A 242,516-nucleotide genomic window follows, 5' to 3' on the forward strand; every position below is an offset into this window, starting at 1 on the left:
AGTCAGAACTTCCCTGCACCATCTTACCCCTGAAGCTGACTTTAGTGCTCAATGAGGAAAAACAACTGCTTTTTATTCGCCTCTGGACTTTAAAATATTGTGTCTCACGACTATTGAGTTAGGAGCGACAGCACTATTAGCAAGATACAAGGACCTGCTCCGGACACTATCAGAAGCAGACCACATCACTCAGCATCTCCATGCTTTGCTAGCAGGGCACCCAGAGGATAGACAGGGCCCTGCCAATAATCTTTCACAATGTGCTCCCAGAAGAGAGAGTGCCTGGGGAAAAAAAACAAACAAACAAGTGCTTAAAGGATTTATTTTGGCATTATTGTAGACTTATGTTAAAGGTGCAACAGTCTTTCAGCAAATGGAATGAACAGAGGAAAAAGATAAAAACACAGTGGTGTTTCCACCTGTAAAGGCAAAATTGCTCTCTGATTTACATTTCGCCACCCCCACTGAAGTCAACTGTGGCGCAGATGAGGGGAGAATTTAGTCCTAGGGTCTTGGAAGAAACTCTATAAATTAAGAAGGTGATGACTAAGTTTAGTACAAATAATAAAAGTCTGGGCAAGATGGTCTAGAAATTTACAGAGCAGCAGGGCCTTTAATTATGGGATTGATGTCACTGGAACTATGCTGATTTACATCTGCTAAATATCTGGTCCCTACATTCCCACCATAGCAGCTTCCTTCTGCACTGCCTGTGGAGGGAGTCTTGAGCTGGGGGCGGGGATGTAAGTGGGTTGGAGCCAATGATGTAAGTATACAGATTCACTGGCCACTTCCCATCCACATGCCGGGTGTCAGGAAGAGGGGAAAACATGTGTGGACCTTACTGTAACCCACAGGCTACCACTACATAGCCTGGGAAGAGCGTTCTTTCTCCCATGGCAACCTCAGGAAACTCCTCAGTGCCATATGCACTTGCTGAGGTTCAGATTAAAGGGAAGGATTGGGCCTAATGTGTCTCACACATTTTAGGACTTTCCATAAGCTCTGGAAAGGTATGTAGAAAAGAGGAAGAGGACCAGTTTGCTTGAAGAACAATGAAGCAGATTCTGAGACTGAAGGGAATGGGAGAATATTCCCCTTTCCAAGGATTGAGGTTGCCAACCCAGCAAAGAAGCATCTGGTAGAAAATACATTTGTAGTGTCCTCCATTTGAGGGTTGCAAAGCACTTTACAGAATTTAGCCTGTATGGACGGGCAAACTGAGGCAGGGAGAGGTATAAAGCAATCATCTCTAGCCCAGGACACCTAGAAAGTCTGGGAGAGAGTGAAGATTTCCTGTGCTTTTAACCAGTCACCAGTACACCTCCGTTAAGCCTACACGTGAAATGGAAACTCACCACTAAATGAGAATCAAGGATCATAATACAAGAAAGAGGATGTAGGAAAGGCAAGACAGATTCATCCAGCAACTCACGTAAGCCACAACTTAGAACAGGAAATTTCATCGTCAAACTTTCTATTCCCACATCAGGTTAAACCAATCTAAATCAAATACATTTAAAGGAAAGAGCCTTAAATGGAAAAAAAACCAGTCTCTGTGCCACCCACTACCATAGAGATTATTGTTTGTTCTTGAAGACTATTTCCCTTTGAAATGTTACTTGTATTTACTGTCCTAGGCACTAGCTGATGCAAATCCCAGCATACCCCACAAACCTATCAGCTTGTATGGCAAGCAGAGGCCAAAGGATGGGGAGTCAAACATTCTTTGTTCTAAATAAATGTATGGTGGCATCTCAAGATTGCTGTTGGCCGCAGGGGATTAGGTAGGGTTCTAAGTCATTCCCAGAACGAATCATATACTCCAAACTTTTTACAACTTCTTAGAAACTCACTTCTCCAGTCTCTAATAAGGAACAACATTGGGACCACAAATATTGCCATTGAGATTCTGGCTGCATCTTTAAAGGGACACTGTCAACACCAGAATTACCAGACTGAATCAGGGGTCCATCTAGTCCAGTATCTTATTTCTGACAGTGGCCTGTGTCCGCTGCTTCAGAGGAAGGTGTAAGAAATACGGTAGGAGGCAGTTATGTGCTTCAATCCACAATGATTTAGGATATGTCTGCACAGGGATAAAAGACCCACAGCATAGCTGTGGCTGGCCTGGATAAACTGACTCAGGTGCACAGGACTCGGGCTATGGGGCTACCAATCACTGTGTAGATTTTTGGGCTCAGGATGGGACCCTCAAGGGTCCCAGAGCTTGGGCAGCAGCCCAAGCATCTACACAGCAATTTTTCAGCCCCACAATCCTCAGTCAGCTGATCTGGACCAGCTACAGTTTTTATAATCCCTTTGCAGACATATGCATAGAGAGCTCTAGAGGCAAAAGTATCATTGCCTCCAAGACCATACAATCCACAGCCCTGTGCTCAGACAGCTATCAAAGCTGCCAATTAGGGGCCAATTGCGTTTGTAGTTTCATTGAGGTGGATGCTTGAGAACTGAACTGAGACCATCAAATTCATTTCACATGGATCACTAAGGAGCTATCAGAGTGTAGCACCTTTTGATTGCTACTAACACAGACTGGATTTGAAACTGCAACCTACCAATTAAAGTGTCTCATTCAATTATCAATGCACTGAACAGTTTTATAAAAACCCTGTAAGAACAAATGCTTACATACCTTTTTAAAATGTCAGTGAAAACACATTTTAAACCCTGTTCCCCTGTGATTTTTGCATTATTCCCCTGTACCTCTGCATACCCCAGCAGCAACATTCTGAAAGTGCATGGGAACCAGTAAAAAAAAAAGAGAATAGAAGAAAGAAGAAGAAATAAATTGTCAATTTTACATCAACCACATAGAGCAAAATGCTAAAAAGGAATAAGCAATATGCATTGGGAAAACTATATATTTTTTTAATATACAAGTTTTATGAAGCCACTGTCCCTTTAAAGCTGGAATGACCCTTCCTTTCTTGCCACAAGGAAAAGTGCAGTTTCCTAGGTTCTTACAGAAAAGTTTTCTTGGGAAAATCATAATTTCCAAAGTGTTGTTTTTATGCTTTTGGTTCACTGGTCATGTGACTCTGCTAATGTTTTTAATAATCCAGCCATCCTATTTCCTACAGTATCTTCTTCTAAGGATAATTATATCAATATGCTTGTGACATTTTATAATCTGAGTGGTTCCTTTTTTCTAGGCTTTGTTCTCACTTGGGAGATCCAATACAAGATTTAATTGTACATTCATGGCCCTCGCAATTTTGTGCAAAGGCTGCTACATAATACAATAAATAATCTAATAAACGTTGGTACTAGCATGGGATTATTTTGCAGAGAACTATTTTTAAAGCTTCCAGCTTTTGTTTTTAAAAAGATAGAATAAAAGATCAGTAGACATCTGTCACATTTTGCAAGGGAAAAAAAGATCATGTATGTATTTTGTCTAGTGTCACTTTCACATCAAGGAAGCTGTAATTGGATGTTGTATGAAGAGCTGCTGATACATACCCAGGAATATTTCATATATGGCATTTAATAAAGACCCTGACAAGTGCCTGAAATATTTAGGTGCAGAGGGAAATTGCCCAAACCAGGCTTATTAAATTTTATTTATTGACACTACTGACATCTTATTATCTTGGTAAGACTGACCAGGCAAATTACAGGGTCTTGCTATTACAGCCAAGAATAATTATATAAAACCAGACCTCTTTCTCCCCCTTAGCTGATGTTCTATTTATAATATAATCTACCTACCTACCTGGTTCACTATTTCTAATGTGCCTGTCACCACTTAGTCCACATTTAGCTCATTCAGACTGTAAATTCTATCCTTTCTGTTCATTTTCTATTATTGCAATAGCACCTATAGGTCCCTGATAAGATCAGGGCCTCATTGTGCTAGGCATGATACTTAGTAATGGATAATTCCTGCCCTGATGATTTACAAACGAACAGTTGGAGGGGAAACTAAGGCACAGAGTTGCACCGTGACTTGCCCAAGGTCACCCAGAAGCTCTCTAGCAGAGCCTGGAACAGAACCTAGGTCTTCTGACTTTCAGTCTAGTGTCTTAACCATTAGACTGTCCTGCATCTCTCACTCTCTTTTCATCCTAAAAATGATGTGGTGACTCAGAATGAACAGAGCACCTTGCATTTAATGCAGTGTTAATTTTTGCTGATGTTTAAGGAATCTGCATATCCGTGCCTGTCTGTCCCCCACATAGAGACTAGCAGTAGGAGCATTGGCTAGTCTCTTCAGAGAGGTTCCTTGCTTAAAAATCAAGTTAGGGGAAGTGTAGAGTTGTTTATAAAGGAAACCAGAAGAGTCTTTGATGAGATGCAATCTCCCTCCCTTCCTTTCTCATAGTGCTCACTCAAACGTAACCTACAGCAAAGTTCCTATTCCCCTGTGCTATATGGTGATCAAAGGCTTTCCAAGGGGCTCTACCCAGAGCAAAAACATGCAACTAGCAAACTCCCTTGCCCCTCCATCATAGATACATTTACAAGACATACAAAGTACACACAGTTTGAGTGGTTACAAGAGTGCTCTAGTTCCTCTGTATATAATAGACAACATGCCAGTAGGTGGGGCTCAAGAATATGTAGGATAGTGCCTGAGTTCTGCAGGGCCAATAAAGCTGCTTCTTCTTGTGCCTGGTAAATGGCTGTTCTCGTGCGGCTCATCACAAGGAACTCTTCTTTGAGGGACAAGCCCGTTCTACAATGACCCCTCGAGACAGCGCATGGGCTAATGATAATCAGAGGGGACTCTGAGTTACCAACCATCCAGCACAGCTCATTCGTAAAATTGAAAGGTGCTGGCTTCCCTATCCACTTCAATCAACTGCAGAGGTTAATAATCCTCAGACAGGCCGGATTCCACTAACCAGTTCTCCCCTAAGCGCAAGGGTGAAAACAACTCAGTGATCAATTGCAGGAGTCCTGTGGAACTGTAGTTTCCCTAGGCGCCTGCTGTATTCAAGAAGGAAACAGGAAGCATAATGGTGTGTCTCTTCAAGACGACCCTACTGTTGAATCCTCAGACACCTAGTGCCATTGGCCAGTCTGGTGCAATACAAAAGAGGCAGCCGGAGCTTTGCTAGTATTAAACCTATAGCTTTGTGTAAGACTGCGTTTACCTCCCACCAGACAACAGAAGGATCTGTTAAGAGGCTGGTAACAATTTAGAAGAAGTCTGATGCCAGATCTGCATGGCCCACAATCAAATACCTACCTGCCCTTTCATTCTATTATGACACCAGGAGAAAGAGACTATCTGAGGTGTGAGTGTGCTGCTGCGATGCCTACTGCTGTCTCATCCTTGTACCAAATGGGTGTATTGATTCTGTGGGGATAGCTGGTAGGCTGACGCCAGAAGTTCTGATAACCTATTAATAGACAATCTAACCACACTTCGATACTATATTCTGCAGAAATCAATATACTGAGTTGAATAATAATACACACCCACATTGTCTAAAAATAAGCACCAAAGTTTCCCCTCCTAGTTTCCTTTCTTAGTCTCATTTCCTCTGAGCTGATGGCACGATTCTTCTTTTTCCTCTGGCTTCTTTTGTCTTAAGCGTCTCTCCTGTGAGTCTTTATCTGCTCTGGGTCACTGACTGTACTGAGGAGCCTTGCATAAGCATGGTTCTAGCTTTGGGAAGTGATGATGCTTTCTACTAGACAGCCTGAACACTGAGAAGATATTGGCTGAAGTAAGGAACTGACTCTTGTGGGCCAACAAGATATATAGAACATAGTTACAATGGATGTAGAATTCACAGTTGTGTTACACCAGACAGAAATGAGTGAATCCTGGAGGTATATTCTGTACTATACATGCTGTGTTTAGCTTAGATAATTTTAACTCCCATCAATCCAGTCCATTTTAAATTCCTTTTTTTAAAAAAAAGCCCAATTTAAATACTAGAAGTTTATTGACTATGGATTGCTTTGGACACTCAGGTTTCAGGTAGTCTGGTTTTCTGCGAACACGGGAATGTTAAGAGCACATAGTGCTTAGAAACTATAGAGATGGGGCCATAATTTAGTAGGAATGCTGCAGAAACTATTTGCAGCCTTTGCCAAGCAAACAAGCCTTTCAAAAAGAGGATGTATGGGGAGGAATCCAGATGGAGCAGTCTGGCGCAGCAAGGTAGCAACCCCACAAGACTTCGGGGCGAGTTCTGAACATTCCTCTGTTGTACTGAAATAGGGTAAGTGAGGCAGGCTGGTAAGCAACTTGATTGCAGTCACAGAGGAAGTCAGTTCTAGAGCCTGGATTAGAACTCTGGAGTTCCAGGTTCCTATGCTCCAGTGGCACCAATTCAGATATTTCTTTGGGGAGAGTGGGGGGGAGCGCAAATTCTGGTTTCTCCCCTCCTCCCAGCAGGGACCGCATTCCCCTGTGTGGGGAGTTTCCCTTCTCTCTTCCACACAGTGCCCAAGCCAGTACTGCCAGGAGTCGAGTTCTTAACAGACTTCCCTAAACCCCCCCACATACAGGAGCTGACTACCCGTGCACCAGGTCGCAATACAAATTTGATCTGGCCACCTTCAGATGGAGAGTCAGCTGGGCCAAATCTGAATGGCATTGTGATCCCGTACCCAGTTCCCAGTGCCATTCACTGACATTTCAGTGGTGTTGTGACCACGCAGCTGGAGCAATGATCTGGACCACTGAAGCAGCATCCATACTAATTTGGTACAGCACCACTGCTTAAAAATGGTCAGGCCATGGCCCTGCTGGTTCCATGGTCTATGGAACTTTGAACAAGTGCAAAACCCTGGGGCAGGTGGGGGGAAAGATCGTGCCTCCATTGTTATGCTCACACTGCTATGTGCCTCACTGGGTTTTGTGATATGTAATATAGAGATGGTCTTTGGGGCAGGAACCATTTTTTCATTATATGTGTTACTAGCATCTAGCACAATGGGGCCCTAACACTGATATAGGCGCTGCCACAAAACAAGAAAGAAAACTCCTCACGTTAGAAGATCTTAAGCAGGACTTCCCTAGTTCATGGGCCTCGTGCTAATCCTTGGCACAAGGGGCAAATTTCCTCCTCAGGGAGGAATGTCATGCTGCCCAGATGTGCCCCCTCGCTCCCAAAAGAAAAAACAAATAGTAGAGAAATGCACTTTAAATATAGTATATATCGTATTCCTGTTAAGTGGGACGGGAGACTGGAAATACACCAGCTGCTAGCATAGCCAAGAAAGGGAAAAAACAGAGGAGGAGAAATATGAAACAAGGTGGTCATGATTGTGAAGCAGACAAGTCTATGGTAAGCTGTCCCCATGCAGGGTGTAGGACAGTCCAGGGTGATTTCTGAACACAGTATTTATCACGATCACACATGAAATACATTTCAGTCAGAAATAAAATCTCCCAACGTACACAAGCACAGTTAAGATAAAAGGATATATGGTAAGTTGGGTGGATGTTTGCAGTTAGAAGCACTGTACCAAAATCAGAACATGCATTTTGGACTACAGAGACTGTTTATTCACACAACTATCCAACATCCAGCAACACTCTAGAAGCCATGAGAGCCAGGATAACATGTTCCAGAAGGATGTTCTTCCCATTCCTTTTAAGTGAATTTAGTGCTGCTGAAAGGTTCTGGATTGAGAGCCCTTGGGAGTAAGACACTAACTACGAGGAAGGCAGCCATTGTTGTTAAATCAACACTCCAGAGACCTGGGTTCAGTTCATGGTCCTGCCACAGGCTACCTGAATGATCTTTGATGATTTACTTAATTTCTCTGTGTTCCAGTTTCGTACCTGTTAAATAGGACTAATAGTCCTTCCTCTCTAGTTCATAGATTATAAAGCCAGAAATGACCACTTTGATCCACTAGTCTGACCTCCTGTATAATACAGGTTATAGAACTTCCCTGAATCAATTCCTAAATGTAAACACTATTTAGAATATAAACTCTTCAGAGCATGTTCTGTCCCTTCACAGTCTCTGTGCGATGACTAGCACAATGTGGCATTGATTTTGGATGAAGACTAGTTATTACTGTAGTACAAATGAATAACAATCATCCATTTATCTTGTACACCATGAGCAAGCTTCTCCAACTGCCTCATCAATACCTTCTCAAGCCAGCTGAGGCTTAAAGGGTACCTCAGCTTTCACTGCTGATTCCATCCTGAGCTCAAAAGTGCCAATTTTTATAACTCTTAATGATGTAGACTCATGCCCACTAGGATCCAGACTGTGACTCATTAGCGTATAAAGGGCATAAGTGAGCCATCAGGTGGTAGAGTAGCAACCTTTGTTCACTACCAACATGCAATGGATATGAGGTGATATTCTAGTGATGAGTGTTTCTGCATCCCATCTCTAGTGCTCTAATCCATCCAGTCCTACAGGGCATGTTACTAAATAGGCAAATGCATCAATGATCGGTTATGAACACTGGAAAGTTACTTTCCATCTAACTAAATTTTCCATTTCAGTTGGACAGTCTTCTTTACTTCCTGTCCTAAACTGCTGTATAATGACATCATGTTACACTGTTCCTGTGGCTACATTCCACCTCACAGGTGGCCATGACTCAGTGATTCAGGGATTACTGTTCCACTGACTGCAATGGAACTATAGCACTTTCCACCAGCTGAGGGTTTGATCCAAAGCCCATTGAAGTACATGGGAGTCTTTTCATTGAATTCAGTGGGCTTTGAGTGGGCCCTAATATTGTTATGTTTATATTGCACTAATGCAAATCTCACAAAGATGTATGCAGAACACATTCCTTCCTTTCTAAATACGCTTCCTTTAGTGTTCAACCTCCTCATCTCCCATTATTGGTTTTGCCCTTAGGAAAAGAAATCCAAAACTGTGACTGACTCAGGAGAACTGATTTACATCTGATTGATTAACCAAATGTGATCTGGAAAAAATAGACACTCCCTGTATCAGACACATATTGCCCTGAGTCTGCCTTATTTACATTGGCTTAAGTCCACTGAACTGAGATCAAGCAGCTCCGACACTTAGGACGCAGCTCACTACCGCAGTAGTGGCACCTGACTGGAGGTTTTACAGAACATGTCGCCTTCATCTTCTCCCACCTTGCAGCTACAATCTTTGGTATTTTCCTGAATCTAAATGTTTTATATTCCAGCTTCCATGCCACCTTGTCACATATGAAACAGTGCAACCACTGAAAAGCCTTCTCTGGCTCCCTAGCCATTCCATAATCTAAAAAACTGTCCTTCTTTCTAAGCTTTTCATAGATTTGCTCCAGCTGGCCTCTGAGATTTGCTCCTTCTCCCTACACTCACTCCCTGCTCCTTCAACTTGCCTAGTTAGATGGCTGATAATGGAGCTTGCTGTAATTTAACACTCCAGCAAGTACTCCATCCAAAGCACAAAACCCTAACTGAGGAGGCTCTTGCCCATGCTCCACAATGCACTAAATACACATTCTTCCTGTGAACAATATTCTACTTTAAGCTAATTTTATTATATACTGCCCCAGATAACTAATTATTTGTGTTATGGATGTGCTAATAGCCCATGAATAGGGCAGTGGGAGTTTGTCTGTTGGCATTTCTGTCCATCTGTTCAGAGTTTTCATGCCTGTGGAACAAAGTCAAGTGGCCTTTTGCAATGACTGAACTACCTTTGTACAAAGTTTTAATCTGAAGAACAGCACAAAGCAAAGGAGAAAGAGCCCAAGCTGCTCTGGCTCCTGCTACTCCACAACACATGAATTAACAAAAACAAACAAAACACAAAAAGCCCACATACACACAACATTGCAACAAACAAAACCTCACAGACAAGCTCAGTAAGCCTGGGAGATTAATAAAAGCATATTAGGAGAATCAGGGGCCGGTTCACAGAACCCAGGGTTTCATGGCCTGGCAGCCCCTGAACCTAATCTTGTTTAGGATCCACCTTGATTTCTCTAAAAGAGTTTGGATCCAAGTCCTTAGTCCAAGTCCTTAGCAGCATCCCAAGATTACAGTGGAAGTTGAAAGTCCAGTTCTCCCTGCTCCCTCCTCGCACTCACTTGTCACATCAGGACTTGACATAAGTAAACATGAACTGGGCCTTGTGATGAAGGTACTAGACTGGGAGTCAGGAGATCTGTGTTCAATTCATAGTTCTGGGGGTCCTTGGGCAGCTGATGCCCAAAATAAGTAGTCAGCCAAAATGTCTCTTCCCCTCCAGACTCCTCACCTTTCACTGGCCAGTCTCCCAACCCCCAAAAGAAGCAGTCACTCAGATCCTCTCCCCAGCCAAAATGTCCCTTCTGGGGGCAACAGAGCCCACAAGGCCAGCCTTCTCCCCCAAGGCAACTCCACCAGGTAGCAAGACCCCCACCAAGGAAAGACACATCCGCTGGGCAGCACAGCCCTCTAGGACCCCTCCCCGCAGAGCCCCCACAGACCATCAGACTCCCCACCAGGTTGAACAGGCCCACAGCTTCCCCCTGCCCTGAGCTCCAACCCCCCTTTCTACCAAGCCAACTTACTGCCGCCGCTCTTCATAGTCAAAGGATGGAACTGGGTAGTTTGGCTCTCCAAAGCAGTGTCTTGGTGCAGTGCCAGAGCCAGGGGTGGGTATCTGCAATGAGGATGCCTAGATTTTTTTTTTTTTTTTAAAAGACTACAACCAGGACTGAGAAAGTAGCTTGTGAACATACCCACTCTCAGCCCTGCCCCATTGTTCCACTGGAGGGTCTCTGGAAATCACTAGCTGATGAGCTTTGCTTGCTCCTCCCTCCCCGACCTGCACTGGGAGAGAAAGGGTTTTTTGCTGTTGTTTGTTTATAGAAAAACAGAGAAGGGGATTTGGGGATTTAATTGGTGTGGTTTAGCCCCAATTAGCTTCTAGTTACCAGCTGCCACTACTTGGGGCAGATTTTCACAAGAGCTCAGCACGGTTCTGAACTCTTTTGAAAGTATGGCCCTGGATCTCTCTGTGTTTTGGTTGCTCATTTGTAAAGTGAGGTCAGTAATACTCCCTTTCTCTCATCCTTTGTTTGTCTTGTCTACTTTGATTGAAAACTCTTTGTGGCAGGGTCTGTCGCTTACTTGGTGTATATATAGTCTCTGTCATACATAATAGGGCCACCATTTCAGTCAAGGCATCTAGGGACTAAAATACTAAATTAAATTAAATATTAATGTACTGAGAGAACCAATATAGCCAGATATGAAGGTGAATAATAACTCCACTGTAGATATTATCTCTAAGGGGAAACACTTAGGTTTGTTGTCAATTTATATTGGACCTGTCTATGTAAACTGTGAAGCCAGGGTACTCTTAATAGCCATCTCCAGCTATGGGATGGTGAGGATGATGACTGAATGCACCATGCTCTCTCCTATGCAGTGGCCAAGGGCAAAGTGATCTCTTCTGTGCATGTCCAACCATGGACCTAGGCAGAGGTACTCATAAACTACCAACACGTGCAGAATCTTTTCACGTAATAGTAACAGTCCCCTGGTGCCATCATCTGCCATGGCATTTCATTCACACAGAACACTTGTGGGCACATCACATATGCTTTGTCACTTGATGTATTTTTAAATGTTTCCCAGGCAACAGTTTCAATACAATATGTCTACTTGGCAACCTTGGGTGTCCGCAAATGCCATGCCAGTCTCCCTGATCCTCTTATTAGGTTTTTCCATCTTGGCATATAAATGTCAGCAGGTGTGATTGTGTGTAAAGAGCCACATGGCACTGAACTTGCATTATGCTCCAAAAGGGTGGACTTCCTGCACAGGACATGGCACATGTAACACAGACTAATCATCTACGCCCAGCTACTCTGAAACTGGCACCACATCTTCAAAGTAGATGGAATACCACAAAAATACATGGTCATGGGTGCAAGCAGGCAAGCATCCATGCCTGAGTAACAGCTGCAGGTTTTGTATTGGGTTTATAAGGCTTTCTCTAATTCAGATTTTGGCCTCCCATCTCTCAGCATTGGACAGCAGCCTCTACCTACCATCCTGGTACGGTGAAATTCCCTCAAGATGCTCACTGGACACCACAGCATCCCTGGCACCATTACTGGTGAATGGATGTGGCATATGGAGAGAGCAGAACAAGCATAGAAAGGAAGTGAGGAGCGGAATAGCCAAATATGGCATCACTGGCCGGCGGGAGGCATCTGGGTACCTCATACACAATCACTCAGAAGAGCATTGAAGAAAGGGAATAGGCAGTATTTAGCATCAACAAACTGCTGGCTGCTCAGTGCTGGAGTTCACCTACCAGTAGTGTGTCAGGTGTGCTCCGATTCGGAGGCAAGCACTGTTGAGTGCTTCAGCAGCCAGGCCTTGTAGGTACTCCCCCTGGTTAGGCCCACTAACCACTCAGAGACATGGCTAAGGGAAAGGGTATTTTACTAGGGCTCGCAGGAAAGGGGAAAACAGCAGATTCTCTAGGTACAGAGGCTTAAACAGTTGTAGTTCAAAGTGAGCCATAGTGGTTGTGGGGCAGTCCACTTAAGAGATAGGGCTCTTGAGGCCTAGTGCCTGGGATGTCTTTTCAAGTCCAGTTTGTATTCAAGGAAACAAGAGCTTGCAGGTTTCCAGGCCAGGATCACTTGGTGGTGGGTCTCTCACGGGGGCCCTGCTGCTGCTCCCCCACAGCTCCCTCACCCCCCCCCGACACCTGCACTCAGCTGTAACATCCAACATTCATAGCATGTCCCACACATGGCTCTGTCTGCAGTTTGTAGGGGTTCTCCTCTGCAGCTCCTGGTGCACCATGGGGCTGCTGCTGCTTCCCACCGAGCCTAGTCATTTCTTCTTCAGGCCCCAGCCCACTGCCAGAGTAAAGGGAAGTGCAGTCGGGAGGGCACTGATGGGAGTTGTAGTCTCCTGCTTAGCAGAGCCATCACAAAAGAAAAGACTAGGCTGAAAAAATGAGCCTCACACTGAGCTCTGAAGATCAACTTTGGTTCTGGTCAGTCACCAGAGCAAGTAGTGTCCAAAATCACTGCTGCTACACTGAAGACATATGACCATACCCCTAACACTAAGTCCAGTCAGCAAAAATGCCTCATTGATCTTATAACAATTCTTAAATCAGGCAACAGCAATGGGCTTGTGTTTCTCAAACTGAGATTCCACATCAACTTCCTTCACCTGACTTTGCTAGAGGAAGATTTGTTCAGTTTTGATAATTTAGTGGCTCTGAATTGTGCTGCACCCTGACTGAAGCAAAATGACATTTTCTCCCATTCCACTGGAGCTAGGAAACCAGCCCCATGGACAACTGACACTCTAGTACTAGATGTGGTCACTCCTCCAGATCCTGCTTCAGGCATACTGGCAGGGCTGTGTGTTGGGGAAGCTTGCCCTGACGCTGCCTGTTCTAGAAATAAAGACAGAACTTCAGTCTCCAGGGGTGTTTTTGTGCCACTTGTCAGTACAGCACCTGGCACACTGGGACCTGATCCTTGATTAGAATTGAATAACTTTTCATACACACTAAAAGTCACCAATATATATTTTCTAAATAAACTACAGACCAGATCAGACCAAAGGAACTGTAATAAAATCAGTTGTTGATAAATCATAGCTCACTCTTGAAGACTTTATTTCTCTACCTTATATGGCAACCATCACTATAGATTACAGTATTTAAGCTACTAGAGTCAACTATTAGCATATGTCCTCACCTAAAAAAGTTTCTCAATAAACCTACATTTCCAATCAACCTCACAGAAACAACAATGGGCTATGCAAAAGCATACTGTGTACATGTGATTATATCAGAATCAGTGGGAATACTAGCACAAATGACAGTGTCTTTTCTTCATCGATAATTCTAGAACAGCTGAAACATGACAATTTTTCCAGGCTGTAAAATGCCTAATACTCCAGGTTCTCCATTGGAAGCACAACCCCACCTCCCTGTCTGAGAGTCGTTCTGTCTCAAATAGAGACCCCTCCGTTACTTCAAGCTTTCTAATTCTTCCCAAATGCAGGAGCTGTCATTTAATGCCGCAGCTGTTGGGGAGGAAATCAGAAATAGCAGAAGGCGGATTAGTTGATAATATACCAGTTCTTCCCCAGCAAATGCTGGCACCTGCGTTTCACACCCTCCTCTCTCCCCCATCCCATGAAAAGATCACTTGGTTTGTTTGGCTGGCGATTTATAGGCTTTAATGTTTGTGGAAATTTGTTAGAACATTAGAATTCATTATAGTAGTCCCTTCCTCTGCCCCCACCCCCACTTCATGGGAGCAAAAGTTAAAACTGAGGCCTAATTTATGTCAGGAATCAGGAACCATGGAAATCAAGATTAAGCATTTGTAGCCTGATGAGTATCTTTAAGGAGCAGATAAATGGCAGTCCATTGACAAGTATTCCCCTCAGCTATATGGAATGATCCTCTAGCTTCCAAACTCTCAAAACTCTTGGCCACTGGCTCAAATCCAGTTGAGGATGGTGACAATGATAATTCTTTGCATTTCTGGAGCAACTTTCATGTGAGGATCTCCAAGCATCACAATTATCACAATGAAGTAAGCATCATCACCCATGCAAGTTCCGATCCCTGTTGTTCAGCTGGAAGAATTAAGACACAGAAGTAACCTTCTCCAAAGCAGCAGAACCAAGACTAGAACCTGTCCTGTTGGTGAGTTTTTTGCTCTAACCAATTGACCACACTTCTTCACAGAACAAAAAACATGATGAATGTTTATCTAGGGCCTGTGTGAAATAACGTGAGATTTCTGTGTGCAGGTCCTAGTGGATAGATGCTTGTATCACAAAAATAATTTGGAGTAGAGCACTTGTATCTATACAAGTGGGAGAAGTTAAGTTTAGATTCAACTAATTCCAGAGAAAGACAGATTCAAACATGTTGAATGTATGTAGGAGACAAATGGGAATGAAGCTCTCAAAAGAGTAGTGTCAAATATGTGAGAACTCATGGAAACAGACAGGCAGAGAGTGTAAAGCTTCACTACAGGTGTAAGGGGAGGTGGAAGTGTTACCCTAGGTACAGTACATCTGATACACATTAAATGCAAGAAAATTGCAACACCAAGTTTATAGTTTAATTCCCAAAAAAGTCAGAAAATGCTAGGGTTAGGATTGCAACAGCAATTAATGCTTTTTAGTTTGATTTTACAGTTAGCACTGAAACTATTTATCTTGATTCTTTGGGTTTCCTTTAATGAGTGCTTCATTTTTTGAGCCCTCACCATGCTGTAAGTTTGATTTTTTCCCTTCACTTATTCTTAGCAACATTACGCCTCTTGCAAATGTTATGGTATACAATTTATGACAAAAATAGTTCCATAATTAGATACACATTTAACATGAAAATTAAGAATAGCTGCTGATTTCTTGTTTCTGCTAATTCACATCTAGCAATGGGGAAGTTTTACAATATTACAAAAATATCAACTTTTTGAGATGAGGGTTGTCCTGCAGAATCCAGGGCAATACAAAGAGAAAAACAGAGACATTCACACAAGCAGACGGGATCATACGAAAGAGACACTACCATACAAGCACAGACATTAACACAAATATACCCATGCATGCATACACATGCACAGACATTAGCACAGTTACACATAAAGCTATCAGGGCTGGCGCTGCCACTTACTCATACAGTATTGAAAAGGAGAGATTTTGGTGTTTTAAAGCATGAGATGTTTAATTGTTTGCTGCCGCCACATGGGTAATACTGGTAGTACTCATTTGAATGGTCTCTGCACAGTTGCCAAGGCTAAAAAATAAATGGATAAAAGAAACACTTTTTACTTTGATTTTACAGTTGGCATGTGTAGCAGTAAAACAGTTTCCCTCATTCTTTTTATGCGCTCTTCTATTTTGAGCCTTTGCAGTGCAGTAAGTTTGATTTTTCCCTTCCTCCCTCTTCACTTATCCTCTTGCTCCACTTCTCCTTTCCCTTGCTGTCCTAGATTTATTTCACCTCATCCTCCTGTTCTGCCCCCAGCACTATCTTCCTTCCCACTTGAATTTTACAATTATTCATTTCAAATCCTCCTGTCTCTGTCATCAGCCCACCTGGTTCTGGCTCTGCTGAGTCAGAATGGACCTTCTGAGGAAGGCCTTTCCCACCAGCCATTAATAGATTCTAAGGCCAGAAGGGACCACTGTGATCATCTGGCCTGACCTACTGTATAACAAGTCATAGAATCCCCCCCCAAACAATTACTTGAACAAATCTTTTACAAAAATATCCAATCTTGATTTCAAAATTGTCAGTGATGGAAAGTCTGCCACAAACCTTAGTAAACTGTTTCAATGATTACTCTCACTTTTAAAAATGTACACCTATTTCCAATCTGAATCTGCCTAGCTGAATCTGCCAGCCATTGGATTGTGTTATACCTTTCTGCGCTAGACTGAAGTGCTCATTATTAAATATTTTGTTCCCTATGTAAGTACTTATACACAGTAATTGAGCCAACCCTTAACTTTCTCTTTGTTAAGTTAAATTAAGCTCCTTGACTCTATCACTATAAGGCTATGTCTACACCACAGCCTATGTTGGCAAAACTTGTCACTCAGGGGTGTGAATATTCCACTCCCCGAGTGACATAAGTTACACATACATGCTCGTGTGCTCAGTGCTATTTTGGCACCCAGGAGAGCTTCTCCTGCTTGCAGAAGTGGTTTTTTAATGATGAAAAGAGAGTTCTCTCTCGCTGACATAGAGCATCTTCACCAGACATACTGCAGTAGCACAGCTGTATCAGTATAGCAGCACTCCTGCAGTGCTGCATGTGCAGACATACCCTAAGGCATGTTTTCTAATCCTTTATCATTGACAGGATGGGCAGCTTCCAGAAATGCCTTTTCAGCTGACTGGGGAGCAGCTTTCAAATGCCAGCAGCATCGATGACCACAGGTGAATTCTAAGACACCAGGCTTTTTACAACTATGTTACTATTTCATAAGTGCTTTGGTGCCAGGAACCAAACACAAGGGAAATTGTCAGTCTACTTGGCACCCATTAGTATTTCTAGAGCATACAGCTGTTTCTTTCTAGAGGCAAGGTGAATTTTCATTTAGCCTGACCATGAAGCACAAGAAATGCCAGGATTCAGGCATAGTGAGTCCTAGTATTTTTCCAGGTATGGTCTATCTAAGGTATTTATATGGCCCTGTTGCTGTAATATCTGAGCACCTCATAATCTTGAATGTATTTAGCCTCACACCACCACTATGGAGTAGGGAATCACTTATCCCCATTTTACAGAGGGGGGATTGAAATGCAGAGACACTAAGTGAAATGATCTTCCCAAGATCACACAATGAAACTGTGGAATCAAACCCTGGTCTTCTAAGTCTCAGGCTAGTGCTCTAACCACTGGACCAATTCTTCCTCCTCGCTTAATTGTAGCTCAGTAGGAGAACTGGGTGAGTGGCAATATGTTATGGTGTCTATTAACTGTAGATTATACTTATCTAGGAGTTTCTAACGTGCACCAATCACTGTGGGGTCTGAACACCATTTTGTGGGTTCAAATCTGGCCCAGGGATGCAGTGACTGAAGGTGGCTGTTCTGTAATCGGAGTTTGATGGCCTATGTGAAAAGGATGGGGGGGAGCCAACACTGCAGTTAGTACTAATTGACATCTGGTTGGCAGCCTCAGCACAGAGACCTAGGACTAAATAGGTCACAGAAACAAATACCCCCTCAGCCCTAGAGGTCAGTGTGGAAGTGAAGTGTGGAGATGAAGTGAGAGAGCTGGCATCAGTGCTATTCATAGTGCAGGAAGAAACAGGTTTTCGGTCCCCAGGACAGTCAGGCACCTTTAATTAATAATAAATTAACTCTATAAAGATACCCGCTTCCCTTCTGCAATTCGTGGGCACCCGAGCTGTCAGATGGGTATAAGAAGGCATTGGGTGTGGTGGACAATTTTTATTTTCTAGTACAATTCTTCTTGTCGTGACTGGGAGGGATTTAGTTCCTCATCAGCCTTTCTGCATGATCCTCCTCTGTCATGGCATTTCTAATAGCATACACATTTTTGAAAGGGCTGCAGTCTAGCCAGTGTATCTGTACATGTCAAACTGCCAGCTATGCCCCTTTCCTAGGAACCACTTAATTTTGTCATAGAGAGGTTCTTCCCAGAAAAGACCAACAACCTTGCTTCACTGCTATTCTTTCTTGAAAGAGGAACTAGGCCAGAGATGCACTCCAGATTACCTTTGTTATTTGAATTAGAAACTAGCTTGCTGGCTTCATCTGTATGCCAAGGTAAACAGATCACTGGCATGGGCACAAAATCAATAAGCTAATGATGAATGCAGCTGAGGCTCTAGTCCTCTTATCCACTCGCACCAAACTCTGGTTACATGTTCCAGCCTCCTGTAGTCTGGATGCCCCAAAGTTACGAAGCAGTGTGAAGCAGGGTGTTAGCTAACTCAGTGTGTGAGTCTAACCAAATAGAGTCCAACAAAATCCCAGAGGGGCCACCTAACTGGCAAATAATGCATTTCCACAATTCAATTGCACTGCATGAGTCTAACCAAATAGAGTCCAACAAAATCCCAGAGGGGCCACCTAACTGGCAAATAATGCATTTCCACAATTCAGTTGCACTGCACCCAGGCTTACATTCAGGCACGTTAAAAAGTATCGGACATATTCTGTTTAAGCAACTAAATTAACATATGAAGCTTCTGTAGTCTATTGCAGAGGAGCCAATTCTCAGACACCATATTACTAAAACTGCTGCTCTGATCCCTGTAGAAAACCCTTCAGAGCAGAGATTTTTTAAAAAAGTGACGTTTTGTTTTTAAATTGTAGTTGGTAGCTTTCTGCCCTCCTGATGTTTGTCAAATCAGGGCCCGACTGTGAGGTGCTGAGTGTCGTCTGGAAGCTCTAGGCACCTTCAGCTCCCTTAACACTACCAGGCCCTCAAAGAGCATTGAGATGACTCAGTGCAGGGGTGGCCAACCATTCAGAGACAAAGAGCCAAAAAATAGCTGTTGATAATGCTAAGAGCCACATTTCACTTCAATTCAGAGAAGCAAAGAGCCACATGCGGCTCGTGAGCCGCGAGTTGGCCACCCCTGACTCAGTGCCTCCCAGGTTCAGAGCCTGTCCTTCCATTTTGTGATTTCCTTGGAACTACCCCGACCCTACGCCAACGAGATTAGCTACTGGGGCAGCCACTGGCCCTCAGAAGCAGAACAGGCGGCCTTGGCCTGGCTAGGCCTGAGGAGAGAGCCAACAAACTGCACCTCACTCTATAGTCAGGTAAAAGGTCCAAGAGGCCTGTTCCCTATGCCCCTTACCAGAAGGGTTGGGGGAAACAAACTGTAAGATAGCGGGATGGGTAACAAATAACCAGGCGTACTGCTGGGCTCAGAGCAGCCACGTTACCTACAACTGGGCGCTTGGTCCAAACTCCGCATCCCAACCTCACTTGGGTCTCTGTACTGAGCGTCCCAGAGCTCCACCACCGGCCTCCCCTCCTGTCCACACGGAGTTTGGGCTCCTGCCAACACACCCCGCAGAACGAAGCTCGCTCGCGCTCGCTCTCTCCCCTCCAAGGGAGCAGACCCGAGTTACCCGAGCCTCTCCTCGCGCCAAGACCGAGGCCGGCCCGCGTCCTGCGCGGCAGCCGCTCGCACCCTCAGACTGCCCCGCCCCCGAGCTGGCGGATGAGGGCGGGGCGGGAGGAGGCAGAGCCGCGCCGCGCCCCAGAGAGCTGGAGGTCGGAGCTGCGCGGCGCGGATAATAGCAGGCCCCCTTCAGCCCGGCCATGTCTGACAAGGGAGGCGGCAAACTGCGCCTCAAGCAGCCCAGGAAGGCGCCGCCGAGGCTGAGCCGCAGCCGGGAGCCAAGCCCGGGTCGGGAGCCCCCCGCGCGGCGCCAGTGAGTCCCGGCCGAGCAGGGGCTGAGCCCAGGCTCTCCCAGCCCCCCAGGAGGGAATAGGGCCGGGCTCTGGTACTGTTCCCTTGCCGCCCCAGTGGGGAGGGAGGACGGGCTCTACCGCTAACGGGCCGCGGCTGACCCACACCGGGACCGTCGGGATGGCCCCAGGCTTCCCCCTGGCGGTGGGCTGGCAATGGGCCCTGCCCCTGTCCAGTTGGGTGGGCAGCAGGGGCCTGAGGCGGCAGCCCGGCCAGGGACAGGTAACTCCCTCGCTGGTGGCAGGGCAGGGCAGCGCACGGAGAAGGGACACCGTCCTCCCCCTCGGTACTCCAGGGAACGGTTAACGGGGAGCTGCAAAGCAGGAACATCCCTGTACTGCTCCTCTGGGCAGTAAAAGAGCAGCGACCCTAGAAGGGGCTGGTGGATTTTTAACTTTCCTTGTTTGTTCCATCCCTGTTTGTGCTGGAGATAGTGTGAGACCAGTCCACAATCGGTGAAAACAGAGGTGCAACCTTTCTAGCCCTCCCATCACGGAGGTGGGAGAGAGGGGTTGTCAGATCCTGTTCCCTTTTCTTGTCTTTCATTGCTGGTTAGAGAGAGTGGATTAACCATACCTCCCAAAAGCAAGGCTTTTTTTCCCAGTTGAGAGCTTGTGAAAGCGGCATCTCAGCCACCTTGTTGCCATCGCTGTGGCCCACTGGTTCCCCCCCAAAGATGCTTCAGAAAGGATGAAGTAGTCAGGGCCAGATATTTTTAAAAGCAGAGTTCTTGGAGGTTAGCTTTACATACACCATAAAGGTTTTTGTTTATGTTGCTTTTTTATTTGCTTTGTGGTCAACATTTTGAGCAGCTTTCTAACAAAAATATTTGAATACCATTCTTAAAGGAGACCAATAGTTTCAAATACCCTTTCTAAATGGATACCAGTGGTTTCACTAGGTAATATTTTATTGGACCAACTTCTGTGAGTGAAAGAGACAAGCTTGTGAGCTACAGAGCTGTTCTTCAGTTTCAAATGTCAATATGGAGAGGGCCTACCACAGGATTATGGAAACTGATGCAATTGTTGGTATTTTCCATGCAAATACAGCTTTTGCACACATCACTTCCCCAACTCACTTTTTACCAGTTGTTTTGTTTGTGGTGAAATCCCATATTGATGGGTGATCTATTATTCACAGTAGCATTTCTTCTGCCCATAGGACATTTAAGTCATACCCTAGAGAACTTGTATGAATTTGCAGTTTATAAGTCTATCAACTGTAGAGGTCTTGCTAGATACTGAAATGATTTAAGTCCAGTTCCTGAGAAGTGGTTCAGTTAAATAGTTTTTTCTAGCTGGTAATGTGGGCTGGGCCAGCAACTATAGAGCAGGGATAGCCAAACTGTGGCTCAGGAGCTACAGGTGGCTCTTTTACAGTTAAAGTGGGGCTCCCAAAGCCCTCTCCACACCCCCATCCTCCACCTACTAGACTAGGGTGGGGAGTTCAGTGCTTCAGCCCTGGGGTGGTGGTGGGGGGCTAGGGGCTTCTGCCCTGCGGGAAGCACCTGCCAGGGCCCAGGCCTTCTGCCCCATGGGGCATGCCTGCAGGGGCTTCAGCACTTCAGGCGGGGGGGTTGCGGAGCTTCTGCGCCGTGGTAGGCGCCTGCCGGGGCTTGGGGCTTCAGCAGATGCACCCGACAGGGCAGTAGCACTGAGCCCAGGCTCACCCTGCACGGCAGAAGCCCTAAGGCGTGGGTAGCCTGCCCAGCCTGTCTCACTTCTGAAGATTGCTGTATGCGGCTCAGAGAGTAAGTTTGGCTACCTCTGATACATATTGACCGTGAGATTCCTACCTCTAGTTGTTAATAGTAAGAAGGGCAGACCTCTGAGCACAGAAAACAAAATATTTTTCTATATACAGCAGAAATTGTCACCTACTGAGCGTTACATTTACAGTAAATGCTGAAGTATTAAGGGTATTCTCATCATATTGCATGGACATTTTTTGGTATGTGGCTTTTATTAGACTGTCATGAGGAGAACCTGTTTGCAGTATTATTGTAGCTGTGTTAGTTCCAGCATGTTAGAGAGACAAGGTGGGGGAGGGAGTATCTTTTATTGCGGTGGCTCTCAACCTTTCCACACTACTGTGCCCCCCTTTCAGGAGTCTGATTTGCCTTACATACCAAGATTCACCTTATTTAAACTACTTGCTTACAAAATCAGACAAAAAATACAAAAGTGCTCCAGGACATTATTACTAAAAAATTGCTTATATTCCAGTTTTTATAATTATATGGTAAAAATGAGAGTAAATATTGTACTTACATTTTAGTGTATAGAGCTATATAAACAAGTCATTGTCTGTATGAAATTTTAGTTTGTACTGACTTCGCTTTTTATGTAGCTTGTTGTAAAAGTAGGCAAATATCTAGATGAGTTGATGTATCTCCTGGAAGACTTTTGCATACCCCCAGGGATACAGATACCCCTGGTTGAGAATCACTTTTATCAGACCAACTTCTGTTGGTGAGAGGGACAAAGCTTTACACAGTTGAGTTTACACAGAGATCTTCTTCAGGTCTGGGAAAGGAACTCAGTGTTTCTTATTTAGCATAAGACGTTAACACACATTTCAAGGGACCATTCAAACCCTGCAGGCATAGGGAGGAAAGGAAGCAGGGGAGGATGTTAGTGGGTTAAAGATTGTTATAATAAATCATAAATCCCGTGTCTTCAGTTTCTGTAAAACAAACATGTCAAATGCACAAGTTTAGAATGACTGATGTTAATGCTTCATTGGTGGGGGGTTTGAGTGCTTGTTAAATAGATGAGGTTGCAGTGGTAACTGAGTACCATGATACACCATTCAGTGAAATCTGTTTTTTCTCCATCCCAATACAGTTAGCACTCTCCCATTTATAGGAGGCAAAATCTGCAGTTGCAGATTTGCCTCCTTTGACAAGACATGCCTCATATGTAGCATGCAGCAGAGAGGTATGGTAGCTGAGTGGCAGTTGACTTCAGTCTTGAAGATAGTGGATTTGAGGCTTCTGTATACTCACAGTGCAAGGCCACCTCCAGTTCACCCAACTGCAAAATGGGTACCTGATCCATTGGGTTAGGGCAGCCAAAGATGGTAGGAGATGATGCTGACCACATCGTTCCCTCATGCACGGTGGGCTATGAAACAGACCTGCCTTAACTTGCAAAGGCTGATGATTGGGGGAATTTTGATTACAGTGAGAGGAGAACAATGCCATATTTGTTGAAATGTCGCTTCTTGGTTTCAATGGGTTCTAAAATGATTTGCCACATGCTTTATGGGTGACATTTGTAAATTAGGAGAAGTTGAAAAAGTGGTATCGTAAAAGATGGAGTGGAGCAGTTTTTTGTTTTCTTTACAAACCAAACATTTGTCCTTTTGGTTTCCCACAAGTTTGCTATCTCCCTGAAACATAAAAAATAAGAGATTTAGTAAAATAATTTGAGACAGAACAGTGTGTAATCTTGAACACCTCTCCTGGGAGTCTATTAAAAAAATCCAACTTGTGTGTAGGGAAGGGGGATTCAGTACAGTATGTTTGGTTTAATTTTGGGGTTCTCATCCTCAGGATCATAATCGTTATCCCTTTCATTAGTGAGAAAGCAGAGGTAGTCTCAAAACTATTGTACCATAGGATTACAATGGAAAAGATTAAGAACCCCTGCTCCAAGGCTAGGGTTACCACCTGTACCCAGACAGTCTGATTTTTGGCTTCTATGTCTGGGTGCCATTTAGAGTTGCCAGATGCCCGGTTTTCAACTGGAAAGTCCAGTTGAAAAGGGGACCTGGCAGTGTCCACTCAGATGTACTGATCAGACACCAAAAGTATAGTTACCATGGGGTGGGGGGAGGTGCCGGATCATTAATTCATGCCAACCTCTGCTCAACCAGGGCTGCCTCCTATCTACACACAGGTTTCTTATCAGGCTGCAGCAGCTCCTGCCCCAGAGTAGAGGGAACCTAGCTGGAGGGAAGTGGGCATGATTCAGCGAGTGACAGGAGTGGGGCTTTTGGGAGGGAAGAGGTTGGAGGAGGAGAGGCAGGACAACGAGCACAGCCTCAAGGGTCTAGTTACCAGCAATTAGAAAGGTGGCTGAGGCACTGGCCCATACTTTAATGTTACAACTAATATTTAATTTATACACCAGAGGTTGGAGGCCTAAACCTGTTAGGAAGCATCTTTGTTATAAGAGATAATTTGCTTAAGTGATTTTTAATAACACTGAGTACGTTTTTTCCTTTTTTTAAAAAAAAACAGGACACTGGCCAGTAGATATTCCTGGTTTGAACAACAAGGATTAACTGAATCTGAAAATATGTGGCTGCTGATACTGAAAGCTGTTATTCCAGCTCTAACACACACAAGCTGGGAAACAGTGCCCAGTTTACCAGAATTTTCTGGACAGGTAAGTGTATGTTTGAAAATGTTCCTACATTGTCTGTTAAGTTCTCTGAGGAAAAATAAGCTTTGTTCTCCACATAAACTTTGATGATCTTAATTAAGATGTAAGCTCTTACCACAGACAATCTAAAGTTAAGGCATGATAGATGGTGTGTTTTAAAGTGCAATTTATCTATAGCTTTTACGTGGTTAGACCCTCTACAGAAAGCCATTTATTTAAAATTCTCGATTACTACACCCCCTTCCACAGAAAAACTTACTGATGTGAGCTAAAAAACAAAAAAAGGCCAAGGTTTTAGCTTATTTTCCTAGAGTTTTGTTTCTGGTAGCACCTTCTAGAATATAATTGGGACAACACGATAGGATAGCAGAAGAAAACTATTTCTTGCACTGTTGCTTCCTGTGCTATACCAACCAGTTCTGCAGAAAATGGAAGTTAAGGTTGCCAACTCCAGTACCTGTTATGAGCACTAGGTTCAGACAAAGGGAGGATTTACAGGGAAAGGCAAACTAAATATGCAGCAACGAGAGAGTGTTCTTACAGTGCCTAGCACCATAGGGCTCTGCTGTCAAACTGGGGGCCCTAGGCACAACCACAATACAAAATAATAATGTGCAGCAAACTTCCAGAAGTGTGAATTTCCTCTGAATGAACATACACAGAAAGAGCAGACAAACAAGGCACCCTGCAGTATTTAAATACTTTCTTTATCCTCTTTTTGACTACTCTGAAGTTCTCTGCAACATACTAAAGGAAGACTACCTTCATTGTGTTCAGTCATCAAAGTTTACATAGCAAGTAGTGCTTCCCTTCCCATTTATAAATGGAATTGGACAAGAAAGTTCTTAATTAACATTCATTTATCACAGAGATTAGAGATGGAAGAGGCCTATTAATTCAAATTTAGACAATTCCCCTAGTGCTGTAGTAGCCTCTGCAATATACTTGTGCTATGTCCAGTCTTGTTTTTAACATGTGGAAGAAATAGCAATTGTTTTGAAGGAGATAATTTTTGCTGTTTTATAGAATTCTGAAAATAAGACGAACCCACCACAACCAGAAGTCTTTAAGGTTGGAATGAAAGATTTTCAATGGATACCTTTTCCATCTTTCTGCAAAGAAATAGCTCTTACTAGGAAGGATCCAAGCTTCTGTCACCTACCAGAAAGTCAAACTGAGCATCTAATGGAAAGAGAGGACCAGGTGGACAAAAAACAGCTAAGTATTGCTCCTGTAATTGACAAAATATCCCTTGCAGTTAATGAAGATCCAGCTGAGAACCTAAGAATTAAAAACAGCAGAAAAAGTTCAAAACTGAAAGAAAAAGAAAGAACTGAAAGGTGCAAATGCACTCAGTGTACAGATTCAGCACAGCATTCTGTACCAGCCTCTACCCAAAGATGTACAAAAGATTTTTGCCTTCATCAACTCTGTAAAGGGACTGTACTGAGTGAAGAGAAAACCAGAAAAGAAAATGAAAGCAAAGGACAACAGTCACCTCTACAAATGCACCCACACAATGTTTTATTAGGTAAGACCACATCTTCAGGTGCAGAAATTCAATCTCTTCCTGTTGACATCCCCAGAATGGAAGGCCTTGAGGAAAAGGCTGAAGATCGGGGAGCAGGAACTTTAACCCTTGACAGTTGTCCAATGTGTCTAATTAAGTTTACTGAAATGTAAGTCTTTCATTTTATTATTCTGGAATATAATTATTTTTTACAATATACAAACAAACAGGGCACTTTGGTTGGGTCCTCCCTATAAACAGAGCTGTGCAAATTGGTACAAAGGTTCTACCGTAAAAGTATCACTTTTTAAAATGTTATTCAGTGCTTGGACAACCTATTTTAAATCCAAAACAAAAGTGGAATAAGGTCCACATGCTTACTATATTATACTGCTCTACAAAGAAAGCTAAATTTGAGCCCTAATTTGCCTGTAAGTTGTATCTTTATATTTTAAATTGGCACATTGTTTTTGATGAATCAGATGTAGAGTATTTTCAGATCAGGATTTCAATCATCCCAAATTGGTGCCCTTTGCTAGCTAAAGCCTAGTCTCCATTCAGATTCCTCTGATACCTATCAGTGTTTTCTCTGAGGTAGGTACTTACTTGTGGCAGTGTGAAGAAACCTGCACCAGTACTTTCCAGCATGAACCTGTTCTGCTGATTGACTTAGGAGTTGAGTGCCCAGCACCTCTGAGGCCTGGTCTATATAGGCACAGTGCTCTGGTGTGTGCCAACCTATGCCAACCTAGCCCCCACTGTAGATGTAGTTAAGCTGATGGAAGAATGTTTCCATTTACTTATCTACTGTCGCTCAGGGAGGGGTGTTCCTACAGTGACGGGAAAACCCTTTCCAGTGCTGCAGGCTGCATCTACACAAGGGGTTATGGCAGCCTAGCCACACCATTATACCAGTATTGCTATAGCCTCCATAGCATAGACATGGCCTAAGATAATTAGACTCCAAGAAAAGACGTCAGTCTTTAAGGTTTTTAATCCAGCACTTCACAAATAAAGATAATTGAAAAAACTCCACAGAACTCTATAAAGAATCTTTAATCTATTTCTCAAGTATTGCCTGACTTTGTTTGAAATACAAACTTATAGTGCAGAACAGCTCCAAATGGCAACCTGGTTTTAACAGATCTTTCACAGCTAATACACACATTCAGTTTGAGTAAAGGATCATGCATTAATGGAGTTTGTCTATCCCGGGAAATTTTCCAGTATAATTATACCATTAACTCCCCATGTGGACACATTTGGAATAAGAGTGGCCTTTTTTTCAATTTCCACAGTTGTGTATAAGGTCATTCACATGGGGGAAAGGGGTTATATTGGTGTAACTATATCGCTATAGTAACGCTGGTAAATATCCCTGTGTGGACAAACCATATGAGAATCATTACACTTTTAGAGTGAGAAACCTGCTAGTTAGCTCCATGCTGGCTGTTTGTAGAAATGGAAGAGATGTTTTTTTTCATCTCAGTTCAATTGAAGCTGCATTTTTGGTGAGTGGGTTGGGGCTTAAATTTGTTGGAAAATCCTCTCTTTGGAATATCCTTTTATAAAAATTGCAAAATGTCAAAGTTAGTGGTATGTTTAAAAATAATTGTACTCGTCTCGGTTAAAGAGGTATAATTATACAACTACTGCACATTCACATTTTGCCTTTCGTTCTTAAGGGTCAGCATGCTTGCAGCTATTTAAGCAGTGTAGAGTAATGCTAACACATGGAGCTGAGATAGGGAATTACAGTAATCTCATTCTGATGCCTTCTGAGTTCCACGCAGCTCTCAATGGTGGTTAAATGGATGTTTGAGTATAGAATCTCTGTATATCAAAGATAAGAAAAATCTCACTTAAAATTTGATCCTGCACTTTTATTGCGGCCAGTGGGGAGGTTTTACCCTGAATAAAAACTTCCAGGAGTAACCTTTGTGACCAAGACAAAAATAGGACATATCAGTAATCAGTTTAGCCTGAGTACCAAGCTACAGCCTAGCATATACTATGTACTTTGAGACTGTACCTCTGTTACATATTATATGCCTCATACTTTAATTTTATTTTTCTTGTAGGCTGGCTAGCTTTTAATCTGTAAAAGATACGAGAGCTTGCACTTCTGAGGTCACGGATTTAAATTTTGAGTGGGTCATTAATGGCAATAGAATTGTCAGCTGTGGTATTTAAAATCACAAAAAACAACAGGCCCAAAGACTGAATATGCATGGGGGACAAACTACTCACATTTAGAGGTGGCCTTTGCGGGTCAGGGCCATGAGGGGAGTAGGGAGTGGGAAGCTATCACTGCCTTTGCTATCTCCATGTTTGGTGGCTAAGCAGGACTTCAATCTTCCTTATGTTGAGCTGATTGAGCTGAGGAACTAAATTAAAAAATATTTTCCTAAACCAGTCAAACACCTGCTGTAAAAAATGAACTAAATGGTCTATTCATACTGTACCACTTACAAGTGTCCATGCGGTCCCCTCACCAGTTGCAGAAAGATAACATTTGTTAGTAACATTATTGTACGTGTTCTGAACAGGTTCCTCTTATGGCCCCAGGCCATTAAGCATAACATTCCTGCAGTTGTGTTCTCCCTCCTGTGCAAGGAGACAAACAAAAGGATTACTTTAATGCAACAAGTAAAAATATCTTTCAGTTTTGCCTAGTGACCTGAGAGAAAGGACTCGTCTGTAGCCTCACACCTACCTCTCCACTAGAGGTTTGGGTTGTATTGCTTTGGAGTAGGTTTTTTTTTTTTTTTAAACCAAGTGCTATAAAACATGAAAATGATTATACCCACAAGCCTCTCTTAAAGGCTTCCAAATATTCCCCTCCACTACTTATTTTGTTATTGATTCAGGTAAGGAAATTCTGTAGGTCTCTGTGCAGTTCCCATATTAAATAGACTTTTAAATGTAAGTTACTATTTTGGAAACAGAGTGAAATTTGTTTATTCAAAATGAAATTAAAACATGGTTGCAATATTGTATCTCCAACAGTTTTCCATTTTGTTGAACATAAGAATGACCTGACTCTTGCAAATTAAATATAGCATTTTTCCAGATATCTAGAGAACAAAGACAAGTTTGGGGGACAGAGAGTAAATGAAGGGAGCTGATTTGATCAGTAATTGACAAAAGGAATTAATTCTCTATTAATTTGCAGATTGTCACAGTTGGATATTGATAGCCATCTTGCTAAATGCTTGTCTGAAAGTGCAGATGATGTGATTTGGTAAATGAACAAGAATGAAGAGCCAAGAAGTCAGCTGCTAAAATATGAATCCCTCTACAAGAAAAAAGGAAAGTATATCAATAGTGTGTCCTAGCATAATGTGTATTAAAATAAACAAAGGAAGGTCAGAAATACCATCAGCCTACTCATTTCCTCTGAACCTCTCTCATCAGTGTAGATGCTGTAGCCCCGATCCTTCAAAGAGAAAGGTGTGGACAGACTTCTTGGCACCATGGAGCCCCACAGAATGCATGTCAAGAAAGTTCTATTGTGGCTCCTGGAAGTAAAATATTTGTTCTTTCACCCATGTATTTAAATTATGCTTTTGAAAGGTATAGCAGGAAAAGGTTGATGCAAGAAGTTTTCTTATAGACTATTAATTTGCCTAATCCAAAGGTCACTGAAGCCAGTCGCTTCATTGGGCTTTTGTATCGGGTTCTAAATGGTTAACTCTTTGGAAAGTAAATTGCCTGCTCTTTTTAAAAAGTGCTATACAGTACCCTAATGTCTATTTAATGCTTTTAAATTTCAGTTCATGCTTTATTTGAAAAAAGTTTAAATAGAAATCTAGTTGGAATTTTGCACTGTTCTGTATTGTCTTGTATGAATGTATGACAGTATATCAAACTGTATCCTTCATACAGATGACATTCCTAGATTTGTATCACTGCTCCCTGATTCTCTCCCCCATAAGTCAAGGTCTACTTCATTAAAACGTCTCACTTAAAATAACTAAGGTACACATAAAAATTATTCCTGATAAATTCATAGCTAGATGTTCTCATAGAAACTAAATGCAAAACTGTTTAATGTAATTACGCTAATAGAACAAAGCTCAAATATACTTGTTGATAAGTAGAATATTGCTTACTTACGTGAAAATGTAAAGAAGCACTGCTTCTTTGTTCAGTAAATCTGAAGATGATCAGATTTTGTGCTTTAAAATTATACCCGATTTATCAATTTCCAACTGGTTACCAAGACAGTAAGCAGTTAAATATGTTGTAAATATTTAAATCTCATTCATTGCAGATCATTAAATTCAGTAATAGCTTATTAACAATTTGTGGGGGAGGGAGGGAAGACATTGATATACAGTAAATGCTTCATTTCCTCAGGGAACCCTGTTTGCACCAAACAGGATAATTCATTCATGCATGACAGTATCAAGATTTACCACCTCTGAGTTTGAACTAATTTCTTCTCACAAGAAGGTTATGAATAAAAACAAAAATGACTAGTCTATGCATTTTCTTTGTTATTTTGACCTTGTCTACACATATTGTACTGTGAAAGAATGCACCTCAAATTAACACTGAATTAAAAGTTCAATATGTGAACAAATTTTTTGCCACTGGAAAACCATTGGACCATACTCAGTGACTCAGGCATTCATTATAGTCCAAAAATACAGAATAAAAATACAACAGTATTAAAATATAAATCTTAGTGAATATTTTAATTTACAGTACAGCGTGAGGCTCTCTTTTTAAAAAAAATCTAACTATATTGGTCATTTCTCAATGTAGTGATAAACAACAACAGTCTATTGGTTTTTTCATTAAAGTCTTTAATAGATGTGCAAGAATATAAATGATCTTAGCTGTTATGGATTAGTATACCATCTTCTGCACATTTAAAACTGGCCAGCAAAGATCTCAACTAATTAATTATACAAAACTACAAGAACATATTTACTGTTTACAATCATTAAATTAGCTAATTTTCATTTACTATGTCAAATAAGACAACTATATATCATAACCAGATCCATTTGTAATATATTAGGACCTTTTTTTCAAACCACACATTTAATTACATCCTTCATTTTCTTTAATTTATAAAACAAGTACTTTATATAAAAAATTTCCCCCTTCGTCATGAACAGAACATTATTCATACACTTGCACGTGAGCAACCAAACTTGTAACCAGCAAACTATTTGGCAACACAGAAACATTGTAAGTGTCTTGAATTGTAAATAAATCAAGGATTTTTTAAAATGTTGGTTGAACAAATGTGTCTGTTTTCCCCCTCCCTCCCAACAAAGTGTTCCAATGTCTCAGAAATTTGAGGTGAAAAACCTCCATGTTTCCACTAAGCCCCTTGCCCAGCTCTGTCTAAGGGCAGCTTTGTCATACCTCCATGCAAGAGCTGCCTATAGTCACTGATTTCAGTAATGATCAGTTGTAAAACCAAGGGCATTGATTAACTACTGAAACACAGAAAATGTTCAGGGCACACTAAATTGCCAAGGAGGGAAAAAAAGCGGGAATTAAAACAAAAAACGTTCATATTACATTTAAAAAGTAACTCTTTTACTAGATGCCATCTTATCTAAAGTCCAAGCATTTGAGGCAAGTACTTTCTTCTGATTAAATAATTTAGTGCTGGTTAGAAGACATCATACTTAATATAAAAAGCTACAATCCAACAAAAAGAAACCCAAAACTCAAATCTGGATGGCATTAATAAAACTGAATTACCACAGGTTTGCATAATTGTGGCTAATGAGAGGATACAAAAACGTAGGTAACCAATGGTTAATTGAAAAATTTAAACACAATGTTTTGGCAGTCTCATCCTAGCACCTCATGACTTGGATGTGAATCCGAAAGATGTCATGTTCAGCACCTAATGCAATGCTGTACCCTGAGAAACCTATATGTTAATGTAAAGAAAGTGAAAAAATCTTGCAATTTATCCTGCATTTTACACCAAATTAGGTGAGATGTCATGGCACAGGGTTTCTTGGTTTTTTTTTTTAATTCCCACATCAATTTTTCCCCAGAACTACAAGCCACACAATGTAGTTAAACAAAAACCTAGCACAAAGAAATACTGCCTCTATTGTTGTCATCTGCAATGAGACAGGTAAATCCTTACAAGCATCTGAAAGATTTTAGATTGCGGTGCACACTTAGTCATCAAATACAGTGACATGAGTTTTTCCACAGTTAACAACAAATTCTTAACTTTTGTGATGTAACATCCTGTTTTTTCCAGTTTTCAAGAGAAGGGACGGGACACCTATCACCTTACCCAATTTATCACGTATCCATTTTTCTCTCCATTGAAAAAGTTACTGCTTTGAAGCAAGCCATTTTTATCAAAGTATCCCGTTCTCCTATGTAGAACAATGAATTAATAATATACACTGAGTATTTCTAAGTAGACAGTTTATTATTAGGAGGTGTGCTTTATCAGGAAAATGCAGTATGTTTATGGATATTCTAGATTTATTATTTAAACTTTAAGGCTACGATCCATTAGTTTTGTTGTTCTATTTCTGAATATTGTATTATTGATAAAAATACTTTCCAAAAATCTAATACATAGCACAAGACATCATTGTAGGCACTGCTTACGTATTTTCAGAAATCCACTGTGTGCAAATTTAGGTTTTATTTTTTAAAATAAAAATTTGGTAAATTTGAGGTTTAAGTAATCCAGATTTTTTATTTGATAAAGGGAGTTCTTATTTGGAATTGGTATTGCTGAGTCATTCTGCACCTCTATAAAAATGTACAGCAGTAATAGGTTGCAGCTTTTATTTATATGTTCCTTATTTAATGTTAACAAGCATAACTTACCAGCATTAAGAATGCTGAAAATATGTAATAAGTTTTCAATGCAGTTTATTCATTTAGGCACTTAAAACATGTACCCAAATTTATGTTTTGATAGCTAATAAAACACAACTCCTTTTACACATCATATCTGAGACGTTTAGACAGGTACCACTTGTGAAAAAGGCATAAAAAATAAGCTTCAACACCACTAACATTTTATTCTTCAGGATATTACACTCTAATAATCTTCAATTAGCAGCTCATTGCATCAAGTGTTTGTGGAAAATATGCAGCTTTCAGAGTTGATCAGAATCTCTCTTTTCCCAAGGATGCAATGAACACTTTGATCCTTCATGTGGCAGGCATAAAATGCAAATTCCTTCATTAACGAAGCCAGTTGTGTGTCAGTGCCCAAAATTTTTTAAAACCAATATTGAGAGGAAGACACCCACCAAAATCATATTTTCATCTTTGATTTTCAGCAGCAATATTTTTTTTTATCATTGGTCTCCATCCAAAACCTTACAGTTCCCCAGCCTTGCATGCATATACTGTAGTTAAGGATAAATTTAAAGTTCATTCACATTATTTGTCCACAATGGAGATGTCATTCCTTCATACTGTTTCCTCTGTTGACAGCAACAATGGATTAATGTATTCAAATCCTTCAAATTCCGACTGATCTATTCTTTTTATTACATCTCTGAAAAATGAGAAATATTTCTTTAGGTTACCATGTGGAACTCAGTTGTGCTGCTGAACATTTTGTTCAAGAGATTCCTCTTTATACATTACTGTAACGTGCAATTCCTATAAAAATGCTAAATATCAGTCATACAGAGCCAATAAGAAGAATTAGAATAAATAAAGAACAAGTTTTGAATACACAAATACTTGGCACAAAACTTTCATCCCAAAATCTCAAGCAACATCGCTGGAGATCATAATATGAGTATAACAGAAGATTGGTTTCTGCCCTTCTACATAGTAATATACTCACTTATGGGCATCAAAGAGGAGTATTAATGAGATGCTTGTAGTTTGGAGAACTGATATTGAACAACAATTCACAGAGAAAAATGCATATAGCAGCAGTTCCCAAACTGTGGGCCGTGATCCCAAGTGGGATCGCTTCATCAGCAAATGGGGTAACGGCAACCCCACGTGTACAGAGGAAGCCATTTTACAAAATGGACTCCTCTGCACAGCATGACCTCACATGCATTGTATGCATAAGGTCACATCACATGAAGGATGCTATTTACTCTACAAAATGGCACCCTCCATGCAGCATTATGTCACATGCACCGTGTGTGTGAAGTCATGCAATCCAGAGGACGCCATTTTGTAAAGCAAAATGGCAGTCTCCTTGCAGCGTGACCTTGCATGTACAGTGCATGTGAGGTCACACTGCGTGGAGGACACCATTTTTAAACGGCAACTTCCATGCTGTCTGGGGAGTGAGAAACAACACATCTGAAAATGGGGTCATGCAGGGAAAATGTTTGTGAACCGCTGGAATAAAGGATGGTATCACTAGCAAGGTGATGGCTTGGGGTAAGTAACAGGATTCAATTTTCAATGGCACAGCAGCTTTATTGCCATATGGTTGATGGGTATCAGGGTACATGCAGAGTCAAACTGTGGTTTTATCAGTGTATTCTGAGAAAATCTTAGCAACTGTCCCATACTGTTTCAGTAAGAGCATAATGTGACTGAAGAAAAGACCAGCAAAGGCAAAGCACTGAGATATGCTACTGCACTGATAGCTGGAAGGAAGGAGAACTGATCAGGGGTACTTTCTTCACCAACAAATCCCAGTGCACTTTACCTATTACAAGAGAAGACAGCCAGGTGCCAGCCTAGTTTGCTGTTAACTGCCACAGCTACATCCATGTTCTGCACAGCCACAAACCATCATCTACAGTCATCCCCACCACTGCTACACACACACACACACACACACACACACACACACACACACACACACACACACAAAGGTTGTTGTGTGGACAGGGCTTCAGTACTAGAGTCAGGAATAGAAACCAGCAGTCCTGATTTTATTTAACACACAGACCATTACTGCCTTTCTCACAACCTTTAATCCGCTAAAACCAGTTTTATTTTTTTTAAAAAGGTCTGGTTCCTGTAATGCTGCACAAATTTACACATGAGCATCATCATCTTTATTGGGAATTTCCTGTGTAAATCCTCACAAACTGATAGAAGGATGGACTGTGTCCTACAGCCTGACAAATTATTTGTCAACTTGAATTATATTTCTCCAGAGCCTAATAGAAAGTGCCACTTTAATTCTGACCATTTAAAAAATGATTAGGATGCACTCTCAATTCATTTTAGCATGTTTATTTCCTCCTTTCTCATCCTCCCTCCCCCAATAAAAAAGCCTTTTTGCAAGCTAATTTGAAATCCTCTAATGCAGAGACTATATTTCCCATAAAAGTGCCCTAATAAACTATTGTCATTCCTTATGCATCTGGAATGAAAGAATTAGTATAGGAGTTAGACAGGCAGGGAAGAAAAACAGATAGGAAAGGAAAAAGAGCTGAACTGTTGTTTGGGAGTAGTTTGAAAATTTCAGCATAAAGATGCCTAGCTGACAGTTTAGAGTTTAAATTTAAAGAAATACAAACTGTAAAAATGTTTAACACACGTATTTTTCAGGTTCATGAAACAGAGCAGAATCCTCAGTCCATTATTATGGCATTGTTTGAAATGAACAGATGGATAAAACAGAGAAAAATGCAAATATTTCAATCCAGCATCCATTTTTAATACGCTGTACTGTTTGTGATCAAGCTTGTATCCAAACACAGTCTACACACTCCTCCTCTGAATGTAGTTATAGTACAGTCTTTACCCCTTGGGAAACTAGCTGATCTCCCTATGGACATCACTTGGGACTGAATAATATCCAGGTTGCTCCGTAGGTCACTGGTGATCACTCTGCTATGGAAGAAGGGCCTGCAATGAGTCCTGATTGGCCTCTGCTTTCCATGCCAGGAACTCAATTTAGGCTAGGAAGCAGCAAGACAGTGGGACAGCCCACTTAAGAGGTTACAAATGAGTCCAGCATGGTTCTAGAGTGAGAGGTCATTTGATAATGAGTAGGGAGTGTGATAATCTTTGCTTTCTTGGGGTGAAGACATCTTGCCTTGCTGTATGTTTGGAACGAGAGTAATGAGTACTGCAGTACTGAATAATAGGGAGGGTCAGAATTTATTCACTGGCCCTAACTCAGGAAGATACTTAATCACAGGCTTAACTTTATGCACGAGTAATCCCAGTGACTTCAGTAGCTTAATCTTAAGTACTTTCCTGAATTAGAACCTATAAAGGTTCAGATGAAATTGTAAAATAAGACTTCAATACTGTGCACTTTTATCTAAACTAGACTTCCTCAAATGAACAGGCCCAATTAGGAAGATCAAAGAAAGGAACCATTCAGAAGAAATCACTTCACAGCATAATACATCCACTTTCATAAGGGAAAACAAAAGAAAAGAAAACCCAGCTACCAAAAAGGTGCATGTGTAAGCAAGTTCATCTGAAAGCAAACTTTAGGATGGAAAGAGAGTTTACTTGCCACTTTCTCCCTCAGACCAGAGCTTGCCTAGAAATTCCTAGTCTGAGCCTAATTTCAAACATCAAGGTAACTGAACCTTTGAAATAAACCCAAAAGTCTCCTTTGACATGAAGACTTGTTTAATTTCCCTTTTAAAATTCTGGATTTGAATAATGATAGTCTTGCTTCTTTTGTATTCCTGAATAGACTCTCTCTCACACCAATGGCACGAGAATGCTAAAGCAATACTTTAAAAATGTCAGTGTATAAAATAGTCCTGCTGAGCATGTAACAGGCTCTGTTGTACCATTTCATCAAGCAGCGGAGCCAATAAATTGAGTCCTTAAAAGGTAAAATTCTAACAAACATCTAACAGTGATGCCATATGTAATAGCCTTGAAAGAGAAACTGCACCTGGAAAAAATGATGTCCCCTCCCTCATTATTCATTCAGTGCGAGGCATGTTACGTACTTTTATGGACAAGATTCATGTGTCTCACTGAAGTTTTCCTCACATTGCATATATAGCTTCCCCTTGTTTTCCTCCAATGAACTCAAGACTCTGATCCTAACTTTCAAGGCCCACCATACCCTGAACCTGGTCATATGATCTCTGCTCTCATCCTGTCACTACTTCCAAGTCTTCTTCCTAAGCACCACATTTGTATCTTGCCTTCATCTATGATTTATACTCGGAACAGTTTCCTCTTCCTCTTACACCAAGCACCAGTTTCTTAACCTTCAAATCTCTTCTCATTCCATTCTTTCTTTTCCAGCAAAGCCTTTCAATAATGCCCTGTGCAAGATTCCTCTATCATGTCAAACACAAACTGGCACCTGATGCATTGTCTCTCCAAATTGTTTTGTCTCCATATAAAACAATAAGCCTCGAGGCAAACGTCCTATGTTCTTTGCTCTTTGTGCAGCACCAAACATGCTATTGACAGTCAATAGCTGCAATACATATACTTTTGATTATTCATTAGGCTGTTAAAATGTATTCTGAAATATACAGTATGTATAATGTGGATGTCTAAATGTCACTATGAGAACTTTCACTTATTCATTTCTTGAGTTTACATTAATATCTTTAACTTCACCATTTTTTGTTCCATTTCTAGATATCAACTCTTCCTCAGTAACATTACAACAACTTCATATTCATATATATTACTTGATGCATATTTGTTTAATTGTATTAAAAAAATCATACTCATCATCTGGGGTTAGCTGCACAGGTTCGCTGGTGAACTGCGTATCAAAGTTATCCAAACCATAATCATCTGTGATCTGAGGCTGAAATGGAGGGGTCGCCTGCTTCTTTTCCAGCTGAGAATAATAATGTAGGGAAGGGGGGGAACAAATATTAAATATTTACCAGATTTTCTCAGAAAACTTGCATCTGCTCTATGTACATACAACATGAAACACTACAGCCATACTTTACATGTCCAGTATTGATGAAAGAGGCAAACACTATTACACATTTAAAGGATTTTCACATGAAGCATGTTCATTCCATTTTTTCCTCTTTTGTAGTTTTAAATACAAACGTTTGAGAAAAGTCACAACATAATAAACTGTAAATTCAAAAGGACAGAGAAAGCAATATCCACAAATATTTCTCAACATGCCTGATCTAAGAACAAATGTTGCCTCTAAATAAAGAGAGTGCAACACAAACTAGTGTAACATTTAATTATGTATCCTTGGTATCAAAACTATTTTTGAATTGGGCATGCGTCTCAGAGACCTTCAGTCTTTATTAAATTCAAGCCAAGATGCTGCCCCAAACACTCATTTTTCCTCTTAAATGCTCTTGTGAAGTGCCTTTGTCATGTTTCGAAGATGATCCTTTAGAAGATGTGAGCTGCATCTAGACTATACACACACACAATCAAGTCAATTTAACCAGACCTGTTTGTCTACCAATCTAATTCCAGAACAGAGCAAAACCGTAAGTTCTCTCTGCTAATGCCTGCATCAATGGCCAGCTGTGATGGAGGAGAAGTTGCTATTGTAATAGTATTCATTAAAAGCAATTGTATCTGAGCATTAAAATGGCAAAAACAGCCCACATCTGTATTATGTAAAGAACATACCACTCCAAGTTATTTAAGCAAACCACATGCATCTTCTGCACCAGTGTTCACTAAAGCATGGATAAACTGGCAGTTTTACTTCACAAGGGTGGTTCATGCTAACATTTTATTCAGTTTTGGTCATTGTGGGGTCAAGCTCCCATCACGCAACTTTCATTTTGGATTTCGACAACTATAAACCCAAAAGTTCAAAATGAAATTCTTCTGAAACTGCCAAGGTTCACCTATGTTTCAAGCTGATAACATTTGAAGCTGGGCCCAGGCTTATGACTTGTAGTAACCTTTTGAGTGCCAGGGTTTTGAGTCTTATGAAACCTAGTGCCAAGCAACCTTTTGAATGGTTTTGGGTAGCATTCTCCATAACAAGTGCTCATCTTGTCTACACACAGGTGCTCAAGAGTAGGAGCAGAATTTTTTTTTCCCCAGGACACATTAAAAACCATTAAAATCTTCCTTTAAAAAATATCTCCTCTAATATTTCCAAGCTTATGAGGTTTTTTTTTTTTTTTTTTAAATTATTTAAGGGTGAAAAACAACAAGGTTACTTACCAGTAACTGTTGTTCTTCGAGATGTGTTGCTCATATCCATTCCAATATATGTGTGCGCACATCCTGTGCACAGATTCCCAGAAATTTTTTCCCTTAGCAAGCCCCATAGGGTCGGTTCAGGACCCCGTGGGCCCTCAGTCCCTTCTTTCTGCCGACTCCGACAGTGGGGACGGAGGATGGGTGTGGAATGGATATGAGCAACACATCTCGAAGAACAACAGTTACTGGTAAGTAACCTTGTTTTCTCTCTTCGAGTGATTGCTCATATCCATTCCAATATAGGTATTTAAATAGCCATACCTTGGAGGTGGGTAGGAGTCAACGGTGAGCTGCTCTCATCAGCACGGCCCTGCCGAAGCCTACATCCTCTCTCGCCTGCTGCACGATGGCGTAGCAGGACGTGAAGGTGTGGACCGACGACCAGGTCGCTGCTCTGCAGATGTCCTGCAGGGGTACTTGCTCCAGGAAGGCCACGGATGAGGCCTGGGCTCTGGTTTAGTGTGCTGTCATAGCTCCTGGAAGCGGCACCTTCGTCCACTCGTAGCAGGTTTTAATACAGGCGGTGATCCAGGTGGAGATGCGCTGGGTGGAGACAGGTAAGCCCTTCATCCGGTCCACCACTGCCACGAACAGCTGCGTTGATTTCCAGAACGGCCTGGTCCGCTTGATGTAGAAAGCCAAGGCTCATCTGACGTCCAGTGAATGCCATCTCCGCTCCTCCTCCGAACCATGTGGTTTAGGAAAGAACACGGGGAGGAAGATATCCTGGTTATAATGGAACTGAGACACCACCTTAGGCAGGAATGCCTGGTGGGGTCTCAGTCGGACCTTATCTGTATAGAAGACCATGTAGGGGGGCTCCGAGGTCAATGCTCTTATCTCGGAGACCCTCCTAGCTGATGTAATGGCCACCAGGAAGGCTATCTTCCAAGAGAGAACGAGCAACGGGCATGTAGCCATGGGCTCGAAGGGGGGTCCTGTCAATGTGGCGAGGATCAGGTTCAAATCCCAGAGAGGCTCCGGTTCACGGACCTGCGGATACAGCCTCTCCACCCTTTGAGGAATCTGACTGACATGGGGTGGGAGAACAGGGATCGCCCTTCTATTGGCTGGTGGAAGGCCGAGATAACCGCCAGGTGCACCTTCAGGGAGGCCAGTGCTAGACCCTGGAGCTTGAGGTGGAGCAGATACTCCAAAATCGCCTGTATGGGCGAACCGCTCGGTGGGATACCCCGGGACTCCGCCCAACAGGTAAAACACTTCCACTTGGCCCGGTACACCACCTGAGTGGAAGGTTTTCTGCTGTCCAGCAGAACCTGCTGGACCTGTAAGGAGCAGGCTCTCTCTCCCTCCATCAGCCACGGAATCTCCATGCCGTCAGGTGGAGGGAGGCCAGGTTCGGGTGCAGCAGGCAACCCTGGTCCTGGGAAAGCAGGTTGTAGCGCCTCGGGAGCGGGATCAGCGTGTTGATGGACAGGTCGAGCAGCATGCTGTACCAGTGCTGCCTCGGCCAAGCTGGCGCAATCAGCATTATGTCCACTCTGTCCCTCTTGATCTTCAAGAGGGCCTTGGGCAGGAGCAGGATGGGGGGAAACGCGTACGTGAGGGTCCCCGTCCAGTCTAGTAGGAATGCGTTGGACAGGGAGCCCGGCTCGCGACCTCGGAGCGAGCAGAACCTCGGGCACTTCCTGTTCCAGGACAACATGAACAGGTCCAGTTGGTGAACCTCCCACTTCCGGAAAATTGAAGTCACCACCTCTGGGTGTAGTGACCAGTCATGGTGGGGTAAGAACGACCTGCTGAGGCGGTCCAATTCATTGTTCCTGACCCCGGGGAGGTGAGAGGCAGAGATGTGGAAGTCGTGCCTCACAGCAAAGTCCCAAAGTCGAGTAGCCTCCTGGCAAAGAGCCGAGGAGCGCGCTCCCCTGCCTGTTCATATAGAACATGGCTGCCGTATTGTCCGTGAGGACCTGAACCATCCTGCCCTTCAGGAACCTTTTGTCTGGTGACCAGAGCCCCTAGGTGCTGAGGTTGCTACTGATGTGGGCCCCCCATCCCACATCTGAGGCGTCTGTAATGAGGGTTACTGGAGGAGCCAAGTCTCTGAAGGGGATGCCCCTCAGAACCTCCCCCGGTTCCCTCCACCAATCCAAGGAGGACAATACCTGGGTGGGGACAGTGACTACCCTGGTCAGCGAATGTCTGGCTGGCATGTATACTGAGGCCAACCATGCATGTAGAGGCCTGAGCTTGAGGCGAGCCAGCCTCACCACATACATGCATGCTGCCATATGTCCCAACAGCTGAGGGCAGTGCCTGGCTGTTGTCGTGGGGGACCTGTGTAAATCGGTGATTATGGCAGCCATGGTCTCGAATCAAGGCCTTGGGAGGAAGGCTCTAGCCTGGGTGGCATCCAGAGTGGCCCCTATGAACTCTATGTGCTGCACCGGGGTGAGCGTGGACTTCTGCTCGTTGATGAGCAGCCCCAATCTGGTGCATGTCGCGCAGGTGAGTGCTAGGCTGTTCCTCACGTGGGCCCTGGACTTGCCCCGGATCAGCCAGTCATCCAGGTATGGGAAGATCTGGACCCCCTTGCAGCAGAGATGGGCCGCCACCACCGCCATACACTTTGTAAAGACCCTGGGGGCTGACGAGAGGCCAAAGGGCAGGGCCAAGAACTGGTAGTGGCAGCCAGCTACCATGAACCTGAGGAACCTTCTGTAACCAGGGAGGATAGTAACATGGAAATACGCATCTTTGAGGTCGAGGGCAGCATACCAGTCCCCTGGATCTAGAGTGGGAATGATGGAGGCTAGAGAAACCATGTGAAACCTGATGCGTCTGATAAACCTGTTCAGACGGCAGAGGTCTAATATGGGCCTCAGGCCCCCTTTGGCCTTGGGGATGAGGAAGTATTGTGAGTAAAATCCCCTTCCCCTTTCCTGTGGAGGAACCTCTTCCACAGCTCCGAGCAGAAGGAGGAAGTTGACCTCCTGTATGAGGAGTTGCTCGTGAGAGGGGTCCCTGAAGAGGGACAGGATAGGAGTGGAATCCGGGGGGGGAAGGCTGTGAACTGGAGGGCATAGCCCCTGAGAACTACGCCGAGAACCCAGCGGTCCGTGGTAATGGTTTCCCACTCAGCATAGTATGGCCGGAGCCTGTGGGCAAAGGGCCGGGAGAGATCCAAGGGGAAGGAAGAAGTGCCACCCTCATGCGCACCATCAAAACCTTTTATTTCCGTTGTTGCCCTTGCTTGGGCCTTGTTAGGGCCCCGCCGAAGACCCCGGATGGTCACGGCGATTGGGCGCCCGGTAGCGATCCCGACCCCTCCTGGGTTGAGCAGGTCTGGGGGCTGGCATGGGTGGAGGGTGAGACTGCCTCTGGGCCTGAGGCCGAGATTGGCGTCTCGCGGCCTGCGGGGTGTAGAGCCCTAAGGACCTTAGGGTGGCCCGCGAGTCTTTTAGGGCATGGAGCTTCTCATCTGTTTTGTCTGAGAAGAGTCCAGCCCCATCGAACAAAAGATCCTGTATTGCTTGCTGGACCTCCTGAGATAGGCCTGAGGACTGCAGCCTGGAGCAGCGGCACATGACGGTGGCTGAAGCCATCACCCTGCTGGTGGCATCTGCTGCATCACTGGCTGACTGTAATGCTGCGTTTGCCACTGCCGCTCCAGCCTGGGTCACAGTGGCAAAGTCCGCGGCCTGGTCTGGTGGCAACACCGACTGGAACCTCTGCAGCGAGGACCACAGGTTGAGGTTATAGCTCCCCAGGAGAGCCTGGTGGTTAGCGACGCGTAGCTGCAGTGCCGCGGTGGAGTACACCTTACAGCCAAAGAGGTCCAGCGTTTTACTGTCCTTATCTTTAGGGGTGTTGCCCTGGCCGCCCTGCTGGTCGCGCTGGTTGACAGCACCTACAACTAGTGTCCCTGGGGCAGGGTGAGTGTATAGGATGTCAAATCCTTCTTTGGGGACATAGTACTTCCTTTCCGCAGCCTTGGAGGTCAGGGCCACAGAAGAGAGGGTCTGCCAGAGGGCCTTTGCAAGCTTCATGACCCTCTCGTGCACCGGCAGGGTGACGCGTGATGGCCCTGCCAACCCACATGACCCAAAGAGGGGGTCCTCCTCCTCTGACATCTCTTTAAGGTCTATGTTCAGATTGCCCGCCACCCGCTTTTGCAGGTCCTGGTGGGCCCAGAAGTCAAAGAGGGGGGCCTTACGCTCTCTGGCCGCTGCCTCATCTGGGGAGAAGGAGGAGGAGAACGACGACTGTGGGAGGGACCCCCTGAAGGGACCCTCCTCGGGGTCTGAACTCTCATCAGAGGGGTGGCCCTGGTCCGGTTGACCCGGAGGCGGGGGTGCTGGTTGGGCCATCGGAGAGTGAATAGACGTGGTGCCCTGGCCCATCTGGGTACCCCACAGTCCCCAGTACGGCCACTGCCAGGGGCCTTGGGGCCACGCTGTTGCCTGCATCAGTGCCTGCAGTGTGTCTGGCTGGCGCACCTGGGATCCGGAGCTGCTAGACCGACGTTTGCGGCCCCGGAGTGGTGAGCGGCCCCGAGACAACGATGTGGATCTCCTCTTGCGCCTCGACTTCTTCCGGCGACGCTTCCCACCTCGGGATTGGGAGCGATGACGCCTATATGTCTCTGTGAAGCCGAGAGAGATAGACTCAGCGGTGCCAAGGCAGGCGGTGCCGGGGCCCTTGATGCAGTGATGGGCACCGTTATCCGCGTTGGAGGTGGGGACCGCTCCAGGCTGTGCACCGGGGTTAGGAATCGATGCCAAGCGAGGCTCTGTACTGAGGTGCTGGAGCTACGACCCCATCGTGAGGCAGAACTGGAACGGCGTCGCCTCACGCATTTGCCTCTTGACTGCCCTTGGTGCTGCAGTGTCAGGAGCTTGACAACTCAGAGTCGGAGCTAGGAGGGGAGCCCGCACTCTCGACCCTCCTCAGCTGTCGGGGGGAGACCTCGACTCCTGTCTCCTCCACCCACTGAGGCAACCCAGCGCGGGTTTGCCCCAAGACGCTGGTCCCGGAACCCTCGGCCGAGGGGGGGGACGGAGGCGTGGGCAGGCCCATGAGGGCGCGTGCTGTTGCGAAAGCCTCCAGCATCAATGGCCCTTGCAGGGGCGCTTCCCCACCCTCAGGAATCGGGGGAGGCTCCCTGCGAGGAGATGCCGGTGCCGAAATAACCTCCATGGTACATGACTGGGGCATCTCCTGTGTCGGGCCCTGCTGTACCGGGCGCAGGGAGGAGTCCATGCGTGTGGCCTCAGGCCGCTTCTTTTTCTTCGGCACCGCAGACTTTGGTGCCAGTGTCGGTGTCATCGGAGCACTCCACACTGAGGAGACGCTCGGTGCCGCCAGCGATCGCGATGGCTCGGAGTCCGGGCGGAGCTCGGACTCCATCAGAATAGCCTTCAGCTGGGCATCCTGCTCCTTTTGGGTGCGCGGCTTGAAGGCCTTGCAGATTTTACATTTTCTCCTCTGTGCTGCTCTCCGAGGCATTGGAGGCAGCGATCGGGAGGATCACTCACAGGGAAGACTTTTGCACACACAGTGCAGGCTTTGAAACCCGTGGAGCCAGGCATGGCTCTAACGTCGCCCCTAAGGGCACTATCTACTCTCCAACTTATCTACTATTCACTTGTAAACTACCACAATCAACAAACAAAGAAACGCACTAGAATGCTAAGGGAGGCTACTTGCAATATGTTCCAGCAACCGTCACAGACAGAAAGAAGGAACTGAGGGCCCGCGGGATTGGCAGTGCCCTACGTACCACGGCATGAGCGCGGCACTCCAGGGGTCGCCTGAACCGACCCTATGGGGCTTGCTAAGGAAAAAAGTTCCGGGAATCTGTGCACGGGGCGTGCACACACCTATATTGGAATGGATATGAGCAATCACTCGAAGAGAGAACTGATTATTGTGTAAGAAAAAAACATTTACATTGACAGTCAGAAGCTGTGTGAGCTGAGAAGGCTCAGTTCTGTCATGCTTGTCTCTCCTCACCAACAGAAGTTGGTTCAATCAAAGATCCTTGATCTTGTCCCTCCAATTCTGCCAAGGCATTCCAATCCTTACTTATAAACAATGCCTTTCAAAGTGATTAGGAGCCTTTTCTAACTTGGAACCACTAGTTGTGCAAATACCAGAAAATTATGACAAAGTTTAAGACAAATCTCTGCTAGGAGTTACCAGACTCTCTAGTTTATCACATACTTGGGTGAGAAAAGTGCTGCCAACAGGTATAATGAGGCAATCCATTTAAATTCCTACCTGTGGTAGTCTGAAAGGATTTGTAACAGGGCCATGTTTTCAGCTTTGGAGCAACCGATAGGAAATCACAGGCATGAGTTCAAAGCACTGGAAGCTAATGAAAGAATTCAACTGATCCAAGCACCCATTGGTTGAGGAAGTAATGTATTAGACCAAGCTGCCAACCAATGCCCGCTTATTTTGGACTGTTTGTTCTTGTCAGATAAGGATACAAGTATTATTATTATTGCCTTTATCCCTCCACCTGTGCTACAGAACTCCATGTTAACAAGATTATAAAGTATTATTATGCAACAGTAAACGGACAGAACTTTTGTAGGGCTGATAAGAATACACTGTCATTTGATTAGTTAGTATTATACTGGACTTGTACTTTCATGGTTTTTCAAGATAATTATACACTGCTTACATTTTTTTATCTGAACTCTCCTGATCATGATTTGGAATTTCACATTGCATCCTAATGGAGAAAGTGTCCAGACAGTACCAGGAAATCTTTCCTCTGCTTCATGAGAGAAAAGAAACAAAGAAGCCCACGTGCAATGTGTTATTTTGGTGAATATTTAAATGCACTAGAGGCAAAGCAGCATTAGCTGCCTCTTTCCAACCTTTGTTTATATTACTGTGGATATTTAATCTAGATCTTATACCAATCAATCATTGTGCAACAACCAAGTCACAATCTCTCTCCCTCTACACCTTGTTCCCTCCCACGAATACTATAAATTGCCAGAAAACTATTCTGAAAAAACAAGCAGGAGAAAACAACATTGCTTATCAACCTCAAACGCAGGAATTTGAATACAGAAAAACTTGGTGTGCCGCTAAATTGTACCGAACACAAGTAAGTGGAACAGCTAACGTATAAAACATTTTCAGTAAAGTACAAAAATTCAGAATACTTTCTTCCAACAGGGTTAGAACACTCAAATACTCAGCATGCTGCTTGTTAAGTCTATTCTTCGCGTTTGTTCATGCTCTATAGAAAGATGTCTGACCTCATACTATTGAGCATAGTTCTCAACATGCTATGGGCCTGTGTGTAATAAGAACCCACAAACAAGGCACAACGTGAAATAGCAAAGGAAGAAGCTTGAAATTATGTTAGACTCCCTTCTTGAATGTGGATAACATTTTCTATAGAGTCATTTTATAATTCTGTATTTTTGATGTTAGAAGTCTGGTGCTACAATAAGTATCAGAGGGAAAGAGAAGGATAACTAACAGGTTTGTGTGTGATAGGAAGTAAACTGGGGGCCTACGATAAGTGGAGTAGCTAACAATAAGGCACATTTTTCTAGTGTCTCACTCATGACCATGATATCTGCATGTAAATGAAAAGTATACTCATGACCACAATAAAAGGAAAATTATAAAATCAACAGTATTTACAGACAGGCTGGGAGACAATGTAGGGAACAAAATGCATTTTAAACATATTTAAAGGCAAGAAATCTTATTGGTTCACTAAATAAGGAGTATATGACAATATCTATACTCAGTAAGACATAACAAGAAAGTGCTATAAATTCAAATATAAAAAGGAATTAGCTTGAGAACGTGACTGGTAAAAAGTTGTAAGCCATTGAGAATTAGATTTTTGCAATCAGATTTAGATTTAAAAGGGACAGCACAGATGTGCCAGACACTACCGTCTCAATGCAGAAACTATAATTTAATATTTTCTTGATAAGATTTTTTTAAGTATCTATAGAAAATGAATAATGTGAGATTCCCAAAAGGAAAAAATTGGACTTCGCTGTAACTGCTTTTTCTGCAGTGGTTTATTTATTAATGGTTACTCCTAGTACTCATTAGATAGCAAGTAGGATTGAGCAGAAAAAGATCTAATTTAAACCAAAATATCATACTGGTAAATAAAACAGCTGAGAAACATGATTGATGAACAACATTGATGAACTCCACTGGAAATACAATCTTTTTCCCTGATGATGGATGCAACATGAAAATGGTAATTTTATTTATAGTGTTAATGGAAAGTGTCAGATTGGCAGCACTGGTAACTCAAGTCCTCTCTCCACTTAATTACAGCATTGGAAGTGTTAGCACAATCTTCCTCCCACACCACTCTCTCTATGTATGCCCCAACCCTGACCTGGATGAACAATTCTCAGGGCAAAGGAAGAGTTGCCAGGTGTCAAAGAGGATGTGGACTCCTATCTGTTAGGGACTACCCTTTCTTTTACAGACCACCGAATGTGGTAATGATTTTTTATACAGACCTGCGCTGGATTCAAAGAAGAAGTGAGCAACTCTGAATTCCAACAACAATGCCCAGCATTACTGACTTCACTTCTAGAAGAATTATTTTAATAAATTTGTATGCTGCTGCTGGTAGAGGATTCAAAATAAAAGCCCTCTTTCAAATGCAGCCTTCACTGAGATTCAACAGAATCAAAACTAGCTTCAGTCAATACAAAGGAATTTATCTGGCTGCCTTTCCAACTTCAAAATAAGTCTCTGTTTTATACCCCAATAGACAAAACTCAAAAGATAACACAGCAAAACTTAATTCAAGTACAACAACTTGGCAGGCACAGTCCCAAAATCAATACCCACAAACCAAACACTAGATATATTTATTATAAAGGTGCTGTATTCCCTTAAGTAATTCCAACATACATAATCATCTGTTTCAGAAAAATAAGCCTAATACAACCTGGGGGTGGGGTGGGGGGTGGAACGCTGATTCAATATTCAGTTTAGTAATGAATAGCTCTGGATGTCACCTCTTTAAATTAGTAAGGCCTCAACTATATGGGAGTTTCCATTAAATTAATTTTAAGTCACATTTTCCCCAAGAAAAAGACATTTCTATTTACTAGAAACAAAGAACATATTCATACTTGCAAACTCAATTATACACATCACACACATATACACAGGATAAAAATACCGGCTTGTTACATTCCTTCATATACCCTGGAAAAAATTTTCTGAAGCATAGTTTTAGAGTTCAGGAGAACTATCAGTACAAGTGAGGGTCACTAAGAAGCTAAATATAAACTGCTTTGCAAGAAAAATACAAATCAATCTAGTAATAGACATGAAGGAGATTTGGCCCAGTTTAAATAGCAAGTCTTTTCTAACCAGGAATAAAAGTAAGTCAAACATTTTCCACTGGCCATGGTTCACTAAAAAATTATAAAAGGTCCAATCCTACAAATTAACTACTGGGAATAGTCCCATTTGCGCTGTGGGAATAATTTCCAATTGTGAGTACTATGCCCAATGGGGTCTGAAGGACTGGGTCCAAATGCTGCAGTGATGGACATTACAGCCACTGAGGAGAGCGTGGGGGAATTCATGTAGAAAATTTTAACTTTTTGGTGGAAAATTGAAAACCATTTGACCAAACTGTCAACATTTTCTATTCAGAAATACTGCTATGGGGCTTTATGAGAGTTGTAACTCAGGTCCTTCAACCCCCTCATCTACTCTATGGTAGGTAGGGCTTCCTGGAAACACTAACTCCCATGATGCACCACAGTCTCCCCCCTCTTGCCGAGCCGCCATGGTGCATCTTAGGAGTCTAGCTGCAGTGCATTATGGAGATGTAGTTTTCTAGAAGAAACCCAATCCAGAGACGGAATGGCAGTGAGAGACACTAACTTCAGATCCAAGGAGGCACTGCAACAAAACTCCAAAATTAAAACTTTTCAAATGTTAATTAAAAAATTTCTGGTTTTGCACAGTTGTGTTTTTGACAGAAAGTTAAAATTTTCTGTGGAATGTGGATACTGTTTGCAAAAGTCTTGTCAAAAATCCCATTTTCATCAAAAAACAATTTTGACAGTAAAGCAGCCTTAATGGACATCTTAGAAACGTATATTACAAATATGTTTTTGCTACTGGGGCCCTCGTGCACATATGACATGATAAATAAAACCTACAACTCTAGAGGTCTTGCAAAGGTTGGTATTGTATACAGAAAGATCTTGCCAATTTACACTAGGAACAGAGATGTAAATGACTGAATTAGCAGGGACAGTATGACAGGGGATGGATCACTTAACAGCTTGGTTCTATTCATTCCCTCTGAAGCATCTGGCACCAGCCACAGTCAGAAGCTAGAATACTGCTAGATGGATCATTGGTCTGATCCAGTATGGCCATTCTTATGTTCTTAACTGAGGAATACAGCTGCTGTCTGTTTTCCAAGTACCCCATTGCAAATTTCAGGATAGGAGACATACCAGGGGCAGGGCTGAGGTTGGAAGGGTGGGTCAGTCAGAGGGAGCCTAGCTGCATGTTCTGGGCAGTGCTGCTGCCCGTTAGCAGCAGAGGAAAAGTTGCCTTATGCCAGGGACTGCTCCAGCCCTGGAGGAGCCCAGAATTGAGAAGGGGCAAAGGTGGCTTTAACCTTTAGGCCAAGGCTTAAGCCACCTTTGCCCCTCCACTTGTTCCTGGGTTAAAGTTCTGTGTTGTGTCTCAAAGGACCCAGAGTTCTTGCCTGGAAGATCTTGCAACCTTAATATTGCTGATGTTCAGAACTTGTGAAAGCCATTTACCGTTTCACAAAAAAGTATTCCTTCTGCATGTCAGAAGTCCCATTTCACTGGATAGTTCATGAGAAATTAGGATTACTAAAATGATAAATTTAATAAATCTAACAATTGCCTCTAAGAAATGTTGCCAATTCTATCTAATAGTGACATTTCTTTTAATGTAAAATCAAATCTTTGTTAGTGAATCAGAAAGCCTAGCTGCAAAACATTTTGGGGAACAGGAGTTCCTTTATTTAAAATGCTTGAGAAGCCACTTGATAATAACTTACAATAGATTTCTGATATTATTCAACAATACATTTCTCCCACTGCCAATGAGTCTAACAAGGCATGCAGTTGATGAATGAACTGCTTAACAAATTATTTCTGAATGAGTTTTTGTTAAACATATTCTGGTTAAAATTAATTATTGCCTTCTTTGAATAGTAGAGGTACATTTCTGATACATATCCCCATAAGATATGACCCTGATAAAGATGTCAGAGAAATAACTGTTGGGGCTGGATTATGATAGGGTCTGGATAACTTTAGGACTATAATGTTTTAGCTACGTGTGTTAAGATCAACGTGATCAAACTTCATACTTCAGGGCATGAAGCTGATCATCACAGGGATCAGGAAGGAATTCCTCTATCCCTACAAGCAATGTTGCATAGCATTTGGAATGTATTTTACCTTCTCCTCAAGCTTCTGATAGTGGCTTTGCCAGAAACAGACTACCAGGTATGATCATTGTTCTGATCTGTTATTGCCTATGTAGGATATACTTTGGAGTAGCCTAGCTGGCCACTGGAGGTCACCGTTTCTCTAGAGAAATATCAGATAGAAAATCAACACTCAAAACTCCCTTTGAAAGAGACCAGATAACACTATCTGGAAAACTGTGAAAAATCACATTATTTTGTTTTCATGAAAAACATCCACAGAGATAACAATAAATAATATTAATTTAAATGACAGATTGGCAAAATTGTTTCTAAACTTGTAGTTTCCCCACAAAGATTCAGAGCAACTCTAAAAAGGTTGCATTTTTATACTGATAACATTTCACATGATATAAATCTATAAGTTACAGAGAAGCCCATGATTCAGATGACTAGCCAACAAGCAACTGCCTGTGCTTACGAAGACACAAGCAGGCTCTCTCATATTGTCCATTTCACCCTCCTATAAACTAGACACTATTGAATATAGGCTACTAGACTGGATGGACCCCTGGTCAGATACAGCACAACAATTCCTGTGTTTCTAAATGGGCCTTCAGATCGGAAATGGTAGTTACAATGCTTTGCTTAAACAAAGGCAAAATCTGTCTCTTCCTTTGCGTCACTTACCTGACATACGGAAAATCCAGTAACCTCTATAAAGTTGCCACAGCTCAGTTCTAAAAGAGTTGCAGTTCTATGAGGAGTGCATCTTTCTGTTTGCCTACTTCCTTTTCTTTTGTTTCTTTTGTCCTGCATGGTTTTTTTTGCCTGTCCTTCATGAACTTCTCATTTCTATGCAGTTAGTTCATTTACCATATGATAGCCTGTAGTATATTAATGGGTTGGTTCTGAGATCTGTAGAGGCAGGTACACATAGGTCTACTTCCAGCTCTGACTTTTGCACTGTCATGATTACTATCCATTATATTATTATGGTCTGTAGCACATGTACATAATACTGCTCAAAAGAAAAAAAACATGTACAGTGATCAATCTGTCTTGGCCCCTTTTACATGTTTGGAATGTATTTCATTATTCAATATCCTTAAGAAAACCATCTCATTTTGAACAGATACAACTAGTTTTTTAGCATGCAAAGAGAGAAGGTAGAGAGTTTGCAAGATAAACTTCAGAAAAAGGCTAAATTACTTCCTTGTAATTGGTCATTGAAAGTTGTATTTAGAATTGGCAGAATTCAATTTTTATTTTTCCAATTCATTTTTATCCATTTATATTTTTAACTATTTGTATTTTTACAGCTGTTGGGAGTAGCATTGGGATTAGGGCAATGCTGACAGCAGGGGGCTCCCTATGTGGCTGAGGGGCCAAGGGAGGCTGCGACCATCACAGCCCTGCACAGCAAAGACCCCTGGCCAGGACTAAGGAGAAGGATGAGCTGCTGTGGAACAGTTCCTGTCTGGGTACTGCTCCCACACTCCTGGCACATCAGTGAGTGAGTGGATCTGTGACATCAGAGCTGCAGAGGGCTCCCTGCACAGCTAAGGGGCCGGTGACACCTGACCCCTGAAGGCACAAAGAAGGCTGGGGTGCAGGTGGGGCACAGCAGAAATCCCCGGGCAGAGCTGCAATGATGACAATGAGTCCCTGATGTGGGGGTGGCCATCCTGCTACTAAATGGCTCCTGCTCGGGGACAGAACTATTCAGCAGCAGGATGGCCAACTCAATGGCTGGGGATGATGCCTCCTCCTCACAGTCCTGACCAAGAGTCTCTGCTTTGCAGGGGAAGGACTCCAGTTTTCCCACCCCTTGTGCCTGCAGGGATTTGTACATCATCAGCCCCACTTACTCCTCTGCCTGCACAAGGGGTGGGGAAGGCTGTTGTTCTGGTGCAGCAGAGCAAAGACCCCTGGCACTTCCAGGTGGGGGGAGACAGAGAGGAGGGGATCTGTCACAGTGGGGCTGCAGACTGCTCCCTGCACTGCTGCAGCAGTATTAAGTAGTGGGTTGGCCTCCCACACAGCCGGGGCCTTGTCCTTTTCCTCCTTGCAGTCCTGGCCAAGGGTCTCTGCTCTGCCCCACCGGAACCTTAGCCTTCCCTCACAACTTGTGCCTGAAGGGATCAGCTGTCACCACTGTCATGGAGCTGCTCCCTCACTCCTATAACAGGGCTGCCAAGGGCTCCCTGCATGGCTGCAGAGCCAGTGACACCTAATCCCTGCAGGCATGCTCACTATTAGTGATGGGGAAAAAAAATACTGATCCATTTCAGTCATCAGCTGAAATCGATGTTCATTGACGGTTATCGATTGAAATTGTAACTAGGCTTGTCAGGATTCACTTCCAACAGATCCAAGCCCACAAAAACATGCCTGCCTCCTCCCAGTGGTGTCAGTCTTCACTGTGGCTAAAGGCATTTTGGGCCTTGGGTCAAAAAGTAACTTAAGACTGAGGATAGCCACAGAATGAGCTAGGGCAGAGATATAAGAGAGCTGGGGAGAAAATGATGGAGTGTGTCCATATGCCTCTAGAAATCATGTTTTCCAAATACTCTAGGGATCTATGTACAAGCCTATTAACTCAACTTTACTGTAGGTGTCTAATTTACTTAACTCCCATGTTCTACAAGTCACCAGAAAATAAATTCAGTACAAATAGCTAGTACAAATAAAGAAAATGAATTGCATACCCTTTTAACAATAATTAAATGAAAAATAGCTCCACTACCTTTTGACAAGCCACCTCAATTAGGGACATAGATTTATTATATTTCAAACCCTAGTGTAAAATTCCTTCTTTGCGGTGTTCACATCTGGATCCAATTCATCATACACTACTTTCAATTACAAAATCTTTTATAATTTTTTTTTTTTTACAAGGATTGATGTTAGTTAAAATTTAGCCATCTGCTTACTGCAATTTAATATTTTATTGTTTATTAAACCAAGGACGTATGAGGATTAAGATGACGGATGTTACTTAATGTCAGTAAGACGACGAGCTGGCGTGATGATTCAATTCACTAATATAGTATTATATGGCAACAATTCTAGTGCTCGAAGCCCTCAAAATGACATCTAAATCTGAAGATTCTGAATCTTGTTTAATGATGTGACACAATGTTATATGTGTCGTTAAGACTCCTTCCAGAAAGTAAGGAGGACAGATTTCCCTTCCTGGTGCCATGAGAGAATCCATCACTCATGGCAACTATATTACAGCAAATAGCCAACTTCAGAAGTTCTGTGTTTTCCTGATAATGGTTCTCCAACAGTGAATATTGTTTTCTGTAGGTCCCTGAATTAATAGGGACAGAGACAGAAGGTAAATCCAAGGGAAAACAGAAACAACAAATAATCTGCTCAAAAAGGGGGATGTAGGATTTGACTATGGGAAGTCTGGCTGAGACATGCAAAGGATCTTCCTGAACTTTTACCCAATTTTAGAAGCTGATCTGAACCTACATTTTTTGTGGTTCTGAAATGCTCAGATGAGGATTTTCCCCCACTTCAGGTTTCTGACACTAGACATAGAAGTTTTAAACTAAAAGGCCCTAGTCAAATCATTCCCCATCAATGTTCCAACCCCAAGACACCTGTTATATATGCACAAAATTTAAAATATTGGTTTAAGTTTATTCAAACTAAAAGGCTTAATTCAAGACTTCATTTTAAAATTCTTTTAAAATCAGTTTTCGGACAAAATTTGTGGGGATTCTGGGGTGTTTATTTTCTGATGAAAATACAGCAACTGAATTTTCTGACCTTTCAGAGCTAAATTTATTTATGTTATAAAACAGAAGTCACTTTTAATGGAGAGCGTAAAATAACTATAAATTTAAGTTGAAAACATATTCTTGGAGATGAATGTCAAAATACCCAAATAAAACATCTTGTTTAGACAGGCAGTAGAAATTATTATAATGAATATACAGCATTTAACAACAGAGATCAACAAGGAACACACATTTTAGGTTTTATTTTTCCTAACTTAAGTTCAGGGTTCTTTAAAGGTTGACACAGGTTCTCTCTACTACTTGAATGCTTCAATTAAAAAGAAGGTTAAGGGGGCACCCTTTCTTCTCTTCCTGAATTTAATAGCACTTATAGTCTTCTCTGAAAGAGCATAGATTCTACCATACCAATGTACTTAATTGTATGATACCCCATAAACTCTGTTGCAGTAATAACTATGATTTTCATACCCAATTTACATTTTTCAGAATTTTGCCTATATATTGGTTTTGCTTTGAAAGACCTGCCAATGTCTCAATGCAATTATTACAGTAAGGACTAAACCTGCAATAAAAAGACATGATTCTGAAATCAATACACAAACTAAGAGACTGCTCAAACTATAATACTTGGGAATTGTGTTACATGAAAAATCTATAATTATGCCAACTGGAATGCAACAACATTTGTACAATACTTGAGATTTAGGGTGCACTCGTCTGTATCTTAAAGAATCACTGTAACATAGTTAGGGCCAAAATCTGACCTATTTAAAACTGTTATAATGCAGTTCCTGACCTTTAGATTCTAAACACCTTTTAATTTCTTTTAAGTCTACCAAAGACAGACCCATACTGTGTGTTTGTGCATGCATGTGTTCATCCGTGCATCGCTGGTTTGACAGTAACAACTGAATAGACTGCTAGAGCTAAGCAGATTATAACTAAGCGTGTTTATTTATATCACCATAGCCCAAGAGCCCCAGGCTTGCACCAGCACCCCATTGTGCTAAACACGAACAAAAAGATCGGTTGTAAGCTCTTTGAAGCAGGGACTAAGTATAAAACAAGAGACAACAGACGGATACAGACAAACAGTGAGATAGTATTGGTTAGCATGATATAGGCAGTGGTCTCAGCACACCAGCAGCCTAGCTGATGTCAAGTTTTCTGTAGACATCACAGAAAAGCAAAGTTTTGAGGAGGGTTTGGAAGAATGATAATTTGTTAGTTTTGTGGATGTTTATGGGGCGCTCCACCCAGGAGTGAGGATGACAACACAAAAGTGCTCGTTTGAAAATTTAACATATAGAGAGATGACAGAGATGGGAGTCAATAGACCACAAAGAGCCTTGAAAGTGAGGACGAGTCATTTACGCTTATAGCAATGGAGGGATGCAAAGAGAGGGGAGACATGGTCAAAGCGATGGGCTAGGAAAATAATTTTTGCCGCAGCATTCTGAATGGATATAATATGATGTTCAAGGAGTAGAAAGAATAAAATTGAACTCTTCTGTAGGATATTATGCCCATTGGAGTGCGAAAGTAAAAGTCTACTTTGAAAAGTAGGTGGCAGTGTGGCAGCCTTTAATTTGAGGAACTAAGGAATCTGTTGCCACAAAATGCATTTGAATCAGTTCTGTCAGCTCTCTTAGGAATCTCAGGGAGGTGTATATCTAATTTCCTGAGCTAACTCAAGGCTGAAATCAGCTTGCTTTCTGAAAGTTCCCATCTTTTCTGACATTGTCCCCCATGTGTGTCTTTCCTGGACCCAGTCTACACTTACCTCCAGGATTCGGCGGCAGTCGATGGGAGTTACGCAAGCTATGCAAAAAATTTGCATAACTCCCGTCGACTTCTGGGCTCCTTCTGCACTGAGCACTCAGTCGATCCAGAGAAATCGATCTGACGGCAGCGACTTTGCCGCCATCAGTGTAGCCGTAGCCCTGACCTGCCTCTATGTGTCTCAAGTTTTTGCCTCTGACAGCAAATACAAATGTATTAAAAGACAACATTTCTGTAGGTTTGCTGCCTAACAACTCCACGAAAGCCCTCTAGGTGTTTCCTGACTGCATCCTTAACAAGCTTTGTTGCACTACCTCCTTTCACATACGTATTTTCCTGACTGCTGAGGTAATTTTTCTCTTTCATTTTGTTTCTCTGTAACTTCTAGGAAACAAGCTCCTCACACACGGCAAGAGAAGCCTTGAATTACAACTTCACAGCAATGACTTTTATAGATAGTTATGCTCTGTGCTAAGCAGATCACAGCTCTCTCTCCCGTCAGTCTTTTTTCCCCAAGATACAAACACAATCATTGTTTTGTCAACCTCTTCCAAAAAGGCTTCCCTTATTCTTTTAAGGTGACAAGTTAGTTAATTCTTCATCCACTCAACACTCTTCATACTACTCTATTTTAAAAAAAAGTGTTTAACCAGAGCACCAAATACATATCATGTTCCTTCTCATTGGATGTCAGTGTCATTTGTACCTTGTTATGAAAGATCTTGCTGTAACTTTTCCCCTTCTTATCCAATTGCATTGTTTACTTTGGGCCAGATTTTCAAAAGGTATTTTGTCTCAGACAGATGCATTTGAGAATCCCACAATGCATCTAAGCAGGCTAGGTGACGAACTCCTATTGAAATCAATGGCCTTTTGTTCAAAATTCATGTGCTGTTTTCCTTTGAAGTGGACATTCTTAAGAATTCTTTACATGTCAGAAAGCAATCTTTCAAGGTTACCTGGAACTGTTCTTGATGTACTCTGATTTTCCAAGACTAAACTTTTCACTTGCTTCCAGTTTCATTCCCAAAATAATTTTGCTTCTCACTGCATCACCGATCATTGCTTAGGTTCAACTTATTGACAGTCTCCACATCTTCGATTATGTAGGTTTAGTATGTTTACTTCTCAAACCACACACCAAAATATCGGCCCATTTATGTTTGTGATGACTTCTGTTGGCTAAGTTCAGACCTACCTGTGTGAGTGGACAAAACTCCAAAGTGTGTTAATAAAATACTCCTATACTGGTCTCCACTATATCCTAACCCTCCCCCCCACCACCCCAAGAATACATTTTGTATGCAATTAATTGTCAAACATATTGCTCTTTATATGGATCTTCATTCTAGGTCCATCTCCATTTGTATCTCTGCACAGCTAAGCAGTGACATCAAGCATAATTTTTTAGTATTGCTTTTATTATGTAATATGTACTGCATTACAGTGTAATACGACGATTAGGAATATAAATGGATTTTCCCTTATATAGCAGGAAATATTTGGTAAATGAATTAAAAGAATTAGGAAATCTGTCTTACTAGGTTCCAGACTGTTACTGCCTCATGCCATGCAAAGCAACATCCCACTGCTGAAATTATCCATACGGTAGACTTGTATTGTACAATGTATCCCTCGTCCAAAAATTAATCAAAATAAAGAGCACCCCTGCTTCCAATTAAGTCATTTGGGGAGGTTTAATGCCTTTCAAAAATCAGGCCACATAAGTTTAATAGTCACTGAAAAACGTCCTTCCATTTACTACTTACATCCTACAGCATGTCTACACTGCCAGCTCCATGGGGATTGATGCCGCAGGATCAATTGAGTGGGATGTGAAGACCCACTCAATCCATCCCAGAAGTGCTCTTCTTTCAACACACTTAATCCATCTCCCTGAAAGCAGTAAGACTGCACTGACTGGAGGGCATCTCCCATTGACACAATGCAGTGAAGATGCAGTGGTATGACAACATAAATAAGTTGATGGGAGATATGGAACTACAGTACGTAGCTTGCATATCTCACGTTGACTGCCAGCTGTAGTGTAGACCAGGCCTCAGATTGCTAACACTGGAAAGATATTCAGAATGTCTCCTTTCACTATTTCTGCATTATGTTTATTTTTTGCACTTCACTCAGACTGGACCCTGGCATTAGTTTCTAGTAAATTTTACCCTCTGGTTTTATTGAGTAAGGCTGTTGTGTTTCAGGGGTAAATGATAAAGAGAATTGTTTAATGAAAATCTCTTACTCCCTCACTACTTGCAATCCAGAAGAACATTCACTAAGTTAAAAAATAATAGTTATATTAGGCTTTTATTTACTTTGCAAAATAAATATTTTGGCCTACAACAAAATGCCAGTGACACCTAAAACTACGAGCATCAGCATCTTCTAACTACAACCCAGAACACAATAGGGGTCCAAAGTAAACATGATTTTCCTGTAATCTTTTTATCAAGTGTTAAATTATGCATTATTTACATTTGAAGATCATAATTTACATAACAGTTTGTTGAAAAGATGGGCAGGATTACATAATCACCCTATTTCAGTTCGGGGTGGTCTTCCCAAGTGATCAATCACCACGAAATATAAAGTAAGTGAAGTAGTAAAAAGTCTCTTTTATAAATATAAAATTAATCCAACAAAAATCTTCCCTCAAAGCTACAATATGTGAAGTTTGATGTTGATATTCTATTAAGAAACATCCTAATAATTAGCATTATAGTGCTTGAAGGTACAACATGCTGTAAAATAACATCACAGGCTAGATTAAGGGAGCTATTTAGAACAACCTATATCTTCACAAATTATAAATAGCCTAATCAGATCCTGTGTTATATGAGCAGCTATATTAATGCCAGATATTCTGCCTCTGTAGAAAGCTGCTTCTCTGAAAAACTTTGATGAGGATGGTCTGAACAATGAGCCTCAAAGAATGATTAAATTCTTTCTGTTTTCTCCCTTTCTCTGAAAATTTCTCTCATGCTGGTACAGTCCTTACCTCCTGTTTCTACAATATTTCCTGTGGAGTTCACAGTACTGCAAAAAAAAAAAAAAAAAAAAAAAAAAAAAAAAAACCAAAAACCCACATACTTACATCTCCATCATTAAACTAGCTATTCAAAATTTACATAGCTAACTAAAGTAATGTTCCTGACACAGCTGGTACCTTAGCCATAAAGTAGTTAGTGTGGTAGATAGTAGTTTTTAATGATGATTTCATGATGAGAGTGATGGACATAATCAAGAAGTGATTGGTGTTCTTCTACATCAACTGACACAACTAATCAACTTTTAAACACTGCATGCACCTTCTTGCAATTCCACTGAAAGGAAAGTACATCTTATCACACTATAGACAAAAAAACCCTCCCTAACAGCAAAGAGTAAGAAAACAAAATGTAAAGCTTGAAAACAACAAGCAAACAAGCAAAACATAACTTCTCTATCATATTGCTTTCAAGCCACATTTAAGGGCCTGATCCTACAAACATTAACTACTGTATTAAAATCAATGGGCCTATTCAGGTAAGTAAGGATTACTCACATAGTTGAGGTTTTTTATGATTGGGTCCTTATATTATAAACTGTGAGGAAACTGCCTTGTTATGTGTCTGTCAGATGCCATGTATATGAATGATGCTATACAGAGCATATATTAGTAACAGCTTCACTCTAGTATTGTTTTTCATAGAAAACTTTTCTTCCAAAGTCCCCATTACATTTAGCACTATTCAAGACCTGCTTAAGGTATTTTGCCTCTCAGGAATCAGACCTGGCTAATATATAATTAAATAGGATTTAGACAAAAGTTAGAAAGGGATTGATTCAGACCATCAAGAACAATGGTGTGCAATCTGTACATGTTGGGGGTAGTTACAACCTCCTCTATAGGAAACCACCAGGTAGCAGCAGCTTTAAATTAAAAGCAGGGCTCCACAAGACCTCTACCAGCAGAAGATCTCTGCTGAATCAGCATGTGTTCTGGCCCCACCCCATCTTGATAGACCCTACCCATTTTGTGGGCTGTCCAAGTCACAGATTTTAACCCCTCCACTCCTGGGAATGAGAGGGTTGGTTTGGTCCTTGTATTGCACCAGATTGACTTGTTGGTAATAGGGGCAGCAGCACAAGTTCTGCAGCATCTACCAACAGAACTCAGGGAATTCACTGACCCCCAAGTCTTTATTATGGCTTAAAACATTTTGTTATTTTCTAGCGAATATCACGATGGTCTTTTTACTAAAAATGTAACCTCACATTTTTAAAGTAAAGTCATGAGTGCAACTACACTGTGGCTATGTCTACTCAACGCCATCAGATCCATTTATCCAGTTCGACTGAGTGGCAATGAAGACACGTTCAATCAATCTGGAAATCAATCTACTAAAACCACCTCCAGAAGAAGCGTAGTGCTGCGTCGACAGGTACGCATTTCCAGTCGGCACAGAGTAGTAGAGACAGCATGTAGAACAGAAGTTAGGAAGTTGACGTAAGTTATGCAAGCTGCTCTACGTAGCTTGTGTAACTCCTTTTGACTGCCGCTGAATTTGCAGGTCAGTGTAGACTAGGCCTTAAAAATTCAGTAACAAGTCAGATTTTTGACCATGAAATTAATCTAGTTTCCAACATTTTTAAATGAATGACAAACCTAAACTGATGACACCAAAGATAATTTTACATTAATACTTTTAGAGGCTTGAAGTATTCTTTCAGTTATGAGCAACTGTATTTTTGAAGAGAGTGTTTACATTATCAGAGTGTTTACTATAAAAGGTTTGTGCACACAGTAATTGAAAAGTTGAAGGAACACGCTTCTATTTATCATACTTAAGTAGAATAAATTATTTTTTACCAGATCCCAGTCTATGCTGCGGAAAAACGTGTGAGACTTGATATCAGAAAATCCTGTCTGTGGCTGGCAGCCAAGCCTTTCTTTGGGATCCTGTGGAAGACAAGAGAAAACACAATCAAGATTGTGTTTCTTTACACTTTTTTTTTTTTTTTTTTTTTTAAATTGTTCTGTCACAACTCCCCAGTTTTTCACTGACTCATGCAGATTATATGAGGTTAGGTAGCAGTATATAAACTATTGGTAAAGTAAGTTAAGGCAATCTAGTTTTCTAAACTTCATGAGTTTCAAAATTCATTTAAGACTGGTTTTTATTTTACAGCATTTCTCCTGATACCAAAATTCTGAATTTACTTAGTAAATGTGCTATTTTCCCTCACTGAACCAGATAATAATTTCATTGACTTCACTTAGCGTACCTGTATTAGTAAGGACTACTCATTTAATAACTGTTTGCAAGCACAGACCAATAGTTAATTATCTTTGATTTTGTACTCAGTTTCATTATAAAAGACCATTTCACTAAGTAACCAACCTGCTCGTAGGTTTTCAAATTAAGTTCCATGCTATGAAATTTTCACATTAAAAACCCAGCAATTTAAAAGATGGTTTTTGGTAGCTATATGTCCTGATTTTGTGTTTTCTTTACAGTAAGTAGATACACCTCTAAGTTATTAATTAATTTATGTTTTATAACATGAAGCTCTGAGCTATTGAACTTAAGAGAAATAAGTGTGGTAAAACTTACCTTGTTTAAAAATCCTTTTAAGACATGAGAGGCCTTGACAGACAGAAATCTTGGAATCCGGATTGGCTTTTCAAGGATAACTATAAAAAAAGAGCAATCTGTTTTGTGCCTCATAATAGAGCATCAACTACAATTTTAATAAATTTTTATTTCTGTTATTTCCTGGGCAATGTGCTAATATGGCAACTATTTAAATGATTTCTGCTAAATTCGCCAAGCTTTAAAACTTTTTTTTTTTTTTAAATGAAGTCACAGACTCAGACTCTAGGGTCAGAAGGGACCAATATGATCATCTAGTCTGACCTCCTGCACAGTGCAGGCCGCAGAACCTCACCCACCCACTCCTGTAATAAACCTCTACTCTATGACTGAGTTATTAAAGTCTTCAAATCATGGTTTAAAGACTTCAAGGTACAGAGAATCCACCAGCAAATGAGCCGTGCCCAGGCTACAGAAAAAGGCAAAAAAAAAAAAAAAAACCCAGAGCCTTTGCCCATCTGCCCTGGGGGAAAATTTCTTCCTGACCCCAAATATGACAATCAGTTAAACCCTGAGCATGGGGGCAAGACTCACCAGTCAGACAACTAGAAAGAATTCTCTGTAATAATTCAGAACCCACCCCATCTAACATCCCTTCACAGGCCATTGGCATATCTACCACCAGTAGTCAAAGATGAGTCACAATTGCTATTCTAGGCTGTCCCATCATACCATCCTCTCCATAAATTTATCAAGCTCATTTTTAAGCCAGCTAAGGCTTTTTGCCCCCACTGTTTCCCTTGGAAGGTTATTCCAGAACTTCACTCCTCTGATGGTTAGAAACCTGCGTCTAATTTCAAGTCTGAACTTCTTGATGGCCAGTTTATATCCATTAGTTCTTGTGTCCACATTGGCACTGAACTTAAATAATTCCTCTCCCTCCCTGGTATTTATCCCTCTGATGTATTTAGAGAGAGCAATCTTATCTCCCCTCAACCTTCTTTTGGTTAGGCTAAATAAGCCAAGCTCTTTGAGTCTCCTCTCATAAGGCAGGTCTTCCATTCCTCAGATCATCCCAGTAACCCTCCTCTGCACCTGTTCCAGTTTGAATTAATCTTTCTTAAACATGGGGGACCAGAACAGCACACAGTATTCTAGATGAGATCTTACCAGCGCCATGTATAACGGTGTTAATACCTCCCTATCTTTACTGGAAATACCTCATCTAATGCATCCAAGGACCACATTAGCTTTTTTCACAACCACATCACATTGGCAGCTCATAGTCATCCTGTGATCAACCAATACGCCCAGGTACTTCTCTTCCTCTGTCACTTCCAACTCATGGTCCCCAGCTTATAGCAGAAATTCTTGTTATTAGTCCCTAAATTCATGACCTTGCACTTTCATCCTATTTCCATTTCTATTTCTATTACTCCAGTTTACAAAGTCATCCAGATATTCCTGTATAATATCCCAATCCTTCTCTGTATTGGCAATACCTCCCAACTTTGTCATCTGCAAACTTCATTAGCACATTCCCACTTTTTGTGCCAAGGTCAGTAATAAAAAGGTTAAATAAGATTGGTCCCAAGACCGATCCCTGAGGAACTCCACTAGCAACCTCCTTCCAGCCTGACAGTTCACCATTCAGTACGACACATTGTAGTCTCTCCTTTAATCAGTTCTTTATCCACCTTTCAATTTTCATATTAATCCCCATCTTTTCCAATTTAACTAAATTCCCCATGTGGAACAGTTATCAAATGCCTTATTGAAATCTACGTAAATTAGATCCACTGCATACCCTTTGTCTAAAAAGTCTGTTATCTTCTCAAAAAAATGAGATCAGGTTGGTCTGGCACGATCTACCTTTTGTAAAGCCATGTTGTATTTTATGCCAACTACCATTAACCTCAATGTCCTTAACTACTTCCTCTTTCAACTTTTTTCCAAGACCTTGCATACTACTGAGGTCAAACTAACAGGCTTGTTACCTGAATCACTTTTTTCCCCCTTTCTTAAAAATAGGAACTATGTTAGCAATTCTCCAGTCATACAGTACAGGTCCTGAGTTTACAGATTCATTAAAAATCTTTGCTAATGGGCTTGCAATTTCATGTGCTAGTTCCTTTAATATTCTTCGATGGAGATTATCTGGCACCCTCAATTTAGTCCCAGTAATCTGTTTCAGTTTGGCTTCTACCTCAGATGTGGTCATTTCTATCTCCATATCCTCATTCCCATTAGCTACCCTACCACTATCCCCAAGCTCATCATTAGCCTCGTTAAAAACAGAGGCATTACTTTCTCTGGTTAATATCTTTTCTAAAAGTAATGTAAAAAGGACATTTAAACGACATAACTCAGAAGAGAAAACCAGAGTATTCATTTTTATGTTTTCAAAAACCTGGAGGCAGTGTATCCAGTGGTTAGAGCAGGAGATTAGAAGTCAAGACTCGAGTGCTATTGCTGGTTTGTCATTTGACACATTAGTGATCATGGAGGCAACTCACTTCAACATTTAATTCCTGCTTCCACAAATGTCAAAGGAGCATAACAGTACTTTTCTCAAACTTTGCAAGGCTTAACCAATTAATGTCTGTAACTTGGATCCTCACATGAAAGATGCTGTGGTAGCATGACATTTAAAGACTTTTGGAAAATTCTAAATCTCATGTATAATTTTCTTCATCCCATTGTCATCGTGATAAACACATTGAATAAAGGCTTTTCATCTCCTCAAAGTCCTGATCAAGTATTGCATTTTTAAACAATTGAGGAAATATTACACTGGACCAGAGGTTGTGGTGATTCCCCATTGTCTCATTACAAGCCACCTTCTTTCATTATACGAAGAAAGAGGGTGATTGGAATGAGACAATATATATATTATTCCCCTCAAGGCATAGTTTGGAGACTAGTTATGCACTTTAATCAGTACACAATGATCATTGAGGCTGCTCACATTGGCACTCAGATTGGTTGCTAAGAGGTATTTCAGAATGAGTCAGAGTTTAAGGCCAGAATTAAATATCACATGCCACAAGCACCATCTAGCATTTACACACTAACTCCAACACCCAAAGTATTACAGCCCACAAAAGACTAAACTCTTACATATCTCAGACATAGAATGGGAGGGACTTAAGTGCACCAATGCCTGAGGTCCCTGCAATAGCAAGCAATTTTACTAAGTGAGATATACCCAGAGAATCCTGGTGAGTGACTCACTCCCCAAGCTGTAGAGGAAGGCAAAACCCTAAGGTCACTGCCAGTCTGACATGGAGGAAAATTCATTCCAACCCTCTCTTCTTTCTCTCTGAAACTATGTGCATGCACCTTTGTAATTCACTCTTTACCAACAAGGCATTTTCAGCATCGCTCCTGTACTTGAAAATGGTTGTATACATTGCTACATCTGATTAGAATAATGGGTACATTGCTATCCATGCAAACCAGTTACTATTGAAGTAACGTATGACATTAAAGTCACTCTAAGGAAACAGAAAATTTATTAGCAGCAAAACTACAGGTAGATATGATTGCTGCTCAGAAAGTTCCCCCAATGCCTTCATATAATAGTTTTCAAAAACCTTTCCTTATTCTGGACACAACCTAGCAGAGATACTGTCTTATGCACTGACTCCCCTTCCTTTAATGACCCGCCTTTTCTCCCTACTGATAACAGCTTAACATCCTTGTGGCAACTACAGCAATTGGTTGAGTGGAAAAGTAAGGTGTTGTTAGCAGCCTTTGATACAATGAGTGTTTTGCCCTTTCTGAAGAAAGTCAGTCAGGCTGTCTGCTGGGTCTTCATTTCATCTCTCCCTCCCACCTGTTTTGTTTCTCTTGACTGGCACCCAAGGCGAGCCAGCTGCATGTGACCAGTCAGCTCTCTAGGAGACCACCACCAAGTCTAATACTATTAATAAATTTTACATTGTCTGTATAGGATTAATTGTACATTTGGAATAAATGTATAGATCAGTACTCTTGGGGATGTAACACTGTAGGAAGCAACTAGCAAGTGTAAGGTCTGAGGCCTTGTTTTTGGATAAATAGTAGCAGCTATACTAGAGAGACAGCAGCCATAAGCTAAGTAGCATGTAGTCCCATGTTCACATTCCTGAAATTACATCAAGACAATGAATTATCGTGCTATTAAGAAAGTGCTACTGTCCTAATGGTACTTACCATCAACAGATAAAGAAACATATCTTAAAAGGTGTAAAGAAAACTTTGTTTAATAGCATTCTGTCTGGCAAGGAATCACTTTAACAGTTGTGGCTGTAAAAGCTACACTTTTTATTGTTTTGTCTTTATGGTATCCACTTCCCTATTCTTTATTTGAATGATTTCTGTCCGGTTCTTCGATTGTTTGTCTGTTTCATAACTAAGCATGCACTATTTAAATCAATTAAGGTGGTAGGATGTGATTGGTTAAAGAACTGTTTCGTAATGGGCTAGGATTGGTGCTTTGTAACACTTTAGTTCAAAATGACTGGTTATGGTACAGCTAACTAAGCAGGACCCAAGTTTTAACTATATAAACTGAGGTCCAAAAGGAAGTTATTTGGAACCTAACTCCAGGACACAACCCAAGATCAAAACTGCCAAAAATCAACACCCCGCCAACTGTATTTACAGAAGCTCAAGTCCCAAAATGATCTAATCCTGAATGGGCACCAGAAGTTTGTCTGCCTTATTGGAAGTGGTGAGCATTGTATGCTTAGCGTGTGTATTCTGTTTTGGTAATTGTTAATAAACAGAGAAAAAGGATATCACTGTGTAAGTCTCCTTCACTGGTCCTGCAAACCAGCAGAGAATTACACCTGAAGTCCTACAAACTGGGAAAGGGTGGGTACTTCAACTAACCAGGTTATGCCAGCAACCCTACGGCCTGGGAATGGGTGACCCTGAGCCCTAGAGTGTGAATTGGGTACGGGTAAATGCCTTTTCCCTCAAGCCCTACGGATTGGGAAAGTGGGATAACCTTAACCTGATGATACCTGATGATACTCCGGTTTGGCCAATGTACATATCATCAGGGAAAATGTTCCTGATGGCTTGTAGTCCATCTTTATGTGGAATATTGGTGTACAGAGCTTCTGCATTCATAGTGACTAGGATAGTGTTTTCTGGGAGATCACCAATGGATTGTAGTTTTCTCAGGAAGTCAGTGGTATCACGAAGATAGCTAGGAGTACTGGTGGCATAGGGCCTGAGGAGAGAGTCCACATAGCCTGACAGTCCTGCTGTGAGAGTGCCAATGCCTGAGATGATCAGGGATCCAGGATTCCCAGGTTTGTGGATCTTGGGTAGCAGACAGAATAATCCGGGTCGGGGCTCAGTGGGTTTGCCCCTTTGCCATGTACATTGGACAAACCAGACTGTCACTATGCAAAAGAATAAATGGACACAAATCAGACATAAAAAATAGTAACATCCATAAACCAGTAGGCGAGCACTTCAATCTCCCAGGACACTTTGTAGCTGACTTGAAAGTTGCCATACTTCTACAAAAAAAAACTTCAAAAAACAGACGTCAGTGAGAAATTGCAGAGCTGGAACTCATATGCAAACTTCACACAATCAGACTCGGTCTGAATGGGGACTTGGAATGGTTCTCTCATTACAAGAAGTAATGGTCACTGTTCACATTCTCACCTTCTAATCAATGGTTGTGAATAGGCCTCATCTACTCTAACTGAACTGACTTTGTTAGCACTTGCCCTCCCCATTGTTGTTTCTTACCTTTGGATGTATATATATACCTCCTATCTGTGATTTCCATTTCATGCATCTGACGAAGTGGGTTGCAGCCCACGAAAGCTTATGCCCGCAGAAATTTGTTAGTCTTTAAGGTGCTACAGAACTCTCATTGTTTTTGCTGTATACAGACTAACACGGCTACCCGTCTGGAAATTTAGTGTTTTGTTCTTCCTTCCTTCAAAGGGATTCAAGAAAAAAATTGAAACTCCAAACAACAAATCTTAAATATACCTTGGAAGAGGTAATCTTCAGTGTTCATGTCTGGATTGTCAGTTATTATATCAAATGGAGATCTTCCTGCCATCATTTCAAACATCAGGACACCAAGAGCCCACCAGTCCACACTGAACCCTATAATCATTTAAAGAGCACATTTTTATAAATCCTGGGTTCTTAGGATACTGCTACAATTACATTTATTGTATCATCTATGGCAATTAAGGCCTGATTCTGCCAAGTGCTGAGAATCCTAAGCTCCCACTGAAACCACTAGTAGTAGGACTCAGTGCCTCACAGAAATATGCACTAATAGAGCATTTTTGAAAAAAATTAGTAAAGGTAATTTGTTCAGGAACTTGTAGATGGGCCATAACTGTCCATAAGATAGTGGAGCTTCAATTAACAGTGCCAAGATAAAGGTCAGTACACTTCTTAAAGGTGGAAGGTATTTTAGGATTTTTGAAAGTTGTGAATGTTACATTACCATATAGGTAAATGACGGCACTCAGGTATTTTCCATCTAGATAGGCCACTTCTCAATTCACAATAGTAGTTAAGAGTGCTCCCATTAACTACTGCTGTTTTGAATTCTATGTTCTCTGCTGCCAGACACCCTGATCCAAACAGCTACTATATCTGAAAGCTCAAACCAACATAAAAGGGTTAGGTTGTGTTATTTGCTCTATAGCACCATGCAGGAGCTCTATTTCAGGAGAAAGGTTACCCCTTCTGAAAATGTATTTTAATAGAAGCTGCACACCCATGACCATGAGGGTCAAAAAAACACAAACTGAAGTACATCTGAGAAAATTAAAATAAAACATCAGAAAACACATCTTGCTTGCACATAGAGTAAAAACATGTAAGCCTTATTAAAAACGTACTCAGTGCAGTGAAATTGGAATTTAAATTAAATTAATGATTCACTGTAATTGAACTGTTACAAGTTTATGGACCAACTCACCATATTCTTCCCCTCTTAGGATCTCAGGTGCAATGTAATTTGGCGTTCCACAGAAAGTGCTTGTAGTGTCACCAGGGCCCAATCCTTCCTATAGGAATAAACAAATTCAGCTTTTGAAAGTTAAATTCTACTTGCAGGAATTTCTCTTCAACCAAGCTTTTGAAAGCATTTTAACCAGGAGTCTAAGATTCCGCCCTACACCCATGGGATTTGAGGGGTCAAGGTAGTGATAAGACTCCTCCCAAAAGCTCCAACCATTCAAGGTTGGCTTTTTTTTTTTTTTTTTTTTTTAAACAGCCCTTCATCAGTGGTAACTGTGTGTGATGCTTCTAATCCTGACAGTGTTTAAATTTTTTTTTTTTTTAAACCAAGAAAAAAGTGTGTCTCATTTCTGGGGGATTAGGGAGGTGGTTTGTTATATTTTAAAGACAATTTTTTTTTTTTAAATAAACAATTGCTGCCTTTTAACTCCAGATTGTGAATTTTAGTTTCAGCACAATCACCTGATAAAAGTCCTTGAAAACTGGAGTCCTATTTATCCTTTCAAGAGGTATATCACAAGCAGTGACCATGTAAGCTCCCGCACGCTGCCCCACTGCCAATGTGCATCACAAACTGAAAGAACCCCTCATAAGACTGAGAAGGTAGCTCAGTTAACTTGGTCCATTCAATCCTGGGACCCTCTGAAATCGACAAAAAGGGTGCTAGTTGTGTGCTGGTTTTGGGGATTTGGTAGTCCACCAGAAACTAGACAGACCTTCTTCTCATTTCACATAGACCAACAAATAACTTGGAAGCAACAACTGTCAGCAAGTATTCTATCATCAATGATTTAGATAATGGCAAAGAGAGTACACTTATTAAGTTTGTGGACAATATCAAGCTGGGGTTGCAAGTGCCTTGGAGGATAGGACAAATTGGAGAACTGGTCTGAGGTAAATAGCATGAAATTCAATACAGACAAATGCAAAGTACTCCTCTTAGGAAGGAACAATCAATGGCACACAGACAAAATGGGAAATAGCTGCCTAGGAAGGAGTACTGCGGAAAGGAATCTGGGGGTCATAGTGGACCACAAGCTAAATATGAGTCAACATTACAATGTAATGCTGTTGCAAAAAAAGCAAACATGATTCTGGAATGTATTAGCAGGAGTGTTGTAAGTAAGACAAGTAGTAATTCTTCCGCTCTACTCCGCATTGATTAGGCCTCAACTGGAGTATTGTGTCCAGTTCTGGGCACCACATTTCAGGACAGATGTGGACAAATTAGAGAAAGTCCAGAGAAGAGCAACAAAAATGATTAAAGGTCTAGAAAACATGACCTATGAGGCAAGACTAAAAGAATTGGGTTTGTTTAGCCTGGAGAAGAGACGCGTCAGAGGGGACATGACAGCTTTCAAGTACAGAAAAGGTTATTACAAGGAGAGGGGAGAAAAATTGTTGTTCTTAACCTCTGAGGACAGGACAAGAAGCAATGGGGATTTAGGTTGGACATTAGGAAAAACTTCCTAACTGTCTGGGTGATTAATCACTGGAATAAATTGCCTAAGGAGGTTGTGGAATCTCCATCATTGGAGATTTTTTAAGAGCAGGTTAGACAAACACCTGTCAGGGATGGTCTAGATATTACTTAGTCCTACCATGAGTGCAGGGGACTGGATTAGATGACCTCTTGAGGTCCATTCCAGCCCTATGATTAGCGTGTGTCAAACCAGCAACCCAAAGGGAAAAGGGTAATATCTCATTACAAGCCCCTTGAGCACTCTGACCTCCATAGTTAATTAATTTAATTGAGCTTCTTAATCTCTGCTTTAACTTCTTTTTTTATACCAATTCATTTTAAAATCAGGCTACTAATACCTTCTGTAGGGCTGTATCTGCCTGCCTCAGTCTCCAGATACAGGTCACATTTGATCAAAATTTTTGAAGTAATACTTTTAAAAATGCTATTCAGTGCCAAAAAGTTCCAGGGCCAATACTGATATATTAGAGATTTTCAATCCTCCAAGAGTCACAGTAATTGAAAAGGACTAATAGAATTCAAATATACAGGACCATAAAAATTAGAGCTGGAAAAGACCTATTGTATTAATTCATCAAGGCCAACCCCTTAGAAGTGCAGGGTTAGTTTCCTAATAGAGGTCATATCAGATATGGAACAGATTAAACTTTTATTAGAGAATATTTAAAATTATAGAACACAAATTGTTGAATACACATTATAAATACCCCAGCCATACCAGTTCATGTTTGTCAAAAACAAGGTTATAACCATGAATTGCAAATGGAGGAAAAAGTGATATGATCCGACAATTGTACACAGCAGAAAATACAGATGAGGGTTAGTAGGTAAGCATATAATACAGAAAGAAAGTACACTAGTTAGTTCATCAGTTCAAAGAACCCTTCAGTCTGGTCACTTCTCAGTTAGTGGTCTGGATCATATTATTCTCATATTGGTGGTGGTCTAGTAAGGTGTTCAATATAGTGGTATTGGAAACCATCAACTGCTGCATCAGCCTGGAGTAGTGTCTGGGCACCTTACAGTCCTGGCACACAGTCTCATTCTTGGGGTCCCAGGCACCCAGTGATCCAAAGATCAGCATGTGAATGGCAGTGGAGTATCCCTTTTCTCTCAAGGTATCAGCGTATTTCTCCAGTTTCCATTCCTGTGCCTCAACGAAGGCAGCAATCCAATTCTCGAAGGTGATCATCACGGGAACTATGATAATCCACTTCTGATCCTCATCAGTGATCACAACATTCAGTCTTAGCTGGCAATTGGAGTCCGGAATAGAAGAGTTAACGAAAACTGTTCCACAGATGCCAGAATTGCCTTCACGAATCTACTGTGCACAGCGTTGTGGCGAAGTTCTCATGCTCTGGAATAGGGCTTACAGCTGCACGGGACATGAGGCAAAGTGTCTCATTCTCAGTCATATCTCTGGCATCACCTTTCTCTACATTTCATCTTAGTCAAAAGGTCAAGAATCAACTGCTATCTAACCATGGGATGGACCCCCTCATGGCTTTGGCTCCCAAAGTATTGCAATAGAATGTGATTATTCTAAAATAAAGGCTAGTTACAATTGATTTTCTTCAGTGGAATTATATGGGTGTAAAAGCAGCCTGGCATTACCTGATCCTGGGATTGGAAATTAGTTAACAGTTCTTTTGTTAATACATATGAAGGAACAAAATTCAGCACTCATAGCTGTATTGAATCTGTAGGTCTAACAGAAGCAAACAACAACTATTTTTGTCCTCAAATTCAGCAGTATGACCTGGAATACACACAGGCAGTAGATTTGTTGAGTAAGGTGGTACTGTTTTTCAGAAGTCATTTTTCAGCACAGAACTGAAGAGTGAAAGTCTAGGCTCAATTAACACCAACGTTAATCTAGGTAAATTCCATGTCTCAGATTTACCCTGGTGTTGCTGGCTGCAGAATTTGGTTCAACAAGATTATTTAACAGAACCAGGTTAAAATATAGAGATTCACAGGAGAATTACAAGGAAAGACAGAAAATCAGAGATGAATCTTACCTTGCACATGCCATAATCTGTTAATTTGATATGACCTTCTGCATCTAGCAGAACATTGTCTAGTTTTAAATCTCTGTAGATAATTCCTCTCTCGTGTAGGAAGTTCAGAGCAATACAAATTTCAGCAGCATAAAATCTTAAAGAGGGGGGGAAAAAAAGAGCCCCACCCATTACTAGAAGAATTACACAAAAATTGGCAAAACTTTAAAAATTCAATGGAAGTTTTTTAAACCAAAGGAACAAAGAAAGAAGGAAAAGCTAACAGAGTATGGCTTCTCACCATGGAGAAGATAAAAACAACAAAACCCCTAAATTCATTCAAAAGCAGCTGTTATAATCAAAATGTGAACACAAAAAAAAAATACAGCCATTGTCTACAAAGCTAGAGCTCCCCCCCCCCCACCCCCGTTTGATAGTGAAAAAGTATTTGTTTTTCATCCTTCCATCCAATGTTTCTCTAAAGCTAAAAAACTCAAATATGGGGTATCAGAACCGGAATTCTGAGCTGGTAAAATCTACATCAATTACTCTAATGCAGTGACAAGACATTTGTCTGTAACGCCAAGACTTGCAAGATAGGGGTTTACTTCCCCATTAGTACCATTTTTTTCTTTGGTTGTGTATAAAACACCCTTATTAGGGTTCACTAAAATACTCACATCAGCAATGCATTTCAGAGAACTGTTAATCAAATATAAAAGCAGTGATAGTTAGTAGTTCCTATTATCAAATGCTTTTTTTTTTTTTTAAACTCATGTCCTTGTAGAACACAAAAGGTTATTTATCTTTCAAATGAATTGCTTTCCAAATTGAAAGTTGAGCTTTTAATTTTTTTAAAAACTTTCCAAACCACCTACTGTAATTTCCCTTGAAGTTTTTATATTCTCTTATTAGCATTTAAGATAAACTTTTTTTTATGTTGTGCTAAGTAATGATACTATCAGAGAATTATTAGATTTATCAATGCATTAATAAGATACCTTGCATGTTCTTCAGGAAGTTTTCTTTGCCGTTGCATATGAAACATGAGATCGCCCCCATTTACATACTCTATGACAAGAAACAATCTGAAAATGTACAATACAATACAGTTAATGGATTCCAACTATTTTTTAGTTCTGTAAAACTGACATTTTTACCAAGGTCACAGTTAATATTCACTCTAACAACAAAGTCTAAAGTTAAAAATGTTCCTCTCAGTTGCCCTCTGATGTTATATAAACTTATAATTACAACAATGTTAGTTAAACTTGTAATTACAATAAACATTAATAACCATTTAGAAACAAAACAAGAGCATCTATTTAATTTATAATACACCCATGTCTGTGGTACGTAGATTATATATCCATAATTTAAAAGCTTGAATAAGAATACTTCAATAGAAAAACACAAATGAAGAAACTGATTTGAACTTAATGGAGGTGCACCTGCTCACACTAGGTCTGAGTTTGGCATGAAGCCGTCATAACGACCCATACATATGAAAAGGATAACAGGGGTTGCTGAAAGTAACCAAATACCATTGTGGCCTGTCAGAGTAAAAATAATTTCTTAAATACAGTATCAGATATATATTTTATAAGTTTAACTTAGAGATCCTGTCAAAGGAATACGATATAGTCACAGAAGTAGGTCAAGTAGATGATAAATTGCAAAGCCAAAGGCTTTATCAAAAATAAATGCAGGGGCAAAATAGACATTAATTTTCAAATAAGGAGACGTTTATACTACGAAAACATCTTATTTTAATGGCTATGTCTATCATATCAAATGACTGATGCAGACTGCAATGGATGTCTCATGAAATAGGGTATAGTAGTTTGCTCAGTGTACTGCTATTGAATAGCTATATTCTGAATGACTTAGAAAACAGACTGTGGCATAAAACTTAGTAGTTTATAAGTACATTTTAACATTACAGTGTACTTTAAAAAGACAGTTCCCCATTAGATGAAATTTTATTATAAGTCACTAAATAAGGATCAGTCACCCAGCAGTTTGGCACAGATTTACTTTGATATACAAGTATTAGACAAAGTACTGAATACTGTTTTAGCTTGCAGGTGGTTATTTTTAATCAGGCAAAGACATGAAATCTGAATTGTTTCATATTTAAAAAACAATTTACACACAGACTTGTTAGTCACAAAATCTTAAAATTATTGACCCTTTTCATAGATACACTAATGAAATCAACCAAAACAAGTCAAAGTAACCATCTTTTAAAACGACTAAAATGACTAGTTTAATTATTAATTTACCAATGTTAAAGAGGTCAGTAAGCTCTGTTGGGTTTTTAGCATTAATGAGTATCCATCCAACTTATTATGCTATGATTTGCACTAGTTCATGAAAAGCCAAAACTGACACACTGAAGAAAGATGTCTGGAGAGAGACTTCAGAGAAATGTAGAAAACAAATGTATGTTTGAGCAAAGTAATAGGGTGCTGATGATCTGAATCACATATGATTCACAACAATCCTTTTTCCAAATAAAGTTCTAAATTGTATTAGGATCCTTATACGCAACCATAAAAGTAATTGTCTATATGCTGAATACAACAATCTGTGAGAAACATTCTAAATTTGAAGGATACAGAGATGTCTGGCTCTGTATGGCCACTTGTAATAAAAACTAGGAGTCTAATGCAGTGGTTCTTAACCTTTCCAAACTACTGTACCCCTGAAGCCTGAGTCCCACCCCCACGGGGCTGAGGCATGTAACTTAGTTTCATGGCGCCCCTGTGGCTCCCATTTTTCTTGCCACCCCCAATACCAGCTCTGCACTTGCGACCCCTCTAAAACCCCAGGTTAAGAAACACTGGTCTAATGAATTCAGGATGGCCATTTTTCACTAAAAATGGAAATTAAATTGAGTGCAGCAAACAGGACCATCTAGGATAATTATAGCCCTGTTCTTTGACTAGGACCTTTGTCACTAGAAGAATCTGAATGTGAATGAAACTGAATAATTTTCCTCCACTGTTGCAGAAGCTAACCCAATACAATTATTTTTTTCACATCCATGTCTAGTATAGAATACTGGTCACCTTAACTCAAAAAGAATATGATTTCTCAATCCGTGGAAAATCCAATTCACCACATCAGAATTCAACAACTCAGAGGTCTCATCCATTGGCATCTTAACCTACAGGCAATGATTCTCTACTCCCTAGCAAAACACAGTGTAATCAGAAATTACATTGACTAATTCCATATGCAAATTTATCTCCAAAGCAAGACAACTGACCTCAGTCTTCTTTGCTTTTTGTTGATAAATCAACATTGCTTGATTATTATTTTGTATTACAGAAAGGCTGTAACTACTCGTTTGAGATACTAAGATTTTGCAGAAAGCTCCAGAAATTAATGGACATTTTGGAGATAGATGAATAAGCAAGCTTGTGGTTCAGATACAAGCCTCTGAAGATATTGCAATAACCGTTATAGGTCTGATTTTGTAATATTCTATACAGTATGCCCATTGAAGACAATGGGAGAACCAGACACAGAAGGGCTGCAGTATCAGAACCTATTAGTAGCTTTTCAAAACTCTAGTTTTGCAATATTCTCCTCAAAACACACAAGAAAAAATGCAATAGGGGTAGGGAAAATACGGGTGTAGTGATCAGCCATAGGAAAACACTTATTACACTCTGGAGAGAAGATTTCATATGTGGGAAAATATGATCCATGCAATGCTGCCAAGGTCAAAGAATGCTACAGAATAGAAAGAAATATGCTGAGTGAGTGCTTCTTATGAAAGTTGAAGCTGCCTCTGAGGCAGCTTTTCTTATGCACCAAATTATCCCAGGAAATAAAAATTCTTCTCTCTACATCTTCCTTTCCCCACAGATATTTGGCAAACTCTCCACACTGCTCATCTAATTCTAAAATACATACTTTGTAAAGATTAACACATATAGAAGAACCCATGAATTCCATCCAAAGAAAGCCCCCTGAAAACACAACTCCAAATTAAGTCAAATTCCAAGCTAAATTTAAATCCAAAGCACAGGACTGACCCCTTCTCCTGTTTAGAGACAAGTAAATTAACTGAGGATATTTTTTAAGTAAGAGGCAAACCAGCTTGTCATGAACCAGGTTGAGGGTTCTTTTTCTTGAAACAGTTACTGGTTTTTGTACAAAAAACTAAACAAACCAAGACCAAATGCCACTAACAAAGAATTTGAATGCATATTAATGAGCAGAGCTTGTGATCTTTCATTGTTATAACTGTTGACCTCTTATATCCCCTCTCCCAAGATCTTGGTTATTATTATCTAACGTAGACCAGGATTGTGCAAAGATTCTGCATATGTTTAACTATATGAAGGTGAGTAGTCCCTACTGTCTTCAATGGGACTATCCTTTGCAGGCTCAAGGCCTTAGATTGTAACCATCTTAATTACTGGTTAAGCACCGTATGCACCTCTCTTACTGTAATAATAAAATAAATGCCACTAATATCTAAAAATGTACTGTAAGGGTTAGTGACATTAAGGTAAGTAAAAAATGTGAAGTGAGAAATTTTCTTTTAAACTATTTCTCTTTTTAAGTATATACATTTATCATTACTTTGTTATTCTTAACAATTGAGAGCTAAAAAATATATTTAAGATTAAAAGTAAAAATGGCACACAAAGCACTGATCAAATATTTAAAGGAGTTGCTTAGGGAAGGAAAATTTCTAATATATCAGACTTAAACATAGAGCTTACAGATGTGATTGATTGTTTCCTGTGTGCCGATTACCAACACTACTTGCACTTGAATAAGTTTGCTTCCTCACAGTCAGTTTCCTGCTTCCATTTGATCCTGCAGTGAAGTCATAATGCTGAATTTGTGACATTATAACAATACCCAGGGCAACGGACTTAGTCATAAACACAAGATATTGGTTTCACTGCAGGATTAAAAAGGAGAAGCCAGGCTGGGATAAAGGACTAAAAATACAACTCCAACATCAAAGGCAACACAGAAAAACATTGGCCAAGTACAGTAGAACTTCAGAGTTATGAACGCCTCAGGAACAGAGGTTATTTGTAACTCTGAAATATTCATAACTCTGAACATAATGTTATGATTGTTCTTTCATAAGTTTACAACTGAACATTAAACTTAATACAGCTTTGAAACATTACTATGCAGAAGAAAAATACTGCTTTCCCTTTTTTTTTTTTAGTAGTTTACATTTAACACAGTACTGTACTGTATTTGCTTATATTTCTCCCCAGCTACCTAATTGCGTTCTTCTGGTTCCAAATGAGGTGTATGGTTGACTGGTCAGTTTATAACTCTGGTGTTCTTAACTCTGAGGTTCTACTGTACTATATATGTTTCTTTCCAAATACTCTTTTTTCAAACCTGTTCCAGTATGAAAATCTCCTACAGAAGTGACATGCAAAGGACTTTTCTAAACTCTAATTTTGCTTCTTATGATACTTATAAGGAAGTCTAATTTTTTTTAAAAGTATTTTTCTCTATTTCTCTATTATTAATGAAGGTCTCATCTGGCCTGGAAGTCACCATGACGAGAATGAAGTATTAGTGAAATGACAACATCACAAGAGCCAAGAGAGTGAAAACTTAGCAGCAGCAAGAGGAAGGGATTTTAAAATGTAATATTTTAAAAAAACTATTTTGTGTTTGTTTTTATGAACATCTATTACACTTCAGTGACCTTCTCCTTCAGCTACTCTGTGACTGGTAATGTATATCCTCAGACATCCCATGGGCTCAAACAAAATCAAGAAATCAGAGCTGACATTGCAGATATTTCTATGCTAAAAAACAAGCAGCAATTAAAGAAAAAAATAAAAACCTTCCGGCCCTTTTTAAATCATCATAAAAAGAGCAAAGAAAAAAGGTGCACACCCCCTTTTTAGTAATATCCTTCACAGGTCACCTTTGGAACTCATTCTCTCCCCCTGGTCCACAACAGCTCTAGCTTATTGCCCTTCAGGGCATGCTGAACAGTCCATTTATTTCCACTAGCTGTGAGAAAATGAGAATGTGCTGATCGGAAGCAAATATTTTAGATATGATTTTTGCTGCTAGGTCATTATGGGTTACTGTGAATGATGATGATTAAAGTTTGAAGGAAGAGTTACAGAGGTAGTCTATTTCATAGTTTCTCAACCTGTGGTACGCGTACCCTTGGAGGTACGCGAGACACAGGCAGGGGGTACCCAGGGAAAAACAGAGTGAAGAGGAGGCAGGTGGCAGCAGCCCACTTCCCACCCAGCCCCAGCTCCCACATGGGAGATGTGTGGCAGCACCCAGCTTCTGGGGAAGGCGGGCGGGAGCCCTTCCACTTCCTGCCCAGTTGCAGCTCCCAGCTGGGAAGCGAGCGGCAGCCCCCAGCTTCTGGGGAAGGCAGCTGGCAGCCCCCTGCTTTCCGCCAGGTCCCAGCTCCCGGGGGGAGCCCAGTGGCAGCCTCCTGTGTCTCGCGAGCTGGCTCCACCTGCGCCCCAGCTCCAACCTGAGGGACATCCTCAAGCGCCCCGGCTTGAAGACAGGCAGCAGCTGCCTGCCCATATCCATGGGTCCCACCCGGCGCAGAAGACTCCTCTGCACCATCTTGGATTGGGTGGCAGCCCCCTTCCCTGGCTCAAAGCCCAGTGCCCAGAAAACTTGTCAATTTCACTGCTGTAGCTGAGCAGTGAAACTGACATCTATGACAGCCCCAGATTTCACCAGTTACCCCTTCTCCCCTGTCTCTCTCTTACCCCTTCCTCCTCTCAAATTTATGGCATAAAATTTTGCCTGGCACTTTATATGCCCCAGCATTGGCCAACATTACCTCTAGCCCAGGTACATCCTTGAGTTGCGCACCGCTAGTGTAAAGGTGGTAACCCTATCCACACTAGATCTGACATCTGTCATATCATGGCTTTATATACTCAGCCCTTCTTCCAACATATGGCTCACATTAGTCTGTAAATATAAAATCCCGTGGAAAATTGAGTGTTGGGGTACTTCTTAAAATTTTCAGAAGTTAGGGGGTACTTGCTACTTAAAAGATTGAGAAACACTGGTCTATTTCATGGCTGCGTTTAAGAATTGTCAGGGTGCATGAGGATGCTCCTTTTTAATGGGTATGTGCATGAGTCTAAAATAAATCCACTGAATGCTGCACAAAAATCTGCCCACTTAGGTTATGCATGAGTCTACTATAGTCCACTCAAATGAATAAAATCCAAGAAAATAAATCTTCCAAATATCACATGTAACGTTTTGTATGACTTGTATGGATGTCAGTGTAGCATTGATGGGGCTATGGTACCTAAATGATCAGCCATGAATAAGAATACTCTTATACAAGAAAAAGATAGGAACTGGAAACATCCATTATTCCAGCCATGCATATGCACTGTGGCATAAAAAGGTTTCATTTGATTTTTTTCACATTAAATACTTGCATGCAGTAAAATTGTGAAAAAATATGAACAATTTCAGTTTATGCAGGTGAGAAAAAACAATTCACTGATACCTGAAAATAGCTAAGAATTTAGTTTCTCAAACCAAAATGCTTCCTCAATCTGTACTATGTATTCAAATGCCACACTGATGAAAGAATAAAAAATAATAATGAATAGCTAGCTATATACAAAAACAATTACTTCTAGATATATATGTAGGGAAAAGTCTTTAAATTGTCAAAATTATGTAGAAAAGCTGTCTTAATTGCCCCAATTCATATTCTGTTAGAAGACATCATCTAGAGTGTGTTTTTTAAGAAGATTTGACTTTGTGTGTCCAGAAATGTATAATCAAGTTACAGCTAACTTTTACCACCCTAAAAGTTTGACCATTTACATCTCTATATCCGAATGTTACTATACTATTAAATAGGCCACACTGTCATCTTGTGTTACTTCCCCAAAGGAGCGTCATACTAATACTTCCATCCAAAGCTCTCAAAGCACTAGGACAACGTCTAACTGCCATGTTGGCAGATTTTCAAAACAAAGTAACTTCAAAACTTTCTTACCGACTTGTTGTTTGAAAGCACGAATGTAAACCAACTAGGAATGGATTACTGGATGCCTGTTCAAACACATGTTTCTCTGTCTGTACCCAATCAATATCCTGAAATAGAGTATTTGGAGAATCAGAACTACTGTTGGATACCCTGCTGTGCGTAAGCCAGAAAAGAAACTGTCAACATTTATATTCTCATATATATTTATATATATAGTGTGTCACTGTTACAAACATTCTTTAAAAAAAAGATGGGGGGAAAAAAACTAGGCCCAGAGAAAGTCAAAATATTGTTTTGCTTCAACAGCTTTTCAGAGGTTTTCTGACTATCCAGAAGAATCTGTAAAATATTTACTAATCACAAAGCTTAAAAAATAAAAAAACGTATCTGGTGTATTAATGATACATCAGTTCAAAGGGTCCTGAAGTAAGTGGATATTGTAAGTGGATATTGGGGTCTGCTGGAGCTGCTATGATTTGCTTTGTTTTGGGTATAAGTCATTAAGTTTCACATGGTTTCTATCAAGACCATAGAATGGTTCTTAAATAACCCAACTGAGAGATAAGCTAACTATAAAAGGTGAAATACTGAGAAAGGAGACCACAAGCCTCTGATATTTCCAAAATTTAGTAGCTGCTATAATAGCATTGCAAAACCAAGACCAAGGGCAACAAAACATCCCAAACCTGTTAATAAATGCAAAACCTAAGATCTGCATACTACAATGGTTCTCAGCATACGCAAGCATTCCCCATGCCTTTTACAGCATATATTCAAGACTCTCCCAACCCTCCCATGCATAGATATCAAGGAGTGACTGGCAAGAAACCCTGGGCATTGGTGGACTTGAATTCCCCAGTTTCTAGCTGACCAACACCATGTCAGCTCTCCAGTTGATCTGAAAACACCTAGGATAGATATCCTGTTGCCCGTATGTGAGGTTCAGAAGGTAAAAGCTAGATTGCAACCTGTCAGGTCCATTCACTGAGATCTCAATGAGAGTTGGGAATCCCCAAGTGTTAACATATATTTGGTTCTGTGCCTAAAAAACCTTTTAAGATGTAACCTTTCAAGAGGCATAGAGAGGTCAATTACAGGCAAAAAATTTAAGTTTTGTATTAACAAGTAATAGAAGTGTTTCCATGTCTCTCTCTCTCTCCTTTAAAAAACAAACAAAGAAACAAAAAAAACAAGTAAACTTTTCTTACAATGACTATAAAGCAAACTTTGTAGCACTGTGTTGTTCCAATGGAAAGAGAGGGACACTGGCTAGTAAGTACAGAAAAGGGAAGAAATGTAATTAGGAGGACATTATTTTCACTTCCCGGGAAGAAAAAAAAAATCAAAAGAAACAGCATGAATAGCATAAAGCAAATTAGATTTTAAAAATTCTTTCAGCTTTAATAACAGGTGTATTTCTGATAGGTATTTCTAATATGTCTTTCACATTGGTATAAGAAGATAACTTGATAAAAAGAGAGTTAATAAATTTTGTTTTTTGAAAATATATTACTTTTAGCCTGACAACATAACCCTTAATAAGCATTCAACATAATACTTCTCTTCAGTTCATTCAAATTCTGTTCTAATTAAATGAAAGGGATTTCGGAATCTGTTTCAACTCCACTTGGGTAAAGCTGCCTTTGAATATACTCCTGCTGCTACCACACAAATAATTGGTGGCAAAGCACTTGCAGGTTCAATGCATTCTAAATTCACTGATATCTGAAAGAGGACAATATTGCTAAATAATGCATTTTCTTTACCATTGAAACAATCACTTTGGATTATGTGTATTCACAGAATTCCATTTCTTATGGACTCTAGCTTGTGGCAAACAGCAGCAATTGTATCAAGTTTCTACATTATAATGTGCCAGGGACACAATTCAAAGTAACTGACAGAATTTTCTCAACTGTTTCTAGTTCTCAAAGGCAACAACAAATTTGACTAGATATTTCTCCTCTCCTTTCACTATCACTGAAAGAAACATTTGAAGAAATACAACCATGGAACAACTTTTTCTTATCCCTTTTTCTTAGTCATGAAAGAGAGAGATTGAAACACTTAGCGAACCAAGTCTAAAGAAAGAATCTAAGTAGCCTTACTCTTCTAATATCAGTCTCTGGAATAGTGAAAAGTACAGCAACTAGAGAAACTGGTGTTGTCCCCCCCGCCATCGATACTACTTAAATTCTTTGCAACAAAATTTTGCCTTTTGGAAATTAGTCTACGGAATTAAGGGAGACTGCCAACTTGAAAATCACATTCCTGTCTGAAAATTGTGTACCTATTATAGCCAGAAGTATGGAAAGAAGCTGCAGTACCGAAAAAATATTTTCTTTATTTTTCCAGTTTGTTTATTTGATGCATTTGGTATCAGTCAATGTCATTGCTTCCTCTAAATCTAATCACTCCCTCCCTTATTGAAGAAACTATTACAGCACTTTTTTAAAGCAATTAAAAAAAACAGGATATAAATCCAGTCTTTGGTGGACAAGGGTTTTTCAATGAGTCGATTAAAGAAAATCATGTTGATATAGCCCCTTTAAAGCCAGTGATTTACTAAATGTGAAAAATGATCTGTAGTTATATTACTTGTACTTCTCTTCTACATGTGTGTGTGTACACACCCAAAATGCACCCACATATTATCTATAAAACAAACATTATAAAAATGGTAAGTTCAGCTCACGTTATGAAGTGCAGCATTTATTGATTAGTTTCTTCTGACACACTACAAGCTGAAATTGGGAGGGAGGCAACATCTTGCTATCCTTTCAGTCGCAGGTGAACCGACTATTTAATACCCAGTGCTCTATTTAACCAGTAACTGAAAGGCTAGACTGTTGAATAATATCCAGGTTTATTAGAAAAAATTCATTTGTGTTTTTCTAATACTGTGCTAGCAGTCTGTATTAGTTACTTAGGAGGTAGCGGCCATTTCTCCCAGAACCAGTCTGTGCCACATTTCAAGTAGGGAATTGATGACACCACCTTACTAGTCAGTCAAGCTTCCATTGAGACACATTATTTGTTCAAAATTGAAGTCACATTCTTAATATAACATTTTCCTTCATTAACCATTTAGAACCAATGACATTAAATACCTAATTATGATTCAATTCAATTTTTTAAATTTTACCTCATCATCATGAACCAATTCTTTTTTCACTACTTTCATGGCATAAATTTGATCATTCTTTTTTAACCGTACTAAAAGAACTTTGGCATAACTTCCACGTCCAATAACTCTGATTAAATCAAAGTCCTGTAGTCCAAGCCCCTGAGAGATCTTAATTCCATCTATTCCATCAATAACCGGCTTGATATCCTATATAAAGACAAACAAATACATATTCAAAAACTGCTGAAATCTCCTTAACAAAGAACTGTTAGAGCAAACAAGTTTAACCTAGGAACACAGTCAGGATTTGCTGCGTGTGCATGCAAGTCAAACACATCAGTTTGTCAAACAGAACATGAATGACATCCCTAAAACAAGTCTTTTTTTTTTTTTTTTTTTAAACATCCTTGGTATAATTTTTTCCACTTATTATTGGCGTTATTTATTAAGAATTATCTTTTTTCAAGGGAACAGCTTGTTGAACATGTCATCTTAAGTAACATGCTTTTAATCATAATAAATTCTAAATGTTCCCATATTCTGCAGGTGAAATGCTGTAAGACCATACATATCTAAGCAATTATCCTCAGCAGCCCATCACACCATGTAAAGTGTCATTAATACTGAAGTGTTATTCTGGCCAAAGTGGCTGGTTTCAAAGGGCCTGACATGCTGGTTGTTCAATACAACCAGCCAGGAAGTCTAGCAAGCAACAGAGTCAACAGTTCATGGCAGACCTATCGTCTGTGAACTAAAATTACTACATGCTCTGCTTTTTACTGGGGTACTTTGTTTTATAACATGCAAACCAGTTTCTAATTTTGTACCATGTGCCTGTAGAACCAATTGCCTTGGAATCAGCTTTTAATTTTATACAGATCAGAGCAGAAACTTACATTAATGGCCTAGAGGCGAAGGGATCTGTATTACATTACCAAATATTGGTCAGTCAGGTTCCCCACATGGAGTTTTTGTCTTGAATAGGAAAAAAGTGGTCAAATTTAGGTCAGGGTTACCTTACAAGTTATAGCTAAACACAACCACTTTTCCTAGTCGAGACAGATCCTCAGAGACTTAAATCCCATAAGTGATGCGTCAAAGTCAGATAGAGACGTATTTAAAATAAAAGTCCTACAACTAGGTTCCTTTTCTGATGATATATCAGAAATAGTATGCAATTTCAAGGGAAATGGCATGCAATTCTCTTCTATTATTCACACAGTGGGGGAAAAGGTGTGTGTCACTGACTACTCATTTCAAAGCATCAAGCATTTCAACTTCAGGTTTTCTGTCTAACTGTAGGCCTTGGAAATTCCAATTGATGTAGAAAATTGATTTTGGGGGTTTTTTTTGTTTGTTTGTTTTGTTTTGTTTTTTTACTACCCACTCTCAGGATTTTGGTTACTGCTACGTAATATCTATATTGAAAATTCTTGTATTTCCTACTCTGGAAAATGAAAGACTGTGACCAAGCAAAGAGGGGTTGAATTCAATTTTTGGATTGTTAGCCCTTCCTAGCTAAGGCTCTGTGTGAGTGAACAGTGCATTGCACATTCTGAAAGACACCAGAATACAAATTATTAAAGAAGATCTAAGCAGAACCAAAGATACAGAAATGATACTCTGCTAATTGAGTGCCATCTGCCTTGGCATGAGGTTAAACAGTTTCAGTATATGTCAAACACACTACAGCTGTAGTGAAATTCAAGTTGCTGGCCAGGACCATGCTGATTTCCCAAGAGTGAGCATTTGTAGAAAAGATTTCAAAATGGAGACTATGTTATTTTGATTGAAGCTTTATTAAAGAAGATAGTTATTTCTATTTTGTCCCTTAGGGTGTTTTCTTGGCATTAAATAAAAACCACTCCATTTTGCTGACTTGGAATTACAGATTTAGAGACATTCAAAATCAAGTAGTCGGAAAGAATTAAGCAAAGTACAATATGTGTCCCCGTTACACCCAGTTACCAATATGTACAATGCTTTGTCACATTTTTACGGTCTAATTTTATCTGATATCATACTACTGTATTTGTAGCCAGATAAAGTTCTGCCGAACTATGGGAAGTGTTGATATAAGGAATCTTGATATAGGAGTGACTGTTATTAAGAGATTGCATTGAGCTTAAAGATTCCAGTCGGCAAGTTTCCAGCATGCCACATCTTCTCTATGCACGATGTACTATTTAAATTTGGTAGTATTCATCTACAAGGTAGAAAAAAAAATGGGAACAGCATAATTGGGGACAGCTCATTAGGTCAGTGGCCAGGTGCTTCCTATGTAATTTGTACAGCACCTTGCACAATGGGACCTCAATTTTGATTGGGCCTTTAGGTACTACTGCAATACAAATAAATAACCATTTCAGATAATGTAACAAACATTTTCTATAGTTGTTCCATTGTACACATTTTACTCTGTGTTTACTTGAGAGGATTCTTAAAATCACGTATGACTGAAAAAACAGGGTTACTTACCAGTAACTATTGTTCTTTGAGATGTGTTACTCTTATCCATTCCAATATAGGTGAGGGCATGCCACCGTGCACTGGTTCCCGGAACTTTTTTCCCCTTAGCAGACCCCCTAAGGTCAGCTTAGGCGCCCCTGGAGTACCGCGCTCATGCCGCAGTACACAAGGCACTGCTGACCCTACGGGCCCTCAGTCCCTTCTTTCTGCCGACTCCGACAGTGGGGACGGAGGGTGGGTGTGGAATGGATATGAGCAATACATCTCGAGGAACAGTAGTTACTGGTAAGTAACCCTGTTTTCTACTTCGAGTGATTGCTCATATCTATTCCAATATAGGTGATTAAAAAACCATACCTTGGAGGTGGGTAAGAGTCACCGGTGAGCTGCTCTCATCAGCACGGCTCTGCCAAACCCCGCGTCCTCTCTTGCCTGTTGCAAGATGGCGTAGTGGGACGTAAAGGTTTGCACCGCCGACCAGATAGCGGCTTTGCAGATGTCCTGCAGAGGCACTCTCTCCAGAAGGCCGCAGACAAGGCCTGGGCTCTGGTTGAGTGTGCTGAAACAGCCCCTGGAAGCAGTACACGCGCCTGCTCATAGCAGCACTTGATGCAGGTGGTGATCCACGCGGAGATGCGCTGGGTGGAGACAGGTAAGCCTTTCATCTGGTCCGCCACTGCCACGAACAGCTGCATCGACTTCCGGAACGGCCGTCTCCTCTTGATGTAGTAGGCCAGGGCTCATCTCACGTCCAGCGAGTGCCATCTCCGCTCCTCCTCCTCCAACCCGTGCGGTTTTGGAAAAAACACGGGGAGGAAGATATCTTGATTACAGTGGAACTGGGAGACCACCTTAGGCAGGAAGACTGGATGGGGTCTCAACCGCACCTTGTCCTTATAAAATTCAGTGTAGGGGGGCTCAGAGGTTAAAGCTCTTATATCGGAAACTCTCCTAGCTGAAGTAATGGCCACCAGGAAGGCTACCTTCCAAGAATGGACGAGCAGCGGGCATGTAGCCATGGGATCAAAGGGGGGTCCTGTCAACATGGCGAGGACCAGGTTTAGATCTCATGGAGGCACCGGGTCACGGACCTGGGGATACAGCCTCTCCACCCCCTTGATGAACCTAACTGACATGGAGTGGGAGAACAGGGAACGCCCTTCCATCGGCTGGTGAAAAACCGAGATAGCTGCCAGGTGCACTTTCAGGGAGGCCAGCGCCAGACCCTGGAGTTTCAGGTAGAGCAGATACTCCAGGATCACCTGTATAGGCGAGCAGCTCGTCGGGATGCCCCGGGACTCCGCCCAACAGGTAAACAGTCTCCACTTGGCCCGGTACATGACCTGAGTGGAAGGTTTTCTGCTGCCCAGCAGAATTTGTTGGACCTGTGCCAAGCAGGCTCTCTTCCCCTCTGTCAGCCACAGAGCCTGCAGGCCGTCAGGTGGAAGGAGTCCAGGTCCAGGTGCAGCAGGCAACCCTGGTCCTGGGAGAGCAGGTCGTAACGCCTCGGGAGCTCCACGGGCAGGGCGATCGACAGATCCAGCAGCATACTGAACCAATGCTGTCTCGGCCAGGCTGGGGCAATGAGTATTGTCCGCTCTGTCCCTCTTGATTTTCAAGAGGACCTTGGGCAGGAGCAGACTGGGAGGAAACGCGTACATGAGGGTCCCCGTCCAGTCTACGAGGAACGCATCGGAAATGGAGCCCAGCTCGTGACCCTGAAGCGAGCAGAACCTCGGGCACTTCCTGTTCCAGGACGACGCAAACCGGTCCAGTTGCGGAAGATGAAACTCACCACCTCCGGGTGCAATGACCAGTCGTGGCGGGGTAGGAATGACCTGCTGAGGCGGTCCGCCTCGTTGTTCCTGACCCCCGGAAGGTGAAAGGGAGATAAGTGAAAGTCGTGCCTCACCACGAAGTCCCACAGTCAAATGGCCTCCTTAGCAAAGGGTCAAGGAGCGCGCTCCCCCCTGCCTGTTCATGTAAAACATGGCTGCTGTATTGTCCGTCAGGACCTGAACCATCCTGCCCCTCAGGAATCTGAGGAACACCTTGCAGGCCAAGCAGAATGCCCTAAGCTCTCGTACACTGATGTGGAGGCTCTTTTCCTCCGCCGACCACAGCCCCTGGGTGCTCAGGTCAGTAACGATGGGGGCCCCCCACCCCACATCCAAAGTGCCTGTAATCAGGGTGACTGATGGGGCCAGATCCCGGAAAGGAACCCCTCTCAACATCTCCTCGGGCGTCCTCCACTAGCTCAGGGAGCCCAGGACCCTTGGGGGACTCGTGACCACCCTGTTCAAGGGGTGTCTGATAGGTGCATACACTGAGGCTAACCACACCTGGAGATGCCTGAGCTTGAGGGGAGCCAGCCTCACCACATACGTGCAGGCCGCCATGTGCCCTAACAGCTGCAGGCAGTGCCTGGCTGTCATCGTGGGGCACCTGTGTAGCTGGGCGATTATCGTGGCCATGGCCTTGAACCGAGGCTGCGGGAGGAAGGCTCTGGCTTGGGTAGCGTCCAGGGTGGCTCCAGTGAACTCTATGCATTGCACAGGGGTAAGAGTGGTTTATGAGGATGGTGCATGTCGCACAGGTGAGGAACAGGCTGTTCTGAACGTGGGTCCTGGACTTGCCCCTGATCAGCCAGTCGTCCAGGTACGGGAAGATCTGCACCCCTCTGCGGCGCAAGTGGGCCATCACTACCACCATGCACTTGGTAAATATCCTGGGGGTGGACGAGAGGCCAAACGACAGGGCTGAGAATTGGTAATGCCAGTCAGCTACCATAAACCTGAGGAAGCGCCTGTGACTGGGAAGGATGGAAATGTGAAAGTACGCATCCTTCAAATTGAGGACGGCATACCAATCTCCTGGATCCAGAGCAGGGATAAAGGAGGCTAGGGAGACCATGCGAAACCTGAGACGCCTATTAAATTTGTTCAATCGGCGTAGATTAATATGCGCCTCAGGCCCCCTTTTGCTTTGGGGATGAGAAAGTACCTGGAGTAAAATCCCCTCCCTATTTCTTGTGGAGGAACCGCTTCCACCACCCCCAGGAGGAGGAGGGAATTCACCTTCTGCAAAAGGAGTTGCTCGTGAGAGGGGTCCCTGAAGAGGGACAGGGTGGGGGAAGAAGCTGGGGGGAAGGCTGTGAACTGAAGGGCATATCCCCTGAGAACTACGTCGAGGACCCAACGGTCTGAGGTGATATTTTGCCACTCGGCGTGGAAAGGTTTTAGCCTGCCTGCAAACGGGAAGAGTGGATCTGGGAGAGAGGTATTGGTGCCACCCTAGGGCGAACCATCAAAATTGTTTTTTATTGTTAGCCCCCTTAGAGGGCCTTTGCTGGAAGGCTGCGGACGAGCTGGAGCGGTCGCGTTGTCCGAACCCCCTGCTCCTGTCTCGGCCCGTACTGGGCTAAGAGGGTCTAGGCGATAGCCTAGGTGGTGACTGTGCCTGGCGTTGGAGCGGCAGCCGAGACTGACGTCTCAAGGCCTGGGGTGTGTAGAGCCCTAAGGAACGGAGCATAGGTCGCGAATCCTTCAGAGGGTGCAGTTTCTCATCCATTTTCTCTGAGAACAGGCCTGCCCCGTCAAAGGGCAGGTCCTGTATAGCTTGCTGCACCTCTTGGGACAGCCCCGATGACTGCAGCCACGAACACTGCCTCATGGCTATTGCAGAAACCATGGCTCTGCTAGCAGTGTCCACAGCATCACTGGTGGTTTGCAACACCGCCCCTGCCACCATGAGACCTTCTTCCAGGACTGTGGCAAAGTCCGCCGCCTGGTCCTGGGACAACCCCTCTGCAAACCGCCTCATGGAGTCCCAGAGGTTAAGATTGTACCTCCCTAGGAGGGCCTGGTGGTTCACTATCCGGAGCTGCAAAGCCCCGGTGGAATAAACTCTACAGCCAAACAAGTTAAACTTCTTGTTGTCCTTGTTCTTTGGCATGGTGCCCGGGCCACCTTGCCTGTCTCTCTGGTTGGCCGCAACAATCACCAGAGTCCCCGGGGCTGGGTGGGTATACAAAAACTCAAACCCCTCTGCCGGGACATAGTATTTTTTCTCGGTGCCTTTAGAAGTAGGGGCCACCGAAGCAGGGGTTTGCCATAGGGCCTTGGCCAGTTTAAGGACCCTATCGTGCACGGGTAGGGCCATCCTTGATGGTCCCGCTGACCTGACAACCCTGAAGAGAGGGTCCTCCTCCTCCGAGAGCTCCTTGAGTTCAATGTTCACGTTATTGGTCACCCTTTTAAGGAGCTCCTGGTGGGCCCTGAAGTCTGGGACAGGCGCCCTGTGGTCTCTTGCAGCCGCCTCATCAAGCAAAGAAGAGGATTGTGGAGGGGGCCCCACGGAGAGTCCCTCCCCAGGGTCTGATTCCTCCTCCAAGGAATGACCCTTATCCTGTTGGCTTGGTGGGGGAGAGGGGCACCGGCTGTGCCACTGAAGATGGAACTGACACAGTTCCCTGTCCCATCTGTGCCCCCCATGGGTCTCAATAAGGCCATTGCCAGGGCCCTTGCGGCCACCTCCCTGCTGACATTGGTACTGGCTACGAGCATCATGGCGGGTCTTGTCCTTGCATGACCCGGAGCTGCTGGACCTATGCTGGTGATGCCACTGGTTTTTGCTCCTCTTCGTCGGGGACCGGCCTCTCGACGACCCCGACAAGCATTGGAGCCGCCATGAGCAGTGCTGACGGGAGGACGCGTGTCCCGATGAGCTGGAAGACAAGGACCTCCGTCTCGGCGCCGGCAACTTCCAGTGCCGGGGACAGGGAACAGTGTTGTCCATGTTGCCTCAGTGCCAAGCCCGACTCTGAGGACCGCGATCGATGATGCGTCAAGGTGGCTGGGTCTTTCGGTGTCGGGCTCTGCGCCAGAGATCGGGATCGGTGCCGTAGTGGTGAAGGGCTCGGTGCTGGGGAGCGGGAGCTGCACGCACTGTGCAAGGTGAACTTGGAGCGGTGCCGCCTTGAGTGCGATGCCTCCGGTGCTGGGGACCATCCTCGGTGCCACCGAGAGGAGGAGCTCGACGACTCAGACTTGGAGCTGTGAGGGAAGCCGCCACGCTCTACCCTCGCTGGCTGTCTGGTGGAAGACTTTGCCCCTGACGGGGGTCTCGACCATCCACCTGAGGTACCCATCGCGGGTTTACCCCGGGACACCGGTCCCTGCACCCTCGGCTGAGGGGGGAGACGGAGGCATGGGCATAGTCAGTAAGGCCCCGTGCCACGTGGAACTCCGGTGTCAACGGTCCTTGCAGGGGCGTTCCCCCACCCCCAGGAGTTGGGGGAGGCTCCCTGCCTGGAGATGCAGGCGCCAGAGCAGGCTTAATGGGCTGTAGCTGGTGCATCTCCTGGCTTAACCCTGGCCGCGCGGGTGGTGCAGGGGAGGCCTGGCACCGTTTGCTCTTGGGCACCGGAGATGGGTGGCATCGGGTTGACTCTGGTGCCGGTGGAGCGTTATGCACCGAGGAGACGCTCGGTGCCAAGGCAGAACGTGGCAGTTTGGAGGCCGGTCGGAGCGCCGCCTCCAACAAAATAGCCTTCAGACGGATATCACGCTCCTTTTGGGTCCACGGCTTGAAGGCTTTGCAAATCTTACACTTATCCCTCAGATGCTGCTCCCCCAGGCATTTGAGGCAACGATCGTGAGGATCACTCACGGGAAGAGGCTTGCCGCAACAGCGCAAGATTTGAAGCCAGGAGAGCCGGGCACGGCCCGGCCCTAAGCCCCTAAGGGCGTCTATTCTAATTTTAACTAACTAAACTACTTAACTAAACTATTCAAACTATTCAAACAACGATTAACAGTCAGTAAGGGGAATGCTACTTGCTAAAAGGCAAGAGAGCAAGACATTCCAGCAACCATCACAGGCGGAAAGGAGGAACTGAGGGCCGATAGGGTTGGCGGTGTCTCATATACCACGGCATGAGTGTGGTACTCCAGGGGGCACCTAAGCCGACCCTACGGGGTCTGCTAAGGGGGAAAAGGTTCCGGGAACCAATGCACGGTGGCGTGCACTCACCTATATTGGAATGGATATGAGCAATCACTCAAAGTAGAACAAGACAAATTTATGCAATAACCAGAGCCACTCATGTGTGAATTATGGGCAGTGGCAGTGATTGTGGTAGAGAATGGACGATGCAATTTTGTTCCAAGTGGGAAATCATGCTGGTAGTGCTTTGCAAAGTGGTTCTTATTCATTTTAAATATGCCAGAAGCATTTTTAAAGCAACTGTTTTGAAGCCCTTTAGGCTTATTGAAAGCGCACTGGGATTTGTCAAAGTGCTCCAAGGGAATAACATTCTTAGAATGCAGAGATGCCGCTAGACCCTCTACAAAAGAGCTAAAAATACAATGTAAGGGAATATTATTCTACTTGCAGTTCTTCTGGGCCCTTTATAATTGAGTGTGTATTATTTAGCTGCAAGATTGCAGCGCAAACTGGATAATTCATGATTTACATTGTCAGTGAGACTGGACCAAGATTCATTATTTTAATCTATGGAGGGGTGGCCTGAGGATAAGCAGTGTACATGTATTAAAGAGGAGAACAGCAAAGAACTGAAAGAATGTTAAACCACTGTAATTTGGTAATTCAGAGGCAAGGACCAATAAATTGCAACCCTCAGTTAAATCATAGTTGTTCCAACATGAATGGGTAAAGAAAGTCGTTCACACTTTGTGATTGAAACAACAGAAGCAGAAAACAAAAGAAAGTGAGAAATCCATTAAAATAGCTAAATACATTATTTTGGGGTGGGAAACCCAGATTTCCTTTACTGGAAAAGAAAGGAGATATACAGTAAGAAAATATAGGGCAAATATAATTTTCATCTATAAACTAGAACTATCATGGGCAGAAAATGTAAATATTAATTTTTAAAAAATTTAAAAATACCTCAGAGTCATCTTTAATGTTGTCATGTTTCCGGGTTGAAGGAATGTAAGGTACTGCAAGACAAAGTGGATAAACAGGACAAGTAAATTTTTAGATTATCCGGCACATAGTAGAAAAATCATAAAAGAAAAACATAGTAGCTATGGGGTAGCAGTTTGCTTTGCCCTATGGGAAATTAGGTAGTATTCTTTCACTTAGTTGTTATAATCTTGACAGCATACACTAAGGGTGCTGAAGAGGGTGTCAGTGTTGGAATGGGGGAAGAGGAGGCTTACTATTCAAAGATCTGTTGGGAAAACCACAAATGACAAAAAACTTGCAAATATTGTTGCAGCTTACAGAACAGTTTGGTTACAGACATCTTATTGCACGAAGAAAACAGTCAAACACCCTAACCTGGAGGCTAAAGATTTCACTTTCTGTAACATTCTCAGCTACCCCTGTATTCCTTGCATATGTTACCAAGTTGACCAGCAATTTATATTCATAACAAAATAAATTTACGAATTGTAGGCTCTAAAATTGGGAAAAAGCCATCCCATCCCAAAACCCCACAACTTTAAACACTTCTACAGCACCTTACCATTGGGCTACCTTCAACTGCTTTACAAGCAGTAATCGAGTCAGTCTTACAACCCCCATTTTACAAAGAGGACAACTGAGGCAGAGTACATGGCAGGAACGTAGGATTTTTGGGACAAGAACTCTTTATTATGTGTGTATATAGTGCCTAGCACAATGGAGTCATGATTCCTGAGGCACTACTGTAATACCAATAATTAGGGACAGACAGACAGATGAGGTTATATCTTTGACTGGACCAACTTACGCTCCGTTAGAGAAGTAGACTGCCTTATGGAAAGGGCCACCCACATACCGGAGCAGAACCTACTTCAGTACAGAAAAAAATCTAGACTACACACACCTATTTGTCCCCTGTCACATCGCACTGAAAGCCATGCAGGGTATCATCAAATAATTACAACCCATATTTGATGGGGATCACTTCCTGAAAGAAATCTTTCCTGAACCTTCTTTTTTGGCCTTCAAACAACTCCCCAGTCTCACCATCAGAAGCGAACTCCCCACAAACCAGGACACACCAACTCAAAGCAGCACCAGACCCTGCCATAAAAATAGATGCAAATCCTGCAGACATACCTCTACTGCTACAATGATCAGTGCCCCTCCCACACAAACTTTGCAAGAATCGTATGTCCTACACATGTCCATCACAACATGGTGTATGTCATCCAGTGCATCAAATGCTGCAACAACAACTCAGTTTTGAAACCAAACAATCACAATACTCTCAAATGAACTCACACAGAAAGATGATAAAAGACAGAAACACTATCACCTGTTGGCAAACACTTTTCACAAAGCTATCATTCCCTAACTGATCTTCCAGTACATATCCTCAAAGGAAACCTGCATAACACCTTCAAAAGATGAGCCTGGGAATTTAAATTCATAACACTGTTAGATACTAAACATCATAGACTCATCAGGGACACTGGTTTCATGGCTCATTACAACAATTTGTAACACACCTGCCTGTTAACCATTTATGAGACACTTCAAATCCCTAACAATCTAACTTTTGTTGCCCACTCCATTTGGCCTCTTACACCATGCATTTTAACAATCTGTCCCAACTTGTATTTAGCTCAGACATACTGATTTCCTTCCCCAGTCCTGAAGAAGAGCTTTGTGTAACTCAAAAGCTTGTACCTTTCACCAACAGAATTTGATCCAATAAAAGATATTACCTCACATACTTTTCTCTCTTATATCCTGGAACCTATACAGTTACAACATGGCAAACATACTAATAATTACTAATAATAATAATAATGGTAGCACTGAGAGCTAGCATCATGGCTCCCATTATGACTTTAGTTACATCCAAAAAAGCAAGTAAATAAATGCCAAACGAGGGAGGAAAATACCTACTTCCATCAGTTTCTTCTGAGGGGAGGTCAACTTCATCATTTTTATCATCTAATTGAGGTTCTTGCGAAGGCATGACCGAATCCTGGCAAAATACATAATTTACAGAAAATATATCCATCAATTAATGTAATCTGTATATTCCATTTGAATACGGCTTCCTAAAGGTTTTTAACAAGTTTGTCTTGTCATATAAATATATAGCTAGAAACTTACACTTGAAGCTTCCAGGACAGGTACTGGGGTATTACAGATACTTATAACAAGAATGGTTTGTAATGTATTAAAAAGAGCCTCTACAAAAAGGTCACCTGCTGTGTGCAAACTGCAGTGTAAACAAATCTTATGTTTATTAATGCTCTTTTAAAACTAAATTCAGTACATTTTACTGTAAAGTGCATGCAAATAAAATTAAAGATTTCTGATGTTGTATCATGTGAAACTGCAGCCATTCCTTATAAAAAGTATCCATGTTTAGTATGAATTTATATAGATGGTCTAAAGCATCAGCATATTCCCTGCCCCAGTTAAAAATCAGAAATACTGTCACTGTTCCAAAAGGTCTTGCATTAATTAATAAAGGACATGCAAGTTTTACTGTTGTTTTTGTAATGAGTTCTTAAGTAGGTGTCATAAGACATGTAGAGCTGTTACAGGAGATATAGCAACAAGTATGTTTGACTCAAATACAATCTCCATACAAGCAGGAATGAAGAGGATGGCAAAGAATCAAGTAAGCAAGGCAAGGTATATAAAAAGTGTTTCAGTAGTCAGAATGTTGAGGAAAAGATGGATTTGCTTAATATTAAAGAGGAAGAAACCAAAGTAACTAGCAACCAGTTGGATTTAGAACAGGTTTGAAGGAGAGGACACCAAAGTTTTGAGCCTAAGATTGGAAGGATACTGGAGTTGTCAATGAAGATAGAAAAGGGAGGTGGTAGACAGATCAGGAAAAGGAGAGTATTTAATAGATTGAGATTAAGATAGCAGCAGGACCAAGGGGAGATGCCTGAGTGATAAACAGATGTAAAAACAAAAAAAGAGCTTCTTAATTCTGCAGAACTTCCCAAGAGAAAGAGGCTGCAAATGAAAAGGTTTTTCACAGTGTTTTTCATATATCTGCAAAATAAGTACTTCTTGTGAAATAATACGAACTTCACATCCAAGTCTGCTTGTATTTATTCACCACACAAAGGTCCCCTTTCCTCACTCTGTTTTCATTGATCACAACACACACTTCTCCCCCCTTCTCAGGATAGCTATGTCCATGATGCCAGTATGTGTTACAAACATACATACATGAAAAATATTTTGCCAGTTAGAAAATACTCTTTGGAAATAATTAACTTGGAGATGGTAAAACACGTTAACTTACCATATGCCTTTTGCAGGTCAGTGGAACAAGTATGTGACAGCGTTTATGGACCAGCAATTTGCAGTTGATACACTTGTAGCCTTGCCTTCCGAGACCCCATATCCTTTCACTGCACTGGCCACAGTATGCTCTCTAAAAAGCAGAAAGTATAATTATCTTCAAGTTTTTGCCCTCTAACAATTCTTCTCTATAGATTCATAACTACCAGCCAAAAGAAACTATTTCACAATCCTTCAAGCATTTATATTTGTCAGAAATATGACATTTATTGACATGACTCACCTGAGGGTGCATCTTCAAAACTTTATTCAAACACTGCCTCTGATTTTAGGTACTCAATACTTTGAAAACACAGTTGACTGTGCCAATAAAAGCAGAGGTACCTCTATTTTGCATTGCTCTACCACCAATTTGTATGCAAAAGTTAGGCTGTTAGTATTATTCTTCTATTGGCATTAGTGTGGTGACATTTTAATAGCATGCATGAAGACAAGGTCTTTGGGAAGAAGAGCTTACAACCTAAATTAGAAAACTTAAAAATGCATTTTCTCTTTGTCAATTACATTGGGAAATAAAATATGAGCTAAATTAAGTGATTATGAGGTGAGGCATAAGAGCAAAGGCAGGTGGTATTTGATGGAAGATAATGAAAGAAAGAAATTTCTAAGAGATTTTGAAGTTGGACGGTAAGATTGATAGTCTCTTCGTGCAGTGTGACAATATTAAGTGTATGGAGCAGCATAACAGAAGGCACAATAGTCAGTTTTAGTTTGAGGGGAGAATACTGCAGGTCAGAAGAACAAAGTGAGTAAGGTTTAATTGACATTGACTAAGTCTCTTGCGGCATGGACTGTGTTTCTTATTTGTCCATAGAACACTATGCTCAACTATGGCCCTGTATGAATAAAACTGTTTACGGACAACAGGTGCACAAAGCTGAGATAGCATTAACTTTCCCAACACCCCAATTAATTTTCACTTCACAAAAAATGGTTAAAAATTCACTCCTTGGGCTGATGTGTGAAAAATTTCAAGCTCATGGACAATTTTATGGCTAAGAAATAAATATGTGAAAACAGAAGCTTGCATAATACCATGGATAAAGCATCTCTTGGATACCATTGTATTAATATTCTACCATATTTAATTTGGGGGTTTTGAGGGGTTGTTTTTTTTTTTTTTTTTTTTTTGCGCATTAGCCAGATGCTGGAGTTTAATTGTTCAACAGCAAGCACTGAGGCTCAATCTACAGCTAGCATTTTGATCCTTATTGCACTTCAGATATAAAAGAATTCCCAGAGCTGCTTCATCAAGAATGATCAACTTGTTAGGCAAAAATAGTTTCTTAGGGACCTCAAAGTAGTTTCTTAGGACCAGAGAAGAAGGAATCCTAGCTTTTTTGCACTCCTGAGCCAACATTATTTGATAAATCTCTACAGCATGTCTATAGAGAATTATAAAGAAATGAACAAGATTCTAACTGGAGTACTGAACACAGGCTGTTCCCTTTATAAGGTTAATATGTCTCCCCCTTCCACATAAACCATGACTAGACACTTCTCAGTATTTTTCCTAATGCCTGGAATGGAACACAGTCATTTAGCTGATGCTGGAACACATCAGCATGGTTAAATTTTGCCATTTTACCAGTAGAAAAGGCATATTTGGAACCAATACATTTTCTTTAAATAGCATTCAATTACAAAATAAGCTGTTTTGTCTTTCCCCAAAGGAGTAGAGTGCCTAATGAAGGCAGCCTTTAAAACATATGCTTTACAAGCTCTGGGATTATACTTTTTCAGATTTATGATACTCCAAGCCAGGCCACTCAGTAGAAATGATTCCAATACAAGACTGGGGAGAGTATATGGACTATGACCATATGCATAGATGGAAGTCAAGACTCCTGGAGTCTGATTACAGCTTTTGCCACTGCATGACCTTAGAGTCTCTGTGCCAGTGGAACAATGGTAAGAGAGATTCTTGTGGTGTCCAAGTTGCATAACTAACATCAAAAAGTCCCTCAAAATTAAAAATTCCCTTTTCAGGAATTTACATCCATGCCCGTTTCATTTAGGTTTGTCTGTCATTGCAAAACAGACCTTTCAGTTTCCTTGACAAGTTCTGTAACTGGCAGACAACAGACCTAGATCAAAAAAAGTGACTAGAACAAGTATTTTTTCTATGTTATACTTGCAAATTACTTTTGAAAGAAACAAAATGAGTGGGAAGGCATATACAGCTCACCTTAGTACAGCCCTTAATAACACTTCTAGTCACACACAAGTGAACTAATTTAATACTTAAAAACCCTTAAACTGGAAACAGCAAGTGGTACACATCCCATAACGATGTACCTCCACAAGTTATTGCTCCAGCACTCACTCTTTATTATCCAATCCCCTCTACTGTTTACTAGTCACTCATGTCACATCTGAATGAGATCATAAGCAACAACAACTTTGTCTTTTCATTTATTAAATGCCTAGTACACTTTTAGATGTTGAATGAATAATTCCTCTTCGTCCCTGGAACATCCTAGCAGCAAATAACCATCATGTTAGGTACATGATGTAACACTGAACAACTGTGGGCAGTGAAAGGAAGAGGGAAAAAAATCCCAAGCTGTTGCCTTCTTAGACACCAAAATATTTCCGACTTTGAAATCCAGTTTGAGCTGTTACCACTTTTTTTTTTTTTTCAAAATTTTATTTAATTTTTAGTGTCTTCTTCCAAAAGCTCTGGTGGAAAGTTTTTCCCCTCAGGATGAGCTCTTTTTCATGACTTTTGATGATGAGGTTCATCAGCTCTGCATCCTGCAATTTATGATGTAGGTGTCACACTGGCTGGATTGGGGGGGGGGGGGCATTTATTATATTTTTAACATCAATACATCAGAATCATAATTCATGTGAGATATGCCGTATCAGGTACCGTTAGAAAGGCTATAATGTGCTAAGATAGATAATGTTTATATTCATATGTTATGTGTGTAATGGAAGTTATGGATATGTTTTTATCTGTATTTCATATTGTTCTGTGTTTCTGGGCGACACCCTAGACAGGATGGCTGCAGCACTAGCCTGCTTAATGGCCCATTAAGGAAATTCACAGGTACAATGGGCCAGGGGGAGAAGCCAGGGATATACCTGATGAGTCACCAGGACTTACTCATGTGACCCTGGACTCCATCTTATTCCTGTAAATTTCCACAAGCAGCATGGCAAAGGCCAAAGGACATAAAAGGCAGCTGCCCCACATCCATTTTGTCTTCAGCTACCTCTGGATCAACTCATCTACAACTGAACTGAACTTAAGCTGTAAAACAAAGGACTGAGACCCATCCAAGTGCTGGATGTACACTAGAGGTACTATACAAGCCTGCAAACTCCATAATTCTATTAGAAATCTGATATATATGGACTTTCAAATCAACTGTATATATGTGACTGCTTTAATTATTTAACACTTCTCTTATAGTTTATTTGTTTCTTTTTATAATAAACCTTTAGTTTTAGTTACTAAAGGATTGGCTGGCAGCATGGTATTTTGGGTAAGATCCAAACTTATATTGTTCTGGTACTGTGGCTGACCCTTTGGGGTCAGAAGAAACCTTTTTGGTAAAGAGCATGGAGTTTTAAATAACTGGTCTCTTTACTGGACCTAGCGGCTGATTGGGAGCCGGAGACTGAAATGCAGTAAAGGGGGCTGTGTATATTTTTATTTTGGCTTCTTGATAACCAGTGTGGGGAATCAGAAGCATTGTTTGTGTCTGGTTGGGAAGTCTGACTTCAATGTCACCCACCAGTGTTGGGCGAATCTGCTCTCCTTTTGCAGCCTGCCCTGACCTTGGCATTTTCAGATGGCTACCCTAGGCACAGACAGGTCACACTAGGCTGTGCTAATCCCTTATGAACCTTCAATTTCCTTTTCTTTGCCATTTATTTTTTGTTAATCTGTTTCAACAGTGTAGGTGATGGCTTCAATACTTACAGTAAAATCAGATGCAATATTTGTCCTTTGCACTGTACTCCATCCAATTGTTAAAAAAAAAAATTGTTTCCTTCTCCAGACACCCCCATTTTTAATGTTAACTTTCTGGCTTCTAGGATTCCTCCCCTCTACTTTTAATCATTCTTTAGTTAGTAATTTATTTCTATTTTCAAAAATTACTCTGGATCCTTTAATCTTCAAGATTCCCCCAGACCCAACTTCCTTGCTCTCACTTGTTTGTGAATTATTTGAGCATGTGCCTCTTGGCTTAGTTTTGAATTTCTCCCTTACTGTGACATAGCTGACCCCATCAACCGGATTTTACATCAGTCATTCGATGGAGACGGCTTTAGTAAAGTCTTTAATGATTTAACTATCACTAAATCCTAGGGCTTGTTGCTATTTTAAATCCTTCTTCAATTATCAGCTACTTTTGAAATTATTCATTAGTGTTGCTGTTCATAGACCCTCCTTGATTTTTGGCTTTTGGGAGATGTGCACTAAGAACTTATTTAACCAAGTACATGTCCCTCAGAGTTCTCAATAATGACAATAATCAGCCTTTCAACAGATATGACTAGGATCCTTATTTTTATGCCATTGGTGAATGAGTTAAGAACATAAAAGATTTTAATATCAGCTCCATGCTGAAAACATCCAGATTAATTTTCAAAATGTATTGCCAATATATGTCTTCAGATTAAACATATAGATGGTTTGGATGCAACTGAATTTAGTGCTACAAGTGAGATTTTTTTATTGATTTCTGCTATGTTTATATAGAATTCCTAGTTCACTCAACCAGTATACTTCCATCAGTGACATCACACTCCTCATCAGTATCTGGCCCAACCCGGGGAAGCTAATGATCCAACCAGCAGACCAAATTCAGTGATGAATCATGGTCATGTGCCACCTGAGGCACACTGCACATATGCTAAGAAGAGAAAGAATCTGCAAGTCCTTTTTCACTTATTTTGCCTTTGTTTTTCATTAATTCAGTTGTCCATATTTAGCATAACTTCTTTAATATTAAAAATCAGTTCCTTTGTTCTGCTACTGAAATCCTGTATCATGTTAATTATTTATTTTTGACTATAATGTTCTTTTTTAATTAATTCCATGCTTCATGAAAAATTTCTGTTGCTAATTCTCCCTGTCTTCCTTTACTGTGTAGAAGTACACAATGCAAATATAATGGATACAAAGGCTTGTCATTAGATTCATGAGAGGTGAGTATTTACTAAATTGTGAAACATCACCCTTAGGATATAGTGTCTTTGTTGTCCATCCCACCAAGTTCAGTAGTACTAAGCAGAGATACTTCCAAGTGGAAAATCCATCTTTAAAAACCTGTCCTTTCAACAACAACAAAAATTGGTATTTTTGGCTAAACCAGTTCCTAGAAGGAAACCAAGAAGTTTTGCCACGGCTGATGCATATATTTTGCTGTGTGCACATGTGCACATTCATGTGCTTTAAGAACTTCAAGTGAATGCCTGTCTTCAATATTTTTTTTCTTCAAGCTACTGAGAAGGAACCTAGACCATAGTTCTGATTATATGCAAAACAAAAACAAACCCAAATTCCCTCTCAAAATCATTGAATGTTGAGCATTACCAATTTGCAGCAATGCACCATAACTCTGACATAATATATGAACTTTTAATATGAAAGAGCTCGTTAATGGTAATGTAGGTTTTATTTGGAGATCTTCCTAATCTGGTTTCAAGCCTACAGATTTTACATCAAGGGGACTACTTGCACCAAGTAAGGGTTAGCAGGATTGGGTCACTAACCTGAAAGAGAAACATCTCCCTATTCTTTGTCAATAAAGCAGACAATTCAGAGTTTATGCCTGTTTTCCTGCAACAATTATAACTCCTGTCAGAAAAGGATACCAAAAATACACACCCCATATATTCATAGATAGAAGCTAAACCAAGATGGTTTCAATTTTCATTTTGTTCTGTTGCTTTTTATTTTGCCTCTTGGCCCAATATCAATTACCATTTGCTTCTGCAGTTTTTAGCAAGAGTCGCTATTCTCTGTCACAACCTGATGCATGTGTCACATCAGCTTATTTTATATTCTTATTGTTCCACTACTTAACATGATTCATTCCAATAAGATACCTGTACTGCATTCCAATACCTGGCTCTCCAGATACTTAGAAACAATCTCTATAAATACAACGAGAGTTCTGTAGTACTTTAAAGACTAACACATTTAATTTCAGCAGGCATAAGCTTTCGTGGGCTTCAGCTCACTTCCTCAGATGCAGTTGGTAGAAATAATACAGCAAATATTGGCAACATATATAGGAGGCAACATATACATATCCAAAGGCATAGACAACAATGGGGTAGGTGGATGAAAGCCAGGTACTTGAGGCCTAATGACAACCATTAATTGACAGAGCCAGACGGGTACCCAGAAGTCACCTACTACAGGACAGACCCAACAAGGAAAACAGAACACCACTGGTCATCACCTACAGTCCCCAGTTAAAATCTCTCCAACACGTCATTAAAGATCTACAACCTATCCTAGCAGATGATCCGTCTCTCGCTCAGGCAGTGGGTGACAGACCCATCCTGGCTTACAGACAGCCCCCCAACCTGAAGCAAATACTCACCAGCAACCATACACCCTACAAGAAGTCCAATCCAGGAACCTATCCCTGCAACAAACCCCATTGCCAGCTCTGCCCACACATCGACTCTAGTGACAGCATCACTGGTCCTAACCACATCAATCACACCATAAGGGGCTCATTCACCTGCACATCCACTAATGTTATATACACCTTCATGTGCCAGCAATGCCCCTCTGCCATGTACCGTGGCCAAACTGGACTATCACTTCGCAAAAGGATAAATGGACACAAATCAGACATAAAAAATAATAACATCCATAAACCAGTCGGAAAACACTTCAATCTCCCAGGACACACTGTCTCTGACCTGAAAGTTGCTATACTTCTCCAAAAAAATTTCAAAAACAGACTTCAGAGAGAAACTGCTGAGTTAGAAATTAGCTGCAAATTTGACACATTCAAACTGGGTTTAAACAAGGATTTGGAATGGCTCTCTCATTACAAGAAGTAATTTGCTCTGATCACCCATTCTCACCTCCTACTCAATGGTGTTGTCATTAGGCCTCAAGTACCCCGCTTTCATCCACCTACCCCATTGTTGTCTATGCCTTTGGATATGTATATGGTGCCAATATTTGCTGTATTATTTCTACCAATTGCATCTGAGGAAGTGAGCTGAAGCCCACGAAAACTTATGCCTGCTGAAATTAAATTGGTTAGTCTTTAAAGTGCTACAGAACTCTTGTCGTTTTTGCTGTATACAGACTAACATGGCTACCCCTTTGGAAGTCTCTGTAAATGATAGCCTATATCCAATTTATTACAAGGTAAGATATATATTCGTCAGAATTACTACTTTGATCTCTGTACAAATTAACTCAGGTACAAATTATTCTTTCCAATTCTGATCTCACCACCTTTAGCTTCCTCTTAACATTTATTTTTCTTAAAATTTTTCATGTGTTAAGAGAGTCTCACACCACAGAAGGTTTTCTTGAAATGTTTCAGATTTATAAGCCAAGGTGTTTGAGAGGTGTGAAAAAGTAGTAGAGTTTCACTTCTGAAAAAGGTTCTCTAATTTTTTTCAGATGTCCTAAAAACTGCCCACAGCCACAATAAATGTACAGTAGCTTGAAATAGCCATTCCATTAAAAAACCCAGTTCTCACAATCGTGCATGTCTCACATTTCCTTTTGGCCTAAAATTTCTCAGGGTTAGTCTCACTCCAAAGTATTTTGAATAAAATCATTTAAATTGTCTGAGCTATGCAAGCATGTCAAATAATGAAACTATATTTAAAAAGCCCTAAGATGTTTTTAACCCCCACACAACCTTGCAATTTCCAGGAACTTAGCTCTGTTTGAGGCCAGATACCTTTGTCATATTTGAAGTTACCTGATTAAGAAGTTGTAACTGATGTACGCAGAAATTATGAAAATGAAATGCTAAGTGATCATCATTTTAATTATAAAATCAAATTAAGTTGTGTACTAAATATGCTATTACAAAATTGGAGGTGTACATTTAATTTGTGTATACACCAGGAGATAGAGGGTTTTTTTAGCCAAAATTTTGTCCCATTGTTCACCTCTGTGATAGCATCTGTGGGAGTGCTAGTGCACACAGGTCTCCAGGTAGCCACTGGGTATGTTTTGAGTCCTGTCTCATATATGGCCCAGATCCTATAAATGCCAGTAACAGCTGGTATCCTGACTACAGTGGTAGCCATGATAAGAATTTTTAGGAAAATAAAGGCCTAATACACTTTCACACTGAAGACACATTCATTCCGTATGTAATAATTCATTTCTAGCTTGTGTTTTCCTTTCTTATATTTCCTTGCCAATTTTGCTTATTATATATACACGTGTGTTTAAACAAACACCTTCATAGCTCAGTCTCTCAATAATCTAAACTTACAATATTGAGTTTGTGACAACTAAATTATTCCTCTTAAAAAAGTGATACTACAAATATAAGACCATGACAACTTCACATTCAAGCAGAAGAAAAAGCTGGTTTGTGAGAGAAAGCTTTTATTCCAAGACAGAGACAATAATAAAGAATAGAATTCAAGAGATACTGCTTTTTGCAATTTCTTTTCTCAGGTTTGAGTGTGCTAAGATCTTGATTCAAATCCAGATAAAGTTTACTCCCTATATTAACCAAGCCATGCAAGGGCAAAGGATTATAGGCATCTAGATTGCAATACAGCTTCACTGTACCGTTTACACATTTCTCCTACTTGCTATATTTATTTTGAACTTCCAGTGCTGCTAGGTGGCACACAGACAAAAAACAACTAACAGGAATTTGAATCACACAGTTATTTGAAAAATAAATAACTCTGAAACGATTGCTTAACCCTGAGATCACCGCAGTAACTAATTACAAGAGTCTGTATTAAAGGGAATTTATAAGACCCTTACAGGACACCATACCATAACTACACACTAACATTGGTAGTGCATATCAGCAGGATTGTCTGGGTAAGCAAAAATACATAATAAAATTGCTCGTATTAAAAATGTCATCCACTAGTTGCAGGGAACCCATTAAATTATAACATAAATGTAAAACAACGAGAGTCCTGTAGCACTTTAAAGACTAACAAATTTCTGCAGGCATAAGCTTTCGTGGGCTGCAACCCACTTCGTCAGATGCAACATAAACGTAAGGTGTCATTTAACACATGTACCAAAATATGACAAAATTACACTTGATATCCCCAAGTGGACATCCATTACCACTTTAGTTGGGTTCCTTCTTATTTCTTATCCAAAGGCCACAGTCACACTGAAAAGCTGAATACTTTCCACTTGTGATTAACAGTTCGTTTTCTTTAATCAGCATAGCAATGAATGCGAACAATCTGCATTTTAGCCATTTTGACCAACAAGCTGCCAGATGGCAATCTAACTTGTATTCTCAAATGCCAAATCATTTCATCATTCCAGTCCCAATTCTCTCAGTTATCCACAGCTCCTTTTGACAGCTAAAGAATGCTCTCCTCTTCCAACATACAGGTTGGCTCCAGCAGCCACTGAGACTATCCTGGACCCCACCCATACTCCTGGTCTTCCCAGGATTCACTGTATTCTTGAAAGCTACAAATGCAGTCTTGCACTCCTCCCCCACTTCAGGCTTATGCCAAATTGTGATGTAACTGTTCCAAGTTACGGGACAGTGAAAGTCTGTCCTACCTACAAACCTGTAAACTACAGCATGGCTTTCAGATGCTCTTCTGTGGAATTAATCATTTACAAACAGAGTGTCCTTCACAAAATGGTTAAGTCACTTTGAATCCATACTGACAGTCTCCGAGTGAATTATTTTTTTAAGCTCTTGTCCGCATTATATAATAATTCTGCACAGGAGGAACCCTGCACAAGTATAGAACCCCACTAGATTTAATGGGGCTCTGCATGGATACAGACATACGGTATTCCTGTATGGAGTTAGTTGTGGAATGGGGCCTAACATCACAAGCAACAAATAAAGAGTGTGGGAAAAGAACAGTCAACCTTTTTCCTTTTTTAAAAAATATTGACTATATCCACTGCATCTTTCTATCTTTAACTGACTAATTTCTTGTAGGCATAATGGAGAAAAGATCCAAGGTCCCACCCATAAATCCAGGAAGGAAAGCCTCACAGTTTTCTCATCCAAAGTCTGTATTTCAGAAGGGGCCATAAGAGTCCACATGCTTACACTCCAAGTACCCATAGCAAAAAGAGAGCAGGTCCATTTAGTATTATATGTAAATGTTGAGGAACAATTTTAACTCAGACTTTCAGGGCAGTTCTCATACATTCATGTCAAATTTTTTTTTTTTTTTTTTTTTTTTGTCAAACTAAAAAATAAATACTCGGGTCCAGCTAATTCGCTTACAAAATGACTAATTACAAAAGGCCTCCAATAATAAGATATTTAAAGAAAATGTCAGACTAAAAATGACAACTGAGTGACTGACCTCCTTGAGTCAGGCACTGCTGACCAAGAAACAGAAACTGAGGATTAGCGGTAAATTACATATACTTATAACCTTGGGGTAGTCACCAGTGTGTGTGGGCACAAAGACTTGTGATCAACTAAATTTATCTACTGATTCTTTTACTGGGTTCTTATTCAAATACACTTGAGGTTCACAGTAAAAGGGAAGAGGTTATGTAACTGAGGACACTAAGAGTGCAACTGAGCCATTTGCAGTGTCATAAGCCCACTTAAAAATATATCTGGTACAGAAGAAAATAATGTAATGTGGAAAAAAAACAGGTTTTTTTACACTGACAACCAAGGAAGTTAAAGTTCAGGATCTTACAGGTGTCCATTTTAAATTGCTATTTTTGAGAACTATTTGTCAGAGTTATGTGTGCGCATAAGTAAATCAACAGGTGCAATCTAAATTGCTGTAAAATGTAAACTAAAAAAATAAATAAAATGTAAAATAATAGTAACAGTTGTACACTTAAGCCTTTACACCCCCTGATGTACCCTTCATTCATGCAGTATTTTTAAAAATAAGAAATAAAGGGAAAGAACAAAAACAGGAATAAGACAAGACGCTAGGTGAACAAATCCTACAGTGTTCATCAGTGTTCACCTTGCTATAGGTATGATTAAGAAGCGACTTCTATTGTATAATTCATCTGATATTTTGAGTGAATTCAGAAATTTATAGAATTGGCTCTAAAAACTCATTCAGACTGAAATAGGAAATCTAATCATATGCACACAATTTTTTTGTTGTCCACGTTACACTGTATGCTACCCTTATTACTAACTTCAGTTGTATTCCCACAGTGCTGTAGCTCTGAAAAGCATTTATTCTCTATACTGAAGTTTAATATAAGCTAGGCCCATTAGGGATTGTCAGTAAAATGAAAACAACCATGTTAGTGAAGTTTCAAAAACAGATACACTATAGGCCTAACTTTCATAAATATTTTATTAACTACTAATACAATACTACAGATTTCTAATTAAAGTGTATGTGTTTAAAGGCATATGTTTTGACCATGTATTAAGTGTAATACACAAAGAAAGGCCCATTCCATAATGTGCATCAAAAACAGTATATTAGTCACTAAACTTGTATGTGATGCAAAGGTGCATTATATGCATATACATCTCATTTAAATTTTAACAGGTCCACTGACGAAATACTTAACCTCAATGAGCCTTAGATCTCTGTAATACAACATGTCAAATGGCATTTTTTCCCTAGAGCATTAGGAACAAACAACTCTGTCCAAACAATAGCAAAGGTTTGATTACTTTTATTGTCATATGAAGTCATTGTTGGATCTAAAAATTAACTCACCTCATTGCATTTAGAATATTATGGAATTCCAAGATGTGTATTTTACATACACTATGTGCTGCAAAATTCTGCCACAATGGGTTGGATTAAAGGAGAAGGAGTCTCAGCCTTAAAGCTATGTTCTCTTGCTTTTATGGATTAAGTCAAATTCTTAATGTTGTGTATCTTGGCATGTATACTGATTTGCAGCTCAATAAATACACCAGAATTCCCCCTCTCTCCCCCAATTAATTATATACTAGTTCAGGTTCCAAGCATGTTAAGTCAGGATATTAAAAGATTTAACAAAAAACATTTATACAGACAATGAATGGGCAAAGAATATTGAGGACAATAACTGTTTCTAGAAAATCAGAACCATGCAAGGGAAGGGGGAAGGGAGGGAGAGAATCTGATCTTAAAATATATCCCCCGCTCCCCCCCTTTTTTTTTTAAAGAAAGCTTGTAAGAGCATTTAAAAGAAAATATTTTCATTAATTATGTACTACTGATCTCATCCCAGACTCTAAATAATTCAAAAACTTCTGACTTTTTCTGCATTATGCAGTGAATAATACTGCATACTGAATACACAAACAGGCATCTCACTTTTCTTTTTCTTTCCGCCTGTTCCAAATACAGGAAAAGTACACATTGAAAAAAACAATTACCACAGAGCATTACAAAAAAAAAAAAAAAAAAAAAAAAAAAAGCCTTTTTAGCAACAGTACTCACTCTGTTAAAGCGTTTGGCTTGAAACAGATGCCCATTCACTCGGTAGAGCTTCCTCCATCTTCTGGCTCCACGTCGGTAGATTGATTCTAAGAAGGAAATCAAAAAGGTGTAAAGCAGCAGCATAGTAGCATAGCAATACCACATACACCATGTCAAGCAAGCTGTGACTTAAAACATTCTTGCTTTTCTAAACGTTAATGCACAGCTAAAATTCCTGCGGACAGGATCAGGATTTTTTTAAAAAAAAGAATCCTTAAATGACAGCTTCTGGAGGATGTGCTTTTGCCACTGCCTCTCCCTTTTCTCTATCCCCCTCTCTTTTTCCTCACATGATTATAATCTTGTTAGTGCCTTGGTGGCTTGCTGTTTCAAGCTCAGGTGAGATGGATAGATACAGTTAAAGAAACAGTGTTCCTCTATATACCTCAGGATACTTATCTCACTATGTCACCTTAATGTGTAAATATGTAAAGGACATGTTAGCTGATAGTAATGGATTATACAGTATTAAACATTACAAAATCTTGTGTGTCCTGTTTTTCAATCTGATTTCCCCTCTCACAGAAAACATCACCCAAGATCTTTCTTCCATACAATAAACAGTCCGTGTGCTTCTGTGATTAATTCCAATATATCCTTTTCAGAAGGATAACTTTTAATCATTTTAACACTATCCAAGAATTTATATAGAACTAGATTTAGGCAAACTGTAGGAAATACAGTACCTAGAATTGACTGCAAATTACTTTTGGTCACGCTGTGTCTCTCATCTGTGCTGTTTATCCCATGGATTAAATAGGATAATTAATGAAATAATTTAAATTTATATCAGTTTTCACAGGAAATAATGAACAGAACACCACAGAAAGTATATAAGCAATGGACTCCAAGCAGATAACAGTTGTGAAATTCAAAGTTTTATAAGATTTATTCTTTAATAATTTTAATGTATTTAGAAGTGAGAGATGAATAATGCTATAGCTATAAAACAGACAACATTATAACACCACAAAACTGAAGGTTTTTTTTAAAATCGATTTGGTTTTGGGCAATACCTACATATAAGTTGTCTTTCACCCATCAAGCGGGTTTCAGTTTCCTCAATAAGTGATTCCAGATATCAGATTAGTCCAAAAGGGTCTTAATTTCTCCTCAGTCATACTGCTATAGGCTGTCAAGTCCCCTTATTTTTCTTTCTAAGAGTCAAAAGCTGCTTCATAGAATCCTCATACAAAAGGGATAAACATTTTCCTCTAGGAATTTAATATGCTGGTTGTTAGGGCAGTCTCCTAACCAAACCAGCCTGACAATTGGTAGAGAATAGAGTTCATTAAATAATTTTTTCGATTCAGTGACCAAACCAAAAAAAAAAAAAAAAAATCCAAAAATAGTTTAGGTTCATTTCAAACAAACAAAAACTAATGGTTTTTGTCCCCTCCCACACAAACAGATTTGAAATGAAAAATAAGTTTTGCTGAAATGGTTTGTTTAGAAAAAACTGAAACAAACAGTTTTGACTTTTTGAAAAAAATTAAATTTTTTATTTGCCTGAAACGACTTGTTGAATTCCCCCTGAATTAAAGAAGAAATTTTGCAAACTCCCAAACTGCATTTTATTAGCTGGAACAGTTTTGCTTAGCTCTAGCAGTCAACAGCACCAGATTCTGATGCTCTAATCAGCTATCTAGTTATCCTATCTGCATGGCTAGATCCCTAACCCAAATCTCTCAAAAACCTGGGAACTTGAGTTACTTACAACTGACCTACTAAGATGTTCTTTGGCACATTATCTAGAGACATTACTTTAAAAAAAAGTAAAGATAATTTAACAGATTTTTAAAAATAAAAATTATAAGAATGAAACAAGCAAATTAATTTACAAAGGGAAAAGATATTTTAGTGCTTGTAAAAAATGAGGTCAGAACAAAAATTCAGATTACATTTAAAGAAGTGTATTTATAAAAATTTGCTTTGTTATGATACAGTGTTGAAGTTTGAAGTGCAAAGACAGTCAGCGTTTAATCCTTGGTAAATTAATTCAAAATCATCCTCAGTTCATCCTCTCAACTTTTTGGCTCAAGATGTCAGAAATAAATGTTAAATTTAAATACATATTTCTGAAGCTCATCTTCTCATAGCTCAACATAGTTTGACTCATTTGTAACAATGGCAAATGCACAACTGAGTAGTTAGACTACAACTAGATAATGAAGTAAAAATCTTCCAACAATGGAAAAATTAATTTAATTTTGAGCTAGCTAAAACCACTTCTGACTGTGTGCGTGCGTGCGCACATTGGTTTGGTGTCCAGTTTTTAAATTTCTCACTGTTTGTTCTACAAAACTAAGGCAAGTCATTTCTAGAAAGGGGACAAACCTGAAAACATTTGCACGCATGTGTAAATTTACTGATGACAGTGGTCCCATTGTAAGCACTTGCAGGATCAGGACCTTAAAAGAACGCCACAGTACCTTTACTTTTTTAAAATAAAGGGTTAATTGTTAGAAAAATGTCTGAGAAAAACTAAGTCTCTGTATACCATAGAGCAGTATTACCAAACTTTTCTCTGTTGTAGCACACCTTGATACCTTTAATTATTTTGAGGCATACCACCATATAGTCGCCAAATTAACTCATGAATATTCATGATCCAATTCAGAACTCAAGTAGTTTTTCAAAAAAACACCTGCTCAGGCCTGACAGCACACCAGTGTGACACTGCATGGCGGTTGGGAAACACTGCCACAGAGACATCAAATACAGTTGCCAGAGATGTAGCCTGCATGATGGGTTTGTGTGCCCACATGGATATTCATGATCTACAAAAATCTAAACTTTCATTAAAAAATAGGTTCTATTTTCATTGTTGCAAAGGAAATATTCCATATACAAATTTAGTGTAAGCAGTGCAGGGTAGTCTGCCTGAAACTATGGCTTTGAGAGATATGAACTTCACTGCCTACACTATTAATCCCAATGTTAACTCTAACGGAGTAATTGCACTTTAAAATATAATTAACTATTTCACTGCTTATTTAGCACTCAAATAGGGGAAAGGACTGGATATGAAGTTTACTACTTGAAACTGTAGAGCAGGAGAAGAAAACAGACATCATACAAGAGGTAAAGAAAGAGAAGGAAATGGGAAAGGAAATAAAAACACAAAAGACAGAAATAGCACAGGTCATCGAGAGGAGCATGTTTTCCTGTCATGTGATACTGAATGCAACAAATATATGATCTTATTTGTTCAGTAACTGGAAGTTTGGGCAAATTTCCCTGTGACAACAGTGGGAGATCAATTGTGGATTGCTCGCAGGGATGGTCTGCATTCCTAAAGAGTTTCAAACCTTTTAGCTAACAACAAAATGCTCTTGGAAATTGCCACTATCCCGGACATCCAGAAGCAATTATGGATTAACAGGCTGTGAATTTGGGTAATAATTGGCAGTCTTCACTTTCACCAGTTCCTCAGCTTGGTTCCCCTAGCCCACCATCATAACCATAGTCTTATCTGGGTTAAGTCTGAGTCAGCTCATTCTAATTGAAGTCTTAGTCCCAACAAGACCCTGGACAAGACTGTCTAAGTGTGACAAAGATGAAAAACTAAGCACCACCTGAATATAGAAGGCTCCACAACCCATGCAACCTCATGATCTCCCACAACGGCCACACATACATATTCATCACCACAAAATATTGAAGTAACCCCACATAAACCTGTCCTCACTACACTATCCCTCAGACCTCTCAGCAAGAGAAGAGCAGTAACTCCAAAAACGATTCCATCCCTACCATAGACTGCAGCCATGTCAACAATACTATGTGGTCAGTGGTATCAAAGGCAGCTGGCAGAGCTAATAAAAATGAGTATAGATATAGGATTCTTGGTCACTATTAGCAGCTGGAGAGAGTTAAGCAAAGAAAACAGTGCAGTCTCCATACCATATGCAGGACAAAAACTGGATTGACCAGGACAACAATATCTGAAGAATTTAGCATTGTCAAAGTGGCTTCACCAACCTCTTTCCAATTTTTCCCAAAAGAGGGAGATTAGACTAAAAATAATTAGCTAGACTATCAATTTCAAAAGGTTTTTTTTTTGATCAAATGCCTAAGCAATTGCTTCCTTATCCATGCATAGCACCTTGGGATGCATTGGCATCAGCTATGACATTTCTTCAAAATCAATCACTGAAAATGTGGTCTGTATGGAGTCAGAATATGATGATGAATAGTATAAATGCAGAACTCAGACAAAACCTGCAGTGTCAATCAAAAACAAGGGCTGTAACATGTTAGAGAATACTTAGGGCTTGTGCCGGTAAAACTTTTGTCACTCATGGGTGTAAAAAAATCAAAATCTCACTGAGCAATGTAAATTTTACCACCCCTCATTTAGGTGGTTTTATTATGTTGGTGAGAGAGAGATCTTCCGGCCAACAGAACGCTGTCTACACTGGTGCTTATGCCAGCAAAATTTATGTCACTCAGTGGGATGTTTTTTCACATCCGTGAGTGACAGAAGTTTTGCCAGCATAAGCACCGGTGTAGACAAGCCCTTAGTAAATATTAATTCAATGAAAATGGCTGACATTTTTTGTATTGTTTTATCCATATTTGGTCACATTTCAGAACTACCAGTCACAGATTTTAAGAACTGCAAAGCGGGGAAAAATGATAAGGATTAGAATGGGTGCTCTTGCCTCATTTCCTTGCAAGAAGGGACAGCTTGTCCTCCTGACACCATGTAGTTGAAGACAGAGATGGGAAGTCAAAGCCATCTGATAACATTATGGGGTGGCAAAAATTTGTACAATAGCAGCACTCCCAGACTACCTTGCAAATAGGTTGCAATGAAAATTTTGCAATTTTCACCTCTAGAGAAACATCTGTAATGCAAAGATTCAATAATCTAAATCCTCATTTCGGTTTACGATTTAAAAAAATGGGGAGACAGTGTAGCATTCTAGCACAATCACATTACACTTTCTTTATTGTTTGGCTACTGCTCCAAATATATCAAAAACTTTAGCACAAAACTATGGAATGAAGATATATGAGTGAGGTAAGTAGTATGAACAGTAGGGAGAAAATTACTGACTTTGCAAACAAATCTTGTAATTAGCCCTCAGCTACACTAGCCCTAACCATCTTTTCTTAGTCCACAAATTAGTTCAATGTTTGGCAAATCCTTTAATACACTTTTTCCAATCATATTTCAGCAACAAATTTTATGTTTAAAAAAATCAGTACCTATTTTGTTAATTAAAGCAATATGAAGTTCACCTGACGAAATATACTCTCTACTTCCTATTCCCTTCCCAATATAAACTAATTTTCACTTGAAAAAGAAAATTACTGTTGGTATTTCTGGTCCCTTTTTGTATATGCCTCAGTACCAACTGGATAGAGACACTTGTGCTTGGGACTCAAGAGGATAGAATTACCACTTAGTCCTGGCACATAAAGCTGCCAAAAAGCGGCCACAATATCTTAAGGCCTCCATCAAAGGGGAATCAGGAAATCTATTTTCTACATTCTGTCATAAAGATGCAAGAATAAGGAATGCCAGTAAGTGACTAGTCTTTATTTTCTGGCCCCATTCAAATAGCATGGTTCAGGGTCACAAAAGCTTATATTCCCATCAGCAACTACTGACTCTGATGGCTGTTCTTAAAAAAAAAAAAAAAAATGAACCAAAAATAACCTCAACAAAACTAACACAGTTAATCGCTCTCTCTCTGTGTCTAGCATGGAAGTCAGTGTAGACCTGAATCCCCTAGCGGGACCAGACAATTATTCTGCCTCTTAAAGGCTGTTGATAATGACTATCCTTGAAATCCAAAGGCCTCTCCTCAAAATAATTTCTTCTCTGGTTCCACCCCTATTCAGTTGCTGATATAGACCATTTGCCCTTCCTCCCTCAAAGACCTCATTAACAAAAGACTGAAATGTGAGGCAATCTCCAAATGTCATTTAGCCCTATCTGGCACTTGTTACAGTTCATTTTCAGGCTCTTTAGCACACTATAGTACAGTATACACTCATTTGGCTGTTGACCATTTTTGCCCCAAATCAACAATTACTTTCCCCACATTCAGATCCTCAAAGATATAGGACATGATGTTGGATGCTTGACTCTTGCATGGAATCCTGAATGAAATTTAAACACGTATCTACCTGGTGTAGATTTTTGAACTTTCTGTCCCATGTAAGACTTGCCAAAATAATTGGTTGTGTTCTTCTTATAGAACAGCACTTAATTGCCTTAGACAAATCTTTTGGATATACACAAATCCTTTGTTTTTATTATAATGGTCATCCAGTAAAACCAGTTAGCTGGTGTCTGAATTTCTTCTCTAACATCTAAATATATCATCTCTCCTTGATAATGGGACTTTACTTGGTGCATGTATTTTGGCAACACACTGGAATTTATCAATGTGATGTATTACATCCTAATGAACCCGAGTCCACAAAACCCTGATCACGTTCTTTAAGGTGGGCTTTTGTATTCTGTTTATCAGGTAATTTGATCTGTGTTTGCAAATTGTTCGACAACCGGAGTCTACATGGGACTTTCTGTTGTACTATTTCAAACTGTGTGATCTCTCTTTACACAAACACACTAGTGTGGCTTTTCTACATGGTCTCATCTTGTGCCTGCTACATGAAACAAAAGCTTTTTTTAAACATTGGACAGTTCATGCTTTGTTTATGCTTCCTGTGATTACATTGCATTCAGCTCCATTATCAATTTTGAAATTTGCTTTTTGTTCCTTTATTTCCAATACCACAAACCAATCTGTTTGTTAAACATTGCTAGATCTCCTTAATACATTTGCGAAGCTAAGAACTGTGTTTCTGCAACATAAGAGCTTTGCAATACACATTTGCAAAATGATTGCTTTTATTGAATGCATGATACCAGAGCCCTTTTATTGGGTACCTTTCGGTCATGTTGTAATTAACTCCACATTTATTAAAACAAATCATATATGGTCTCTGCTATTTGTTTATCCTTGCATTCTGTCTTTATACTCCGGTATCATTTTTAATTAGATGCACTTTAAGTCTTTAACTGCTTCCTCACACTTATGTTTTGGAAATAATTTTGCACTAGTTCTGCAAATATCCACTGTTCTTTGCAAAACTGAGAACATGGTTGTTTTAACCTGAAGATCAGTTAAACCACAAATAATTACGTCAGTCTATAGGTTAACTTTTCAAATACACATGTATGTAATAAAGCTAAGTCCATCCATAATCTAACAGTCCGAAGTTCTTCATGGCAGCTTATCTCTTGTATATATAGAGACATCGTTAATGGGATGAAAAAAATCTTTGAAGTTTTAATTTCTTCATCCAGCAGTTCTTGTTGCTCTCTATGCTCCACCTGGAACATATTACAGATCTCTAATGAAGTTGGGCCTTCCACATGTACGAACAAGGAGGATTTTACCCTCTCCAATTTCTCTTTAATATCATTTTCTGGAAAAAATATGGATGCAATACAATGCCTTCCTCCAGTTTTCTAACAAGTTTACTTCCAAATTCAGAAATTCACCAGTCTTCATTGGCTCTATTTTTGCCACAGATTTAGTTTATTTCTGACACCAAATAAAAGAGGCATGAAACATGAGAATGCCAGTAAGCAACTGGTCTTTATTTCTTGACCCCTATCATGACAGGAGTCAAAGCCACTAACTCCAGTAGTAAAATTATTTTCTTGAATCTGGTCTGATTAAATAGGAGAAACACAAGCAGTTCAGCAATTGTTCAAAGAACATGCCTAGTTCGAGGTCGTTGCCAGAGGCAGGATATTGGACTCAATGGACCACTGTGTTCAATCCGGTATGGTAAATTCTACATCCCAACTCTCTAAAATTAGGCATTTGGAAGAAATCCTGTCTGAGCAATGTACAGACAGAGCAGTCACTATATATGTGCTCAGTTACAGACTCTTGCAACAGTAAACCAGACTTATTTATATAGTAGCCAAAAGTGCTTTACAAGTACGTAAGACAGGTCCCTGCCAGAAAGAATTTACAATCTCAGACAAAACTTTGATCAATGTGAAATTCTGGGAATCTTGCAGTAGCCATTTCTGGCAGTCATTTGGAATCACACTGATCTAATTCCCTAAAAGAAAAAGTTATTAAATAAATTACATTAAACAAATCAAGTCATTCTTAATGTTGAAAAATGTGTGAAGTATGTTCTCAAAACATGGAAAGCAAGGAAAATAACTTAGGCATGTGAATTTACTAGCTATTAAAACAGTCGAAAATTTAAGTGTAATGTGACTAATGACAGGTTCTGAAAAAGCTGAACTGTATATAACCACCCTACTGATTATCCAGCTAATCTTTGGTGGAGAACTTGCATCCTTGTTGTCCCAATAGAATAGAAACCAACCCCTAAAGCCATTAATGTGATTACAGAGTCTGCAAATACAATAGTTTAATCTGTAGTTCTTAAAAAGACTGCACATCCTTCAGCATTTGAAATTTTTTTGGGAGGGTGGGAGATGTATCTGATGATGCTTTTGTTTTTGAAAGATGTACCGTTTGATTGCAGGCAATTAAATGTTTTAGACAACTATTCTCATTCGCAGTTTCAGGTGGGAAACTACATTTGTGAATGTATTAATTCTGTTAGCATTCAGCTTTATTTTCAAGACAAAAAAATCCACTGAACAAACAAAAGCTACACATTTAAACACACAATTCCCATTCAGTTCAGAACTTGGTATCAGCTCCATGATTCATAACCTCAACAAAAATGATTAATAGAAACTACTGGGCAAGTTGAATTTTAAACATTGCTATATATCCCAACCAGCTGACCATAGTGTTCATCTGTGTTTTTGAGCCCTGCCTTAGCATCATTACAGTATTGCTGTACCTATCTTGAACAGCTGATATTAATGAATGAAAAGAACATGTAATAAAATGTAACTGACAGATAGGACAAGTAATACTTTTCATTATAAATGTTTACACTTCTATACAATTTTTCAGTCTAGAAAAGAATCACTTGCAGCAATACTAGTAAATAAATATCAAATAGAAAACCACAGAAGAGGTTAGCAGCAACTGCAAACATATTTAGGATCGACTTAGGCTCAGTAGTGGAGATAACAGATGTCTTTGAACTTGATAGGGCCCATTAAGTATTTGAGACCTGGGGCCAGATATTCAGCTGGAGTAACTTCTTATAGTTCTATTGATTTTTATTAATTTAGACAAGTTGTCTAGTCTTTAAAAGAACGGGTTGACGACAGAAAAATTCAGGTAGGTTTCCTTTCTTAATAACCAAGTCCATATGATGGTAATGATTCTGAATGAGAACCCAGGTATGCAGCCTTAACAAGAAATTTAGTATATTTGGGTGTGGGATACAGACAGAAACTAAACCAGAATCTTGAAGAAGCAGTAGCAAGTGAAACAGCTGTTTTCTGGGTTTCTGAAAGTGATGCTACCTCTGAATTATACTAATAAATTCAGATAAGCTGCACATTGTTTTTGTCATACCATTAAGACTCCCCCTATCCATCAATAAATTAGACTAATACAGTAACCAATGTCTATGCCAATTTCTCTCTCTTTAAACAAAGAAATATGAAATATGACAGTCTATTAGGATACTCATAAGGAATTTTAACTAACAGTTTCTATGGTAACCTAGCATCCTAAAAGCACATAGTTAATACTCCAGTTTTTCACCCTGGTGCAGCATGACAGGTGACATGATCCAAAACCACTTGTGTCATTATTTCTTCTATTCCATCACACATGAGAATTAGCAAATGCTACAACTGTGCTAACCTGGAAAAAAAAAAAACGTGACAAAAAAGATCAGAATACCAAAAATAGATTTCAACAGGGAGTAGAGAGGATGTACTTTACCTATAACCTATGCTTCTACATAATATAGACAATATTGTGTAAAATATCAGAACAAAATGGTTTACCCATCAAACGGGACAAAAATGGTAAAGGAAATTAGCTTCTAATTTCTAGGATGGTTCGGGTTAGAGTAAACTGTCTGTATGTTGCACAAGGATAAGCGTAAGGAACACTCCTCCAGGTTTGTAGAATGCCAGGGGAGCAGCTTCTCTACTACTACTGCAGCCCAAGGGCCGCAGCAGCCTCATCTGCAGATGTGCTGCCTTATATAGTAAGGGAGTTAAGAGTGTTAAGGGTGCAAGGGTGTTAAGCCTTCAGATCCTCATATTTTAACTCATGCCCTGCAAGCAAAGATGAATTGAGCCCCCACCGAGAGCACAGCTCTATAGATCAGCATTTCTCAACCTTTTTGATACCAGGGACCAGCTTCCTATACTGTGTGAGAGAGATCTCAGGGACTGGTCATTGAGAAACACTGCTATAGATCACAAGAATGTAGAAACCTTTGTTTGCAATCTCCTGCTCCTTACAGCAAGGCTGCACTGTTTCCAAAATCTAAATAGTTTTACATGCCAGCAGAGAGTTGGTTTAGCCAGGATTTATCACCCAAGTAATTAAAAATAATTGTTCTGCAAGAACAAATCCAAAAAGAGCACTGCTTCTGAGAGCCTGAGCCAATAATAGAAGTGAAACACTAACCTAACCATCTGTAACTTTAAAGCTTCTGATAGCCAGTTCAAAAGCTCTATGAGAAGTCACATCATTCTGTATTGTTAGCTGTAAGAAAATGTACACATTACAGTGAAGAAACTATTAGCTGGTCCTGTGGAAAGCCTTAGTAGTGAACTATGCAATGAGTGAGTTAATCGTCTCTTGCAATAACAAAGGTTTAGGTAGTTTGCCAATCTCTTACACTTTAAAAATGTTGATGAAAAACTGTTTCCACACGTCACATTCAACAATGATGTAAAATATCTAAAGTTATTAGACAAGAGGAGCACATTCTATTATTCTGACCTCTTTCAGAAACTGCTGATGCTCACTATTCTCTAGGGATCCTGTGCTTACAATACATATGTATTTACTCAGAAGGATGTATATCCTTTTCTTTTATAAATATGCTTCCCATAGCATTAATCCCTTTTCCATTTACCTTAGATTTCATAATACAATGGTAATAGTGTTTTTCTTGACCTAGCCTTTGCATTTTAATACACTTTTTGGTATTTATAGATTTTTCTGGTCACAAAAACAATTAAATATTTTAAATAGTCTTAAGGGTCTTAAGACTGTTTACAAAAATGGCAAAAAAATATTGTACAATACAAATGAAGGAAGCATTAAAAAAAACTACTGATTTTAACAAGGAAAAACACACACTGAAAATGCATCATTTTTCCTGTAATGCATCATACCATCAGTTGAATACAGAGCCTCAGAGAGAGGAAGTAGCAATCATATATTGTCCTGATAGCATAATCTCTGTTAGAAATTCATTGATCAATGTGTGATCAGAGTTTTTAAAGGGAAACAGTAGGACTTAGCTCTTTCAAAGTAATATTGGCAGAGATGAGTATGGTACAATATCTGATTCCTCAGAACTAGGAAAATAAGTTAGTTCTTTGGATGAAGAGCACTGTATTGCAAGTACTTGGAAGTTAGTGTCAAATGACGCAATAGTGCAAGCTACTAGATCAGTGAAGAGAATGTATCAATACATGAAGAAGTTTAGCAGGTTCTAAAGAGAGATACACTGTGTCCTAACCCATCACTTTTCATTCAGTTCCTTGATGAGAAAGTTTGACTCAGCAGCAAAAAATAAAAACTAAAGAACATGTGGCTGTGGTCAGAATTAATAAGACCAAAAAAATGTTTACTGAATTTATGCAAGCCTATTATGTAAAAAGTGAATGTAGCTATATTTACACTAATTATGAAACACTTTCACAATACATTTATCCTTAAATACTGCTTTTCTGATCTAAACAGAATATATATCGTAATCAAGTATCAGTGAAAGACTGCTCCACCACTTGTAGGATGGCTCACCACCAAGAGAGAAAATTAACCACAAGGATTTTTCCCAAGTCAGCTAATTGACTCATTAGACAGTACCAGATGGAGACAACTTACTATATCTCTGTGTTCTGAGCACGAGCTTATCACTGACAGGAGGAATATTAAATGATTGATAAATTAATAAACAGTTTGTGCTGCTATGCCTCCTACATTGAAGAAATTCATAAACAGAGGAGCAAGCACTTGCCTGATTAAAAATATTAAGCCAAGTCAGTTTCATATATTATACTGCAGTAGTGTGGTCTAATGAACAGAGAACAGGACTGGAAAGCCTGGACTTTCAAGTATGGCTTTGCCACTGATTCATTGGGTAGCCTTAGGAAAATGGAATCAGAGGTTTACTTGCCTATCTGTAAAATGGGAATACTACTAATGCTCCTCACAGAGGTGTTGTGAGGATGTGCGCAAAACACTCTGAAGATGCCAGAAGCTGGGTCTGAACTACAGGGGATGGATCACTCAATAATTGCCCTGCTCTGTTCATTCCTGCTGAAGCATTTAACACAGGTCACCATCATAAGATTGGATACTGGACTGATCCAGCATGGCCATTCTTATATTATGTTTTTATGCAAAACCCTGTTCTGTATGTGCCAAGTACTATTATTTGTTTCTAATGACACCTTTAAAATATAGCTCTTATTACAAAGAAGCGTCAAACTATTCACCTAGAGCCACCCCATCTGGATGCCACTAAATTTTTGCAATCTACATTAAGAAAGGCATGGATCAAATTGCACTCTCACAATCGGTTGGACTTTTATGCTTCCAAAACAGGATGGTCATTCCTTAGCATTTATGCACATTATTAAATACAGAAAGTCAGCTCCAAGTGAGAAAAATACAGAACTCTCAAACACGTTAACAGATATTATTAGTTAACATGTAGAATGTGTTCTCTCACTGTGTATCTGCAGGCTGATTTTTTAACTTTGTGGAAAAGAAGTCTGACCCGACTTCTCCATGATTTTCAAAGAGCCTCTTTCATGATTTCTTAGTCAGAACAGGCAGTATTGAAAATATCCCAAGTAGAGGCAAAGTTACAAGAAGGGAAGAAATAGATTCAAGACAGCTGAACTTCAACTGCCAAAAAAACAACTTTCGTGTAAAGTTAAAATAAGGATGGAAAATCACTTTTGTCTTACTAGAAAGGGAAAAAATTAATTAACAGAGGTTACCGTTCACTGATCTTCATAGTGGAGGTTAATCACTATTAGAGACCATTCCTGAAGCTAGCTAGTTTTAAAAAGCCATAGCAGACAGCAAGTTTTCTGGAATAGGAAACAAGCAGTCTAGTCTCTCTCAGCAGCCTCTTAGATTTCATAGAAGGAATAGTCTAGTCACGTATTTTTCCACAAAGGCATGAATTAGGTTGCACTGCAACTCTAGTAGTCAACTTAGAGTAACCGATTATGAGCTAATGGAAAACCTTCACAAGTAAAGACCACCTGGCTAGGCTGCTACCTGAAGTGAAGTGGGATCTAGCTGAAGGATTCTTACTTCCATTTGGGGAAAATGGATTTGACTGTGCAAAGGAATATTCTGGGGTCTGCTCTTTCTGATGGGTAGTGAGAGTTACTAGATGAAGATACCACATAGATGAAAGAATGCCTATTTATTGAACATCCTGATTGCTGTCCCTCTTGCTGCACGCTCAGCTTCACTGACTAATTTTTGGATATAATTTTCATTGCTATCTTCCAGTCCTCCTGCATGACAGTTATTTGAATTAAAGTAGCTTCCAGAAGCCCCAAACAGAATCAGGGGCACACTATGCACACTGCTACATAGACACAAAAGAATCCTTACTCTAAACAGTCCTAGGGTATACACCCAAGAAAAACTTAACGAGGGAGAACAAATCTTCAGTCTAATATGACCATGGAGCCCATCACATCTCTTGTAATCCTTACACTATCTCTGGAGTCCAGGTTTTGAGTATCAGAATAGTTATACATTAACTGTGCTGCCCACTCTATGAGCAGTTTTTCCAAGCAAGTCTGAGATAACATTAAATGCTTCAGAAAAATCAGTGGACCTTTGTGTATCAAAATGTAATGATGCATCAATATAGATAGCCAGACAGCCTATAATGCACTAAAGCTAGAAGTCATGCGCTAACAGCGAGATGCAAATAAACATGTATTGCTGGCAGAAATGGCCTCCTCAGTGATTATAAGTGAGTAAAATCACCAGGATTTCACATCCTTATCCATTTCACAGTCCACTTGTCCTAGAGGAAAAACATTGAGAATTATACTTTAAACATTTGTGCCTGTGTTCATGCACAGATATGCCTGACAGGGGTGCCAGAAGCAGTACAAAATAGTATAGTGTCAAGTGAGGAAGAGATTTTCCAGTATTTCTCCAACATTTTTCCCTCAGATCTGTTTGCTTAACATCTGCAATATTCATGTAATCATTGAAACATGATTTTTTTCACCCCCAAACCAAGTACTTTAATGCTCTTATTAGAGCAGCAAACACACTATGTCAGCAACCTAATACTTACACTTTAAACAGCCCTGGAACAAGTTAGTTTGAATGCACAAGAGAAGGAAAATGCTCCTAATTGAACAGATTTTAGTTACCTTTCAAAAAGCCTATACATATCAACCATTTATCAACACTATTTCATCAGTGTCGTATTTATTGTGGGGATGTTAAAAGTCCAAAATGAAAACTCTCCAAACAATTAGACCTCCACCTTGCCGTCATTGTAAGGCAAGGGAGTAGAGTCAGCAAGTGAAAGAGGATCATTGCCACAAAATGATGACATTAAAGCCTTGACATCCATGACTTCAGATGAATGTATCCATTCTGAAGGGACCTGAGTAGCAGTCCGAAATCACACACTGGACAAATTAGTTAGTTTTGAGGCAACTACTACAAATGCCTTTATTAGTGAACTACCAGATGGACTGTAGAAACTATGATGTGTGGCTTGTGGAAATCAAACAAAGCTTTATAGTTGTTAAAATAAAGGAATTAACCTATATCCACTAACACAAACATTCATAAAATTAAAAGGCTTATTAAAATTGTATGTAATAGCGCAAGTTATTTTTCTCAAGAACACCACTGAACCACAAACTACCCTATTCAGATCTAGGCATGAAATAGCATAAAAAAATCAAGGACTAAATTAAACTGTGGCATAAGCAAGTGCAATATCATGTATGTCACAAGCAAGACTAAAGCTAGTCCTCACGTAAGGAGGTAACACTTTATAAGAAAAGTAGCAATTATCAGTGCATGATGTTAGTATTTGCCACCTTTTGTTCAATATTGTCAATTTGCCAGTCCTTAAGTTTTAGTGAACAAACTTCTGTTTCTATAACTCCAAATCAATTATTTATTTGACCAAATATAAAAACATCCTGAAGAGCTGAATTACTAGGTAATTTGTTAAAATGTTAAAAATATTTCCTTGCTGCTACAGCTTGAATACCAATATTTTTGATTGCTATACACAAATCATTATCCAGAGAAGAATTACAAAGAGTTCAATGTGATATAATTCAGATGACAATGATTAGACTCAGACTTTAAGGTCAGAAGGGATCATCATGATCATCTAGCCTTACAACATGCACATTACAGGCCACAGAACCTCACCCACCCTCTACTATAATAGACCTCTAACCTCTGTCTGAGTTACTAAAATCCTCAGACTTCAAGTTACAGAGAATCCACCATTTATACTAGTTTAAACCTTCAAGTGACCCAGACCCCATGCTGCAGAGGAAGTCGAAACCCCTCCAGATCTCTGCCAATCTGATCCAGGGGGAAATTCCTTCCCCAAATATGATCAGTTAGACCCTGAGTATGTGAGCAAAACCCACCAGCCAAACACCTGGGAAAGAATTTTCTGTAGTAACTCAGAACCCTCCCCATCCTAATGTCTCATCACCAGACACTGGATATATATATATATATAGGGTCACAGATCAGCTACATGTTATTGTAAACAGTCTTATCATACCATCCCCTTCCATAAACTTAAGCTCAGTCTTGAAGCCAGTTAGATCTCTTGCCCTCACTGCTCCTCTTGGAAGGCTGTTCAAGAACTTAATTCCTTTGATGATTAGAAACTTTCTTCTAATTTCAAGCGTAAATTTGTTGATGGCCAGTTTATATCCATTTGTTCGTGTGTCCACACTGGTGCTTAATTTAAAAAACTCCTCTACCTCCCTCCCTATTTATCCCTCTGAATTCTTTTGGAATAGTTACCATGAAGAGTTATTTCTCAGTACACTGAGGGTTCTCACATTTTACCTTCTACTGTATCTTTAAGACCATCCAAACAGGTCATTCATTCAATAACCAAGGTGATTAGAAATGCTTCAGAAAGCAATCACCACTACTCTCTGATTAGGTTGCAGTTTTCAAGTGTGTTACCACAGAATGTGAAAACAGAACTGTTTTCCCAACATTAATTTTTTTCTTCAAATTAGTAGCACCGAGGATAAAGTTTTCCAATATGGTGCCTAAATCTGACACTTTAAATAAGTAGGTTGATTCAAAGGTCCTGAACGCATGTAGCTTCCAATTACAGTTCCAGCTTCTAACCAATATTGTCTTCAATAGATATGTGCCTTTTTGTTTTGTTTAACCTCAAATTGTTTCACACACATTTTGGCCTTCATCTTCACTGTAAAAAAAAAAAAAAAAGTGTGTTTTTATAGTACAATAACTAATGTATTAGCTATCTTGATGTAAAACCCTTGTGGAGATAAGACTGTAGTTTTTATTACTATAGGAGTTGGTGAGGTCAGCTGCAGGTGGGGTGGGAGGAGGCATAACATTCACCTGACCTGGGTATATCACTCACCATAGCAAAAGTTTTTATAGTGTAATTCCAAGACCTTGCCAATAAAAATGGAAATCCATTTAACCTATTTTTTATACATATAGCCTGACTCTTTCTTTTCTTTTATATTTATACCAGAATTTGTCTCATTTTTTCCTAACACTACTGCAACAAGACTGAAATAATAAAATCTTTTATTTACATAAAGTGTACTTCAGAAATTCTAAAGAGGACTGTCAAGTTATCAATCATGCAGAGAACACATCTTTAGTATAATTTTCAACATCATCATCCAGCCACTTTAAATCTTACATCAAAAACCACTAACAAACTTGACACGTGCTCAGCTTGGGAAGCAAGATACAACCATTTCAAAATCTGGCAAGCAAAACAAAAAAGTGACACAAATACTTATTTCTCCCCTCACTTCCAAGGTTACATACACCTTGTACATGGTAGGTTGCAGGCCTACTAGCTGGCCAGGCTCTTGTACCAGATATGGACAGGCTTCAAAGCTCCCTTCCAAGAGATGTGTTCATGTTAAGATTCTATAACGCACTGCCAGAAATGACTGTTGTAAGCTTAAACTAAGGTTTTAGAGAGACAAGGCGCGTGAGGTAATATCTTTTATTGGACCAACTTCTGTTGAGTGAGACACGTTTTCAAGTCACACAGAGCTTTTCAGGCGTGGGAAAGGTACTTTGAGCATCACAGCTAAATGCAAATAGAACCGATTGTTCAGCAAAAATAGCACATATTCTAAGGGCCCATTCAAGGTGAACTGACCTATTAGACACAGTGCCACCTACTGTCAGAACAGTAGAATACAGTTTAGCATTCCAGTATTTTGAAAGGGACCGTTAAAAGAACAAGTAATGACAAAACGGGGATTTTTTTTTTTTTTGATTTTTTTTTTAAGTAAACTTTAAAAAGCTCTATTTATCCACAAAACAGAAAAACAATCTGTATGAGCAGCAGTAGTGCACTGCAGCCACAGGCCTCTACTCTAGCATACACTCATCTCAACATCTCAGTGGCGAAGAGGTAGGTTCAAATTCTATGCCTGTTTAATTTTTTCAATACAAATCCATTTGGTTCAGCATTTTTCATTCAAAGAGTGTTCCCAAAATGCTTTACAAAGTTAAAAATAATGACAACAATCCTCCTCTTCTGAGACAGACAATTAAAACAAGCTATAATGAAATCTTTATGACAGGGACACCAACCCACTAGGAACTGAACTGTTGCAATGGTATCTAAGTTCCATTACTGCATTAGTCGAAATCATTAGTTGCATGAACAGGACTAATAATTCCTTCCTTTATCTGTGCCACAGCACAGGTATAACTTAATTATTTGAGGAATTCTGTATTCTGTTGTTTCTTGGCTGAGGGCAAAAAAATTCCAGGGCAAAATCCTACTTTGCGTAATTAGGGGGATAGTAGAGTTGAGTTTTCATTCCAGGCTCTTCTACAGCAGAAATGTAAGAGAACTTCACAACATTCCCATTCAGAGGTGTCTGCAGGTTTGGAGTAGAGGTGAAAAGCAAGTAACAGAGATAATGGAGTTCAACCACCTAGAAAATTCCGCAGAGATTGAAAAAACAGGGTTACTTACCAGTAACTGTTGTTCTTCGAGATGTGTTGCTCTACCTTCCCTGGACATCTGGTGGGAGACTTCACCCCTGATGGGGGATCTCGACCACCCACCGGAAGCACCCAGCGCGGGTTTACCCCGGGACACCGGTCCTTGCACCCTCAGCCGAGGGGGGGATGGAGGAATGGGCATGGCCAGTAAGGCCTGTGCTACGTGGAAAGCCTCCAGTGTCGACAGTCCTTGCAGGGGCGCTCCCCCACCCCCAGAAGTCAGGGGAGGCTCCCTGCGTGGAGATGCAGGCGCAGGAGCAGGCTTAACAGGCTGTGGCTGGTGCATCTCTTTGCTCGACCCTGGCCGCGCAGGCGGTGCGGGGGAACATGGGCGCTCTGTGCCCTGGTGCCATTTCTTTTTAGGCACCGGGGATGGGCGGCGTCAGGTCGACTCCGGTGCCGGTGCGGAGCGCGAGGAGATGCTCGATGCCAAGGTGGATTGTGGCAGTTCAGAGGCCAGGCGGAGTGCCGCCTCCATCAAAATAGCCTGCAGCCGAATATCAAGCTCTTTCTGAGTCCTCGGCTTGAAGGTTTTACAAATCTTGCACTTATCCCTCCAATGCAGCTCTCCCAGGCACTTGAGGCAGCGATCGTGAGTGTCACTCACGGGAAGAGACTTGCCACAAGCGGTGCAAGACTTGAAGCCAGGTGAACTGGGCATGACCTGGTCCTAAGGGCATCTATTCTAATTCTAACTACTTAACACTATACTTAACACTAAACTATTCAACAACAACAACAACAACAAACAGAGTCAGTAAGGGGAATGCTACTTGCGAAAGACAAGAGGCAAGACATTCCAGCAACCGTCTCAGGTGGAAAGAAGCAACTAAGGGCCCGTACGGTCTGCAGTGCCTCTCACACCATGATATAATCGCGGTACTCCAGGGGGCGCCTAAGCCGACTAAGGGTCGGCTAAGGGGAAAAAAGTTCCGGGAACCAGTGCACGGAGGCGTGCACTCACCTATAGTGGAATGGATATGAGTAATCACTCGAAGTAGAACATGGCATGACATTCTTCAGACTCAATAGATTATACTCCTACTTTTTTGGCCAGTAGTTTCCTTGAGCCTCCTATATTTCATGCCAAACACTGGTATCCCTGGAAAGAGGGCAACAAAACAGCATCACTGATCGTACAATGGCACTTGTGAGCTCTGTAAAGCTAAGCGAAAGGAAGCTCACTGTGTATTTGACCATCTAATTTCACTCCATAAGAGACAGGTAAACAGAGCTAAATGTAGTAAAGGTACAAAATAAGGGAACAATGAATAATTTTCAAGTAGTATAACTAATGACACTACCACCTGAAATACTACCCAATATGATATTAGGATGACAGACTATGGGAAATATAGCTTTCCCACCCACCAAATGTAAAGTTTATGCATAACTCATAATCACCCCTTTCAGGCAGAACCTGAGAGAAAACAGATGGGCTTTACATCATAGCCTGAAGATTAGAGAGGTAGGTTCTGCTGGACCAGTAAAAGAAGGCAATTCCAAAACCAGAGATCCTCTAACTTAAAAGATTTTCTTACTTTTCTAAACAGTAAAATGGGTGTTTAAAGATACTTCATGTCATACCTTATTATATTTACTGTGGTATTTAACTATACTATCACAAGACATTCTGGTATGACACAAAATAATCAGATGGCCACAGCTCCCAGTCTATAACATGTTAAAAACAAACATCCAACACCACCACTTCCAGTTAAATTACTCCATTATATATCTTTTATTTCAGAGTGCTTGAAATTCCTTTTGGTTGCTGCCAAGGTATGGGAGGAAAGAAGTTATCTGCTATTTTAACATCCTTTTTTTAAATGGGTCACCCTCTATGAATGCACCTGCTATTTGATGCTATTTACAGCTTTCTTAAGCAGCAACAGCAGCATGAAATGGAAAGTATTTCTAACAGTTAATCACTGCTGCCAACAAGATTTGACACTCATTTCACCATTCTATTTCTTAATAAAGCTATGAGAAGCAGGAAAGTGACTGAAGCGGTCTGTAGAATCAGTAAGGCAACACTGCATTAGCTTACATTCAGGTCACTTTTGGAAGGTTTATCTTTGCAATTATACCAGAAGGATTATTATTATATTTTAATAAGTCAAAACTTAAATTCTGCAGAAATTGATGTCTTAGGTCCTTACACTTGCCAGAGAAAGCTTCCCATTAACTCATGATTACATATCCAGTGAATTTTTCCAACTTTGCTCTAAAAGTTCAATTTGCTTTTTGAGAATACAGAAAAAACCTCTACTTAATCCATGTACCTTAATAAACTACTTCCATTATTTTCCAAAGAGGTTATGTCCTTCCAGTTTTATTACCATAGAAATAAAAAATACTGACACTGCATGGCAAAAGCAAAGATGCTAAATCCAAAGCAGTCAGCTGCCTCTACACAAACCAGAGTGTGGAACAGCTCTCCGACTATCTCTGTTGTACAATTCTCCCCTCTGTTGCCAAGTTCTGCAACTACATCATTAATGGGCAACTTACAAAGAACCTTGTAAGTTTAACTAATAATTATTTTTCAAAGGCATTGTAATTTATTCATATTTTATTTTCACCTTTTATAATTACTTAGAGAAAAAAACAAGTTGTAAGGGGGAAAAACACATGTAAAACAAAAAGCGTGACAAAGATATACATTATCTTCAGAGTGTTTTGAGAAACGGATGGCTCATTGTTTTCCCCAAACTATCACATCTACAGAAGACATTTTGAGGGATCATGTGTTCTACAATATTATACCTTACTTCTCTATTAAAATGGCAGTAAAGCATACAAAGGACATTAGACAAATAACTCCAATTGAAGTTGAGTGTCCAAGTAATCTAGGGTTTTCGCTTTTGTCCGAGAGATACAGGAAATCTCTCCCATATACTCTTTCAAATGGTGAGGGAACAGGAAAATTTCATTATATTTCTGGAGCCCCTATAGCAGCACAGGAATGGAGGGAATCCAAAAGTTTGTTGGAGAGATTCCCCTTTCCAGCTAGTAGTCCTCAGGACTTTATTGATACAGAATTGACTCTTGCCTTTGCAAATAAGATTTAAGTAAACAGGGAGACTAGAAACCCAGAAGAAAACATACTTGCTATTTAAATAAATGCCAACGAAACTGGCTGGCAATCTAAGTATAAGTAATATGAAGAAACAGATGAAGTTTACTTTTAACAAAGTTTAGCAAAGCAAAACTTTGCAGAAGAAAGAATTCAACAGCTATCTGAAAAATGTGGTTTATACAAAGTAGCACGAGTTGCAACAGTATATCTAAAAAAATATTTTTTCCTCTGTTTTAATACTATAAATGCTTTTAGCAATCCAAAGGTCTCTCTTTAAATAAAAAAATGATTATACAAACTCATAATACTGAGCAGAGAAAATCTGTATAGATCACTTCTCAGAGATTAATGCAATGATGTAAAGGCAAATTACACTGCCTGCCAGCTGCACACGTAGAGTGCCCAGTTGTTTGTTTTTTTGTTTGTTTGTTTTGTTTTGGGTTTTTTTTTTTGTTTTTTTTTTGGTTTTGGTTTTTTTAAAGTGTTTTGCTGAAGAATAAACAAGCAAGCATTATTTAAAAACCAGTCTTATATGTACATGTAAAGAAATGAGTATTTACATTTCTAGTGGATTCTAATATTACAATTCCAAATATGCTGAACAGCCCTGCAAAAGGACTACAGAAAAACTGGGGAATTGTATCTCTAGCATCTCACAAACTTCAGAACGGACCACCTCAAGTAAGAAATCACAACATCCTCCCATACAAGGAGAGGAGGGAATAACTTTTGGAAAAATTCAAGAAATATATCTGGATATCATGTAAAACTCAAAATCAATTATAAAAAGAGGACCAAATGACAACCATCCAACACACAAAAAAAGGAGAACCAACTACAACTCCACCACAATGTTCAGACAGACAATCTTTAAGTCACCAGGGCCTGATGAAACATATCTTAGAATACTCAAGGAGCTGACTGAGGAGATATCTGAGCCATTAGCAATTACCTATAGTGCCAATCTATAAAAAGGGAAATAAGGACAACCCGGGAAATTACAGACCAGTCAGTTTAACTTCAGTAGCCAAATAACGGAGCAAATAATCAATCAATCTGAAAACACCTAGAAGATAATAAGGTGATAAGTAACAGTCAACATGGATTTGTCAAGAACATATGTCAAACCAACCCGACAGTTTTCTTTGACAGGGTAATAAGCCTTGAGGATGGGGGAAAAGTGGTAGATGTGGTATACCTTGACTTTAGTAAGACTTTGAATACTGTCTCGCATGACCTTCTCATAAGAAAACTAGGGAAATACAACCTACATGGAGCCACTATAAGATGGGTGCATAACTGGTTACAAAATTGTTCCCAGAGAGTAGTTATCAGTGGTTCACAATCAACCTGAAAGGTATATTGAGTCGGGTCCCACAGGGATCAGTTCTGGGGCCAGTTTTGTTCATTATCTTCATCAATGATTTAGATAATGGCAGAGAAAGTACATTTATAAAGTTTGCAGATGATACCGAACTGAGAGGGGCTTCAAGAGGCTTTGGAGGATAGGATTAAAATTCAAAATTATCTAGACAAACTGAATAAGTGTCTGAAGTAAATAGATAAAATTCAAATGCAAAAAAGTACTCCACTTAGGAAGGAACAATCAGTTGCATAAAAAATGGGAAATGACTCCCTAGGAAAGAATATTGCAGAAAGGGATCTGGCGATCATAGTGGATCACTAACTGAGTCAACAGTGCAATACTATTGCAAAAAAAGCAAAGATTCAGGGATGTATTAGCAGGAGTGTTGTAAACAAGACATGAGAAGTAATTCTTCCGCTTGACTCTCTGCTGATTAGGCCCCAACTGGAGTATTGTGTCCAGTTCTAGCATGCCACATTTCAGGAAAGATGTGGACAAACTGGATAAAGTCCAGAGAAGAGCAACACAAATGATTAAAGGTCTAGAAAATACGACCTATGAGGGAAGACTAAAAAAATGGGTTTGTTTAGTCTGGAGAAGAGAAGATTGGGAGTTGGGGGGACATATCAGTTTTCAAGTATATTAAAGGTTGTTACAAGGAGAAGGGAGAAAAATTGTTCTCATTAACCTCTGAGGATAGGACAAGCAGCAAGGGGCTTAAATTGCAGCAAGGCTGATTTAGGTTGGACATTAGGAGAAACTTCCTAACTGTCAGGATAGTTAAGCACTGGAATAAATTGCCTAGGGAGGTTGTGGAATTAGCAACATTAATAACCTCCCTCATTCTTTGCCACCATGGATGTCACCCCTCTATGCACCAACACACCTCACGACGGCATTGCTGCCTGCCTCAAATATCTATAAGACAACAGATAACACTCAGATATCCACCCCAAACATCGCCAAACTCATCCATTTCATCCTCACCCGTACATTCAATGAACCCTTTGTCTAAACCATGGGAATAGCCATGGATACTAGGATGGCTCCTCAATATGCTGGCCACCTTGCGGAAGAATTCCAGACAAATGGGCCACAAAACCGATGATATATCTGAGACACATGGATGATATTTTCATCCTTTGGACAGATGACCTAAACACCCTCACAGATTTCCTCAACAAATCACCATGTATCCATCTAATTCTCTCTAAAATATGCCTGCAACAGCACCAGCTTCCCAGACACCATGATCAGCTTCAACAGTGGAACCCTACAGACAAAAACCCCATGTATCACCACACTTATCTTCATGGATCCAGTAACCACTCCAAACACATCAAGAAATCTTATTTACAGCCATACCACAGAATATGACATGAGGAGAAAGTCCAGGATATACACCTTAACACTTAAAACCACCTTTACCAAATAAGGACACTCCAATAAAGAAGGACATTGTATTATGAAACATGTCAAATACCTTGAGAACCTGTTTCAATACAGGAAAAAATAACCCTCCATCTGCACACCCTAGCTGTCACCTATCATCCTATGCTAGAATCCAAACAGGTTTACCATCTACACTTGATGGGGACCACATCTTGAAAAAAATCTTCCCTGAACTCTCTCTTCTGGCCTTCAAACAATTCCCCAATCTCACCATAAAAAGCAAGCTCCCCACAGACCAGGACATAACTCAAAGCATCAGACCCTGCCAGAACAGATGCAAAACCTGTAAACACACCTGTGCTACTATAAATGACCAATACCACCCAACACAGCTTTCAAGATCCACTAGTCCCACACATGCCTATCACAACATGTTGTGTACCTCATCCAGCACTCTAAATGCTCCAACAAGTTTGTGGGTGAAACCAGACAATCAGTGCATTGTCAAATGAACTCTCAAAGAATAATGATAAAAGATAAACACCATATCACACGTGGGCAAATACTTTTCACAAAACAAATCACTTCATAGATCTCTCAGTCCTTGGCCTCAAAGGAAACTCGCACATAACTATCAAAAGATGAACCCGTGGGCCTAAATTCATAACTTTGCTAGACACTAAAAAGCATGATCTTAATAAAGACACTAGATTACAACAATAATCTGTAACCTACTAATCCCCCCTTCTTTGACCTATAACTACAGAGGTGTTAACGGGCCATTTCATCTTGAAGGATCTCTTGGAATATGTGTCAACTACTTATGCTAAACAATCTGTTCCTTCTTGTATTTAGCTGTGATTGAGTATCTTTCCCAGACCTGAAAAAAGAGAGAGAGTTCTGTTGGTGAAAGACAGCTATAGAGAAGTTAGTCCAATAAGAGATATTATCTCAACCATCTTGTCTCTCTAATACTACACAAAGATAAACAGTGATCTGTTAAGTGCAGACATGCACTAGAGTTCTCTAAATTATGCTGTGTCTCTTTAAACATGTGTCATTAAGTATTTCCTGAATAACTAAATTCACGTGAAATAAAACCAATTCTGCTTAATGCAGTTTGCTACTCGAGTCAGAATGCTGTGATATGACTTCAGCCTCTTTTTTTATTTATGTATAAGCAAGCATATACAACTGAACCATCATGCTTACGCACAAGAACCAGCCAGAAATGCCTCAGCAGAGATAATCATAAGTCATACATGTTTTTCATCAGTCACAATGACTAACATGGTCATAAAGGTGGCACATTCATTTGTAAGAGGTTAAACACGATTTAATTTCTATTCCATTGCAAATACAGTAACAAGAGATAGACTATTTGAACTCATCTTTGTATCACTGAATTGTTTGGTCACTGAACATTCCATACAAAGTAGTTGGCACAATCATCTGCAGATCAAAAGACTGTATGAGTTTATGTCCCCAACATGAAAATTTCAGTGCTGCTTTGTGGAATACCAGAATGTTTCTAGATGGGAGCTAAGGATCTTAAAGCACTTGCCAAAAACAGCTAGAAAGAACTGCAGTGTCAAATCAACATTACCTGTCCTTTACTCAATGAAACCAGTTCCAATTTTCAAAGCAGCATGTAGGTTAGTGCCTAATGAATGTTTGTTTCCCTAGGCAGTCAAGTTACTATCAATATTTAAATTATTACCTCTCTAAAGTGCTTTAGGCTGGAGTATGAAAATAATTATCAACCAAACTCTATTCTCTACAGTACAATCATGTTGCAATTAATGCACATCATCTTCTAAAAATCCCTCTACTATATACTTACCTGCCAAAACCCTCATCTGTGCCTTAGGCCTGGTCTACACATTGCTTTTGTCCCAATATAACTATTTTGGTTGGTGTGATGTTTTACTGACAGAGTCATATTGGTACAATGGCTAGTATGGACAGTTGTGCCAGTATACAGATGCCTTATACCTGTATAGCTTATTCCCCTTCCCATATAGGAATACATTATAAATAAGTTATACTGGTATAATCACTGTTATACTGGTATACCTTTTTCCACACCTGGAGGTGACTGGAGGAAGAAAAGAGGGGTTCTACCACTTTCACTACACCGGTAAGGTTAACACAGTACCACTTGCTTGTACAGACAAACCCTTTGCCATCTCTCAATTTGATTACCAGAAATCTCTCTTCAGTGGAAACAAGGAGAGTCCTGTAGCACTTTAAAGACTAACAAATTTAATTTCTGCAGGCATAAGCTTTCGTGGGCTATAAATTTGTTAGTCTTTAAAGTGCTAAAGGACTCTTGTTATTTTTGCTGTATACAGACTAACACGGCTACCCCTCTGGAACTTCTCTTCAGTGGGTGGCCCTTTCTAGGATGCACCTCTCCAAGATTTCAGTCCGTAAGCAATGCTGCTATCTGCTTTCTCAAATGTACCAAGCAGCACAGGGATGTAATCCTCTCCTTAAAATACTTGTGAATAATCCCATTTATTTCCCATTTATCTGATGAACCAATTCAAAATTGTCCTCCAGACAACCTCACAGACTTCCCTCTCTGCTCCCTCTACTTTTCATACATTAGTATCATTTGATTTTTAGAAACAAACTTAGCCACTATAGGTAAAAAGGCCTTCTGAACTACAACTCCTGCCATCTAAAACATTTCCCCAACGCTCTTCAAATCTTGACTAGAAACAGATTTTACCTTTTATTATTTGCTGTCTCCCTCTAACTGGATTCATGAACATATGTTAATTTAACTATACAATGTGTTTCGGATAATGTATTATATTTGTTGTCTTGTACTACTGAACTTTTGTAAGGCACTTTGGCATGTTTTTAAAAAGATACAAATTTACATTTAATTCTAATATAGAGTAAGATCTTTATGGCAGGATGGTTTCTTGTGGATAAATACAGTGGTTCAGCACATCTGTGTAATTACATAAATATTTTAGTTAATTTAAAAAGGCTTTGTCTTTGACTATGATGTTGCCTTCACTTCGTTTTTTCATTTTCATCCAGACCCTAAAAATCAGTCAATATACACATCATGATAAATATAATTTTTATATCATTGTCAGAAATACAACAAACAATCAAAAATAGTGATGTTAACAAAAATGTAAAAAAATGTAATGCTACACAAAGATTAGCAGAAGTTAAAAATGAAAGTGATAAAACTATCTCATAAGAAAAAGCTAATTCTGACTCAGTGCCAAAAATTAAGAATTTGAGACATTTAATCACAAAAGATAAAGTAATCCTTTATGAAGCAATTCCCACAGATTACAAATGTAAAAAAAAACTGAAGTACAATCTTTTCCATTTACGATCCTAATATTCTCCCTAAGAGCAAAGCCCAACATTTTCAAACTTCAATGACTGTGAAAACAAGAGGACCTTAGCACCTTCAAAAAGCAGGCCAGTTAGCTGCCTAACTACGGACATAGCAACATATCTTTAGTCATCCATGTATGAAAATACTGACCGTGTTCATTATAAAACAGAATAGATGTGTAATTACATATTAAGTCGTGAATATATAAGAGGAATAAGATCTTTTATACCCACTGCAGCAACTAAATCCAAGAGATTTTATTTTAAAAAAAATGAGAAGCATTGCTACTGAATTTAATCTATGTGGAAAATGACGACATGCTAAATTACTTCAGTAAGACATGCCTCTTCAAGTCACAGACAGTGAGTTGTAAAGGTGGTTGCTTATACTAAAGAAAGCTAAATAATATAGCATAAGAAAATTGACTGAAGTGTTATTATATAACTGAGGGGAAAATGCCTGGTAAGTTAAGCATGGACCCCACTCATGGAGATTAGCCAGTGGGAAAATTTTGGCAAACAAATGTAGTCACTAAACGTTCCTGTAGTAAAAGTTTAGTGTTAAGGAGTATAATTTCAGTATGCTGCAACAACACGTAAACAAATTCCATCAATAAGTCTTAATTCATTTACACTACTGAGCACGTAGCAATTCTGCCCTTTTAACTTTTAGAGTGAAAAAGCATAAAATCATTATGCACTGAGCCTAAGAAAACTATCAAGCTATACATATCTGCAAGTCACTTAAAATATTCCTGGGCTCTGATCTATGGAAGTTTGCATAAACTAGAAAATCTTGTGAGTACCTTAATTATAGGTCTTGTCATGGTGCACAAGCTTAGACCCTCTGAATTTGCTATTACACAGTTAAAGATTTAATATATTTTAGTAATTTTGTAGAGTTAAGTGTCGTTACATTTTAAAGTGTTCTTAGTATAAATCTTTTTAAAATATCAGAATACCAGCATGATGCAATGTATCTGCAATAAGTTTTATGACTTTATGATGTTCCTTACAACGTAAGTCATCCTCTGTATATCTGTTATTTTATACAGAGAATATATTGATGTACTGGAATGCAAAATGAGTGGAATGAAGTGCATCCTACAAGTTGTACGGTTTGAATCTCTATGGACCATCTACAAGAGAAAGTTGTACCAAATTAACTAAATCTCTAAACTATCTGGAATGACTGGGTCAGCCACTCACACAGTGCAAATCAATGAGAGGCACTCAACTGAAGTTAGAGTGTCACTCAAAGGGACTAACTAAATCAGCTTCTAAATGGATTTAGTTAAATTGGTACATCATTTATCATGTAGGCAAGGGCCAAGTTGTACTTTTTCCTCTGAGAAATGCAAGGTGGGAACAGGAAGTCAGGACACAGAGTAACTGTAACCAAACTATCGCCATTTCAAAGGTACTTCAGTCAGCCATTTTTATTGTTTGTCTGACTGACAACAGTTCCAGACTGTTGTAGCAGACTGCAGAACTTTACATTACCCTTCCAATGGATTCTTTGGGATATAAAACAACAACTAGTATATTCTCTATTACTATAAACACTTGGATGTAGAAAGATGCCAACAGAACTATTATTCCAAAGATGGAGTAACATTTATTATATTACCATTCAGCACCAAACTGTCTTGGCAGAGAGTGCTTACTAAATAAAAAGTAACAGTAGCCTAGTTGTAGCAGTTAAATTCACAAGCACACATTTCAAATGAATCATGGACAAACAGTGTGTGCTGGGGCAAAAAAACACCACACACACACACAAACCTAAAGCGTACACTTATCTGTCCAGACAAGTGGAAAACTGCCTAGAGATATGTTCATCACAGAAGTGGAGTATAATAATACAGAGATGCTTCTTCTCACTAAAGTGTTACTTGCATTAACATTTAGAATTTCATTATAGGCCTGATTCAACACCAAATGTACTCAATGGCAGACTAATGGTTTAAGTGGTCATTGAATTGGACTCTTTTATGCCTATTTTTATTTTAAATATAATGCCGTATTAATGGCAACCTTTTTTGTTGGTAATGTGATGTTAAAAACCACTATTGTAGTAAAATCCTTAATTAAATACAATTGATTTTTTGGGGAATAGGATACAGCTAAATATAATCAGCAAGACAACCCTTCAATCTTAAATGTATCAATGTATAACACACACACACACACACACACACACACACACACACACAAATATAGTGCCATGCAAGTGCCATGATTCTGTAAACAGATAAGATGACTACTAGATGATAAAAATGCATAACTAATTATTGCATTGCTTAATTTTAGTCCAAACATTGAAGTTTTATTTATAAAGTTGTTTCTTTTTATCCCCATTTCTCCTCCCTTGCACTCTGTTTCATTCAAAACTATAAAGGATCAAATTCTTTTCACTCCTCCATCTCCATAAAAGGCTGGCTCAAATTAACAGTGTAAAGACAACACTATTTTATGCCCCCAATCTAGACAGCTTTGCAAGGGAGATACCAATCAACCATGACACCAGCACAAGTAAACTCAGTAGGGAAGGATGACCATTCTAAGACACACCCTGTCGCACCTGACACTAGCACATGGAGAATCCAAGGCAGTGTGAACACCTCCAACTTTATGATAGCATTCCTCAGTTCAATTTACTGAGGCTTTTTGAGCATATGCAGGGAAAAAAGCCAGTTTCTGGCCCTTATATGTTCATTTTCAGATACAGTGGAAGTCACTTCACATAAAGTACCCAGAGAGGGCAAAATCCAGATTCTGACTGACTTCAACAGGACCAAGATACGGTCCACATAGAACAGCTATCCATAGCAGTATATGAACATGGGTCTCAAGTTAGAACATTCCTAAAGTCAGTACTGTCAAGTGACAAAGCTTATCTAGGATTTTTGTTTTGTTTTAAACCTACATAACTTTTAGCTTTTCCAATTGGAAAAACATTCTACCAGATATTTCTCAACATTTTAGAGATCCCACAAAATAACTATATGAATTTGAAATATGTATATTTCCTCCACCCCTGCAAACACATTGCTTTTGGCAGAAAGTGGTTTTTAATCATTATAATCAAAAGAAAACTTACTTATCTTCTTTTGTCAATCAGTGTATACAGATATTTAAGCACTTGATACAAACCAAAAAAACATTAGAAGTCTTAACCTCATTATGATTTCTCTCTTTAATACATACCTTATTGCTTTTTTTAATATCATTCCCAAATTTGGCAGTGCTCTTCAACAAAACTCCACAATTTAAACTGTTCCCATTTTCTTTTGTGCTCTTTTTCTAGCTACTGTGTTTGCCACAGTTATTTCTAGCTATTTTATGCTTGTAACAAACACCCGGCAACAGCTTCTTTCACAGATATTTTACAAATGCTAGTAAAGGCTGTACATTTTTGCTTTTCTTCCTTAATCTCAATAGTGCAAGGTTGGCCCCTTCATTATTTCTGCTTCACATAAATGTTTGAACCACTCAGCTTTCTTCACTTTCTTTGTTACTCCTGCAATGCTGAAATGTAATGGTCAATAAAACTAAAGCAAGTGCATCATGAATTTAATCAAGAGCCCTCAGAATCTGTTCTTTGGTGCAACTGCTAAGCTTGTTTTGTGTTATATTGCTACTATTCAGAGAACTTAAGAGGATTCTCTTCTCACTTAAAAAGGGATGTCACATTAAAATATACAGATCAAACAACTTAATTTTGAATTCTGGCATATTATAAAGACAACTCGTCAAATCACTTCCTAGCCAATATACCACAATCACATGTCAGGTAGATACATTTTCTGTGATTGTCTGAACTCTCTCTTGTACCTTGCATCACCCAATTAACCCAGGATTAATTTATCACAGAAAAGAAGACAAGCCTATAGTGAATCACAAGGCATTTGAAGTGCATTTTACAAATCCAATCTAGCAGCAGCAATGCACTTCCACGAAATAAACCTCTGAAAACAGAGCAACTAAAATGGTTTCCAGTGTTCTGTGTGATCATGTTTCAAAACTGTCGTGCTCTTCCTTTTCATAAATTGTTCCAACTTAAAAAAAAAAAATCTGCATTTGAAACATATTTTTTGATGTGAGGTCATTACATTTATACAGATACAAAAATATTAACAGATTAAGATGTGGTGAGGAACACTACTAAGAGCACAGATAAAAAAATATTAGGAATTGGCAATCTAATGTAAACAATCACTTTTATAAAATAATGAAAAGACAGTATCTAAAGATATAAAACATTTAATTATTGAACTGAGTCAACTTGCCATTTCAACAAGCTTCATAGAGCTCTTAAAATGAGAAAACTGCAAACTCCAAGGATGCAGAGTGCAAAGTTTAAAAAAAACTTTAGCCTATACTTGTTAATTTACTTTCAGTAATAGCATAAAAATAGAATAAAACAAATAAGACATTTCACAATCTACTGTATACTTATAAATTGATGTAGAACAAAAATATTTTCGGACAAAATTTGAAACTTATTTCCACTCACTGAATGAAAATGAAGCAATACTAAATGAAAATGAAGCAATACTATACGATGTGACCTTGACTTTCCCTTCCCTCCCCATGTTGTATTGAATTTTCTTTGTTCTCAGTTTTTCTTTACAAAGCAAGCCCAAAGCTGTTCTTGTTACAATTGTATACAGGGCAGAGGAGATTCCTATTCAGAGCTTAATTTATATTCACATCCAAAATTAATCTCACCTAAAATGAATGTGGTGAGAGCTGGAATAATGTGGACATTTCATATGCTATCGTATTTTTAAAATTTCCAAAGATCAAGAATTGTTCAAACAAAATTCATAGACCAAATCCAGTAGAGAAAAAGGCATCTGCAAATTGTTTAAGAAAATCCAAAGGAATCAGATGAAATTTTATATGATTAGATTCATCTAATTACAATATATGTTTTAAACATTAGATACATTGCACAATTCAATACATCACTGATAATATGCAAGAAAAACATAAGAATCTCCTTTTTCACCACATGGAGCCCTCCCGTAATATCCCAAGGATATGCATTCCAGTTAAGAGGATACAGTACCTACCCCAGCCACTAGACTACTTCTAGCAGCCAACACTATACTCAACAGCATCTGCTGTTTTAATACTAAGAGGAGAAGGACCCATGCAGCTCAAAATGGCTGCTCTTTCAGGTATATCTTAACCCGACTTTTCAATCAATCCTTCAATCACCTTGTCAGAAGCAAATCTAGGTATCTTTTGCATTCATTTACACTCTGTGGTTTAGGTCACACACTCAGTAACTTAATTCATAGGTTCATCATCATGGCCATGAAGCAATTTTGACAGAGTTTACATTTACACCGAAATTCTTAACCTTTTTTATTTTTCAAATGTTCTCTAGACTTTTTCCAAAACAAATTAAGTAATCTCTTTTCCTATCAACTCCATGAATCTATCCTCTTAACGTAATCCCCTAATAACCATCATTTAGCTACTTCAAGACCATGGTATACCCTTCCTGCAATCATGACGAACACAAGCTACAGAATTCCAGGTATAGAAGCAGTTTACAGGCTGACTCTTTGCTGTCTTATAGCACAACTGTTTTTGAACTATGTCTTTATATATACTCTTTTCTCTAGTCACTTATCTTAGTATTTTCTCTGTGTACTCATAAAGGACAAGCTTCCCCCCCTTCTTTTTTAGTTTATCATTTCAATTAGCATTGTGTATCCATAGACTAAATTCAATTAAAAAAAAAAAAAAAAAAAAAACACCTTAGGGAAGACAATAGATTTGGACCAACTGAAATCAAATTGAGAAAATCAATTCACCCCCCCCCCCCCCCACTTATGACTGTCTATTACTGCTTTTAAACTCAGCTATAAATCCTCCTAAAAATATCATAGAAACTGACGAAAATTGAACTATGACAGAACTAGCAGATGCTGCTGTAATGTAAGTTACAACAATGTTAGATCCACATGTTTAATTATCTGTTGGGAAAATACATTAATAATTGATTGTAAACACATTAATAGTACACACATTGTGGAATACTATTAATCTTCCAGTCAAACAGGCATTCTTAAAAGCTGTAGCATTATTTTTAAATCTCTACCAAAATAATACAAGCAATTTTTTGTCACAGACGTGGGGAGGAAAGACGAATATCAGTAAAAAATCTGCAGCTGTTAGTGTTATCAATCTTATAGAAAAAACTCTTTCCATGATCAATTTATATGATCTATAGCAACCTTGCTATCTATATTTTTTCACATTATATTTGTTTGATCGTGAAATTCATTTAAGAGTTGGCAAAGTCTCTTAACTGGAGAAATCATTTTTCTGGAGTGTTTGCTGTCAAATCCTAACACTGACTCTCAGACCTAAAATGCTTTTGGGATGATGCTCCGAACACCTCTCTCCCCCCTAACACTCTTGAAAATTAGGTCTACATGACAGGCTAAAAGGAGCAGAATTCTTTATATGTATTATCTTGTTTTGTGGAAGCTATCAAAGTTCTCAGATACTGGCCCAGTGACAGGCTGTGTTATCCAGGAGAAAGGACTGCCTATCAAAAAGGAAAAAAAGACTCCAGAAGATATAGTGGAGATCATAAAAATGAGCTGTCTGCTGTGCTTCATAATCCCCTATTCTTGGACCATGCAAGTTGTTCCTATTCCCCATAGCGTGTTCACTCAGGTATCACTGGGCTTCATCCCCTCTTAAAATATCTCCTGTCCTTCATTCAACTAGAAAATAATTAACCCTAAGGTAATATGCAAAGGGAGTCCGTGAACATGAACAGTGTCCTAACAGAACCATAGAAATATAGGACTGGAAGACACCCCAGTAAGTCATCTAGTCCAGTCCCCTGCACTCAGGCAGATCTAAGTATTATCTTATCCATGACAGGTGCTTATTATTAAAAACCTCCAATGACCGAGAGATTCCTCAACCTCTCTATGTAATTTGTTCCAGTGCTTAACTACCTTTACAGCTAGGAAAACTTAAAATTTCCATTGCTGCAATTTAAGACCATTACTTCTTGTCCTATCCCTCAAGGTATAAAGAGAACAAATTTATCACCCTCCTCTTTATAGCAACTTGAAGAGACTTATGTCCACACTCAGCCTTCTCTTCTCTAAAATAAACAAACCCAATTTTTTCAGTCTTTCCTTGTAGGTCATGTTTTCTAGACTTTTAATCATTTTTGTTGCTCTCCTCTGGACTTTCTGAAGTTTGTCCACATCCTTCCTGAAGGGTAGTGCCTAGAATTAGACACAGTACTCTAGTTGAGGCCTTGTGAGCACAGAGTAGAGTGGAAAAATTACTTCTCGTGTCTTGCTTATATCATTCCTGCTAATATATCCCACAATGATTCCAGAATATATCCCAGATTGCTTTTTTTTTTTTGCAACAGTATTACACTGACTCATTTAGTTGTGATCCACTACAACCCCCAGATCCTTTCTGCAGTACTCCATCCTACTCAATCATTTTCATTTTGTATTTGTACAATTAATTATTCCTTCCTTAGCGGAATATCTTGCATTTGTAACATGTATATGTAATGTTGCACATATATAGTTTCTACCACTTCAAAGATTAGCAAAAATTGTCCCTATTTTACAGACTGAACAAAGAGAAGTTAAATAATTAGCCCAAAAATCACATGGTAAGTCAGTGACTGTCATGAATAGAACCCAGGGCTCCTAACTTTAGACTTATGCTCATTCTAATAGACTGCACTGTCCACAGATTTTTCCTCTTCTTCATAATATTAATGCAGTTATATCTGTCAAAGTCAAACCACACAGGCTGACCAAAACATCTGTTAGCATATGTTTAATTTTTTTTTCTGGTCATCAAATCTCAGCCTTTGATAGTCCATCAAGATAGGAAATATTTCTTAGTGTGGATCTCTCTCACTTTACATGAGTGACAATCATGTTTATAACCCAGCCAGACAAATTCAGTGCATAAAACCTTTTATACCAAAAAGTAAATATTTCAGAAAGTTGTTTGTGAGACATAACAGTGGATTATTTTCACAGAGTCAGAAGTGAAAGACTGAAAGGGACCTCAATAGGTCATCTAGTCCACTCCCTGCACTCAGGCAGGACTACATAATAAATAGACCATACCTGACAGTTTTGTCTAACTGGTTCTTAAAAACTCCAATAACTGGGATTCCACAATCTCTTTAGGCTTAAATACCTGATAGTAAGGAAGCTTTTCTTAATATCTAACCTAAACCGCTCCTGCTACAATTTAAGATTATTGCTTTTTGTCCTAGAGTCAGAGATTAAGGAGAACAATTTTCACCCTCTGCCTTGTAACAACCTTTTATGTACTTGAAAACTGCTATGCCCACTCCACCTCCCAGTCTTCAGATTAAACTAACCCAATTTTTTCAATCTTTCCTCATGTTTTCTAGACCTTTCATCATTTTTGTTGCTCTCCTCTGGACTTTCTCCAATTTGTCCACATTTTTCCTGAAATGTGGTGCCCAGAACGGGACAATACTGAAGCTGAGGCCTTAGCAGCGCAGAGTAGAGCAGAAGAATTACTTCTATATTGCTTACATACATCCCAGAATGATGCTGGCTTTTTTTACAACAGTGTTACACTGTTGACTCCTACTTAGCTTGTGATCCACTATAACCCCCAGATCCCTTTCTGCAACACTCCTTCCTAGTGAGTCATTTCCCATTTTGTGTGCGCGCAATTGATTGTTCCTTCATAACTGCAGTCCTTTGCATTTGTTCTTATTGAATTTCATACTGTTTAATTCAGACCATTTCTCCAGTTTGCCCAAATCATTTTGAATTTTAATCTATCTTCCAAAGCACTTGCAACCCCTCTCAGCTTGGTACCGTCTGCAAACTTTATACTCGCTATGCCAGTGTTTCTCAATTATATTTCGCCGCAGCACCCTTGCGCGGCCATGCCATACCCTCCGCCGACAAGTCCAGGAAATCTTCCCCTTTTCGGCAGCGCGCTCTCTAATCTGTTCCCCGCAGCATGTGATTTCTGTTAATTTCGGCGGCGCGGTTCTGCTTTTTCACGGAACCCTTCAACTCAGCCGGGGTTCCGCAGAACACTATTTGAGAAACACTGCTCTACGCCATTATCAAAATCATTTATGAAGATACTGAACAGAACCAGAAACAGGACCGATCACTGTGGGACCGCACTCGATATGCCCTCCTAGCTTCACTGTTATTCTGTAGAATTCTGAAGATTTCTGTGTGACAACTACTCTCTAGGAACAATTTTTCAACTAACTAATTATGCACCCACCAGCTGTATTTCCCTAGTTTGTTTATGAGACAGTCATGAGAGACCGTATCAAAAGTCTTACTGAAGTCAAGATATACCACATCTATTGCTTTCCCCTATCCTCAAGGCTTTTCGGAAACTTTTTGAAAGTTTACAGGGCATTCTGTGGGTGGTTACTACAATATTTAAAATGTCATGCTGCTTCTTAAAAAAACCAATTGAAATTATTCAAGTTTAGTCAGCATTCTTAGTTTTGTATATTTTACTATTGCCAAATGGTGGGAGAATTGCCCAAATATTGAGCTGAAAGTGTATCTCACCAAGCAGTAGACTTTGCAACTCAGGAACCCTTTTTATCCTTGCTTTACTTCAACAAGCGTATAAAATCAGTTTACACATATTTTAGTTGCAATTATCATCAGTTGATAATTTTCTACTAGCAGATGTGATGTGTGCCAAAATGGATTACAAAATTTTGAAATTAATGATTAAAGTTACACGGAGCCTAAAGAAAACTAAAAATAAGTAAATTCTAAATATACTTTCCACCAGGAAGATTTGAGAAAGTACATTATAAAGAGAAGATTTTCACAGGCAAAATGAAGCCAACAAATTATCACTCTGTAATAATTCTCTGAAAACACACATGTCCAGCTTTTCTGCGGATGGGAGTATTTGATTTCCATCTTTAGTGAGCCCTAAAGCCTCATGCCTGAAAAGGCAATTACACCACACAACACGATTGTGTAATAAGGAACTCTTCTGAATTAGATAACATTTTGTCCAGATTAAGTTAAGAAGGAAAAATTTATGATGGCTGTCAAAATCAGAACAAACAGGATTGCAAACTTTATTTTTATTTCTGATAGAAGATTAATTTTTTGATTGGCTGGTCAGGCCTAAGAGTAACTGTCTAACTTGTGGGTTAGACTTCTAACCCTATGATTCTAAGAAATGACAAAAGTATTTATATTTCCTGATGTTCCTTACATGATTAGGTCTCAGAGAAATCACTTTCTTCAGTGGTCACACATGTTTAAATTAGGAAATGCAGAATAACTTATTATACCTTTGTGATTTTTTTAAAATTACGGGCCATATCATGCTATCCGTTTTTAAGCAGAACTCCAACTGAAATCAGTGAGAATATAGCTGAAAAACTCATGGCATGATGCCAATATACTGTGAAATACAATTCTATGACCCAGATCAACTCAGAAGTTTCTACAGAATAAAAATAGTTACTAATTTGCAGATAGTAGCAAGCTGAGAGGAGTTGCAAGTGCTTTGGAGGATAGGATTAAAATTCAAAATGATTTGGGCAAACTGAAGAAATGGTCTGAATTAAACAGTATGAAATTCAATAAGAACAAATAGTAACTAATGTTAATTTATTGAATATTTTCTGCTTTTTGTGTCTGGAAACAAATCTAATCGCAAAATCTAAAAACTGATCAAGGGTACATATGGTTAATCATTAGTTTATATACAGTTTCTGATAGTTAAGTATTAAGAATGGGTGTTCAAAGAAGGCTGTGGAATTCCAGTCACTGGATATTTTTTAAAAACAGGTTACACAAACACGTCAGGGCTGGTTCTAGGTAAACTTGGTCCTGCCTCAACAGAGGCGGGCTGGACTAGATGACTTCTCGAGGTCCTTCCAGCCTTATATTTCTATGATTCTACTATTATTTTGCTGCTCAGAAATGTGATTTTTGCCTATGTACACTAAACTTGCACTGATCTTCTTTGCAGCTGTATCAAACTGCAATCTGAATATAGGATGCCGTGCACAATGGAAGGGATTCTGGAATGACTCACTCAATTGTTACAACACCAATAGGCAGGAATAGCTACTTTTAAAAGATGTAGTTAAAATTAAAGTTAACTTTATACAAGCATTCATTCAGCTGTTGCATTTTTCATCAGATTTTTCTGTTCTCATTGTAGACACCAGACTAGAAACATTCAATCTTTGACTTGCTCTTCTACCTTGAACTAAACTGCTCACAAAGTACATCAACATGTTACCAGATTCTGATTTTTTTTTTTTTTTAAAACAAGGAAAACTTAAAAATATTATACTGAAAATGTAAATTCTTATTAGGCCAGAGGTTTAGAGACTGTACACGACTTGCTGAAGTAGTATTTGTGTTGAGTCAAAAAACTCGAAAGCAATAAAATTTAGCTCGGATAGTCTCCTGTATAGGCTCAAACAATTGTCTCAGTTTCCTCACTTCTGAAAAACAGATAATATTTATCTACTTCTAAAGTTTATCATGAGAATTAGCTAATATTTGTAAAGCGATATGAAGAGGGAAAAAACTATTAAAGCAGTGCATAAGCCAAATTGCAGCTAAATCTCTTCTGTAACAACTCATATATTTTACAAGCTTATTTATCATATCCACAGGAGAGTTTTGGACTAAAAGGTTGATGTGATGATAAATTTGTTATTAGAACCTATGTAATACCTCCACCCACTTAGTTAAGTTTTTAGGATATTGGAGGAGTATCAAATCCTGGCCTAAGAAAGTAATTTGTCAAGAAGTGTTTCTAATGGTTTCTCAGACTTGCTTACAGCCTACCTTATCATGAAATCTTGCATACCTTTCCTTTTACCCACCTTGTGGAACAGAAGGTATAGAAATTAGCATGATTCCCTCCCCCCGATATTGATCAAAATTTTGAATGACCTAATCTGAAGATTCAAAATAGATCTAAATTACAATTATAATTTAAGACAACATTTCCTATACTTCCCTCAGCCTCCCAAATTCACAAAAACAAAACAACTTGCACTACCCCTGCAACCTTACTATATGGTGCTAGCAACCTAGACCTCTTAATTTGTATATATTCTGTGCTCCCTATCCACTCTCCACATACACTTTTGGAAACATTACATAGAGATTCATGAGACCCTCCCTCTCCACTAAAGCATTTAAGAAAGAACAGTGAATTAATTAAAAGTATTGTCATTTCAAGTCTCTTCACTGGCACCTGAGTTGAAATGAATGGGGAAGTTCACACCTCTCAGAGCTATTATTTCAGGCTCTCTTTAAACCCAAGCGGACATCTCTGCCTCAGTTACACTTGCTTCACATTTTGAAGATTTTCTTCTCAACCACAATGGCTAGAGATTTTTTTTTAAATGAAAGCTGAGAATCTGGAGGAGAACAGAGATTTGCCTGTGCCTGCCCCAATCCCAGTTAGTGAAGGGGCATGACCCACACTTGGGGAAAATTGGTTTAGGAACATTTCACCATTTAATATTATATTTATTTAGTGCTGACTATGAGCTCAGCATTGTACACACATAGATAAAGGAAGGTTATATTGAACTCTTGTAGTACTATCATTAAAGCCTCTTTATCCCCAGCTAATAATTCAACCACAAACTTTCATGGATCCAAAACTATTCGTGTTGGAATCTGAAAGACTTGAACAAAAAAAATTTTTATTTGAATTTGGTCAAAAACAAGTTTTAGTATTTCAATTCTCCTTCCTTCCAATAACTACCTTTCCCTTGGTTAGTTAAATCCTAGACTAAAATAAACATGTCTAATCTGTTAAATATGTACATTTGCATCTAAAGTGAACACAAATAGAGTTAATTATTTTAGAATACCACCTCCATACTTCTGAATCGCTCACTGCTTTAACACACCTACAATTAGTTTCCTTCAGGATTAAATGCTGCACAAGTCTCAGTTGGCAGCAAGTTCTTTAATGGGCAGTCATTTGCAGCAAACTCTCAATCTACAGCTTCACTTCTGCAATGTTCTCTATTTCCAACTAGCCAGGCCTAGAATCCCAAATTTCTTTTACCCGAAGATGCACACATGCACAGAGAGCAATGTAACATTAGCCTTTGTGCTTGGAAGACCCTATTCATCTTATTTCTAGGCCTGTGGCTTAATACAAAAAGTTATCAAGATCCAAAACATGCAATGGAACGGCTGATTTTTAAAAAGACCTTAAAACAAGATATCTTAACAACTAACCTTGAAATTGTCATTTGGAGGGCTGATTATACAAATCTCTTTGCAAACAAAAAAAGGCTCTAAGAGGTCTAAGATTTGCAAGTGTGTGACTCATTGGCCCCAACAATCAACAAATACACATCACTGATCAACTTTGTCAATAACTTCTTCCAACCAAAATGACCATCTAGATTTAAGAGGCAACTATATACCTTTATGGAGGGAGTGGTTTTGGAAGGACAAGTGATGACAGGGAAATTGAATTGATAGAGACTTAGGAGGGGAAGGTTTTTAATGCCAAGTGGTGCTTCCCTATGTAGCTATTGTTTATATCTTAAGTTAGAAGAGAGAGAGATGCCAAGTCACACATTGAGCCTTTAAACTAGCTTCATTGAAGCTTCCCTTATTTACATACATTTGTTTTTTATAAATGTATATAAACTGAAGAGCAAAAAATCAAAATAAATAAGCTTTGAAATCTCACATCTACATAGTCATTAAAAACCTTAACGCCTTTCTTTTATTTCCTCATTGGGTATTTCAGGTTTAATAAATATCACAAAACAATTTCGGAATTAAATAATTCTAATCAAATAAATAATGGACTTAAACTACAGTTCTTGTTCTTAAGATTTACCACCCCTCCAGCAATCTATATTTAAATTTCTTATAATCTACATAAACAGTATACAATAAAAAGCACGTGGTACACATTAGGAGGATGGAGGCAGAGATTTCACAGACTTTCCTGAGAATCCATGACACAGCTCTTTTCAAATCCTAAGCAAATATATATTTTTACAAGAAAAAACAATTTAGTTGTCCTCTTCTGCCAGTTCAGCCAATAAAGAACTTAAACAAAAAAAGGATTAGCTTCAAAACAGCTGAATTACCCAGTGCAATCCAAGCTGCGTCTTCAGAGTTGTCTCTATGGTCGCAATAGTTCCTTTCTTCATTGGGGGATGGGATTGGTTCTCGTGCTCTGAATAACCTAATCATTGCTGCCAATACAGTAACAAATGAAAGGAAAAACCTGTCCTTGTGAGCAAGCATAATATTTACAGGCCACACAACTGTCGCAACAAGCCCTTTACAGCTATGTTGTTGCACTAGGCGGAACACACAGCAAAATTATATGTTCAGATCTAAAATAAATTCACAAGAGAAGATCCTAATTAGAATAATAATACTTCATTCAGGCCTAGGACATAATTTTCAAGAGAGAATATGGAAAAGGAATAACTAAATCAATAGCTAACACTAAGAAATTGAGCAGATAAACAAAGAATATCATAAACATTCATGACAATCTAGTAATTTAAAGAAAAAAAAAGGAAATTCAGCAAAGACCACTATCAATATCAAATAAACACAATGTGCTACCCTGGTAATGCCATAAATGTAAACATATTATTGTATAAAATGCTATTTAATATTAAAAGCTTTGATTAAAGTGAGTCATCCCTTTCATTGCTCTATTGAGGAAAAAAACAATGGCAAGTGAAATCATTAATCATTAGTATTAACTATCCAACGTCAAGATACATCATCATTAAACATAATATGCAATGCAGAAGGAACAAAAAAAGTGTACCAGCACATTTCTTCCAGTAACGTTACCGACACAGAATGCTCTAATTCAAAACAAAATATTTCAACATTTAATAATCTAGCTAAAGCAATTCACTAAACTGCAAAATGAAAAAAGACCTTTGAAAATGATGTTCTGAAGATATAAATCTTTAAATTAGCAATCTTATAACAAACAGGCCCTAAACACATACCGTCAGGTTTTTTTGGATACATTTCCTTCATTAATCTCCCTTATTTTCAGCAGCATCACTCACTCTGCATACTCCTCTGTCTTCTGTTCTCCTAAAATCTATTACGCCAAAAATACAAGTCTTTTCACTCCAATTTTGTCAACATTTCTCAGAGCTCTTTCAGCCACCTCCCTACACACACACACACACACACACACACACACACACACAGGCACCAGCAGTATCTGTATTTGTAACTATCTATGGTTGCAAAGGAGGACTGTAGAAAAAGCAACTACATGATAACCAAAACGCTGACTTCTATTATCTACTGCACCACATGCCCACACATACTGCACCAATGGCTTCAATTCATAACAGCAATAGCAATGAAGGTACAGAAAATCCATAAAAAAGAATGCATTACTCACTGGGTTTTATTCTTTTGCTTCCTCAGCATGTAATTCTTTATGGTTTACAATGCAGTAGATATGAAATGAAACATTTTCCCTTTCCCTTTTTTCCACTGATGCTGCTGTTTGAATACCACTAGACACCAGGACAATAGGCAGGATCAGCTTGAACATTAAGAGCAAATATTTAATGGAAGACTGGTTATCCTGTTCTCTCTCCCTTTCACATCTCTGCCTCATGTATCTAGGCACGGGTGGTACTGGCTCCCTTGGGAGGCTGTAGCTAGCAGCTGAGGCACAAACTAAAACATGGCATGGACGTCAAGGAGCTGATGTCACACACACACACACACACACACACACACACACACACACACACACACTTCTGCAATACATCTCACAACTCTGACAAAGAGCTCTTGGAAAGATACAAATGAATAAGAAAACAGTGACAGCTAAAAGATACTTGTGTTACATAAAAAAGGAGTAACAAAAATGAAAACAGCACCAAAAAATTGACTCAGTGTAGACAAAAATGGGATCACTGTCATGTGAAGTGATAAGATTGCCACTTACATCTCACATTTTGCATCAAGACAGCAGCAAGTCTGTAGCTTGCAGCAAAAACAAAACTTTATAACAATGTTTAACTTCAAATCTGAAAGAACAGATGACCTACCCAAAAAAAGTTAAAATATTTAAAATTTTGAAGACTGGTATAATGTATACTGCTCTGGCATGTTACTTCATCAAAAAAAAAAAAATCTTCCATTTTTATAAGGAAATCAATATCTGAGGCTCCAGGGTCAACAAATGCTGGCATCACCTAGGGAAAGGGAGGCTTCTCTGGGAAAAGATACAAGCTATTTCAGAAATCCTACCACCTCACCCTTGTAGCAGCACTACCATTCTGATTTATGTGAAATGGAATAATTGTCCTGCTGAAGGTGAAAGTTACTGTGGTAACTATAGCAGCTGTACATGAAGAAGCCAGGTCTGAAGGAAAATTCCAAAAGAGAGTGTAGGTGGATCATTATAAGTTCAGGAGCTAGAAAACTGTGTGCAACCTATTTTACATTAGAATGATGCTGCCTGGAAAAAGATGGCCTCTCAAACAAGCACTAGAGAAATCTTTGATTAAGAAGTTTTTTTTCCCCAAAAAAACTCTTTGTTCTTCAAATACAGGGTAAAATAGAATTAAATAACTTTTGCCATAAACACTATATTTAAATTGCAGTATGAAGAAAGATGCAAACAGAACTGGGTTTTTAAGTCATATTCTTTATTTTAATAATGGATTACAATAAACTAAAGTTTTGCTCACTGGGACAACCTTTAGCACATACCATTTTTTCCATGAGTTCTAGGCAGACTCCAATCACACTATTGTATTTCAACATACTATACAGCATAACATGAATATAAATCACTCAAAATAAAAAATATTTTCTGCAATCTGTAGAGGTAGTTGGAGACAGAAAAAAAATTTTAAACAAAAATCACAGAATATGAAGTCCACTTCAGCGCATCACAGAACACTATAAATAGGTACTTCATGACCTAATATGAACAATATAGACCAAAGCACTAAAAATTAGACGGATTTGAAAATTCAGTTGTTCTTCATATACTCCATTCCAAAAAGTGTCCATAGTTTTGTACAAATTGTAAAACACAGTTGACAATGACAGATTGCTAATATAAGTGGCAGTCTATTTTGATTTAGTGGAGAATTAATTTTTCACTTGTCCATGCAAATAATTTGAAAGACAAAGCTAAAAACTCTTATACAGTTCAATTTAAACATGGTATGCTGTAAAAACCACTTTTTTAAAAATGATTTAATACAAGAATACCATAAAGATGCAAGTAAGATAAATGTTTCAAAATGTTGGTTTTATTAATTAGAATAGTTTTAAATCTTGTAACTTTCTACTACAAACATTTCCCATGTCACATTTTGCATGCAAAAAAGCTAGCAGGCAAACAAAACAAAATCCAAAGTATATTTTAAGATGATGTAAAAAACTTAAAATACTGTTCAGAGTAACCCACTTTCATGTAAGTGATTTTAAATAATCAAAATCACCAATATTAATAGCACTTCTGGTATAATTGTATAATGAGGATTCTAGCTGTTTACAAGCAGCTAAGAAGCTAAACACATCCATTTATGCTAAATTAGTGTTGATACAATCTAACATATCAACACTAACAATCTAGATAGTCAAAACCAGCTCACAATATCAGGTTTCCATGTAGGTCCCATAACTGTAAGAGACAATGTGTACAAAATTGATTCATTACATCTTTAGAAATCTGATTGCAAACAAATCCCTTACCAAGCACATCCTACTCAACAGGCTTTTCAAACGATCAACGTGTAATTCAACAAGATTAGTAAAACAGCACAAAACTGAGCACTCTTCATATCTACCAGGAAAAAGGTCAACTGAATTATGAATCTCTATAGATTAATATAGTTTCTAATATGGAGTGGTACAGTCAGGACATCTATGAATTGATCCTGAAATATTCAATGTCCTAAAATATCCAAGTTATTTTAATTGCGATTATATTAAATTGGAACATTTCTAACATGTCACTTAATATTTGCACATACTTTGTTCACTTCCACTTTCTCCCTAAAGGTGTTCCAGAATTATCAGATTAAACCAATATTCTTTTTACAGTTTTTATTAAAATATTAACTCAGTACTACTGAAACGTAGAAGAATCCCTAAAAATACAAAACCTCAAATTACATTTGGGAGGGATTAGGTGACTCAAGAGATGTCACTAGTTTGAGACAAGCCCAGATAACAATGATGAAAAGTTACCATCTGTTGGCTAACACAGTGAGTTTATGATGTCAAGTCAAATTCTTAGAAGAAAAAGGCAATCCACATCACAAAAAACATTAACCAGCTGACACTCTCAAAAGTCCACAAGAAAGTCAAGGACTGAATAGACATGAAAAGGGAATCTTCTTCTTACCTCTAGAGGTCATGCCTCCAAGACAGGGTTAGTTTGTAGGAGGAAGCTTCAACTACCAGAGCCATGCTGTCACTTGTTCTGTGGACAGAAGACTTCAGTCGCCTTTAACAAGCACTCAAGGGCCAAGTGTAACCCTCCTCCTCATGATCTATCTAATGCAGTGGTTCCCATCCCATGGCCCTTGGGCCAAAAATGACCTGTCACTTCGCTCCCACTGGCTGCAGAAGGGAGCGGCTGCCAAAGGATCCAGGCAGAGTGCGTTGCTGCAGGGCTACAAGATTGGTGCAGGCTCCTTGCTGCAGCCAGTGGGCCGGGAGATCAGTGCTCCCCTCCCCCTGGATCTAGCAGGGAGCACAGCAAAGCTCTCCAACCGGGTCCCTAGGCACTGGGGTCTCTGCTGGAGCCAGGGGGAATGGAGCATTGATTTCTCATCCCCTTGGCTGCAGAAGGGAGCCACTGCCTAGGGATCCAGATGAAGTGCACAGGGCTACACGACGTGTGCCGTTTCCCTGCTGCTGCTAGGGGACAGGATATCAGTGAGGAGAATTCCTGCCGTCTGGCTGCACTGGAGGGGAGGGGGGAGTTTGCTGGTGGAGTCTGGCGGCCCTTCAGGGTTGTAAAACTGAGATCTGTGGCCCTCGAACCAAAAAGATCGGGAACCACTGATCTAATGGATTCCTTGCCAGGGTAAGTGATGTGCAGTTACATGCAGAAGAAGAAACAAGGCATGAGCAGGCCAGGAGGTACTAAATATACGATAGAGTGGAGACTGCTCCAGCCCATGTGAAGGTCAGCAGCCTTTCGAGGTTGGAAGAATTCTTCTCTCTCGCATCAGCTCAGTGCCCCACCTGGCTATTTAGGCCAGGGATTGGGCTGCAGAAGATTTGAGCCTAAATTTATTCACAACTCTATTTACAAGAGTAATCACTTCAGCTTACCTCTTCTCAGTCACAATAATCTAGGATTTAAGCTTATGTCATGTCAAAATTAACTTTAAAAAAAAAATCAAAGGAAAAAAATCATAGTAGTAGGCAATTCTACTTTGAAAAGTAACTATGTAAAAATGGAATTATGATGATCCCTATTTACTGTTTCAGTGTTTCTAGATCAAATTTGCTCAGTTTACAAGTAAAATTGTGTTTTCTCCCCCACCCCCACCTGCCAGCCTTGTCTACACAGCTGCTGGAAGTACTCATTCCTAGCTCAGGAAGACACATGCACTCTAGCCTGTGTGCCAAAAACAGTGTGGACACGACAGCACAGGTGGCACTTCAGGCTAGGCACCTTGACCCCCTGCATACATACTTGGGCGGCTAGCCAGAGACCTATGCAATTCTAGCCACACTTATTTTCAGCGTGCTAGCTTGGGTGAAGCTAGCATGTGTACATCTATGTGAGCTGGTGATCCCACTTCACTGCTGCTTTGTGAACATACCATTCACCTAGAATCTGAAAAATCAAGGTGGGTTCTTTCGGGTTCACACAATAAAGATGAACTGAATTTTGATTATGTAAATTTGTTGATAATGTGCCAGTAAGAATAGAATCTAGCTCTTCTATCTGAATTGGATCTGCAGTAAAAAAGCAGATAGAAAATAAAATGACTGAACAGACACAAGGAACAGATCTATTTGAGAAAATGTGCCATTTTGCAGTGTGGTTGTAACCATGTCAGTCCCAGGATATCGTGGAGACAAAAATCACATAGTGGCGTCTGCAGCGCCACATGTACTGCCCCCCCCCCAGCAGATAAAGAGGCAGCCTGGGGAGGGTTGACTCAGCAGCACGAACTGCACGCACCTGTCTCCAAATAAGGGGATGAAACAACCTCACCTGCTGGTGCATGGTCAGCAACTGCCCGGGAAAACTGTAATCACCTGGTTAGCTGGTCCATACCTGCCTAGGAAATCATGAGCACCTGGTTGGCTAAACGCCAAGCCATGACCTTAGAAGGTCATGCAGCAAATAACAAGCAATGGGGCTTAGCCTCTGCTGACCAGGGGAAACTATAAAAGTTCAAACCCAGGTGGCAGAAGGCAGAGAGGAATTGAATCTACCTGGCATCCTGCATGTCTCCTGGTCGTGTCGGCTTGGCAGGCTGACGCACCTTCCCCAGCCCGCTTCGCTGTGAACTGATCACTCACAGCGGCTCTCTCCCGTCTGTAGTATCTAAAGCAAATGGCAACTGAATTTGGCCAGCATGGTATACCTGTATATAATGTTTGTGAGTATGGATTAACTGTTTTCCGTTGTGTTTGTCTTGTAACTTCTTTGGGGAACTCCAAAACTGGGCACCCTAGTGTCACATGCTGGCAGCCATGCGTTGATCCAGGAGAGATCACAAAACGCTAAAGTCTTGGGTGGCGCATTTTGTCCTTTTGCGCACGGAGTTCTCCTGCCCTTTGCTATCACTGTTTGCTGTGCAACTGCTTGCTGTGAAACTGTTTATTATAGAAATAGAACTGTTTTATTATAAGGATAGGATTGTTTATTGTAAAATAAAGGGTTTATTGATTAAGCAAAACCCCAGAATCATCACTGTCTCACTAACCCCCCATATCCCAAACCGAACCTATCAGTGTTTTTCTTTCCATTTCCACAGATACTAGAAGAACGCTGTGTGACTCGAAAACTTCTCTCTCTCACCAACAGAAGTTGGTCCAATAAAAGATATTACCTCACCCACCTCATGTCTCTAATTTTTAGGTAGTGACTTTTCAGATCAGAATCATACTTTACGTTTGTTTAAAATTCTCCCCTGCTGTTTTCTTCTTTAGGTAACTGTCTCTTCCCCAGGTTAGTTAAGATAACAGCTTATTTTGTGTTATCATACTTTAGGGGCAAAATCTTATTTGAGATTAGTAATAATATGGTTTGGTACAACATGGGATTTCTTCTTAACTGTGGCTCAACATCTATATATCACAAATAACCTTCATGCTGAATTTGAAAATTTGCTGATCTTCTGGAACTATCAAAACTCAAATAAGTTCAGTAGGCTCCAGTTGATGAGCTGTACTAATGTAGGTACTTTATTTTCAGAGCACCTGATAGCTCACAAACGAGTGGGCTATGAAAAAGGAAAACATTTCAGAAATACCTAACTTTGAATTAATCTACACTGAATATTGGTTTGAGGGCTAGCTGATTGTCAGTACAACTGGGAGAGAGTGGTATTCTCTTTTTACTGATGAGGGGATCTGAAGCAGAAAGTGGTGAAGTGATTCGCTCAAGGTCACAGATCAGTCCAGTAGCAGAGCTGGGAATCGGCTTCAAAATTCCTAAAACCCAGTCCTTAGTGCATGCTGCCCTTGGCTTTTCTGTACTGAGGCTTTGGGTGAGTATTTTGCAAGATTACTAAAAAACAACTTCATGAAAAAAAATTCTATATCGCTTGAAGAGCCCTTCACATATGTCAACTGAGATTTACCTATTTTGGGATCTGTTCCAAAACCTATTTAAACCAATGGAAGTCTTTCCACTGCTTTCAGTGGACTGGATCTGGCCACAATTAGCTTTATAACTCAATTATATTCCTGTTCCTCAGTTTCTTCACTAGAGCATCTAACCAAACTATTGGAATTAGTAGTGTTTAATTTTTATGCTAGAACTGACTGCTGAAAATCAGTGTCCTTCTGTTCACACTGAACTTGACTCTTTTTCAGGTGAAGTGCAGTACTAATCTCTGCACAATTCTATAATTTCAGCTGGCTCTTTATTAGAGTTCTTTTATTGCAATATGCAAATACAAGGGACATCCATTAGTTCCCTAATCACATTCTTAATACCTTTCAATTTTGATCCTACGTAAGACTGAAAAACATGGTGGTGAAAGACCCAGGACTGAATGTGTAGACATGTCTGACTTTGCTTGTTTTACCAATAATTTTATAGTAAACCAAACAATAAAAATCAACCATTGGCTGCTCATTTAGAGATAACTGCTTCAGTGAAGGATGAGTAGTCAGTGGACTGATAATGGAAGATAGCAACACTTATCTAAATCTCTGATGCAAAATTCTGCCCTAGTTGGTAATGGTAGAGTGCCAGTTATTAAACAGTTGTCTAATCACTAAAAAAAAATATCTATCACTGGCCCTTTTGCATGCAGTCTCAGAGACCAAAGGACTGCATGGACATGGATACTGAACTATCTGCACACGTAAGTGATCACTACTAAAATAGGGTTAAACCAAAGTAGCAAGGCAATGCACAAAAGCTTTCATGGTCATTGCCCACACTGTGTCTGTTCTATAGATAACCAGTTTAAGTTTCCAGTTGCATATGTAAACCTAACACCTTTCATGAGCACCAGGTTCAATTTAGGAAAGAACAACTGCTAATTCAAATGTCAGAATAAATAGTGTTTAAATGATACAACTTGCAGCAAGAATATATCCTGGGCCATGAGCACACTATCTGGAGTGATCAGATGATGTTTACATCTAAGAAAAGTCCTAGTCACATCACCTATATATTGCCAACAACTTGCAAATCTAAAATAGATATTGACATTAAAATTAAAAAGCCTATGGAATTTCAACATACTGTTTAATATGAACCCACATCCAGCACTTCAAGTTTAACCTTCAGAGGCCCGTATCAAAGCCAGGCCTCATTTTCTTGCACGTCAGCAAAGTGCATTATATGATACAGTGAAACGAGAGAGAAACCAAACAAGAATTAAATCTCCATAGAGACAATGGAGGAAAAAAACCCCCTCATAACTAAGAAAAATATAATAGGTATGATGACTTCAATATAATGGTGATGAGTGCCTTATAACTATCTAGACAGAATTCTTCTCACAGACCATTCCACTTCATTTTGAAAAGGGACTCTAAAGACCATCTAGAAATCTGGTTTTTTGTTTTTTACATTCTAAATAATCTAGGTTTTCTGAAACCTAAAGAAAGTGTCTAAAAGCAATTTTTTTAATACTACCAGAAGTGTACATAACATGTCCTATGTAGTATAATTAAACTTTTAGAAGGGAGAGATTTTTCAGTATTGCACACTTACTCATAGTTTCTTATTCTGATCGATAGAACCTTCTTTTTGTAATTCAGACGGAGCCAGAGCTACTAAAGGCAACACCCGTCCAAATAATGAGCTTGGTACAAGTACATCTTTCATCCACTGCAGCTCAAGATTTAACTAAGAAATCTAAATCAAATACTGCTATTTTGTTATCTACTTTACCTTACTCCACTTCCTACAGTGCAACGGAAAGTTAGGCTACATTAAAACGATCCTCAAAAACGGGCCCATTTTTAAAATCCCGTTATTTATATATGAGAAAAGAGAATTGTCCACATTATCTTACTTTTTGCCAACTGCATATAATTACCACATTTATGCACTGCACTCCAATGATAAAACAAATTCTGCTTTTTTGAATGAATCACAGTGTTGCTTTATATTACAAAACTGAAGCAAATGAGTCAAAATATTTTATTTTCCCAAAAGTTTTTATTACTTGACTTACTCTGTCAATTTGCTTTTACAAAATAAGTGTTGAGGAATATTCATCTTTAATGTATTAATTATCTACAATGGTGGCCAGTAGAGTCAACTTTTGCCAATAGTTAATTTGCAGTGGTACCTGAGATATTGCATTATGTCCCTCTATTTAAAGTAAATAACTGCAGCACCTTAGATAAAGATTTGAAAGACTACAAATATCCTGTAAATATTTAATTGAAAATATCTCTGCTTGCTACCTGTATCTGTGCTTCATACAGGCTAGCACATTTGGTATTTATCAGTACAGACATCCATAAAATACTTCTGAAAAATAATCTATTCAAAATCAATCTATGCTATCAAAGTTGCATTTATAGATAAGACTGAAACTTTGACCTGTAATTACCATTCAGTTGTAATTTCCCTTGGATTTTAAGATATGAAGTTTGACTGGAAAAAGGAGTGCCAACTGTACCAGTATATCAGTCTATCTGAATGTTAAACCACTTGTTTAAAACTCAATAAATACAACCTTATCAGTTACTGAAAACCAGTATTAACTCTAGTTAGAATCTGGTGGCATTTTAATGTTATCTTCATCTTTTTTATATTCCAAACAGTACTTACACAGGAAAAGATAAACGTATTATTAACTAGACATCATAAGCTACTTCAAGTAAGCAAAAGTTTCTTACACGCAAATTTAAAAAGACAAAAAACACCCACAATAAAGATGAAGATCAAAGCCAAAAGACATTCTAGTACTCACTGTCTTCTCCTGGACATGGCATGCCTGGTCTCTCTGGAATGCTGGGAAAAACTAAAACAAAACAGACATTTACTACTGAAGCAATAAATTATTCCACCCAAAAAAAAAAAAAAAAAATTCTGGAAGTTGTTACTTTTTAAATTCTGCTCTGAGAAACAACTGGTTAAATCAGCTGCTTATTATGCCAAGATCACAATCAATTACTGTAGCAGCACCACTGTAAACTTAGGGCCTGACCTAAAGCCCACTGAAGTCAGTGGAAAGTCTCCCATTGACTTCAATGGACTTTGGTCAGACCCCTGTACAGCACCTTTGATTCACAGATAGTAAAGCAATACATAAATATCAATTAATCCATTCAACATCCTTATGTAGTGATGAAATATTATTATCCCTGTTTTACAGTTTGAACAGAGAGACAGCAAACTGAAGTGGTGTGTCCAAGGTTGAACAGGAAGCCTGTAAGAGAGCTAGAAACATAACCCAGATTTTCCAGCACGCAGTCCAATGCTTTCACCATTGCTTTTAAGGAAAATGAAGACCATGGGATACATATTTAGAAAGCCCAAAAGAGGAGGAAGGTAGTATAGTAGACATGCGACTCATGAAAAAAAATTGAAAATAGAAAAACGAATATGGTTTACATTAAGAATGTACCAATGAAAATTAGTTAGTATAATCATTTGTTGCATTATCCAGATCTGCTTGAAAAATTCAAGTTGTCAAAAGCTTCTATAATTAAGAAAAAAGTATTTTATTAAAAACACAATTTGAAATAGAGACTTAATAGCAAATGGTAATTTTGCCTAGATAAATAGTTGAAGATAAAAACAAAGCAATATATTTTAAATATGAATGAATTGAGCCCTCTCTACTAGTATCTTTCTCTCCGGCAAGCTTCTAAACAAATTTTTGATGGGGGAGTTATGAAGACAAAAAACAAACAAACAAACAAAAAAAATATCAGCAATGCCAACCTCCTAATTAAGAAACAAACCAACTTGCCCAAATACACCTTAAAAAAAAGGTACCATGAAGCCTACTACTCAAGCAGACTCCTAAGCCTACAATCAGATCCACACAGGCAGACTCCTGCACTTGTACACAGTCCCTCTTGCTTCATGGGGTTCCTTAGGGGATAGGAAAACATCTGTGCAGATCTCATTGCAGGTCTGGAGGGCTAAGAAGCAAATTCAGAAATAAAATGAGTTAAATCCCTCTAAGTTCAAAAACTGACAAGTTATATCAGCCCAGACTTGTTTCTCTCAAACGAATGGCTATACGTTTTTTAAAATTTAGATTTGAAAAGGTAATGACTTAATTGGTTAATTTTTAATATCAGTGACAGCATTTCATTTTTAATGTTTTCTTTAACTGCCGAGTTGGTTAAAAGGAAGTTATTTTCAGTTTCACATTCACTGAATTCAGAAAGAACAGACTGTGGCATAGTTAATTATTAAGCAGCCATCACCTTCATTGCTCTTTTAATCTTTCCCCTCCATCAGTAGTCAGTTCATCATAGGTTTAGCAGGATTCCAAAACAGTGTCTTTTTATAAGAGAGCAGGAATCACATTTGTAGTTACAGTAATTAGATTACAAAGGATACCAGCCAACATGATTCAGAACATAAGATGACTGCAAGAGTAGCTTGGAAGAAATCAGTCCAAAGAACATTTAAATGAACACATTTCCATGTTCCATACAGTGTTGAAGCTCAACATGTATTTATACTGGACAGGGCTCCTGAACTGCTTTATTCCTCACAAGAAATTAAGACAAAAATTGCAAAGTACTTGCCATGAATAATGAGCCCTTGATCTCTATGTTGACAATACAAACGGAAGGCTTCTTCCAGTTCCATCTGAGATGAGATAGTACACGGATCACCTAAAAAGGGGAACAAAGAAATATGCAAGCAAATTTATGACTATGGTATAGTAAGTTTAGGATTTAAGTGGTTAATTAGGAAAATTCAAGCAAAGTTATCATCTTATCCTGATAATTTTATTAAGACCAAACAAAATACAAAATTTTTCTCTTTTTAAATTTTCAACCAAACCGAAAGGATTAAAAAGAAAAAAAACCATATAGGCGTTACCAGATAGTTCTCTTAGATTGGTACATCGACACAAACAAGTTAAGTAAAATGACTAACTTGTACCCAGAGAAGGCCAAGCTCAGCATAGACAAGTAATTCACTCATTTGCTGAAAGAGCAATTTATTGTTGAAAAGCTCCTGTTGATTATGAAACAATATTATTACTACTATAGTACACCCTCACTATAACGAACCACTCAGGATCCAAGCCATTTGTTTGTTATAGCCAAAGGTTCATTATAACAAGAGAGAGCCATCGCAGGGTAAGGGGTTGGGGAGGGCTGACAGCTCCTCCAGCCCAGGCTGCAGCCATGGGGCTGGAAGTTGGATTCAGGGACTGGGTTCATTATATCCGAAGGTTCTTTATTATTATTATAGCAAGGGTATACTGTAGTAAATATTATGTTAGCATTCAAAGGCCAGGATTGGGTACCCCTTGTGCTAGACTAGACACTGAACAAGCATTGAGAGGTAATCATTACCCAAAGTGCTTACAATTTAAACACAAAGCATAGAGGATTAGGATACATATACGTGAATATGGTTAAGAACTGGCAGAATTGTTAATGACCATATTGTGTGGGTTTTTGCATTTACTTTTTAAATTAGGATTAGAGATAGGGAATAGAAAAAGGGAAAAAAAGTCACACCTGCTTGACCATGATCAGCAGGATGGATGTTGCAGGCATAATAGCAGAAGCGAGTCTTAAGGAACAATTTACAGATTAAGGTAGTGATTGTTCAGCTTCTGTGAGGGAGTTTTTCCTGTGCATAAAGTTTAAGGGAGAAGTTGTGTGATAGATTGTCAGCATTCCCAGCCTTCATTAAGTAAAAGCGAGAATCAACTTTAGGATAAGTTACTAGATCAGGCAGACAGGACAGGGCTGTTATGAAGAGCTTTAAAAGGCAAAGTCAAGAAGCCATTTAAAGCTCTCTATGACCTTCTCTACCAAACTATTTAGGAAAAAATTACAGGAGTTACAGAATATGGAAGAATGGGTCCAAGTACTAGACAAGTCTCACTCAGCCCATATTTGCACAAGTACCCATGAAATAAATACTTAGCTCTAAATTGAGACATCTTGCAAGTGCTCAAGGATTCATTACACTATGTATTAGTACCCCAAAAATATTTCAAGGCATGAACATCCTTACACTTAGTTTAACAAATAGAGAAGTAATAGATAACAGTTGGGGAGGAAATGTGCCTCAATCAGGGTAAGTTAGTGGACAACAATTTGACAAAAAATACTACTCTCTCTTCTTTAAAGAATTTTTAAGATCACACAAAATACCTAATTAGAACAATTGAGGATGAAATCATACCTGCACATTAAAACAACTGGTAGTTATCTTAAGATTTTGGGAATACTTTAACCAATCTTCATAGACTACTTTTAAACAATATTGTGCTCCATGGTTCTGAACTCTTAGAACCAGATATTAGCCAAAGTCCTGATAAGACTTCAGAGAACCACAGGGTGTTGTTCATCTGACTGGTATCACATCATGTAGTTCATCCCACTGCAAAGCTAGGGATTATTCCTTAGTGTGTTTTCTAGTCTAGGTTAAAAATTGCAAGCAATGAGGCTAGGATCAACCATATGGATGCACTTTTGCCCAAGAGTTAGTAATTTAATGAGATATGTACAAACACCTTATTAAAATATATCAGTATAAGTCCACTATTTAAAATGTCCCCAAAAACCTTAGGAGACTGAGTTGAAAGACTTTCAGAGTGCCTGGAGTTTACACCAAAGCACAAGGGAATTTTTAAAGACTTAAATTGTGTAACAAGGCCTTTCCAGGCTGCACATGAAAATATTTGTAGGTAGACTAAAGCAGAACTGTAACACCAGAATTAGGTGATCATGACTCTTGCCATTAACGTAAGTACTACAATAATAGCATCCTGCCACACAGAAAGCAATACAGGGAGAATTATATTGCAGGTCAGGCATCCATGCAGCTGGTGTGTGTGGAACTTTAGGGTGAATAGTTTACTCAGTTTGAAGTTTAAGTTTTTTGTCAAGACCACCAGACACACCCAAACCCCACAAAAACCACTGTATTTGGCTCTTAGGTGGGTTTTCATAAAATTATACAAATGTAGGGCTGGAACAGACCACAAGAAGTCATCAAGTCCAGGCCTGAGGCAGGACCAAGTGAACTTAGACCATCCAACCTATTTTCAGAAACCTCCAATGATGGGGATTCCACAACCTTCCTTGGAAACCTATTCCTAAGCTTACCTACCCATATAGTTCTTGAATCTTTCTAATTTCTCCAAAACTGCCCTCAAGTTTAGTGCCCAGAACTGGATACAGTACTCCAGCTGAGACCTCACCTGCACTAAGAGTGGCACAATTGCATCCATATCTTACACTTGTTTATTCACTCCAGAATGATATTTGCCTTTTTTGCAATGGCATCACATTCCTGATTCACATTCAATTTGTGAGCCATTACTACCCCAGATCCTTTACAGCAGTACCACCAACTAGCCAGTTATTCCCCATTTTGTAGTTGGGCATTTGATTTTTTCCTTCCTAACTGAAGTACTTTGCATTTTCCTTTACTGAATTTTATCTAGTTGATTTCAGACCAATTCTCCAATTTGTCAAGTTCATTGTGAATTCTAATCCTGTCCTCCAAAATGTTTGAAATCCCCCCCCAGCTTAGTGTCATCTGCAAATTTTATAAGTGTACACCTCACTCTATTATCCTGGTCATTAATGAGAATATTGAATACTACCAAACCCAGAAATGGCCCGTGGTGCTCCACTAAATACATCCCCCATTTGACACTGAACCCTTTAAGTAGTTTTACTAGAGACAAAGCTTTTTATCCGTTAAGTCACCAAACGTAAGGTAAACAGAATGCTACTTTAGAGGAGCATCTGTTTAAACAATCAGAGGCATTTAAGTTACATATAACAAAAATGTAAATCCACACACCACAGAGCACAAAAGTAATCTGTGCTAATATAATCTGTAAGGACTGAAGCAGCCAAAACAGCAGGCTGTCAAACTAACAGGAAAGGGTTTACAACACAGAAACAGACATTGGAAATGAGGTTTGTAAACAGATTCAGATACAAATTCAACTCAAGATTAAAAGAGGAATATGCTCATTAGTACAGCACCTGAAATAGTAGAAACCCATGCTCTTAACTCAAGTAAACCTAAAAAAACCCGAAGATACAAGACAGAAATAAATATTGTCACCATGTATATCCCTTCTTAGGGTCCACCAAAAGACAATGCATGAGTTACTTCCTCCTCTGATTAAAAGAATCCTTTTTATTAGTAACTAAAAAGTCCAAATGGTTGGGTGTAGATTACATTATTCTCCACACAACCCTCCTGATTAAACTGTTTCTCTCTTATTTACATAAGTGAAATTGAGGGCACAAGAAACTGAATGTAGCCCACTGCAGGTTCCTTAGGATTAGAATGGAAAGAAAAACAGTTCAATTCCAAAAATTCTCACTACATCCTTTCTTAAATCTTAAGATTTTTAAATGGCAATTTTGACTTGAGGATGTCCTTCTCCATTGTAGAGAGTTTGAAAATCCCACTCAGCTACTTGTTCACAATGTGAACTCTTCCTGGCAAGTGGAAAGATGAGCCACTGATTACTGCAGAAATTAAGGTTTTGTTTTTTTAAAGTTTCTAGGCCTTACAAGTATAACCTTTAAAATGTGAACAAATATAGTGAAGTTTTCCTCAGGCTGCATGCAGTTTTAATCGCCCTGCCACAATTTATTGGTTTGGCAAGCAGAGAAAGTCAACAAGACTACACAGTTACATAGCAGCTATTCAGATCCCAATGGGCAGAGAAGCGGTCAAGGATTATAGTAATGTTACGTTGCTGGTGCTGGGGAAGGTGGTGAGCTGCAGTGAAGGGAGACACTGAAGTTACTCACATGAGAAAACAAAAATGGATAGCAGGAATCTCTAGATTGCCCCTACTCACAGCAACCAGGCGGTTGTAGATGAGTTAAAGTTGTAGCTCACCGCCCCACCTTGCAGCTGTGGGGGGTGAGAGAGGAGGGAACAGACCACACCACACCAACATCCCTCTCCATAGTCTCCAGGACAAAAAGGAAGAAAATTTTTCTCACTTTCAGCAACTTGAGGAGGAGGAGTGCCAGAAGAGCTTTAAATCTGTCAGGCAACTATTAGCCAACAGCAAATATAAAAGATGGAGTCCCAAGAAAAATCTAGGGAAAGCACCATCACTTTCCTAGCAGCTATCCTCAGATCTCACGGAGCTCAAGGGGGAATTCCCAGTCCCCATATCTCTAGCTAGAAGGTGGTGTACACTTTCAACTAGTAGATGTCTTATTTACTTTTTCAAGCACTGTACACTAGCACTTTTTTCTTAACTACTAGACAGAAAGCTTACTACATTTTCCCTCCGTCACCAGCAAGGGGTCACTTTTGGCTCTATCAACCTTGAAAACATCACTTGAAAATAGCAGTCAAGATGAAAATATTCAGTTCACATAAAATATGCACCTTGTTCACACCATAGTTAATCATCATAATGATTCACACTGACATTACACATTAATAGCATTGTGTCTTTTAAGTGAAGTGTTCCTTTAAAGATAGCCATTGTCAATCCATCCACTAATCCATGAATGGGATATGTTAAATCAATACTACAATCAAGGCTGCATCCAAAGATTTTATGAAATAGTCAGGTGACTGCCACTAAATCAACAGAAAAAGGAAAATACGTATATCTGCTATTATTCTGGTCATATGTCCAGTGCAAAACAAAAAAAATCATAATGGCAAAAACATTTAGTTTTTCCATAACACAGCCTTATTATCACCTTGAAAGCAAACAGACACACTCATTCCAAAGCTGAATCAGGACTGAGAGTAAAATTTTCTACAGCATCTAAGTGAATCATGTGCCTAAATTGTATCAAAAGTCAAATAGGACTTCTACACTTCTGGAAAAAAAATGCTACTTTGCATGCATACCAGAGATTTTTGTAAAGAAGAATTTTGAACAGCTTTTCACCAACCTTTGTGATTCTGCTATTAAAATGTGCACTGTATTTAAAAAGAAATTTTACTTGCTATTGAATAATAAAGCTTTACAGTTCTGAAGTGCCTTTCACTTCTCGCTCTCAAAAAAGTACTTTACAAACAAACTTGGTCAGGAATACAATTAGACCTATTTTAGACTAAGGTAAATGGAGAGACAGAGGTTAAGTGACTTGCCAAAAGATTCTCAGTGACAGGGTGACAGATGTTGAACTCAGAACAGTTACTTATTCTGCAGTCACTGTGATTCTTCAGGATGTGTTCTCTACACAGATTCCAATCTTAGTGCACAGATAGCCTACGCATGAGACTGGGTTCTTTTCGAATAGCAGGATGTGTGTGGTCATACCCGCAATCCTCATGGCCACCACAGAAAAGGGCATAAGGGGCGAGGCAACCTCAACCACCACTCAGTTCCTTCACTAATAAGAATTCTAAGTGTTGGGATGCTAAGTAATGCGGATGGAGAGCAGAACTTGGAATCTCTGTTGACAACACATCTCAAAGAGCCACTGTTACTGTGGGGTAAGTAACCATTCTTTAAGTAATTGTCCACACCAATTACATTCTTGGGGTATGTCTACACTACAATCAGACACACCTGGCTGGCCTGTGTCAGATGACTCACGCTTGGCCTAAGAGGCTGTTTAATTGTAGCACAGACATTCAGGGATGGGCTGCAGCTGCACTTTACAAGCTTATGTCCCTCCCTCAGCTGTCTCATCTCTTTCCTTAAGATATTCTAGAACTGATTTTAAACCAAAATAGCATGGCTTCATCAGCAGCAACAAAAAGAGGGGGAAAAAAGTTTAAAATCCATTCATGCTGATTTAAGGTGTGCAGCCACTGGGAAGTGGAGAGAGAAAAAAAAAATCAGTTAATCCTACTTAACTGCCTAGATAAAATGAGCTAGACAAAATGATTTGCAATTTTGGTGAATTCAAACGCCAGAGAATCGGTTATACATTTGTGGTATTTCAGCTCTTAGCCAAAGGTATGATCATTGTAAGCTTGACTAAGATCAAAAAGCTTCCTCACAGAAAAGGACTCTATCCCAGCTTCTCTCCTCTTCTAAGAAAAGGAAGTATAAAACAGGAGTAGATTTTCCAAATGCCCAATAACATTTTTAAAAACATCCTTAACATACATTACAAATTACTAGTTACTTTTTCAACATGGTACATGAATTGAGAACATCAGTTTGTTCACAAGCGAGGACAAAACTTTGGTGTTCTCTGAAGTCCTTTAGGAGACTTCCTCAAAGGTCTGTTTTTCCTCATACAAATTAAAGGCTTGATTTGATTCCACATCCAATGGATTTCAATGGGACTCTCTACAAATTCAGGAACCTGCTTGCATGGTTCTCAATGCAAGATTGGGACCAAAGTAACCTTGCTGGGGGGTTTTAATCCCTGGAGAACTGATTTTATTTGCTTCTAAGCATAATACCCAAATTAAAGTCTTTTCTGCTGCAAGGGAATGAACGTATAAGTTTGTTCCAGTGGAGCCACACTTCTTATCCCTCTGCCATAACTCTTGAGCAGCAGCACTCATGGTAACTGACCACTTAGCCGTTGCTATCCACAGGCTTACAATTCATCCCAGCCCACTGCAAGATTCGGGTGGAGCCTTGGACTACTACAGGCACACCTGACAATACCTACTATATTAAACTCTCCAATGGTAGTAGACAAAAGGCCACTACTTTTTACCCCTGCAACATTCTCCTCCGAAGGAAACACTCCCATCAGAATGGCTCATGTTCACAAAATAAAAAATAATGTTTTTACATCAAAAAAGCTAGTAAGAAAGAAAAGCAGAAAAAAATATAATCCCATGATTTGGGTAGGTAGTCCTTGAGCTCTGCTGGCAAGGAACTCTTTCTCTAAATAAAAAGTAATAATGCATGCACTCTACAATCATTATCCAATTAAGCCATAGCAATTAGTAACTTCATGACTTCCTCATGGAAGATGGGGGCTCAAACCCTCTGAATCATGGTCCTTCTGAAATGTAACTCCTCTCCCTATCAAGGCAGGTATGGATCTCAACAAATCAGACCAGATGCACAATTCTAGTCCCCTTATATTTGCATTTTCTCCAACTACAACTCTTCTGAATTTAAAAAAAAAAAAAAAAAAAAAATAGGGCATCCATGTAAGGAAAGCAATCACCTTGCCACATTCCTGCCCACCATACATTTCCCTGATCACACTAGTTTAACAGCGCTTCAGATAATTACACTTATTTTAAAAGGATTAAAGTGAAGTACAGCACAACCTTGATTATCTAAGACTCTTATCGAAACCTTCCTGTTATGTGAAATAGGGTTATGTTCCATGATAGCTATAAATTACAATAAAAAATGCTTTGATTATCTGAAACCTAAATTATACACATTTCATCAAGCCCCTGCCTAAAATATGGAGTTATACCATGCAACATGGAAAATATGTAAAGATTCACAAAAGAATATCTCATGTGTCCATAATACCTTCATCATCAATCCACTTGAGGGTAATTGGCTGTTCCTGTTGTAAACTACACATCTGTCTCACTTCATCACATAGTTCACCATAATTCATTGATGCATCCAAATTTGTTATTAGGATGTCCCTGCAAGAGATGAATTCACAGATTTAAATCACAAAATATAGTCCCTCATTCATAAATATGGCATCTGCCATAAACTGCTTGCTCCAGTTCTTGCATCTGTGGAATTTATATTGCCAAGCTGTACTCACACAAGCAGCATTTACTCACTAAAGTGATCCCATTGAAGTCAACGGGACTATTTGAACAAGCAAGTATTATTCCTGTGAGAAAGGACTAGGCCCTTTTTTGTCACTGGGGGAATAGATTAATTTGCATCTCAACATTAATTTAATATATTTTACATCAATAATTCTGTCTTTTCAATATCTGCTTTACTGGATGTCAGTTCATTTGACATAACTTTCAATGTTTAAAAGTGCATTTTAGTACACAGGTTTTGTAACTCCCTAAACTAGATACAGGGATTTCTTCTTTAGGGAGATGAAATCAAAGAATAAAACATGTTTGAGTTTATATAGGACTTGGCACCATCTCAGAAGTCCCCACTTTATTAAAGAGATGATTCTGATTATGTAAATACATTGAAAAAATAGGTTTTAGTTCCATATTGTTCTGTACTGTACTTCATAAATTAAAAATATTCTGAAAATTTGAACAAGTTTTTTTTAAAATAAAAATATCTCAGACCTCATGCAACTTTACTTAAGACTAAAGAAACAAATGGGGAAAAGGGAGCGAGATGGAAATAAATGAACAAACCACTATATATAGCAGTTAGCCAATAGGATTATGAAAGGACTAACAAAAATAAGTCATATTTTAGGAAGTAAAAATCATATTGCCACCTACTGGTTAAAATCATGTACAAGTTATTTCTGGTAGGTGTGTGAGATAAAACTTTAATTTCAAGATTACAGCACTGAATATCACATTTGCATCACACTTTACCTAAGAACTATAAAATTTTTAGCAGAATAGTTGATAATTAAATTCCTAAGTCTGAAGTAAACATGAAGTAAACATGGAATTGTTGAAAGATGACAAAGGCAGACAATTAGAATGGGATACTAAGTTTTAGCTTTTCACTGAATATGGGGTTGAGATATTTTCTGGCATATTATGAGTATTTTCCTTGAAACTGAAGTTTCTAATTCCTTTCTGATCTCACAAAAAACAGATATCTAGTTAGTTTGACAAGATTTGTTTTCCATAAACCCATGTTCGTTTTCATTAAATACATAACCCTCCTTTAATTCTTTATTAATTGAGTCCTGTATCAGCCACTGCATTATGTTGCTGGGATTGATGTCAGGCTGATAGGCCTAGAATTACCCTCATCATCCTGTTTACCCTTCTTAAAAATCTCCCCCACCCCCAACCCAATATAGAATAGAAATATTTATTGAACATTTCTACCTTTTCTTAATTATTGATAATTCTATTTCTAACTAGTAACAGACCAGTACCATTGTCAAGATTCTTCTTGTTCCCTAATATATTTTTAAAAACTTTTCTTTATTGTCCTTAACTCTGCTGGCCACAAATTTCTCCTTGTGCCACTTGGCTTCTCTGAGGAACTGCAGAAAGTGGATAGTAATAAATAAAAAGTAACCAACTTCCACTTTCTTCCATTTGTTATAAATGCACAAGTTGGTACTGAATATGGTAAGCAAACAAATGGAGTTGGACCACATGGCATGGGGACAGCAAAGAATGGGAAAGGTTAAGAACCTGCTATGAGATGCACAATTGATTATTGACGCTATGCGATTTCCTCAAAGATACGCACCAGGTTACATGGAATTCACCCAGTGGTCAAACCAAAAGCCAGAGATTTTAGAAGTCTATAGAAATTCTGAGTTTTGCAGTGGTTATGAACAACTAATGGGAAAGAAAGTTAAAGAAAAAGATGGGCAACTGGAGCCAAATTTGATCTTGATAAGTTAAAGGATATGTGAGGGAGTCAAACAAAGTGAAGTCTGGAGGGTCTTTCAGGCCATTAATTTGTAAGGATCATGAAATCTCACTGCAGACCAAATGGGAAATATTCAGACAAGTGAAACAAAATACAGCAGAGGAAGTTATTGGAAGATGCAAAGAAAAGCCAGATATGCAACAAACCAAGAACATCTCAGGACAAGTGCAAAACAAGCCAATATTGCTGGAAAAGCAGAAGTAAAATTGTTGCACAAAGCTGTAAAGAAATCACAAAGCTTAGATAAGCAAAAGTTATGGAAAGAAGAGGCTCAACAAATGTGTTCAATAAACATTTGTTCTGTATTTGGGGAAAAACAGATGATAAAAGTAACTGTCAACAAATTAAGACCTGGAGAAACCATCGAATATATTGCAGAACATTGTGCGCGAAGACGTGAGCCAGTGGGGCTTAATGGAGGGACAATCCATGGACAGTAATAAATGGCAATGCTGTACTATTTCCCATGTCCATAAAGATGCTTTGGGATGAGAGGATTATAGCAGGGGATTAAGAATGTAACATTTTAAAGGTGATAAGAAGCTACAGATCCAGAAAAAAGTCAGTCTAATTTAAGTGTCCCATACTTCAGTAGTAAGTAAACAAAACCTGCAGAATTGTCACAACCTTTTAGGATCTCTCTGTATGTAATAGCAGCAGTTATTTATCTGTAACGAACACTTTCTATCCAAATATTACAACCAGTTTTTAATATGACTTGCATGAAGGGTCCTTCATATCTGTATGTCTAGATTCCTTACTATGAAATCAATAATGCTATGAAATTCAACTCAGCCACAGGTAGTTTCTACTCTGTGTAGAAACACTAGAGCTCACTAAAGATGATGCAGGAGAGATGGACAGAAGCATACACCTATGCAGCCACGTTGTTTTGTAGTTGAAAGCCGAGTGACTCCATCCACCTTTTAGTGTGTTCCATCATTGTGCTTTCAATTAGAACAGAGGTCCCTAAACTGTGGGCCATCCCTCACAGAGGAAGCGCCACCCAGTCCTACTCTGCCCCCATCTCCATTCCAGTCCAACCCCAGGGCTGAAGCCCCAGACCCTACTCCTGGCCGCAGTCCGGGCCGTGCCTGGCTGCAGCTCCCAGCCCTGTTTGCAGCCCTGGCCCCGCAGCTCCACCCCAGGCCCAGCCGCAGCTTGGGCCCCGGCTCCCAGCCCCTCACCATGGCTTTGCCCAGCTCCCAGCCCCAGGTCGCCAGATGGTTTGGGGGGAAGAGGAGGGAGGGGACACCAGACCAGGTCGAGGGGAGCACGACCCCAAAAATTTGGGGACCACTGACTTAGAAGATTAACCAACCTCTGATACTGAAATTCCTGAGTGTGAAATGTACTCAATGCTACACATCCATTTCAGGATCTGGCCTAAAATACTACCACAGGATACATAGCCAGCACTCCCACTGAAGTTAATGGCAGTATTAGATGCAGATCCTATGGCAGGATCAAGCCTTACATTACTAAAACTGTAAGTGGGAGGGGGGCTGCCATTCTTTGTACTAGTCAGAGATGTGCAGATAAGCAAACTTCTACCCAAGCAGCATCTATTTCTCATGGAATTGCAATTGTGTACAGAATTTATCCAAGTAAGTAGTGTCAATTATATATCTTCTTTTAAGATTACTACATTAAATCTCAATGCCAACAACTACATCAGCTGATCAGGGCATAGCTGAATTAAGCCTACTTGTTGCTAAACTTTACTTAAGAATCCCACTAGATAAACACTTTTCCCCAGTCAGACTTACGAAACTATACTCCATCAAGAGGTATATGGGTCCAATGTTAGGCACATACTTGTATTAAGAGCATTTCTTATATTCTTGGAATGAGACACTGCAAAGGTTAGAATCAAGGTGGCTAGGGCACAGCTAACCTGAGTCAGGTAATTATGTAGTCAGTAGGATTTGAAGCAGAACATTTCAAAAGGATTATACAAAAACTAAGCAAGCAACAAAATGCTTCAAGAAATGAAGAAATTACACAAATTTGCTCTATACTGCAGTTTCCTTATGCCATCATTTCTGCTATCTTAGGAACTGTTACGCCCAAGAAATACAAATGCCATAGCTCCTGAGACTCCATGGAGACGCAATCACAACATTCATTAATTTTGCAGCTTCCCTGTCCTTACATAAAGAGGCTATTTGTTTAATCATAATTTCAAAAAGGTGGACTGTACTATCAACTAGCGCTTTAAATTATTTAGCAGATATCTGAATAACTCGACACTAATTCTGAAATAGTATAACATCAATGTTTACTACAGTTTGTTACTTCTGCATATACAGAATCAGGAATCCAGGGCAGATACTGAAGCACTCATCATGCTATGCTTTAGTGCAAAGATTACTTAAAACAGAACTTTGTGTTTGATCAACAAAGCAAAGACAAAATTCAGTAATTCTGGGACCCCTATTTTGTAAGTTGACAGATGCTTTGCTCTTCTCCAACTGAGAACAACATTAAACAAAGATGGCTAGAATCCTTCAGAGGTTCCATAAACTGAATGGATTGGGTTTTTTTTCTTGTAATTCATTTTTCTACAAATACAATCTGCACCACTCATGAAAATTACAGAATACTTGTTGCAGGAAGCAAAAAATGTTCTTGTTGCTTTTATTAATTCCTTTTATGATATTAACATTTCTTTCAGTGACTTCTAGTAATTTAAGCAAATGTTATCAGAAATGTCAAACATTCAAAGGTCTGATTCATTGCTGAACAGATATACCCACACACCTTTAGACCTTCCTTCTTATGCCAGCAAGCAGTCTCAGGAATTAACATGACCAATTTACTTCTATTCACTGTTCTATTTCCTCATCAAACTTGTACTGTTTTTTATTCTTGTATCCCCTTGCAAACATTTGGAGAATTATACATTTTATATACAGGAAACACTTATGGATTTGAATGCTGTGGACTACACAGTTTCAGAGCAGCTTGCACATCACAAACACCAAGTTCAACACAGACGAGTTCGAGGAGATGGTGGCCGAGAAGCGGCTGCTGCCTGATGGCTGGGGCGTCAAGTACATCCCTAGCCGGGGGCCCTTGGACAAGTGGCGGGCCCTGCATGCGGCCTGAGCCGCCTGGCTGCCCCCTGCCCTGGTGCCAGCGGGCATCCCCCAGCAGGAATAAAAGCATTGGCCTCTAAAAAAAATACCCTAGTACTACTATAACTGAGTTGAAAAAACATCCTTTCATCTTAAATCCAGACCGACACTGGCTTATACATTTAAGATAAAGATCCCTACTGAGCTAAAACTAGGCATACTTAGCAGCACTTGTATGATGCAAGCCTTTCATCCAAAGGAACTCAAACCAGTTTACAAGTACTCATTAAATCCCTCAAACAGTCCTGCCAGGTAGTAAAGCATTGTTAATTAGCACTAATCACTGCTGATTATCAAAATTTCACAGATTGCTGAGCAAGAGTAACATGATAATAGCAATAATACTCCACAAAATATGATGTGCTCATTTATTTTCACATGTATACATACTTACATATAATAATAGCTATATAAATCTAATATTTTGAAAAGTAGTCTTAATAATATGAATACTCACTATAAACAAGACCTCTATCATTAAATGTTTGTTGAGAACTTTTTATAGTCAAATTATCACATCTGCAACGAAGTGTGAATGTGCAGCTGCCCCACTGCAAGCTCTCTAGTGTAGCCATAGCCTTAGTTAAATAATATACTGTTGTTCCATTTCAGTCACTGTACAGACTAAATTCTTCATCCTGGTTTTGTCCTCCTCTTTCCAAATTAAACTGCTACTAAACAAAGTTTCCTATAGTAAACCCAGCATATCTACACTATACACCAAATTCATTGTCAGTAATATATTGAAAGTTAGCACATTTTTAACTTAAGACCAAAAAGGTCAAAACTCAAGTTTAAGTTCAAGTTAAAAAGTCACTGGCAATTACTTTTAAGTTTAACGTTTATATTTAGTAAAAACATAAGAACGGCCATACTGGGTCAGACCAATGGTCCATCTAGCCCAGTATCCTATCTTCCAACAGTGGCCAATGCCAGGTGTTTCAGAGTGAATGAATCGAAGAGGTAATGATCAAGTGAAGGTTACAAAACTGGACAGAAGTGTTTTCATGATTGCTACTGTTTAAACTGAATTTAAAACAATGTGCTGGTGAAGTTGCCAGAAAATGAAAGTGACTATAAACCAAACTGAATCTAAGAGGTGTAACTGCAACTCTTTGATTTTTGTATTTCCATAAACATGCACCAACATAAACAAATAGCAAAAGATAAATTGGATTTTTAAAGTTCATTTTTAAAAACCAAAATATTAAAATACATTAGGTAAATATTCTTACCTGGATTTAACCCCAATTTAGTGATAAGTTGTGGTTAAAACACCTATTTCCCACAATTACCTGAATATTTCTCTAACAGACCATCCTTTTGAGCTTTCATGGGGAGAAAGAGGGGAGATTGATAAGCCACATAATGCCAATTGTTGGCACAGACTACAATTTTAACCACAGAAATGACACCTCTAATTATAAGAGTATATTAGCAGCTATAAATTATTCATTATTATTTGCATTACTGTAGCACCAAAAGGTGCCAACTAATATCAGGATCCTTTTGTAATAGATGTTGTAGAAACTCAGACAATTTCTGCCCCCAAGAGCTCATAATATACATCCCCAAAGTTTCATTGAGATCTATGGGGTGGATACCTGCACTCAAGCAGAGCCCCATTAAATTTCATGGAAATCCACCCATGCAGAACTCACTACAGCCTAAGAAAAAGCTATTAAAAATACATTAGCTGTGCCTGGGTTTAACAGGCTACATTGTTTTATTAATCTTCAAATTGAATCAGCAAATAAATCAACACTTCTATTTCAAAACTGATTTGGTTAGAAACAAAAAACAAGCCAATCAAAAATAAGCCAGAAGTCTTTCCCATTAGTTTATAAAGAACAGTTAGTAATTAAAAAACCAACACCTCTGATCTAAAATGCTTTTCAGTTATTTTAACACCCAGGTAGCTTTACAAACACTGTACACAGAATTATTTGTTAGTATCCAGTAGCTGCAGTAACAAGAGTTGATGTATTACTAAATGAATTTATAAACTATTGTTCGCTGCTAATTAAAATGACAAACCACATATGATTCAGCACTGAAAAGACTATGACTTACCCATTATAATGTGTTTTTACTCTGATGAAGTCTCTGTTCAGATTCATTTTCGATCCCATCCTGCTGGGCATGGTACTAACATAGAAGTCTAAATTATAAATGCGTTGTGGACATAAAGATGTAACCTCCAAACTATTCAAAAGGAATCACTGATGTTATGCTATACTTCTTAGGAAGTAACTATTAAAATTCCCAGGTTCTTTTTTTTCAAATGATAGCCAGTCCACCTGCACACAGAAGGAAAAATAGATGGTTAATGAAAACACACAAAAAAGCAGGCACACATTAAAATGCAAATGTAGTGCTAGATCCTGCAAATACTAAATCACATGACTAACTTTACCCATTGATTTCTATGAGATATTGTGGGACTACTCACTGCAATAAGAACCCTGGTCTTGCAAAAATGTTAGCTTTTAAATACTTTCATTGTGCTCTTGCTTTAATATTATGAAAGCTTTTAAAAGCACCTAACAAGTACAGGGATGAGCACTCAAGAAAATAGTAATGGCAAAAAAATAATGCTAGTTAAACTTAATTTTACAAAATCATTTAAGTTTAGTGCAGATAAGACCTAAAAAAATCAGATAAGCTTTCAGAACATTAATCTGTCTCCATAGTTGGAGAAACTAGGATGGGAATGCTGCAAGAACATTTTTTTCAAAATTTCCTAATAAAACTTCCAGTATTTCCACGTCTGGCAAAAATATTACAAGAAAAGCTCTTTTTAAGAGGCTGAAGAAAAGAAGGGATGCCTTAATTTACAGAAAAATGGTTTACTCTCATCCTTCTTCTAGCCCCATATTTCTCATACCACATAAGTGTTTCACTTTCCCATTCTGAAAATAAGATACAGAAGAAACACTGCTGTATCTGAGATCAATGTCCAAGAACAAGAAAAGGTCCCAGCTGCATCCTGGCCTCCCCTTAGGAGTGTGGGGGCCTAGTTAGGAGCCTGCTGAATAATCTGAAGAGCCCTCCTTCCCACCATTAGTATGTATTGAAGCAGGGTTTTAACAGCTGGGGGGGCCAACTTGCCCAGCTGGGTCTAGCTCAGAGAAAGTGTGGCCATCCTCTTTACAGCCTAAGTCCTACTAGCTAGTTTGCAAGTGTTCTTGTTCCTAGGGTCTGTCCCAGCACAGGGCGTTCCGGTCCCTGTATTTAAGAGTGCGGTGCAGTCTGACTTCCACTCCATACGGGAGCTCCCTATTCCGAAGGATGGAAACTCTCCCCTGCTAGGGGCCCGGCACACAGTTGCTGGAGGCATCCCCTCCCCAGCGTTCAGTTCAGGGTCACGACTGGTTTGGGGGTGGGGGGCCGGGGCCCCGCTTGCTGCCCGCAGGCGCCTTGCCCACACACCGGGGGAGCGAGGGAGGCCCCAGGGTGTCACTCCCGCCCCACACAGGCCAGGCTCTACGTGTGGGAGGCCAGCCGAGCAGGGCGGTGCGGGAGGGTGAGCGGGGAACTTCCCCCCTTCCTCCTACCTGCTGCGGCGCGCGACTCTCCCCGCCCTGACGTCCCCTCAGGGGCTTCCCTTGCCGCTCCGCAGTCACCACCCGTCTGGAAGTTACCCGAAGTCCCGCCAGGAAGTTGGGGTCGGAATCGAGTCCCCTCCCCCCCGCCTAGGATCCCGCTGAGGCGGCGGCCCACACCCCCGGAGACCCAGGCGCGCTGGGGAACCCCCCACTGCCCGCCTCAGCTGCGACCCGAGCCCGGCAGCTGCAACGGCCCCACCGCAGCCGCCACTCCGAACATGGCGGACTAAGCAGGTTAGCAGCGCGCCCACAACAACCAATGGAGCGCCTCCCCCCGCTACCTGCCGACCAATAGCAAGCGCCGGCCCACCTGAAACCAATCCCCAGCGGAATACCGCCGAGGCCTGGCCAATCACAGATGGGTATCCGTTACCTGGGGAGCTGAGGGGAGGCAGTCAATAATAAAATGGGGGGAGAAGTCCGCAGAACACCTGTCGCCAAAGAGAGGGAAAGACACAAATCTACCTAGGGGAGAGAGCAGCGTTGCCGCTAGTTAGGCTGTGGGGAAGGTGGGGTCCAGTTTAGGAGGTGGGGACCTAGGGCTTGGTATCAAGACTACCTCAGATTCTGGTTCTAACTTTGACAGGGATGGATGGATGGGACAGGCACAGATAAGGTTTGACCCCAGGGTTCTGCTTCCACTCTTACCATGAATTGGCCCTAGGCACATCCCTTAACCTCTCTGTGCTTTGATTTACCCATCTGTAAAGTACCCCACTGTTGGATGTGGAAGCATAGTCCATTCAGGTTTCTAAAATGCTTTGACAGTCTCAGGTAGAACTCGGTCAAAAAAGGAGGTGCTATTATGGTCAATCACTTGGGGCAGGGGATTCACCCCCTCTGAATCCATGCAGCATAAAAACAATGCTGTTTCTATAGCATCCCCACTGAAAGATGGTAAGTCGATGAGGTCAATGGTAGGCCAGCCACTGTCCACATGTATTCTACTGTTTAGCATAAGTAATGCTTTCATTCTTAATTGTAAGGCCTTTAACAAATTGTTTAAAATAGTTTTAAAGTAAGCAAACATGTTACTTACTATCATTATGTAACCATTTTCCAGGCATACTTGGAACAACAGAGGTCTCCCCATCCCTCAGTAAAAGTAAGAGGCATCTGTAGCAAGCTGATGAATAAGCTCATTAATAAAAAGAAATCTCACAGTGGAATCAGAATCTAGCTTCTCAGCAATTTTCCAGTTTCAGCTAAAAGAACATCTCTACTAAATCAGGAGGTTTGAAACCTTCTCAAGAGTAAGATACATGATGACAGGATCAAACTGAGTTGAGCATAACAGACAAATGAGTAGATTTGATACGGAGAATATGTTCCAACACTTGTTTTTGTTTCAGCTAGATATTTCACTTATAAAAACAGACACAATCCAAACACTAAAAAGATTATCTAAATAAACCCATACAAGAGGAAAAAGGCAACCAAAAACAAACAAAATGAAGAGAGAAAGGAAATAACTAAAAACAAACAATATTAAGAATAACTCCAAAGGTCCAGTCCTGATAAAAACTCAAACAAGTAAATAAAATACTTTGTGCTGTCGCTGCTGAGTTGCCTGAACATCTTCAAAAAACAAGCTCCAGGGTGTCCCTGTCATATAGAGCTTCAAGGTGTGTCAGAAGAGACATGGATGGCTGACTTGCCCAGTGCCTCAATTGCAAGATGCTTTTGATCTGTCCACCCTTCTGTTTCTAGGCAGTGAGGTGACATGGTAAGTACCTAAAGCATGAGATTAAGTATCAGAACTACTGGGTTCTGTTCCTTACTCTTCCACTGGAGTTGCCATAATTTGCATTTTGAAGTTGAAAAGTACTGAATACATGTTAAACACTAGTATATATGACTTGTGTAAGTGCTGCTTATCATAATCATCTCATTGTTCCTTGTGCTCCACCTTCAATCTGTTTTATCCACCCATTGATTCTTGTCCTATATGTAAATTATATGCTCTTTTGGAGAAGACATCTTTTTTTATATGTTTGTATAGCACCTAGGATTGGAGGGCCTTAGTTCCTTACTGGAGTTTCTAGGTGCTACTGCAATACAAATAAAATAATATCACTGGTATGGAGATATGGTTTTTTCCTACTGTTTTTGTAGACAAGCAGTTAGAGTACAAAACTAGAAGTCAAGACTCTAAAGTTTTGTTGCCGAAATCTGCCACTTATTCCTGGTGTGACCTTTGCAAGCCCCAAAGAGCTTGAGTTAGCAAGCTGCTGAGTAGTATTTCTTGGACAATTAGTCCCACTTACATGAGTCGGGTTCAAAACTGGCCCTTAACTCTCTGTCTCAGTTTTCCTATCTGTAAAATTGAGATCATACTTGCTTCATAGCGCATGGAAATAAACAATTAAACTTGTAAAGCACCAGAAGCTCCTTAGACAAAAGAGGCTGTGAGCTGGTCAGGGCTGAGATTTTGTTCTTTTTTCAATCACAGTTTAGACGTAAGAAAATTTCATGCACATTTTCAGCACTTATAAAAACATGAATAGTATAAATGTATTACATTATATTTTTTTCATTGGCCACTCACTAACCCTTAATCATTTTAACAAAAAATTTTTAAGTTGTAATGTTTCTCTTAATATCACAGTATTTTTAAAATGTATTTATTTCTAATTGGATGCTCCCCATTTCATGGGAGAAAGATCAGCAGATGGCACTTTTTGGAGATGTCAGTTTTCCTCTATGACTTAGCTAACAAGGTTGTAAGCATAACATAAGATCATTGTCTCTGGCATATTGTTTTTGAAACACAACCAACTTCTGTTGGCCTAGAGCCTGAAATCTTGGATATGTTCCTGAGCCTAATCTTTTTTTCAGATGGCAGAATTTTGCCTTTTTCATCTGCCATTAACTTACCTTCAACCTAATAAACTGACAGTTATTAAACCAGTGCCCACTAGAGCTAAAATAAAGGACCTGAGAATGTCCCTATTATAAATCCAATTTTGAGGGCGTTCTAACTCAGCCATTTTAATTTGTGCCAGATTGAAAGAAAGAATTCAAGCTCTGAGGCATTATTTAAAAAAAAAAAAGATTAGGAAGAAAAATATCCTGCTGGGGTCTCTCTTTTTTCCCCATACTTGAGAGCAGATTATAAAGTGGCCTGTTCAGTTTGTCTGAGGGGGAAAAAATGATTCCTTCAAAATATATGAGTTGTTTGAAAAGTGGCTACTATCAGATCCAGTACAGGAAGGAGACAGCAAGTTTTGTTCTATTCTGCCTCATGCATCATCAGCAAAACAGAGGACTTTAAATTCTGAATCCTTTCTTTGGGTAATGATTGAATACACATACAGTAACTTTTAACACCAAAACCACAGCTCTCTCTCACTTGAGCTAAAGGAGCTTCCCTTTCAGTATGAGATGGTAGCAGGCTTTTTAGTCACTGGGGTGAGCCAGTGAGGCTAAGTTTGGAGACTAAACACCTTTGTGGATCTGAGCCTCCACTCCTTGTATAAGTAAGTCTGGATGGGCCTCACCCTACCTGTTGGAAAGGAACTGTTCTAGAAAACTTAGAATAACAAAGACCCGAGGAGTTCAGACTTTCTTCAGATTATTCTAGCCAGGGACCTGATCAAACTTCCACTTAAGTCCATTGTAAAGTCTCACTGATCCTCTTACCTGAAATGATGACATGCATTTTGACTGAGAAATCTCTGCCAAATTATATACACCCCAGCCAATCCCAATGACTGCAGTGGAGTTAGTTTGTCTTTACACAGGGGTAAGAGAGCAGAATCTGGCCCTCACTCCCCTACATTTTATATCCAGATATTCAAACTCAGGGGCCAATCCTGCCCCATACACACACTGACAGGAGAGCTGTGCATGAGTAGAGAATGCAGGATTGGGCATTTAGTTGCTGTACGGTACCCAATAAAATATGGTAAAGAATCATTTTTTGGCTGTATACTACCAATATCTGGAGTACTAGTTTCAGTGTGTAGCACCTTCTGGGTTATTTTATTTTAAATGGTGCCTGTAGAAGCACAACTTTCAGTAGGAAGGTATATTTACATACTGCCAGCAGGTGGCAAGATGGTCCCAGGGAACTGCTTTGGGGAAAAAGTACAGCTGAATACCTGATGTTCATAGATCCTATCTTCCTTCATTTTAATGCTTCACAGAGTATTGAGCACTGTTCTTTAAAAAAATAGTTTGAGGGAAGAATATGAACTTCTTTGGGGTAAATAGTGGCGTACTGGGAAGTAGGGAGCTGTGCAAGCATCTTATTCTAGTGCAGGGCTGTTCCACCTGCATTTCCCCAGTGAGCATCCCAGAAGGCACTGAGTGTCAGATACACAGTATCTCAGAACTCCTGGGCAGTGCAGTTACTGTGCTACCTCTTTAAGAGGGTGCCAGGTGCTTCCCTCTTCCCCATGGTCCCAGATCCTCTTGCCCTTCCTTACCCTCCTCTCTTTAGCTGTGAAAGAGGAGGCTGCAATTGCACAGAGAAAGGGAGAAACTGCCTATATTTTCTCTTTTCCTTGAGGACCTGGAATAGGATCAGTTCCATTTGGTTTAAAATTAACTGAGGATTCCCACAGGGATGCAGTTTTCTTCCTGCCCTGAGTCAGGAAGGTACTTTCACATATCTAAAACTTCAATCATGTGAGCAGTCCCCTTGACTTTAATGGGACTATTTACATGCATGAAGTTAAGCACATGGCTGAATCAGGATGTTCTGAATGTTCGTAAATATTGCAACTCCCTCAATTGCTCAGAAATGGTACATATATGTTACAGCAGGAGGCACAGCTCTTTTCTAAAAATATCTTTATTACAGATTTTTTTAAAACTCACTTGCTTCAGAGAAATATTTAAGAGAAATCCAGAAGAAGAAACTAAAAATAGTTTATTCTAGGCTCTGTGTGGAGTAGATGGAATCTGCTGTCCTCAGTGGAAAAAATAATACTCCAAAACCCCTGAGAACATCCCTCTCTAGAGTGAGACATTCAGAGGATCCAGTGACTATTGGCTAAAATGTCACTTTTACACTATTTCTGGGACAAAATGGGAAGGATCCTGTGTTTCTTTTTTAAACTAGATTCATGAATAAAGAGTCAATTGATATCTCACCTGTAATATTTGTTGCAAGTATCTTTACACGCTTAGCTAGGAAATTAGGGAGCGAACAATGGAAATTAGGGAGTGATTCATATACTTTTAATGCCAAAAAGGAACCATTATGATATCTGGTCTGAATTCCTGCATAACAGAGGGGACAGGAATAGATTGGCCTACCTGCCTACTTAACTTATCCCAGGAAATTATTTTGATGGGTGCTTAAGAATCTGTACATAATGTTTATTCTTGGGATGTAGCAATTGCTTCTGAAATTGCTTAGTGTGTATTTAATTATACCCTCTTTTGTATTGCATTATAGCACAGTATTCATTGTTTATACATACACTATTGCCTTGTTGTGACCTAGCAACAGTCACATTTGTTAACTATCACAGGGAAAGTCAGCTAAATAGACAGCTGATAGGCTGGACTCATTTGGAAAGCTGAAATACTATCTCTGAAGATAACCCCCATCAATTTCTTCACATTTTTGTGCACAAGACAGCTACATGAGTTGCTTGCACTTATATTTATCCACTGCTGTTGTGCCAGCTAGTATTGCTGTTTTTTTTTTTTTTAAATCCCAATGCTTATTCCTTCACAGCATGTGCTACAGCTTCAGTAGACTGATTGATGTTTTTAAAAGAGAAAAACAGTCCCAAAAAAGAGGTTTGGGTGAATCCGTGATACACAGTAGAGAGGGACTGAAAGAGATTTGAAGCCATTAGGAGTTTTGCCTATGTAAGGACTGATCTGACCCATTTACAATCATTAAGAAGTACTTTTCACATGGTGGAAAACAACAAACCAAGTTTTCTCTTTGAACATATGAGAACATATGGCAACTTATTGTAGTGAATCATACCATCAGTGAAAACAAGCTGTGAAGGAAGTGGGGCTGCTCTGTGATAATTTATTAATACTGTATGTGACCTGCTTATTGGGATGTTTACTGACTGACTATATTGGTTTAGTTGGATCAGGAGTGGGGTGTAAAGAACAAGCAGGAGGTGAAATAATGGGTCAGGATAATAGCAGACACTTGATGATTGTTACAGGACAATGGAAGAGCCATTGGCTCGGAGGACACTGGCTTGACATTTCATTGAGTCCACTGGACTGTTTTTTGGCTAGCAGGGCCAGAAATCACAGGATCTCAGATGATAAAGGAACTCTAACTGGATTAAATAGTGATTCTTTCACTCCCTAAAGGGGTAGCTATTCAGGAGAACAGACTGAACTCATTGGTGACCAGATACCCAACACAATTAATATCAACAATAAAAGGGAAAGGAATGCAAGTCAAAATAGGGAAAGATCAGGTTAAAGAAATATTTAGATAGGTTAAATGTATTCAAGTCAGCATAGCCTGATGAAATCCATCCTAGAGTACTTACGAAAATAGCTGAAGCAGTCTCAAAACCATTGATTAGCAGTTATCATTGGGAACTCCTGGAGGACAGGTGAGGTCTCAGAAGACTAGAGAAGGGCAAACATAATACCTACCTTAAAAGAAGAGAACAAAGAGAACCCAGGAAAGTATAGATGAGTCAGCCCAATTTCAATACTTGGAAACATACTGAAACAAATGATTAAATCAATCAGTTTGTAGGCACCTGGAGGATAACAGGGTTGCAAGGAATAACCAGCATATTAGTAAGTGATCTGGAAAAAGGTGAGGTGGCAAAGTTTGCAGATGATACAAAATTACTCAACATAGGTAAATCCAAAAGCTGCCTGCAAAGAGTTACAAAGGGATCTCACAAAACTAGGTGACTGAGCAAGAAAATGACATTAAATTCATTGTTGATAAGTGCAAAGTAATGCACATTGGAAAACTTAATCTCAGCTGTACATACAGAATGATGGGGTCTAAATTAGCTGTTACCCCTCAAAAAAGGAGATCTTGAAGTCATTGTGGATAGCTCTTTGAAAACATCTGCTCACTATGCAGCAGCAATGAAAAAAAGCTAACAGAATGCAGAAGCCATTAGGAAAGAGTTAGGTTATAAGACAAAAAATATTATAATGCCACCATATAAATCCATGAAAGCATCTGGCACTGGCCATTGTGGGAAGATAGGGTACTGGGCTAGATGGACCATTGATCTGACCCAGTACGGCTATTCTTAAGAACTGCAGGTACCTGGACTTAGTCAGACCTGCTGGCTAAGCGCTGTTGATACACAGGATACTATCACCCAGGACCTGATCTAGGAGTGGGAGAATTGTGGAATTCCATCCCTGTATAGGTAAAAGCATGAGGCCTGACATCTGAGGGGGTACACTCAGAGACCAGAAAGGGAACAGAGGTGCACTTAGTTAGCTCAGTAACTGTGACCCAAGTCTTTTATCTCTACACCTAAGGAATTTCACCCCCTTCTCCTCTCTCCCCACTACCACTACCTATTTCCCCTTCCTAATCCCCAGTTTTTACTGGGGTAATTTTTTATTTTCCCCCAAAAGCTCTTACTTCTTGTTTACAAGGAGGCTTTTCCTTTGAAAGAAAAAAAAAAAACTTTATGAACAAAGATCCCCATTGCATAGCATTAAGTAGAAGGGGATGAATCAACTGAAATGAGGTATGTGTCTGCTCTTGTAATTTGGAAGTACAAATTTTGTTGCTATATTCAAGGTTTTCATCTCCCTTTTGCAATGGTCTGAAAGGGAGAAAAACAAACATGAAAATTATGAACTGGCATTTTATATCATTTTTAATTATTAAGCTATGCAGTTTGATGTATTCATTAGCAAGCAACTCAGCTGGGACACTCAGATTCAGTTGCTTATTCACTTAAGATACTTAAAATTACTTGGGTACGTTAGCTGATTTAAGAGTCAGTTTAACATTCATTTATGCCATTTGAGTTTCTCCATAGAAGATACTGTTACATATAAAGTGGAAAGTTCAGAAAAAGGAAACCTAAAAAATGTGTTGCAAATGGTTAGAACTGGGGGACTGAGTGGCCAGAATCCTAGGTTCTAGTCTCAGCTGAGTGATGACTTGGCCATGTGACCTTGGGCAAGTCACCTAGGGACAGATTTCTAAAAGATATTTAGATGTCTAGCTCAGCTGTTCCCAACCTTTTCAAGTGTGTGGACCCCTTTTCAACCTTCAAACATTTTGCAGACCACAATGTGCTACTAGTTTTACACACTCCTTTTTTATGGAAATCTAATGTAACAAAAATAATATGCACTCAGTAATAATTTAATGTACACACCTTATATGAAATTTTTTTATTTTAAATTGTACATTTTTCTTTTCTGCAGACGCCTTGTAGTAGCCTCACAGATCACCAGGGGGTTCACAGACCACAAGTTGGGAAAAGCAACATCAATGGGAGATAAGGCTCCAAAAAGCCAGATTTTTAAAGGTATTTAGGCACCTATTCTCTTGATCTCCTGACCGAGTGATAAGTAACCCACTCCTGTCAGAGTTACACTGTTGTGAGAACAGAGTTAGGCTCTTAAAGGTATTTAGATGCCTGAGGATCTGGGCCTGACTCAGCTCTATTCAAGTCAATAAGAGTATTTCCATAGGCTTCAGTGATGATGGAGCAGGCCCTCTGCATCTTGCAGATGTTTTCAGACAACTATCCACAATGACTTCAAGATCTCCTCTTTTTCACTAGCTTGTACAAGGGGTCTGCTAACTTATCTGTTTATAAAGTGCTTGGAGAAAGTCAGAAGACAGGCACCATACAAACAGAGTATCATTCCTTTGGGATCATGGTAGTAGTGAAGACAGAAGGATCAGGAAAGTGGTTTATAAATAAATGTATACTACCAAGAAACTCATCTCTTCCAATCCTCCTATCCCTTGTGCATTTCTCCTTTGGTTCCCCTAGTGTTTCTCTTTAAGCTGCACTATGCCAAAGTGTTTTAGGCATCTAACGTGGCTGACAAGATTTCCTTGAAGGTGAAGAAAACTACTGATTAATTTAAGGCATCCTTCTGAATCATAACTCATAATGTTAAAGACAGTTGATTAGGAAAAGGTCCTTATAATAACTGAAGTCATCACATACCAGTCTCAATCTGTGTAACAGGAGCAGGAAGTACATGTCCTGTTTTACTCATGTCAAGTGATTTAGGATCTTCAGATGGATTAGGGTCAGTGATTTCCCCAAGGGTTTAAAGATTTAGTTGGAAATAGAACAAAATCGGTTCAGAGTGAGACCTAAATAAGGGGCAAATGGAGCACGTTGGCCACTAGTTCTACTACAAAGTTCTACCTCTTGGTCTTCAAATGTCAGCACCCCGCTCAGTATCAGCCAAGAATGAAAACTGATTCTCCCTCCCCCCCATCTGCTTTCTTTAGCAAGAAGGCCCCCATCACTAGAACAAGCAGCATTTTGATCTGCACTCCTTACTAACAGCCAAATCCATCCCACCCACCTTACTAAAGCAAGTAGTTCCATTACCAAAAAGTATTCAGGGACAACCTGGCTGAGTAAGATGAATGAGTTTTGGGGCCTGAACCTGAAAACAATTACTCATGCAAGTATCCCCACAGCTGTGGGAATCTTATATAAAAGTTTTATCACAAGAAAGGGTTCTCCCAGAAGTGTTGCATGAATAAGGAGTGAGCAATACCGGGTTGGGCTAATTGTCTGAGCTTTCCATGCAGGATATGATAGCAAAGGGACAAATCCTGCTCCCATTTAAGTCAGTAGCAAAATTGCCATTGATTTAATTGGGAACAGAATTGGGCCCAGTGCCAAAAAATTAGGATAGAAATTGCTAAGAGTTGGTATTTGACTATGTAACAAACTAGAGCCAAGCATATATATGAGTTAGCAAGATGATATATAAAACCACAAATCACCATGGTAATCCTTTGCAAATCAGTCTGCTGGATTGAATACTAATGTTATTTAACCCACATTAAAATAGACCAAATAACATTTAACAATTACATTAAGACAACACCACTTTTTTTTTTTTTTTTTGGTTACTGTCAAAAAACAGGTTAATGTATCAGCAAGCTCCCAGAACTCTGACTATCAATGAAGTCTTTGGGGACCAAGCTTCTTTCACAGATTACTAATGAGGAAAGTTAACCTGTTTACATACTAGAGAAACCTATTCTGGTTAACAACAATTTGGGGAGATATTGTTTAGGGAGATACTGCGCCATTGTTCTTTTGGTAGTCTCCTCATTAGCTCCATTCAGATCAGCTCTTGTGTTCAGCATGATCCCCACTGAAATCAATTTGGCTTTACATGGTACTAGGGTCCGATTACAGGATTGAGGGTCTAGTCTGTTTCAGAAACCATCCTGTACAGGCCCTGCATGAACAATATAGGTGTCTTGTTGCAGTGCAGGACAGAGCAAAGTAATTCATTTCAATCAACATTCTTCCTGTGGAGTTTCACCAAAACAATGGGGATGGAGAAGCAGATCTTTATTAGCTGCAAAATGGAAAGAATTTACCTGTTTCTATATATTTCTTTTGCTTCACATCATATAAATTGTGAAGTGTTATTTATTCAGCATAGTTCACCTGTTTGAAGAGCATATCTGTATTGTACATATGCAGAGTATAAACAATTCACTTTCTTAGAAGACAGAATCATTCCAGTGCTTAATTTCTATAAGCTTCCAAGGGAGGTTGTAGAATCCCAGTCATCAGAGGTTTTTAAGAATATGTTAGACAAACCCCAGTCATGGATGTCTAGCTATTACTGGTCCAGCCTCAGCACAGGTGGCTTGACTAGATGTTTAGTCTTGAGACAAGAAGACTGAGGAGTACCTGATAAAGAGGCTAGTGGTCAGTTGTTCTCCATGCTATCTATTCAAGGTAGGACAAGAAATAATTGGCTTAATCTGCAGCAAGGAAGATTTGTTACATGTTATGAAAAAGCTTTCTAACTGTAACATAAATAACTATGGCAGTAGCTCAACAGCAGGAGTCTTGCCAATATTGGCAAGAAATTCCTCTGTAGAACTATTTTTGAAGACCTCATCTTAGGAACAGAGAGAGGAAGAAAATTAAGTAAAGCCAGCAATATTTTTAAGTTAGTTGGGAGACTCAACATTCAGAAAGCGATAACACAAGAAAAATGTCCTTCAACTCACAGCTCTGTGCAATGAGTTCTATCATTCATTTTTCACCCCACCACAGAGGCATTCATCATACCATGTTGTTTTCACTGTGCTAAAAAACATGCCAATTTTTATATAGGAATCAAAAAACACTTTACAAACATTACAGCTCACAACCTCCCATTATCCCAGTTTTACAGATGAGGAAACTTAAGCACACAGAAGTTAACTCACTTGGCTAGAGTCACTCTGACAGGTCCAGGAACTGAAAGGAGATCCAGGATAAGTAAAGAAAACATTTCTGTGCTTTCAGGTTCATTTTTACAGGGGTACTGTACACACAGAACACAACCCACACCCACCATTGTCTCTGCCCTATTCCTTCCATATGGCTTTTATCCTTAGACACCCACTAATGTAAGCAAGGGAGTATCTTTCTTTCTCTAGCACTCCCTGACCTGATTCCTAGAAATCAACAATCCTGCTTCTTAACAGATAGGCTAGTCTAGTCCTTGATTCTAATTAGGTTCAGCTATGCTCAGCTCAGGGTGGCCCTCTCAGCTGGGACTGAAAACTTTGGTGGGCTCCAAAAGGCTTGTTCACCTCATCGCTATTACACAGAAAGTCTGCAACAGCAGCCAGAAAAGAACTAGGACCAGAGCCACAAACACCATCTTCCTCTCTGTGCATTGCTTGTGTTTTTTTGACACAAGATTTTATATTTAAATCTGTGAATTAATTTCAAAATACCTTTTCTGGCATTTTGAATGCATGCAGGTGCCTCTCAGGTACCTGCTTCTCAGTACCCATTCTACAGGGCAGAAGTAAAATAACCAGAGCTATTGCTACTATGTAAGAACAGGTGAAAAGATTCTACACAGATGAATTAATGGCCATGTATCTTATTTCTCCTTTTGCCACATTGATTTTGCCATACTGAGGAATGTTGAGATGTAACACTCCAAGTAAAAGCAACAGGAGTTGTGTGGGAAGCCCATCATCTCCTCAAACCAGGTCCTAAATGTGTAAATATGCTAAACCTGATGATATGGTTCAGCTCCATATATCCTTCTCATCATGTGCTTCAGTAGTTTCAATGTGAAGTACGTTTGTTTTGTTCCAGGGTTGGCTTTGGAACTTCTGACACCCCAAGCAAGACTCAATTGTAGTGCCTGATATGGAGTCAGAGATAAGAAAACTGTTACTGGGATTTTCGCTAACAGAATGAAAGCTTTAGGATTTCACTTTATTTCAAAGAAAACATGCAGGCAAAAGCCCATCCTTCCTAAGTTATGCTGGGTGCAGAGCGGTCACTAATGTTATTGCCATGCATTTATAGGAAGCAGGAGGCCTGGAGTCCTGTTTCTCCTTGGCTTAAAAATATATTTCCAAACAACTCCCCTCTGCTAAAAACCCAACAGATCCCTCCCAGGGGCTGAGCCAAGTGAAAATGCAGCCCCTCAGATATCATTGCCAACCCTTTCTCTGGGACTGGAGGGGACAAGGCAGGATGGAACAAGGATGGTGGGAAAGCTCACTTCCTGCTCCATACTGCAGCTTCCCCCATGACAGAGGCAGCAGCCCAGCAGGGAAGGTCCTGGAGTGTGGCTCCTTTGGAGCTGAGAGGAGCCGTGAGGAAGTGCAGAAGCATATGGTCGGACCCTCTGTACTACGTGTGGGGACTGGGTGTGTGAGAGGAAAATAACCTATTCCCGCTAAGGAAATGACCAAAGCAAACTACACAAGGGGTACCCAGATTTTCCTGCCTTCTATGTGGGGAAGAAGGATGGGGCCTATACCACTGAGGCTGCATGCCAGTCACTGCAGTGGATGGAAGAAAGTGTTGACAAATGTAAACAGGAGAGACTTACATCTGTGGAGTCCCTTTCTACCTTAGTGTCTTTGGTGGCTCCTTTATGCTACTGCCCCTGAGGCTAGGATTTGTTGTGCACTGTGCAAGAAATCACCTTCTAGAATGTTAGACTCTCATTATTGCTCCAGCCAGTAGAATTTGGCTGAAGGAAGGAAGAGCTGCTAACTGGTGGTATTATTAGTTTTGATTATTCCAATTCCAGAAAATACACAGATAAATCTTGCTACACTAAGCACATAAACACGACTGGAGACCACTCAAAACCAAGCAAAGTTCACATATTAAGGGCTGTTTTTTGATGAAATCACTGCCCCTTAAAACTGAGATAACAATCCTTCCTTTCTCCGCTCTTCCTTTTCCCCGCCCATATAGTCTGTTTAGATTGAAGCTTTTTGTGGCAGGGACTGTCTCTTGTTGCATGTCTGTACAATACTTAGCTCAGTGAAGTTGCAATCTCAGTTAGGGCTTCTAGGAGCCCCTGTAAAATGAATAATAATAATAAATAAATCTGTGGTTTAGGGACTGATCCTGAAAGCCCTTCATGTCCTGAGATCACACTGAAGCAGAGGTGCGAGAACAATTTTTATAGTGGGGTTGCTGCTGATGGAAACCTTGTATGTGGTGGTTGTTATTACAACTTCAAGCCGGGGATGCAGCAGAATCCCTAGTTCCAGCACCACTGCACTGAAGTCAAGGTGGAACCTGCCAACTTGCAGGCCTGAGTTTGTAAATTTCAAGCATTGAAAAATTACTTTTCAGCAGCTTGATTTTTTTTTTAAAAATCAAGTAATTAAAAAAAAAATTAAATGCAGCCCATTTACAATAAGATACATAAGGTCTTCCAGTATGGAACTGTAATTGTAGCGTTAAATAACTTTCCACATGCTGACTTTGAAATCTTGCATCTTAACATAGGAAAGGAGCATATGGTGATATTTTATTTTCTATTTATAAAAGCTCCCATGGCACCTAAATTGCATGAGGGGTAAAGGAATAAAAGCGTCTCATCATAACCTCCAGGTGATTTGTTTTGCATTGGTTAGTGCTTAATGATCATTGCAGGATTATAAAAGTTGTCTGAAAGCAATCAGAAAATAAAAATGTATAGTAGTTTTCCATATTATAGCCCTTTGGTTTGTTTACGTCTCATGCCTCTTAAAGAATCTGTAGGAACAATACAAAACTTTTTGTTCTTAACAGGCAGACTCTGGGCAGGCAGAATCCATATTCCGTTCTGGCAGGTTCTTGTATAATTGTTAGCGATGCAATTTTGAAACATACAAACTGATGATTATAAATCTGAAATGTTCTTTGCACATCCTAGCACTTTCCTTCTATGTATCTCCAAGTGCTTGACAAACATTAGCTAATTTAACATCAAAATATTTTTAATGAGGTACGTAAACTTGTCTCTTTGACAGGTGGGGGCACTGAAGCTGCCTTTGTCTATATGAGAAAGGTGTACTAATTGTTTGGACACTTTTATTTCAGTTTGAGAATGACTTATGCTGAATTATCTTAAGACTGTAAGGAACTGACTTCAGCAAAATTGATAAATTGCATTCTTAAGCCAAAATAAGTGTCTATGAAAGGGAATTGTGAAACTGATTTTGTTAAATCAGCACGACCGTCTTGTTTGAATGAGGCCTTCCAGAAGTTAGAAAGTGTGCACAAGTTGGGAGAGACTCACTCTTTACATGTCCAGCTTGAGGACAACATGGGGCATGATATTTCTGAGATGCTGAGTACCCACAACCCTCTTTGCCTTCAATGGAAGCAGTGGTTGCTTAGCACATCTGCAAATCAAGGCCTAGATGTCACAAGCGTGGCACCCAAAACCTGAGACCCACCAAAGTAGTGGACTTAAATGCTTTGCCTAGATCAGTCTAGCTAAGTACTAATATGGCCTCCTCACTGTAGTATCTAAGCCTCACACTCTTTAATGTGTTTATCCTCATACTCCCTCCGTGAGGCAGGGCAGTGCTATTATCCCCATTTTACGGATAGGAAACTGAGGCACAGAGAGATTCAGTGATTTGCCCACGGTCACACCAGGTATTTGTGGTAGAGCAGAAACTGAACCTGGGTGTCCCACAGTCCAGGCTAGTCCTCTCATCATTGGACCATCCTTTTTACATCACACAAGAAAGAGGTGTCAGAATTGGGACCAGGCCCAAGAGTTCCCAATGCTAGCCCACTAGAGCAATCTCCGTCGTTTACTGTTCTGCTCCTAAGTGTGCCAGGTTGACATGGATATGTTCATTTACTAGATCAGGATGTGACTGAATTTTTGTGATAAATCAGCATAATTTCGCTTCTCAAGCAGAGATGGGCCTGAGACACATAGTTCAGATCTGGACTTCAAACATCTCAGATTTCTGGGGTATTAGGAGCTGGGGTGTTTAGCTTGGTCCCATCGTAAAAATAGCAAACAGAGGTGGAATTAAGAGACAAGTTCCAGTTCAGATTTTGGGCCCTCCTCCCAAGTGGATTCCAAGAGTGAAGTTCAGAGGTTTGTTCAGGGATCATCTTTATTTTCACGAAATACTGAGCTAACTATGGCGACATCTGATAAACACTCAGTGTTAGGTTTTGTGATTAGGGTGTGATTCTCCTCTCTGGAATAACAATAGCCTAAAACTGGAGAAGGGAAAGAATCAGGCCTATGGTGTGCCATGTAGTGATCAGGCTTAAACCCTCAAACTCATTTTGCTTAAAACTTCACTTGTAAAGAAAAAAAAAGGACAGTGCTTTGCAACTTAGCCACCCAAGTCCTCCCGCTGAGAATATTAATGGGTGAACATTTATTAAGTCTTCATTAGAAAGTGCTGTAATTCTAGGTTGGTACTGCACTACCGTTCTTTGACTGACGTCAGAGGTCTTCAATCCCTGCTAATGCATCAAAATGTCCATGGCATAAGGGAGAAAATTATTTTGGGCTTTGGATTTTTAAATGGAAATATTCTTGGTAGCTTTCAGTGTTTATCTCTGTTATTTATTCTGGCACCAATTATTGCACAAACAAATAATCAGAGGGGTGGTGTTTTCCTCCTGCTGTTAAGTGTTTTAGTTTCTTAGTCTAATGACATTGAATACTGAAAGACTGAACAACTATATTAAAACTCTTAGTTGTGCTGTGTGGAAGGCTCATTGAGCTAAAATTGGTTTTCACTCTATTACCTATTGGAACCGCAAACCTGCAAAAGACTGTTATGGGAGCCTTTATTTAAACTTGGATAAATGCTTCCCTTTCTGCACAGAGTCAGAACAAACCCAGCTTCACCTTTTAACAAATTGTGCAGTTTCTGGTGCTGCAAACATTGCTTGTCAAGCACATCATGCAATCCCCCACTTTTCTTCATCCCATGACTTCCTGATTCTTTTCAGCCTCTTAAGAGAGCAACATCTGTTCTCCAACATGAATACAAATGTTGACATAAGTCCCCCACTGAAAACGTAAGTGAATATAGAATGGTATTTTTCCTTTGGTTGTCAAGGCCAGATTAGGCTTTTATAGGGCCCTGGGCAATGCAGAGGCAAGAATTCAGGATGGGATGAAATCTCTGAGGTTATTCTGATTTTCTTTGTTATGCCTTTTATCTTCCAGTTTCTTCCTTGTTTTAAATAAATCTGTTCCAATGGAATGTTTATTTTGTCAAGGCATGGAAGCTACATCTCCCTGTATAATTTATAAAACTTTTTAATACTTCAATGTATAGAGTAATCACACATACACACTTCCTACCTCACAGAGGCATTCCAGTCAGAGCTAGTGCACAATGGCTTTCTCAGTTTGCAGGCCCTTTCAAAAAGTAAAATCTGTTTTGGGTCAGACCAAAAATGAACATTTTCAGTGAAAAGTAAAGAGGGTTTTGGATCAAACAAAATGTTTTATTTCAGTTTTGACCATTTTAAAATGTTGATTAAAAAAAAGGAAACATTGAATGGAAAATTAATTTCAAACCAAAAAATTTTTGTTTAGAAAATTTTGTTTAGAAAATGGTGAAATAAAACATTTGATCTTTAATTTAATTTAATCTTTTTCCAGATGAACAATTTGGCAAAGCTGACACAAATTCACAAAATGTTTTGGTGTTACTGAATCTGCATTTTCCACCAAAAGAACTTTTGGCTGAAAAATGTCATCCAGCTCTACCACCAGTCTATGCAATAGTTCCCTAAAGATCTAAACACCAAGGCTTTTGGTCTGAAACATGGTGAGGAAACCTTCACCATAGAGCCACTCTGCAACACAGAGATGTCTGGTCCTTGAGCTCTTCTCCTGTGTGCTTTTATAGCAGTAGTAGAAACGCCTGTTCTCCCATCTGAGACACTCCCACCCCAGGCATATTCTATCCTATGGCATACCCTGACTGCTCCATGTGCATTTTCCCCCCAAGCATGCTCCCCTGAGACGGAGGGGATAGCCTGATCTTTTCCCTTTCCCAGCAGATCTAGCACCTTACAGGTTGTAATACTGATGACAGCTTGTTACATTGCTTAGCATTTTACAAAGAAGGTCAGTATCATTATCCCCATTTCTTACAGATGGGGAAATTGAGGCACAGGGAAGTTAAGTGGTTTGCTCAAGGTCACCCAGCAGGCCAGGGGCAGAATTCGGAATAGAACCTAGATTCCCAGTCCATGCGCTATCCTCCAGGCCAAAGTTCCTGGATGGATAGATTGATTTGTGGAACACCCTTAATTTGATGTCAGTTTGCATCTTCCAGCACATAGCTGGCAGAAAGTTTTCCCATTATGAGACAAACTGGAGATTTAAGTGAATGTAAATTTGATTTATGAAGGGAATATATTTTCTATTATATCTCAGGTCAGGATCATTTGTTTTTCTTCAGAACATTCTCTTCCTTGGTAATATTGGATGATTTTTATTCTAAGTTATAAATCTGACTCGGTTAAAAATAAAAAGTGGACACTCCATCTTTCAGTGGAATCAAACCACATGTCATAGGGAAGTCAGTCAGGAGGAATGACTGAGTTTTGCACTTTTACCAAACGTGTCCATTATTCTTACTGCAATTACAAGTATTAATCACCAAGTTCAAGCTCGTCTTCCAGGCCCAGCACAGCCCTGCCCTTGCCAAGTAAATCTGTGCTTTTGTTTAATCTTGCACCCTCCCACTCCCATCCTCACTTCCTGCTGCTTCCTTTGTCTCCCCCTCCTACTCTGGCTTTACATTTTCTTTTGTGTCACTCTTTGTGCTCCAAACAACTTCCCACTTTCCAGGCACCAAGAGTCCTCCCTCCCACCTCTAAATCCCTTCCACTTGCAAATCCTCCTATGCTGGTCTCCTATGATAACAATATTTCCTCTGTCTGTACCCTTATGCTGTACATTCTACACATCTGAAGGCCAGATTCTGGTACCTGTACTCATGGTGAATGTCACCTTACTCCACTGAAATTAATGGAACTACTTATGGACAACAGTGCTCTTCAGTGTGAGTAACAGAATCTGGCCAAGTAAGGGACAGCTGGAAGTACCCACAGATTCCATTATTGTCAATCCCCCTGAAGTCAACAGGAGCTGTGGGTACCAAAGCACCTCCCAGGTTGAGGTCCTTTAGCCTGTCAGGACAAAATGTTCAAAAGCATCTAAGTGACTGAGGAGCAAATTCTGACTTTTTCAGAAATAATTTTGGCACTTAGAAACCTAACAGGGAAATTTTCAAAAGCACAAATGGTTGCTAGGTACCTAACTCTTGCTGAAAGCCAATGAGACTTAGGCTCCCAAGTGCCTAAGTCTCTTTGGAAAATGGGATCGAGGCTCCTAATCACTTCAGAGCTTTTGAAAATTTTACCCTAAGTCCTTTGGGACAAGGACCCTAGGCTCAGCCTGTGTTTTTAAATCACTTTGTCCATTTATGGTGCAATTACATTGACAAATAACAATACACAAGAAGTCTAAGCAGTTAAAGAAATACTTTCAAGTTTTCTCATTTTAGATCTGAAATACAACACAGTGGTATTTAACATTTCTGTTAGGTTCTATGCAATATATTTTATTTCATGCTGTGACTAAAGAAGAGAATAAAAAATGTTTTAAATACTTTATCCAAGACAAATAATAAAGTAAAACCCTCTGCCTTGCTCCGCTCCCCCTACTTCAATGCTGTGGTCTTCACATGTAGAGCTTACTGCCATTTTCCTACCCCTATTAAACTTGAACTGTCCCACAGTTGGCATGACACAGAAAAGTCACTCCCATGTGAAACATGAAGTTAGCTGTGGTGTAAGAAAGAAGATAGTAAGAGTGTGGGTAAAAACTGAACCTCGTTATCTGCTGACCTTTAAAAAGGGAAAATACCCAACTGTGCTTTAGGATTTGATGGTGGCACCTTCACTGAGGATATGTACATGTGACAAATTGTTTCAGGCTGACATGGAGATCCTTGGATTGTCTGACAGAGTTTAACAACTATATCAGACCAAATTGGTAATGGCTAATTTTCCCCTCTCCCAGTTTAAACTGGAGTTGATTGCAGGAATCAAACAAAAATGACACTCTGCATTTGAGAAATATCTTCAGCGCATTGGAAAGTACTTTGACAAGAAATGGATCAACACAGTTTCTTCAGTTACTTTGTACTGTCTGAGCACAATTCTGCCCCACAGTTTACCTCTTGGGAGGACATTTTTGTTCTTACATTGTATAAGCAACCCAGTAGATAACATTGACTGCTGCAAAGGCTGCTGGGAAAACTGCCCTGGCATAAATATCAATGGTGTCAGCATCAATGGGCTTGAAGAGGGACTTTAAGCCACTCTTTTTCTCTGGTTTAGTTTCTTGCTGCTTCTTTGTCTCTCCAGTTTCGACTTCTACAGAGCCATATGATTCGGGTAGGGTTTTGGGAGCTCGGTGCTGCCTGTTGGAAATGGCCAGTTCCTGATTCACACCAGCCACGGAAAGGGAAAACAAAACAATGGCATTCTTCACGTTGATCTGCAAACAAAAGAGAAGAACCTCTTATGGCAATCTGCATGGGAAGAGAGTCAGAATACTTAACTGGAGCTAGCCAGGAGGCTTAATGGTCTGATATGCAGGAGATCCAAATGTGATGCACAATACTTCGTTCCAATACTAGCAGTGGCTGAAGGGGCTGTGAATGGCTCTGTTCTGCCATGCAGGAAACCCAGATGTGAATTCTTCTTATAATTTTACATTCTCTGGGCCATTGCAGGGGCTTGAGGCACTGGAGAGGCAGTATGCTTAGCCCTGGGCTGATTAACAAGTGGCACTGATTGGCTGCAGAGACGGTTACCCAGGTGAAAGGATAACTGATTGGCCTGAAACATGGGGTGGGTCCTTGCAAGGCTGTGGATACTCTTGGGTAGAGCTCAGTAAAGAGCAGAGATCTATCGTATCTGCTAGCAGCTTATCAAGTTTAATAAATAACATTAATACATCATAAATTAAATAAAATAATAAATCAAATCCAGGGATTAAAATGCCTGCAGATTTTCAGGGAAAAATTTGCAAACTGTGGATTGTCCAAAGCTTTTTTCCCTATTCAGTTCATTCTGCTTCATCAGCCACTTAACGGGCATGAAGGGAACAAATGAGCTATCTAGAATTATGAGTTCCAGGAAGGAATTTCACCTCAGCAATTGCTTTGTTTTTGCAACCTGTTGTATAGGTCTACTTTAGTACGTAAATTATATTCATGCTGAGCAAATGGGATCTATCTGGAATTCATCGCACACAATGGAGATTTTAATCTCCATGGGACAACACTGAAGACAATGGGCCTGGTTTTTAGGGTTGCTGATGCCCTTTTATGATGCTCTTGCTGGATAAAGGGCCCATAAAGTAAACAGCCACCTGAGAATACCCTCTGGCGTGGGGCCTCCCTGGATGGTGTAGAGCTGGCATAAGGGCTCTACATTGGCCCTGTTCCTGTGGTGGAGGAGGCATTTTGGGGATTATTTGAACAGAATATCTTGAGGTTATTCTAATCTACATCAAGGGCTGGACACATCCCCAAAGGTCCCGTACATCCCCAGAATACCAGAAACACATATATGACTTAAAAGCTGCAGTGTGTCCCTTCTCTCCCATTTTCCCCGCCCTGTCCCAAGCACAGGAACACAGTAACTGAGAATCAGGCCCAACCGCTTGTGGCATGGTGTTGATTGGTTACCAGCTATGTATCCTGGTAATTGTCCTGGGCTGGTTTTGACTCATATTGCCAACAGGCAGCAATCAGCATGGTGGCATTCAGTGTGTTGTTATTACTCACACACATGGCGTAGTTATTAACTTAGGAAATGACTTTACCAAAGAGCAGCAGAAGGGAATATTTGCTCTGACTGAAGACAAGGTTATAATACAGGGTGGTTGTTTTTCAAAACCTTCCATGGTGCTACCAGCACACAGTTTACTGACCTCTCCACTCTGTCTGCTTGCCTTCATCTTGGCTTTTTGCTTTTTCATGTAGTCAGCATTGAAATGTGCAAATGCATATTCCACCAGAGCAGCAAAGACAAACACATAGCAAATCCAGAAGTAAACATCCAGTGCCTTGATGGCGGAGGCTCGTGGGAGTGAAGATCGGGCACTGACCATCAAAGTGGTCATAGTAAGAACTGTAGTTATACCTAGGGAATAGCAGGAGAAGCCTGGCTTAGAGTTCTGTAACACGTCCCAACAATAATAAGCAATAACTTGTACCTAGAGAGGAGCTGGCTGAGATTTTAAAAGTTATCTAGGGGGTTGGGCACCCACTTCTGAACAGGACACCCAATGCCTGAGGCAGCTCTGAAAATCTCAGTGTGGCTTCTGTTACCAGACACAGATAGACAGATCCATTAGAACAACCCCTGGAGAGTGTTGTCTATTCTTAGCACCTGCACCTATACTCTTACTCATGCCTTCAGTGTGAGTAAGGGCTGCAGCACTGTCTCTTTAGTAGTAGTGTCTCACATATCCTATTGTTTTTAAGGGTACAATATAAACTTTTATTTTCCATCCTTTATTAGTGCATTCTGCCCTGACGGAAGCAGACACCAATGACAGACACTGAAGCATGAAATAAACACCCTGAAGGACTCATTGCTTTACCAGTGCAGACACAGCATTCATAAATGTGCTTCTCGTCCTCTAATGGCACATCAGAGATGAACATATGGCCTTTGCATCTCCTCCCTTTCGAGATCCCAACACCATTCATTTTACCTAGCGACACCCTAGCAGGCACAGCTGATTGGCTGATCCAGAAGGAAACCCATGACATGGCCACCAGTAAGATGGAAGGCACGTAAGACTGAATGATGTAAACGCCTCGATTCCGCCGCAGGTGAAAGTGGAGACTGAGCCTGGGAAACTGACCCGCTGGTGGAAAGAGTGGGCAAAGGACAAATATAAAGTTGTGTATTAGAAGGTTGGCTTTACAATCAAGCAGTTACTAAAATAACATGCAAGAATAATTATGCTGATTTGCACTTTCACTCAAGGGTCACAAAGGACTTTACATTAAGTAAGCCTCATAAAACCCCTATGAGGCACCGTAGATAGTGTCAGCATTGTTAGTCTTAAGAATAGGTCAATTGACTTGCCCCTGGTCATATAGTGAGTCAGTGGCTGATCAAAAAATAGCATCCAGGAGTCCTGATTCTTTGCTCTAATGATACTGTTTCAAAATGTGTAATGCCTGAAGGTTTTTATAATCTGCTGTGGAAAGTCCTCCAGATACTAACTTTAGATTTTTTTAATAGGTCATGTTAATTTAAAAATAACATAAGAGAAATGCTTGCTGGATATTGGGGCAACATAAATAAGCATTTAGCTATATGTAAGAGGACAAAAATCAGTAGAGAATAAATGACTTCAAGGTTTTACAAACATTTCAATAGGCAGGCTAATATGTATGTGTACCACTATCCCCTAGTGGATGGAATCAGAATTTCTCAACTGGATATCATAAGCACTATATTATTAGGAATAACAGAGATTCTTCTTTAGCCCAAATTGCAAATCAGAGCAAGAGGATCTGAGTTATATCTCTGCTACCGCTGTGAAGTGCTGACTGGCAGCCATGTGCAGCATTATGGCAAACACAAAGCCTAGGGTGGCTATGGATTTGTCACAATATACTACGACTACCCAAGGGACCAGCAAAAATGTATGTCTCTTTAAGAATAAGTTAAATAAAATTGTACTGGAAACCAGGACGACACATAAAATTGGTTACTTAAGAGAGGGGATTGTCTATTATAGATAGTAGAGGCTTCCCTAGGCAGAAAGAAGGCTGACAGCATGCCTGTAATGAAGACACAGAGTCTGTTACCGGATTTGAAGTTCATCATTTCTGTCGCAAAGTGGTAATTAGTGATTGTGAACTGAGCAAGCTGCAGCTTATCCAGCCCATGGATCTCCTCCTGGTTCTCTGACCAATGGTACACAATATCCTCTGAAGAGTAGCCATCTGCCAAAAGAAGCTGAATAAATGCAAAGGTTTGGGGAGAAATAAAGATTGATGGGCTCAAAGTGAAAGTCATCAGACTCCTCTGCCATGCTGCTCATCATCAACCCCACAGCAAACATATTGTGTTTCAATCTGGAAAACTCAATGTCCTGGCAACAGTGATGTCGCCAATGAGCCTCAAAGGCCAATTCACACTGAGTGAGCAGTTCAGAATTTCAGAAGAGCTTTGAAATGGAAAAGAACATAACTTAAAAATAAACTTTTTACAGAACTTAAGAGCAACAGAAACAGGTCTTGGAGTTTTTTGTTTACATTCCAATGGAAGCAGTTGGAAAACAAACTAACCAAACAATGTTTCCTTTGCAGTGTTCGCAATCCAAACATAGCAGCATTATGCTAATGCATGAGAACCTGACCACAAATTAAAGCTGAATAGACTAGTATATTTTCATTATCCAAACTGACAGAATTGCAAAATAATAATCAAGCAGCATGATTAGTGAAAAGCAAATTAGACTGTTGATGATTCAAACTGAAGGAATTTTTTCAGGTGTTCATTCATAACACAGGTAAAAACAATGTTTTTTACATTTATGGGGTAGATTCTGAGCCCCCTTCAAATACATTTGTGCCAGTCAGGCAAAGCGGATGGAGTGAAGACAGGTCATAACACCCATGCTGGGGATTCTCCCAATCATAGAATCACAGGGCTGGAAGGGACCTTGTGAAGTCTTCTAATCCAGTCCTCTACACTCAAGGAAGGACTAAGTATTATCTAGAGCATCTTGATAGGTGTTTGTCTAATCTGCTTTGAAAAATCTCCAGTGATGGAGATTCCACGACCTCGCTAGGCAATTTATTCCAGTGCTTAACTACTCTGACAGTTAGGAAGTTTTTCCTAATGTCCAACCTAAACCGGCCTTACTGCAATTTAAGCTCCTTGCTTTTTGTCCTATCCTCAGAGGTTAAGAACAACAATTTTTCTCCCTCCTCCTTGTAACAATCTTTTATGTACCTAAAAATGATGTTCCCCGCCTCAATCTTCTCTTCTCCAGACTAAACAAACCCAATTTTTTCCATCTTCCCTCATAGGTCACGTTTCCTAGACATTTAATCATTTTTGTTGCTCTTCTCTGGACTTTTTCCAATTTGCTCACATCTTTCCTGAAATGTGGTGCCCAAAAATGGATACAATACTCTAATTGAGGCCTAATCAGTGCAGAGTAGAGTGGAAGAATTACTTCTTGTGTCTTGCTTACTACACTCCTGCTAATACATCCCAGAATGATATTTGCTTTTTTTGCAACTGTGTTACACTGTTGACTCATATATAGCTTCTGATCCACGGACACCCAGATCCCTTTCCGCACTACTGCTTCCTAGGCAGCCATTTCCCATTTTGTCTGTGTGCCATTGATTGTTCCTTCCTAAGAGGAGTACTTTGCATTTATCCTTATTGAATTTCATCCTATTTATTTCAGATCATTTGTCCTGTTTGTCCAGATCATTTTGAATTTTAATCCTACCCTCCCAAGCACTTGCAACCCCTCCCAGCTTGGTATCGTCCACAAAGTTTGTAAGTGTACTCTCTATGCCATTATCTAAATCATTGATGACGATATTGAACAGAACCAGACGCAGAACAGATCCCTGCGAAACTCTACTTGATATGTCCTTCCAGCTTGACTGTGAGCCACTGATGATTACTTTCTAGGAACAGTTTTCCAACCAGTTATGCACCCACCTTATAGTAGCTCCATCTAGGTTGTATTTCCCTAGTTTGTTTATGAGAGAGTCATGCGAGACAGTATCAAAAGCCTTACTAAAGTCAAGATATACCACATCTACTGCTTCCCCCATAGTCACAAGGCTTGTTACCTTGTTAAAGAAAGCTATTACATTGCTTTGACATGATTTGTTCTTGACAAATCCATGCTGATTGTTATTTATCACCTTATTATCTTCTAAGTGTTTGCAAATTGATTGCTTAATTATTTGATGTATTATCTTTCCAGATACTAAAGTTAAACTGACTGGCCTGTAATTCCCCGAGTTGTCCTTATTTCCCTATTTATAGATTGGCACTAGATTTGCCCTTTTCTAGTCCTCTGGAATCTCTCCCATCATCCATGACTTTTCAAAGATAATTGCTAATGGCTCAGATATCTCCTCAGTCAGCTCTTTGAGTATTCTAGGATATATTTCATCAGGCCATAGTGACTTGAAGATATCTAACTTGTCCACGTAATTTTTAACTTGTTCTTTCCCTATTTTAGCCTCTGATCCTACCTCATTTTCACTGGCATTCACTATGTTAGATGTCCAATCACTACTAAACTTCTTGGTGAAAACTGATACAAAAAAGTCATTTAGCATTTCTGCCATTTCCACATTTTCTCTTATTGTCCCCCCCCCCCCCTTATTGTCAGGGGGAGCCATCAGCAGGTATAGAGCAAGGAAAGCTGGCTCCTGTGTCACCTTCTGTGCAGACTCTGGTTCAGGGGACATATCGGGGTAAAGACAGGCAAGAAAGTAGATTGACTGGAGAGTGATGCACTGCAGCTATCTCCAGCTGTCAGGTGATCCATGGAGGCTGCTCTAACTTGTGCTTTTGGGGCCAAGGTGAGGCAGGGAATCAGGGAGTTATGCTCAGTTCCCTGGCACCCCATCACCTCCTTGCTGTGCCCAACGGAAGTTAGACGCGGCAGGGAATCTGGTCCGTAATGCGTAACCTGTCAGCATCCATTTACTAATGAGAAATGCCTGTTTAGATAGAAATAGAGCAAGGTATCTTGTAAAAGCATTAAAAATTGACCCACACCATTGCTGCAGGAAAGTGGGCTCACTTTGGAATATATAGTCACCTTGGTTTGGATTGGGAATTGCCTAGCAGAAACTCTGCATGTGGAAACAATAGGGGGAAAGTCTCCCCTGGTTTTTACTTTTAATACATTTGTTTAAAGAGGCTTTATTTCTACTTATGTTTATTGCACTGAAATCAGAATCTTCAAATTAAATTAAAATAAAACCCTGCAAAACTTGCTGGGAGAATAAATTGATTGCTAGTTCATTGTCTGCTGCCTCTGCATTTGCTGATTACATAAGTAAAACTGCAGATTGCTATTTTGGACAGAATGAAATTGTATTGTGGTTAATTGCCTAGAAAACAGAGTCAGTGCTATAAAAGAAAGAGAGAGATTGATGCGCACACCAATGTGGCAATGTGTTTTCCCCCGCTCAGGTACTCTGCTACCCCTAAATCTCTGGAAACATCAGGACTCTATTCTCCCCTTGATGTAGGCACAACAGGCCAAAGTTGCTGCTGGCAATAGAGTGGTGCCTGCTTATGTCAGTAGTGAATTTGTCCCCAAATGCTCATGGGAATTACACACTGATCAAGAGGAGAATGTAGACCCAATTACTACAGGTTTCCCACATAAGCACAAAATAGAGTTTGACCAGTCTATGGCTGAGATTCTGACTGACTCCTGTGTAAGGGTGATGTGGTGCCAAGGAAAGACAGAGCCCTTTACAGGGTCTAGTAACAACAGCAGTCATTGTACACAGGGAATTCTGCCCCTCTCTTGATTTCTCTTAGAGAAAAAAACCCACTCAGAAGTTTGCCCTGGGGCTCAGTCCTTCTGTACTCTCTGCTTTGCCTCTCAGGGCATGATCCAAAACCCACTCAAGTTAATGGAAAGACTCCCACTGTTTTCAGTGGGCTTTGGATCAGCCTTCAGCTCCCAATTCTCCATTTCCAGTGGGAATGGAGGGAGCTGAGCACCTTGCTGGATTCAGTTCTAGAGTTCTGGACTGGGGCAGATTTGAACTAGTGCTGTAAGGCTCTCTATATAATCTGATGCCCAAACCTTGGAATCAAGGGAACTGGTGTTGGACCTTATATTTCCTAAATCTGAAACAGCCCTTGTATTGGATTGATTTAAGCTGACTCACTTTGGCAGAACCAAAGCAAAGTACTATCTATGCAGGCTTTCAACAGAACATACATTATAGGCACCACCAGACTCAATATATTGTACTCACAGCTCTCCAAATCCAGCATGCACTCTTGTTCATCCATAGGATACTTGGAAAGGTCCATGTCACAGGCCACTGTTGAGGTAATCCTGGCCCATGCAAGGAAAAGCAAAGTACCAGTTAGTTATATTCAGAGAGGGCTGTAGGCTTCCATAGCTTGGCATGTAATTTTCCCCATAATCCAAAGACTGAGTAGGAAACCCTTAACCTACCTCTATTATTAAAATGCCACCAACCTGCATCAATAGGTGGGGGAACTTGATGGGGCTAACTGCAAAAGGGGGACAGTCCCAGCAGCAACAGAGGGAGACACTTGCCAAGGGACAATAGGTAGGTCCTTTCCTCGGGAATCTCTGGCATCCTTTGACCAGCTGAGGGAGAAGGGTGCTGACTGGCCAGCATTTACCAGCTCCCAGGACCTGGTGCGGGGACAGTGTGGAGCCTCTTTCGGCTCCGTTCCAGCAGCCCACCCTACCCACCTGAACTAGGAATGGGAACCTGGCCTAACAGACACTGCGGGTCTAGCCGATCGCCTGTTTAGGATTCAGGAACTAATATTTTCTCCCATGGGCCAACTGGTGGAGGACCAGGAAGTTTTTTGACCCTTGCAGCACTTGCAAGCCACAGTGGGTTGAGTAGGAACGTGCATGGCACCTAACTGAGATACTGGTGTGGAGTTGTTTATTTGTCACAACTTGCAGCCAGTTTCCAGTGTGGTAAAGAGACTAAAATGAATGGTTCCCAGAGGTAAAAGACCTGGGATTTTGGTGATAGGCCTTGGGCTCATGTAATAGGGTGAGACCTTGAGGCCCTCACGAACTGAGGTCAGACCTTGTGGCCCTCGCAGGCCGAGGTCCCCACGCTGCTGCACCCTCTGTCCGGCTTACCACAGAAAAGCTGCCAGGACTCAGAGAGAGCTGAGTCCTGGGGATGCGGCTGAGGAGAGCCTATCCCATGTTACGGGTTATATGGTAAGGAGCTCTGCAACCCCACACCTGAACAAATTAAGTGCTTGGTACTGGAGAGTGTGGGGGATGGGCAGGTAGCGCCTCTCCCTGGTATTGAAGTTTAATATAAGTTGTGTCCTGATGCTTAATTCCATGCATGTGTCTGTCCTCATTTTGCCGGTGTCCACATCAAAAACAGTAATACTTTCAAAGCCCTTTCTGGCCATTGTCTTAACCAGTCCCCACTGCACCCCCTTGAGGTAGAGGAAACAGAGGCATCAAGTGGTTAAATGACTTGCTCAAAGCCAGATACTATTATTACTAATAAATAAGCACTATATTAGTTTTGTGAGTCAAGTCATTCTGGTGTAATGTCAATGAAGTTCCTCCAGGGATGAATTTGACCCTACAAAGCATTGTGCACACATTCACTTTTTCTCGGAATACTCCTTTGAGGTTCTATTAACAATGTTACTATTGCCATTGCAAAGACAGAGAAGCTTAAAGCTGAGAGAGTCTAGATGACTTGAACAAGGTCACAGAGGGAATCAATGGCAATGTCAGCAACAGAACCCAGGAACTCTTTGCTCTGTTCATATTGCCTCTTGGGCTGGTGGCTGCAGAACAACCCCAATTATAGCAATATTATGCTCTATTAATGATGTGCTTGCAATTAATGATCACATGAACGGAAATTTGTTACTGTTGCCACAGGTGCCTTCCCATTTTAGACCTGGCAGAAAGATGAGGGTTCCTCAATAGAAATGCATCTGGCTGACTTTTTTTTGGTTTTTTTAAATGAATGTTGTTTTCAAAAATAATCAAGGAAAAGGGGCTTATTATTTTTTAAAGACTATTAAAAAAGCTAACCCGTGAGTGAAATCTCTCTCTTTACCTGATGCTATATAAAATGACTCCATCAGGCTGTAGCCTGATAAGTTTGTTTTCCACAGTCACATCATGGAACCAGGCAGACTTGGCATTTACTATGAATGTATCTGGTAACCAGAGCTTGTCCACAAACCGACTGTCCAAGCCCAGAGTCTCGTTGGTGTGGTTGTAAGACAGCCGGTCATCTCGCCAGCTCTGATGCAAAAATACTGTCATGGTGTATTCCTAGCACAAGAAGAACCAAGAGTTAACAAACCATGGGAAACAAACACAATGATGATATCTTGGGGCTTGGTCAAATTTCATTGTATTAGTCTGGAACATCTAATAGCTGCTTCCTGTGCACTGGAATATTTTTATACTCAATCAGAATAAAACTGCCTGGGCATTTTAATGTCTCTTGTCTGCTTCTACCCATGGATAACCCCAGCATATCCAAAAGCATATGTTTAATTGCTCTGATTCAATGGCATTGTCAGGTATACTGTGTAGCAAGAGCTGCATGTCTGTCGGAGATTGATGGGGAGAATCAGGTCAATATCCCTCCCGAGCATCTTTCCTAAGTAGGACCAATGGTGCTTTGTTGAGTTTTTTTTTCCCCCCGGTTAGGGTAAAAAAAAAAAAGCCCTAGGTGAAATGTAATAGAGAGAAGGGTTCAGCTATGGTTTAAAAATAAATCTTTCAGGTTTAATAGGCTACCAAAATGCAGCTGATCTTTGCAGTTCTTTAGCCAAGTGGTAGTGTGGCTTGTTCTAGCCTGTTGCTTCGTTCAGGGCTATGGGCATGGTTGGGATGGCTGAGGGAGCATCCCACAACTCAGTGGCTTTGGAGGGGGGCAAAACAAGGCTGAGCTCCAAAGGCCTCTTTCCCAAAGTGTCCAGGAGGAAGTGAAATTTGAGTAGAAATTCGATTTAACTCTTAAAAATATTTTTTCGAATGCTAAAGGCAACATACTTCAGACTCCAACCCTGCCCTCTCTACTAAACCAGCTTAAATGGGGCATACATGGCCAGATCCCTAGCTGGTGTAAATCAGTATAGCTCCAGTGAAGTTATGCCAATGTACAGCTGCTGAGGATCTGACCTATGGGCTAGAACGCAGCTGTAAGTCTGCTCTTTATTCGATTTTCCTGGGACAATTTTTCACTTGAAACATTTAGGAAAATCTTTTCCTTCTTTGCTAATTCATTTCAGCTAGTGATGGTTCTAAATAGAATGATCGTATCAACCTAATCAGTTTTCCATACTTCCCATCTCCACAGTATAAGCATTCACAACTTTCTAGTCTTCACAAGTTTAAATGGCAACTTACCATGTTAACTTCTGAGATGTGGTCAATGCTAGCTACTTCAATCGCTAGGGCAACATTAACAGGAGGGCCTGAGAAATAGACATTAAATTGGGGAGAATATGGTGTGAATACATATGCACTAGCTTTGTCAATCTTTTCATATGGAGTCAGTTCACAGAAAAGAATCCATAAGTATCATTTCCTCTACACCTCACAGTTTCCAGAAATAAAATCTATCTTAGAACAATGGGTTTCCAATCTCTTCCATATTGTGATGCCAAGTTTCCACAGAAATCCTCCTCTCTAACCATAGAGGTTAGTCATGAAACCCCTTGAAATCATGACACCTACGTGAGCATCCCAGTACAGAGGTGACCACTACTAGATATGGACCACAAAATAACTTTCCAAACATCAGTTCAGATATTATGATGACAGGAGTGGTGTAAGAACTCAGTTAGGAGAAAATAGGAGCTGCACATATTGCTCAGTGGGGCCTTGAGCTTTAAGGATCAGTTTAAGTAATTTCTTTGACATTTTCAAAGGTAAGAAAACTTCATCCATTTAGCAAGTAACTGCTTCAGATAAAAAAACAACAAAACATTGGCTTGTGAGAGTGACAATTAATGCTGATTATAAACTGACTGACTTGTTGAGGTGTCCAGATTCCTAGTAGAATTTCCTCTGCCCTTGTAAGATGGAATTGTTGCTTCAATACACGGGCATGCTTTGCTAAGTTCACTGTTCTGTGGATTGGGATAGAGTGATAGTTTGGAAAGAACACTTGAAATGGGGGTTGCCCAATGCTATCTAAACATGTTATGTATGTGTATTGTTGCTGCAACGCTATAAAGATCCAGGTCCACATACATATGCAGACCACATGGGTATCAACTGAACTGCACACATGCTCAAAGGGAAAACAAAAGGCCCCTAGAGCTACAGGAAAGTCGATAATATCTGCCAGTAGCTTTAAGTCTTATAGTCTCTTTGCAGGCCAGTCACAACCTGGTCAAATTGGCCAAGATTTTTAAAAATGACTAGTGATTTTGGTGGCTTCCATTTTGAGGGTCCAACCGGAGGGGCCTGATTTTCAGACAATGCTGAGTACCCACCTTCTGAAAAATCAGGCTCCTTTAAGGCATCTCAAGTTGTGCACCCAAAATGTTTTTGAAAATCTGGGCAACTGATTTTACTGTTATTACTGCATTATAAATCATTTCTGTAACACTGGGCCCAAAAAGCACAGTTATTTTCCTTTTATTTACTGGATTGCTTAAAGTTGATGTCTGCAGACTCACTGGATTGCCCTAAATTCAGAGATACTGCTAGGTTATAAAGTGTAACCAGGGAGCCTGACATCTTGGTATCTTTTTTGCCACAACTCATGGACCCATTTGCTGTTTCACATGAGAGAAAATAAGCCTGTTTAGGGTCTTATCCAACACTCATTTAACTCAATGAACAGACTGCCATTGATGAATGGAGAGGAAATCAAGCCCTTTGACGACAACTTTAAAGAACCTGAACAAAAACCTAGATCCAAATGCCACTGAACTTTGCAATGATATGGGATTGGATGTGGCTCCAAACTCTGTGGGTTAGCCCTCTCTCATTTTTAATAACAGATGTGTGTGAAGTTTAACAGAATCACAGTGCAAAGGACTCATGAGAACATTTTTGCTGTAAGCCCACAGTGCATTCACTGAGATTTGCTTTGAGCTTCCAGTTCAGACAAACTCAATACCTTAAAGCAAAACTCAGTGGAAACCACAGAGTATCCCTTGCTTTTGCTTTGGAACCAGGCGAAATGGCACATTTTGCTTGGCTTTGACACAATTCTGTAGACTGACCCAGGTGCATCTAAAAGATTTGGGATCCTCTTAATGAACCCACTGAGTTTTGTCCTTTTACCAAAGCCCCAAAACAAGAGGATTGTGCATAGTGTGAGGGAGAAGGCTGATTTGGCATAGCAAACTCAAATTTGAATTCAAAACTGAAAAGATAACTAGTTTGATGCAACTTTTAATTGTGCTAGACTGTGAAATGCCCTGGGCCTTTTTGCAAAGGCTGACACATAAAAAAATCATTCTTTTCGTTATTACCCCTACATTCAAAAGCAAGACATTCACAAACACCTGATTTTATCCAGCGAAGGGCAGACACTCACATATTTTCAGCTACTAGATTGTATAAGGAATACATTAGCAATCAGAATAGACATCAATCAGACTCTTACCTCCAATTCCAGGCCTGAAATTCCGTGCATATCCTTTCATTAAATCATCCAGATTAGGTAACCAGGATATTTCTATGTTGGAGCCTATGTAATCTCCAATGTCATTCATTGCTCTGGATAACAAAAAAAACAAACAAAAAACAAGTGTCCAAGCAAGCTTTTAAAACCTCACCATGTGTCGAGAAAATAAAATGTGTCAGAAAAAGATAGAAGACTTAAATGTACATTACTAGAGCTCTGATAGAGCCTAGGCAACTCAGCATGATTGGTAACTGATTGGAGCAGTTCTGTGAGTTGATAGGAGGACTATTTCAATTATTTGGGGGGAAGGGAAGGACAAATGATGTTTAGATTAGAAAATAGTCTAGACAAGGCTACAGACTATCTATGGAACATGAGTTAAAGACCAAACATCTTTTAGTTCATTTATTTTTTCCCCTAAATAAATAAAATCAAGGTTTAAAATGACTTTATTTATTTATTTATTTATTGTTGTGAAAAAAATAATTGTGAAAGTTAGTCACTGGAACCAAATTAAGATTTCGTTATTAATTCAACTTCCTTTTTTCCTCCAATATGAAAAAGAAATGGGATTCAATTCTGTTATTAATTAATCCTGTTGAACCTGCTTATGGAGGGACCTGGAAATAGTGAGGGTTTTGTTTATGAAGAAAGACACCATAAATCCTGAATTGCTTCACTAAATCTTGATGTGCAAAATGTAATTCCAGTTGAAGTGAAGATGTTGTATGACAAGCATGACTTTGCCATAAGTCAACTTCACCATGTACTCAACTGACAGCATAATAAAGTAACATGATCAGTTAGCAGGAATCTTTAAGTGCTTAGATTAAACCAAATATACTATAATTATCAAATGAATAAGAGGATTTTTATCTAAACTATCGGTGGGCTGAGAATATGTGGAAAAGGTAAGAGTATAGGAGTACCAACCTACTCAAAGGCCTTAGCTGATTTATGGCCTAGGCACCATATATCCACCACTGCTGAACACCATCTAGCTGTTCTTGCTGGGTCAGGAAATCTGCACCTCTGGGTTAACAACACAATGAGTTAACATAATTGTAAAGGTGTTAAACTGTGTCTAGCCTACGTGCTTCAAGTCATGTTTGCTAATTCCAGTTACCTAATCCAATTTTAAAAAGACCTTTGTTCCCCAAAGCCAATCAGGCCTCTAGACTAACAAACCTCAGACTAGAAAGCGTCAAACAAAATGCAAAAATTTCACAATCATTAAAAAAGAAGCTGACCATAGCCACTGCTACTGATCAATCCATCCCCCATATATAATGCCCATCATTCTGGTCTCTACAGTCCCACTCTCACAGGTTCTGCAGGGCTTTCTGCTTCATCCACTAAATCACAGCTTAAATGAGTTCAGTAACTATTCTGCTCCAGTTCTTGTGCCCAAGGTACTATACTCCAAGAACACCTTGGAGAGGTCACAGAGAAGCCCTGTGAGTTGAATGAACCTGAGACAAGTCAGTCATAACATGTGACACCATCAGGAGGCCATTCTTGCCTTCATCAATTTTCACTCTTGAAGGAGGAGGGGGAGAAATCTACTCCCTGCTGGTGAGATAACAAGAGTTAAACTTCACCTGCAGACACTGCTGACTTAACTCTCAGCCTCTCCCCCAAAGATCCAGGTCCACTGGATGTGAAAGGAGTTTCTGAATGGCTCAATGTGAGATGGGAAAGGCAGGATCCTAGGTGCTGGAACTAGGGGTACTGAGGGTGCTGCTCTTGTGAAAAGCACCACAGACCCATGCAAACACAAAAAGAAAAGCAAACTTGAGGGGATGTAAACTTATGTGACCTGAAATGGCCAACTTTTGCAAAGCTCTGGTCAAAAGAGTGAACAAGTTGAGAAAGACAAAGAGGCAGCAAAAAGCAAAGTCCTGAAAGGACTATTCTGAAAATATTCTTTCAACATAAATCTCAGATTTCTCCAGATAAATAGAATCAGTGTTTGATCTCTAGAACTTAATTTTCAGTGCCAGTTGCTGGGAATTCTCAGGCCAGGTTAAAGTTAATAGGAGTTGCCTGTAAAACTGCACACGCACTGAGCTGACAGCATAACTTCTTGAGGTTCTCCTGCTCATATCAGAGAATTAGTATGAAAACCTTCAGATGGCTAACATGGTCATTGAAATGGGAATTGTTTGTTTTTTGACTATAAATTAGCAAAGAGACCCTGTCTACCAGGGTGTGTAGGTAACTCTCAAGTCTTTCAGAGACACATGTAACTGGATGCAAGCACCACATCTGAGCATGGGTGCAGCTGCTTCCACTCAGGTCTGCAATAAACATGGAGCTTAAAAGAAATATCACTGATAGCAGAAGACTAATATTTTTTAATATTTATGGAAGGCTGAAGATTAATATAGCATCAACACCTCTTGCTTTGGGATTTCTATAACTTAGAACATTCATGTGACATTGACCACATAGGCACACGTTTTTTCTTCAAAATGTGCCAATTATGGGTGTATTCAGCTCAGTATTTACACTTAATGCAAGAATCAGCCACCAGAACAATGCTTCCTCTCACCATGGATTGGAAGGGGAATATTTGATTACCCCAGTGATGATGTTTTTGCCTCTTGTGAATGGAGTTGTTAATATAAGGAAGCTTTGGGATAACAGTATGTGAATGTAAGCTCTGAGTAACAGAGACATTGCTTTCCTAAGTTAATAGAGCTGTCAGGAGTAAAGTGACCTGGAAGACGCATGGGGATAGTTATTGCCCAACAGTGAAATTTTATTAGCTCATAATTTCATTAGCTCATAATGTTAGGGATGCTTGTTTAAATGCATTTATACTATTCTCTTGACATAGACAGACCCACTCACATAGCTAGATAGCTACAGCACCTATCTCTAAGGCTCCTGTCTCATTATTATCTAAATATCTCAGAGGACTCGCTGGCCCAGATCCTCAGCTAGCATAAATTGACATAGACTCCACTGAAATCAATTAGGCTATGCTAATTTATTCCAACTGATGATCTGGCCCTATAGATTTTTCCATTTGCTGGTTCTTGTCACCTGTGCAACCAGCTCACTTATCTCTATCTATTATCTTTGATATTTCTTTGGTTCCTATCACCTAGGTATCTAAGTGCCAACATTTTACTTAAGTAAAGTTCCCCTTTCACTCCCTTACTTACCTGCTAAACCCAAGCTCAAGATTCTGCATTCCTCCTGCTGCAGCTAAGGATGAACATTGCAGCTCAGTGATATTTTTATTTATTTTTCTTTTGCATTCCCTGACCTGTTCTGAGTATCACTGAGGCTGTTAGTTACTACTGAGGACATATGACATCCAGAATTATGGTCTTGGCAGATTAGTGAAAAAGGGAATAGCTTTAAAATATTTTGTTTCTAAATGTATTTTTATGTAATTTGTAAATCTTGGCCTGAGACACAGAAATGAGATCCTGGTCATTAAAGATCTGATGCACTTTTTTAGGCATAGATTTGTCATTCTGTCTTGTTTTTTAAACAAATGACAGAGTCAACTCCAGAGGTGGCTGCATTGTGGTAGAGAGTGAAGAGATTCCTGCATGCATCCCTTGCTTATCTTACGTGCTTGTCTTTGGGGCCTGATCCATAAGGAAGCCAGGATCTACTTTTCAGGATTTTGTGCGTAGAGTGGTTTGCGATCATTAGCTGCAAGATGTTATAAAAGTCCAAAGCCTTATGTCTACTATTGCATAATGAATCTGAAACATTTAAGAAAACAAACTGCAGCTCCATTTTCACACCAAAATATGTTACGTGGCTGCCTGGAGAACTTATCCCCAGATGACTGACTCATCATCAGTCACTTGCTATCACCAGAAATAAAGTCATTGTAAGAGAACTGTCAGGAGCATCATCAACTTTGACAAATAAAATCACCTCATTTTCCCATGACATTTATTTTCCATAAAAGCCTCAGAATTTACAGCACGCAACAGAGTGGGAGGTCATTATCCTGTGTCAATGTTCTATTGAAGTGTCGCTAACAAGAATAAGAGAGCTAAAAGGACAATCTCAGGTTAAAAATCATGGGCCATATAAGACATGCATTTTAAGCATATTGCAATGCATGGGGAATTTTACTTAAAAATCCACAGCACAATATACCACAAAATTAAAAAGGAATCTTGGTTCTATTATTAATAAAGCCTGAGGGTCTGATTCTCACCTGGTGCAGGTTAGTGTAACTATTGGGTGTAGCACTGAGGTCAATAGAGCTATGTCCACTTACACCAAATGGGATATCAAAATATTACAACTGAGAGAACTGTTAAGAGCTGATTTGCTTTCACACAACTTGTTTTCTTTTTGAATTTCATTTGATTGGATGATAAAAAATAGACTTGTCATTTTCACTTAGTTTTAGTCACTTTCTATTTCTCAGGCTCTAGCGTAGTGCTGGGTGTTGGGCAGAGAATATGTAAATCCAAACAACCAAAAACCAATTTCATTTAAAAACATTAACAATTAGGTTATTGAAAACAGTCTATCCATATTTGATTTTTCTGTGAAAAACCTTAATTTTGGTCCTAAACTACTCAGTGGCAACCCCTATAACTAGTCAGATTGTCCAGACTACACTAGATTCTTCATTAGGCTGGTGTGGAAGATAAAGGATCAAAGGAAAAGAATGTAGGCGTTAGGAATAATGCAGCAGAGCCTGTGCGTTGGGACACACAGGCTGTAGGTCAAGAGTTAAATTTAGTCACGGTGTAAGGAGGTGCAGCTTCCAACTCCTGTCAACAGGAATTATACTCATTCACTCCAGGGATGAATTTGGACTTCTGGGGCCTCAGAAGTCTCCATAATAGCCATTCCCAGCCATCACACATCCAATAGGGTACTGGGCATAGAATCATAGAAATGGAGGACTGGGAGGCTAGGTCATCTAGGCCCCCTGTACTGAAGATACAAATTTTGTTTGTTTGTCCTCTGCACAGGACATATAATTTGTTTGTTTGTTTTAACCTAATCTAATGAAAAATACTAAGGACTCTTTACTATTTGACTGGATAGAAAACATGGCAAAATTCACACCTGGAGTGACATTCATGTACGTGCAGAGGGCCCACATAAACCCTTCTTACCACACTACAGGCTGCCAGAAGTGTGGAGCAGGAGAGCGGGTGAGACAGAAGGAACCAGGCAGGGGACCTTGTACTAATCTGTTTGAAGATGTCATTTCAAGGCGCAAATCAGAGCCAAACTTACATAGATCCAGTGGCCCAAAACACAAATATAAGGGTTGTAAAGTGGACTGGGCTCTATTGCAGCCCATAAACGGGCACAATGGCCTCGAAGGGCATATACTGCAGCCCAATGGCCTGCCTGCAGCTTGGTGTGTGATACCTCCATAGCCCCACCCCATGGACTTCCCTATACCAGGCCCAGTTTTCCTAAGACTGTGTGCAAGAGCAGAGAAGTCCATTCACCCACGATGTGCAATGGGGATTTATCTGAGGTCTGAGATGTTATTCATTAATTTTACCCAGAAACATGAGGACTGGCATGGAAATGCAAGCTGAAAGGGATTTGCATTTTATAATCCAAGTAATAAAGATGGGAAGAAAGGAAACCACCTTTAGCTGATTCAGCAACATCACTTCTTGACCTAAGCTGTTATACAGTGTGCTTTGGGATGAAAGGCACCATATAGAAGTACACTATTAATTCCTAATACCCTAGGGGCTTACAGCAGCACACAATGACAAAAAAAAATAGCTTATCTTTACCTTGCACCAAGTGAGAGAGGGGTGCCAATAGGAGGGCAACAAACTCATGCGTACCAGCATAATTTCTCTGGAAAGTTCTCTGCAAGCTGCAGTTCAAGAGAGGGTTTTTTAACTCTCGCCTGCACCCTTGCACTCTCTCTTTCAGGGCAGCGACTTGCATCAGTGCAAATCTGGAACTTCGCCCTTGCTTGAACATCAAGCAAGGGAAATGTAGTCTAAATGAAATTACTATAGAATGTATGCACAGCTGGTTAAAAAATGTACTCATAGTATTATCTGTCAAAATAGGAGGCGGTATCTAGGGAGGTCTTGTGGAGGTCAGTCCTGGGTCTGGTACTATTCAATATTTTCATTAATGATTTGGATAATAGTGTGGAGAGAGTATGCTTATAAAATTTGAGAATGATGCCAAGCTGGAAGGGGTTGCTCACACTTTGCGGACAGGATTAGAATTCAACATGACTTTCACAAATTGAGAACTTGTCTGAAATCAGTAAGATGAAATTCAATAAAGACAAGTTCAAAGTACTATGCTTAGAAAGAAAAAAAAATCAAATGTTATAATGGATCGCACATTGAATGTGCACTACCAAAGTGATGCAGTTGCAAAAAAGGTCAATATCATTCTGGGGTGTATTAACAAGGAACATTGTATGTAAGACAAGAGAGGCAATTGTTCTACTCGACTCAGCACTGATGAGGTGTCAGTGGAATACTGTGTCCAGTTTTGGGTGACACGCTTTAAGAAAGTTGACGACAAACTGGAGAAAGTGCAGAGGAAAGCAACAAAATGATAAAAGGTTTAGAAAAACCTATGAGGGAAAGTTGAAAAAAAACTGGGCATGTTTTAGTTTTGGGAAAAGACAACTGAGGGGAAACCTGATAATAGTCTTCAAATATGTTAAGGGCTGTTATAAAGAGGATGGTGATCAATTGTTTTCCATGTCCACTGAAGGTAGGACATGAAATAATGGGCTTAATATGCAGCAAGGGAGATTTAGGTTAGACATTAAAACTTTCTAACTGTAAAGATAGCTAAACTCTGGAATAGGCTTCCAAAAGAAATTGTGGAATCCCTGTCACTAGAGTTTTAAGAACAGGTTAGATAAACACCTGTCAGGGATGGTCTAAGTTTATTTGGTCCTGCCTTAGCGCAGGGGGCTGGACTAGATGACCTCTTGCAGTCCCTTCCAGCCCTACATTTCTATTCTGTCATAAATGCAAATGGTGGCTCATGGTGGAAAAGAGCCTAAGTTCTTTCTTTATTTAATGAAAAAAGAAGTCTGCTTTTCCTGTCTGGTAGGAAAAGATGATTTAGCTCTCTCAAAGCAGAGAGGAAGCTGATCTTTGTGGTTATTATACAATTTGGGAAAATTATAAAGCTTTTCAATGACTGGAAAGTCTGTTCTTGACATCAGTCAGAGAAAACAGCTTTACTCACTGCCGCTCAAATAACATTCCCAAGAAAGGCAGCTCTCCTAGGGGTATAAACACAATCAATTGTGGGGATGTGGGTAACATATACCCGTTAATTCAGATGATGTCTCTCTCCAGCCAGCTGCAGGATAAATGCATTTTCACTAATGCAGCATGGTTTATTAACTGTGAGATTGCCCACTTCTTACTATCTCCTGAGACATTCCTTGAACATATTGAGTCAAAATTTCCTGACATCAATGAGCAAAAGACTTGGTAAATATTTCAATTAAGCCAGGGGTCCCATGTAGGTTGAATGTACTGTTCAATGGCTGCTGAACAAGAATACATATAGATAGGAATCTCAATTACTCTCCTGCACAAAAAGCCCAAGCACCTTCTGCAAGTCAATGGCCATCAGCAGCTCTGACTTTAGATCAAACTTGTAGGTAGATCATGGTAAGCTCCACTATCTTTCCTATTTCTCCTTTAAATCACTCAACCAGACTAAATTCTACATTGTCTGGGGGCAATTGAGCAGCAGTAGCATGGATATTTTCATTTAGAAGATGGAACCATCTGTCTGTTAAATAACTGGCTGTGTGTGAAGCAAATAACTGGTACAGAGGTAAATTTGTTTCACTTTTATATCATTTTCTCAGGGGGAAAATGTCCCAGTGGCAGAACTCTCATTCCCACCAAAAAATTTTCTTGGAAAAAGCCCTTTAAATATCAGACAGGGTCAGTGGATTATCCAGAGTAATATGTGTATCCTTTCCATCTGCCATCCTTGACTCGGAGTGAAGCTAGCTGTAAATATGTTCCGTATTTTGAAATGTAATTGAAAAAGCATTAGGCTTAATTCATGGCAACCTTGTCCATCAAACCTTTTATTTCAATTTCTCTGTGAGTTTTAAGCTATACAAAGCAGTCTACTCCTTGAATATGTTTCGCATTTTCAAGCCTCTCTCTTCTCATCACTGGGAGTAAAGGGTTGAGAGATATACGGCTCAGTAGGATAGTTATTATATACAAATAGAAAGAATTATTTTTAAAACTTTTTAAAAATGTTTGTGTTTATTTTTAATTAGAGAATTAAAATCTATTTCACTGGAGAGTTCTAGAGTCAGGAGCCTATTAAACCTTTGAGCATGACATCTGCATGACTCCTATTAATAATAATGAGAGTAAGTACTGCACGTGAATCTCCACCATGGCAAGAGAATAGATCTCACTACATTTTCTTTAACACATATCAATTATTATTTATTTGGATTAAGACAGAGTCTGCAATGCACCACGTTCTGTCCAAACACGTAGGAAGCTGCAAATGCATACCAATATTAATAATAAACACCGTGGGCTAAAGTCAGCCCTGGTATAAGTGGCTGCAACTCCACTGGCTTGGGGGCTGAATTTGGTTAATTGATTTCTGTCAAACAGCACACCTTGAAGACCTCAAATTGTATCAGTCTTGAGCATCCTATTGAGATAGACAATGTTCAGAAAGTGCACTGATACATGTGTTTTCTTTTTTTAAAAAAAGTGATGATAGTTTTGGTATTTAACTTTAAAGTTGGTCCTTGGGAAGCCTTAACTATTACTGAAGTGCGGAGGATCTTCCAAACAGCACTTTTTTAATAACCCCTTCCTCTATAATCCATGAAATCTGTGGCCAGAGAGATGTATTCTTTGACACCCCTGCAGTCATTAAGATCAAGGCATCATATTTAAAAACCAAAATTAGATCAATAAAGAGGTATTGTAGACAGTGATAAAATTTTACATTTTAATCTCAGTGTATGAAACTACTAGTAAAATATATCCTGGCTAAAGCACTTTCTACCATACAAACCTGTGCATCTCTGACACAGAGGCAGAAGGGAAAAAGTACACTCTTCTTGAGGCCCTTACAAGATGAGTTATTGCAGTGGTCAAGGGATATGCCTCTGTCCAAGAGATCAGAACAGGGCCATGATGTGACAATTCAGTAACACTGGTTAGCGTGCACAGAATTTGCGCACATTTGCATAGGACTTTAGACTAAGGATTGTGCAGCCTTAGTCACACACTTCTCCATGAAGCTCAGTTGGATAGTGGGGTTTGGATGGGATTAATACAAAAATATACATTTTTAAAAATGCTCTAATTGATTTTTAAACCAGAAAAAAAGTTAGAATGTAATTGCATTGTTAAAATAAGGAAAAGGAATTGCATCACATGTAAAGAGCCTGGTATGTCTAAGCTTGCTGCTGGCAGATGCTATAGCACTAAGAATTGTCTTCAGCATGTAGGGCCTAGCCCAAAGCCCCTTGAAGTTAATTAAAAGCTATCCATTGATTTTAATGGACTTTGGATCAGGTCCAGAGTGAACTCAATGAAAACCAGTGTCTGTTCTGTTTTAAATACTGATTTAAAACTCAAGGGCAGCTTTACACTATGCACATTAAATTTTATTTTGGTTACCATATTCAACAGTGAAATTCTTCTCTTTGTCCAGTCTTAAAAACCTAATGGAAACTGGCTTGCAATATCTGATGCTGGGCCCCAAAGTTTCACCAGCCATGTTAACTTTCATTGGTTTCATGGTTCCCACCCAAAAACTCAGGAATGCAGATTTTCATTAGAGATAAACTTTACGCCCAATTCTGCCAACATTTACACATGAATAATTTTATTCATTTGTGTAGTTCCATTTAATTCAATGAGATTACATATGTGAGTAAAATTACTTGCAGGCTGGTTTCCAAGATTATTATTATTAATATTATTATGACACCCTAGCCATACACCAGAACCCCATTAAGCCTTTTCTTTTCAAATGCAGCATACCACTTCATCTGCAATGAGAATCCTGTTCCTAAGTGAGCTTTTAGAAGACTACACTGTACTAATTGGGGTAGCTTCCTCTGAACTCAGAGTCTTTTGCTTTTGGCAATTTTAGATAAACTGCTATCATCATCTGAACACAGAATATTAAATCTCAAAAAATAGCAATTGTACTTCTCTAGCTGTTCTCTTCCTCTACCATGAAGTATAGGTATTTCTAACAAACAATTAATAATTATTGTATCATTTCAGGAAGAAAGTCAATTAACTAGGCAATTAATCCAGTAATAAAATAATTTATGTAACGAATTATACATGGTAAACATCCAGTCAGACCTTCAAGTCACAGGCTAGAAAAGAGTAATTGCTTATTTAAAATAATAATACTTTGCACCAAAAATCTCAATTTTATCCTAACTGTATAGGTGGGGAAATTGTGGTACTGAAATTATGGGCCAGATTCTGACACCCTTATTCACTTTGTGAATAGCATCTTACTCCTTGAGTGGCCCCTTGAAATCACAAGAGTGCCCGAGAAGCAAGGTATTCATGTAAATGTATCAGTATCTGGCCTTTGGTACCTTGCTTGTGGTCATGCACACAATCAATGGCAAAATCCTGCATAAAACTCAGTTGCCTGACTCCTGGACCATGGTGCTTCTCAATAAAATAATAAAACTTCAGCAAATAATCCCAAACACACCACATTAATCATGTTACCTCTTTGAACAATCACCACTTTCCCTTTATTCCCACTTTCTTGAAGCCACCGAATAAAAAAAATGGATATGGTTATTTGTAAGGAGTAGTGGGATCCCCTCCCAGGCCTGCCTGCCGGCAAAGACTTGGGCGTTGCTTTTAGCTGCACAGAACTAGCTCTCTCTCTCTCCTTAGAATTTCCTCCCCCTTCTGTGTTCATTGCATAACCATGGCAAGCTTTCTCCACTTTCAGCCTCCAGATCTGTGGAGAGTGTATAAAGAACATCGCAAATTGGATCCGAGCTGGTTGCCTAGCTAACACCTTGGGAGTGAACATAACTAACAAGTGCACAGATTTAGCCCTATACTTTTTATTTAAAAACAAAACAAAACAAAACAAAAACGAATTTGTTTCGTTTTCCAAACTTCTCTCTAACCACTTTCCCAGCCCTTTGCTGCTCTGGCAGGTCCACAGTCTGCCTGGAGCCCCAGGCCATGAAGTGAACCCCGTTAGCTAAGGCTTTCTACGCAGTAGATGCATCAGTGCAGTTTGGTTTTTGTTACGTTTGGAGAGGCTCTTAGTCACCAGCAAGCGATCTCCAGTGGGCGGCCGAGTTTATGGCCAAGCAGCAGGGATTGCTGCTCTTTGAAACAGCGATGGGACTATCCCGGGCCTGTGAAATGCCATTCACTTTAGAGATTGCCTCCCATTTAGATCAAGTGCCCTAGATATAAGGCTTCCCCAGACATACTGTTAACCGACATCCCACTTGATTAACCCGGGACGCTGCTGCTCGGTTGGTGAAAGCTGGTTCTCTCCTAGTAATAAAAGTAGGGCACCTTGTGACAAACTCTCCAATCGAGACCCACTTTTCCTGCCAGGCAAAAAGATCCGCAGCCCGTAAACTCAGGGCCTCTTTGGCAAAGGGGGATAATGACACATGAGTAAAGACACCTCCTCCCCCCCTGCTTACCTGATACACCTGTGCTGTTGGGTGCACAGCAGAACCAAGGAAGGCAAAATCCGGGTGAGAAATTCCATTTTAGTCCCGTGTATTAGACAGTGGCAAGCAAAACCCTGGTTCTCCTGCTGCCCTGGAAGCGCCGCGGCTGCTGTAGTGTTACCATGCCTGCTGTGTTAAGTTGAGGCTCAGTTTGAATCAGTGCGTTGTTGCTCAGCAGCAGCAGCAGCCCCCACAATCTGTACAGCGCCTGAGACACCTGCAGGCAAGGCGAGATGGGGAGCGGGATCAGCCCTCCTTGTCTCCTGGGCTGCCCCCAGTTCCGCCCGCTTCATATCAAGGAGAGGATAAGTGGCGTGCCAGCACAGCTGCCCCTCTGTGCCATCCCCGCTCGCGGCTGCTTTTTAGAGGCTTCTTCCAAGCCGATCTTCCTCTGTGCAAAGCTGGCTGCCGAAAATAACCTCTGAAATTACAGATCTGATCATAACAAGCGCAGGAGGAAGCGAACTACAAATGCTCATCAGATCCTAGAAGTGCCCCTGTGCAAAACAAAACGATCCAGTCCAATCTCAGGACACAGGGGGCTTGTCCACGGAGTGGCAGCCAGTTCAGGGGCTGTTCGGAGTGAGATTAACGGACAGTTTATCCGGGAAAAGCGTAGGTAAACTGCAGGAGTTTGTGTGTGTGTGTGTGTGTGCGCGCAGCACGTTCCCTTCTCCTCCCCCGCATCGCTCCCTGCACAATTCTAGGCTGCACAACTCCAGAGGCAACAGCAGCACGCGCCTTCCCTCTGCAGCACGTAGTTTGGGAAAGGAAAGGGGAAAGTAGCTTGGAGGAGGGAAATGAGCTGGGAGATCTAGCCACGGGAAGAAGGGGAAATTGCAGTCCCAGGGGCTTTAAACAAGTAACACACACCAAGCACTTGCAAGAGCAGAGCCAGCGTTAGACAAACTTTCTCCTCATCTCTGTCAGTGCTAGCGTGCTTCCCTGATATGAAACACGATGCGGGGTTACTTCAACAGACACGAAGCGCTCTTCAGAATCTGGACCGTCCATGGCTGTCCCAGGGCGAGCTCTCAGATGCCAAGAGCTCTAGGGTCATTGGAAGCACACCGCTCAAATCTGCTCCTGCCGCTTCCTGCCAACTCTGGGGGACCCCTCTTTGCTGTTCCAGGGGATTGACCACGCAGAGCAGTCTGCAGGGGGGACATTGTCGAAGATGCAGTTGGGAAGTTGGGTCCTCACTGTCTCTCTTTGCAAACGCGGATATCAGGTATGAAAGACCTGATCACGTTTTCTCCACCGCACTTCTCCTTCCTTGGGCTGTTTGGGTCTGCTCTGTCGGAAGAAGAGAAGAAACACGTTTTAAAGAACATGTATCATTTAAGGAAACGTTTTAAAGAACATGTATCTTATTCAGATATTTTTCCAAGCCAAAGGATGTACTGGGGAGAAGGTTTGGGTTATATTTTCTATATTCCTGTTGCATCATTTAATGCTAATATTTTATATACAAAGCAAGCGAGGGAAGCAAAATAACAGCTCTGAGGGGACTGAGGAGAATATCCACCCACCCACTCATCTACCCACACACATATATGTATGAACTGTGTGTATAGATAGGTATTGTATATTAAAATAAGTAGGGGGAAGATATCTAGGAATAATGTAGCTTTAGAATTTCTCTGTTTCCCCCTCCCCCCTTCTCCGCAAATTTCGATTGTCATTCTCTGCAGCTAATGCATACTGGGAAAGAAAACAGCTAAATTTACCCTCTAATGCTTCACTGTGTTGCTTTGTCTGCTTTTAAAAACATCTTGAAAGCTGTTTATGATGAAGGGGGGAAAATAAAAAAAGTTCTTTTATCTAATATACAGGATGAGATTTTGCATCAGATAACACATCTGGTATGGATTAAAGGACAGATTTACATCTTTCAGACTTTCTTAACTTTAAATTTTTCATTTTTTTCCTTGTCTTACATATGCTTGCCTACCTACCTGTGGTTAGAACCTTCAGATTCTGCTTCTCTCCATAGCTAGACAGTTACCATCTAATTATTTTACTAGTAAAATAGGCACACAGTTACAAGAATATCTCCTAAGAACACACCTGTAACAATATCAAAGAACAGCCAAAGTAAATAAATCTTATCCAGTAAAAATGCATACCTGTGTAAGAAAATTGACATCATGTGCTCTAAAAGGATAAATGCTTCTATGAACTAACTGTTCTTTTAATAGACTCAATTTCCTGTATAAAATCTTAAAATACACAATAGAATGGAGCTCTCTAAAGGAATAATTGCTGAAAGAATAAAATTGTGTTTCTTTGTGGACCAACTATACACAGAACAGTTAATTCACTTGGACACCCTTGACCCAATTAAAATGAGTTTTGCTGACTGTGGTTGGGCCACTGATGGAAGCACATCACTTACAGGAAATTGGGGGGTGTTTTTTTTTTTGTTTTTTTTTTTGTCTCTTTTAATTCTTCTGGCAATTTCTTTTTCCTTTCTCCTGCCTCCAAAATGCCCCATTGTTTCAGCACCTTGATGGCTCTACAGCCAAAACAGGAAGAGGCAGATTCATCTCCGATGTAAACCAATGATCTCCCAATAGCTTCAATGAAGTTACACCAGGAATGTATTTGGCTACATCATTTAGCTTTCTGGTCTTTCAAACACAAGCCCTAAGGCTACAAGCTGATCTCCAGAAGTGGACCCTTGCTTACGTTCAGAACCCATTAATTGCACTGGGATCTGGATGGGGATAATGGTCCAAGGGAAGAGATCAGCTTGCAGGATGTGTCCTGTGCATTTGCAATCATTTTACTAATCTCACCCTGAATAAGTAAAATATTTGACAGGTGAGTAAATTCTTTCATCATCATAATCGTAGGGCAATTAGATTTTGTGTCTGGGATGAAAAATTCTCATGACAAATTTTGCAAGGCTGATTTAGCAGTCAGAGTACATCTATGCCTTGAAGAAGAAAAGTCTTGATATAAACCCCATTCCTGCAAAACTCTAAGCACATGCAAAACTTTACTTACGCGAGTAGTTGCCATTGAGTTAATGGAGCCTTGAATTTTTTTATAGCTATGCTTTTGAAGAAGGGCAGATACCAGTTCATATAGCCTGCTGGTTAGTCACAGTTCTACACAAATTTCTATTTAGGCACTGAGATTGTTTGGGGGGGTGTTTTTTCCCCACTCAATATTAATAATTCCTATTAGAAGTAAGGGAAGGGTGAAAACTAACATAATAATTATTTTCATACATTTTATTTCTACAATACCCAACACAATATCCTAGGTTTTTTACTCTTAATGACAGATTAAATGACTTAAAAGATAGAAGATTAAAACACTTAAAATCAGCATTAAAACCACAATACTGTATAAAATAAAAGTAATCTTTCTCATCTAATCCTCTTGAAAATAATTAAGGTTTTTCGCTTAGCCAATGGGTTGGAGCTGTCACATATTCTTACAAAGATGGCCCATGGCACTGTATTTTTTGTAAGCGGTTTTGTCACCCTACTAAATTGCTACCTCTTCTCAACCTCTGTGGCAGCAAGCACCTTACGACAATATCCATTTTATTAATTTTGACCTTGCATGCAAAATTCAGATGGCTCATCAGAGACTGCATTAGATTAAGACATACTCCACCCAAACTGGGACTTCCAGTTTAGAGTCTCACAGGGCTCCCCTTTTCTGGTTGCTTGTTATTGTGTATGTAAAGCCACTGGATAACTGGTAAAAGAATTTAGTCTGAAATATCACTAGTATATTACTCAGACCCAGAACTATACTTCCATCTCATCAGATCACTATTCTATTGCCTGAATGAGATTGCAGAATAGGTGTGAGCTTGTTGGTTGCAGCTCAGCCCTTGTAAGAGGGATATATTACATCTGGACACTCTTGGGAGAAACATCTGGATGAATTTGGTTATTTAGTGTCTGCTGTCTCTCTCTCTAGCAGGTAAACAGGGTCCACAACTTGGAAGTAATTTTTTACCATGAGCTGAACAGAGATACGCATATTTCAGTAGTGGTCATGATTTTTCATCTGCATGTTGCAGCCTTTTCCGGACCATAGTGATCCATGCCTTTGTGACAGCTACTGTAAAGTGCTTTATTTGAGTACAGATTCTGGAGACGATATAGAAGAAATGCACCCAGTAATTTTATAAGAAAATCATCATAGATCTCTATGATCTGAAGATTTCAAGAGTACATCTAGGAGAGGTCATGCTGTTTAAATTTTTAAAAGTTGTATCTGCATTATCCTTTACTCCTAATGGATCATTTTCAAAGAATGACAGGTGATTTTACTGCCATCACTCAGGCAAGCATGTCTAATTGTCTGATAAAATTTCTAGAGGCAAAAATGCACCACATAGATAATTAGTTTCATTCTCCCACGACTCCACATGAACAGCTAGTGAAAGATTCTATTATGGCAAGTTTCTAAATGTCTCTAGCTATATAAAATTACACATGCTCCTATTTTTATATATGAGGGGATCTGGAGATATCAATAACAATCTCACAAGAGGATTATTTAGATCATTTTAGATGCTACACAGGGATCATCCCTAGTCCTGTAGTCAGGTCCCATCAACAATAATTCTGTATTTTATATACCAGTACTTCAGCTGCTATGGATGTCTCCTCCACCTAGAAGATGGATAATTGTATAATAAGGTTGCATAATAAGCACTGTAGCAATAGGCTGAATAGTAGATGATTTTTTTTTTTTTTTTTTTAAAACAAGTGGTCAGGATACTCAATGATCCCTCACCTAATGAAATCATCTTGGTTTATTTTTCATGATGGAGCTATAAAACTTATACCAAAACAAGCAACCATCTGGATATAAAGATATGTATCATATCTAAGCTGCTGAACTGTTGGCCCCCACCTTCACTCTGTCAGCCTTAATTTCCTACCTGTCCACTTCTCCCATATCATTCCCACAGACTGGGAAAACTCCCTGCCAAAATTGGTAGTTGCCATGTTATCTTCCTTAAAACCTACTTCTACTGTGAGGCCTACAAATCACTATTGCCTGGCTTGCTTAGGCAAGTGGGGTGCTAACACTTCCATTGTTAAACCTTGTTCATTTTGTTACCTCCTCTTCCTCTTCCCGCATCCCCATTTGTCTGTTTGTCCACCTATGGCATCCTGTCTGATGCCTAAACTGTAAGTTCTTGGTCAGAGCCTGTTGTCTTTGTTGTTCATCTGTACAGTGCCTTTAACACAATGGGGTCCTGATCCTTGACTGGGGTTACAGCAATACAAAAATAAATAATAAAGATATCTTTTCCACTGACATTATACATTGGACTTGTTTCCCTGAGGAATACAACACAATTTCATTTTGTAAAGGATCATTCAAACAGACTGCACCCTAAAACACTGTAGTTACCTCTGAAAAAAGACCTTTATATTTTAAGCTTCAAACTAGTTCCAAAGATCAAACTCATGGTCCTGAAGGAAATAGCAAGAAGTTCAATATATAGGAGACTGGGTTGTGAGGCTGAGTGACATTTTCCTGCTGTGGAGTAGTTCTCTATGTCCTTACAGCCCGCAGTAATAAACAAAAACAGTGATGATGACAACTCCTAGGAAGAAGAATGTAGAAAGCAACTGGCTGTCACAGAAGAGTGGCGATGGTACAGTCTTTCCCTTCTAGGTCACCAGCTGGAATTGAACTCAGGCTAGTAAAGTCATTATCAACTGATGATTGTTTGATGACCCATGTTCTGAACCCCACTGTATGCCCCCCTTTTTGGCAGCCTCAGCAAAGAGGTCAATGCCAAGGAGTGAATAACTATGGGAAGGTATGTTAGCAGATGGCAGCATGTGGGAAGTTAGCGCTGCCACTGCCCATGCTTAACCTGTTGTGTGGATAGTGGTTTTCAGTGTTCGGTGCTTTGAATCCTGCGCTTTCCCCCAGTGCTAAATTAATTACCAACTTTTCACCAGCCACTAGGAACAGTGCATTGGGCAAGGCTGTCAAGGAGACAGGTGGTGGGGGGTACTGTCCCATTACTACCACACCAACTCCAGGGGGAATTGCCTTAATGTCAGTACAGGCAATGCTATCTTAGCTTTTCTGCAGAGCCCCTCTGTACTGTGGTTGTCCCCTATCTCCCTCACTTTTGGGATTCCCAAGAGGCTGTGCTATCAGGGAACCAGAAGGGATCAGGGAGTGTAGGGGCCTGTGTGGAAACCCAGGAAGGATCTCTGCACAGACAGCTCCCCCTCCAGAGGAACTTGGGGGGCCCATTGCTTATGGGTGGTAGAACTCCCTCCTTTGATGGGAAAACAATCACTAAGTACGTTTTTATCCACAGTGGAACAGTCACTGAGCCAGAGACAGAACTGGAATAATGCTGTAGTCCAATGGTTAGTGCATCCACCTCAGAGGAGGGAGATCATGAACCCAAAGCCCACTCCAACCACTCTTCACCATTTATCCATAGTGATAAACAGCTTTAACAGGAGAGACTGAGGAAGCCCCACATCAGAATATTCCATCTCTCAGTGGTTAGGGCACTCTCCTGAGAGGTATGGGAGACTTCTGTTCAAATCCTCTCCCTGCCTGTGGATTTGTACCTTGGTATCTCATATCCCAGCTGAGTACCCAAACCATTAGGATAAAAGTTGTAAAGTCATCTTCTCCTCCTCCTCCAGCCAAATTTTGAAAGGGACCCAATCCAGTAAGGGGCTTCTGAGCATGCCTGCTGGATTGGGTCCCACACATGGCTTATGCAGCTGAATGCTTGTCTTCCTTCAGTTTGAGAATCACTCAAGATATGTACACAACAAAGAAAAACCCACAGCTGGCTCATGCCAGCCGACTCAGGCTTGCAGATCTGTTTCATTGCTATGTAAGCTTCTGGATAGAGCCCGGGCTATAGGACCCTATGAGATAGGAGGATCCTAGAGCCTGGGCTCCAGCCTGAGCCCGGAAGTCTACACAGCAAAGAAACAGTCCTGCAGCCAAAGCCCTGCAAGTCAGCCATGGGTTTTTCTTTGCTCTGTAGACATACCCCCGGGGGCTTACATGTGAGATAGGTGTCTGAACCCTCGAAGGAGGCAGTGGTGCACATGCTCAGAGGCAGAAACTTAGGCACTGAGGGAACTTTTACCCTGAAAATGTCGGTGCTGAGTGAGTTTAGGTGTCTACAGTGTTCATTGGGAGTTTTGTGGATCGCAGCAGAGCCTAAAACTAGGACTTAGAAGTCTAAAGTCTAAACCTAAAATTTAGGCACCTAAGTATCTATGTGGATTAGGGCCTTAATGCCTAAGCCATGTAATACTGTTTTATAAATGACTGTGTGTAAATAAGTGTGGTTGAGGCAGGCAAAATCTACTGAACATTTCTTTAACTTTATATATATAGTTCAGTCCACAGCTGTGTTTTACTTCACCAAATCACAGGTAATCACAAGCATTAATACTTTACCTGATCTATGATCCTCCATCAAATACTGTTTCTCATCTGACTATTTATAAATTCTCTGCCTTTCTCTGTAGAGTCTTCCAGTTCCTTCCTCACGCTGGATACATTTTCTGATAATAGTGATGAGTCTTTACATTGTGCCAACATCTAACTTTTTAAGAAATTTCCAAAGTTGATCCATATTACAGAACAGTGTGGTCCGGGATGCTGTTCTATCTAATCTGACACCCACCACAGTGCAAGAACCTAGACTCCTTCATTAGTGCCAAATCTTCCTGCCTAAAAGGTAGAAACCTCCACATGAGCTGCTGTCACCTTGGAAACATCTACGAAAAAAATGTATCCATGTAAAGAAGCACATTTATCCATGCAGCAAACTGCATTGTCAATTCTAATGAGCCAGAAATTTAAATGTCACAAGACAGGTCCCTTTAAATCTTAACCCCTTTTGTTTTGAGAATGTATCTTGTAGTAGATACATCTTCATACAGTAAGTGCCTGCTGATAGGATATAAGTATATAATGTAAGTTCATATAAGTATTTAGGCCTGTGTATTTGCCTGAGATGGGATTCCGGGCCTCTGGGCCTGCCTAAAAGTCAAAGTCTCTGAGCTACGCATGTTAACAAAAAACAAAGACGGTGTGTGTTCCTCTTGCCTGTTTGCAATTAGATGGGTTTTTTTATTACTATAAAAATAAAAAATGCAGTTAAAATGTTTCAAAGCGTAATAAAAATATAATATATAAATACGCAAGTAAAAAAAAGCTCTGACTCCTCTTTAAGACACACACCAGAGCAAGGCCAAGCAACCAGCTAAAAAAGCAAAACAAAAAACAACAAACCACAAACAAACATAGGGCCATAAACTAACCATGGCCAAAATGTGACTCCACTCCCTGCTCCTCCCATAAAGTACAAAAGGTGTCGTAACAAAGCCCCCAGACTCCCCAAAACAAAATATAACTATATATTAGAAAGAGTGCTACCAGGGGGTGGGGTGGTCGCCTACAGCTGTAATTAAAGCTATGAAAAAAAAGTTTGTCAGTGTATAAAATTATAATCAAAGAAAAAAAGTTCTAAATGTGTATAGAACTAAATTTAAAAAAAAACCAAAAAACCCTCTATAAGCATATAAAAAAATAAGCTCAACTAATGTAAAAGGCTTAAATATAGTTATGGTTTTAAACTTGTCAGTGTAACCCTCAATAAACCCTTCACAAAGTGCCTACAGATTGGACTCTGGACTGTTGCTTTCCAGCAAACTGTGTCTGGGAACTAAAAGGGAAAGGGGCAGAGGAGCCCTAACACCTGCCAAACCACTGAGTATGGTATAAATAAGGGTAGATAAAATGGACAGGTGTCTGCTCTGAGGAAACTAATCTAAATTAGCCACAATACAATAAACAACAATAAATACAAAGTGAGGGGATGAGAATCCATGACAACATCCTCCCTGACCCTGTGCACTATGCAGCCTCAGTCTCCTCAGTGTGCAGGTTCCGGGATGCTGTTACTGGCATAGAGGATAGCATGAAAAGGGGGCATAAAGCATCTTTTGGAAGAAGAGACATAGGGAGAATCAAGCTGAACTGAATTTGCATAGCATAGAGTACATGGGGAGGACCAAGTAGAGATGAGATGCAGGGGTGAAGCAGTGTGCGGCATTGGAAAAGATGAGTCTGAATTACATGGAAGCATACTGGAAGTCAACAGATGGTCTGAAGTGATTAGGGTGTGCTGAAGTGATGGGGTGGTTTAGTGATTAGGGAAAATGGTCTAGGACCCCAGAGACCCAAGTTCAGTTCCTTGTTCTCCCACAGACTTTCTACATGATCTTGGATAAGATTCTGTGCCTCAGGTCCCATGCTGTAAAATGGGATAATAGTACTTCCTACCTAACAGGGTTGTTCTGGTGATAAATACAGTAAAGACTGAGAGTCACTCAGGCCTGGTCTACACTGGTGACTTAAGTCGACATAATTACACCCCTGTCTACACTGACACCACTCAATTTGAATTAAGGTGCCTGTAATTAAGGTGCCTGGGATGAAGACACTCATCCCAACAGCCACCGTGGCTAGTTGCACTGTGGGATAGCTACCCACATTGCATTGCTTTTTAATTCAAATTAAGGCTGGTCAGTGTGAATGCAAGAGACCAGCACAAACACCGTAGTATGTACACTCTGCTGCGATTTCTAAAAATCACCTGCTGAAAGTTGAATTAAACAAAGTCTGCTTCCCACAGTAGTGTAGACATAGCCTGAGATACTATGATAAAGTGGGCTGTATATGTACCTGAGATAGAGGAGTGAGGACAGTGATTTTAATGGCAGAGAGACCTGTGGATACAGTATGAGAACTGGAGAAGCCCAAATTGGAGGAGGTTTGAATAGTCAAGGAGAGATCTCGCTTCTTTACCTCAGTTCTCCAGACATTCACTCACAGCGATTCTCTTAACAGGCATAATAAAACCCCTTCCCAACAGATGGAAAGCCATCTTCCCAGGTTCAATGATTCCTTCAATTATTTAAATAATCCAAGAGTTCCTCTAATAATAGAGAAACTCTCGGGAAATTTACTAACCTTAAATTACAATAGGTAAGTGCATTCTCCAACTTCTCCATTTTTCTTCTAAACTATCTATTGTCTCTAATTAGTGTTTCAGTTTGAGCCCGGAGCGTAGTAATTTTCTTTGTTGTCTTTTATTCTCTGAGCTTTTCTGGTGGATCTGTCACTTTTTCCTGGGCCTAAACTTTAGTTTCAGTTCCACTTACAAATATGAATAGCATCTAGTTTATGCACCATTCTATTAAAAAAGCAAGCATAGTGAATCTAACGAAACTTCTCTAGCTTTAACATTAAAGCAAAGAGAATGGCAGGATCTCCATTTATGCACACATGTCCTTCTCCAAAGTTGCCAGTCTCTATGGCCTTGATCCTGCAGCTATCCACCTATTAATTGTTTGCAAGATCTAGAACTATATTGCATATCTAATACTTAACATTCATCAGTTTCCTGCAACCAGGGACTAGAATGGAATCAGTGACCTAAATCTTAAAGACTCTGTATCCATTATAACGTCTTGAGTTCTCATTTGTGGGGTCACAATGCAAAAGGACTAGAAGGGTTGCAATCACCTTCTCTTTCTTTATGTCCACATGGGAGAGGGCAGTACTGAAACTTGTTTTTGTTGTAACATGGGGTCATGGTCTAGAAAAGGTTGAGAATTGCCATCTCACCCTATCATTTTAACTGGTGTTGTAATCAATCCTGCTGCAGTTTCCTTAAACCATACCCCATATATATTTCCCAAATCATCATGTTTGAGGGCAAATCTGATTTTTTTAAATATCCAATAGTAGTAATTAATGGTTTGATATATATATCCTTACATTGAGTAGCATCATGTTCTGGGAGCAGCACCACTGATTTCAGTAGCACTACTCACTAAGTAGAAAGCCATGAGGTCAAGCAGAGGTATAAACACATTTTACAGATAATTGGTTTAAGATTGTAAGAACTCTTTGTTGCTATGGGATGGTGTTGGGGTAGCATCTGTGTGTCAAAGGTACATGGGTGGATGGATGCTGCCCAAAAATACTGTATTGGAAACCAGGAAATTAGCTGTTTGAAAATGCTCCACATAGGAAGTTACAAAACATAGGTTCTTCAGCATGACTGAAGATAGCTCAAAATAATCATCTGTAAAGTGGTTTGGCACAGCACATGTCTCAATTCAGGACAAAAATTCAAAATTTTGAAATATTTTGTGGAACAGAAATTCTGAAAATTTTTTATTTGGAAACAATAAAGTGACCTTATTGAAATGTTCCATCTCAATACTGTTGAGACATTATAATACATTATATAAATGTAGAACAACAACTTTAATATTTTATAATATAACTACCTAAGCAAAACAAGAAAATCAAAATGAAATACTCCATTTTGATTTCGTGTCATTTCAGAATGTTTCCTTAAAAAATTTCATTGAAATCGACATGTTCCCACAAAACATTTAAATTAAACTGCATTTTCTGATTGAAAACTTGTTGACAGAACAGTTTTCCACTAGTTCTAATGGTCTGGGTTTTTTAAAGTACCATAATGCTAGTCTATTAGTTCTGTAGAGCTCCTTTGCATCCTAGTGAGAAAGTAGAATATACCACACTTTCTCTCTGCTTTACATAGGCCTCTCATAGGCCCCCCACCACCTACCAGTCACATGGGCTGGGCTGAACACAGTTGCTCTCAGTATCCATTAACACAGCTCCCAAGCTCAGCCAAAGGAGTTTTTACAAACGTTACATGACTTTTTGTTCCTATTCAGAATGAAAACAGAAGTCTGAATATCTGTATTTCCCACAGAATGGAAATTCCATTTTCTGACCAGCTCTAATTGTTACTCCTCCAGGGCTTCTTGAGGGATCATGCAATAATGAATGCATTGCCCCCTTTTTTTTTTACAGCTTGTTGCAAAGTTATGATTCTGCCCTTATTTTTGAGTGAGGACATAGTTAAATTTAAGGCCTTCAGCACACGTTTCTTAAAAATACAAATGACCCCATTATTTTCTTTTTTTATTAAAAATTAGTCAGATAACATTTGAAACTAATCCTGAACAGTTATAAAAAATACCCTGAAAACTGCATCCAATCAAAGAACTATATTACAATATGTATTACCATATAGAGATTCTTTCTAATGTTTCATTGAGAAGAAATCAGTTTGTACAGCTTCACTATACCAAAAGCAGCTTGTTCTCTTTTATCAGTATGCCTTCTGATTAGTTCTAAGTCTGTGTAGCAAAAGTCCTCGAACCTACTATCTTGATTGCTTATTACTAAGTTTTTATATTCTAGTCTTGAGTTACTTAAAAAACATACAAGACCCAACATGCACAGAAGCATAGCAGTTCATAATTAACAAAATAATATTTATTCTAAAATATATTACTTCCTCTGTGATTAATAGATCTCATTATAGAATATCCACACCTTATACTCTGCAGATGTATGTATTTATTCAGCTTTATCCACTGTCACGATTTCACAGTATTTAAAATTAACCATATGCACTAGTCTTCAAAGGACGGGGGCCTACATCCTAAACCGTAAGATCTTTGAGGCAGGGACCATGCCTTGTTTAGTGTTTATATAGCACCTAACATACTTCAGGTGCTACTAGAAACAAATGCTGTCATTAAGATGTACATGTGAAGGAACTCAGTGCCTCTTGCCTGTCCTCAGACTCATCAGATGCACACTAACCCTTTAAAAACTTGCTCTCCTAGCCCTTCAGTTCAGCTCCCACTATCTTCAAGCCCCTATATCATTTTTCTCCTGGGCCTGTTAGTAAAAAACTAGGGATTCCAGTCTTTCTCTAGCCTGTAGATTGCCAGAGAAGGTATACCTACTTCCGTGGACAGGATTTCCTCCAGACAATCTCACTCCAGTCCTCAGGGAATGTGTGGTCCTACTCTTTGAGTAACTTCCTACCCCCTAGCTACTGAGACAAGGTATTCCTCAGTCTCTTTAGCAAACAAAACCTTCTGGCTGGGTTGCAGCCTCTTGTCACAAGTGGTGCTGGTCAGCCAATTAGCCACAGCTGTGGAGGTAGCTACTCTATCCCTTAACCCCTTAGTGGCTCGGACAGAATGGAGTTTATACACCTTATCACAATACACCACTACCAGCAGTCTGTAAAAACACTTGCCAATTGCCTTAAATAAGTACTTGCAGTTGGATATATTGCCAGCACTGAGGTTATTTCCTGTAGTAGAATTAAGGAACTACAAGGAAATATTGCATGCAATGAGGTAACCTTATCAATTTACTTTAGGTAAAACTGAGAAACTCAGCAGCAACGTATGTATGTAACAATAGACCATGTCAGACCATCAGTTTGTCAGCACAACTTCTGGTTTATTTCCCCTTTAGTTGCCTTCCCCGCCTCCGGTTGGAACGTACCATTTCTCTGGAGGGGGTGGAGAGAGGAGAATACCCGAAGACAGGACTCCCCTCCCCCATCCAACAGCTAGCTAGCTCGCAGGAAACCGCCCACAGCGAAGCAGGTTACGCAGCTGCTGAATTTAAGCTTTCAGGCGGAACCGAGTTAAGGCTTTAACGTTCCACTCCCCCAGATCTCTCAAATTGGTTCGCTCCGTTGCCTTAGCGACTCCCACAACAACATTGAACAGGAGCGCGGGACGCGGCTTAGGGAGGCAGGCGAGCGAGGTAGGTGGTTGAGTCGGTTGCTGGGCGGCCGTTGAACCCCCGTCTCGGCGGGGTGATCTGTTAGCTCAGGGGCGCGGGCGGGGGCCGGTTGCTGAGGTGCCGGCCTGTCCCTGTCCCCAGCCTCTCAGGGAGGGGCTGCCCAAACTTAGCGCAGCCCAGGGTCTCCCCGGCCCTCCGGGGCTCATGACTCACCCGCTAGCTGACGGGGGCAGGAAGCTTTTGGGACCCCTCCTACTAGGTGGGGGGGGAAGACACACGTTTAAAGGGCTGCGGCCCCTCCCCCCCACGTCCTGCAAAGGGGGATGAGCCCTGTCCCCATAATCAGTCGCCAGGTCATCCAGTCCAGTCCCCTGCGTTTATGGCAGGACCAAGCATTATCTAGACCACGTCGTGACTGTCACAAGCCAGGCCATGTCCTGACATGTCATGTCCTGATGCACTCACATTACGTCATAAATTGTGCATGACCCTTATCTTCTGGGGCTGTCGTGATTTTAATGGGGTGAGCAGTTCTGCCTGCTTTGCCTGAAGGGACAAATCCCCTCCCCCAAATCACTGTCACAAGCCATGCAATGTCATGACATTATTGTGTTACATCAGAGGGTGTTTATGCTCCTATATTCCAGGGTTGTCATGATTTTAATGGGGGCAATTAGCTATCCCTACCCTGCCAAAGGAGATAAGCCACTTCCCCAAAACCATGCTCACAGGCTGCAGCTGTGAAACATATTGAGGTACTGCAGCATGACAGTGTTGTGACATGAGCATGGTACGTCATGTTGCGGCACGACAGTGTCATGCTTGGATGCAGGATCATTGCATCACACTCACAATATTTGCACTGCATGTTATGTGACATCATATCACAGTGATATTTTGATGTGACATGTTGTATGATGACAGTTCGCCTCAATCTCATTACATATTTGCAATACCAGGGTGCTATTATGGCATTTTGTCACAGTGTGATGGATATAATTGTATTGTGTCATATTATGCATGACATTGCTGTGATACGCAGTAATATTTTTGACCCAATGTCACGTGTCAAGAGGGCATTTTGACATAGTGTGATGTTGTGACGCAAAACTGCTATTCTGCAGTATGATGAAATTTTTGATGCTACATGCCTTTCACTGCCCATTTATTTATGATTTTCTTTAAAGAATAATCCCCCAACATAGATTATTGGTAAAACATTAGTACTAAAACATGTCAGAATAAATTCTGGACCAATTCAATCCCAGCTATGGTTGCCACATTTCAAGATAAATTAGATTTAATTCCTGATAATGTGATGTTTTGTTAGAATGTATTCATATAGCCTCCCAATACAATGACATTTTGATACATTATCATGTTACATTGTTGTATGGCGGGGGTCCCCAAACTACAGCATGTGGACCACATCTGGCCCGCTGACACATTTTGATCGGCCCGCTGAGTCCAGTGGCATTACAATTATGTGCAGCCCTTCATAACATAACGCAGGGGTCAGCAACCTTTCACAAGTGGCATGCCAAGTCTTCACTCCCCCCTCCCGGCCCCACCCCGATCCCATGTGAGGTGGAACCAGCACCCTGGCCAGGAGCTGTTCCCAGCCACAAGCAGTGCCACATAGCGGCTGCTCCCCCTCCCAGCCCTGTTCCTTCCCCCTGCCCCTCTCCCACGTGACGTGGGCCCAGCGCCCTGGCCAGGAGGAGCTGCTTCGACCCACTATAAGACCAAGACTGAGTGATGTGGCCCTGGCAGCTGAAAGTTTGGGGACCCGGTTGTATGTTATGGTATTGTAATGCTTTGCTGTACTGTTTTGACACCATGTCATTATCTGATGACCTTCTCATGCTCAAAACTCAAGGCTAGATTGTAGCTTCAGTCTCTTTTGCCTCAGCTGATGTTTTGTGTAGAACCCATTTTGCTTCTGTATCATACACGTTCTGTATTCTTTGAGTCCTGAGGTTAATAGGATTCCAGGTTAATGTTGCAGGAAAACAACTTCTTTGTTAAGATTTGTAACACTTTACCCCTCTGGCAAGTACTCAGATGAAGTGCAAAACATGATTATTAATTATTTCCTTTGCTATTTCTCATCTGAAGGTTAAAATCAAAATGTGTTTATGACATTATGTGGCAGTGATTGATTCACATATAGTGAGGTTTGTGGGACAAATTCTCCAGTGGTGTGAGGAATACAGCCCTGTGAATTCAAAGTGGAGTAAAAGCTGCAGAAATTTCTGAGCTGTTGAATAACCAAAAGCCTTTTTCTTGCAAGTGATCTTAACAACAGAGAGAGTGCAAGAAAAGAGAAAATATAGACCATAGCAACAGAATGGTTTCTAAGTAGAATATTTTTTCAAAGTTTTCCATGAAGTGTCAGTGACTCTTTAAACCTTTCTGAACAAATTATCATTTTTTTGTTCATTATCCCCCTTCACGCAATGGTTTAAAAATAGATTTTGTTAATTTTTATAGCAAAGTGCCAATGCTGTTTTTTAATCCTTATCCATACTATTCTTGTACTTATAGTGTATGTTAGTTGGTGTACATTGCAGAGAGGTCTCTCTTTGAAAAAATTTATTGTTGCTGCTCAGTTAGGATCCGATCCAATGTCCATTAAAGTTGATGGGAGACTTTCCATTGGTTTTAATAGGTTTTGGATCAGACCCCAAGTATCTTTCATTGCCACATATAGCATAGTCTCCCATCTGGAAAGCATACATCTCTCTTTTCACAGGGGGTGAAATTTTCCCAGTATTGTTTGGTTTGGGCCATGGAAACTCTACTGTGTGAGAAGGTGAGGTATTGTGAGGGGCTGCTTATGGGGGTGATCTCCATATGCCTTCCACATGGCAGAGGTGGGCTCTTCATAGTCTATTGTGGAGAGATAGGGACATGGTGTGGAATCCACAAAAGGACTGAGGCATCATGGTGCCTAACATTTAGGCCCCTAGAAAATTACAGGCACAACACATTGATCTGTAAGACTGAGTTAGGCTCCTAGGTTCCTTATACAATGAATGAGGAGAGATAGGTGCCGAGGAATGCAGTCCACAAAAGCCAGCATGCTAGGCAACTCTCTGCCTAACCTAGTCAATGGGAGACACTGATATGCTAAGCCTTGCCCTTTTCTCCAATGTAGGTGCCTAGCTCTGCTAGCCGTGCATGAATGGGAACCCCTCTCTTGGCTCAGGCATCAGTTTCTTGCAGGAAAGAGTGAGGTACCTGCCTCTCTCCACACAAAACAGCCAGAGGAGGAGGAGCTGGTGTAGTTACTGCCCATCTTGTAACTTTTAGTCCAGTTGTTAGAACACTGGGATGAGGGAGACCTAGATTCAATTCCCCCTCTCCCTAGCAGAGAGGGGAAAAGGGTCTCACTCTCACAGGAGATTCTCTAGCCCCTGAACTATGGGATATTCTGATGTGGGGCTCCCTCTGTCTCTCCTGTAAAGCTCTTCAACTGTGGATAAAGAGTGATTGGAGGAGGGGGATTTGACTAATGGTTTGCTGCCCCCCATGTGGGTGCCCTAATCACTGGAGTATGAAGTCTTGCCCAATCTCTCTCCTTGCGTCTAGCCCAATCACTTTCTTTCTTTAGTTAAGTGGAAGAGCTTCAACAAGAGAGAATGAGGGAGCCCCATATTAAAATATCTTATAGCTCTAGGGTTAGAGCACTCCCATGAGAAGTGGGAGACCCCTGTTCAAATTCTTTCACCTTCTCTGCCAAGGAGGGGGGAATTGAATCTGGAATTGAATCACATCCCAGATGAATGATCTAACCACCTCCTCTTCCTCCTTGAACGTAAAGTGAGAGAGCAGTGTGCATGCCCAGAAGCAAAAGTTTAGATGCCAAGTGAGTTTGGGAGCATACAGAGTATGGTGGGAGTTTTATGGATTGCAGTGGGGGATGTAGTTTGGTGGATTCCACCCATACTCTCTGGCTGATGGTTATATGGACCCAGAGGCTGCATTACCACCTGGAAGAGCAGCTAGAAAGAGGCTCTTCCTAGCTATTCCACTATTCCAGCACAGTTTCCAAGCACAAAACCTGTTTAATAAGGCCTTGTCTACACACAAACTTCCACCATTTTAACAAAAGATATGTTTTTAAACCAGTTTAATTAAACAAATACAAAACCGTGTGCAGGCACTCTTATTTGGGTTTAATGGTGGTTTATATTGCTTTAGCTCAAGTTGATTCCTTAACTTTAAGTTCTATAGTTTACCTGTTCTCTTCCTTCAAAAGGGAAAATAAACCTCCCTCCTTCTCCTGCTCCTCTGATTATTGATTTGAGTCCCAATCCTGGAAAGACTTAGGCATGTACAATTGAAGTCAATGGGGATACGTATGTGCATAAAATTAAGCACATAAGTCTGTGTGTGAGTAGAATCTTGATGATGTACCATCTGGTAATAACTCCTAGTGGATGCCACAAGGTATTTACTGAGTTTGGGTAAATGTAATCAACATTGGGGAAGTATGTTCTGGTAACAGTGACTGAGAACTGCATCGGAAACAAAGGTTATGAGAAAATGACTCAAGCTGACCTTACTCTGTTTTGGTAAAGTGGTCACCAAAGGTGGAAGGATTATTTTTCTTCATATCAGGACCAGTGGGATGGAATTGGAATATTTATATGGATCCAGGGAAATTCTAAAGTGTTCAGACAGCGTGCTTACCACATGCCAAAACCTGTTACAACTGTTTTATATCTGTTAATAAATATGTCATACAAAGCAATTTCTGTATGTACATTATTAAAATGTCACACACACAGTAGCTGTGTGACTAAACAGATCATATTGAGCACTTACAGTTGTTGTTTTTTTCCTCTTTGATTTGTCATTGCATATGTAATAGCATATTAGCTGACTAAGGGTACGTCTACACAGCCCATGGAAGCAAGCCTCCCAGCCCAGATCAACAGACTCAGGCTCACAGGGCTCATGGTAGACAGAGCTTTGATGTTGTAGCTTAGGCTGGAGCTCAGTCTCTGAAGTCTGGAGAGGGAGGTGGGCTTCAGAGCCCAAGCTCCTGCCCAAGCCACAACACCTACATAGC

At 40.0% G+C, this 242,516-nt stretch overlaps 3 protein-coding genes across 8 annotated transcripts; 1 reads left to right on the forward strand and 2 right to left on the reverse strand.

Annotated features, from left to right (window-relative positions):
- Nucleotides 1–19,724: 19,724 nt before the first annotated feature.
- On the forward strand, nt 19,725–32,496 carry FAAP20 (FA core complex associated protein 20). 2 transcript variants are annotated; one of them, XM_067567165.1, is made up of 4 exons: nt 19,725–19,856; nt 24,144–24,291; nt 25,315–25,967; nt 28,974–32,496. In XM_067567165.1, exons 1-4 carry the CDS (start codon nt 19,744–19,746, stop codon nt 29,044–29,046), a joined length of 987 nt encoding a protein of 328 aa, XP_067423266.1. In that variant the 5' UTR covers nt 19,725–19,743; the 3' UTR covers nt 29,047–32,496. The 2 variants fall into 2 exon arrangements, with proteins under 2 accessions (XP_067423266.1, XP_067423267.1); XM_067567166.1 differs by having other exon boundaries at nt 25,315–25,819.
- Nucleotides 32,497–32,626: 130 nt separating this feature from the next.
- Nucleotides 32,627–179,398, reverse strand: PRKCZ (protein kinase C zeta). 3 transcript variants are annotated; one of them, XR_010923481.1, is made up of 20 exons: nt 179,136–179,398; nt 177,652–177,878; nt 170,402–170,523; nt 162,540–162,629; nt 160,742–160,792; nt 108,396–108,481; nt 95,767–95,898; nt 94,395–94,476; nt 92,439–92,491; nt 83,076–83,264; nt 79,940–80,037; nt 72,921–73,007; nt 71,941–72,076; nt 68,393–68,480; nt 67,441–67,560; nt 61,456–61,535; nt 60,711–60,800; nt 56,806–57,044; nt 37,414–37,529; nt 33,298–33,317 (listed from the first exon to the last, which is right to left on the reverse strand). XR_010923481.1 is itself a non-coding variant. In XM_067567163.1 (19 exons), the coding sequence occupies exons 2-19, from the start codon at nt 177,720–177,722 to the stop codon at nt 33,230–33,232; spliced, it is 1,779 nt and encodes a 592-aa protein (XP_067423264.1). In that variant the 5' UTR covers nt 177,723–177,878; nt 179,136–179,398; the 3' UTR covers nt 32,627–33,229. The 3 variants fall into 3 exon arrangements, 2 of the variants coding, with proteins under 2 accessions (XP_067423264.1, XP_067423265.1); XM_067567163.1 differs by lacking the exon at nt 56,806–57,044 and having other exon boundaries at nt 32,627–33,317; XM_067567164.1 differs by lacking the exons at nt 56,806–57,044; nt 160,742–160,792; nt 162,540–162,629; ... (1 more) ...; nt 177,652–177,878; nt 179,136–179,398 and adding an exon at nt 151,528–151,787 and having other exon boundaries at nt 32,627–33,317.
- Nucleotides 179,399–198,141: 18,743 nt separating this feature from the next.
- Nucleotides 198,142–236,980, reverse strand: GABRD (gamma-aminobutyric acid type A receptor subunit delta). 3 transcript variants are annotated; one of them, XM_067567169.1, is made up of 11 exons: nt 236,638–236,980; nt 223,748–225,073; nt 213,004–213,102; nt 212,050–212,162; nt 209,832–209,899; nt 208,525–208,745; nt 206,689–206,771; nt 202,507–202,644; nt 201,396–201,551; nt 200,607–200,818; nt 198,142–199,163 (listed from the first exon to the last, which is right to left on the reverse strand). In XM_067567169.1, the coding sequence occupies exons 4-11, from the start codon at nt 212,156–212,158 to the stop codon at nt 198,864–198,866; spliced, it is 1,287 nt and encodes a 428-aa protein (XP_067423270.1). In that variant the 5' UTR covers nt 212,159–212,162; nt 213,004–213,102; nt 223,748–225,073; nt 236,638–236,980; the 3' UTR covers nt 198,142–198,863. The 3 variants fall into 3 exon arrangements, with proteins under 3 accessions (XP_067423270.1, XP_067423269.1, XP_067423271.1); XM_067567168.1 differs by lacking the exon at nt 213,004–213,102; XM_067567170.1 differs by lacking the exons at nt 223,748–225,073; nt 236,638–236,980 and adding an exon at nt 223,614–223,676.
- Nucleotides 236,981–242,516: the final 5,536 nt, after the last annotated feature.

The sequence above is a fragment of the Emydura macquarii genome, unplaced genomic scaffold, assembly GCF_026122565.2.
Source record: "Emydura macquarii macquarii isolate MOO-44397 ecotype Brisbane River unplaced genomic scaffold, CSIRO-AGI_Emac_v2 contig_2768, whole genome shotgun sequence".
NCBI lineage: Eukaryota > Metazoa > Chordata > Testudines > Chelidae > Emydura > Emydura macquarii.

What these genes read in the sequence shown, in the direction of transcription:
- FAAP20 (XM_067567165.1), top strand. Translation starts at nt 19,744, where the DNA reads ATGTCTGACAAGGGAGGCGGCAAACTGCGCCTCAAGCAGCCCAGGAAG. An exon ending in GAGCCCCCCGCGCGGCGCCA is followed by an intron (nt 19,857 to 24,143) that starts GTGAGTCCCGGC and finishes AAAAAAAAACAG; the next exon opens with GACACTGGCCAGTAGATATT. An exon ending in CTAATTAAGTTTACTGAAAT is followed by an intron (nt 25,968 to 28,973) that starts GTAAGTCTTTCA and finishes ATTAATTTGCAG; the next exon opens with ATTGTCACAGTTGGATATTG.
- PRKCZ (XM_067567163.1), bottom strand. Translation starts at nt 177,722, where the DNA reads ATGCCCAGCAGGATGGGATCGAAAATGAATCTGAACAGAGACTTCATC. An exon ending in ACATTAAAGATGACTCTGAG is followed by an intron (nt 83,265 to 92,438) that starts GTATTTTTAAAT and finishes GTCTTTATATAG; the next exon opens with GATATCAAGCCGGTTATTGA. An exon ending in TGAAGATTACCTCTTCCAAG is followed by an intron (nt 61,536 to 67,440) that starts GTATATTTAAGA and finishes CTTTTTTTATAG; the next exon opens with TTATCCTTGAAAAGCCAATC.
- GABRD (XM_067567168.1), bottom strand. Translation starts at nt 223,815, where the DNA reads ATGGAATTTCTCACCCGGATTTTGCCTTCCTTGGTTCTGCTGTGCACC. An exon ending in ACATCTCAGAAGTTAACATG is followed by an intron (nt 208,746 to 209,831) that starts GTAAGTTGCCAT and finishes TTCTTGTGCTAG; the next exon opens with GAATACACCATGACAGTATT. An exon ending in CAAGCAGACAGAGTGGAGAG is followed by an intron (nt 199,164 to 200,606) that starts GTCAGTAAACTG and finishes TTTTGTTTGCAG; the next exon opens with ATCAACGTGAAGAATGCCAT.